Raw genomic sequence first — 286,094 nt, forward strand, 5'->3', positions numbered from 1 at the left:
AGCTGATCATTAAAAAGGACTAGAGGGAAAGCCCAGGGTTCCGGTGGGGAGGGTGGAGGGCAGGTTCTGCCAGAGCTACCAATGATAAATTAGTTTGTAATTTTGTTGTTTAGAGTTTGTAAAGTTTGTTGGCAGCTGCTCCAAGGGAGCTCCAAGGCAGTGACCCTAGGAGAGGCAGGCACAGGAGGGAGAGAAAAGGGTCCAGAGCCCAGCGGCTTGTAGGGCCTAAAGCAAGCCCTGCCTGCTGAGGGATCATAAGAACTCCCATCAGAGGAGTCCCAGGAGATGGAATGAGACCTCCCTTGCAATGAACCCCTGGACCAGGGCCTGGCATACAGTAGGTGCTCAATAAGTAGAAACTATTAAGATTACATGTTGAGTATCCTTAATCAAAAAATATGGGGAGGCTGGCACTGTGGCATAGTGGGTAAAGCCGCTGCCTGAAGTGCTGGCATCCCATATGGATGCTGGGTCAAGTCATGGCTGCTCCACTTTTGATTCAGCTCCCTGATAATGTGCCAGGGAAATCAGTGGAAGATGGCCCAAGTCTTTGGGCCCCTGCACCCACGTGGGAGAACTGGAAGAAGCTCCAGGCTCCTAGCTTCAAATCGGCTCAGCTCTAGCTGTTACAGCCATTTAGGGAGTGAGCCAGCAGATGGAAGACTGACTCTCCCTCCCTGCCTCTCTGTAACTCTTTCAAATAAATGAATCTTAAAAGCAATGCACAGGACCAGAACTGTTTTAAGATTCTTTTCAGATTTCAGAATACTTTCAAGTATATCACAAGATATCTTGGAGATGGACCCAAGTCCAAATAAGGTATCTATTCATGTTCCACATACACCTTTACACACAGCCTGAAGGAAATTCTACACAATATTTTTAGTACACTTGTACTTTTTCATTTTTACTATTTTATTTAAAAGGCTGAGAGGAAGACAGTGACAGAGATCTCCCATCTACTGGTACAATCTCCAAATGTCCACAGATTAACAAGGCAGAAGGAGCCAGAGTTGGATTGAAGATGGCAGAATAGGGAGGGAGCTTACTGCTCTAGTCTAAGGGAAGATAATTTTTAAAAAGTGGAGAGGGTGCAGTCTCAGGGAAGAGTTAGGGAGAAGACAGCAGAGGAAACTTCATGCAAATTTGCGGGACACTTTGGACCTACATTGAGGGTATGCATGCACACAACTCAGGACCCCAGCAGCCGAGAGCCTCAGCACCAACTTTGGAGTGACGTGAGACCAAAGTGCAGCAGGCCAAGTCACTGGTGATAAAGTTACAGAAGAGCCTGGCGTGGGCTTGTCTTGGAGCCCTGCAGGGGACAATGTACCTGACAAACTAGAGGAGAAAAAAGGGGGCACATTTGTCTTTCCCCGACCACCCTGCACCAGTATCCTATAACAAGGCAAGAGAGGGCAGAGGCCATTTTGGACCTATGTAATAGCTGTGCCAGCTCATATACATGTACTCAATAAGAGTGGAGCAGAGATGCCAAAGTCTGGCTGGGAGAACTGACAGAGGGCTTGGTGCTCATGACTGTGGGAGGCTTGTGTGCTAGGATAGTGAAAACACTTGGGCTGCAGGGCTGGGAGGACTCAAAGTGTAGCTGGAACTTTGGGCAGTCACTGAAGGTGGCACAACATGCTTGGGACCCCCTGATTCCCTGGTGAGGGTCAGTGCTGTGGGATCCGTGCTAACACCAAAAGGCTACACAGATCCTGTGTGTTTCTTATGACAGTGCAATGAATATTGTAAACACTGGGGTTAGTATCCACGCATTGGTCTCCTAGAAGGAGAGGATGAGACTACACCAACAGAGCAGAACAAACCTCCCCTCTAATAAAAAAATAAAAGAGGAGATTTACCATGCCAACATGGGTGTCACCTTGGACACTCCTTTCACCCTGGAGCACAGAACAGAGCTCCCTGGCCACAACCACCACATGCCTCTTGGTAGTCACTGAAAAAGGAGACACTCCACTAAAGGCACAGAGGCATAGTCCAAAGATAAAAGCCATCATAGGGAAAAAAACAAAACGAAACTAACAAGAATCTCTACAAATACCAAATAATAAATGCAGCAATTCAAGAAACAAGAATGAGAAAGAAAACATGACACCCCCAAAGAACACTTCAATACTAGAATGCAAAGATGAAGAGATTGAAGAAATGCCAGAAATGGAATTCAAAAATTGATCATAGTATTACTTAGAAATAATCAAAAGCAAACTAATGGAATCTGTACGTGATATGAAAGAAAACTTTGCCCATGAAATTGAAATCTTAAAGAAATAAAAATTAAATCCTGGAAATGAAGAATTCAATAGAACAAATTAAAAATTTAGTGGAAAGCTTTAACAACAGACTCAGTGAAGCAGAACAAAGAATATCCAACTTAGAAGACAAAGCACAGGAAACTATACAGTCAGGCCAAACAAAGAAATTATAAAATTAAAAAACAGTTTTGGAGATCTAAGGGATACTATCAAGTGACCCAACATACAGGTCCTCAGAGTTCCTGAAGGCTTGGAAAGAAAATGGATTAGAAGGCCTTTTTAGTGAATTACAGAAAACTTAACTAATTTGGGGAAGGAAACGGATGTCCAAGTACAGGAAGCACATAGAACTCCAAATAGACATGACCAGAAAAGATTTTCACTATGAAACACTGTTGTCAAAATCTCCATAGTCAAACATAAACAAAAGATTCTAAAATGTGCAACAGAGAAATGCCTGATTACTTTGAAAGGATCTCAGACTCACAGCTGACTTCTCCATCAAAAATCCTACAGGCTAGGAGAGAATGGCAAGATATATTCCAAATATTAAGAGAAAAAACTGTCAACCCAGAATACTGTACACTGCAAAGCTCTTATTTAGGAATGAAGGTGAAATAAAGACTTTCCATAACAAAGAGAAATTGAAAGAATTTGACACTACTCATCCAACCTACAAAAGATGCTTAAGGAAGTGAAAAATGCTTAAGAATGACCAGAAACATGGTTATCACTACGAAAGATGGTGAAGGCAGAAAATCCCCCAGGAAAAGTGAAAATGAAATCCAAAATAAACAATAGGAATATTTTTGAAAAAATGGCAGGGCAAAGTCATTACTTATCAATCATCACCCTGAATGTAAATGGCCTCAACTCTCCAGTTAAAAGACACAGACTGGCTGAATGGATTAAAAACAAAAACCATCAATTTGCTGCCTACAAGAAACACACCTCTGTATCTACATGCAGACTAAAAGCAAAAGGATGGAAAAAGATTTCATGCTAGCAGAAACCAAAAAAGAGCTTGTGTAGCCATCCTAATTTCAGACAAAATAGAATTTAACATAAAAACTGTTAAAAGAGACAAAGAAGGATACCATGTAATGATTAAGAGATCAATTCAACAGGAAGATGTAACTATTATAAACATATGTACCTAACTGCAGGACACCTGGCTATTTAAAAGAAATGTTAAGGGATCTAAAGGGAGAAATAGATTTTAATACAATACTAATGGGCGGAGACGAGGAAGATGGTGGTATAGCAGTGGGAGGTTCCAAGTTGCGCAGGGAAAAATGGGTAGTTAGCAGAGGGGATACAATTCAGTGGCAGAATCATGAGACATTTGTGCAGAGTGGCTCAGGAGTACACCAGAGACTGCTCAGGTTCATGTTGGGGGAGCAAAGAGGAGGGAGAGGTGGTGAATATGCAGCAAAGGAGCGATGCAGGGACTGAGCGAGGAGACCGGCACCACTGCTGCCACCCCTAGTGAACCAGGTGAGAGTTCGTGAGTCTATGGAGCTGTGAATATTGGCAGGTGGGGAAGCTTGGTGAACTGCACTGCATTTGAAACTCCAAGCAGGAAGTAGGAAAAATTCTAGGGGAATGGAGTGGGAGAGGTTGGGCCTGCCATGGTCCTTCTGTGTCTCACCCCCTCCCCACAACCAGACCTACAGCCAGTGGGAAGAAGCCATATTGATTGTTTACATTTTCAAGTGCAAGCAGAGGACCGTCATATCTGCCTCCCATGCACATACCCGTCAATTGCAGGGGCCACCTCACAACATGACCCACCCAGGAACAAGGATCACAACATTGCAGAATGACTTCTTCTCTACCTCAGAAGCTGTACAACAAGGAGTAGTCCTAAACAGTGAAAACCCAAGCTCATTTCATGCACCAGCAAGAAGCATGCCAGCCCCCAGAAGGCGGGGCTTAGTGCACCAAAGCCATGGTACCTGCCTCCCCCATTATCCAGAAGTAAACAGAGCTCCAAGAGGTGGGGTTACCTGCTTCCACTTGAAACAGACACATAGCAGAGGGAAATCAATTTAAAAATAAAATCAACCAGAAATGCTGAAGAACACAGGAAAAATCATTCACTAGGCTAACCCTCCACCTGCGGCACCGGCACCCTGGGCTCTAGTCCTGATCGGGGCGCCGGATTCTGTCCTGGTTTCTCCTCTTCCAGTCCAGCTCTCTGCTGAGGCCCGAGAAGGCAGTGAAGGATGGCCCAAGTGCTTGGGCCCTGCACCCACATGGGAGACCAGGAGGAAGCATCGGACTCCTGGCTTCGGATTGGTGCAGTGCACCAGCCGTGGTGGCCATCTTGGGAGGGGTGAACCGACGGAGGGAAGACCTTTCTCTCTCTCTAACTCTGCCTGTGGGGGGGGGGGGAGAATAAGGGAGAGTTTATGAATCCAGAGGATAAATACAAATCCTCAATAATGGAGGCTGAAGCAGGGATAGAGGATATGCCAGAAAAGGAGTTCAGAAAATTAACAAATTACTTAGAAGCAATTAGATACAAATTCATGATCTAAATGAAAAGCAATCTCAAGAAATTGAGATTTTAAAGAGAAGCCAGAGGCCGGCACCGCAGCTCAATAAGCTAATCTTCCACCTGCAGTGCCAGCACCCCAGGTTCTAGTCCCGGTTGGGGCACTGGATTCTGTCCTGGTGGCCCCTCTTCCAGGCCAGCTCTCTGCTGTGGCCTGGGAGTGCAGTGGAGGATGGGCCCTGCACCCGCATGGGAGACCAGGAGAGGCACCTGGATCCTGGCTTCAGACCAGCACGGTGCGCCAGCCGCAGCACACCGGCCGCAGTGGCCATTGTGGGGTGAACCAACGAAAAAAGGAAGACCTTTCTCTCTGTCTCTCTCACTGTCCACTCTGCCTGTCCAAAAAAAAAAAAGAGAGAGAGAGAGAGAGAGAAGCCAGAATGAACTACTGGAAATGAATAATTCAATAGACCAAATAAAAATGCAGTGGAAAGTCTTAGAAATAAACAAAAGAAAGAATATCAGTTCTAGAAGATAAACTTCCAGAAATAATACAATCAGACCAAATACAAGAAGAAATTAGAAAATTAAAAATCACTGTTAGAGAGTTACAAGATTCTATCAAACAACCAAACTTGCAGATCCTAGGAATTCTGGAAAGTGTGGGAAGAGAGTAGGGATTAGAAGGCCATCTTAACAATACAATAAAGGAAAATTTCCACAATTTAGAGAGACATCCAAGCACAAAAAATACACATGAATCCCGTTCAACACCACCAGAAAAGAACCTCACACGATACATGGTAACAAAACACATCAGTGAAACACAAAGAACAGATATTAAAATGTGCACAAGAGAAATAACAAATCACATTCAGAGGAAACCCAATGAAACTCAACCCAGACTTCTCATTGCAAACCCTATAGGCAAGGAAACAATGGCAAAACATATTCCAAGACCTAAAAGAAAAAATAACTGTCAGCCCAGAATGCTGTACCCTGCAAAACTCTCATTCATGAATGAAGGAGAAATAAGGATCTTACACAACAAGCAGAAATTGAAAGAATTTGTAATTACTCGCCCATCCCTACAAAAGATGCTCAAGGGTGTGATACACACAGAAACAGGATCATCACTACAAAAGAAGATGAATGCAGAAAATGACCCAGCAAAAGTACAAATGAAATCCAAAGTACATAAACAAGACTATTTAAGGAAACATGGCATGGAAAAGACAGTATTTAAAATAGTCACGCTGAATGTAAATGGCCTCAACACCCCAGTTAAGAGACAGACTGGCTGAATGGATTAAAAAGTAAACTCATCTATTTTCCACCTACAAGAAACATACCTTGCCAAGAAAGATGTACACAGACTGAAAGTGAAAGGATGGAAAAAGATAATTCATGCCAACAGAAACCAAAATAGAGCTGGTGTATCCATCCCAATATCAGACAAAATAAGCTTTAATACAAAAACTATTAAAAGAGACAAAGAAAGACACTATATAATGATTAAAGGATCAATTCAACAGGAAGATATGACTAGTATAAATGTATATGCACCTAATAACGGGGCACCTGGCTACTTGAAAGAATTGTTAAGGAATTTAAAGGGAGATATAGACTCAAATACAGTAGTAATAGGGGACTTCAATACCCCACTTTGAGTAATAGTTCAACCAGACAGAAAATCAACAAAGAAACAACAGATCTAATTGACACCACAGAGCAAATAGACCTAGCAGATATCTGCAGAGCTTTCCACCCTACAGCCACAGAGTATACATTTTTTTCTCCAGTACATGGAACTTTCCCTAGGATTGAACATATGCTAGGGCATAAAGTGAGTCTCAGCAAATTCAAAGAAATCAAAATCATACCATCCATCATCTCAGACCACAATGCAATGAAGCTGGAAATCAACAACTCAAAGATCTCTACATCATATGCAAATACATGGAGAATAAACATGTTTCTGAATGAACAATGGGTCATAGAAGAAATCAAGAGAAATCAAAACATTTCTGGAAATAATTGCATATGGCAATACTACATACCAAAATTTGTGGGATATAGCAAAAGCAGTTTTAAGGGGAAAGTTTATAGTAATTGGTGCCTACATCAAGAAACCTGAAAGGCATGAAATAAATGAACTATCTATGCACCTTGAGGATCTAGAAAAACAGCAAACCAAACCCAAAACTAGTAGAAGAAATCATTAAAATTAAAGGAATCAAAAAAATTGAAACAACAAAAAAGATCAACTTTTTTTTTTGAAAAAAATAAACAAAATTGATACACAGTTGGACCAACTAACCAAAAAAGGGAAGGGAAGACCCAAATCAATAAAACTAGAGATGAAAAAGGAAGTGTAACAACAGACACCACAGAAATAAAAAGAATCATCAGAAACTACAAAGAACTGTATGCCAACAAACTGGGAAACCTAGAAGAAATGGATAGATTCCTGGACACATACAACCTACCTACAATGAACCATGAAGACACAGAAAACTTAAAAAGACCCATAACCAAGACAGAAATTGAATCAATAATACAGACCCTCCCAACAAATAAAAGCCCAGAACCGGATGGCTTCACTGCAAAATTCTACCAGACATTTAAAGAAGAACTAACTCCAATTCTTCTCAAATTATTCAAAACAACTGAAAGGGGGGAATCCCCCCAAATTCTTTCTATGAAGCCAGAATCATCTTAATTCCTAAGCCTGGAAAAGATGCAACAGAGAAAGAGAACTACAGACCAATTTCCCTGATGAACATAGACACAAAAATCCTCAACAAAATTCTGGCTAATCCAATGCAACAACACATCAGAAAGACCATTCAACCACACCAAGTGGGATTTATCCCTGGTATGCAGGGATGGTTCACATTCCCAAATCAATATGATACATCACATTAACAAATTGAAGAACAAAAACCATACAATGATCTCAAAAGATGCAGAGAAAGCATTTGACAATATACAACATTTCATGATGAAAACTCTAAGCAAATTGAGTTTAGAAAGAACATTCCTCAACACAATCAAGGCAATTTACAACAAACCCATGGCCAGCATTGTATGGAATGGGGAAAAGTTGGAAGCATTCCCACTGAGATCCAGTACCAGACAGGGATGCCCACTATCACCATTGCTATTCAATATAGTCCTGGAAGTTTTAGCCAGAGCCATTAGGAAAGAAAAAGAAATTGAAGGATACAAATTGGGAAGGAGAAGTCAAATCATCCCTATTTGCAGATGACATGATTCTATATATAGGGGATCCAAAAGACTCCACTAAGAGACTATTGGTACTCATAGAAGAATTTAGTACAGGAGCAGGATATATTCAATAGACAAATCAACAGCCTTTGTATACACAGACAATGTCATGGCTGAGAAAGAACTTCTAAGATCAATCCCATTCACAATAGCTACCAAAGAAATCAAATACCATGGAATAAATTTAACCAAGGATGTCAAATATCTCTACAGTGAGAATTACAAAACTTTAAAGAAAGAAATAGAAGATACAAAAAATGGAAAAATCTTCCATGTTCATGTATTGGAAAAATCAATATAAAAATGTCCATTCTTGGGGCTAGCGCTGTGGTACAGTGGGTTAAAGCTATGGCCTGAAGTGCCGGCATCCCATATGGGCTCCAGTTCTAGTCCCAGCTTCTCTTCTGCTCTTCTGATCCAACTCTCTGCTGTGGCCAGGGAAAGCAGTAGAGGATGGCCCTCACCCACGTGGGAGACCCAGAAGAAGCTCCTGGCTACTGGCTTCAGATTGGCACAGCTCCGGCCCTTGTGGCCATCTGGAGAGTGAACCAGCAAATGGAAGATCTCTCTCTACCTCTCTCTGTAGCTCTTTCAATAAATAAAATAAATCTTTTTAAAAAATGTCCATTCTTCCGAAAGCAATATACAGATTCAATGTGATACCAATCAAAATACCAAAGACATACTTCTCAGATCTAGAAGTATGGAGCCAGAAGAGACTTCAAATAACTAAAGCAATCTGATATAACAAAAACAAAGCTGTAGGCATCACAATACGAGATTTCAAGACATACTACAGGGCAGTTATAATCAAAACAGGCTGGTACTCGTACAAAAACAGATGGATAGACCAATGAAACAGAATAGAAATACTAGAAATCAATCCAAACATCTACAACCAACTTACATTTGACCAAGGAGCTAAAACCAATCCCTGAAGCAAGGACAATCTGTTCAACAAATGATGCTGGTGGGGCTGGCACTGTGGCGCGGTGGGTTAAAGCCCTGGCATGAAGTGCCAGCATCCTATATGGGTGCCGGTTCTAGTCCTGGCTGCTCCACTTCTGATCCAGCTCTCTGCTATGCCCTGGGATAGCAGTAGAAGATGGCCCAAGACCTTGGGCCCCTGTACTTATGTGGGAGACCAGAAGAAGCTCCTGGCTCCTGGCTTCAGATCAGCACAGTTCTGGCCATCTGGGGAGAGAACCAGCAGATGGAAGACCTCTCTGTCTCTACCTCTCTCTGTAACTCTTTCAAATAAAAAAATAAATAAATCTTTTAAAAAAATGATGCTGAGAAACCTGGATCTCTACATGCAGAAGTATGAAGCAAGACCCCTACCTTACACCTTACTCAAAAATCCATTCAACATGGATTAAAGACCTAGATCTATGACCCAACACTATCAAATTAATTGAGAACATTGGGGAAACTCTGTAAGACATTGGCACAGGCAAAAACTTTTTGGAATAGATCCCAGAGGCACAGGCAGTCAAAGCCATAATAACAAATGGGATTACTTCAAATTGAGAAGCTTCTGTACAGTAAAAGAAACAGGAAAGTGAAGAGACAACCGACAGAATGGGAGAAATTATTTACAAACTATACAACTGTTAAAGGATTAATAACCAAAATCTACAAAGAGATTAAGAATCTCCACAACAACAAAATAAAAAAAACAGTTAAGAGATGGGCAAAGGACTTACACAGGCATTTTTTAAAAGAGGAAATCCAAATGGCCAACAGACACATGAAAAAATGTTCAGGATCACTAGCTGTCAGGGAAATCCAGATCAAAACCACAATGAAGTTTCACCTCACCCCAGTTAGAGTGATTTTCATATGGAAATCAACAAACAACAAATGCTGGCAAGAATGTGGGGGAAAAGGTATGAAATCTACTATTGGTGGGAATGTAAACTAGTAAAGCCACTATAGAAGACAGTATGGAGATACTTCAAAAATCTGAATACAGACCTACCCTATAACCCAGCCGTCCCATGCCTGGGAATTTACCCAAGGAAATGAAATCAGTAAACAAAACAGCTATCTGCACCTCAGTTCACAATAGCTAAAACATGGAATCAACCTAAATGCCCATCAACTGAAGACTGCTTAAAGACATTATGGGATATGTACACCATGGAATAATACACAGCAGCAAAAAAAAATCTGCACATTTGCAGCAAAATGGACCAATCTAGAAAACTTCAAATAAGCCAGTCCCAAAGGGACATGTTCTCCCTGATCTGTGAGAACTAATAGCACACCGAAAACGAAAGCTGTAGAAGTGAAATTGACACTTTGAGAAATGACAACATAAGCAGCCCTTGTCTTGATGTCGAGGAACAGTTTATTTATTAAAAACAGAAATCACTGTGCACTTTCTCCCCATGTAGGACCTCTGTCCTTAATGAGTTGTACTATGAGAATTAACTGCAGAACTTTTTCTCAAACAGTACTTTTTACATTGTATTTGTGTTTGTGTGTGTGTACACTGTTAAAATCTTTAGAGTTTGTCTTCTGTATATAAAGTTAATTAAAAATAAATATTAATGAAGAATGGGATGGGAGAGGGAGTAGTTGGTGGGACAGAAGTAGGGGTGGGAGGGTGTGTATGGGGGGAAAAAACCACTATATTCCTAAAGTTGTACCTATGAAAATTGTATTCATTAAATAAAAACTTTAAAATAAAAAAGTAATGGGGGACTCCAACACCCCACTTTCAGTAATGGACAGATCAACAAGACAGAAAATCAGCAATGAAACAACAAAGTTAAATCGATACTACAGTCCAAAGGGACCTAATGGATATCTACAAAACTTTCCACCCTATAGTCGCAGAATACACATTCTTCTCACTAGTTAATGGAACTTTCTCTAGGACTGACCATATGCTAGGCCATAAAGCAAGTCTCAGCAAATTAAAAAAAAAATCAAAATTGTACAATGAATATTCTCTCACCACAATGGAATTAAGCTGGAAATCAACTCAGGAATCCCTAGAACATAGCAAACTCATGGAGACTGAACAACATGCTCTTGAGTGAACAGTGGGTCACAGAAGAAATCAAGACAGAAATTAAAAATTTTCTGGAAATGAGTGAAAGTGACAATACAGCATATCAAAACTTATGGAATACAGCAAAAGCAGTGTTAAGAGGAAAATTATAGCATTCAGTGTCTAAGTCAAGAAATTGGAAAGGCACCAAATGAGTGAGCTATCAATACATCTCAAGGACCTAGAAAACAGCAAACCAAACCCAAAACTAGTCAAAGAAAAGAAATAATTAAAATTAGAGAAGAAATCAACAAAATTGAAACAAAAAAAAAACAAAAGATCAGTAAAAAACAGAGCTGCTTTTCTTAAAAAATTTACCAAATTGACACAGCATTGGCCCAATTAAGGGGGAAAAAAAGAGAAGACCCAAATCAATAGAATTAGAGATGAAAAATGAAATGTAGTTTTTGGCTCCAAGGTGGCAGAATAACCACAGGGTAGTCTAATTTACACAGGGTGAAATGAACAGTAAAAAAGTGGAGAAAGTACATTCTAGAGTAAAGTTGCATGGGAAACTGCAGTGGGACATCCAGTGAAAGCAGTAGGAGTGGCCAGAATCAGGGCAGAAGCTGAAGACACATAGTGGGGTACAGCAAGATGACAAAGCACCCAACAACTTGGATCCAGGAAGGGGGTGCCTGCCAGGTGAGATCAGACTCCAGGGCCCTGCCCATGCCTGAGAGGCAAAACTTGGTGAACTGTACCCCTTCAAGCCCACATGGGATCCCTTGGAACAGCAGGGCGACCATGTATCCAAAGGTGGGAGGAAAGGAAAAAAGGCGGAGTGTCTCTCTGTTCTCACTTTTCCCTCCTTCAGCAGTGACCTGCAGCCAGTGGTGGGAGGGCCCATTCCATTTTTGGATTTGGGCTTGTAGCAACCACCCCAGATTGTGTGTGCACACCCAGCAATTCTTGGGGTCACCATCCACCCAGTCAGTGGGGGCACCCACAGCAGTACAGGAGCAACAGACTGAGGTGGCCTGCATCACACTAAGCTGTACTCACTCAGCAATGGGAGGGGAGGGGAAGCGTAGCCCGCTGTACTTTCCTAAATGACCAGTACAATTGTGAAGTAAGCAGGACTGTGGCTGGTAGGTACAGTGTGTGCCTATGACTCAGGGATCTTGTTAGAGAGAAAAACCCATGTACCCTACTGGCATCAAATCTGGTTGAGAGGACAGGACTCTATCCAGGGAGCTGGAACCCACACGGACAACTGCCCTGGGAGTGCCAAGGCCCCCCTGCTGTCAAGAGGGCTAACAGGGAATTGTGGCTCCACCTGTATTCCCAGACCCCAAGAGCCCTAATTGCTGAGACTGAGAAAACTCCGTGATAATATGAAAGGAGATAGGGTATGGCTGGGTTCTGGGCAATCAGATGCTGCAGTGTGCTCTGAGCTCCTCAGGGGCTTAGAGCAGCTCATAGGTAAGGGAACAGTGCTCACAGTGCTGGGCAGATCATATGTGCATCATTGTGCATGAGTGTTTAACACACTGGGGGCTAACACCTGGGCACTCCTCAGCCAGGAGGACAAAAATTGACCGCACCAACAGAGGTGATCATTCCTCTCCATCCAGTTAACCAGAGGAAAGTTATTATAACCAACCTGGGTGTTACCCCAGATACTTGATGCATCCTTCAGCACTGACCAGAGCTCTCTGGACACACCCACCACACATCTCTTGGTATTCACTGAAAGCATTGACATTCCACCAAACCACAGAGGCACAGTTCAAAGATAAAAAGCCATCAAGGAAAAAAAAATTTTACAGATGTCTGAAAATAAATAAAAACAAGAAACAAGAATAAGGAAGATATTATGACCTCTGCAAAGAAGTGAACAACATTTCAATATTAGAATGAGATGATAAAGAGATTGAGGAAATGCCCGAAATGGAATTCAAAAAAATTAATCATAGGATTACCCAAAAGTAATCACAAGCAAATCCAATAAAAAAATGATATGAAAGAATTTCTCACACAAAATTAAGATTTTAAAGAGAAATAAAAATGAATACTAGAAATGGAAAACACAATAGATCAAATAAAAATGCATTGGAAAGCCTCAAAAACAGTTAGTGAGGCAGAAAAAAAAATATCTGACCTAGAAAACAAACCTCTGGAAATTTTAGAGTCAGACAAAAAATAAGAGGATGAAATTAGAAAACTTAAAAACGATGTTGAAGATATATGGGATACTATCAAACAGCCCAACATATAGTTCTTAGGAGTGCCTGAAGGAGCAAAAAAAAAAAAAAAAGAGAGAGAGAGAGAGAGAGAGAGAGAGAGAGAGAGAGAGAGAGACTAGAAGGCCTACTTAATGAAATAACTACAGAAAACTTCCCTAACCTGAAGAAAGAAAGGTCCAAGTACAGGAAACACATAGAACTCCTAACAGATATTACAAGATCTTCACCACAACACATTGTAATCAAACTTTCCACAGTAAGGCATAAAGAAAAGATTCTAAAATACGCACAGGAGAAACACTAGATTATCTTCAGATGATACCCAATTAGACTAACAGCTGACTTCTCATCAGAAACCCTACAGGCTAGAAGATAATGGCAAAATATAGTCGAAATCTTAACAGAAAAAAAATTGTCACCCCAGAATACTGTACCCTGCAAAGCTCTCATTTATGAGTGAAGGTGAAATAAAGGCCTTCCAAAACAAACATAAATTGAAAGGGTTTATTACATGTCCAACCTTACAAAAGATGCTAAAGGATGTGCTACACATAGAAACAGAGAAAGAAACCCACTATCATGAAAGAACGCAAAGACAGAAAGTTCTCCAGTAGCAGTACAAAAGAAAACCAAAGTAAATGATATGAATATTCATGAAGAATGGCAGATTCAAGTGGTTACTTATCAATACTTACCTTGAATGTAAATGGCCTCAACTCTCCAGTTAAAACTCTCTGAATGGCTAAAAAACAAGATCCATCTATCAGCTGCCTACAAGAAACACATGTCACCAATAAAGATACACATAGACTGAAAGTGAAAGGATAGAAAAAGATATTCCATGTGAACAGGAAAAAAAGGGGGGCAAGTGTAGCCATCCTAATATCAGACAAAACAGACTTTAACTCAAAAACTGTTAAATGAGACAAAGAAGGACATTTTGAGCTGGTACTCTGATGTAGCAGGTAAAACTGCTACCTGCAGTGCTGGCATCCCATATGGGTACCGGTTTGAGTCCTGGCTGCTCCACTTCCTATCCAGCTCTCAGCTATGGCCTGGGAAATCATAATATGGCCCAAGTCCTTGGACCCCTACACCCCCATGGGAGACCCAGAAGAAGCTCCTGGCTTTGGATTAGCACAGCTCCAGCCATTGAGGCCATCTGGGGAGTAAACCAGTGGATGAAAGACCTCTCTCTCTCTCTCTCTGCCTCTCCTTCTCTCTGTAACTCTTTCAAATAAATAAAATCTTTTTTTAAAAAAAAGGACATTATGTAATGTTTAATGGATCAAGATGTGACTATAATAAATGTACATGCACCCAATTACAGGGTGCCTGGCTACCTAAAGGATCTCTTAATGGATCTAAAGGGAGACATAGACTCCAATACAATAGTAATGGGGGACTTCAACACCCCACTTTCATCAATGGATAGATCAACCATGGCCGGTGCCGCAGCTCACTAGGCTAATCCTCCGCCTTGTGGCGCTGGCACACCGGGTTCTAGTCCCGGTCGGGGCACCGGATTCTATCCCAGTTGCCCCTCTTCCAGGCCAGCTCTCTGCTGTGGCCAGGGAGTGCAGTGGAGGATGGCCCAAGTACTTGGGCCCTGCACCCCATGGGAGACCAGGAGAAGCGCCTGGCTCCTGCCATCGGATCAGCGTGGTGCGCTGGCCGCAGTGCGCCAGCCGCGGCGACCATTGGAGGGTGAACCAACGGCAAAAAGGAAGACCTTTCTCTCTCTCTCTCTCTCTCTCACTGTCCACTCTGCCTGTCAAAAAATAAAAATAAATAAATAAATATAGATCAACTAGACAGAAAATAAACAGAGACAACAGAGCTAATTGACAATATGCACCAAAAAGACCTAACTGAGGTCTACAGAACTTTTTACCCCCCAGTTGCAGAATACACATTCTTCTGAGCAGTACATGGAACTTTCTCCAGGATAGACCATATACTAGGCCATAAAGTAAGTCTCAACAAATTCAAAATAATCAAAATTATACCATGCACCTTCTCTAATCACAATGGATTGAGGCTCGAAACCAACAACTCAAGAATCTCAAGAACATAAGCAAACACATGGAGACTGAATACCATGCTCCTAAATGAACAGTGGTTTATAAGAGAAATTTAAAAATTTCTGGAAATGGCCAGCGCCGCGGCTCAATAGGCTAATCCTCCGCCTAGCGGCGCCAGCACACCGGGTTCTAGTCCCGGTCAGGGCACCAGATTCTGTCCCGGTTGCCCCTCTTCCAGGCCAGCTCTCTGCTGTGGCCAGGGAGTACAGTGGAGGATGGCCCAAGTACTTGGGCCCTGCACCCCATGGGAGACCAGGATAAGTACCTGGCTCCTGCCATCGGATCAGCGTGGTGCGCCGGCTGCAGCGCGCCAGCCGCGGCGGCCATTGGAGGGTGAACCAACGGCAAAAGGAAGACCTTTCTCTCTGTCTCTCTATCTCACTGTCCACTCTGCCTGTCAAAAAAAAATTTTTTTTTCTGGAAATGAATGAAGATGACAATACAACATATTAAAACTTATGAGATACGGCAAAAGCAGTGTTATGAAGGAAGTTTATAGCAATTAGTGCCTACATCAAGAAATTGGAGGCCGGCTCTGTGGCTCACTTGGCTAATCCACTGTCTGCGGCTCTGGCTCCCCAGGTTCTAGTCCTGGTTGGGGCACCGGATTCTGTCCCAGTTGCTCCTCTTCCAGTCCAGCTCTCTGCTGTGGCCCAGGAGTGCAGTGGAGGATGGCCCAAGTGCTTGGGCCCTGCACCCCATGGGAGACCAGGAGGAAGCTCCTGGCTTCAGATTGGCACAGTGCACCGGCTGCAGCACACCGGCTGTAGCAGCCATTTTGGGGGGTGAACCAACGGAAGGAAGACCTTTCTCTCTGTCTCTCTAACTCTGCCTGTCAAAAAATAAATAAATAAATAAATTGGAAAGTCACCAAATAAATGAACTGTCAATGCATCAAGGACCTCGAAAAAAACCAAACCAGCCCACAAATTAATGGGAGGAAATAAATAAAATTAAGGAAGAAATAAACAAATACAAAAGAGCAATGAAATTAAGAGCTGGTGTTTTGAAAAAATAAACAGAATTGACACACCATTGGCCCAGCCAAAAAAAAAAACACAAAACAAAACAAGGAGAATACCCAAATCAACAAAATCAGAGATGAAAAAGGAAACTTAACAACAGATACCCCAGAAATAAAAAGAATCACAAGGAATTACTACAAAGAGCTGTATCCCAACATATCAGGAAACCCAGAAGAAATGGATAGATTCCTGGACACATACAACCTACCTAAATTAAGTCATGAAGACATAGAACACCTAAACAGACCAATAATCAAAACAGATATTCAATCAGTAATAAAGACCCAACAAAGAAAAGCCCAGGTCTCATTGGCTTTAAGGTTGAATTCTACCCAAACTTTAAAGAAGAACTAATTCCAATTCTTCTCCTGCTATTCAAAACAACTGAAATGGAGTTTTCTCCCAAACTCCTTCTATGTAGCCTATATCACCATAATTCCCAAACCAGAAAAAGATATGACAGAGAAAGAGAACTATAAACAAATATCCCTGATGAATATAGACACAAAAATCTTCAACAAAATACTAACCAATCAAATCCAACAACACATCAGAATGATCACTCAGGCAGACCAAGTGGGATTTATCCCTGATATGCAGGGATGGTTCAACATTCAAAAATCAATGAATGTGATCAACCACATTAACAAGCAGAATACCAAAAGATATCTCAATAGCTGCAGAGAAAGCATTTGGCAAAATTCAACACTGTTTTATGATGAAAACCTTAAGCAAATTGGGTAGGGAAGGAACATTCATCAACATAATCAAAGCAATCTATAACAAATCCACAACCAGCATCCTGAATGGGGAAAAATTGGAGGCATTCCCATTAAGATCTGGAACCAGAGAAGGATGACCACTCTCACCATTGCTATTTTAATATAGTCCTGAAAGTTTTAGCCAGAGTCATCAGGCAAGAATAAGAAATCAAAGGGATACAAATAGGGAAAGAAGAAATCAAGCTATCCTTATTTGCTGTTGTCATGATTCTATATGTAGGAAACCCAGAAGACTCCACAAAGAGACCACTGGAATTCATAAAAGAGCTTGCTAAAGTAGTAGGATATAAAATCAACACACAAAAATCAATGGCCTTTGTATACACAGACAATGCAAGAGCTGAGAAAGTATTTCCAAGATCAATGCCATTCACAATAGCTACAGAATTTTTAAAAAATTGGAATAAATTTAACCAAGAACAAAGATCTCTCTGATGAAAATTCCAAAACATTAAAGAAATAGAAGTCATTTAAAAATGGAAAAATCTTCCATGTTCATGGATTGGAAGAATCAATATCTTCAAAATGCCCATATTACCAAAAGAAATTTATAGGCTCAATGTAATGCCAGTCAAAATACCAAAAACGTTCTCTGCAGATCTAGAAAAAAATGATGCTAAAATTCACATAGAAACACAAGAGACCTTGAATAGTTAAAGCAATACTAAACAACAAAAACGAAGCTGGAGAGGCCAGCACTGTTGCATAGCATATAAAGCCACTGCCTGCAGTGCTGGCATCCCATACAGGCACTGGTTCAAGACCCGGATGCTCTACTTCTGATCCAGCTTTCTGCTAAACAGTGGAAGATGGCCCAAGCACTTGAGCTCCTGCATCCACATGGGAGACCTGGAAGAAGCTCCTGGCTCCCAGCTTCAGATCAGGGCAGCTTCAGGCTTTGTGGCCTCTTGGGGAGTGAACCAGCAGGTGGAAGACTTCCCTCTCTCTGCCTCTGCCTCTCTGCAACTCTGCCTTTCAAACAAATGTTTAAAAAAAAAAGCTGGAGGCATCACAATACCAGACCTACAGGGCAGTTATTATCAAAACAGCATAATACTGGCACAAATACAGACATGTATACCAATGGAGCAGAATAGAAGCCCAGAAATAAACCCATGTATCTACAACCAACTTCTCTTTGACAAAGGAGCAAAAATCAATTCCTTGAGCCAAGACAGTCTCTTCAACAAATGGTGTTGAGAAAACTGGATCTCCACATGCAGAAGAATGAAGCAAGACCCCTATCTCACACCTTACACAAAAATCCACTCAAAATGGATCAGAGACCTAAATCTATGACATGAAACCATCAAATTACTAGAGAAGACCACAGAACCCTACAAGACACTGGCACAGGGAAGGACTTCTGGGAAAAGAACCCAGAAGCACAGGCAATCAAAGCCAAAATTAACAAGCGAGATTACATCAAACTGAGAAGCTTTTGCACTGCAAAAGAAACATTCAGCAAAGTGAAGAGGCAATCAACAGAATGGGAGAAATTATTTGTAAACTATGCAACTGATAGAGGATTAATAACCAGAATATATAAAGCGATCAAGAAACTCCACAACAAAACAAACAACCCAGTGAAGAGATGGGCAAAGGACTTAAACAGGCATTTTTCAAAAAAAGAAATCCAAATGCCCAGACACATGAAAAAACACTCAGGATCACCAGCCATCAGGAAAATGCAAATCAAAGCCATAATGAGGTTTCACCTCTCCCCAGTTAGAATGGCTTTCATACAGAAATCAACAAATGCTGGTGAGGATATTGGGGGAAAGGTACACTAATCCACTGTTGGTGGGAATGTAAACTGGTAAAGCCACTGTGGAAAACAGTACGGAGATACCTCAGAAAGCTGAATATGGACCTACCCTATGACCCAGCCATCCCACTCCTGGGAATTTACCCAAAGGAAGTGAAATCATCATATAAAAGAATGATCTGTACCTCCATGTTCATTTTAGCTTAATTCACAATAGCTAAGATATGGAATCAACCCAACCCATCAACTGAAGATTGGATAAGGAAATGATGAGATCTATACACCATGAAATACTATACAGCAGTGATAAATGAAATCCGGTCGTTTACAACAAAATACATGAAACTGGAAAACATCACAGATAGTGGAATGAGCCAGCCCTGAAAGCACAAATGCCATATGTTCTCCTTGACTTGTGATAACTAATAGAATACCTAAAAGCTAACTTATGGAAGTGAAATTGACACTTTGAGAAGCAATGACTTTGAACAGCCCTTGTCTTGACTGTTGAGAAAGTTTTTTTTCCATACTATTTGTTGAACTCTTAACAGAATTAATTATATGTGTATAAAGTTAATTGAAAATAGATCTTAGTAAAAAATAAGAATGGGAATAGGAGGAAGAGGAGGAAGAGGGGTGGGAGAGTGAGTTGGAGGGTGGGTATTGTTGGAAGAATCACCATGTTCCTAAAGTTGTAATTATGAAGTGTATGAAGTTTATATTCCTTAGATAAAAGTTTCTGGGGGAATAAATAAAAGGTGGAAGAGAGGGGAGCGTCCCCAGGCTCCATCCTCAACCAAGTGACCCTGCTACCCCAGGGTCTCACCACACACTTGTTTTTTTTTTTAATATTTATTTGAAAGGCAGAGTTATAGAGAGGCAGAGAGAGAAGGAGGAGGGGGGGGGGTCTTCCATCCACTGGTTCACTCCCCAAATGGCCACAATGCCAGAGCTGTGCCAATCTGAAGCTGGGAGCCAGGAGCTCAGGAACTTGGGCCATCCTCTACCGCTTTCCCAGGCCATAGCAGAGAGTGGGATCAGAAGAAGAGCACCCAGGATGCTGGCGTTGCAGGCTGATGCTTTACCCGCCACACCACAGCAATGGCCCTGCCCACCCCTTATTAAACGGTCCAACCACTGAGCTCTGGCTTTGTGTCACGACTGAAACCGGGAGCCAGGAACTCAATCCGAGTCTCAGAAATGGGTGGCAGGAACCAACTACTTGAGCCATCACCTGCTGCCTCCCAAGGTTGGTGACTTGTATTTTGATGACCCATCACAGGAAGTCAGGTGTGGAACTTTCCACTCGGGGCATCGTGTCAGCACTCAGAATGTTTTCGAGTTGGGAACGTTTTGGGTTTTGAATGTTCAGATTAGCGATGCTCATCTTATACCTCCACCAAACTTAGCTGAGTTAGCAGCAGTAGCAGCAGCAGCAATCCTTCCTCATGGAGGAAGACTTTGTAGCACAGACAAGGGCATGCAGGACCACTGGGGAAGGATGAGCTATCTCATTAGGACTCTGGTCCTTTCTTGTCCCCACTCTTCAGACAGAGGCACTGGCAGCATCTCAGGGGACACAGAACTATGGTAACCCTGAATAGGCATCACGACCCTTCAGTTAGGTAACTCCCACACCTGTTGGCCAGCCGGATGCTTTGCGGCTGCCTTTCACTCAGATTTCCCCCAGGTGTTGACCCAAAATGCTTGATGGAGCTATTATGAGGCTCCCATGGCATCAAAGCTTCCCCCTCGATGAGGTCAGAGGTCAGCTGCTGCCGTGAAGTCAGACTTCCAGGACCCCGCCCAGCCCACCTGGATCCCATTCCATGTCCATGACCCGTGGACGATCTGCTCAGAGTGCATCTGCCAGGTGGCGCCCCTGCGGGCTTCTCTCCCACTGGGCTCCTCCTAAGACATGCTTCCCATGCAGAGGGCATAGAGGGGACTCCTGGCTGCCTGGCTCGATACCTGCAAACCTGGGCCCCCTCCAGGGCAGAGCATCAGGCACACAGCCCAGAGAGGAGGAGCCACGCTGGCGATGGGCAGGACACAGGGTCTGCAGCACAGGGCCTGGCAGGAAAAGGTGCTCAGAACACCTCTCTAAGACCGCTACCGCAGAGCCCCGCCTGAACCTACTGCCAGCTAGCCCGCAGCATGGAAGGGAGAAGCCAGGCTTGCCTTGCGAAAGATGTGCCCCCACCCCGACACCCCACCTCGTGATTGGCTAGACTACCACATGGTTGGCAGGTGGGGAGAGGTGGCCCTGCCTCCCCCACCCCTGCTGTGCAGAGAACGTGCGGCCTCAGGACACGACCTAGGTCGCAGGCGAACTTCAGCATTTGGTCAAGGTCCCTCACAAATCCACACTGGCTGGGAAACTGAAAAAGGCCCTTCTGGATGGGATGCTTCCTGTGGCCTTCCACGGGCACCTATTCCAGCCCCCGGTTTCCTAGACCTGAGTGGTCCTGTGTTCCCTCCTCGTCAGCCCACTTCTGGCCTCCAGTCTTCCACTCACAGAAAGGGCTGGCTGGGTGGGCATCGGTGCAGTGGTTAGGGCTCCACTTGGGACACCCCCGGCTCTGCTTCCGATTCAGCTTCCTGCTAATGCTCACTCAAGGGAGCAGCAGGTGATGGCTCAAGTGCTTGGGAGACTGGGATTGGGTTCCAGGCTCCTGGTTTCAACCTGGCCCAGCTTTGCTTGTTGTGGGCATTTGAGGAGTGAGCTGGAGGATGAGTCTCTCTCTGCCTTTTAAATAAGATGAAAATAAATATTTTTAAGAAACAGGAATGTCACTGAGTGTCTTAATGAGCACAAATTTGGGAAGTATCTGAGGTCAGACAGGCGGCTAGGACTGGGTAGGAGGTGCAAGCACGGATGTGGCAAGCAGAGGAAGCTTTTTTTTTTTTAGAAGCTTGCTTGTGAACAGGAGGATGGAGCCTGGAAAGAAGTTAGAAACCGAGAACCAAGCCATCTGTCCTCACGCTCAGCCTGGACACAGGGAGGTGAAACCACTCCTTTCCACATGTTAACCTGACGATGCTGTTCCACTGTCTGCCTTTGCCTTTCCAGACTCTTCTTCCAAGCAAACTTGGGAGACACCTCCTCAAGGTCCCCTCCAGTCTTCAGTGGACAGAATCCACAGTCCTAGCTATTGCATCCTGACTGTTACCCAGTCATAAATCCCCACAGTGGCATGCCCACCTGAAACCAAGCTTCCAGCACCTTCTGAACTTGGGTCCCCAACGCCGAGACACGGCCCAAGCTCTGTTGTCCTCCCCTACAGGTACGCGGCAGTAAACTCAACTTTGTCCTAGCAGCAGGTAGGCTAGTAACACTAGTAGAAGAGGGGGAGATGCGTGAGTGTGGACAGGTGCGTAGCGATCGCAGCAGGGGAGTGAAGTGTTCTCACCTGACAGCTAGGGCTTTCCCTTTAAGCAACAGGTAAGGCTCATCCAAATGGGATAAGGGAAAGAGGCACTTAGCCTAGTGGTTAAGATACCACATTCCATGATTTCATTCACAGCTTTGCTCTTCGACTCCAGTTTTCTGCTATTGCAGACCCTGGGAGGCAGCGACAATGGCTGCCTCTGGATTCTTGCCACTCTCTTGGGAGACCTAGAGACCTAGATTACATTCCAAGCCCCTGGCTCCAGCCCTGGCCCAGCCCAGGCCATTGCAGGCATTTGGAGAGTGAACCAGCTGATGGGAGCTCTGCCCCTCAACTCAGTGGAAAACCTGTTAGGAAAATAATTTGCCTTTCCCACTTTGAAGCTGGATGGGATGGGGAGTGAGGCTCAGCAGGTTCCTCGCTTCCAGCCCAGAACCACAAACACACATGCTGGCTGCCGCAGGCCCCTGGGTTCAACTCTGGAGGAGGAGGGAGACGATGCTTAAGAGGGGAGATTCAGGGTTGCTCCACCAACACCCGCCACACCTTGGGACAGGGTGGAATTCATGGTGTAGTTTGAGCCTCCCACCAGCCTGAGAGTCCCCAGGCATCCCATCACATCAAGCCTGGTACCCCCAGGGTACTCACAGCCCTGCGGCCTTCTGAGGAAGCCTCCCCTGGGCCACGGCGGCCCTTGCCACTGGGCCCTGGGGCTGTGTCAAGGGGCCAGAGCAGTATCATGTTCTCAAAAGTAGTGTCTCGTCTAAATCCCGCCCCCTTCCTGAGCGAAGGCCCGCAGGGCTCCCCTGGCATGGAGCAGCCCTCTCTCGTCTCAGGCCTGGGCCTTGAGGCAGGGGTGCAGGTGCATCCGTGCGAGCTCACACACAGGCACAGGGAGGGGACACTCAGTGGCTTCCCGCATGTGCCCCATCCCACTGACCTCACACACACACACACACACAGGCTGCCTGTAGAACCCACCTCCTCCAGAGGTAGCACGGACCTGGTTGGACTCCAGCGCCCTCAGCCCGAGCTTCTGCTGTTGGGGTAATAATTCTCTGTTGCCGGTAGGTCACCATGAGGCTACCGGGGTTGGTGAGACAAGCCTGGGGTGACCAGGGGATCCGCCATGCTGCCCCATCACGCCACCGGAAGGTGAAGGCGCTTGGTGAGAACTGGCCCCTCCCAGGCGTGCTCACCTGGGACAGCTTTATTTCGTTTTGTCTGAAGATTTGATGAGGGAGGAGGGGCACCTGCATCTAAGGCCAAGGTCATGCAGCACAGCTCTTGCAGTTAGTCAAAAGAAGCAGGAAAAGGATTATTGAAGAAAGCTCAGCTCACAGACCACTGTTTTTCAGGTGTTTAAAAACACACAGGGCCAGTGTTGGCCTTAGTGGATAAAAGCCGCTACCTACAATGCCAGCATCCCATATGGGAGTTGGTCTGCTCCACTTCTGATCCAGCTCCCTGCTAATGTGCCTGGGAAAGCATCAGAAGATGGTCCAAGTGCTTGGGCCCACGTAGGAAACCCAGAAGAAGCTCCTGGCTCCTGGCTTCAGAACACCCCAGCCCTGGCCATTTCAGCCATTTTTGGAGTGAACCAGCTGATGGAAGATCTCTCTCTTTCTCTAACTCTGCCTTTCAAATAAAAAAAATCTTTTTAATAAAGTTTGCTAAGAATAAAGGGCTGAGAGATACAAAAGAACAAGTGCCAAGTGAGGCACTGATAAGAGTACTTAGAGTCCGGTTCCGTGGCTCACTAGGCTAATCCTTTGCCTGCGGCACCGACACCCCAGGTTCTAGTCCCAGTCGGGGCGCCGGAGTCTGTTCCGGTTGCTCCTCTTCAAGTCTAGCTCTCTGCTGTGGCCCAGGAGTGCAGTGGATGATGGCCCAAGTGCTTAGGCCCTGCACCCATGTGGGAGACCAGGACCTGGCTCCTAGCTTCAGATTGGCGCAGCGCGCTGGCCGCAATGCGCCAGCCGTAGCGGCCACTTGGGGGTTAAACCAATGGGAAAGGAAGACCTTTCTCTCTGTCTCTCTCTCTCTCTCTCACTGTCTAACTCTGCCTGGGAAAAAAATAAAAAGTACTTAGAACATGTAAATCCATGGACACAATGAGGAACAGTGGGGGCTGGCACTGTGGTGTGTTGGGTAAGACCACTACCTGCAACCCACCTGTAACACAGGCATTCCATAAGGGCAGTGGTTCGAGTCCTGACTCTTCCACTTCTGATCCAGCTCCCTGCTAATATGCTTAGGAAAGCAGTGGAGGATGGTCCATGTACTTAGGCCCCTGTATCCATGTGGGAGACCCAGATTAAGTCCTGGCTCCTGGTTTCAGCCTGGCCCAGCTCTGGCTGTTGTGGCCCTCTGGGGAGTGAACCAGAAGATGGAAGACCTCTCTCTCTCTCTCTCTCTCTCTCTCTCTCTCTGAATTTCAAAATAAACAAATCTTTTAAAAATGAGTAAAACTGGCTCCCAAGCACTAGGGAAGGAAGAAATAAAGGGAGCTATTATTTGGTGGGTACGGGCTCCTCTTTGTTGTGCAGAGAAGGTTCTGGAAGGGATGGTGGTGATGGTTGCACACATTGTGAATGTCCTGAACATCACTTAAAAACTGGTGGATTTCATGTTGAGTGTATTTTACCACAATTAAGAAAACAAAAGCTAAAGGGCTAAGCAGGCCAGAGAAGCTGTGTAGGGGAACAAGAGGCCAGGGACAGGATGGGGCCCAGCTGGGGACAGGGCCTCCAGCATGCAAGGCTGTGGTGCAGGCGCCTCGTGGTTCTTCCATAGCTGTGCATAGCTCAGCCCCACATGTGCTCCCCTGATGTCATTTGGAATAGAGGGCCGCGTGGTTGCCCAGCTGGCACGTCCCACTGAGTCCACCCCAGCACCAGCCAGTTCCTTCCTGCCCAGTGCACATCCTCCCTTGTCTTCTGGTGGCTGCCTGGTGACTGAGGGAGGGACCCACGCAGTCGGCTGCCTCCCCTCTCGGGAGTGGCAGCCAAGAAGACAAGGCTGCCCCTCACTAATGCTGTGGCAACCATAAGGTATGAACTCTGCAAGATCCACAGCATATTTTTTTTTCATTTTTATTTACTTATTCCAAAGGGAGGGAGAGGGAGAGAGGGAGGGAGAGAGGAAGGGAGGGAGGGAGGGAGGGAGAGAGAATATCTCCCATCTGCTGGCTTACTCCCCAGATGACTGCAATAGCAGGGGCTGAGCCAAGCTGAAGCCAGGTCCCAGGAACTCCATCTGGGTCTCCCACACGGGCGGCAGAGATCTAAGTGTTGGAGCCACCTCCCAGGGTGCACATTAAAGGGAAGCTGGAATTGGAAGTGGAGCCAGAACTCAAACACAGGCACTTGGTATGGGATGCAGGCTTCCCAAGCGCTGTCGTCACTACTGCTCGGAAAGCCTGCCCCAGGCAGGAGCATCTCCCAGAAGTCCCTCTGCTCTGCTTCTCTTATCCCTTTCTCTGTGTCTGACATCTGCTGCCACAAGATGCTGTAGTCCAAACCACCCCCAAGTCTTAGGCTTGCAAACTAACAGCTGTTCATTATTTCTCGTGACTCTAGGGGTTGGCTGGGCGGCTCCGCCAACCCGAATCAAGCTCAGCTGACCTCTACCATGCTCACTTAGGTGTCCACAGTCAGTTGAGGGCTGGTCGGTCTAGGGTGGCCTCAGCTGGAATGACTTAGCTCTGCTCCACATGGGCCGTATCCTTCAGCAGGATAGAGCGGGCTTGTTCTCGCAATGATAGCTGTCAAAGAGAAGTTGCCCTGGAAAGAGTTAAACAGGCAAGGAAAACCTTATTCAAGACTATGTCCCCAGGGCTGGGGCCAGTGCTGTGGCTCAGCAGGTCAAGCCGCTGTCTGCAGGGCCAACATCCCATGGGGGCACCAGTTTGAGTCGCGGCTGTTCCATTTATGATCCAACTCCCTGCTCATGTGCCTGGGAAATCAGTGGAGGATGACCTAAGTCCTTGGGCCCCTGCACCCATGTGGGAGACCCAGAAGAAGCTCCTGCCTCCTGGCTTCAGTCTGGCCCAACCCTGGCCATCTGGGGAGTGAACCAGCAGACGGAAGACATCTCTCATTCTGACTTCCAAATAAATAAAATAAATTGTTTTTTAAAAAGAGACTATTGCAACAGTGGAAAGAAATGGAGCTCAATTCTTGACACGACAGAAGCAGCTGGGAATTTATAGCTAATGAGCAGGTGAAGGAGTTGGTCAATGGATGGAAATTCAGAAGAGAAACTTGGTTAGGCATCAAGGTCAGGGGGTTTTTGCTAAGCGGGCTTGGCAGAATTTTTGCTGATCTGGGCTCTGCAGGCCAAGGACAGGAAGGACATGAGCAAGAAGAGGGTGCACAGAAGTCTGTCCATAGCTGGGTTAGGGGAGGTATCTGATACAGCCACGGAGACGCTGCACCCCACGTCAGAGTGCCTGGGTTTGAGGCTGCCTCGCACCTGCTTCTAATCCCAGCTTCCTACTAAAGGCAGGTGACGGCTCAAGTAGCGGGGTCCCTGCCACCCACAAAGGAGACCTGGATTGAATTCCATTTCCTGGCTTCAGTCTGGCCCTGCCTCAGCTGTTGTGGGTACCTGAGGGAGTGAGCCCATAGATGGGAGACCTCTGTCTCTCTACTTTTCCAATAAAGTGGAAGAAACAAATAAATACAATAATGCTGGGTTAAGTAGTCAATCCTTGTGGAAGCAGAAGTCCAAGAGAACCAGTGGAATGAACAAAGATTCTGAGGGCCTAGACTCAAAACTGGCAGCATGGCTCTCACCGCACCTCCTGGCCAAGAGAGTCACAAGGCCAGCCCACTCCAAGCATGGGAAAATGGCTCCCTCGCTCTGCAGATGGCATAGCCACAGGGAAGGGTGGAAACTCCCTCTTCCCAGTCACTGCCCTACTTTCTGCACTGGAAGACACCCCCACCACCTGAGGCCCTTGGGTAGAACCTAAAGCCCCCACACTCCCTGTATGCAGACTCACTGGCCGTGCATGGAGGGTTTACCTGTGCTGGAAGGGGCCAGGATTGGACCAGGCAAGCTGTTAGTCCCTCCTGCAGTGGGCCACTCCACCAGTGTTTGGTGCGTGAGGAAAGCAGGACACGAATGGAGAACTGAGATCATTTGCCGCGGCAGCGCGAGAGCCTGGGCTGGAACCCAGGCGGCCCGGTGAGAACCCCGGTCACTCCACTTCTACTGGGCACGCACATCCACCGGCCCAAAGCCAGCGGTGCCTGGATGGGGTCTCCTGGCTACCAAGGGCTCCCACTGCTCTTCCGGAGGTGCCGTCAGAGTGCTGGCTGTGGGGACAAAGGCCTCGCCTTTGCCGGGCCTTTCACATCCCAGCGGGGAATAAATGGCCCAAGTGTTCCTCTTGGCTTCGGCAATGAGATTTTGCCCTCGGCTGCCGGGGGTTGGGCAGTGCTTTCAGACCCCTCGCCGGTGGCTCCCGACAGGCCTGTGTGCAGTGTGGGTTTGACCAAGGGCCAGCCCCCCCAGCCAGGCCACCGCAAACTCAGCTCACAGAAGGAGCAAAGAATGCCCTGTTCATGGGGCCGGGCCCATGCCCGGCTCTGAAGTGCTTCCAGACACAGAGGGCCTTGTGCAAGTCTCGGAGGCTCGGCCTTCCCGGTGCTTCGCTGCTCTGTTCTGGGGGCCCCCGAGTCCTCTGGTGGGCAGCCAGTGCCCCAGAGTGGGCAGCTGAGCGGGGCTGTCTCTGGGGGTCATGGCTCCTTGTGTCTGTTCAGAACTCAGTGACCTGGCAAGGGGGAGGGGGGAAGGGGACCACCCAGCCCATGGAAGGGCACCAGGGCGGACTGGTTTGGAAAATGACTTCGGAAGCTTGGCTCTGTAGGGGGTGGCCTGGGGGAGGGTTCTGTGCTGGCAGGGACTCAGAGGCCTGTATCTCTAAAAAAAATATTTATTTTCATTTTATTTGAAAGGCAGGCACACACAGAGATCTCCCATCCACTGGTTCACCCTAAATGCCTACAACAGCCAGGGCTGGGCCAGGCTGAAGCCAGGAGCCAGGAGCTGACTCCATCCAGGCTCTCTGATGCGGGTAGCACAAGCAGCTGGGCCATCTTCCCTGCCTTCCTGAGTGCATTAGCAGGGAGCTGGATCTGAAGTGGAGGAGCCGAGACTCGAACCAAGCACTCAGATAGAGGATGCTGGAGTCCCGAGCCATGACTGCTGGCCTAAGTGAGTGCCGACAGAGGAGCACCACTCTGATCAGCTTTGGAGTTCTGTATTGCTGGGGGTGGTGGTGGTGCAAGAGCGGGCTCGTGCCCTAAGGAAGTCTCAACCCAGAAGCCCAGAGCAACAGGGTTTATAAAGGCAAGAACCACAATGGGGGGGTGGGGGGAGCAGGGAATACATAGTTACTAGGGTCAGGGTGACCTCAGGCCTGTGTGAAACTAGTATCAATCACAATCTCAACAACACCAATTACAATCTTAACCTACAGCATATGGGAAACTAATACCAATTACAATCTTGACATCACCTATTACAATCTTAACAATTCCAATTACAGTCTTGACATTGATCCAGGTAGCAGCTTGAATCATATGTGCCCTTTCTCTCTGTCTCTCTCTCTCACTGTCTAACTCTACCTGTCCAAAAAAAAAAAGAATCATATGCGGGACATAGCCAAATTACAATCGTAAAATTAATCCAGGTGCAGCCTGCCAGTTCTTAAGCTCGAGTGATCATGCTAGTTTCTATTATGTTCTGCCAAGGAGGGATGCAGTGTCCTGTTACTGTCTGAGTTGTTTTTTTTGGTTTTTTTTTTTTTTTTTTTTTTTTTTTGAGAGGCAGAGTGGACAGTGAGAGAGAGAGACTGAGAGAAAGGTCTTCCTTTTGCCGTTGGTTCACCCTCCAATGGCCGCTGCTGCCAGCGCGCTGCAGCCAGTGCTCCACGCTGATCCAAAGGCAGGAGCCAGGTGCTTCCCCTGGTCTCCCATGGGGTTCAGGGCCCAAGCACTTGGGCCATCCTCCACTGCACTCCTGGGCCATAGCAGAGAGCTGGCCTGGAAGAGGGGCAACCAGGATAGAATCCGGCGCCCCAACCGGGACTAGAACCTGGTGTGCCGGCGCCGCAAGGCGGAGGATTAGCCTATTGAGCCGCAGCGCCGGCCACTATCTGAGTTTTACACCATGGTTACTTTCAGACCATAGTTTCACGGCGCGGGGTGCTCTCTCAAGATGGAGTCTTGGGTGCTCTAAAATGGAGTCCCTACTGTCAAGGTGCCACTTCAACTTAACCAGGTATGCTACAATGCCGCCCCTCCCCCACTCCAGGGCTCACCTTCAAGGCATCCACTAGGAGTCTTGCATGAAGAGTGGGGCTGTGACACAGGGGAAGCACCTGCACTATGCCTGGTGCATGCTGGGAGCTCACACACAGTACTTCCAATCCCTACACTCAGATCACGTCCCTGCCAGTCTCCTCCCCTGGGCACGACCTGACCTGCAAAGGGCAGACCACTGAGGGAGACCGGGGGCAGGGAGCGCATGATGGGAGGGCTCCCTTCAGTCCTCACACTCCCTCTAAGTAGCCAAGGACCTTGGGGAGGCTCCTCCCCTCCTCCATCAGACTCCTCCATCAGACTCCTCCATCAGACTCCTTGTGAGGATCAAGTGCAATGGTTGCATAAGCCAAGCACGGGGAGCAGCAGCGTGCTGTGCGGCTCAGTGCAGGCCACCAGCTGTCCAGCCCACCTCCCTGCCCACACTGCCTCAGGCACTCTTCCCGTGCCTCACACCCTGAGCCCAACCACAAGGCACACTGGGTCTGCGTGCACACTGTGGGTCTCTGGCCTATGAGGCAGCCCATGGCCCACACATGGCGGGTTTATCACAAGACTGGCCCAGCCTCCTCCCTGAACCAATGAGGAGACGGGGCAGCACATTCCACTGTGGGGACCCACAACATCACCCTGTGTCCTCCAAAGCAGTTCTCACTTAGCCGTTCTTCACCTGGACTCCGTAACTCTTAGAGATCCGATAGACCTCCTGGAGGGCAAATCCCTGCAAGCCGTGTGCACGCATGCGTGTGCATGTGCGTGCGTGTGTGTGTGTGTGTAGAGATTCCTTACCTTCCATCAGATCTCCAGAAGCACCTATTGTTCTCCCCTTTCTTTGCTCCTCAGAAGCATCCACGTGGCTCTGACGTGTCATTATTTTCTTGTTCAGTGTCCGTCTCCACCACTTGAAAGGAAGCTCCAGGGCTTGTCTGGTTCATGATCCTAAAACAGGGCTGGGCGCACAGATTCTCAGTATCTTGTGAATGAATGAATGAGTCAACGAGGGCCTTTGACCTCACAGCCAAGGACTGTGGTTCTGCCCTGCAAGTGGGTCTGGGCCAGTCCTGCAGTCTGCAGGGTCCTCCTCCCAGGGACGCTTCTGGGCTGAGGTCAGTGGAGCAGAGCTAGGGTTCCTGGAGTGAAGAGCCCAGCCTGGACCTGCCCGAGAAGAGCGGCATTCAGGGGCCTCAGAGCACAGCACATTCACCCCAGCACCTTCCAGTGAAGGCAGGAGGGCTGGGGTCCCTGCTGGTTCCCACTGCTGGGTAACATCTGGCCCCCAACTTAGATCTGCTTAAAACACTTCTTCTGTATCTCATGATGTCACAGACATGACCTTCATTACTCAGCTGAGGGATGTTTCTTCCCCACGTGGCAGTGCTGGGGGTCACCTGATGGTGTTCGGCTGGCAGGGGGCTGGTCCAGAGGGCTGGTCCGAGCTCAGCGGGCTCCTCCAGCCCCTGGGCTCTGCAACAATATGGCAGCACAGGGCTCCCGGAGGCTGCCCCAGGAGAACGAGACCCAGCCTTGAAAGTCCATAGCAACCAACTCACAGAGCCAGCCCATATCCAAAAGGATGAACCAGAAAATGCGCAAGGGCAGGAAGGCCACTGGGGTGGCAGTGAGTGTGGGGTCATCTTTGGATACAAGCCCCATGGCCTCCTTCTGGCTGGGCTCAAAGACAAGGTTTAAAGCCAGGGAGGCTGGCCGGGGTGGGTAGAAGACCAAGGAGCCTCACCCCTTTGACCGGCTTTCCCTGGAACAAGATTCCAAGGACCATCAAGTGAATCCATAGGAGGCCCGCCCACTTGAGCGTCCAGTAGATTCCATGTTCTATTTTGCTACTTTGTCCAGGGCGGCTGTTCAGTAGAGACACCATGACCTAGGCACCACTGAGGACGTGTGCTGTTCAGTGCCTGCAGTTTCATCAGATCCGGGACCATCTTCCTGCTTTGGGACCCACAGACTGGTGGAGAGGGTGGCCCCTCCTGGCACGGCCCCCAGGCTCCCTGGGCTGCCACTGTCCCTTCAACCTTCAAACCACTCAGCACCTGAGCAAGTCAGTCCCTGGGAATCAGCGCCTGAGAATTCACAACGGTGGCTGGTTGTTCTGGACACCTGGAATGATGGTGCAGGTGAGAGCGGTCTCACTCTCACGGGCTCCTGGCTGCTGCAGCCCTACCCGGGGAGGGTTTCCGACATGACCTTGGGGAGGCTGCTGGGAGGAACCGGGACACTCTGGGAAGGCAGCCGGGATGCAGGCAAAGGGCACAATGTGTCCTTCCAGAAGACAGTCACACGGGGACTCAGGGAAGTCAGGAATCCAGATCTTAGCATCTTCCGGAGAACGGACAACTCTTGTAATACACGGGGAGTTCCAAGTCTCCCACAGCACTCTCAAGTGAAAGAACGGGCTTTGGAAGATCCGGGGTTGAGATCCAGCTGGGCGGCCTTGCAAAAGTTATTCCATCTCCCGGAATGTCCTTGGTGACACGGAGGGAAGGTCACCTGTACTTCCGTGGGCGTGGAGCATGGCGAGTGCCTGGCACCACGCTTGGCATCCATTTAGCATCAGTCACCAACAGCCTCAGATATTCTGCCGGGTTGGTGACTCCAGCGGCTGCTGCTCCACTCCTGTCCCTGGCTGCCTCCCTGCACCAAGCAAGGGGCCTATGACGTCTGAAATTACATCTGTGCAATAAACCACATGGAAAAGGTAGAGGAGCAGGAGGAACTGATTTTGATAAGATATATTAATTTTATAGATAATATATATTTAAAATGTTATCATTGAGGGGCAGGCATTTGACCTAGTGGTTAGGACATCGGTTAAGACACTTGCTTCCCACATGGGAGCACCTGGGCGCGAGTCCCAGCTCTGGCTCCTAATTCCAGCTTCCTGCTAAAGCAGTGATGGCTCAAGTAATTGGGTTTCTGCCCCCCATGTGGGAGAGCAGATTGAGTTCTTGGCTCCTGACTTCAGCCTGGCCCAGCAGTCTTGGCCACACGTCTATCTGGGGAGTGAACTAGCAGATGGGAGCCCTCTGTCTGCATCTCTCTCTCAAGTAAAAGAAAGTATCGTTTCAACACATAATCAATACAGAAACAGTTATGAGACATTTTACAGTCTGTCTTTCTTTCGGAAAGGCAGAGAGACAGAGAGAGATCTTGCATCCACTGCTTTACTCCCTAAATGCCCACAATGACCAGAGCTGATCCAGGCCGAAGCCAGGAGTCAGGAACTCCATCTGGGTCTCCCATAAAGGTGGCAGAAGCCCATGCCCTGGAGTCATCATTTGCTGCCCTCCTGTATGCATTAGTAGAAAGCTGGATCACATACAGGACGCAGGCATCTCAAGTGGCTGCTTCGTCCCCTGTGACACATTTCAGTGCTCAAGTTGCTGTGGCTCATGGGAATGTGATTGACAGCCCAGGTCAAGCAGGGGCTTGCAGTCAAGTGACCTGGGGCCAGTAAGAGGAGCCTGGACCTTGCTCAAGCAAGACACAAGAACTCCCTCCCCAGGAACCCAACAACCTTTGCTGCAAAACTCCCCTGCCAGGGCTGAAGAGAAGAAAAAGGAAGACAAAGTACCAAGAAAATAAATGGTTTATTTTTCTTTACACCCATAGCACATTAGTAATAATACACAGTCATACAGAAACTTGCCCCAAATTGACAGAAGGCATATTATTTATTTGTGCAAATGAAGAAGCTGAAACATGCCAGCTTTGACCTGGGGTCCACAGGACATGAGTGTGGAAGGAGGGTGGGGTTACCTGGAGATTCCCTGCTGGGGGAGCTGAGACAGGAGAGGTTCAGACAGTGAGAGACCGGGGTACCCTGTGCTGTGCCCGTCCTGCAGCCCCCTGGCTCGCCCTGCATTCAGGGCTCAGTGTGTGCGCTTGCGCATAAGAGGTGGAGGTTGGAGCTTGCAGGAAAAGGCACAGAAACAGAAGGAGAAGGAAGAAAACCATCTCTCCTTTCAAAGAAAAGCTCGGTGACTTTAACAACGGGACCTGCAATGCTGGGAGAAACCCAAGCGACGACAAAAACGCCCTTGCTGGAGATTTTTTGGGAGATCTAAAACAGCTCAGCAGAGCTTTTTGAGGTCAGTGCTGCTGGAAACAGGACCAGGGCTTCACAAGTCCTGATGGTCACATGACAAACAGGGACCTGGACGGATGCCACTTTCTGTGAGTGGAAACTGGTCCTGCTGTGCGCGTCAGGGGGCAGCCAAAGAATAAGTAAACTTCTGAAGCCAGATTTTCTACTTAATCCTCAGTCCATGGAAAGTTAGGCAACCCGATGAAGCAAGTTGCAAACTATACAAAAGTGGACTTCAAAAAGATCGTGGAGGCCTGCGCCGTGGCTCACTAGGCTAATCCTCTGCCTGTGGCACCAGTACTCTGGGTTCTAGTGCCAGTCGGGGCGCCGGTTCTGTCCCGGTTGCCCCTCTTCCAGGCCAGCTCTCTGCTGTGGCCTGGGAAGGCAGTGGAGGATGGCCCAAGTGCTTGGGCCCTGCACCCGCATGGGAGACCAGGAAAAAGCACCTGGCTCCTGGCTTTGGATCGGTGCAGCGCACCAGCCGTAGCAGCCATTGGGGGATGAACCAACGGAAGGAAGACCTGTCTGTCTGTCTCTCTCTCTCTCTAACTCTGTCAAAAAAAAAAAAAAAAAAAAAAAAAGATCGTGGAAAAAGGAAATGAAACTTTAGTGCAAAAAAGTTTTGAAATCCATGCATGGCTCTGTTTTTTCATAATGTGCATTGTCCATGAACTTTGTGAAGACCCCACCTCTGTGCAGAGCTCACTCTGAATATCTTTACCTTGAATGACAAGCAGACACCACAGAATTACAATGAAATGAAACTAAGGTACTCAAATATAACAATCCATTCCTGTTTGTTTCCTTTTTGTTTTTCAACAAGTTGGGGGAAAACTTGCAGCAACAGGGCCCCTGCCTGAGCTGACTTCCTTCTTCCCAGGGCGTGGTGCTGGATGCTGAAGGGAAGCCAGGCCAAAGCCAGGAGCCGGGAACTCCATCCAGGTCTCCCACATGGGTGGCAGGGGCCCAAGTGCTTGGGCCACCTTGCGCACTGCTTTCCCAGGCCACTAGCAGGAAGCTGGATCAGAGGCAGAGCAGCTGGGACTCGAACCGGCACTCCAATGTGGGATGCCGGCACATCTAAAGGTGGTTTAACCTGCTGCGCCACAACACCAGCCCCCATCCAATTTTTAATCTGGCTTGAAATGTATGCTTCATTGTTCAATGATTTGAAACCTCCTCTCAGAGATCAGAGAATTAAATGATTAAACGTTTTAAGGAATATAAATATAGGTGTGCATGTGTGTGCGTGTGTATGCAGAGAGAAGTTAAATATTGTTTTTGTGACCTGTCCATGGAGGACACTCATCAGTGCTTATAAGCCTGTTCCCTCTGGTGATCATTTAGTACTAGCTTAACCAGGTGGGTGAAAAACAGTATGTGGAATGCAACACAACACACAAGTTTACAGAAACAAAGAGAAGTCTGGAAGCAGGAAATAAACAGCAACATCAACCACAAAAAGGCTGTCACTCGCTCGAGTCTGCAGCATCCTTGCTGGCTTCTTCTTTGGCTCACAGTCCCCCTGCCCAGCCTCCACGTGTGCCCAGGTTTGTCCAAGGGCAGCCCTCACGCGCCGTTTGCTCTATGCTCATGCATGAGTAGGTGTGGGCTCCAGGCAAGCCAGGGCTAGAGCAAGCAAAGGACGGCCCCAGACACAAAACAAAATGAGACAAAAAACACAAGAGAACACCCTGGGAGCAGTGGAGGGTGGTGAGTAGGCAGAGGCCTGCGGGTCAATCAGGGCAAGCGGAGCCATCACAGTGAAATCTTCACTGTCCAGTTTCTGCAGAACTGTGTGCTCCAACAGGAGACCCTGGAAGTTCTCCTTGCATGACCGATCACCACACTCAGCTCCGGCAGGGCACGCGGAGGTCACGGGCTCTCCTGGCCTGGTCTCACTGTCTCTGTGTTTTTTCCGCCACCCGCAGCAGGGGCTCCAGGACCCAGGCGTGCTGTCCGGCATCTCTAGGAACCCTTCCGCTCGGAGAAAACCAGCAGGGCCTCTCCAAGTGCGGCGAGCAGGAGGCTGCAAAGCACAGAAGAGGTCAGCCTGTGCACCCCGCGCACCCCTGCACCGCCTGCCTCCTGCTGGGGTGCGGCCCTTCCTCACCCCGAGCCCCTCACCTAAGGCAGACCCCAGCGACAGCAAGGGAGCCAAGTGGGCTTGGGGGGGGGGGGTGAGCGCTGAGACCTTCCCCCAGCGAAGCAGGTGGCATGTCCGCTCATCCTGGCCAGGTGGGGAAGACCGCTCTCTGGGGGACATACGATGGGGCTCCCCAAAGCTTGTGGAAGATGGAATTAATAGAGTGCACTTTCCATGGACTGTTAAGCTTTTTAATTATTTGAGAGGTAAAGAGACAGAGACACAGAGAGATGCATCTGCTGGCTCACTCCTCAAATGCTCCATGGCCAGGGCGGGGCAGGCCAAAGCTGGGAGCAGGGAACTCCACGCAGGTCTCCCATGTGGGTGGCAGGGACCCAAGTGCTTGGGCCATCACCACTGCCCCCCTCGGTGGGCATCTGCAGAACGTCGGTGTTGTGAGTGGAAGTGGGACTGGAACCCAGCTACTCAGATGTGGGACACGGACATCTTAACCACTAGGCCCAGCGCCCGGCCCTCCATGAACGGTTTCAGGCCTCTGGCACCGGGGAAAGGCTTCCCCCGGAGTCCTCCGCTGCCTTTGCAAGAGGTTGATGGATGAGAAATCACCCAGGGATCCAGAATCTCAGCATTACTAAGGTGACGGTCTCTGGATCTTTTTACTTCATTTAGACGAACACAATGTTTAATGGTAAAAACACAATGGGAGAATCCTGAATTCCCATCAGCACGGAAATAAATGTGGTCAGGGATTTGAAAATGAAAAAGTCGGCCGGCGCCGTGGCTCACCGGCACACCGGGTTCTAGTCCCGGTCGGGGCACCGGATTCTGTCCCAGTTGCCCCTCTTCCAGGCCAGCTCTCTGCTGTGGCCAGGGAGTGCAGTGGAGGATGGCCCAAGTGCTTGGGCCCTGCACCCCATGGGAGACCAGGATAAGCACCTGGCTCCTGCCATCAGATCGCGCGGTGCGCCGACCGCAGCGCGCCAGCCGCGGCGGCCGTTGGAGGGTGAACCAACGGCAAAGGAAGACCTTTCTCTCTGTCTCTCTCTCTCACTGTCCACTCTGCCTGTCAAAAATAAAAAAAAAAAAAAAAGAAAGAAAGAAAAATGAAAAAGTCGTGGCAGAACTGGAGACAGTGAGAAAAGGGAGAACTGAATGTCTTAATGTGCCTAAAATGGGACATGGCCAAAGGTCTCTCCAGGCTCCATTTGCAACTCAGTAGTGTGTGGAGCCCCATTCTTCTGGGGACCGGGCTGGGCCATCCCAAGGGGATGACGACGATGGTGATCAGAGAGAGAACTGGTATTCCACAGGGCCCGCCTGTTAGACACTTCTCTTCCCTTCCTCCCACCCACCACCCCGTCCCTCCTACACAGTCATACATGGCACCTCTGTGCTTCAAACACGTTTGTGTGCTGGATAGGTGACACCTGTGCAGCCTGATCCTGCTATATTCCCAGTGAAAAGTATCACCAAGGTGGGTGACTCTGACATTAGGGATAACTTGTACCCCTTTCTACTTTCAGTGTGTGAGAATATCAAAAACAATGTTCTTCAGAATCAGGCAGACCCAAGTTCAAGTTCAGGCTCAAGCATTCGTTGTGTGTTATTCAGCCTTCGTCTCCCTCTCTGTGCCACAGGGATGATCACGTTGAGCAGTGTCTGGGAGGCTTAGCGATACTTGTCCCTGAAGCAACCCACCCTGTGCTTGGCCAGTAATGGACAACCAATAAAATCTGACGATTTCCTAGCCAACTGCTCCTCTCCTGGGTGGCCCTAGGGGCTGGCCAGCTACCCACATGTGGCGTGAAGGCATCTGGCAAGGGGCAGGCTGTCCTGCTGTGCAAAGCCAGCCACCTGTCCACAGATGAGCAGCTTTGTCACCGCAGTCAGTGAGGCTCTCTGGGCACCCGATAGTGTGGAAGGCAGCAGTGGAGTTGGCCCTGGGAATGGACCGAGATGTGACCTCACACCCACACAGCCTCACACTGACCCAACAGCTGCTTCTTGTAACACCATTTGGAAGTCCAAGTCCTGCTCTCTGGACCAAGAGAGAATAAGAGCCTGGGACAATTCCCCAGTCAGGCTCTGGGCAAGACAAGGGTGATACTGGTCCAGGGGCCAGTCACTGAGAGGGAAGGGATGTCCCACCAACTAGCTAGCAACTGCGATGGAGGGGAGGGGGCTGAGCGAGATGCCCACTGAGTATTGTAAGCTCCAACTGAGAATGCACGTGCCCTTTCCTACCGAATTACATTACAAATCACAATAAATCAAGTGATTCTATTTAACTCACAATCATGTATCTGGCATTATTGTCTTCGTTATGACCCAAAGACATTTCTAAGGACTCTCCTAGGTCTGTAATCAGCACATAGAGCCTAGCTTTTGGGAGAAACGTGCTCCACATTCAGAAGGGTCACATTGCACAGCATGGCCCCTGCGTGAGGCTGGGACGAGGGCCTGCGTCTCGCTCATCCGTTTCACAACCCAGACGCTGGAGGCTCCGTGGCCTCCACTCTTTGGAGAAGAGAGGACTGTGAAGGGGAAGCCACTCTTCTTGCTGATGGCTCGCCTCTACAGATCGGGCTCTTCCTTTCAGGCAAAATGCTGTTCCCCGCAGTGTCCCTAACACAGTGGCGGGCTGCTCACGCCCCCAGGCAGGTGCAGTCATGGCCGTGGGACGGGCGGGGAGCTTGGAGCTCTGGGTTTCAGAGGCGTTGTGTCTGGGAGGGGAACAGGGGCTCAGCCATTTCACACACTTGCCACTAATCCTCCTTAATCAGCAGCAGGAAAGCCAGGGGAGGGGCTGGCCCTGGGCCACTTCTACTCCCACAGCCTTAGTTAGAACAATGCTGCAGTGAATAACCTTGCATTTCATCTCTTTGGCTGAGCGATTTTACTAAACACCAAAGCAGCTTAGTGAATGCCAAAATGCAAACAAACCTTGGTTCAGTTAAGAGCGCCAGGGAGGGGAGCTTTGATGGTGTTTTTAAACAGCAGGAGAGAAGCTGACACAGGGTCTGGGACTCCTAATGGCATTACAACCATTTAAGCCAGGGCTTGACTGAACTGTTGGCAAATCTCATAATCGCCGTCATTCCTGAAATGAACAAATTTCATGTAACGAAGGCATAAACAGACTGCAGAGTGCGCACGTCCAGAGACATCCATCACTCACTTCTCCTCTCTGGGTTTATTTTCAGTGCCTCTCCAGCCCTTCCTTTTCCTTGGGGGGGGGGGGCGGCCCAAAGGCCCTGGCTACATTTTATACTTGTTATTCTGGGTGTTCAGTGAATTCCTAGTGAACCCACAAGACCGAGGAGGGAGACCGGATCCTTGTCCTGGCTGCAGGCCCAACACCGGTGCGGCACCCAGCAACCGTTTGTTCAGTGAATGATGGAATCGTCACCCTTGTCTCCCCTTGCCCTGTCTTTGCTTTTTCTTTTCTTCTTCACCACAGCATTTTGCCCAGTATCCTTGTCCCCTGGAGCCTTGCGGATCGACAGCTCCTAATTTGACAGGTTATGATAAAATTTGAAAGGTAATGAACAGGCATTGAGAAGGCACTTCATGGATGGCATTTTGACGAAGAGATTTCAAAATGTCTAATTCAAGTGGAGCACTGATCAGTATTAAACACCATGACCCTACAGGCATTTTGGAGGTTCTTTCTGCACCCCTACATTTATTCTTCATCTACACAGGCTTGGGCAGTCTCCATAAAGTTCCCTAAAATCAGAGATAAGACTATCAAGGATGATACATGATCATTTTCTCAAGCCCTTGGCGCTGGTGAAGTTTGCCCTAGGGACATCAATCAATCTCAGGTTTGACGACCTGTGCTCAATGACAGGCTCAAGGGATGCAGGCAGAGGGATAAAGCTGACCCCGGAATCCTCAGTGCCTTTCTCTCCTGGCACCGACAGACTCTCCTAGTCCGTAAGAGGGGATTCTCAGAGGAGGCACCACGATGAATTCTGATACAGGAGTCTCACTCTTCTGTGTTGAATCTCCTTTGGTGAAATGTTTAAGTTCAGGGAATTATTATCAGGATGTACCATAAAACTCAGAGAATTTGAGAATGAGTAATTAAAGATTAACCCGGATGTTTAAATTCCTGGGCCTGAAACAGATTGTTTTAAAATGAAAAACAAGATTATTGACTGGATAAGAGCAGTTGCTTTTCACTAAAGACTAAAAAATTGACAACACCGGGTACTTAGGTTTCTAATTGTTCCTGGCTGCAGTACTGAGGAGGTTGGCCACTTGCTGTTTCATCAACAAGCGCTCAGGGTAGACCCAGAGACATAAAAGGGAAAGGATGGAAATGGGGTTCCCTCCTGGAGCTGCTCACAGCCTGGTGGACAGCAGAAACCCAACGTGGCAGGTGCTCACAGAGCGGACACAGGGCCCGCAGGAGGGCAACGCTGAGCACTTGATGTTTTCTGGTCTGATCTAAATCTCTAACTGGGAGATGAGCAAATGCCTTAGGATTTTGCTGACATTTCACACTGCATTTTCTCCACTCAGCCCCATGGACCATGAGCGCAGTGATTCCCAGTTGGGGTCGGTTTGCCTCCCAGGGGACATCTGGCCATGTCTGGAGATGTTTTTGTGTTGTGCCAGGGGCATCAGTGTGCAGTTAGACAGCCTACAAGACAAAAGACAACCCCCCAGAGCTAAGAAGTACCTGGCCCCCAGTACCAACAGCACTACCCAGTACAACTAAGCCGTGCCCCACCCCAGCAGTAGATAATTATGCATAGTGGACGCTGAGCCCCACACAGTAACCTCACTGCAGTCAGGGGCTGGATCTACCTTGCCCCCATAGCCTCAGAGCTCAGCCCCCCAACCTCGCAGAATAAATGAATGACTGCACAATCGAATGAATGTGAGGACATCGGCTGGAGCAGAGTCCTCCTGTCTGAGCCAGTCTCGGGGTGGTGGATCGTGCTGGGTTGGGGGCACCTGCCCACATGAAAGGGCAGCTTCTACCCATTCTAGCAACTGTCTCCACATGCGAGTGCAGGCCCAACATGAACAGCTGCTCCACATTTTCAAAAGAATCTGGAAATCTGGACTGGTACAAGGAAATCATCCAGTTGCAAAATGTCAATGACTAATTTAGAATTTGAAAAGCAAAACACAAGGAGCAATAACTGCACAGGCAAATACAGTGGGTCCAAACAAAACAGGCCTGCGCCCCCGCCCTTTGAGCCAACTGCTCGGTCCACACTGCCAGGCCACCGAAACTGGCCTGCTCCTGTCCAGGACCTGGCCACGCGGGGACACACCCAGTGCACAGACGACCAGCTCTGTACAGCAGAGAACATGTAAAGGACAGCCTGACACCCGTCTTCAGCTGGCTCACTTGGTGGCTGGAAAATTCTTTGGGGCTGAAAACACACCATCCTTAACCTCAAGAGTTCTAAAAAAAATCAGGAAATTCCAAAGTCAAGGTTCCTTTTGCAATAATCACACATGCTATTTCCTTGATTTGGGTACACACAGCCTTTCTTTCCATTTTGTCCAGGGTATGCCATCAAGTTAACAGGATGTGAAACAGCCTGGAGACATGGCCCCTCGTGGCCTGCCGCCTCGCTGACACTCTGACTTCTCACTCCCTTGCCAATGGACAACTGCCTTGTTCTTTTTTCTCACGCCCATTTCAACAACTGGGTTTCTCTGGTTCATTTTGAAATTCTGGTTGATGAAGCCTTGTTTATAAGAAAGAAAAATACTGTCAAGAATTTAGACTAATGCTGTGAAGGTTAAGGACTCAGAGACTCAGGGGAAAAGTCTCAAGAATATGAGGCTGCTTCAAAAAGTTCATGGAAAATGGAATCAAAAGGTCACTTTTGGCCGGCGCTGTGGCTCAATAGGCTAATCCTCCGCCTTGCGGCGCCAGCACATCGGATTCTAGTCCAGGTCGGGGCACTGATCCTGTCCCGGTAGCCCCTCTTCCAGGCCAGCTCTCTGCTGTGGCCAGGGAGTGCAGTGGAGGATGGCCCAAGTGCTTGGGCCCTGCACCCCATGGGAGACCAGGAGAAGCACCTGGCTCCTGCCATCGGATCAGCGTGCCTACCGCGGCGGCCATTGGAGGGTGAACCAACGGCAAAAAGGAAGACCTTTCTCTCTGTCTCTCTCTCACTATCCACTCTGCCTGTCAAAAAAAAAAAAAAAGTCACTTTTGGTACAAAATGATTTTTGAAATCCATGCATATTTAAGTTCTTAGTGTACGCCAAATTGATCCTGGTAGGTTGTGGGGATTCAGAGCCACAGAGACTTTGGTTTGAATCCTAATACTTAGAGAATCTTGGGAAAATCACTTAAATGTCAGTATCTTCATCTGTGAAATGTGGGATAAAGGGGCCGGCACTGCGGTGCAGTGGGTTAAAGCCCTAGCCTACAGCACCAGTGTCCCATATGGGTGCTGATTCGAGTCCTGGCTGCATTGCTTCTGATCCAGCTCTCTGCTAATGCGCCTGGGAAAGCAATGGAGGGTGGCCCAAGTGCTTGGGCCCCTGTACCCATGTGGGAGACCAGGAAGCAGCTCCTGGCTCTCGGTTTCAGATTGGTTCAGCTCCGGCCATTGTGGCCACTTGGTGAGTGAACCAGTGGATGGAAGACCTCCCTCTCTCTCTCTCTCTCTCTCTCTCTCTATTCCTCCTTCCTTTTGTAACTCTTTCAAATAAATAAACCTTTTAAAAAGATGTGAGATAACTTGGAGGGTTATTATAAAAGTAAATGAGACATTTACATAAAAATGTCTGAAGCTTAGCAGCTGCTCAATAAATTGATTAATGCTGTGGCTTAGCCAGTAGGGCTGCTGCCTGAAGTGTCAACATCCCATAGGGGCACCAGTTTGAGTCCCAGCTGCCCCACTTCTGATCCAGCTCTCTGCTTTGGCCTCGGAAAGCTGTAGAAGATGGCCCAAGTGCTTGGGCCCCTGCACCCATGTGGGAGACCTGGAAAAAGTTCCTGGATCCTGGCTTCAGATCAGCACAGCTCCAGCCATTGAGGACATTTGGGGGATGAATCAGTGGATGGAAGATCTCTGTTTCTTCCTTCCTTCCTTCCTTCCTTCTTTCTCTCTCTCTCTCTCTCTTTCAAATAAATAAATCTTTAGGGGAAAAAAAAGAAGATACTTATTTTCTAGAAACATGAGCAAAGCTAAGCGACAATATGCCTTTTCTTTCTCCATAGTACTAGAAAGAAATGTGAAAAGTTCTCCCAGCCCTTGTCTGCATTTCACTGTAGTCATTGGGCTCGAAGCCCAGCGGCAGCCTGAACCCAGCATGGAAACAAGCATCGTCTCGCAGTGGCCCCGGGCTTGCTCTTCTCCTCAGAAGAAAGGAGAACAGCAAACAGCAACAACAAACATGCACTATTCTGCACGTGCTGTCAGGCAGTGCCCGCGTTCACAGGGGAGGCGAGCCACGTGGCGCCAGCCCACAGCCTGGAAGCCAGATGAAGACTCACCAAGCACTAAGCTATTCACGAGGGATAAAAAGTGCACCTTGCTTGGCACGCATCACTGAGTGTGGCTTCATCTGAAAGACCCTGCCATGGCTGGGATCCCCAAATCTGATCCTGCCCTAGAACAAACAGAGTTACCTTGCTTGCAACACACCTCCCTGATCAAACATTGCATTGTTCTCATGGATCAGCTAAGCTGGGGCTGCTTCTGCCAAGAGGTGACTGATGGAACAGAGGCCGAGAGTCCTGTACTTCCTTCCTGCTGTGTTTCTGTGTTGTTTTATGCCTCATACCAACAGCATGTACTCCTATTACTCTATTTAAAAATACCTAACCATATAGATGCTGAGCTACAGCACACCCACCGATGAGAGCAGCCACGAGCCGAGCAGTTTTACCAGGTTACTCTCCATGACCTCCACCTCCCCTGCAGACAACAATCAAAACCCTTGGTGACCGTCACATCCTTGGTCTGCAGGTCAGTAATCTGGAATACAGATTTGTCACTTGGTCAGCTCTCCGATGGGCAGAGCCTTGTGCAGTGTTTGGAGGTGACACCCACGTGATGGCTTCATTTCATTCCTAGTGTAAATACATACAGGGTGTAGATATATATGTGTGCAGTTATGAGTACAGCTGGCCTGTGTGTGTGTATATATATACATATATATGTGTGTGTATATATGTGTGTGTATGTGTGTGTATATACATGGTGTATATACATATGTATGTGTGTATATATGTGTGCGTATATATATATGTGTGTATATGTGTGCACATCACATATATATGAGTATAGCTGGTCATACACATATAATGGTAGATTTCACCTCCATGGATTCAATTATGTGCCGATTGACAAAAATCCAGAAAAAATACAATTGCACCTGCACTGAACACATACAGTTTCTTTTTTCTTGTCATTATTCCCTAAACAACACAGTACAGCACCCACTTACATAGTGCTACATCGCATTAGGTATTGTGAGTAATCTAGAGATGGTTTACAGCATGCAGGAGGACGGGCATGGGTTATTTGCAAATACTACACTTCTTATACAAGAGGTTTAAGCATCCTCAGATTTTGGTATCTGCAGGGAGCCCTGAATCACTCCCCTTTGGATATCAAAAGATAGATAGAGACGACAGTTCAGGGAAGGGGGAGGTGTCAGCAACAACGGAAAGGTGCACTGAGACGTTTCTTGGTCTGGTTACGGTGGGCATGGAAGGTTCCATGGGTGACAAGTCACCCAGCTGTAGGCTGATGACACATGTACTCTTCAGAATGCAGATTTACATGTCAACAAGCAAGTTTCTTATTTAAAACATAAAGATGGCTTCACTAACATGGAATTTGGTTCCGGATGGAGACAGCACCCTACACAAACCCTTTCCTCACTGTTTGAGCGCAAAGCTAGTATTCTGATGACCCCCAACCCCAGATTTGCTTCTCTTCCCTCTGTGCAAAAGACTTACCACCCCACAGTCGCCCTGGTCAGCTTCATGTCAAACAGCAAGAGGGACAGAGCAGCTGTGACCACCTGCAGAGAGAATGGCAACAGGTCATCAGGGCGGCAGGACTCGCAATTTCCTGCGTCATTTCTTCCTGGCTCGGATCCAACAGCAGCATCTCCCTGCGCGCTGTCCTTTTCCCCACGTTACAGTCCCTTGTATTTAGTGCTGTCTGTGAACAAAGCCTTTGGTGTGGAAAATGCTACTGTCTCGTCTGTTTTGAAGGCAGCACTCGTCAAAGAATCATTTCACTTCCAAACTCATCAAAAGGCGAGGCGCACAGCCAACATTGCCTTCATCTCTCTCCAGGGAACAGGTATATTAAGAACACTCATTTCCATCTTAACTCCGCAGGGCAGAATTCATCTCCAAGGTCAGGGTGCTCATTAACCTATCCCCGGTGCCTCCAGACACTGTCTTAAGCACCTCTCCTAATGCCCTCATCTTTCTAGGCCATAACATACATCCTAAGACACCACATGCTTCCTGGGCAAGGGAACAATTAAATCATGAGTTACTTATTTGAATACCTAGAAGCCAAAAGAGAGAGAAGAGGTTACCCCTACATGAGTTGGCTATTCCAGAAGTCTCCCATGAATGGCTGCCACAGGACTCTGACTTGACAGGTGCATGTGAGCAGCTGGCACTAAGCATGTGTGTGGACCAATGGCCCAATTTTGTCCACACTGGAAACACCCACTCCAGATGTGGGGCAGGCATCTGGCAGAGTCCTTAGATGCTTACAATGCCAGCATCCCACATGGGAGTGCCTCGGTTGGAGTCCCTGCTCTGCTCTGGATTCTAGTTTCTTGCTAATGCGCACGCTGGGAGGCAGGGGTGATGGCTCAAGTACTTGGGTCTCTGCCACCCACATGAGAGACCTGGATTGAGTTCCCAGCTCCTGGCTTAATCTAGCCAAGTTCCAGCTGTTGCAAGTGTTTTGGGGGAGTGAAGCAGCAGGTAGAAGATCTCCGTTTGTCTCTGTGTCTGTCTGATCCTTCTCTGGCTCTCTGTCTTTCAAATAAATAATAGGGAAGATGTTCTGTGTTTCCAGAGTTCTGCATCCTGCAGGTCAAAGCAGCCCCTATGAGGAAGGTGACCCGAAGGCTATGCTTCCTCGGACTCTGGAGATGATAGCGACTCCAGCTGTGGCTCCTCAAATATCAGCTGACAGCTCACCTAAGGGCCCTACCTGGGGGACCTCTCCGCACCTCCTGGCTGGGCACACAGCAACAAGCCAGTGTCAGGAGGACAGTGTGCGTGACGTCCTCACTCATTTGCCATCCTTCATCTCACGTCAAGAGAGGAGTCTGGAACCACCAATCCAGAACCTTCAGTGTCTAAACCTTGTGAGATTTGGGGGCCTTTGTAATTCGCCCACTTGGGGTCCCTTTCTAATTCCCCTGCTTCACTGACCTGCAGCAAAAGCCTTGATTACAAAACAAACAAAGAAAAAAAAACCCACGGTCTTCAGAGGCAAGAACAATGGAGAAACCAGAGAGATGAAAAGAAACTTCTCAAAGGGACCAACGGTGAGTTTTTCCTTAAAGACCATGATGAATGACAGCTGTCTGTCTCTCCGCTTTCTAACTGAACATTTAATTTAGCACTTCTACATCTATGATCACAAATGAAGTAGACCTAAAATCTAATCCCCTTGCACCGCAGATGTCTGGTTTTGGAAGCAGTGAGTCAGCTCATCAGCTTTCCCATTGTTTTTCTGTAAAGCACAAAGCCAACCCTGACTGCAGAAGTTAACCCTGACTTGTAGGCCCCTGGACCCGGAGCTTCTAGCTAGGGGTGGCCTTTAACTCTCATTGTCCTCACCCAATTTCTGGCTCCTGGCTTTGTCCTGTCCAGGCCCTGGCTGTGTGGCCTTTTGAAGAGTGAACCCGCATATAGGCAATCTGTCTCTGTCTCTCTCTCTCTAACTTTGCCGTTCAAATAAATTTTTAAAAGTCTTTCAAAAAAGGAGGATAAAGTAAGAAAAGAAAGGTCACTTGTGATTCTGTTGTATCTTGGAGATGTATGTGTAGAAGCACAACTTTTAAAAGAATTGGGGCAGACACTGTGGTGTAGTAGGTTAAGCCTCCACCTTCATTTAATAAGCAGTGGTGCTGGGAATGTCTTGAGGGTGACATTTGTTGACACCAGGGGCTTCCTGATGGTGAGACCTAGGACACAGGGCCCTCAGTACTGGCACTGAAGTTGGCACCATGGAAGCAGCCTTGGCCCCCTGGCTTCCTTCTCACTGCACCCGACCACCCAAGGCCACCCAGCCCACAGAACAGGACCTTGGTTTGGCTCTGACTCTTCAGCTGCCTGGTCTCCCTCTCAGTGCTCCACACTTGGCCATGATGGCCAACCTGGTGGAGGGGACTATGGAGCCTTGATCCTGGTCCCAGAGTGCTAGGACTGAGCTTCCAGAAGGTCACTCCATTTGAGTACCAACCACAACCTGGATTTCTGACCCCGTGTCCCACCTGCCACTTTCACAGCTGACATTAACGACGGATAGTTTCTGACACAGTGGTTCAACTTCAACTTTTCCGACTTTACGATGGTGCAAAAGTGACACATATTCCATAGAAAGCATACTCAGAATTTTGAATTTTGCTTTTTTCCTGGGCTTGCGATAGGCAGTCTGATGCTTTCTTGTGATGTTGGCCAGAGGCAGCTCCCATTCAGAAACTAATGACCCTGTCACTGTAGCAACTCAAGCATCCAGTGGTTAATTCTAGCTCAATGCTCCAAACACACTCTGGGCCCAGGGCACTGCCAGCTGTGTATGTTAACCGTGACGACCTACATAAGCATTATTTCTTACTTTCAGTCCTGTATTTAATAAATTACATGAGCTATTCAGCACTTTATTAGAAAATAGGCTTTGTGTGAGATGATTTTGCCCAACTGCAGGCTACTGTAAGTGTCATGAGCATGTTTAAGGTAGGTGAGGCTAAGCTAGGCTGTTCAGTAGGTCAGGAGTATTACATGCATTTTCAAATTACGATACTTCTGATAGGTTTATCAGGCCAGAGCCCCACTGTAGGTCAAGGAACATCTGGAGTATGCCCTGATGCAGCAGAAGTGGCCATCCAGCGGCACGTCCACAGCCGCTGAGAACAGACACACCTGGGTGGGAGAGGCTCCCAGACCCTAGCCGTCTCCCCTCTCCTGGCCCTGGGTTTCTGAAAGAGAGCCAAGGACCTCACACTCCATGGCTTCCAGGGTGATGCCACTTGCCCCACTGTTGACTGATCAGTGGATGGGTCTCCTGCTGTCCAGCAATGCCTCCATCTGGGCAGTGGGAATCAACTCCAGTGCTTCTCACTCCAAGCTCCAAGCATTCCAGGGCTGAGTCAGGTCCCAGGCATAAAGGACCCTACTGCAAATAGCGTCCAAGGGCCACTAAGTGCTCCAGTTCCTTCCATGTCTCCAGCCACCTTTGCTGCAGCAACATTGCCCCAGGCACCAAAGTCTCTCTAAGAAAGTACATTTTAGCCGGTGGCACGGCTCAATAGGCTAATCCTTCACCTGTGGTGCCGGCACACCAGGTTCTAGTCCCGGTCGGGGCACCGGATTCTGTCCCGGTTGCCCCTCTTCCAGTCCAGCTCTCTGCTATGGCCCAGGAGTACAGTAGAGGATGGCCCAAGTCCTTGGGCCCTGCACCTGCATGGGAGACCAGGAGAAGCACCTGGCTCTTGGCTTCAGATTAGCATGGTGCCATTGGAGGGTGAACCAACGGTAAAGGAAGACCTTCCTCTCTGTCTGTCTGTCTCTCTCTCTCTCACTGTCCACTCTGTCTGTCAAAAAAAAAAAAAAAAAAAGTACATTTTACCCTACAAAAGGTCAATAAAGACATAAACATTGGGGAAAAATCTCTAAAATAGCTCAAATCTGCCCATGAAAAAGACTTCAAGTAACTCTTGGAATCTGCCACTCAAGAAAACATAAGTAATAGCTATCACTATCCATTGTTGTTCTTGCTTTTACAAAGCATTTTAAAAGCACGGATTTTCTTTTCCCAAAGAAGAAAGGGTCCTGTCATCTGAGGAATGTCTCCTTCCACACACAGACCCGAATAACAAACCCCAGGCCCTGCTGCAGGCCCAGGGAGCCAACAACAGCAGACCTCAATGCAGTGTGCAGGCCGCAGGGCTTTTGAACTCCCTGGCTTTGTCAACAGATGTCGTAACCTCTGCGTTATTTAAACAGATTTTGGTATTTAAAGCAGAACAGGTTTGTTTTTTAAACATTCATTTCAATCCGAAGACAAATTTTCTGTTCAAGGGAGGGCTGTTAGTGGGAACTTGCCAGATAGGCAGCTATTTGGGGGAGAATCAGAGATGCAGGCTTATTGTTTTGTTGTTTTTTCAACGCACGTGACTCTTAAGAAAAACATGATGTCCTCAAGGCCCTCTGTCGCCTGCTCCTTCAGTCCCAGTTATAGCCATGTGCCTCTGTCTTTAATAGTAATAATAGTAATAATAATAATAATAATAATAATTTATTTGAAAGGAAGAGGTACAAAGAGAGAGGGAGAGACAGAGAGGCAAATATCTTCCATCCTCTGGTGTACTCGCCAGATGGCTGCACGGCCAGAGTGGAGACAGGAATGCCATCTGGAGTCTCCCACATGGGTGGCAGGGGCCCAAGCACTTGGGGGCCATTTTCTGCTGCTTTCCCAGGCAGTCTGGCAGGAGCTGGACCAGAAGTGGGGCAGCCAGGACTCAAACCGACGCCCAGAAAGCATGCTGGTGTCATAGCACCGCCCCACACCTCCTTCTTAAACTGGTCATGGTTCTTCATTCACAGTTCCAGACCATCCTCCTGCCTTGCTCAGAAGTTCTCTTTGCCTGAAATGATTCCGCAGGCCTGCCCATACAACCCCAGCATTCCAAAATCCATCTCCAGAAAACTTTTCCTGAACCTGACTCCACCCATCCCTGATTACAGCAGGCACTAATCTTGGGGCTTCCACAACCCCTTGCCCCTGCACAAGACTCAACTGGATTGTGATGTGTGCTGTCAGCTCTGTATGTTCAGGGACTAGCTAGCAACATGTGTGATAAGTGCCCGGTACATTTTTCCATAACTGCGCCAGATTATGGGAGCTGGTGATAGAAACCCCTAAGCTCACAACACTATTTTTTAAAATCCTTTTTTATATATGAGTGACAACTGGAACCAAGGACTTGACAGCCATTGGAACACTCTCTCTGCCTCGTGCCATGGACCAATCACCTCTCTGGGGGCCTAGAAGGAACTCCACACAGAAAGGAGGAAACACTGGGACTCTCTGGTTCGAGGGCCAAGGATGCCAGGGAAGGTTCTGACTGGCTCTTGGGCCAAATGACCGTGGCCTGGGAGGCAGAGTAACACAGGAAAACGGAAGCTCACTTTTGAATATCATGGTTGGAATAGAGGAAGGAGCATTTCCCTGAAGGAAGGTGTGGAAAGGGCTGGGAGACTGGACAACAGACCAGGCAAGGCATGGTCACAGTCAAGAGCATCAGCATCTCCAGGGGGCTTACAGGAAGCACAAGCTCTCGGGCCCCAGTCCAGGCTCCCAAACAGTATGTACATTGGAACAAGCCCCATGTGGTACGCATGACCATGAAAACGTGACAACTCCGGCCTGGCACTGTGGCACAGTGGGGTAAGCCACCATCCCAGCTGCTCCACTTCCAATCCAACTCCCTGTTAATGTACCTGGGAGAGCAGTATAAGATGAACCAAGTGCTTGGGCCGCTGCCAGCCACGTGGGAGACCCCGACGAAGCTGCTGGCTCCTGGCTTCTGGCTGGCCCAGCCTCAGCCATTGCAGCTATTCAGCAAGTAAACCAGCAGATGGAAGATGTGTGTGTGTGTGTGTGTGTCTTTCCCTCTCTCACTCAGTAACTTTCAATAAATTTATTTTTAAAAATGTGGTGCCTCTGTTCTGCACCCTCCAACTCCAGCAACAAGGCTCAAGGCGTCCTTTCTCTAGCCGGCATGGGAGGTTCTGCACTGCCACGTCTCCAGGGATGGCCGGGCCCCAGCCCACTCACACAGGCCACAGAACCAGGGGTGCAGGGTGTGCCTCGGCCGGTCTTGGGTCTATCTGTGTTGCAGATTTACATGGCAATGCTTCCACCTTGGCCTTCTTTTTAAGCTAATGAATAAGTTAACATAAAAATTAAAATCTGAGAGAAGGCTCGTTTTCTCTTAGGCCCCAAGGAACTAGTCAGTTCGCCAGATAGAAACCACAGGGAAGGCTGAGAACTCGCTTGGCATTTTGAAAAAACTTCACTTTTAATAGCCATCCTACGATTTATTACCATGATCATAGTAATTATTAATGAGAAACAACTCATGCTGACCTCCAGACATGGTTATTAATAGTATTTGGTCTCACCTCATTAAAATACATGAACCATTAATTTTGCCAGGTATCAGAAGAACATTTGTAAGGAGCACAATGGGACTGAAAACACAGATTTGTGTGTGTGTGTGGGGGGGGGGGTAGTTGATTTATGTGAAGGAAGAATACATTTTAAACCGAGAGAAACCTTAGGTGACTTTTCACAAACACCTACATTTCACAGAAGAAGAAATAAAAGAGAACAAAATTAGAACAAAAATTGACAAAAATATGTAGCTCATGGAAACTAATTGAAGCATGTAACCAAAACGTAACAGGGCCTCAGCATGTCCCCAGCATCGGCTCTGCCTTGGCACATAAGTGATCTCCCGTGGTCCCCACAACATTCCCGCACAGGACCGTGCTCAGCCCCACTTTATGTATGTATTTTACTTGAAAAGCAAAGAGACAAAGACAGAAACAGACAGAGGTCTTCCATCTGCTGATTCATTCCTCACATGCCCTCAGCAGCTGGGGACAGGGCCAGGCTGAAGCGAGGAGCCCAGATGTCCACCTGGGTCTCCCCTGTGGGTGGCAGGGACCCGAGCCGTTGAAGCATCACTGCTGTCTCCCCAGGGTGTGCATCAGCAGGACGCACTCCAATAGGGCACGCGGGCACCTCAAGCAGAATCTTAAGTGCTGTACCAGATGCCTTCCTGCAGCCCCACTTTACAGATGTAGAAACTGAGGCTCACAGAGAACAAGCATCGTGCTCAGAGCACACAGTTACAAGGGAAGGGTCGGAACTAAAACCCAGGTCTCATGACTCCTGTGCCAAGCTTCCTTTTCTGATACTTAGCTGACCCTCGGCAGCAGCCTTGCTTAACCCTCGAGATGTCAACTTGATTCAGTAGCTCTCAACCCTGGCTGCACAACCAAAGTCTTGTGAGAAGTTAAAAACAACTCTAGTACTCTGTTCCATGTCCATCCAACTGGAATTTCTTAGGATCAAGTCAAGGTATTAGCATTTTTAAAAAATCTTGTAATTCTCATATAAAGGTTGAACCCCTAATTACTGATATATTAGCAGTTTGAATAAAAGTATCATAGAAATGCCAAACTACCCAGAACCACTTCATAACATTGATAAAACAGGCCGATCCTGGTAAAACAAGACATCACTCTATCCCCATCATCATGGTGAGTATCATTTACTGCACTGTTTTACATCCCCTTCTCATTCTTGTCATTATCTTTTAAATTATAGCAATTCTGGGATGTATGAAATAGTGCCTTGGGGCTGGCACTGTGGCACAGTGGGTTAACGCCCTGGCTTGAAGTGCCAGCATCCCATATGGGCGCCAGTTAGAGACCCAGATGCTCTACTTCCAACACAGCTCTCTGCTATGGCCTGGGAAAGAAGCTGAAGATGGCCTAAGGCCTTGGGCCCCTGCACCCACGTGGGAGACCCAGAAGAAGCTCCTGGCTCCTGGCTTCGGATCGGCACAACTCTGGCCGTTGCGGCCAATTGGGGAGTGAACCATTGAATGGAAGACCTCCCTCTCTCTCTCTCTGCGTCTCTTCTCTCTCTGTGTAACTCTGACTTTCAAATAAATAAATAAATCTTAAAAAAAAAAAAAAAGACATGGTGCCTCATTATGGTTTGGGCTAGCATTTCCCTGATGACTAATGATGTTGAGTATCTTTTCATGGGATTATTGGCCTTTTTTTTTTCATGTTTTTCATTTTTTAAATTTCTTTATTTGAAAGGCAGTGAGAGAGAGAGAGAGAGAGAGAGAGAGAATATCTTCCAACTGTTGGTTCACTCCCCAGATGATGGCAATGGCCGGAGCTGGGCCAGACTAAAGCCAGCAGCCTGGAGCTTCTTCCAGGTCTCCCACTTGGGTGCTGGGACTCGGGCACTTGGGCCTTTCTCTGCTGCTTTCCCAGGCCTTTCAGGGAGCTAGATCAGAATGCTGGCATGGCAGATGGCAGCTTAGCCCACTATGCCACAGCACCAACCCCTGTTTACCTTACCTTTTTCTAGCCACTGAACCTTCCTCCCCTTTATGCAGTCCCTCAGCAGTGACCCTCCTAGACTTGTATTTAACAGCTCTGTGGTCCCTGTATCCTCAAAGCAGAGGGGCCAGCATCATAGCATACAGGGTAAAGTGCCACTTGCAGTGTGGCAGTGCTGGCTAGTGTCCCGGCTGCTCCACTTCCAGTCCAGCTCCCTGCTAACGGCCTGGGAAAAGCAGTGGAAGATGGCGTAAGTACTTGGGCATCTGCTACCCACTTAAGACCTGAAGGAAGCTCCTGGCTCCTGATTTTGGACTGACCCAGCCCTGGCTGTTGTGGCCATCTGGGGAGTAAACCAGTGGATGGAAGATCTCTCTTCTGTCTCCCCCTCTCTAACTCTGACTTTCAAATAAATAAATGAATCTTAAAAACAAACAAACCAGAACCAACCCAACCCTAGGTTCTATGGCCACCTCTAGGAGGCACGGCTTCCTTTCTATTCTCCTCTCTCAACCTCAACACATGGAGACAGAGAGACACAGAGCCTGACACTTTCTCACAATGTCTGACAGTAGGAAACATGGGGCTCCTTTGATGAAAATCTCTTTGTGGCTTCCAACTGCTCTGTCCTGCAGCCCAGTAGTGCCCAAAGGAGCGTCCGCTGGAAGAAAGGAGCCCTACACACGCCACCAGGGGCTGGGCTCTTGGACCGAGTCTCATCACACTCCAGTTTATGTGGCCACAGAGTGACAGCTCTGTGGAAATGCACAAAGCTCACACAAGAGTCAACCCACCGGCCCCTTGAGTGCTGGCCACACACCACAAAGACCTTCCAGCTCTCACCATAGAACCCTCAGCTGTCACTGCACCATGTCAACGGGCCACCTGGGAACTCATCTGCTATGGACTGAGTTGTGTCCTCCCCAGAGCCACCCATTGAGGCCCTGGCCCCCAGGGTGCTGATGTGGCAGAGGCCTCTGTCTTTTAGTTACATTTGTTTCCAAGTGACATGATTAAGGCTGAGGCAGAGGCCTGCCCAAGGCCAGAAGAAGAAAAGGGAGGAACCCGTCCTGGGAATGAAATGCAGTTGCTATCTGCTTGGGTTCCTGCTTGTTAGCACAGAGGGATGCTGTTAACCCATGCCAGAAGAACACAGCTCAGTATGTGTAGGGGGAAAAATCATCAATAACTATGTACCCATGTGCAGTATTGCATCAATTCCTGTGGCCGCCATGTAACATTAGAGTATCCAATCAAATGTATGCATGTAGCTAAATGAGGGCAACAAAGAAGCTAAACCCATATATGACAAAATACCCCTATTTGTTCCTGGCTCAGGCTTTTGGATAAAAAAAAAAAAAAATCCCACCTTTGCCTTATGCCAGCATAAATAATAAAAGACTACTTTTAAAGTTTTAAAGTTTAAAAGTTTAAAAACTTCCTGTTAAAAGGCCTTGGTGTCTTGTCTGTACAAAAATCCGCTACAGTGGTACATGGAGATGGGCCCCTGGTCAGGGGTAGCTGGCATTAAACAAGTCGCAAGTGTGGGGCCATCATGATGGGATTTGGGGCCACATGAGAAGGCAGCAGAGCTCCTCCCCATCCTGCCCCCACATGCACAGAGACTAGGTCATTTCTGAGCCCTCAGTGGGAAGGCAGCCACCCACGATCCAAGGAGAAAGAACTCACAAGATACCGGCCCTGCTGGCGCCGTGGCCTTGGACAGCCCAGTCTCCAGAGCTGTTAGGGAACACACTTCTGTCACTGACACCTCCCAGTCTATGGTATTTGTCCATGGCACTCGAGCTAAGACACCCTTCTTTGCTCTTTCAAGAGTGTAAAACACAAAATTTAACAGAAAAAAAAAATGACCAGAGATTTCAGAAGACACCGTTGCTGCCATTAGACGTGAAAAAGAGAAAGGGCTTTGCACTTTGCTAGGATGAAGCTGGGGCCAAGCTCCATCCACTGAGCACACCCTGGGTTGGCCAACTCTGGGTGTTCCGAAGTAGATCATCTCCACATCCTACAATAAGGGCTAAGTTACAGGCACGCTGCTGTCGTCACGGGTACAAGCCCCACACAGAAGTGACTGACGCCTGTCCTGAGTCTGAAGGACAAGTGAGAACTACCAGGTAAGGAAGGCGGGAAGGGCATCCGAGATGGAAGCATCGGCAGGACCAAGCTGAGCAACACCTGTGCCACTGGGCCTTAACTGAAACGCCAAGCGTGCGGCAGAGTGATGACTGGCAGAGCCAAAGGAAAGCTGAAGAGGGTGAAAAAGACCATAGCTAGGAACCCCCTTTTTCCTATCAATGGATTTGTTTTCAAGATCTATTCTATTTACTTGAAAGGCAGAGTGACAAAGAGAGACAGAAAGATCTTCCACCCACTGGTTCACTCCCCAAATGACTGTAACAGCCAGGGTTGGGCCAGCTGAAGTCAGGAGCCAGGAACTCCATTGGGTCTCCCAGGTGAGTAGCAGGGGCCCAAGTACTTAGGTTATCTGCTGCCTTCCCAGGAGCATTAGCAGGGAGCTGGATTAGAAGAGGTGTAGCAGGGACTCAAACAGGGATGCCAGCTTTGCAAACCCCAGTTGAACCTGCTGGGCCATGACATGGGTTCCCCTAATACGATATTTTTTAAATCCCGTGGAGAATCTCATTCACATTAAGAAGACGGATAGCTGGTCCTGGACAACTGAGAATGTAGTTCTATCAGCACACCAGTGGTCATCCTGAACTGAACTGCAAAAGTTTCTCCCCATCTCCTGCACTGAGCCAGCAGCCAGCCCAGAGGCCTGGGCACCCCCGCTGGGAAACAACTTTGTGGAGTGAACATCAGCGGGCTAATCTCCCTCTCAATTTTAGGTCCCTCCTCTATAAAAGAAAGGGGCAGGGTGGGTGTTTGATGGGACACCCACATCCCATTTCAAAGCGCCTCAGTTTGTATCCCAGCCCTTCTCTCAAATCCAGCTTCCTAAGGCAGCAGGTGTTGGCTCAAGTACTTGGGTTTCTGCCACTCACATGTGAAATGCCAATCAAGCCCTTGTAAGAAGATGTCTGATGGTCCATGTTCACAGAATGGAAAGTTACTGTTGGCTGACCTGTAGATGTAGCAAAACTCCCTAGGCAACAGAATGTTAGGGAGTAGCCAAAACACAAGAGGAAATTAAAGTACAGAGAAAGGTAAGTATGTAACTTAGGCAATTTCTAGGAAGACCGTACCCCCAAAGTACTCAGCCAATGAGGAACTGGGGTAGACCCCTGCATGCTAGGATCTAAACTGCCTGCTGTAATTGCTCATCAGACATCTGATCTTGCAAGACTGATAATGAAGTCTGGCTTTCACTACACTTCCTGAGTCTGAGGCCATCTCTTGAGTAGACAGGTGAGGATATTTCCCACAATTCTGGGCTCTCGGAATCGACCTAGCCCAACCCTGACTGTTGTGGGCATTTGGGGCTTGAACCGGCAGATGGGAGACTGTGTCTGCCTTTCAAATATAAATAAATAAAAATAAACAACCATTTGCTGATTGCCTTATTGTGTTAGCACATCTGGATGGCCCTACTGCAGTCCAGGTGGTCACTGACTGAGCACTTGCGCAGGACAAAGCAGCAGTCCCAGCTCTGCTTGATGTAAGGACCCGGGTGTATGTAGTCTCATCGCTGAGGAACTCTCACTCAAAGGGTACTTGTGACACGCTGGACAGACCAGAGGATGCACGGCTGGTTCCAAACAAAGCCATCGGCAGGGAGCAGCTCCCTTTCCTGGTGGTCTCAGGGATCACCCCTTCAACTCAGGAGGTCACTGCAGGGGGACATCTTGCTGTCTCCCCTGCTGACACCTGCCTCACTGCTACACCTATCATCTTTCTCTCAGATACAGGTTTCCAGTGACTGGTTAACTTTTTCTAGTTCAAAATTGTCCTATCCAGGCTTAAGTTCTAGATAGACAAAAGTACAACCATTTTTGTGACATTTTGGTGTGACATGCTAGAGCCTATTTTATTTTTAAGTAGGCAATGCAACCATGATTCTAAGACCAAAAATTGTGAAAATATGCACAGTGAAGTGTCCTTCCTCCCCCTGGCCCCATCTGCTCAGCTCTCACTTTGTGCTTAAGCTGCACTTATGTTTCCTTATACGGAAGTTCTTTAGGCACATGTAAGTGACTGTGATGGCAGACTCTAGGGTTCTTTCTTTTTTTTCCACAAAAACTAGAATATGACACATGTGGTTGGTTTTTAAAAAATATTTATTTATTTGAAAGGCAGAATTACAGAGAGGCAGAGGCAGAGGCAGAGAGAGAGAGAGAGAGAGAAAGGTCTTCCATCCGCTGGTTCACTCCCCAGGTGGCTGTAACAGCCAGAGCTGCGCCGATCCAAAGCCAGGAGCCAGGAGCTTCTTCCAGGTCTCCCACGCTGGTGCAGGGGCCCAAGGACTTGGGCCAATTTTGACTGTTTTCCCAGGCTATAGCAGAGAGCTGGATCGGAAGTGGATCAGCCAGGTCTCAAACCACTTATATGTTAGAATCTCTCCCTGGCAGTACATAGACTGTCCTGAATTTTTTTTAAAACAGTATTGCATTCATTGGATAAACCACAGTCTTCTATCGGCAGACAATGAAAATGCTTCCGGTCTTCTGCTCCGGTAAACGATGCTGTTTAATAACCCTGCACACGAGGCAGGCACTGTGGCGCCGTGGGTTAAGCTGTCGCTTGGGAGGCTGCGTCCCCTATCAGAGTCCCAGCTGCTCTGCTTCCAGTTCAGCTCCCTGCCAATGCACCTGGAAAAGCAGTGAATGATAGACCAAATACTTGAATTCCTGCCATCCATGTGGGGAACCCACATGAAGTTCCTGGCCCCTGGCTTCAGCCTGATCCGGTGCAAGCTGTTATGGCCATTTGGAGAGTGAACCAAAGGATAGAAGACTTCTCTCTCTGTTCTTCTCTGTGTGTCACTCTGGCTTTCAAATAAATAAATAAATAAATGATTTTTTTTAAAAAAAGGCTCTGCACATATTTTCCATCTTATGCTTATGGAGACAAAGCTACAGGACTGGTTCCTACAAATGGAAATAGAGTAGCCCCCTCCCCCCACCTCCGCCATGGTTTTACTTTCTAAAGTTTCAGTTACTTGCTACAGTTCAAAAATATAAGAAATTCCAGAAATAAATAATTTTTAGGTTTTAAACTGGGCATCGTTCTGAGTAGTGTGGTGAAATATTGGACGTATGTCATCCCTTTGTCCAGTGTACCCGTGTTACCTATGCTACCTCCCTGCTCGTCCCTTAGCAGCTGTCTTGGTTGTCAGATCCACTATCATAGCAGGGTTCGCTCATAGGGTTTGGTTCTATCCATGGTTTCTGGCATCCATTGGTGGTCCTGGAACGTATCCCCTGCAGACACGGGGGACTACTGTAGTGAGTCAAAGAATACACGTATTTATAACTGTAGAAGGTCACTTAGATGCTTCCCAGAGAGAAGACATTGCTGCAAAAGCCCATGGGTTCACTTAGTGTCTTGGTCGAGAGCTCCCCATCAGCTCTGTGCAGAACCACGGTCCACCCATCGGCCACCACCTCAACCTGGCCAGGCTTCCTGGGATGGTGTGGCAAGTTGAGGAAGTGACACACACTCCCCGCTGCCTCTGGGCTGTAACTGCTACAATCTAGCCGCAGGGGGGGACGCAGCCTTCTCTGCAAACTTCACACTGCAAGCTTCTGAGTTCCCCAAGTCAGCAGCTGCGTGCAGCTTGGTGGGGCTGGCGGGGAAAGCACTGCAGCTGCTGACGACAACAGCTGGGCAGCCTCGGGCACAGATGGGAGAGGGGCAGGAGGCCCGGTTTCTGTCATTGCTTTCCTCTCTCAGGGGCCTATGGCGCATCAGACACGGTGTGGAACGCCCACGGCCACCGAGAAGTTGGGTTTCCTGAAGCCGTAAGCCTTGGGCTGCCAGCTGCCTGCCCAGACCTCAGAAAGGCCAGGAAAGCTCTGGACTGGACAGCTAGCCGGGGCCTGGCCAGTCACCTCTCTGGGCCAGCATTTCCTCATCACCCCAGGAAGAAGACACTCCTAATACTGTCCCACAATGGCTAACAGGTAGAGATTGACGCCATCTTGGTAGAAAACAGAGAGAAACCCAGTTGTGTGTGCACAGGGAGAAGTCCCAGAGGATACACAGCTACTCCTCGACTTAGGATAACTCTACCGGAAGCTGGAAGTATCCTTGAGACCTACACATGGCGGGCCTGAGGGAGCTGTGGCTGCTGTTGTCCAGCGTCACCAGAGAGGATGGGACCTGCCAGGCTGAGCTGCAGGTTGATTCCTGGCTCCAGGGCCAACCTTCTTCCCTCACCTTCCTTGGCTCCCCATTAGTCTGCATCAACCTTTCGGTAGCCTGAGGGCATCTTCCATGCTGTGCTGATACCCATCAGGAAGACAGCAGGGACTACCTAGTGCTGAGAGTGCACCTGTGACACAGCGCCCCCTGGAGACAGTGCTCGGGACAATCCTCCCGGCCTCAGTCTCCCATACCTCAGAGAAGAACCAACACCACGCCTTTCCAGAGAGGCTCATCAGAAGGAGCACAGGCTTTGAAGTTCAGAGCTGGGTTCAAGTCCAAGCTCCCTCACTGTCTACAAGACACATCAGAGGAGCTGTTTCTCTCAGAAGAGAGAAGCAAAGCACAGAGTCTGACCCACCCGAGGCTGTGATGTGAATTAAATACAGGTGTGTCAAAGGACCTGCCACCCTGCGTAGCAGAGGGAGCACACAGCTGGCGCCAGCTGTGGTCGCCCTGCATCCTTTCATGATATCGGGTGTTCAGTGAGTGCCAAGAGCCCGACTGTGAGTGAATGCCTACCAAGGGAGTAAAAGCCATATTGTGTTTTGCCAATAGCACAAGGAGGAAGGTCTGGGACTTATGTTTCGTTGGATACATGAGAAAGACGCCCCCACACTGCACTGCCGACAGAAGCTGAGCAGCTCTGAGCCCCTGACTGCGGCAGGAGGGGACAGCTGGTGGGGCGCCCCTGAACAATGGTGCGTGAGACGTTTTTCAGGCCTGCCAAGCCCTCAGCCTTCCCTCTGTCACTCTGCCTTTTAAGGAAATAAAATATATATTTTTAAAGCCGGGAGGCCGGCACTGTGGCATAGTGGGTACAGTGGCTGCCTGCATTGCCAGCATCCCATATGGGTGCCGGTTCAAGTCCCAGCTGCTCCACTTCTGATCCAGCTCTTTGCTATGGCCTGGGAAAGCAGCAGAAGACAACCCAAGTCCTTGGGCCCCTGCACCAGTGTGGGAGACCCAGAAGAAGCTCCTGGCTCCTGACTTCAGATCGGTGCAGTTTCGGCCATTGTGGCCAATTAGGGAGTGAATCAGTGGATGGAAGATATCTCTCTCTCTTTCTCTCTCTCTCTCTCTCTGCCTCTTTTTCTGTGTGTAACTCTTTCAATTAAATAAATAAATACTTAAAAATAAATAAATAAATAAATAAGCCAGGAACCTAGAACTCCTTCCACGTCTCCCAAGTAGGTAGCAGGGACCCAAGTACTTGAGCCGTCACCTGTTGCCTCCCAGGGTGTGCATTAGCGGGAAGCTAGAATTGGGAGCAGGGCTGGGGCTTGAACCTAAGTACTGAGATAGAGGATGCCTGCGTCAGTGTCTTAACTGTTGCACCAAACGCTTTTCCAGGAGAGCAGGTTTAAAAGGTGTCCGACTGCCAGCTCCAAAGTCATGAAGCCAAGGAGAAAAAGGTGTGAGGAGGGTGAAGCAACACCAGCCTCCTGACGGCGCCCCCCAGCCCTGGCCCAGCAGGAGCACCCAGTGAGAAGCAGAGCCCTGGACCCAGGGTGGTCACCAGCTAAGCCACGTGCCTGAGAGCACGGCAGGTGTGCCATTTCCTTCATTAGTCACAGGCCCTGCAGGAAGAATGCTCCTGGCAGAGCCTGGCCCCAGACAGTGGAGCAAAAGTGAACACAGGAAGGTCTGGGTTCCCTCTTCATACCTCGGCCGTCAGCTGGGTATCTGGTTGAAACTCCAACCACGAAATGCAGGAGGAACAGTAGTCAGAACTGAGGAGCCCAGCCTGTCCTGTCTTCCTTTCCCAGGCACAAAGACAACACCAGAGCAAGTACACAAGGGATGTGCTTGGGAAGCTGCTGGGCTAACAGCCATTTGCCTTCCCAGCCACTGGCGCTCAGCGTGTTGAGCTGTTGCTTCCTCAGCGTGGCACCATTTTGGTAACTGTATCAAGACACATTTTTAATTGAAACAACAGAAATATCATGAAGTACCTGAATCTCAAGTGAAACCATCACTGGACGTTTCATTCATATCACTACCACCTGGATGGCGACAGAGCACCTTCCAGCATCGTACAAGCCCCAATCCAGCCACCGCACCCTGAAGCGCCCGGGTGGCCGGTGGCCCCTTCTCATTGCACTGCACTACTCTCTCGTGGGGACGAGTTGTTCCCCTCACTGACGTGCAGGCTAGTTCCTTCAGCTTCGGGGGTTTGTGGATACTGCTGCTGTGGCTACTCTTGAAGCTACCTTTTTAAAATACAGTTTTACTGAGATACAATCTACATGCAGAAACTTCATCCCAGAAAAGGGCTCAATTCCAGCACGCTCACGGAGTTGTGCAACCACAGCCACTACCTAACCCCATGACGCTGACCATGTCTTCTTATGGACACACATCTTCACTTCTCTCAGGCACACACACAGGAGCGGCACTGCTGGGTTACAATGCACGTGCTGTTTAGCTTCAGTGCTCCTTAAACCAGGTATGTGATGCCACATCCTCCCCAACTGTAGCCACTCCGGAAAGCGTGTGATTCCACAAGATTTAAACCAGTGTGTTTCTTGGGGCCAAAGCAGTGCCAGCATCCTATATGGGCGCCGGTTCGAGTCCTGGCTGCTCCACTTCCAATCCAGCTCTCTGCTATGGCCTGGGAAAGCAGCAGAAGATGGCCCAAGTCCTTGGGCCCCTGCACCCACGTGGGAGACCCGGAAGAAGCTCCTGGCTCCTGACTCCTGACTTCAGATCGGCGCAGCTCCGGCCATTGCGGCCAATTGGGGAGTGAACCAGCGGATGAAAGAACACTCTCTCTCCCTCTCTCTCCCTCCCTCTCTGTCTCTCTCTGTCTCTCTGTCTCTCTCTCCTTTTCTTTCTCTCTCTGTGTAACTCTTTCAAATATATAAATAAATCTTAAAAAAAAAAAAAAAAGTGTGTCTCAATTCTCCATCAGTTCAGTACAGCCTCCCTACCAAGGATTTGCCCAACAGGGCTGAGACTTCCAAAATGTTAGAGATAAAATAATAAACCAGGTTCCTTGAACAATTTTTTAAGATATTTGAAAACCCATGTTGTGCCACTTGAGTCTGGTCATCTGAACTCTCCCTTGACGCCAGGATGGCAAAGGAAGAGGCAAAGGCTCTCCACTGATGCCGGTCAGCAGCTCCGGGACTGCAGCTGAAGCCCGCGGCACAGGGCGCCGCTGGCTCCCTCCGCATGGCAGATGCTCACCCTCTCCGAGACAGCCGCTTGTATCCGCTGCTGCGCGTGCAGCCTCCGATGGAATTCTGCCAACACTTCTGGGAACTTTGTACAGTTTTCCATGTGATAATTTGGATTTATTGGTTTGAGAGAGAAAGAGAAAGAGATCTTCTGTTCACCTTTTCACTCAGCCAAGGCTAGACCAGGACAAAGCTAGAGCCCAGAACTCCATCCAGGTCTCTCACTTGGGTGGCGGTGACCCGAGTACTTGAGCCATCACCTGCTGCCTCCCAAGGTGCGCACTAATAGGAAACTGGAATTGAGAGCAGAGCTGAGTTCGAATTCGATCACTCTGATATGGGATGCCAGTGACCCAAGTAGCATCTCAACCTCTGCCCCAAATGCCCACCACATTAGTCATCTCCTACAGGTGAGAAAACTCATCCAGAGAGGTGGAGTGGTCTGCCCAAGACCACACTACCACAGGGCGGAGGGGCTGCCCGGAAGTTCAGCACCTCACCATCACTGTTCTCTAACTGGCCTGACATGAAGAAAGGAGAAGTGTTGGACATTTCACTTACCAAATCCTGACCAATCACTGTGGGGGAGGCTGAATCCAGAGAGGCCAGAGGAAACTTCCTGAGCCTGCCTCGAATTTCAAAACCTGTCTTTAAGTTTCAAATCCCTGGTGGCAAACACCCCAGCCCCAGGGCTCTTCTGCCTAAGGATCATTAAGGTGGTACAATAGGAGTGGCTAAGACCCTTTTAGGCAATTCAAAGATGGCGCCTGCAGGGAAATTAGGCACAGGTGGCAATTCAAAGATGGCGCCCAAAGGAAGTAAGGTGGGTGGTACCCAAAGTTATTTACCACCAAAGCTGATTGGCCGCGCAGCATCAGGGGAGGTGACAACTGATGATGAGTGTACAGACATATGGCTGGTCCTGTAAAAAGTCACCCTGTAAAATGTCCTTTTAAGTAATTGGTTGGTCCTTATGCCCCAGTAATCATGTGGTCTTGTGCTTTAAAAGGCTTTGCTATGCGCGCAATAAACCAAGTTCTTGCTTGACTTGACTCCCTGCTGTGTCTGACTGTCTCCTGAATCGGGAGGCTAGGGAACGGGCGAGCGGCGCACTTACCTTTCTTCAGACCCAGTCCATCCTCGTTCGGGTGGTCTAAGACCCTGCAAATCACCTACTATATCGAGGCCAAACATAACCACACACCCTGAGAACTGTGCAGAGAACACCCAAAGCCCCAGCTGGGGAGTGATGGCCTGCGGTGGGGCAGGAAAGACGCCGGGTCAGGTTCTTCTTGGACACAGATGCAAAGGTGGGCCTGCTCCTGTGCAACAGGCCCCAGCTGCACCCTAGGAGTCACACAAGGGGACAGGTGGCAAGATGTAGCCAAGGAGACGATCTTCCCCTTAGCTACCTGCACCTCACTAGGTGCCCAGCAACAATCCAAGGAAATGACAAACTCAGTCTAACAGCTGGCTGTGTCTCCATGGTACCGAGGCAAGCAGTTGCTGACTTAGAAAACTCCAAGCCACACACTTGACTGTCTGTTTTGGAGCTGAATAAACACAACCTGCTTGTACTTAACTGTCCGGCCTTGAAGTCAGACCCAGTCTCCTTATGTATAAACAAAATCATTTATACACATGAGATTATATTAAAACATCAAAAATATATAACTATATGTTTATTCAAAATTATATATAAAAACACCAAAAATCTAACTTTAAGGAGCGACCATGTGTGTGCAGGGTGCCAGTCAAGAAGGGGGAAACGCAGCCTTCTGCAAAAACAGAAAGAAATTTTCAATAGGAAAAAAATGAATGACCACTGAGCCTTTCAATAAATTCCACTTTCAGGGATAAAACAGAAAATAAGTATGAGAAGACAACAGCGTGCAAGGCCACCAAGATGTCCCCAAAGCACAATGTAACAGGAGTGCTATTTTCCCATAACTATACCACCTAAATATGTACAAAAGTCTTTTGAAACCTGCATGTCATCCTTTTCTATCACTCGTATGTCAGAACTTAGCTTTCCCATCATAAAACTCTGCTTGTTCAGATTTCCCAGGAACTATTTCATTTTATGAGCTCCAACCACAGTACATCCCCCGACACCCACAGCCTGGCCTCCAGGGTGGGCTCGTGTGGATGGCACGGTGTGCTCTGCTAGCTACCTTTCAGTCTGTCACACCTTGGGAGACTGAATTTCAGGGACACAGAAAGAGGGACTTTATGAAGACAAGGGGACCTGACCAATGAATAGCTCAAGTAAGGGAACACAACTGCTCCTTGACCTCAGGATGGGGTCTGTCCTGATAAGCCCAGGGGGACTAACATATCGCCCATGGAAAATGCACTGAATATACCTGATCTGCCGCTCACCCCAGCTCAGCAGCACAGCCCACGATAAAGCACCTGTTGTCTCCCTGGAGGCTGTGGGGCCCACTAGGACCTGCACTGGGGACCTCGGCCCTGCATCCGAGGGAGGAGGGTACCACGTGTGGCTGGCTCAGGAAACAGCCACGGTCACAATGGGAAGTAAAGTTTCTACTGAATGTGGATTGCTTTTGCACCACCGTCAAGTCAAAAAACTAAGGGGAACCATCCCAGGTCGAAGACTCTGCACGTGTACCACAAGAGCACAGGGCTATAGAAATTAACTCACGAGACCCAGGTAAAATCCTCTTTCCCCGCTTCTCACGTGAGTACACAAACTTGCAAAGGGGTGTAGAACCAGGTCAGCTTCTCTGAGCTCACACTCCACAGTCATTTATTCCATCTCCCCTACAGCGGACCACGTTCACATGAATTCACCCTTCGGGGGCAGTCTTGCAAACTTTCCTAATTGGCCGACGAAAATTATCTGGGGGACCAATAGCACCCATAAAAATCTTACAGTCAGGAAATCAGTAGGAATTCAGTGTATCTCCTGGGTAAATGAACTAAAAAAGCACATTCATTCAGGTCAAAAGTTGTGAAAGCCAGGATTGCTAACATACTTTTACAGCACAGAACATTGTGATTATCAGCGGCACTAAAAATAGCCCAGAAAAAATTAACATCACATAACTGGAAACAAGCAAAACAACAAGCTTATCCAAAACAGCACAAGGTCCACTCACGTCACTCACTTCTATGAATTACTTTGACAAAATGTTTTTTTGCATCCAAAACTGTCTTTCCCCTTTTATGTGTCTTCTGGGAAAATCTTGTTCATAAACAAATAACTCCCAGATAACTAACTTCTTTGCTGTTTCCACACAGCCCCACACTAACCGCGGCGCCCTCGCTTGTCACTTGGTGTTCCTGTCGCCTCATCAGTGATGTCACGGAAAGACATCGACATGCACTTATTACTGCCAAGCCAGAGACTGCAAAGGAAATTATGCTGCCGCCTCTAGGTTTTGATTTTTCCATGAAGAATTATTCTCATTGCTGGAGCTGCTTCGACAGCGAACAGGAAAAAATGATATTAGGAAACAGCCATAATTAGATTTATAAGGCACATTCTTGTATCACAGCACAGCTTCATTCAGTTAGCAACGTGCTTTGATGAGGCTATTCCAGAACATATAAAGGTGTTGAATCACAACCAAAGAAAGACAAGGAACAGTGCGCTGCGAACCACGAGTTACAGCCTCAGGTGAGCTCTGCTACGTGATGGGAAGGAGGTGAGGACGCTGATGAGCTCAGAGGTGGAGAGACCTGTCAGTGGGGAGTGGGGGCAGTAGCCCTTGCCTTTGTGAGATCATCTTCCGCCATCCAGGAAGCGGAAAAAGACAGCCACAGGTTCCCCACGCAGAAGATAGTGACAATGATGATAGAGAATGATGAGGACGGGAACAGGAAATATCAGCAGGAACAGAATCCAGGGTACAGAGCGGAAGGAGAAAACCAAGTGTCGGCACAAACTTGACCTAGCGAGGGCAAGAGGTGCTGGGTGCCGCAACCATACTTCCAGGAATTCCTCTTAGGGGTGTGTGCACGCCCACACAGAGGTGTCAGAAACCCGCTGAACCTAAGGACTCCAATTACAGATCCAGGAAGATTTGTTTACTGGTCCTGTGCTTGGAGTTCGGTGGATAGTTGAGTGTTAAGCGCTGGAACTTCCTTACAAATGTTATCTCAGAACATCATGAGGGAGTGGGCGGTTGGCTCAATGGGGAAGATGCTTGCATCCCACATCAGAATGATGTGCAAAAGCTTAGATAACTTTAAGTTCATGAGCTGGAAGCCACACCTCCTTCACACTATGCTGCCATGTTCACCTAGCTGTCAATCAGGGGGACCCCTCCCCAGGAAGTCCCTCCTCTTACCCGGGATATGGGGGTGGTACCATGTAAACACTTCCGCTTCTCTAAAGCTCATAAAAAGCTAGGAAGAGCAGCTCTCTCTCTCCTCCTTGTGGACTCAGGACGAGCAGAGCAGGGTATAATTCCCTTTATTTGACCCAGTCTCCCTTAATAAAGCCCTAATGGGCCTGCGTATTGTTCTCACTTTGTAAATAAAATTTATCATACTGCAAGCTGTGTTGGAGCCTGCCTTTAGAATTCTTCTTTAAGTAAAAGGCAAGAACCTGGAAAATTAATTTAGGTCCAACCTAGCCCGTAACAAGAATGCCTGGGTCTGATTCTGGCCCCGCTCCTCATCCCAGCTTCCTGCTTCTGTGTATCCCGGGAGGTAGTGGTGACAGCGCAAGTGGAGGAGTTCCTGTCCTCAGTGTGGGTGGAGCTCCCAGACCCTAGCTTCTGCCCGGCCCAGACCTGGCTTGAGCAGGCATTGGGAAGTGAACCAACAGCTGGGAGCACTATCTCAAATAAAAAAATAATTTAAAAAAATACATGGAGAGTAAAAATAAAAATGTTATTTAGAAGTCAGGAAACCTCTGATTCCACATTAGAAAAACACATAGCTTCTTCAAAAAAACTCCACCAGGAATAGTAACAATTTTGCCAATGGTCTTTGAGACATTTTAAAAGTTCAAATGTCAAATCCTAATAGCACCTGTTGATAAGGCCTCTACAAGTTCATGTTATATATTTTTTTCTTTTTTAAAGATGTATTTATTTATTTGAAAGGCAGTTACACACAGAGAAAGAGCTCCCATCTGCTGGTTCACTCTCCAAATGGAAGCAATGGCCAGGGCTGAGCCAGGCCAAAGCCAGGAGCCAGGAACTCCTTCTGGGTCTCCCACATGCGTCACAGGGGCCCAAGCACTTGGACCGTCTTCTGCTGCTTTCCCAGGCCATAGCAGAGAGCTGGGCCAGAAATGGAGCAGCCAGGACTGGAACTGGCGCCCATAGGGGTGCTGTTGTTGCAAGCAGAGCTTAACTGGTGACACCACAGCTCGGGCCCCATCATGTGGGTTCTTACTGCGAAGAGTCTTGGCTGCTGCCTGCATTGCGGCTGTCTGTCATGTTACATTTACAACAAGCTTAACTTTCTCTAATAAACTGACATAGCCAAGACTCCTTAGGCTGTATCTTGGGGATAGGTCAAGAGCTACATCAACATGTCATTGAAACAAAGACACAAGGCTCTGCTGAGACTTTCACCCAAGCTCCTGAGACCCGGCAAAACAGACTGAGAGATAAGCAGTTGAAAATCAGAAAAGTTCCTTCCCAGTGAAGAATTCCTCACACTGGTAAATCAGAGGTTGAAATTCACCAGTTAGATCCTCTCAAGTTTTTTTTTTTTTTTTTTAATTATTATTTTTTTTTTTATTTTTTATTTTATTTTTTTTTTATTTTTGACAGGCAGAGTGGACAGTGAGAGAGAGAGAGACAGAGAGAAAGGTCTTCCTTTGCCGTTGGTTCACCCTCCAATGGCCGCCGCGGTAGCGCGCTGCGGCCAGCGCACCGCGCTGTTCCGATGGCAGGAGCCAGGTGCTTCTCCTGGTCTCCCATGGGGTGCAGAGCCCAAACACTTGGGCCATCCTCCACTGCACTCCCTGGCCACAGCAGAGAGCTGGATCCTCTCAAGTTTTAAGGGAAACTCCCGCCTGGGAAACACCATCCAGGATGGTGTTGCTGAGGAGACGGCTTGGCAGGCTCCCTGCTTGTTCCAGCGCATAATTTAGGGCCAGGAGATCCCAGGACCACCAGCAGGGTCATCTCCATGGAAACCACCAAACACAGCAACTGCTCTGAATCAATGACTCTTTGTATCGATTCAAAACCACTGTGAATGGGGCTTCTAGGGCTTCCTCCATTAGAAGGTAGCTGATTGAATAAGCTAGGGGAGACCTCGTTCTCATACCAGCTGAATTCTGGGCAGGATCTGGAGTAGGCTCGCCACCTTAGAACTAGCGAATACAAATGGTAAGCTCAGACCCAGGAAATAACTGGCTAATTCTGTGATGAATTCAGCTGGTACTTTGACAGAACCAAGGAGGACCTCATCTGGGGCTGCCTGTCTATTATTTAATCCTCCCAGCAAGGTAGACATTATTAGTATTACACTTGTTACAGACAAGAAAACTGACTCACACACCTAGAAAGTCAGAGACCCGGGACCCAAAATTAGGTCAAAATTAAGTACCGAGGTATGTGTTTGGCCTAGCAGTTAAAAACCCACATCCCCGGGGCCGGCGCTGCAACACAGCAGGTTAACACCCTGACCTAAAGTGCCGACATCCCATATGGGCGCCGGTTCTAGTCCCAGCTGCTCCTCTTCCAACCCAGCTCTCTGCTATGGCCTGGGAAAGCAGTAGAAGATGGCCCAAGTCCTTGGGCCCCTACACCCACGTGGGAGAAGAAGCTCCTGGCTCCTGGCTTTGGATTGGCACGGCTCCAGTCATTGCAGCCATCTGGGGAATGAAGCATCAGACGGAAGACCTTTGTCTCTCCTCTCTCTAACTCTTTCAAATAAATAAATAAACCTTTTTAAAAAAAATCCTCAACCCCCTCTGGAGTGTCTAAGTTCAATTCTAGGCTCTGGCCCCGGTTCCAGCTTCCTGCCTACCTGAACCCCAGGAGGGGGCAGGTGATGGCTCAAGTTGTTGCCCCCATGTGGGAGACCCAGATAGATTGCTAGGCTCCCAGCTCCAGCGCAGTATTGCCCACACTGTTGTGAGCGTCCAGCAGATGGGAGCTCTGTCTCTGCCTCCCAAACAATGCACACAGAAAACTAAGCCTTGATGTGAGTCTGTATGTCCATAGAACGTCACCCGTCCTCAGCTATAACAGCTCACTCGTCTGCCCCCGACAATCAGGAACCCAATTCTAGCATTTTCCAATTGGGCATTATTTTCCCCCTGGTCCCTGATTCTGTGCCCCACTTCTGCACCCACAACAAGTTTGAACACAGATTTGAAGATCATCTGAGAGAGTTTTAAAAATTCATTTAATTGTTCAGTCCTCAAATGTCTCCAATGGCTGGGATCAGTCTGAGCTGAAACCAGGGACAGGGGACACAATCCAGGTCTCCCGTGTATGTGACAGGGATCCAATTACTTGAGCCATCACTGCTACTTTCCAAGGCTGGCATTAGCAGGAATCTGAAATCAGGAACTGGAGCTGGGAACTGAACCCACGCACTCCAATATGGGACATGGGGTTCTAATTTGCTTCTTAACCAGCAGGCTAAGTGCTTGCCTCATCACACAGGAGTTTTGACTGTCCAAACCCAGGGAAAGGTGGGACAAACATATCAGTTAACCTGTTGTGGCATTTACATCACAATCTTCCAGAAGAGAGAGTAGCAGTCAGTGACAAAAAATTGGAAGGTCGGATTGCTGAGTGGTTTCCTACTTTTTCTCCGATCAGTCTAGTAAAGAGTTTTTAAATCTTGCAAATGCTTCATTAAGTAGACCCTAATAATTGATGCTATAGTTCCTAGCAGATTATTAAATAATTATTATAGAACACTACAACTGAACACCAGACAGACTGTCAGAGCACATTGGAATCCCAGCACTTCTCATCCACCCTTAGATCCCTGCCTGTCCACACTTCAACCGTCTGGGCTACTAGGACAAAATGCCACAGCCTGGGTGGCTCATACACAGTAGGAGCTTGTTCCTCCGAGTTCTGAAAGCTGGGGCGTCCCTGACCAAGGTGTGCGCAGGCTCAGCATCTGACGAGGGCTGACTTCTCACTGTGAGCTCGCACTGGAAGGAGCAAGGCAGCTCTCTGGGCCCTCCCCTGCAGCGCCACCAACCCCCTTCGTGAGGGCTCTGCCCTCCCGGCCTCATCACCGCCCAAAGGCCCTTTCTCTTACTACCATCACCTGGAGGGGACTGAAGCACACAGATTTTAGGGGACACAAGCATTCAGATCATAACAGGGGGTGGGGTCAGAGAACAGTGACCAAGGTAGACCACTGAGTAGTTTTTCTCTACTTTTTGTCCCCAGCCCCTCCATCGAGCACTTCATGGAGAAGCCAAGAGTCTCGTGTGTGCCTCCTCCTATTCTGAACAGGGGCTCAAGTGCAGGACAAGGCTTTCCATTCTGTCTAAAGCCCGTCACCCTACACCTTCGGAGGCCTACTGAAACTTGTCCCGCCTCCCAATTCCCCTTTGCAGCTCTCTGCACGGACTTTCTTTGTTCCTAGTTTCAGTCAGGCCCAAGTCCCCTTTTCCTAGGAAAGACATTGTCTGCACGAGATCTGGCTATCTCCTTGCCCACCGCCAATCTCGGTCTTCCACTCCCTTCTTTCTTAAGGAGTTCTGACCCACCGTTGCCCATGGGCGCCTTTGGCCTGTAGTAAGACTCTTGGTGAAAACAGTTTCCTGAAAGGCTAGCGGCGTCCTTGTCCCGGCAGCTTCTCCAGCTGGACCGCTTTGCTTGGTGGCATTTCTGCAAGACTCCTTAACCCCTTCCTCAGACGTCCACCTGCCTCTTGGTGTGGCTTCCCTCTCCTGCCCAGCACTGATCACCGGCACGGCCGCATCTCCCAAGCGAAGTCCTCAAGCGCTCTTCCCCACAGCCCTTCACGCTCTCAGTGAGCCAGCTGTTGATGCATTTCCCTGAATTCTGCAGGCAAAGCCCAAATGGACAGGCAAAGACCCAAGTTCTCACCTACATCTCACCCCACGCTTCCAACACCAAACACTTCCATTCTGTTATTTTCTCATCACACGCATTTGTCTAAAACACATCTCACCTGTTTCATTCATCGGGTTCCCTCACCAGCACCAGCCACGGCTCTCCTATGTGTAGCTCCCCACGGCTACAAACCTCAGGCCATTTATAGTCTTCCCATCATTCTCTGTGCTCAAGCTATCCTTCCCCACCCCCACGAGCTCCAACATGACCTCAGTCTTTGTCACCTCATTTTTCCATTGTGCCACAGTTATATGACAAATGATTAAAACTGATGTTCCTTCAACTGTCAATCTAGTTTGACCTTTCATCTCCATTCCCACTGCCTTTATTTACCTCCCTTCTAAATGAGTAGAGTTTGTTTCCAATCAATTTGAGGCACTGATGCCATATTAACCTGCTTACACCCAACTGGGCCTTGCTCAGCTCATTCTGAGAAACACAGGGGTTTCATGGACTAGCTTGTGGGGCCTCAGATGGCCTGACTCTGCTGGGCCCCACTTCCCCCTACACAGGCACACTCTCCTCCTCTGGTCAAATTTACGTATCAAGATTCCCCATTGTTCATCTCCACTCAGGGGCCCTGCCACCTGTCCTGGGAGGCTCCGTTCCATCCTCCTGCCTTTCCCTGGTAACCCTGACTCCGAGGGCCAGCTCCTGCCAGTCCCTGCCTCAGCCCCACATGGAGCTCAGCTCAACTCCTCAAGTCAGAACCACGCAGCTCAGCCTCTAATAGCCTCATCTTTACGTCTTCTGGACTGTAGCATGCCTTCAACAGTACTACACCTAACTACCGCATTCCTCCTCCACACGACAGCCAGATAAGCACTCCAAAATTCTCTCTAAAGAGACATGGGGCCCAGCACTGTGGTGCAATAGGTTAATCCTCCATCTGTGGTGCTGGCATCCCATATGGGCACCGGTTCTAGTCCCGGCTACTCCACTTTCAATCTAGCTCTCTGCTGTGACCTGGGAAAGCAGAAGATGGCCCAAGTGCTTTGGTTCCTGCACCAATGTGGAAGCTCCTAGCTTCTTGGCCCAGTTCCAGCCATCACAGCCAACAGAGGAGTGAACCAGCAGATGGAAGACCTTTCTCTCTGTGTCTCCCTCTCACTGTCTGTAACTCTGCCTCTCAAATAAATAATAAAATCTTTTAAAAATGAATAAATAGAGATGTGGAAGGGCAGGCATGTGGACCAGTGATTAAGACACCAGTTAGTGGAGCTGGTGCTGTGGCGCAGCGCATAAGGCCTCCACCTGCTATGCTGGCATCTCACATGGGCTCTAGTTCAAGTCCCAGCTGCTCCACTTTTGATCCAGCTCCCTGCTATGGCCTGGGAAAGTAGCAGAATATGGCCCAAGTCCTTGGGTCCCTGCACCCACATGGGAGACCCAGAAGAAGTTCTTGGCTCCTGGCCTCAGATCGGCCCAGCTCCAGCCATTGCAGCCATTTGGGGAGTGAACCAGCAGATGGAAGACCATTCTCTCTCTCTCTCTTTCTCTCTGCCTTCCCTCTCTCTGTAACTCTGAATTTCAAGTAAATAAATAAAGCTTAAAACAAAAAAAGAGACCAGTTAGGATGCCCAAGACCCACATCAGAGAACCTGGGGTTAATTCCTAGCTCCCAATTTCAGTTTTCTGCTAATGCAGACCTTAGGAAACAGTGGTAATGAATCAAGTAATTGTGTCCCTGTCACATGTGAGAGACCTGGATTGAGTTCCCAGCTCCCAGCATTGGTCTGGCTCAGCCCTGACCACGGTGGGCACTTGGGGAGTGAACCAATGGATGGGAGCTCCCTCTCCCTCCCCCTCCCCCTCCTCCATCTCCCTTTCCCTCTTTTTTCTCTGTCTCAAATAAAGTTTAACAGTTTCTTTAAAAAGTTGACAGAATGGTAGAATCATATCCCAAAAGAGGGTCATTCAAAGAGAGACCATGTGCCACAATATAAGATGCTTCTAATACCACCAGAGTTGTAGAGACCGAGTGTAACTTGAATCTCATGGAATTGTCAGCTGTTTGAGGCCCAAAGGAAATTATTACACGGTTTAGGAAGAGGGTAAGAGGCAGACAAGCAAGGCAGGTAAATCACAGCACTGACAGAGGGGCCCATTACCTCTCAGGTGTCAGTCCATTCCTAGTCTTGGCCCTGTGCACATGGAAGATGAAACTAGAAAACAATCAAAAACGAACAAAACCCAAACAAGAACAAGTGACTTATGCTAGCAAGCTAAAGAGAAATCATTTTCCCAAGGCCATAAAAAGAACAGACTTGGGGCCAACGCTGTGGCATAGCAGGTAAAGCTGCCACCTGCAGTGCCGGCATCCCATATCGGTGCAAGTTCGAGTCCTGGCTACTCAACTTCCGATCCAGTTCTCTGCTGTGGCATGGGAAAGCAGTGGAAGATGGCCCGAGGCTTTGGGCCCCTGCACCCACATGGGAGACCCAGAAGAAGCTCCTGGCTCCTGACTTCAGATCGGCATAGCTCCAGCCGTTGCAGCCAATTGGGGAGTGAACCAATGGATGGAAGATTCTCTCTCTCTTTCTCTCTCTCTCTCTCTCTCTCTCTGCCTCTCCTTCTCTCTCTGTGTAACTCTGACTTTCAAATGAATAAATAAAAAGAATGGACTAAGACTTGGTTTTTTTGGGCAGTCACTGTCTTCAGGACATGAAATGATGGAAGACTTACGGTATCAGCTTTCAGGGGAGAAAATGTCCTTATGGAGACAGCTTGGAAAGCGGGGACAAATGCTGGAGCCTCCAGGCCCGCATCTGGGAACGCCTCTCCTCCCCCAGCTCATTCTCAACATAAATTCACTCCTGCCTTGTTGCTTCTTCTGATGACAACAAGAACTGCTGCCAGTTTGAAGTTAGTAAGGATGAGACAGGCACCACTTGACCCAGGAAGAATTCCCATGTGGCCTGAAATCTGCTGGATAAACCCGCTAGAAGAAAACTATGCCCCATGCCACATCCCCCTCACGCATCTGCACATTCTACTGCCTTTCTCTTTAGTTCACTCACTGTTTCCTGCACTGGTACCTTATATATTCCAAATGAGAAGGATCCCAAGGCTTGGCAAAGGTGCAGTTAGATCTCACAAGCCCAAAGTTTCCAAAAGGAAGAGAGTAATCTTTTTAAATAGTAAGAGGGGGCTGTTAAATAGTCTGATATTTTTAGCTTCTGAGACTTGTTTTCCAGAAAGAAAAACAATAATAATGGTGATAGCAACATAAAATGCTCATCCCTCCCACCCCCTAGGCTAAGCAGTATCAAACCAAGGGAGATACTGAGAAAGGTGAGGATAGGGGAAACACAGAGGTCTCTCAGAAACTGCAGGTTAGTAGCTGAAGTGACAACTCCTGGGGAAATGGCTAAGAATGGACTCCTCTGGGGCAGGGAGGAGGGCACCCTCAGCCCCTGCAGGACCTCTCGCCCCTGAATGTGCGAGTCTTTCGCAGGATCCAAAGTCTCCTCCGCACCAATGGAACACCCTTCTGAGTCCCTTCTGAACACCCGGTACCCAGCAGCGCCCCAGCACAGCAAAGGGAAATGCTGAATTGCTATGTACAATTATGTTGCACTTCTTGATGTGTAGGTGGTCCAAAGAATGGATGACTATTCTGCCACTGAGGATCACAAGGGTTTATTTTCCAATACAAAACAGAGAGGGAAAGGGAGGTGGGGGGAGGAAGGTAATGCTGAGTCTGGAAGAGCCCTTAATGACCCATCTAACCCAATCCTCCACATTTAAGAAGGATTAGCATTAAGCCACAGCAGCCCATGAAAAATCCTCCCTCTTCTGACTTAACTATTGAGAAAGAAATCCTAAACATTTCTCAGAGTCTAAGAAGAAATGAAAAAATAAAACAAATAAAAGCAGACTCATGAAACTAGTGGTCAAATGGGCAAGGTCACTTACAAAGGTAAAATGCCTTCTAAGTCCTAAAGTTCAAGCATCAAGCACGACTTTGAGCATTACCACTGCACGTCAGATTTCTGGAATGATTTGCATGCTGTAAAAGTGCAGAATGCAGCCATTTTAATGACAAGTTTAATAATTTAATTTAAATGATGGTGCAATCCTCACCACATTCCAGTTTCAGTCCATTTCCATTATCCAAAATAAATTCCTTTGAGCCTCTTGGCAGTCAGTTGATTATTTATTTGTTTATTTATTTAAAAGGCAGTGAGAGACAGACAGATGCACAAATAGAGAGTGCTCTCATCCATGGTTCCCCCCTCAAATGTCTTCAACTGATCAAACTGGGGGCTGAGAATTCAATCCAAGTCTACCCTGTGGGTGGCAGGCAGCCATTTACCTGAGCCATCACTGCTGCCTCCTGGGGTCTGCAGGAAGCCAGAGTCAGGAGTAGGAAACCAGGGCTGGATATCAAACCCATGGACTTTGATGTGGGACACAGGCATCTTACATCTTAGCCAGAGTTTTAAATGCAAGGCTAACTGCCTGACCCTAAAGTTAATTAAGCTATAAAATCATTTTAGTTTCTACAGAATCAATAGTGATGTCTCTTTTTTAATTTCCAATTTTGACAATCTGTACATTGTCCCAAATTTTCTTGTTCAGTATAGATAGAGGTTTCTTGGTTGTGTTGATATCTTTAAAGAAACAATACCGATGCTACATAATGTTTTTCCATTTTCTGGTTCATTAATTTCCACTCTAAACTTTATTATATCCTTCTTTCTGCTTACTTTGAGTTTGCCTTCTCTTCTTTTTCTAGTTTCTTGAGATGGAAGCATACATTGCTGACTTGAGACCTTTCTTCTTTTCTGACATGGGTGCTTACAACAGTTTCCCTCTAAGCATTACATTAGCTTCATCCATCAATTTTGGTACGTTGTGTTTTTGTTTACCCTTGGCTCAAAATATTTTTAACAACCTTTGTGATTTCTTCTTTGATCCATGAACTATTTAAAAGTATATTTAATTTCCACATAAATAGGGTCTTCTTAGTTTTTTCCTATTTTGAATTTCAAATTTAACCCTGCTATGGTCAGAAAACATACTTTATATTATTTCACTCTTCTAAAATTCACTGTGACTTGTTTTGTGATCCAGTGTATCATCTATCATGGAGAATATTCCATGTGTACATGAGAAGGTGTACCCTGAAGTCAGTTGGTAGTGTGACAGATAATGTCAGTTATATGTTGAGTCGGCTGGCACGTTCAAGTCTTCTTCACCTGTCTTTGTCCTTTTCTACCTTGCTTTAAAATCTAGTTCTAGGAGCCATAGTTGTGGCATAGCAGGTGAAGCCACCACCTGCGATGCCAGCATCCCATATAGGTGCCAGTTTTGAGTGCAGCTCCCTGCTAATCCTAGGAAAGCAGCAGAAGATGGCTCAAGTACTGCTGCCCACATGGGAGACTCAGAAAAAGCTCCAATGTCCTGGCTTCTGGCTTCAGCCTGGCCCAGCTCCAGCTGTTGCAGTCATCTAAGGAGCAGATCAGCAGATGAAATATCTCTGTCTCTTCCTCTCGAACTCTGCCTTTCAAACAAATAACTAAATCTTTAAAAAATTCTAGTTCTATCACCTGTTCAGAGTACAGTATTAAAACCTCCAAATATTACTGTTGAATAGGCTCTCTTCTCTATTACTTTTTGTTTCATATATTTTGGGGTATTGTTGATACATATGCATACATTTAGAACTGGTATACATTCCTGGTGTAGTAACACCTCTATCATTATTAAATTTCCTATTTTTCTTTAGCAATATTTCCTGTTATAAAGTCTATTATCTTGCTGATTTCAAGATTTTTTCTTTGCTTTTCAATATTTTCTCTTTGTCCTTCAATAATTCAATCATATGTCAATTACAAATTTCTTTTTGTTCATCCCACTTGGGACTCACCAAGCTTGTTGGCTCTGTAAGTTGGCACTTTTTCAAATGTGGGAAGTTCTCAGCCATTGTTTTCAAATGTTTTTACTGTCTTTCTCTCTTTTTTTGGGTTTTTCTTACACATATACTGATATGCTTGATGTCCCACAGGCCACTGAAGCTCTGTTCATATATTTTTCAATCTTTAAAAAGTCTTTACCATGGGGCAGATGCTATGGTATGGTGGGCTGAGCCTCTGCCTGTGGTGCCAGCATCCCATATGGGTGCTGGTTCTGGACCCAGCTGCTCCTCTTCTGATCCAGCTCTCTGCTATGGTATGGGAAAACAGTAGAAGATGGCCCAAGTGCTTGGGTCCCTCTACCTGTGAGAGAAACCCAGAGAAAGCTTCTGGCTCCTGGCTTCAGATCAACCCAGCTCTGGCTGTTGTGACCATTTGGGGAGTGGACCAGCGATGGAAGATTGTCATTTTCTCTCTCTCTTTCTCTCTGTAGTTCTACCTCTCAAATAAATAAATAAAATCTTTTTTAAAAAGTCTTGGGGCTGACGCTGTGGCATAGGAGGTAAAGCCACCACCTGCAGTGCCAGCATTCCATATGGGCACCAGTTTGAGTCCCAGCTGCTCCATTTCCAATCCAGCTCTCTGCTATGGCCTGGGATAGCAGTAGAAGATGGCCCAAGTCCTTGGGCCCCTGCACCCACATGGGAGACCTGGAATAAGCTCCTGGCTCCTGGCTTTGCATAGGCCCAGCTGCAGCCATTGCAAACATTTTGGGAATGAACCAACAGATGGAAGATTCTCTCTCTCTCTATCTCCCTCTCCCTCTACCATTCAAATAAATAAAATTGTTTTTAAAAAAATTCTTTACTCTTCAGGTAGAATATTTTCCTTTCCTCAGTCTTCCAGTTTATTTATCCTTTCTTCTGACTTGTAAAATATAGTGTTGAGTCCCTCTAGAGAATTTTCATTTCTGTTACTATACTTTTCAAATCCAGAGCTTCCATTTAATGATTGTGTCTTGACTGAGATTCTATATTCATTCAGTCTTTCCTTTAGTTCTATAACCATGGCTTCTTTCTCACCTCTGAAAATATTTAACTAGCTTCTTTGCTGTCTTTTTCAACTAAATTTTACATCTAAAGATACTCACAAATTGTCTACCTTTTTTCTGCACATAAGTCACATTTTGTTTCTCTAAATGTCTCTAATTTTTTGTTGGATTCTGGGCATTTTAGACAATATATGGTAGCAACTCTAGATTCTGACTTTTCTCCAAGAGTAGGAATTATTGTTTTGCTGACTTAGTAATTTTCCCAAACTAAGCCTGTGAAACCTGTCTCCTATATAGGGTACAGTTGTTGATGTCATTACTCAATTTTTTTCCCTGGTTTTTATTTTTAGGTCTGGTTTCTAGGGAACATCCCTCTATCTGCATAGCTTAGTGTCCTGGAAAAGGCTAATCTGAGGTTTTTCTCAAACACCTTAGGCCAGAAAAGCTGTTTCTCTCTGCTTCTAATTCTGTGTGTGGGCTAAGCAGCACATTCAAACCTCAGGCTGTTTTCATGTCTGCCCCAGCTTTTGCTTTCTGCTGGCTCTCTCACATCTCTCTGCTTCTGTGTGTCCACACAGGCTCCGCTGGCCCGGAATGTGTGGGGTCTTGGACTTGCTCCCTCTGCTACTCAGGCACACGGACTAAGTTCAGTCTGGGACATGCAGAGAGTTATTACACCTTGATGGCCGCCTCACCTCCCAGAACTAGCTATTAAGTCCCCAGCTGGACCATTACTCCATTGCTTGCTCCAAGAGGACCATAAACTTGAGCTAGTAGAGCTCCTGATCTCTCCTATTCACTTGTCACCTAGTTGGCCAATTTAACAGACAATGCTCCAAATACAGTGAATCCCTTCCAGAAGCAGCAACAAGGCAACTGGTTTTTACAGCCTTCCCTGCCCTGGTTTAGCTATAACACTGACAGAGTTGGGGAGCAGGGATTGGGAGCAATGATAGACGAGAACACCAAAAATCCTCCAACCTGTTCCTACCAAAAGTTTAGTAATTTTCATGAACAAATGCTTTTTCAACTTGTTGTATACATTTGGTCAATTCTAAGAGAGTGAAATAAATGTTTCTGATAGTCTTTTTCCAGTATTTAAAACATTTTCTATTTATTTGTTTGAAAGGTAGAGTGATATGGGGGGGGAGGGGTGAGAGAGAGAGGGAGGGAGAGGGAGAAGGAGAGAGAAAGAGAGAGAGAGAGATCTGCTGGTTTATTCCCCGAATGCTCACAACAGTCAGGTTGGGCCATGCTGAAGCCAGAAGCCTAGAACTCCATCCAGGTCTCCCACATGGGTGGCAAGAACCCAAGGACGTGAGCCATTACTTGCTGCTTCCCAGGTGCGTCAGCAGGAAGCTGGCTGCAGGATTCAATCCCAGGTACTCCCATGTAGGACGTAGGCATCCAAGTGGCAGCTTAACCTGCTGTGCCTGCACTTTTCTCCGGCCTTATCCAAACTTTCTGCTGAGACAGTCTGTCAGCCCCCTCACTATGTCAACCGCTCTCTACATTCTAGAATTCCAGTTACTAACACTGTTAAAAAGTAGACCATGTGACTGAAGATATCACTGTGAAATCTTATTTTCAAAGAAATACATCTGTTCCCCACCCTGGGGAAAAAAAATCAACCAAAGATGACATAAAGAAGACTAAAGTTTAAATAATTATTTGATGAAATTAAATTGATTCCGAAATTCCACTCCTCAGAAGCAGCCCGAGTCCTCCACAGGCTTTAGGGAAACGAAATGCAGCAAGAGGAAGTCAGCCCCAGAGCAGTTCGGTTAAGACTGTGCACCCACAACTATGCTTCTGCTCCTGTTTCCTTCTAGTTTCCCCTTTTTGCTTCAATCATGGCCATCCAGAGACACAACAGCCATCCTTCCAGTGGGCCCTGGCCATTTGTCTGTTTTCCTTCATCACCAAGGACAGGCCAAGTCCTCTGGGACAAGTCGCTTCAACTCTGGACACCCCCACCACCCCCGCAAGGAAAATTAGAACTGTCTTGTGCATTTAGGAGCCCAGTCTCTTGGAGCTGGAAAAGCTTAGAGATTTTTTTAGCACACCTCTCATTTTCAGATGGGTGAAGTAAAGGGATCTGCCCATGGTCATTCCAAGGCTGTGAGAAAGATGAAAAATGGTAACACAGAGGGAAGGCCTCAGAAACTGCGACCTACGTGAACGAAGGATCAGGCAGAGGGCCAGTGACCAGAGGATCGGACTTGCCACTGCCCAGGCTCTGAGAACACGGGACACAAGGCCCTCAGCTCCGCCCTCTCTCTTACCTTAGCAAAGAATATCCAGGCTGCACACTGCCCTGGGGCCAGAAGGCTTCTTAGCTTCACCGTACTTAACATGAGAAAGAATCCTAAAACTCCACTGGAAGGAGAAAACATTCTTCTGTTAGTGAGGCTTGCCTTCCTTCCGCCAACAGCTAACTAGTCCCTGCTCCTCTTCCCAGTCCTTGTCCAATGATTACACAAACTGTCTCCTCTGTGTTTTCTAGTGATATCTAGAAATTAAAAAGACAATGTTAAGGAGCTAGGATGGGAGCATTTGGTTGGAGGAAGGGAAGAGATGTGGAAATCTGGGAGCTCTCTGGCCAAATCATGAAAAAAAAATGCAGAGAACACCACCTCCTGCTGCTTCCCTATCACATCTGGAGCTCCGTGCTGGCCAAGGTTGAGATTCCAGTAGTTTTTTTCAAGTAAAACAAACTAGTGGGGAAAGACTTGCAAAGGGAGACTGTCCAGATGAGCAGAGGGGGTCTGGACTGGCCAGGGGCTCAGGGGGAGAATCTAAAGGGGAAACCCAGCTCCAGTAACTTAGGCTGAGGCCTGCTGCCTTCCACAGATGCTCAGCTTTGAAAAAGATGCCTCCACCCAGGAGTCTAGGGATGGGGCAGATCTTGGGGCTCTTCGGGGGCCTGGACCAGCAAGACCTTGGGCACAGCAGTGGATGGGGTAACCACTTCTCAGTGCCACCATGAGGTGAGGGCCAGAGGCACGGGAGCTCCCAACTCTTCCTGGCATTTGGAAGCAGGACAGGTGGAGAGGAGGTGAGGCGGAGAAAGATAGATATGGGGCTAACTTTAATACGTGCAGGAGGTATCTTGAGAATGACTTAACTGAAAACAAAAAAGTAAGATATATGGCTGGGGCTGTCCTCCAAGCCTGAGGGGCGGGTCACGCGGGCTGTGCTTCATCGGTATCTCCAGGGCCTCCAGTGCCACACTGCAATCTGACCCCTACTACAGGCACTGGTGCATGGCCTGTCCTGGGCTGCTCTTTGCATTGTCCTCAGCTGAGCCGAACACGAGGCCTCGGTCATGGTAGGAATTGCACCAGCGTCAGGCTGAATCAAGTCAAGCACACAGAAGGCCAAATGTGGCAGCAATGTGTACCTCCACATCGCTGGATGAGATTAGCTGATGGCCACATTCTTGGAGCAGGACCAGGCACAGGCATTAAGTTTCCCCTGTGTCTACTTCAGCTGGCTTGGCCCCAATGGCCTGCAAAGTTCATTCAGATTTTCATCTGCAGTTAGGGGAGACCAGATGGCCATGGATTAAGACGTCAAGTCTCACAGTTGGGGAAGCAGCAGACTAAGCTGGCCAGGCCATGTGACCTGAAGTGCTATTCTTAGCTACGCTCACTGAGCTGTGTAAACCTGACCAAATCCCCCTTGTCCCTTCCTCCTGCCTTGGGTTCTGTTTCTTAAACTAGGAATATGCACAGCACACCTCACCCTGTCCTATGGCAACCAAAGACATTCAGGACAGTAAGGCTGCCCCCCCCCCATGCCTCACTTTAATGAACAAGGAAACTGAGGCACAGGTGAGATCAGAATCCACAGCTCCTCGCCATGAAAATGTGTTCTTGGCCAGCTGCATGACGGGTGAATGCTCAGGGTGCCTGAGGCTGGGAGGCTGGAGTGAAGAGTGAGGCAGCCAGAGCTCTGGGCTCCTGTTGGTGGTGTGCACCCCTTACAGCCAAGGAGGCAGCAACATCACAGGTGCCTGCCCCACACCTCCTCCTTGCTCTGGTGTCTCCTCTCTCTCTGCCAGCAGAGCAGGGCGTGGACCAGCGCCTTCAGTGCAGGCTCCAGGCGAGGGTACACTGCTCCCTGACTATGCCCAACGTGGTTCTGGAAACACCCAGAACTTCCCCATGTCTCAGACCCATCGCTCAATTACTTCCGGGTCCCTTCCTTATCTTTCTGCTTCTACCTTCAGCTCCTCTGCCCCTTGCTGTGGAGACAGATCTGAGAAGCAGGGGGGAGGGGGAGGCCCAGAAGTGAGGGGCTTGTCAACAGGGTCTCCAGGTCATGGCTACCACCGCCCACCCAGGTCCCCGTAGCCGCTTCTGAACTCCCCCCAGGAGCTCCTAGAGGTGTCACCTCTCAGCCTGAGACGTGGGACAGAGGTTAAGCTTTGTGCTGGGGCCAGGGGCTAGACTTTCACAGGGAGTTAATTCAGTTCAAGTACAGATTTCCAGATCTTTAAGAACCCTGACTTGTCCTGTAGGCTGCTGAGAAAGTTGCAGATTTAAAGGGACAGACCCAACACCAGCGTGGCAGCCTATGGGCTGACTGTGCTGCTCTGCTCCAAATAACCAAGCGATTGTTGGCCTCCCTCTGCACCCTGCTCGCCCCTGCTGCCGAACAGCCACCCCCATGGGAACAGGCGCACAGGCACCTGACCGAGCAGCATGAAACCTCCTGCTGTGAAACCCAGCCACCAGGTCTCACGAATCTGGCACGGATTGGGAAGACGAATCCCGCCAGCGTTTTCCTGAGCGTGATAAAACGCGGAAACAGGCTCTGCCGTGTCCTTGCCTTTCTTCACCCTCACACACCTGAGGGGCGTGACAGGCCCCGATCAGACACAGTACTCGGCTGTCTTCCAGCCTTGCAACTCTGAAAAGAAGCACTGCTTCCCAAGGCGTCATTTTACACATGTGGGAACAAGCAGTCTCTCACGTAGCAATCGCTCATGGTTTGACAGTTCCTGTGCAGCGAACCTGAGCAGGTTTGAACAATGGCTGCCACTGCTTCAAATGTTACGGATTTTACTTATACACACAATAGCCCCGTGTTGGTATCACTTTGCTGTGTTACAAATGAGAAAGGCTTGTGAGAACTTGAACAGGCAGCCCAAAGACCGCACAAGGAGCAGCCAGCAATCCTGAGAGTCTATCCTGGTCTGTTTTTTTCCCACCACACCAGAAAACAAGCTTTGAGACTGCCCCCAAATGCCTTCCCGCTGCTCAGCATAATGAAACTGCCCCCAGGGTGGCCCATGGCTGAGAGGGACAGGGACACACTGACTGTGCGCAGGTGACCCAGCCGTCTCATTGGTCTACATCCTGGTCCTTCCCGGCCACCTTGTCCTCTAGACATCCTGGGTCGCTGGTTTCCACAACCTGCTTCTCACAGTTCTGGGGTTCAGTTTGGAGGCTGCCTTTGGGAGCAAGCGGAAGGCCAAAGAGGAAGCTGAGAGGCTGGGATTCTGGGCTCAGGTCTTCCCTGAACTGAATCAGGTTCACCTGTTCAATAAAGGGCTGTGTAAGATTTGCCTGCGGAGGCCAAAAAGGAAGCCTAGGTCTTGAGCAAGTCTGAAAACCACTGTTGGGGCCGGGGCACTTTTGTGGCTTTGGGGTCCTCACCGGTGCCAGGCCTGCCCCGAATGCTTGTGGGTGCTCTGGCACAACCTCCTGGGGACTGAGCCCACAGGGCTGTACCCACCACACTCCCTTCTGCCCCACATTCCGATCACAGGCAGTGACCTTGCACTCCACAGACACAGAGACACACACACATCAGTGAGGTCAAGCTTACCTGGCACAGCAACTGCCATGGAATCGGTAGAAATACAGGTACGGGAAGTCCAGGACGCTGGAGAGATCACCTGAGGGGCACAGTAGAGAAAACAATGGCCTCCTGCCCCCAGCTGCCCTGGGAGAAGCAGGTGAGGGTCTTTAGCATTAATCATTAAGCTGTCTAGCATTGAATTCACGCTGGCGTTCCTGTACTTGGCATTTCCCTATACTATGGTATATGACCATATCGTATCAGTGCGCCTTGTGCAGGGCCCTACACTAAAAACCTTACTTATTATCTCTTTCAGTCTGTAAGGTTCTATTATCTGCTTTAAAATACAAAATGTTGGGGCCGGCGCTGTGGTGTAAGTGGGTAAAGCCACCGCTAGCAGTGCTGGCATCCTGTATGGGTGCTGGTTCGAGTCCTGGCTGCTCCACTTCTGATCCAGCTCTCTGCTATGGTCTGGGAAAACAGTGGAAGATGGCCCAAGTGTTTGGGCCCCTGCACCCCCATGGGACACCTGGAAGAAATTCCTGGCTCCTGGCTTCAGATCAGTGCAGCTCCGGCTGTTGCAGTCATCTGGGGAGTGAACCAGCGGATGGAAAACCTCTATCTCTCTCTTTCTCTCCCTTGCTCTCTCTCTTGCTCTCTGCCTCTCTGTAACTCTACCTTTCAAATAAATAAATAAATAAATCTTTGAAAGAAAGAAAAACAAAAATTTTAGGGGTGTGCATCCCACACTGGAGTCCTGGGGTTCGAATCCCAGTTTATTCCTACTAATGTGCACCCAAGGAGGAAGCAGGTGATGGCTCAAGTAGTTGGATCCCTGCCACCCATGTGGAAGACCTGGACTGAGTTCCTGATTCTTTTCCATTTTTTTTAAAGATTTATTTATTTACTTGAGAGGCAGAGTTACAGAGAGAGAGGGTGAGACAGAGAGGTTCACTCCCCAATTGGCAGCAACAGCCAGAGCTGGGCTGATCTGAAGCCAGAAGCCAGGAGCCATGAGTTTCTTCCAGGTCTCCCACATGGGTGCAGGGGCCCAAGCACTTGGGTCATCTTCTGCTGCTTTCCCAGGCCATATCAGAGAGCTGGACTGGAAGTGGAGCAGCCAAGACTCCAACTGGCATCCATAAGGGATACTGGTGTGGCAAACAGACACTTAGCCTACTACGCCACAGTGCTAGTCCCTGGTTCCTTTCTTTGTCTTGACCCAGCCCTGGCTGTTGTGAGCATGTGGGAGTGAACCAATGGATGAAAGACTCTCTCTCTCTGTCTCTCCCTTTTAAATAGATAAACAATTTAAAACATTTTAAAAATGTATTTATCTAAGTGGGAGAGAGAGGGAGAGAGAGAGAGAGAGAGAGAGAGAGAGAGAGAGAGAGAGACTAGCTTCCATCTGCTAATTCACTCCTCAAAAGCTCACAATGGCTGGGACTGGGCTGGGCTTAAGCCAGGAGCCAGAATCTTAATCAGGATTTCCCACAGGGGTGGCAGGAGGCCACTTAACTGTAAGTCACAGAAGGTAAGAGACATTTTTAAGATCACAGCACATCAAGAATGTGGCGCCAGCATGTCTTCTGCTTTGCCAGGCCGCCTTCTCTGCACAAGGGGGAGTGTAGGGGAAAAAAATCTCTTTAAAGAGTCTTCTATTTTTTTCTGCTTTTCATCTAAAAAAAGATTCTGAATTCATTCCCTGACATCTTGCTTCATTTCCATGTCTGATGGCTGCAGCCGCCGCGCGGTGGCCGGCCCAACTGTGCACACTCATTTTAGGTCAAGGTCCAAAGGGTACATTTCTTTCTCGTGAAGCAAGTTCATTCTTTTAGTTCCACTTGGCGCAAGAGAAAATAATCACACATATTGGCCACTTCCCTCTCTGGAATTTGAACTTGGTCACAAACAAGAAGTCAGGAGATTAAAAAAGCAGACAGCCTTCCAAAAATGTCCCAAGGAAAGGAATTAAGCATTTCCACAGCAGATAGCTTAATCCTTCCGAATCTGGAATCTCTCTGACTCTGGCAGGCTCAGGGCTGTTCCTCTGTTCTGAGTGGAGGAGGAAGCCAGCCGTCCCTAAATACCGGCAGCGTATTAGGTGGGCAGCGTAACAGGTGGGCAGTGCGTCCTTTACCACCACAGCCGTCAGTCGGCTGTTCCAGCACAGGAGGTACAGTGGGCTTCCCTACTTCCTCAGAGACCTAAAGGATCTCAAGTGAGTCATGCATCCGTTGGGAGGGAAAGTTCTCGATTCTATTTCTCGGGAGTGTTGCTTCTCATTGTGACTCTCATTTATGTTTGGCTGGCGTTATTTTCCGAGCAGGGGTTAGGGGTGGGGGAGAAATAAGTTCATGCATTTAACAAAAGGGAGAGAGTTTCTTGGGATTTGGTTTCCATTGCAGCCCAGCAAGAGGTTAAGAGTTCCTGTTCTCAGGGCAGGCATTTGGTGCAGCAGTTAAAGACAACACTGGGGTCGCTTGCATTCCATCCTAGACTGCCTGGGGTCGAGTCTCATCTCAACTCCTGACTCCAGCTTCCTGCTACTGCCCACCCTCGGAGGCAGCAGATGATGGCTCCAGTGGTTGGGTCCCTGCCACTCATATGGGAGACCCAGATTAAGTTCCCAGACTCTGGCTTTTGGTTGGCCCAGCCCTGGCTGTTGAAGGCATTTGGGGAGTGAACTAGTGGATGGATGTCTCTTTGTCTCTATGCCTTTCAAATAATTTTTTTATTATCTTACAGTTCCTGTCTTTCGGCCCCGATTCCACTGAACAGCTCTACTGTCCCCTGGGAATGTTTGTGGGTGGCAGGGACTTGCAAACCACAGCAGCAGGCTCAGACTTGTGGAGCACGAGAAGCCTGGATGTGCCCTGAAGCCCCTTTCCCTGAAGAAGTGACAGCCGAGGTAATCCTGGGGACCCTGGACCTCAGGAGCAGCCCAAGTCCCTTGCCCAGGCTGGTGGAGGGGACGTCCAGCAGCCTTTTTTCTGTTGCTTGGCAGCTGTTGGTTCTTGGCCCTTGTCAAATTTCCTTCCCAGTACAGTCAGTGTGAGAATGAGGAAAGGCAGAGAGGCGATCAACTAACCCCAGGACCTCAGAGCCCTCGGCTAGCTCATCTCAGCACCCGCCGTGCATCTACAACACTCCCAGGGTGGACTAGATCCATGGGGCACCGGCTACTTTTACAGCTCGGCCCAGGCTTCAGTGAGGGTCTAAGGTATAGAGGAATGCTCAGAGGTAGACCAGGAAGGAAGAAAATAAAGGGAAAAATCACAGGCCTAGGGAACTTGCCAGCTAGAAAACAGGCACTCAGTCCCAAACCTGATCTCTTGAGACAGAGAATGGAGACGGAAACGGCGTGTCCCATCCTTGAGCCATTTCTACAATCTTCACACATTTCTCCCACAGCACTTAGTGGACTTCATGCCTGTCCCTCCTTCTAGAATAATCCAATCCCTGGGAGCGGGGCTCTCTCTTACTCATCCCTGTGTCCATCCCCGACATAGACCAAGCACCACTAAAATGAGAGTCTTGGAAAGACCTAAACACTTCTCACTTTCCCTGGACAGAATGTTCCAAATAGGGCTGCATGGTCTTTGATTCCAGGTTGACTCAAAGCGCTCTGATGCCTTCCACTTGTCTTCTCTTTCACTCAAACAGAGAGGGTGCACAGCAACCTTGAACTTAGCAAAGCACATGATGAACACACCCGAAGGAAGTGTAATGAGCAGTCGGCCAGGTCTAACTCATGAGGATTCAACCGAGAAGCCTAAAAAAGCCAGCACTTGTGTACCATCCCAGTGCGGAAAAGCACAGTTTAGGCCCAACCTGAGTGGCTAGGACTAGTGTTTTGTGGCAGTAGCATGAAGCTTATGCAACAAAGCCTGAGTTGAGCCTTCACTGCTCTTCCACTGTTAAAATTCTGCTGCTGTGAGGAAGAGAGAAAATCTCACTTCTCTGCCAATTACAGAGCATGCAATTGCCACAATGAGAGTGTGGCACGATCTTACCGCACTCGAGACTAATTGAGATTTGGACATGAAGGAGATGTCCTCTTGCCCTACGTTAGCACTCAGAACTGGCAGAGAACTGGGAGGTCAGTTCCAAGGTGTCCTCAGTGCTCTGGGCTCGCACAGGTGCAACAGACACACCAGGTGACAAGGTCATTTCGGAGTCAGATTCCTGTGGGTCCCCCTGCTCCTCTGGTTCCTTAAAATACTCTCCTCCTCCCCTACCTCCAAATCTTGTATATCACAGCCCCCGTACAGATATGGAGACTTCTCCTCTCTGCTGCTTGCAACAGTCCAAGGGGAAAGGCAGGGCTCTTCTCAACCAGGTCCCATGGTTCTTGGAGCCTCTATGTGAATCACGAGATCGAAAGGCTGGAGAGGAAGGAAGGTGGATTCCACCTGCCAAGAAGCAAGCCCAGCAGCAGGGCCTGTACTGGGACATGGAGACCTGTCTCCCTGGTCCCTACCACTGCTGTCCAGCATACCCCAAAGGTGCATCTACAAGAAAACCCAACCTCTGGTCACTCACGGGTGTGTGAGGAGGGAAATCCCAGTGAGAACTCCTATCTAGAGACCATGACTCACCCACTAGACCATCTCAGCTAAGACTCACGATATCACACGTCAGGGAACACTGGGAGCAACCAGAATTCTCACACAGTGCTGGGCACAAGTGTACAGAGGTACAAACACTTGGGAGCACTGGTTCTCTCTTAGGGAGATAGAAATATATCTACTCTAAAACCCAGTGCTCCTACTCCTAGGTGTTCATCCAAGAACATGAACACGTAAGTCCACAGAGAGCCTTGAATAAGAATGCTCAAGGCAGCTTTGGTCGCTGGTAACAGCTACAGACAGGAGCAATCCAGATGAAAGCAGCAGGTGGCTGCATAAACGAAAAGTAGCTCATTCAACCGAACACCAGTCACCAACAAAAGGGAGCAAACCTGTGATACACACAATATGTCTGAATCTCTAAAGCAAGAGCCAGACATAAAACAGTACTCACTATAGACTCCACTTACATGAGGCTGTAGAATAGACAGAGCTAATCTCTGGTAACAGAAATGAAGTCAGTGATAGCAAGTATGCTAAGGGAGAGGGAAAGACCGAGAAGTGGCAGGAGCAAACTCTCTGTAGGAACAGAAATGTTCCACATTTCAACAGGGGTGTGAGTTACTTAAGTGTGTTACTTGCCAAAATGCATCAAGCTGTACATTTAAGATATGTGATTTTCATATATAAAAATGAATTTCAATTTTAAAATGTTTTTAAAGTAATACCAAATAATTAGACAAAGTAGCAACAGAAGGGGAAAGAAGAAACCAAAAGGAACCAAGAGTGGCTTTAAAATGTCAGAAAATATTCACCAATCCATCCTCAAAAAGCCTATACCTATGAATCCTGACTCTCACTGTCTTCACTAAAACAGGAGAGAATCAGGAAAATGGAACTCAGGCTCCGCAGCGGAGATTCTAGATGGATAGTGTAGTGAGCAAACTAGAAAGAACCAATGGGTCCAACCAGAAGGCAAGCAAACTGGCAGGAACAGAAACACCCAATAAGACTAGGCTTTCAATAGTTCTGGAGGAGAGAGATCTTTCTCACTGTTCTGTTTGCTGAGCCTTTGTAATCAACTGAAAACTACTAGGAGCAAACAGCTGCAGGACCCATCAGAGTGGGGCAATCAACCAACAGGTCTTCTAGATTTTGCACTTCTATTGCCTTGAACACCAAATTCTGATTTAATGTCTACTGCCTTTGTTATCTGCTCTAACAAACAGATAAAAGCACTATTCCTGAGTGCTCTCTGAAGCTTACAGGTGCTGGGGGCAGGGCACTGTTTCCATAGACCATGACTGTACATGCTGGCCCTGAGGTGATGCCACCTCAGCTGCCAGTGAAAGGTGATCAAAACCTGCACTGGGAGGCCAGAGTTGTGGTGCAATGAGTCAGCCACAGCCTGCAACTCTGGATCCCATTTGAACACCAGTCCAAGACCCAGGTGGTCTATTTCTGATCAAGTTCCCTGTTTATGTGCCTGGGAAAGCAGTGGAAGATGGTCCAAGTGCTGTGTCCCTGCCACCCACGTGGGAGACCTAGAAGAAATGTCAAGCTGGCCGGCACCGCGGCTCACTAGGCTAATCCTCCGCCTGTGGCACTGGCACCCCAGGTTCTAGTCCGGGTTGGGGTGCCGGATTCTGTCCCGGTTGCTCCTCTTTCAGTCCAGCTCTCTGCTGTGGCCCGGGAGTGAAGTGGAGGATGGCCCAAGTGCTTGGGCCCTGCACCCGCATGGGAGACCCGGAGGAAGCACCTGGCTCCTGGCTTCAGATCGGCACAGTGTGCCAGCCGTGGCAGCCATTTGGGGGATGAACCAACGGAAGGAAGACCTTTCTTTCTCTTTCTCACTGTCTAACTCTTCCTGTCATTAAAAAACAAAAGAAAAGAAAAAGAAATGTCAAGCTGGCCCATCCCCAGCCTCTGAGGCCATTTGGGGAGTGAACCAGAAGATGGAAGCGCTCTTGCGCGTGCGCTCTCTCTCTCTCTCTCTCCCTCTCTGTAACTCTGCCTTTCAAGTAAATAAATAAGCCTTTAGGGGGAAAAACACCCGCACAGGCTCTTCTTGCTACCAAAGCTTTATGTCCATGGCATTCCAGTGACAGGAATTGAAAGGAGAAGTTTCCCCTCAACACACACACATCTCTAAGGCACCTTGATGCACAGTTTCTGAAAGTTCCAAGAAAGCAATAAACATGGCCCAGGTTATCACACACAGAACTCCTTTGTAAGCAGAACATGCCTTTCCATAACTTCAGACACATGGCAGTAGGTGTGGTCCTAGGGTGTCTCCATGTGTTCCCACAAGTTAGCTGTTGGACTTTGCACTGGTGTGCATGGAAGGGTTGGAGACCTCCAATCTGTACATAACCCCATTCCCATCTTCCCCAGGGCCTTTACAGGAGTGCTGTTGCAATGGCTACCAAGGCCTGCTGGACTCCCAAGCCCTAGAGCTTTGGAGCATCTTCTCACTGGGGAACTTCAGCTACTTACAATAAGGGAGGCCAAAGCCACCTGTGCCACTGACATGAGAGGCAAAGCCAGCGTCACTGGCCCAGAAAAAGTCCTCAGAGGCCCACCTTTCTATCCCTGGCCTCTTCAGTGACACCACCTCAGCTGGCAGGAAACCGAAACAGATCAGAGTTGCAGAGAGGACTCCTTCCAGAGAAGTGCACCAAGGGCCTCTCTGAGGAATCTACAGGCTCTGCAGCTCCCTGGGCTGCCCAGCACCGACCCATCCTTCTTGACCATTTATCCTGCAGGTGAAGGAAGGAGGAGGGGTTGGGGGAGCATCGGATGTCAATTCTTTTTATTATTATTTTATCTGAGAGACAGAGAGACACAAGGCAAGAGCTCTCATCCACTGGTTCATTCCCCAAATGTCTGCAATGGCCAAGGCTGTGCCAGGGCAAAAGCCAGGAGCCAGGAATCAATCCAAGTCTTCCACATAGGTGGCAGGGACCCAATTACTTGAGCCATGACCGCTGCCTCCTAGGGTCTGTGTTAGCAGGAAGCTGGAACTGGGAGCTGTAGCTGGGACTTGAGCCCATGCATTTCAATAGGGAACATGAGCATCTTAACCAGTGTCTTAACTGCCAGGCCAAATGCCTACCCTTTTCAAGATATAATTTGAAGGGAAATTAATCCTGGCAAGTATCCTGTTCCGGCATAAGTAAGCTCCAAACAGGTTCTCAAATCAGAGCCATTTCTTTTCTTTTTCCTCCCCGAACATTTTCTTACTGAGATTAAAATCTGCATACTATACAATTCACCCATTTAAAGTGTACACTTCAGTGGTTTTCTTTTCTTTTATTTCTTTTTATTTATTTATTTATTTATTGACAGGCAGAGTGGACAGTGAGAGAGAGAGAGACAGAGAGAAAGGTCTTCCTTTGCCGTTGGTTCACCCTCCAATGGCCACTGCGGCCGGCACGCTGTGGCCAGTGCACCGTGCTGATCCGAAGCCAGGAGCCAGGTGCTTCTCCTGGTCTCCCATGGGGTGCAGGGCCCAAACACTTGGGCCATCCTCCTCTGCACTCCCGGGCCACAGCAGAGAGCTGGCCTGGAAGAGGGGCAACTGGGACAGAATCCGGCGCCCTAACCGGGACTAGAACCCAGTGTGCTGGCGCTGCTAGGCGGAGGATTAGCCTGTTGAGCCACGGCGCCGGCCCACTTCAGTGGTTTTCAACATATTCACAGAACTATGCAATGAGCACCATTATCTAATTCTAGAACACTTTCATTATCTCAAAAAGAAACTGAGGCCTATTTTAAATCACCCTTTTGCCCAGGCCATTGTACAATCTTAGGCTGCTGACCACTTTGTGTTACCAGAGAATATACTTAGTGCCCAAGGTATTTTTGCATTGACCCAAAAGTTTAGCAACAATTCCAAGTAAAATGCTGGCCACTGGCCAAGACATATATACTACCAGCAGCCGCCTTGCCTCAGAAGTCAGTAAACAAAACACCTCTGAGCCCAAGAAAAGCTCCAGAAAGAAACCCAGAATTGCCACACACACGTATTCACTAGGTCAGAAGATTTTATTATATGGTCTGAAAAAGCAAACCCTGGCTGCAGGGTCAGACAGCTGAACTTCAGGCTCTGCCTGTTTCCCACCTGCTCTGTCCTCTGAGACACAGCAGTAGACGCCTCTGGCCTTGAACTTCCTCACTCATAGAATTCAGTGGCACCCAGGATGAGTGTAACAGACAGACAGAAAAACCTCTTAGCTGAAAGACCAAGAGATTTCTTTAGGCGGAAAGTCCCTAGGAACAATGCAGGAAGTAAACAAATACATAAACCAAGGAGAACCAGTGGACAGAACTTTCCAAAGGCCTTTAACAAAAGCGCATTTCAGAGTGGGATGGCAATTACAGGCTCTTAAATACCTGCGTGGTGACAAGCGCCAGGCTACGTGCAGGAGTGACAAGAGGCACAGCCTGACGGCAAGTGTCTGGGGCCAACAGCTTGGCTTTGCAGCCGTTCTTCTATTCAAAAGGACAGGCTTTCAAGAATGGCGTGGTCTGGCTCTTGACCTCATAGAAGACTTTAACTCTGAAGTCCCAGGTTGTTGGCACTGAGAGGTGGAAACCTGCTTATGTGGTGGAGGTCCTGAGGTCACTGAGGGTGTACCCTCAGGAAGGATTTCTCACCAGAGGCTCGTATGAAAGCCTGGGTTAGACACGGCCTCACCACGTGTGATCCTCTGTAAGGTTCCACCATTGCCATCCACCACCCTCTTGGAGGCCAAACCAACTGGGCCACTTGATCTTGGACTCAAAATGGTGAGTCAAAATCAACACTTTTCCTTCATAAAATTAGGCTGCCTCAGGTATTTTGTTATAGTGACAAAACACTGACTAATCCAGATAGTAGAGAATCCATTCAATAGTCAACCTTAAGAGCTTTCAGATGTCACCAGGCTATGGGATTGGGCAGGCAACAGTTAGTGGGCTTCAGTGTGATCAAGTGAAGAGCAATGCATTAACAAAAAGTGACTGAGATCACTGTGTGGCACAGCAGGTTAAGCCACGGCTTGCAACACTGGCACCCCATATTAGAGTGCTGGTTCAAGTCCTGGCTGCTCAGCTTCCAATCCAGCTTCAAGCTAATGCCCCTGGGAAGGCAGCAAAAGATGGTCTGAGTACTTCAGTCCCTGCCACCCATGTGGGAGACTATGATGGAATTCCTGGTTTCTGATCTCAACATGGCCCAGCTCTGACTGTTGAGAACATTTGAGAAGAGAACCAGCAGATAGATGACACCTCTCTCTCTCTCTCTCTCTTTCTGCCTTTCAAATAAATAAATAAAATCTAAATAACAACAAAAAATAATGATTCAAATTATGAGACATGCCATATAGAAGTGGAAGCATTATTTCTAAGTTTCTAAGGATATCTGCTCAAATAATCTGAAGCAACCAAAAACACCAAGAGAGAGATGTCATTGTTTGGAGCACAGGATGAGAGCTGGAAGGTGCTTCAGAAAGAACCCAGCCCACCTTCCTCATCTGTAGATGACAAAACTGAGACCCTGAAGGTTTGGGCATGCTTGGAGCCTAACAAGTAGTCAGCAGATGTTAGTCCTTTAATAATGTTATTCTTTTTTTGTTGTTGTTGTTAAGATTTTATTTATTTATTTGAGAGGCAGAGTTACAGACAGTGAGAGGGAGAGACAGAGAGAAAGGTCCTCCCTCCGTTGGTTCACTCCCCAAATGGCTGCAACAGCTGGAGCTGCGCTGATCCGAAGCCAGGAACCAGGTGCCCCCCCTCCAGTCTCCCTCGTGGGTGCAGGGGCCCAAGGACTTGGGCCATCCTCCACTGCCTTCCCAGGCCACAGCAGAGAGCTGGATGGGAAGAGGAACAGCTGGGACTAGAACTGGCGCCCATATGGGATGCCGGCACTGCAGGCGAGGATTAACCTACTGCACCACGGCGCTGGCCCCCAAGAATGTCATTCTTAAAAGTCTTAAGGTCACTGGGTAAGGAGCTCCAGTGTTCTGAGTCAGTGATCTCCCACTGCATTCAGCACACCACAGGGAGCATGACCACTGAAATGTGCCTTTTCAGCCATGCTGCAGTGAGGTACTACTGCTTCGTCCCTGACTTCCGCAATGGTTTGAGTGTGGTTGGTCCCCATCAAAACCCCATGTTCAAACCCAATCCTCACGGTATGAAGATGGTGGAAATTGAACCCAAGTGTGATATTTATAAGTGGGGTCTCTGGGAGGTGATTAGGTGATTAGACAAGGTCACTGAATCCTGGTAGTTTTGTACAAAGAGGGAAAGAGACCAGAACAGGCACAAAAGATATGTGGGTTCCCTGCCTCTCGCCATGTGACACCTTGGGCCACCTCAGGACTCTGCCCATGCGAAAGCCATCATTAGATGCAGCCCCTCAACCTTGGATCAGACCCATAAGCAAAGATAAGCCTCCTTTTTTAAAACTTATCCAATCTGTGATATTGGGTTACTAACAACAGACAAAGAACTAATACAACTTTAAAGCCTTTCAAAGCAAAAAGGCGTCATGGAAGACAGTCTTGTGGGTAATTTTGAATCTGAAAAGCAACTACAAAGTGAGTGAGGCAACAAGGGGAGAATAAGTGTTCTTTTTTAAAAATAACATTTATTTATTTATTTGTAATTATTTGAAAGGCAGAGAAATAGAGAGACACAGAGAGAAAGCTCCCACCCCCTGGTTCACTGGTTCACTCCCCCAATGAATGCCGCAATCGCTGGGATGGGCCGGGACAAAGCTGGAAATCTGGAACCCATTCCAGATCTCCTACTGGGTGGCAGGGACCCAAGTACTGCGCCATCACCTGCTGCCTCTCAGAGTGTACATTAGCAAGAACCTGGAATCAGGAAAAGAGCTGGTAGACAAACCTGGCACTCCACGATGGGATGTGGGCATCCCAAGCAGTAGATTTTTGTAAAGACTAAAGGCTGGGCCAAATGCCTGCTACAAGTTTTTAAAGTTGGTTTCTTTAATCTGTGATTATGAAAGTTAGATGGTGGCATGGTGGCATATGATAATAATTTATAAAATGATGTCAGCAAGAAGTAGGGTAAATTTAAACTTTGCCACCAAATCTTTTTTTTTTTTTTTTTTTTTTTTTTTGACAGGCAGAGTGGATAGTGAGAGAGAGACAGAGAGGAAGGTCTTCCTTTTTGCCGCTGGTTCACCCTCCAATGGCCGCCGTGGCCGGCGCATTGCGCTGATCCAAAGCCAGGAGCCAGGTGCTTTTTCCTGGTCTCCCATGCGGGTGCAGGGCCCAAGGACTTGGGCCATCCTCCACTGCCTTCCCGGGCCATAGCAGAGAGCTGGCCTGGACGAGGGGCAACCGGGATAGAATCCGGTGCCCCGACCAGGACTAGAACCTGGTGTGCCAGCACCGCAAGGCGGAGGATTAGCCTATTAAGCCACAGCGCCGGCCTGCCACCAAATCTTTTAACACTACAACTGAAGAACGATTCTGGATGCATGGAGAAGGAATTTTAGAAGAGGCAAAAGAAGCACTAATCTACTCAGCAGGGCACAGCCCTGAGTATCAGAGGCCACAGAGATGAGCAAGCAGATGACCAAATTCAAGAGGGGATAAGAAGAAACTCCTGGCAATAAATCTGTTGTGGGTCATTAAGAGCAGGATCAAATATGTAGGCCATTCCTTTCTTCTCAGTTTGCCATTCAGGAAAGCAATTCTGATGAACTGTCTCTCAGAGAGATAGCCAGGGTCAGTGCACTGGGCTGAACAGGCAATACGAAACACACAGAATGACTGCTCAGGCAGACTTACCTGTTGGGGGAGACGCAAATGCCAACAGCACCACACTGAAAAAGACATAGCACAGGAGTTAAGAAAGCTTCTGTGTCACAAAAAAACAACCAAATCTGCTACCCATTCTCCTTGGAAACAGCTGAATGAACCTAAAACCAAATTGTCTACACTGATGGTTACCATTCTGCTGAAATCCAACAACTATGAGACTCTCAGAGTTTCCAAGATGTTTGCCAAGATGATCAAATCCACTCTTGGGGCAGACAGAATCCTTGGTCCCCTACAGGGCTGGCTGGGTCACTTTTCTTGGCCTTGGCTTACCCTAATTCTACTCATTCTCACGTAATTTCCCAAGAGTATTTGTAAGTTAAATAAAGCAAACTCCAGGTCACAAGTAGGCTGCAATGTAAAAGTGGGCTGCTTCATGGGAGCTAAGAATATTATTTCACAAAATTAATTGTGAAGAAGAGAGTTAAATTCCCATCAGTCTAGCCCACAAATCAAGCATCTACCTACCACGTGGCTGACCATCACCTGGGCTACTTGGGCTACTTCTCAGCAGGTGCCAAAGTGGGGGAGGGGGGATGGGTAGAGGGAGAAGGAGGTTCCTTGGATGAAAGTGGTATTCCACCCAGCACCCTCCCCTCTCCCTTTCTGGAAACCTCTTTCTTCTCCCAGTGCCCCTCTACCATGCATATGGGCTATCCAAAGCTCACTGTGAAAGGCCATCCCCTCCCCACCCCACCCCACCTGCTGCTTTCTGCACTCTTTTTTTTTTTTAATTTAATTTTTTTTGACAGGCAGAGTGGACAGTGAGAGAGACAGACAGAGAGAAAGATCTTCCTTTTGCCGTTGGTTCACCGTCCAAAGGCCGCTGCGGCCCGCGCATCGCGCTGATCCGAAGCCAGGAGCCAGGTGCTTCCTCCTGGTCTCCCATGCGGGTGCAGGGCCCAAGCACTTGGGCCATCTTCCACTGCACTCCCTGGCCACAGCAGAGAGCTGGCCTGGAAGAGGGGCCACTGAGACAGAATCCAGCGCCCCAACCGGGACTAGAACCTGGGGTGCTGGCACCACAGGCGGAGGATTAGCCTAGTGAGCCGCGGCGCCGGCCCTGCACTCTTTTCAATCATAGATCCATGCCATCCAGAAGGCTGATCTAGCCAGAGGTCAGGAATAAGATTTGCTACTTAGGGCCGGCGCCGTGGCTCAACAGGCTAATCCTCCGCCTTGCGGCGCCGGCACACCGGGTTCTAGTCCCGGTCGGGGCACCGACCCTGTCCCGGTTGCCCCTCTTCCAGGCCAGCTCTCTGCTGTGGCCAGGGAGTGCAGTGGAGGACAGCCCAAGTGTTTGGGCTCTGCACCCCATGGGAGACCAGGAGAAGCACCTGGCTCCTGCCATCGGAACAGCGCGGTGCGCCGGCCGCAACGCGCTACCGCGGCGGCCATTGGAGGGTAAACCAACGGCAAAAGGAAGACCTTTCTCTCTGTCTCTCTCTCACTGTCCACTCTGCCTGTCAAAAATAAAAATAAATAAATAAATAAATAAATAAATAAGATTTGCTACTTAAATATAGGAGAGGTTTCGCTTTTTTTTTTTTTTTTTTTTAAGTGCCAAGGACCTACATCGGGAATAGCACAGCACAGTGACATGAATCAGAATCTCTGAGGGTAGGGTGCAGACAGTTGTTCTGTGTGGAAATTTCATGTGTGAGAACACAACATGGACTCTTCAATGGGTGGTGGCATTGGGTACCATGAAGACAGTCGTGAGTGGGTAAGTCACTGTCCACCCAGCACCGCCCTGCTCCTGGGGTTATCTCCCTGGCCCACTGCTACTTTTCTCAGGCTCTTCCTTGCCTCGCTCCCAAGGCACAAGGTCTCCGACGGCCCTCGGAGGGGTGTGGACAGAGGTTGGGAGGAGGGTCAGGAGAAAGATGATAGAGAAGAGCCCCATGTCCGGCGCTCAGAAGCTGTAGGGTTTACACGCAGCTCGAAAATAAAATACACACACTCACATGAGACTGAGGATTTTGCAATGACTACTCCTTGGCACGGGCTTTGCGTCTTTGCTATCTTGTCTCTCTCTGAAAAGCACATGCCGTGTGCAGATTCCATTACTTTATCTCCCTGGATTCCCCTTTCAGCAGCAAAAGTTAGTCTCCCTACATCAGGACATGAGGGGGTGTCTTTCCATCCCAAAATATCTCCCAGAGCCTGTCATCATATCCCAAATCCCATCATCAGAATCACTCCAAACAGTGACCCCAAAGTAAAATACTAGGGGGTAGAAATCAGAAGAAATAATTAAAGAACGAGTTCTCCAGTCCCTGTCTGAATCTCACAAACAGCCATGTGTTGCTTAACGACAGGATACAGTCTGAGAAAACTGTTGTTAAGAATCTGTGCAGACATTGCAGAGTGTATTACACGAACGGAGGTCGTCATGGCATCACGAGAGGACCGGAGACACCATTATGGGCGCAGTGCCATAGAGGCGGTCCACTGTGGATGAAAGCACTGCTACCCACCCCAGCACTGTGCAGCTTTAAACCTCTCCTAAACCCTGCGCTGTGGCTCCTTGGAGACAAGAACCAGACAGCATTTTTATCTGGATTCCAAGTGCCCAGCAGTGGCAGACACACATACATCACCTCTTGGGGTATCTGTGATGGGACCATGTGTGAAGAGAAATACACCTCAAAGCACCCCATAGTTGTCAGATTATAATCTACAGGTAAACTCTGTTGAGGAAAGTATACTAATATAAGGGTATTTTTAAAAGTTTATGGAAACTGAATTTAAGAAAAAAATGTACTTGGTATAAAATCATTGAAATCTACACATAGTTTTTTCATAATACGCATTTTTCCAGGGATTTTTTGAAGACCCCTATTATGAACAGATTTTGAATTTTCTGCACCAAAATAAACTTAATTTCTTTTTTAAAAAATAACTTTATTAGAGAGAGAGAGAAAGCAAGGGGGAAGCAGACAGGCAGGCAGAGAAACCTCCCATCTGCTGGGAACCAGAAACCCATTCCAGTTCTTTCATTTGAGTGGTACAGACCCAACCACCTGGGCCGTCAACACCTATTGCCATCAGGGTGCTTATCAGTAAGAAGCTGGACAGAGAGTGCAGCTGGGACTCAAACTCATGCACTCCACCATGGAATGCCTATTTCCCTTGACACACACACAGTCTCATCTGCCAACTGAGCGGGTGCAGCATGAACGGGTAACAGACGTGATGGTGACATTCTAGTTAACAGACTGGGAGAGACTGGAGTTTGCCTGAGAATAAAGACTGATGGCTCTATAACTACATCCCAATAGCTACTCCTTATAGGCCACCTAATTCCCAAAGTGCAGACCAAAACCATACCCGTGTTTAGAAATTCCACTTCTTCTCAGGCCCATATATGATCTTCCCTTTTCCTCTTAACCTTCATCCCTTCCCCCTGCCTTGTACCCTACACCTTCATCTATATTAGAAACATTTAAAAATCAGGGTTTGGGGGTGGCATAATGGTGCCTGGGGTTGGGCCGCTGCTTGGGATACCTGCACCCCATGTCAGAGTGCCAATTAGAATATGGCTGCTCTGCTTCTGATCCAGCTCCCTACTGGTGCCTCTGGGAAGCAGCAGGTGATGGCCCAAGTACTTGAGTTCCTGCCACCCACATAGAAGACTTGGATGGAGTATGGAGTTCCTGGCTCCAGGCTTCAACCTGGCCCAGGCCTAGCTATTACAGCTATTTGGGAAGTGAACCAGCTAATGAAGGGTTCCTATCTACCTGTTTCTCTGTCTCTCTGTCTCTCTCTCTCTCTCTCTCTCTATCTCCCCTATCTCTTTCTTTCCCCCTCCTGCCTTTCAAATACATAAATCTTTCTTTAAAAAGGGTCAGGAAGCAAATACACCCTGACTGGAACAGGGTATGCCCGAGGTAAAGAATCCAACTGTTTTCCTCTCACATAATATTCAGAGTTTAAACCAATTCTTTGCCCTGGCTGGCTGTACGGGCTCCAGGCTGGCACACATAGGGACAACCCAGAAATCGTGTGAATTACAGGACCCTGGAGGCTGATTCTCTCTGCAACCAGTCAGTGCCAATGGGAGCTCCGATGGTGGCCCTCATTCTGATTCAAATATTTCATCACTTGCATTGGAAGAAATTACCTGGAAATGGGGTTGTGGCATTACCAAGATGTGCCTGGGCCTCTACTGGGAGGCTGGAGCACCAGGCTTACAGGCAATAAATATCCCCACACCACCTGGGAAGCTGGGCTGGAGGGGAGAGGGCAGAATTCCCTGTGGGAAACAGTGGGGAGCATGTTCTCTTATTTCTAACTTGGTTCAGTGTCAAGGAGACATTTAAAACACCAAGAGACGTCCACATCTCCAGAAGAGCATCTTGAAAGGTAACTGGTGCGTGTGGGCAGAGTGGAACTAATGACTGCTTTCAGCTGAGTACAAGAGTGGCCCACAGCCATGCTCCATGTTTGGGGTGGACCTTGTTTTCCAAAAGGCACTTTAGGCAATATTAAGATATTTGTGAGCTTCATCTGCATATAGAGAATTCAGCTCACACTGAGCATTCATGCCAAGTAACTTCCTCCAGAGGTCAACAAGACCAAGCCTTGGGGGAAGCTCATCTCTGCCCTCGGGTACCAGGCCACCCTGGGCTCCCAGCACCAAGCCTCATTTTGCTTTCAATCAGGTCCCTGTGGCACACAGCAGGAAACTCCTAAAATCCAACAAGCTCCAGGCTGTGCTCCACTTGGGGCAAGGGTGCAAAGCAAAGTCCACTCATCTTATTTAAAAGTTGTAAACAAAGCCTCAAATGTGGTCCTTAAAAATATACTTTCAAAACAAACTTTAAATCTAGAATCCTTGCAGTCCCCAGAGCTTCATGTCAGAAATTGGCAGCACAGGGCAGCCTCCGGCTCCCTGCCCCAAGGTGCCCACTTCGCTTTCCACCCAGGCTCCTTCTGAGCCCCAAGAGCTTCACACACATGTGTGGGGACACCTCAGCCTACAAGGCCATCTACACTCTGTCCTCTACCAGTCTCTTTGGACTCCCCTTGGACCTAGGAATGAATTGGGAGAGCAGACCTAGAGAGACCTGGAATGACGCTCGTGGCCACTTGGGTTGGGTTTCTAAGGTACAGTCTAGAAGCGAGGGTGAGGGTGTGGGCCCTGGGAGGAACTTCCCCTTAGCTCAGAGATGCTATGTCCCTGGTGGGAGAAGTGGGACCCTCTGGAATTCAGGGCTGGACAGAGGTCCCTCTTTGTCTGATCTAAGGGCGAGACTACCATTTAGTTTCTTCGATGCTGGCCATCTCATAAATTATTCAACTTGGTTTGATATCTGATAGGTATATTGGCACAGAATTCCTTAATCAAGCCATTATTGAAACATAAAAATCTATTAGCTCTAGAAGGATATGAATTATTTCTTAAAATCATATTTTTATTAAATTATAATTTTACCTGAATATATAATTTAAGTACTGCTGGTCAATGTCACTAAGGAATAAGAGAGGAAAAAAAGAGAAAACATGAAATAATGGAAGTATTTTACATACATAAAATTGTCACTATTCTCTATCAATAAATTCTATCTCATGTCACTCACTACTATTGTTGAATTATTGATAAACAGAGGAAGAACACTTTATACCCAAAATCTGGACCAGGCTCACAGTTGATTTTTTAGGAAGCTTTTATTTAATAAATATAATTTTCATAGGTACAACTTTTGGATTATAGCAGTTCTTCCCCCCATAACTGCCCTGCCACCCCCACTCCCATCCCACCTCCTACTCCCTCTCCCATCCCATTTTTCATTGATTCATTTTGAATTATCTTTATATACAGAAGATCAACTCTATACTAAGTAAAGATTTCAACCGTTTTCACCCACACAAAGTATAAAGTACTGTTTGAAGATTAATTTTACCGTTAATTCTCATAGTACAACACATTAAGGACAGAGGTCCTACATGGGGAGCAAGTACACAGTGACTCTTGTTGTTGATTTAACCTATTTATGATGTCAGTAATCACCCAAGGCTTTTGTCATGAGCTGCCAAGGCTATGGAAGCCTCTTGAGCCCACAAACTCCGACATTATTTAGACAAGGCCATAGTCAAAGTGGAAGTTCTCTCCTCCCTTCAGAGAAAGGTACCTCCTTCTTTGATGGCCCCTTCTCCACAGAGATCTTTGTGTAGGTTTTGGCTTTCCATGCCTGAAATGCTCTCCTGGGCTTTTTAGCCAGATCCGAATGCCTTAAGGGCTGATTCAGAGTCAGGCACACTGTTAAAACAGGTGTCCTAGTTTAGTGCGTCACACACACTGTCACCTGTCCCTGTGTGTATTTTCTCACTTGCAAAGAAGTGGCGACTGCCTCAGGCCACTGGACTGGCTTGGGCAGCCACATATAACAAATGAAAACACAGGGTGCGCCTACAACCCTGCCTCGCAGCGTCTCTGGCTGGAGGAAAACTCTCCTGACACGGCCCTTCCTTTAACCAAACGCAAACTCCCCAGAGACGGGTTTACCTTAGGGCACTGGGTTTCCGGGACTGCCGCACCGTTTGATAGGCCCCTGAAAAGGAAGTGATGCAGTCACTAGGCTCGCTGTCTGCCAAGGAGCTTCCTGCGCGTCCAGGGAAGCCCAACACCCCCATGGGGAAGGGCCCCTTTCCGCCAGCTGGCAGAAGAAGTGGGCGGAGCCTCCAGAATAATGTGTGTCAGTCATTCGGGTGGCCCGGGGAGCTGGGCAGGGAAGGCTCCGTGGGCACCACAGGCCCAGCTGACAGGAAGGTTGCCTTTCCCTCACACGACATCCATCAGAAAGAAACGCCCGGATTTCCAAACACTGTCCAGTGTGTACACACAGCGGGCCACTGTTTCCTCCCGCAAAGACTGACAAGAAACCCTGAACATGGGATTTGAAGTACAATCAGATGGCCCTTCCATTTCACCAACTCTGTGTGTGTGTGTGTGTGTGTGATGCTACTGAACGGACTTTTGATAGGAACTTCTGGCTGGCCTGCCCCCATTTTTAGGGGAGAGAACCCAAACCAACCGGCATTCCAAGCGGCAGACCGGAGCAAGCAAAACTTGAGCCAGAGTCAGTTCATGTTTGTCACAGAAAAAGAGGAAACCAGACTGGTAATAAAAACATTTGAGAAAACTCATGTTTAAAAAAAAAAATCCTGAAAATGCCCGTTAAATTTGAACCTTGACACCTTGGATTTAATTTTCCCTATTTGTCCTGGGTCACTAAAAAGTGAATATACAATAAGGTCTAAATAATACAGAGTGAAGCAAACATTGTTTTAACACTTACCAACACAGAGTAAGTGAATTACAGCCCAGAAATATCCATCTGGATCAAACTGTAAGACAGGATTTAAAAGAGAAAACAATGGCTCTCTGTACAGACGACAGAACTCTCAGTCATCACCACACTGGGCTAAGCAAAGGCTCCCCAGCCGGCCCAGCGGCCCACATCTCCTCACGGAGCCTGTCGGCCTGCAGCACCTCACTCCCCACACGCCGTCAGACTGGGTTCAGTTCCCAGCTCAGGACACCCAAGGACCTCTCCGACAAGCCCCTCTCCCAGCCCCTCCCGCTGCATCTCAGCTCCCACCCCTGGAGAACAGGGATGACTTACCTTTCCCAAGCACCAGTGCCCCCCCCCAACAGCTCAGCCGAGGGACCCCTCCTCTGCTTCCCTTCCTTGTCATTCTCCACGCGACTCACCAGCGCCTGGCACACACCAGTTTCTTCACTCTCTGATCATCCGTCTCTATCTCCACCCTCCCTCTATGGTGAGCTCTGGCGGGCAGGGATTAGAACAGGGGTAGGCACAGAGGGAGGTGCTCACTAACACTGAACCCTGCAGTACTCTAGGGCTTTGTTTGCTCTGTCTGCTTTCTTCTCCTGGCTAACTCCTCCCTTTTCCTCCACATTTAGGTGCCCTGCAGCAAGTGGAGAAAGATCTGGGTTGGATTCCAAAATCCCCACTCCTTTGTTAGCTGGTGCTCTCTCGGGCCCCATTATTTTCTAGCTATGAAATGGAGATAAATAACAATCCCGACCCTTACAGAAGTGCCTTGAGATTTTCAATAAAACACGACACAGAACACAGCGGCACAGAACCTGGCCCACGGTAGGCTCCCAATAACCGTCAGCTGCTCCTACTTGCCGACTCTCCGACTCTTCCGAGGGGCCCTGGCCCCTAAACCAAAGACACTGTTGACTCCTGTTCCCCTCCCCCTCGCTCTGCCCAGATTCTGACTGCTGCCTAGACAAAGACGGATCTTTGTGTCCCCAGAGCCTGGCTTAGTGCCTAACACTTAGAGGGGACTTAATAATGCTGGGGAGGAAAAGCAGGGAGTGGGGACCGGCACTGTGGCATAGTGGATAAAGCCATGCCCTGCAATGTCAGTATCCCATATGGGCACCGGTTCAAAGTCCTGGCTGCTCCACTTGGATCCAGCTCCCTGCTAATGTGCCTAGGAAAGGAGTAGAAGATGACCCAAGTACTTGAACCCCTGCCCCTACATGAGAGACCCGGATGAGGCTCCTGGCTCCAGATTGGCCCAGCTGTGCCCATTGTGGTCATTTGGGGAGTGAACCAGCAGATGGAACATCTCTCTCTCTCTCTCCCTCTCCCTTCTCTCTGTTCCTCTGCCTTTCAAAATAAATCGTAAAAAACAAAGGAGGGGGGGAGTGAAAAAGAAAGGAAAGAAACCTAGCAACGAGATGACTCCTCCAGGGGTGGGGTCCTCAGAGCCTCATAAGGAAAACCCAGGAGCAACTATTTGGCACAGCAGTTAAGATGCCCACGTTCCAGGACAGAGCAGCCAGGGTTCAAGTCTCAGCTCCACTCCGGATCCCCGTTTCCTGCCAACGCTCACCCTGAGAGGCAGCAGGTGGTGGTGGTTCAAGGAGTTGGGCCCTGCCACCTGCTTGGGACAGCTGGATTGAGTTCCAGGTTAGTGGTTTCAGCCTGGCCCAGCCCTAAATATTGTGGGCATTTCGAGCGTGGACCAGCAGACAGGAGATCTACACCCCCACTCCCACTATTAAATAAATAAATAAATAAACAAACAAATAAATAAGTTAAAAATCAAAGGAATCCCAGCTTCAGCAGAGGATAACGAAGTGAAAACCCCTCCACAGAAGAGGAGGCCATTGGGAGGAGAGGAAACATCAGCTTTGCCTCCATGCCCAAGGCTGGAGTTGCTGTGGGACTGGTTTGCAGGTCAGCAGTCACGCACCAAGGGATGCCTGTGTGAACAGAGGGTGCCCTGCAGCACATGCGGAGGGCAGGGCTCACAGGCCATGATGCTGCAGCCTTGGGCAGAAGGCGAAGATCTGGGACAAAGAAGTTGGCCAGGCCAAAAGGCACCAGCCTGAATGCTTCGGAATGACTGCAGAGACCAGGCGGTCCTGATTCTAAAAGGAAGGGCGAGGAAATTCTACCTGTACCCGCAGAGTAAAAGACACTTTGGAGGCAAAATGAGCTCACCTAGACCTACCTGGGCATCATTGAAGGGAAGGCATCCTGCGGCAGCCAGGAGGAACAGGGCACTGTGGAGAGAGAGATAAAACATGGCGGCTTTACCGTTCAGCATCAAATCGTTTCCCAGAGCATGTGGAGGCTGAAGTGCAAAGACCTCGCGAGACCAACCCAGTTCCTCCATTCATCCTCTTGAGAACCCCACTCCCTACATGATTTTCATCATGTGTGCATCGCTGACAACCAGACACTTCCCATAGTCAGGGATCATGTGAGAAGCACGGTTGGCTCACCTGAGATCCACAGCCTAGGAGACATCTAGTAAAATCAGACTGTTTTCAACCCCCAGTCCCCAAAAATGCACGGATGGAAAACGGGTCATCAGGCCACTAGGATGCCAGTTACATAAATGATAATGCCCTGGGATGTGCACTAAACCCTTTGTACACCTCCTGAGCCCCACCTTCAAGCTTCCTATCTCCAGTCACGGGACAGAAGGTATCATGTGCCTCCTGCTATGGTGCACTCTGAAGGACACAATGCCACTCACTCTGTGCTCCTCCTGCCAACATGTGGAACCTGAATTGCACCATGAGAGAACATGCTGAGACACAACCAAATGCAGGGACGGCCCATAAAACTATGCACCTCTGCCCTCCACAAATGTGAATGCAGTGAAAGAAATGGAAAACCAAAGAACTCTTCTAGATGAAAGGCTCATGAAGAAACATGGACACTTTAGAAGGAAAATCACTAAAAAAATTAAAAAAAAAAAAAAAGGCAGTGTTAGGATAACTGGCAAAATTTGACCAGGGGCTCAATGTTCGATAAAAGTATTGTATCAGATGTTAATCTTCTAAATGTAATCATTGCACTGTGTTTCTATACAAGATTGTTTTTAGGAAACAGACTTTGAAGCATTCAGGGGTAGGGTCATGATCTCTGCAATTTATTCTAAAATGATACAGAAAAAATAAGAGTAAGACTAATAATAAATATGAGTATAGCCTTCCCTCCGTTACTACAGGGCAATGGATCTGAGACACCCCCCCCCTCCAGATACCAAAATCCACAGATGCTCAAGTCCCTTAAAGAAAATGGTGTAGTAGTTGCGCATAACCTACACACATTCTCCTTGTACGTTAAATTATCTCTAGATACCCAATTCAAGGCAAATGCTATGTAAAGAGTTATTATATTATTTAGGGGATAAAATGAAAAAAAGAAGTCAGTTTAAAAGGCAGTTCAGTACAGATGCAATTTTTTCCCCAAATATTTTTGATCCTCAGTTCATTAAATCTGTGGATGGAGAACCCAGGGATATGGAAGACCAACTGGCCATTCTTATGCATGTTGTATGCTATTTATGTATGTTTATACATATACATACATATGGAGTGAACAAGAAAGCCAATGCAGAAATGTTATCAGGGGGTGGATCTAGTCAATAGTATAGGAGCCATTGTAATATTCTTGAAATTTTTCTATAGGTACAAACTTTTTTCTCAGATTTAAAAAAAAAGTATAATTAGCATTATCTCTTTTTTTATTATTATTATTTGATAGGTAGAGTTATAAACAGTGAGAGAGAGACAGAGAGAAAGGTCTTTCTTCCATTGGTTCACTCCCCAAATGGCTGCTATGGCCAGCGCTGCGCCAATCTGAAGCCAGGAGCCGGGTGCTTCCTCCCGGTCTCCCATGTGGGTGCAGGGACCCAACCACTTGGGCCATCCTCCGCTGCACTCCCGGGCCACAGCAGAGAGCTGGCCTGGAAGAGGAGCCACCGGGACTAGAACCTGGTGCTCCAACCAGGACTAGAACCCAGGATGCCGGTGCCGCATGTGGAGGATTAGCCTAGTGAGCCATGGCACCAGCCAGCATCATCTCTTATACATACTGAAATTTCTACAGAGGAGATGGGATGGTGCCTGAGCCTTGCTTTCAAACAACACTGGAATATGGGAGATGGGGCTTCATTACATTCTTCCATCTACTTTTCTGTTTATTTTGAGATTTCCACCAAAAAAAACACCACATTTTAAAAAAAAAAAGTCTTGCAAAACCAAATTAACACTGCCAATCACAGGTAGTTTCAGAAAGCGATCTTCATTAATCAGTAAATTGACTTGGAGCTGGTTCAGTAACCACTGCTTTTTAGTTCCTCTCTTGCATTTCCTATTCCAAAAGACCTTGTCTCTAGATTTCATCAATCATTCTCTCTTCCTAAATGAAGGCACCACAAAACCCAAACTGTCTCTTAGTCTTTTCTCTCTCTCCATTTTACAAATACTACAAAACATACGAAGGTACTTCAAAAAATCTGCAGAAAAATGGAACTACGTTTATTTCAGTGCAAAAAGTTCTGAAGCCCATGCAGAGTTTTTCATAACACACCTTTCCCGTGAACTTTGTGAAGATCCTCACTACTGCCTGGTCCATCAGGCAGCAGAGGACAGACGGTCAGAGGCATGGACAAAAGCACTGAGTAGAGCATTTCCACTGTTAGGGGCCTGGGTCACATGGCCTCTCACATCACTACATATCCCCCCCACATACAGAATCCTTCATTCTATGTCTTCATGTACCTACCCAGACATACTACACATATGTGACATACACAAACCTGCCACATGTAGTCACGCTGACAACAGTAGTGCTACTCCAGGAGTCTTCACCGCTACGACCACATGGAGTTCAAGACGGCACCCAGATCAGCACAGCTACTGGGCCACAGGCAGGAGAGCAGGCACAAGGAACCCTGGGAGGCGGAGCTTGGGACAGTCAGAGCTCAGGCAGCTTCTCCTCGCCCACTGTCGAGGCACACACACAAATGGCCTTGAGAAGAACCCAAGGCCAATATCAGTGTGTGTGGAGGGGAGATGGTCAGGGGTCTTCCTGGTATTGCACAGGAGGGGAAGAGCGGAGGATGCTACTGGGTTTGGTGTCTTCCTGTAGTGGGAAGGGGATGCTCCCCCATGCATAGAGAGTGAGCCCTAGAGATACCCTGAAACAGATGGCCCTTTAGGGACGCAGGAGACTGCGACAGTGAAACACTGCCTTGCTTCCTGCCACACTCGGCTGTAAGCAATACCCAACTCCATCAGGTGTTAGTGAGCTACTACGCCTCTCTAGAACACCTGCTAAATTGCCTTTTAAACAGGAGGACAGGGCCGGTGCTGTGGCATAGCAGGTAAAGTCACCACCTGCAACGCCTAGCCTCCCATCCAGCTCCCTGCTAACGGCCTGGGAAAGCAGCACAGGATGGCTCAAGTACCTGGGCCCCTGCTACCCAAGTGGGAGACCCAGATGAAGCTTCTGCCTCCTGGTTTCAACCAGCCCTGACTGTTGCAGCCATCTGAGGAGTAAACCAGCAAATGGAAGATCTCTCTCTCTCTCTTTCAAATAAGTAAATTAATTAAAAAATAAAATAAAATAAACAAGAGGATGAGTCCTGTGGTGTTGTGCTCTTCTTGCAAGCTTCAGCCTGCAATAAAGACAAAATAAAGGGGGGGGGGGGTGGTGGTGGTGGAAAGGATTGGCTGAAAGCCCAGAAATCTCTGAAGCGAAAATCCGAAATCCATGCATCAGAGCATCTCTGCTGGTGGTCTGTCCACGGGACTGAGCTTCTTAGCTACTGCAGAGGAGGAAGGAGGCTGTCACAGAGCAAGGCGACCAGGGGAGAATTAGGGCCGAGGAGGCTGGACCTGCGAGGAAACTGAGGCACGAAGGGTATGAGACCTGCCCTGTGGTCATCCTGCTGTAGTCCAGGACTATCACTCAGATACCAGAACTTCCAGGCTAGTGCTTTTTCCGCATGGAAAATCTCAAAGTGCCAACGAACTATGAGCGTTATATTACAAATTTTAAGTCACTCCCATGTTGGTTATTTTCACTCTCCACCAGAATTGCACAATTATTAGCGAAGATTTGGGCATCAAACAGCTGAAATCTAGCACGGATTGGTGTAGAAAAAAGTGCAGAAAAAAAGGAGAGATAGTAAATTTTAAACAAGACACAAAATAGGATTTTAAGTGTTTATAATACAAACATAAATTCTTCTTTGGCAACCAGAGTATGACTCATCAACAAATGGTTTAGCAATATCCAATTAAATCTCGCATTTTACAGGGTTTTGTTTTTTTTTTAACTTACCTGCAGATCTTTAGAGGAGGTATTTTCTGTGTGAAAGCAGAGAGACATAATTAGTCTTCAAAAACTCTTTTTCCCCCTTTAAAAAAAATTTCAGTTTAAAGGCAACTGAATGACAAGCATGTTTATTGGGGGCTTAACAGCTTGGTGCAATTTCATATTTATTGAGGCTTTTTCAGCTTGGAACACATGAAGGCTGGCTCAGTCCCAGAGCTGAGTCACTTCAGCAAAGCACTTTTACCATTAGAGCTGCATTTACTCGTCAAAAACAAACGACACTGGGCCAAGTCTTCAAGCCCTTTACACACCAAGCAAACGGGAGAAAGAAACTGATGTGACCTACACAAGGAAAGAAATTAAGCTCTTGTTCAACTTCTAGTCTAGATGTGTCTCTTCAAATATTCCTTTCGTTCATTCAGCTCCAAATCTGAGCAGTCCTATGAATTACCTAGTATGATGCGAAAATTAAGAAAGAGAAAAAACTGCACTGGCATTGTAGCAAGCGGGTAAGGCTGCCACCTGCCTGGTTTGAGCCTGAGGTGCTCCACTTCCAATCCAGCTCCCTGCTAATGTGCCTGAGAAGGCAGCTGAGCCTGGGACACTGACACATGAGGGAGACTCAGATGGACTTCCCAGATCTTGGCATCAGCCTGGACCAGCCCCAGCCATTGTGTTCCTTTGGAGAGTGAACCAGGGGGTGGAGGATCTGTTTCTATCTGTCTGTCATTCTGTCAAATAAAGTAAATCTTAAAAATAAGAAGACAATGAAGGAGAAGGAAGACAAAGAAGGAAGAAGAAGAAAGAAAAATAGAAAAAGGAAGGGAGGAAGGGAGGTACAGTGGAATGAGAAGGCCATGCCAAGATAGCCACTGGCAACAGAAACTGCCTGGCAACAGGCTGTGATTGGTTAGGGCACAGACTGCCCCTTGACCGGATTGGCTGCCTTGGCTATATAAGCTGCTGTACCAACTGAAATAAATAAGTCTGCAGGCTGCTCGCCTCTGGCCCGCTTTTACCCAACTCCCAGGGTCTGTGTGGTGTCTCTGTGCCTCCTGCCCCCACCATGCTCCTCCTCTCAGAACGAATCCACCTCAACAGGGAGGAAGGAAGAAAGGCTATGGGACATGTTTCACTACTCCTAGCAAAAAGGAAGAAGGAAGCTTGGAAGGGGAGTGTGAAGCTGGCGTGCCCTGGAATGAGACACTGATTTGAGCCCTACCCTATCCCCTCCTTCCCATCAGTTTCAGGGACTCAGTGCTCCACACGGAGGAAGAAAGTTCTGGCAGGGAGTAGCACAGCTTTTTCTATATTTGATATAGGAAGTGGACAGGCAGGGTGACTGAAGAATTCTGAACATTTCAGAAGGATTATTTTGCTAGTCGAAGACAAAGTGCAAGATTTGATAAACCCAGTTTATATAAGATATGACATATACACATTCTATTGAAAAGCAAAGAGTTGACAAGAGAAACAATGTGGTTTGCTATCAAGGTGATCTTAAGTTTCATCTGCTAGGGGTCAGCGCTGTGGTATAGTGGGTTAAGCCTCTGCCTATGGCACCACCATCCTGGCTGTTCCACTTTTGGTCTAGCTCCCTGCTAATGGTCTGGGAAAGCAGTAGAAAATGGCCCAAGTCCCTGGGCCCCTGCCACCCACGTGGCAAACCCAGAAGAAGCTCCTGGCTCCAGAGCTTCAGATCAGCCCAGCTTTGGCCATTGCAGCCATTTGGGAAGTGAATCAGCAGATGGAAGACCTCTCTCTCTGTCTCTCCTTCTGTCTGTAACTCTGCCTCTCAAATAAATCAATAAATTTTTTTAAAAACTTTTCAGCTGTTACTAAATAACCAACTGACCACTGCTTCCATAAACAGGATCTATTTGTGAAGCACCCTGCTTTGAAGATGTGCCTCTTGCTTATCTTTCATCTCTACTCTCTTCCAGCTCTCGGCACCACCATGACTGCACCGCCCCCTGGTGGGCAGTCAGCCCTTAGTACAGAGCGGGGAGGAAGCCAGCGGGCGAATGCTGCTCCATAAGCCAGGATCAAAGGCTAGTTAACAGTCAGGAGTTCTACATCACAGACGCGGACATTCCAGGCACTGAGGTCACACGGTTTGGCTTCAGGTGTGCTGGACCCAGAACTAGACCTTTCTCTGCCACAGCCCACCTGCCAGTCCTGCAGTGGCCTCTATCTGCCCCGGGCCTCCGTAAGCCACTAACCGTCACTTGCTGCTTCCTCTGCCTGCCAGGAGTGCCCTTGCTCCTCAACCAGCTGGAAACTCTCTTCCCAGCCTGTGTGACTCAGCTCACATGCAGCCCCTGGGGACGCGTCCCTGCCCCTTCCCGGCAGACTTGCTAGCGGGCACTCCCGCTCCACCCACACCTCTGCTCCGGCTCCCTTGATGTTCTACAGGAGTCACAGCTGACCCCAGCTCCTCTGTTCGACTCTGGTTACGCAGAGTACTCACTGAGTCCTCTACACCTCTGCAGCTGTGAGCCGAGCAAAACACTTGACATGTGGGACAAACATCACAACTGTTCACAGACAAACGAACAAATGAAGAGCAGCGTTCTCAAATTGAGCTGTGATCAACAGAGCCACAAGGCAATAAAATTAACTCCACGAGCCTCGGATTACCTTGCGGACAAATTGCATGCATGTGGGAATGCGTACACAAAGAACTAGCTGTAGATGGTGACAATGAAATGCAGGCTCCAGACAGAGCTTATTTTCATAACCTAGGAAGGAAGTCAACTTTCCAAAACAGATCCTAGAGGCAGGCATTTGGTGCCATGGGTAAGCTTCGAATGCCCAAATCCCATAGCTGAGTGCCCGACTCCGAGCCCGAGCTCCACTCCTGATTCCACCTTCCCGACACTGTGTGCCTTGGGAGGCAGCAGATGGCTCAAGCGATTGGGTTCCTGAAACCCACAGGGAGACCCAGATTGGGTCCCTGGCTCCGGCTTCAGCAGGACCCTACCCTGGCTGTGGCAAGCATTTAAGGTGTCTTTTTGCCTTTTAAGTAAAAAAAAAAAAAAAACAAAAAAACAAAAAACAAAAAACAAAAACACCTCATAAAATAAAAGTTGGTTCTAGTAAAATGTACACATAGTGGACAAAACAGGCCTCGTGCAGCACTGGACAGTGGGTAAGGTGGTGAGCACCTGTGTTCCTTAGGGGGTGCGGTCAGCTCAGCAAGGCTCCTGGCTGGAAGAGAGGAGGCTCACGTGCATCAGGACCACATCAAGGGGCCGGTGCTGTGGCACAGCAGGTGAAGCTGCCGTCTGCAACGCCAGCATCCCATATCTCTCTCTCTCATTCTGCCTTGCAGATAAATAAATAAAGCTTAAAAGAATCATAGTATTATAAAAAAAAGACCACATCCTCTGCCACCACAGAGCAGATGTTGCCACTAAAATGCTGGAAGCCACGTAACACCTCTGAGTAGGCACTGACCGCCATACTCTGCTTCATCCAGTGTGAAACAATGGCACGAATAAGGTCTCTGACAGTGTTCAATGAGAACAGTGTGCATTTCACCATTCGTGTAAATACATCTATCTGTCTACATGCCCAGAAATAAAATCAGGAAAAACACAGCAGTTTCCACGGGGAAGGAGGAGCACACCATTTCCAGGCTTTTCCCCTGCACTTTACATCTTCTTACATTCATAAAGCAGAGAAAGCAGTCTTTTTATTTTACTTTTTTTTTTTTTTGACAGGCAGAGTTAGAGAGAGAGAGAGAGAGAGAGAGACAGAGAGAAAGGTCTTCCTTCCATTGGTTCACCCCTCAAATGGCCACTATGGCCGGCGCACTGCACCGATCCGAAGCCAGGAGCCAGGTGCTTCTCCTGGTCTCCCATGCGGGTGCAGGGCCCAAGCATTTGGGCCATCCTCATCTGCCCTCCTGGGCCACAGCAGAGAGCTGGACTGGAAGAGGTAGTACCCGGCGTCCCAACCAGGACTAGAACCCAGGATACTGGCACCACAAGCAAAGGATTTGCCTAGTGAGCCACGGCACTAGCCTTACTTATCTTTTTCTAAGAGTTACTCAGAGAGAGATGGAGAGACAGAGGGAGAGAGATCTTCTATCCACTGTTTCACTTCCCAAATGGCCACAACAGCCAGGGTTGTGCCAGGCTGAAGCCAGGAGCTTCTTCCAGGTCTCCCAACGTGGGTGCAGGGGTCCAAGGACTTGAGCCATCTTCCGAAGCTTGTCCAGGTGCATTAGCAGGGAGGGGGACCAGAAGTACAGCAGCTGGGATTCCAGTGCCTATACAGGATGCCAGCATCACAGGCAGCAGCTTAATCCATTGCAACACAATGCCAGCCCCCAAAGAGATGATTAAAAACTACATTTCCCACTCAATAGCTTCCTAATTTGCCATGACAAGAAATAATGTTGTTTCATGTTAGCAAAGTGGGAGGTTGGTTCAGGGTCACACGAGGACAGCGAGAAGTGTGACCTCCCGAGGGTCTGGTGTAGCACTGGCCTGGAGCCGAGTCCCACTCAGGTCCACCAGCATCCCCATCAACGCAACGTCAAAACTGCACCCCCTGGGAATGAGTGATGCCTGCCAGGCAGCCTTGGGCCAAAGCCTGTGTCAGGAAAAGGCAGACTCTAGGTTGGGCCATCAAAAGAAGGTGGCTTCTCTGAAGATGTAAAACGAGAGAAGGGAAAGCAGGGTTGCGCATGACCGTTACCTCTTTCCAGAAACACTTCTGGCAGCCCCAGACGATCGCTGCAGCTGCATTATGCAAAGTGAGAAACACAGCAATGGCCTGCAAGAAAACAGACGATGAGCACGAACACACTTCCTCCCATCTCACAATCCCATGGTCCTTGATTTATGCTTGAACATAAGAATGGGTGGGCCGGCGCTGTGGTGTAGCAGGTAAAGCTGCTGCCCGCAGTGCCAGCATCCCATATGGGCGCCAGTTCGAGTCCTGGCTGCTCCTCTTCCAATCCAGCTCTCTGCTGTGGCCTGGGAAAGCAGTGGAAGATGGCCCAAGTCCTTGGGCCCCTGTACTCATGTGGGAGACCTGGAGGAAGCTCCTGGCTTCAGATTGGCACAGCTCCAGCAGTTGTGTCCAACTGGGGAGTGAACCAGCAGATGGAAGACCTCTCTCTCTCCCTCTCTCTCTCTCTCTCTCTGCCTCTCCTTCTCTCTGTGTGTAACTCTGACTTTCAAATAAATAAATAAATCTTTTTAAAAAACTAAGAACGGGTGGGAACCTCTGGTGTTCACGGGCGACACCTCTCCTGCAGACTTCTGCAGGCATCCGTACCGTCACGGGGTAGTTCTCGGAGAGTGGATGCAGAGGCTCCCTTCCTACAGGATTCTCAGCCACAAACATTTATTCAGCAAGGCCCGCGTGTCAGGCACTGTCCCAGACGCTGGGGACACCTCCCACGGACAGGATGGACACGTGCTAATGAGCGACGTGTGTGCATCAGGTGAGGGCTCAGACGGAGTTCACAGGAGGATGAACCCAACCCAGCATGGGGCCGGCACATCCTGGAGGGAATGAAGACCAGGTCCAGAAAAGAAGGCGAAAAGCAGCAGGAGCCAGAGGAGAGGGTGGGGAGCGCTCCGGCAGAGGGGGGCACAGAGGCCCAGAGGAGAGGGCAAACCTTTGGTAGGAAGTTGAGTGTGGGTGCAACAGAATGAGGCAGAGAGAAGCAAGGAAGGGGAGAAGGAGAAGCAATCTGGGCCATATCAGGGAATCAGAACAGTCCCGGGGGGCACAGCTGACCAAGGCATGACGGATCTGCATGTTTAAAGGAACCTGATGGCCGGGGTAGGGGGAATGTTTGGCAGGCCGTTAAGCTATCATTTAGGATACCTGCATGTCATACCAGAAAGCTTGGGCTCAAGTCCTGTCTCCTCTGCCTTTGATCCAGCTTCCTGCTAATACTGCACACCCTGGGAGGCAGCAGTGGCTCAGGAACTTGGGTCCCTGCCACCCACATGGGAATCTGGATAGAGTCCTGGGCTCCTGGCTTTGGCCTGGCCCAGCTCTGGCTGTTCTAGTCATTTGGGTAATGAACCAACGGATAGAAAATATCACTCTCTCTGCCTGTTAAATAAATAAGAAAATAAATAAATACAAATATACAACAACATAGCAGCCTCGGGTAATTAGCATAAGGAGTGGCAAGATGGTAGCCTGAATTTAGTAATAACAGTGAAAACAGAGAAATATGAAGGAAGTAGTTAAATAACGGGGATGAACTTTGCACACATGAAACTAAATGGGAGAAGAGAGAGAGATGTAATTGCCAGTGGGTTACTGGGGTACCCAGGAGCCAGTGCACTTGGCTGGTCTGCTGGTTTGCCGAGAAGAGCAGCCTCTCCTAAACTGCTAGGTGGTCCCACTGTTGAGGAAATAATGTTCCCTGGAGGATAGAACAAGACAAAGAAGAAGAGCTGGGCTTTGGGCACCAGAGTGGGCCCTGGGTCCCAGCTTCTGCATCTGCTAGTGCAGCAAGACACACATCCAGCTGCAGCCTCCTCCCCAGTAGCTACAGGGATAATAAGACCTACATACACGCTGCAGCTGCCGAGAGGAATGGCTGGAATCCCACAGGGGAAGGACGTATAGAGTGGCCCAGGATCACAGCACCTGAACAGAAGCCCCAGGTCACAGTGCTAACGTCACCCACCAAGGAGCAACCCGGGGACCATGCTCCAAGGTTGTGCTGCTCACTTACTTTCCTTTTTTAAAAGATTTCATTTATTTATTTGAGAGGTAGAGTTATAGACAAAGAGGGAGAGAGACAGAAACAAAGGTCTTCCATCCACTGGTTTGCTCCCCAGATGGCCACATCAGCCAGAGCTGGGCCGATCCAAAGCCAGGAGCCAGGAGCTACCTCTGGGTCTCCCATGTGGGTACAGGGGCCCAAGCACTTGGGTCATCCTCCATTGCTTTCACAAGCATATTAACAGGAAGTTGGATGGGAAGAGGAGCAGCCAGGACCGGAACCAGCACCCATATGGGATGCCAGTGCTGCCCGTGGAGGCTTAGCCCACTATGCCACAGTGCTGGCCCCATGCTCACTTACTTTCAGATAGGTTTAATCTTTATCATTATGGAGGATATATGTGTACTGTGCCTTTTAAAAAAAAATAAACTTATTTTTCCCACTTTTCCAAGAACTTTTCCTTTTAATTTTAATTTGGTTACTTGAGGAGAGACAGAGCGTGCTCCCATACTCTGGTTCACTCCCCAGATGCCTGCAAAGGCGGGGCTGGGCAGCCAGGGAGTCCATCCTCGTCTCCCCTGGGGTGGGTGGTAGAGACCCAAGTATTTAAACTATCACTGCTGCCTCCCATGAATTAGCAGGAACTAGTAGGAAGCTGGAGTCAGGAATTGGAGGCGGGAATCAAACTCAGGCACTGCGATGTGGGATGCAGGTATCCTGGTATCCTCACCGCTAGGCCTAGCACTCACCTCCGCCTTGTTTTTAAGCCTTCTATAGTTTTACAGCTCTGTCCTGTTTTAGTATTCTGTTCTAATTGTCACTGTTTTGTTTTGCTTTGAGTACTTACCTTACTTTTTTTTTTAGAAAGCTTTTATTTAATAAATACAAATGTCATAGGTACAGCTTTAGGAATATAGTGGTTCTTTCCCCCATACCACCCTCCACCCCCAAACCATCCCATCTCCTACTCCCTCTCCCATCCTATTCTTCATTAAGATTCATTTTTAATTATCTTGATATACAGAAGACCAACTCTATACTAAGTAGAGATTTCAACTGTTTTCACCCAAAGTATAAAGTACTGTTTGAAGACTAGTTTTACCGTTAATTCTCATAGTTCAACTCATTAAGGACAGAGGTCCTACATGGGGAACAAGTGCACAGTGACTCCTTTTTGTTGATTTAACAATTGACACCCTTATTTATGATGTCAGTAATCACCCGAGTCTCTTGTCATGAGCTGCCAAGGCTATGGAAGCCTCTTGAGTTCACCAACTCTGATTTTATTTAGACAAGGCCCTAGTCAAAGTGGAAGTTCTCTCCTCTCTTCAGAGAAAGGTACCTCCTTCTTTGATGGCCCCTTCTTTCCACTGGGGTCTTACTCACAGAGATCTTTCATGTAGATCACTTTTTGCCACAGTGTCTTGGCTTTCCATGCCTGACATGCTCTCATAGGCTTTTCAGTCAAATCTGAATGCCATAAGGGCTGATTCTGAGGCCAGAGTGCTATTTAGGGTGTTTGTCATTCTATGAGTATGCTGTGTGACCTGCTTCCCATGTTGGATCATTCTTTCCTTTTTAATTCCATCTTTTGTTATTACCAGACACTTGGTCTTACTTATGTGATCCTTTGACACTTATTCCTATCTATATGATCAGTTACACACTTAAAATGATCACTTTAACATGTAAGATTTGCCTTACATTTTTTTTACTTTTTTTAACATGTCTACTTTATCTTTCATTAAATGTGCAACTCACAACTTTTTTCCTTTTAAGATCAGACCTTACTCTTTTCTGTTTTCATTTATCTTTCATGCTTCTTGTAGTTGTCTTAAATAGGCTATCTTCTACATGTTTTAAAATTATTGAAGGATTTTTTTTTTCAAGGTGGCTTTATATAATAGGCCCATGTTTGGCCAATTTGGGCCCTGGCCTTCTAGTTCTTGGCTTGATAAAATAACAGAGATCATCTCAGACAGGTTCATCACATGGCACATGGAAGTGAATACAAAAGGGTGACCTGGAGCTTTTCAAACAAAGACCTTATTTAAAGTGCTTTTTCCTCTCTGGTTATAAAATCAGTGATGAGATCAGACTTAGGACTGAGATTCTGGACTCTGGACCCTAACTCTAGACTTCAAGGAGGCTGAATTTTCTCAGTTTTGTGAACTGCAGCCAGTTTTCTCAATCCTCCCAAGCCCTACTTTGATCAGATTCTAGAAAAAGATCTATCTATGCATGCAGAATTAATTTTAAAGTATGCTAATAATAGCTCCCCATACTATATTAAGCACAGTGCTAATTATTTAATTTGCATTCTCGTATTTAAACTTCTCCCAACAACTCTGTTAGTAAGTGCTAGTTCTCCGATTTTATGGACAAAGAAACCAAGCCTTAGAGGGTCCAAGTGCTCACGGTCAGTTCAGGGTCCAAACTGCACGTCCAGCACAGGCCTGCCCCACTGGAAGCCCACCCTTGCCTGGCCTCACTGTTAGGACACTCGAATCATACCAGGCCCCAAGTGAAAATTTCCTGGACTGGTAGCTGCCCAAAACTCAATATGACTGGGGTGTTCCAAATGCTGGCACTCTGCTGACTCCTATAATGAACTGCTACACTCTAACGTGGATAAACTCAGAGTAAAATCTAGGCTATTCTTAAAAGCACCATCGTCTACTTCTGCTTAACACATTTTGTACCTGAATTTCTCAAGCTAGCTTTTTTTTTTTTCCCAGAAATCTTTTATTTAAGGAATACAAGCTTCATACATTTCATAATTACAACATTCAGAACATGGTGATTCTTCCCACAGTACCTGCCCTCCCACCCTTCTTTCTACTGAGAAGCTAGCCAGCTTTAGCAACAGTTATCCTACAAATGACCAGTTACACTCTTATCAAACTCGTACAGAGATCAATCAAAAACACCATCAAAGACAATTTACAGTTTAATTCTTGATTTAATGACAGATTTCTCTCTTTGACCTCTAACCCTGTACAAATCCCAGTAGAACTACACTACACTGGTTGAGGAGACTCCCTGCTGACTGACTCTTGAAGAAAACCTGCCTTTGCCTTGCTGATCAGAGCCTGTGTCCCACACTGGCATGCCTGGGTTCAGTTTCTGGCTCCAGCTCTGACTCCAGCTTCCTCTTGGTGCACGCCTGGGAGCAGCTCTGATGGTCCACATACCTGGGTCTTTGCCATCCATATGGAGACCTAGACTGAGTGCCCAGCTCCTGGCTTTTGTCCGGCTCAGTCCCAGTTGTCACAGGCATCTTTCTCTCTCTGTCTCTTTGTCGAAAGGGAGAGAGGGAAGAAGGCATTTGGAAGTGAACCAGCGGATGATAAACCTGCTGTCTCCCTGCCTTTCAAATCAATAAAATAAATACTAAAATGTTAAAGAATAGCAGCTGAGCTACACAAGCTATACTTACTACAAGTATATGCCAGACACTGTTGTACCTGCCTTCATGTTTTTGAAACAAAAGATTCATTTATTTATTTGAAAGATAGTTAGAGAGACAGACAGAGAGAGACAGAGACAGAGACAGGGAGAGACAGACAGAGAGAGATCTTCCATCCACTGGTTCACTCTCCAAATTGCCACAACAGCAGGGCTGAGCCAGGCTGAAACCAAGAGCCTGAAACTCCATTGGGGTCTCCCATGTGGATGAAGAGGCCCAAGCACTTAGGCCATGTTCTGCAGCCTTTTCAGGTGCATAAGCAGGGAGCTAGGTCAGAAGTGGGGCAGCCGGGACGTTATTCAACACAAATAAGGGCTGTTGGCACTGCGGGCAGCTGCTTAACCCTTTGTGCCAGCAAGCCAGCCCTTTGCTTTCACATATTTAAACTCCATAGTAACTTTGTAAAATAGACACTGTTTGCATCCCCATTACACAGATGAGAAAACTAAGGGTTCTCTCTTTTAACATGACTCTCTTACTCACTTGAAACCTCGTTTAGATGATCTGGATATTTGCTTACTGCTAAAGAGAACAGAAAGGTAAGTGTGTTCTTCCTCACTGTCAACACTCCAGGAACAGCCTCTACAACAAAAAGTCTACCTTCCACCAGGAAAAATGGGGCAACAGGAACCCTAATGCCTGAATCATACTTTCTTTTCTTTTCTTTTCTTTTTTTTTTTTTTTTTTGACAGGCAGAGTGGACAGTGAGAGAGAGAGAGAGAGAAAGGTCTTCCTTTTTGCCGTTGGTTCACCCTCCAACGGCCGCTGCAGTCGGTGCATCGCGCTGATCCGAAGCCAGGAGTCAGGTGCTTCTCCTGGTCTCCCATGCGGGTGCAGGGCCCAAGGACTTGGGCCATCCTCCACTGCCTTCCCGGGCCATAGCAGAGAGCTGGCCTGGAAGAGGGGCAACCGGGACAGAATCCGGCGCCCTGACCAGGACTAGAACCCGGTGTGCCAACACTGCAGGCAGAGGATTAGCCTATTGAGCCACGGCGCCGGCCCCGAACCATACTTTCAACACAAGTCTGCCAAAACATAATTGATCAAATTCAACTATACAATAAGGCAAATCATTTAATTTCTTAGGAAGGAGCACATTTACAAAAATAAAAATTAGCTTAAAGCTCAACATCTCATCCATGTATTTTTCCATTGGCTAAGAAGAGAAATTGGCAACTGTTACTTAGAAATACTTCGGTATCCCCACGCTTCCCAGAGTGGAATTATGAAGCCTTGCTTACTATTTGTTCAGGTGCTGGAACTGACTTAGAATGGTTTTCTATGGAAAACCTGGCCCCGCCCACCGGCACACCTTGAGTCACTCTGCAGAGATATCAATGACGCTTTATTCAAGCTCAAGTCCTGGGTCAGCTTCTTACCGTTTATAACAGAATCTGAGTGAGTTAAACATACAGCTGCATCCTTAACCTACAATCCAGAATAACTGTGCCCCAGGCTCTTGCCAAAGAGAGCCACCCTGGACACTGCCAGCTGTCTAATGGTTAGGTAGGAAGTCAGAAATGAGCTTCTGTGTGTGTGACAAAGGCCTAAGGAGTTGACATCTAGGTCCAGCATCTCAAAGTCATCCTGATAACCTCCCAGGTGCAGCCCAGTATCTGCACTTCAAACGCCCTGCCCCTTCTACCAGATAACCAGCCTACCTCTAAGGCTCCTCTAAGGCTGATAACTTCAGGGGAAAACTCAGATAGGAATTTTTCGTATTTACATCCAAAAAGTCCTTTGTTCCAGGAGGAGAGAGGTGGGAAGGCAAGACCGATCCCATTAAAAAAACCCCAGCCTCAACCAGACTGCGCGCTCAGCCCTCTGCCTCTCTGCTGAGCCGCCCGCCTGGCCTGCCCAGGTGTACTCTCTCCACTCAACCATGGAACCTCGCTCTCCCCCAGTCTGAGCGACTGGGCACCGTCTCTCAGGTCCTGTCTGGAGAGGTGCCCATCTGTTCTTACGGATGTCCCTACCCTAATAAACCTTGCTATTCTGCTTTCCACTACTCTCTGTCTCACGCCTGAATTCTTTCTTGCGCAAAGACAAGAACCTTGCCTTCTCCGGTAACATAACGGCCATCAAAAGTACACACGCATGAGGACTGTTTAAGGGTAGCCTGCCAAGCCCTGGATGGAGCCAGACAGTGGGTGGGTGGTGGATCTTACCCCCAGAGAATGCTCCTACTGACCTGTTCTCTGTCATGGTGCCTCCTCAGAATCCGAGACCCCAGACAAGTGACTGCTGTGTTTGCTCCAGGGGCTGCCCCATGGGGTAGCCCAGCCTCCCCTTCCTGAGGACTCGGGAAAACTCCCCCCAGACCTGAGAACCAGTGGAACCTTTGCTTTCTTCAGCCACGGTTCCACTCTTAACAAGCGCTGAGAATCTCTAAGCGGTCCATGTGGCTGCAGAAAGCTGAGAGTTGAATCACAGACTGCCTGCATTTATGTTGGGAGACGATTACGGAATAACCCTCTCAATGGTCTCACCTCCTTCCAGCACTACTAGTCTCTACCTAGATCTCGTCTAAAATTCTCTTACTTTAATTGTTATTATGTTATGCACTGTGAGTACTGCGTGTTCTTTTTGGAAGATGGCAAAGTATTGGAATATGCATTTGTGTACATGTAAGTGAATATCCATAAAGTGATTTGCATGAAATGAATTCAAATGTGTGTTTACACTAATCTGATTATTCTGCAGAGAGATGGCAAACTCCTTGAGGGCAGATGACCAGCCTCCACTTGCCAGTGTGTCTCAGCAGAGCCTGGAGGCCTTCTGTCTTCATTTCTGCATCACAAGTAGCTGACTGTGGCCTAGGAGTCTTGTTGGCTGAATAACAGATACTGTAAAATACCAAGAGCTCCTCCAGTTTGGCAAAATGCTTAATCCTAAGAGACAGGCGTGAGAATAAAGGCCTAAGGAGGCATCGTGCTCCGACTTGGCACAAGTACCCTGGGCAGGAGCAGGGGGCAGACTGCCTGCTCTCAGGAAACTGCTAACTTTCTTGCATTTTTACCTAAGTGCATATAACTGAATCCAGTGAAACCAGTACGTGCAGCTCACTGAGCCCGAAGGGAGTTCTGAGTGAGACGCGTCGGAACACACCGCCATCCTTCTCACATAACCCTCAAGAAAACTTGTACTGGAATCCAGCTTCTAAAAGAATGTAGTAAGATACACACTACACAACGTTTAGTCTCTTACCCACTTTTAAGGGGACAGTTGGGTGGTGTTAGGTACATTCCTGATGCTGGGCGCCCACCACTGCTACTCATCTTCAGAACCCCTCTTGTCTTGCAAACCTGAGATTCTCTGTCCATGAAACACTAAGCCCATATTCCCTCCTCCCCGCAGCCCCTGGCAAGCATCGTTCTGATTTCCTGCTTCTATAAATCTGACGACTCTAAGTACTCCATGTAAGGGGAATCTTATGGGACTGGTGGTTTATTAAATTTTAATTGATCTTTATTTTATTTGAAAGGCAGAGAGGGAGAAAGAGACATGAGAGAGAAAAAGAGAGAGAAGTGGAAGGAGCTTGAACCAGGCGTGACAATCTGGGGTGTGAGCATCCCAAGTGGTGACTGAACCACAGGGCCAAGTGCCCATCCCCCCTAGGGTTCGTTTTTCCATGACTGACTTATTCTAATGTCCTCAAGGCTGACGTCCTCACGTTGTAGCACGTGACAGCTCCACTGTGTATATGGACCACATTTCATCCGCTCATCTGTTGATGGACACTTGGGTTGCTTCCACCTTTTAGCTACTGTGAATAGTCACCAAATGAACATGGGCACACAAATATCTCTTCATCTCCCTATGCTCATCCTTTTGGGTCTACAGCCAGAAGGGGGATTGCTGGATCACACGGTAATTCTCTGGCTAACATTTTGAGGAACCACCGTATCATTTTCCACAGTAGCTGCACCATTTCACATTCCCAACAGTAGAGCGAAGGGTTCTGATGTCTCCAAATCCTAATAAACATTGTTACCTTGTTTTGCTGCTATTTCTTTAAGATTTATTTATTTACTTGAAAGTCAGAGTTACACAGAGAGAGAAGGAGAGGCAGAAACAGAGAGAGAGGTCTTCCATCTGCTGGTTCACTCCCCAGTTGGCCATAACGGCCGGAGCTGCACCAATCTGAAGCCAGAAGCTAGGAGCTTCTTCTGGGTCTCCCACATGGGTGCAGGGGCCCAAGGACTTGGGCCGTCTTCCACTGCTTTCCCAGGCCATAGCAGAGAGCTAGATAGGAACCAGCGCCCATATGGGATGCCGGCATTGCAGGTGGTAACTTTACCCGCTATACCACAGCTTACTGGGTAAAGAGAGAGCTCTCTCTCACTCTCTCTCTCTCCCTCCCCCTCTCCCTCCCTCTATGTAACTCTTTCAAATAAATAAATAAATCTTAGAAAAAAAGACTTCTCTACATAGTCTCTAATATTAATTATTTATCAAATAAGTGATCTGCAAACATTTTCTCTCATTCTATATGTTGTCTTTCTAGAAGAGAATTTATTAGAGAGGCAGAGAGAGAGAGAGAGCTCCCAACCACTGATTCACTCCCCAGATGCCCATAACATCCAAGGGAGCAAATCTGGGAGCAGGGAACTCAGTCCAGGTCTCCCACGTAGGTGGCAGGGACCCAATTATGAGAGCCATTACTGCTGCCCACTAGGGTCTGCATTAACAGGAAGCTGGAGTTAGGAGCCAGACCTGAGATCAAACACAGGCACTGACACAGACATCCAAGCAGGCAGCTTAAGGATTAGGCCAACTGCCCACCCTTGGGCTGCCACTTCACTTTGTTGATACTGTTCTTTCATGCATCCAAGCTTTTCATTTGGATGAAATTCAATTAGTCTCTCCTTTTCCTTGTGTTGTTTGTACCTTTGGTGTCACAACCAAGAAATCATTGCCAAATCCAATGTCACGAAGCTTTCCCCCAGGGTTCCAGTTTTAATAAGTGACTTTGTAAGAATTATGGGAAACAGTTTTAGCTGGAGAGAGTATATGAGAATCTCGGGAGGGGTTCACTGTATTGCCACGAAGCCCACAGTTTCAAAAGCCATCCTGACAGCTGACTCTGATCAGCTGGGATAAGAAAACAACAGGAAAGAGAAGAGCTGCAACAGGAGCCCAGGGGGCGGCCTCGCCACTCTCCACCAACACTTATACCCTTCCCCTGGGGATCCGAGTTCCTGTATCTAACACTGGAGCCAAAGCGGGCGCGGGCCACAGGTCCCGCTTCCCTAACCCCAATGGGTTTGTTTCCTCGCGTGCATTTCCACACCAACACCCCAACCCCATGTACTTACTGAGTTGAATGCTGTGCTCATGGAGGACAGGAACCATGACAGCAGCCAGGAAGGGACGTGATCAAAGAGCTTGGCATGGAAACCAGTTCCAGCCCTACACTTGCTGTTTCCTACGCAGGACAACAGCACGGCTGGAGCAGCCAGGACAAAAACACGGCTGGAGCAGCCAAGCCACCAGCACCAGGATGGTTACCTTGAGCAAGCTTGCTAAGGTTTCAGCGTGCACATCCGGCCTCAGCGCTAGCTTAGGAGGCCTCAGGCTAGGAAAGGATAGTGAGACAAATAGCGGCCCATCCAGGCTGTACTGTCCCTTCCAAGATGACACCAGTGCCATCAGAGCCACCCCATGGGGACTGCCTTCAGTGGAGGAAGGCTGCACATGTAGGCCTGAATCAGCCCCTAACGGGAGTGCAACTTCATGTGCTGTCAGGCCTGGCATTAGGAAGCGCCCGGCGCACACTTGACACGGAAGGGTCACGCCAGCCCGGCTTCCCCTTCCCCAAGGTCAGGAGCCAGGCCCTATTTGTCTGTAAGCTGCCAGCACACGATAGGTCCTGGATAAACATTTGCAGAGGGGCTGGCACTGTAGCACAGTAAGTAAAGCTACTGCCTGCAATGCTGGCATCCGTTGTGGGCACTGGTTCAAGTCTCGGCTGCTCCACTTCCAATTCAACTCCCTGCTAATGCACCTGGGAAGGTAGTGGAAGATGGCCCAAGTGCTTGTGTCCCTGCAGCCATGTGGGAGGGCCGGAAGAAGCTCCTGGCTCCTCCTGACTTCAACCTGGGCCAGCCTTCGCCATTGCGACCATCTGGGGAATGAACCAGTGGATGGAAGATCTTTTTCCCCTTCTCTCTCTAACTCTGACATTCAAATAAATAAAGAAATCTTTTTTAAAAACTGGCAGAAGAGATAGCTACCAGAATAATCTCCTTTCCCTTAATCTCACGTATCATCCAGTTTTGAGTCTGAGATAGAAAAACTAGCAAAGAGTGGCAGATGCTGTGGCGCAACGAGTTAACGCCCTGGCCTGAAGCACCAGCATCCCATATGGGCGCCGGTTCAAGTCCCAGCTGCTCCACTTCCAATCCCGCTCTCTGCTATGGCCTGGGAAAGCAGCAGAAGATGGCCAAAGTGTTTGGGCCCCTGCACCCACATGGGAGACATGGAAGAAGCTCCTGGCTCCTGGCTTCGGATTGGCACAGCTCCGGTTGCTGCGGCCATCTGGGGAGAGAACCAGCAGATGGAAGACCTCTCTCTCTCTCTCTCTCTCTCCTCTCTCTGTGTAACTCTTTCAAATAAATCAATAAAATATTAAAAAAAAAAAAAAAGAAAAGAAAAACCAGCAAAGAGTCCTTCCCCACAGCACCTTGCAGAGTTACCTCGGCTTCCTCCAGGAGCAGCGTGCAACTCAGAATAGCACTTCAAGGCCTTGTCAGATAAAGCAGGACTTTATGGAAGAGCCACCTGCACAGCGGTTTGCATAACAATACACCCATGGATTTTAACTAAGTCCTTAAGGATTCATTACAGGACAGCCTGGCCCCAGCATACTGATGCCTGCTTTCTAGCCAACAAGACCTGTACAGGACCTCCTGTTTACCCACCCTCTGAATTTCAAAGCAACCGTGTAAAAACAAAGAATTCAGGACACAAAGAAAAGATGCTGGTTGAGTTCTTTCCCCCCCAAAAAACAGTACTCTGTCTCCTCTCCAGCCTGCTCCTGCTCTGCCTGGGTGGATTTGGGGCTTGGCGGTTTCCCTCTTTCCAAGGGTCTGAATTGCAGCTGCTTCTCTTCGCCTATTACAGAAAGCTGTACCGTGGCTCAGGGCCACTCCAAGTGCTGCTACTTGAAAGGTAGGGAGTTGGCACCAGAATGGCAGTCAGTGTGTTGCTTCCTTCTTCAAAGAGCTCCGTTTAAAAAAACAAACTCAACTAAAGAGCATGTCCAGTGGTGACGCTGGTAGACGTGCCGCACAGCCTCCTGGTGGCCAGGTCAGCAAGAGCTCAAAGGCAGGCACACCTGCGGTGGGAAGCTCTGTTCTGGGTTACAGACCTCCCCACCTGCTGGGAACATACCAGAATGGCACTTATGGTGGACTTTGGAGGGAGTTTGGCCACCTGGTGTCCCCCTCCCCTTTTTAGTAAAGCACATTAATACTGAGCATCCCCCACACCCTTTTCTCAGTCTCCAGGGTCCAGGCAGGGACTCCGTATGACCAGGGCTGGCCAGTCAGTGCTCCGAGCTTCTCCACCCACAGGTTATCTAGTTATCATCTTAGGCTGGCCAATCAACATCATTCCATCCTCCTGGCTGGGATGGGTAGTGGTCCTGGCTGCTCTAATCAGAGTAAACCTGGGGGCTCATGCAGCAGCTCCCAGGAAGACTGGCTTTATCCATGAAAATTGTGCAGATCAGGACTGGTGCTGTGGCAAAGCGGGTAAAGCTGCTGCCCACAGTGCCAGCATCCCATATGGGCGCCGGTTCTAGTCCTGGCTACTCCACTTCTGATCCAGCTCTCTGCTATGGCCTGGGAAAGCAGTGAAGGATGGCCCAAGTGCTTGGGCCCCTGCACCCGTGTGGGAGACTCCTGGCTCCTGGCTTCAGATCAGCGCAGTTCCAGCCGTTGCGGCCATCTGGGGAGTGAACCAGCAGGTGAAAGACCTTTCTCTCTCTCTCTCTCTCTCTCTTTCTCTCTCTGCCTCTGCCTCTCTGTAACTCTGCCTTTCAAATAAATAAATTAATTTTAAAAAGAGAAAGAAAGTTGTGCAGATGTGGGCCTGGTGTTAACAATACCCATGAGGGGAGGGCCTGGCCGTGAAATGGAGCAAGGACAGAGAGCTAAACTGAAAGACAAAAAGAAAAGCTGGATTCTGAGTTTGTCATTGGAACCTCTGGATCAAGCCATGCCTGTGGTGAACCAGTAAATTTTCCTTTTGCTTAGACTCATTCGTGAGCTTTATAACACTTAACTGCAACCAAAACTGGAGCACAAATATTACATCTGGTGCTCATCCTAAAATCTATATGCCTTGGTCCTAAAGAGACAAATCTGAAGAGGCAATAGTTGGGGAGTCGCTGTCGCTCTGCAGAGAGAATCTCCACACCTATGCCTGTTCCTGTCAGGTGATTAGCATCTACCTCACCCATTACCCATCGAGTGACTACGAAAAACCCCATGAAAAGACACCAAGAAAACCACTGTGGAAACCTATGAGAAAGCACCGCACAAAGAGTAGTATTAGCATTAGCACAATGCCTTCCTGACTCGAGCCTCAAAATCCTGGCATCACGGAGCGCGTGTTCGGCCACTGGTCAAGACGCCACTTGGCGCTAGGACTTGCTAGGCCGTTGGGACACAAACGGTGGACCCCCCCACACACCCAGGGAAAGTGAGGCACAAAGGACACGCCCCTGAGGATACCTGGGCCTCACTCTGACTTTCACAGCTCCCTGCCAGGGACATCCTGAGTGTACACTGGCGATGCAGATAAACACCCGCGGGCGAGCCTGGTCTCTTCTGCCCGTCCAGGCCCACTTCACGGCAGTGGATGGGGGTCTCTACATGAATACATGGTCCCTTCCCAGGCAAGGCGCATAAAAGGACAACTCCCCGCCACGGGCCTCCTTTCAGACCCCCACTTGCCGCCCAGTGTTCCCCTCACCTCCCTCCCATGCCGTCCGTCTACTGCAAAAGCCTTTTTGCCCTGGCTGACCGTCCCAGTGCCTGGTTTCAGACTTGAAAACCCACCCCCAACACTACGTGTGCTGTGCCCAAATCCCAAAGCAGAGGGCCTGGGTTTCACTCCCCACTCTGCTCCTGAGTCCAGTGTCCTGCTGCTGTGTATCCTGGGAGGCACCAGACAATGGCTCAAGTCCCTGTCACCCACATGAGACATGCAGACTGAGTCCCTTGTCCCTGGCTTCAGCCTGGCTGTTACAAGCAATGGGGGAGTGAAGCCGCAGATGGGCAGTTTCTCTCTCTCTCTCTCTCTCTCTCACACGCTCACTGCCATTCAAATAATAAAATATATTTTTTTTAAATCCTGAAATCCCTAAGTATCTATAAACTAGAAAAAAAGAATGCAGAAAGCCTTGGAGCAGCACATCACTTGATCCAAGTCCTACGCCCTGTGCTGTAGCAGAGGAAGCACCTGTGCCAGGCCGTGGGTGCGAGAGGAGACCACGCGCTCGCAGCAGCGTGATGCGGCCAAGAGGAGGCAGCACAGAGCCGGCGGCGGCCTCATGTTCTGGGTGAACACCAACGTGCCCACCCCAGAAATGTGTCTCCCGTTGTACAAGGAGGTCTTCAACAAGTCCATGGAAAACGTACCTATTACAAAAAAAACAACCTTGCATGGATTTCAAAAAACCGCGTGATTGGGCGGCGCCACGGCTCACTAGGCTAATCCTCCGCCTTGCGGTGCCGGCACCCTGGGTTCCAGTCCCGGTTGGGGCGCCAGATTCTGTCCCGGTCGCTCCTTTTCCAGTCTAGCTCTCTGCTGTGGCCCAGGAGTGCAGTGGAGGATGGCCCAAGTGCTTGGGCCCTGCACCTGCATGGGAGACCAGGAGAAGCACCTGGCTCCAGGCTTCAGATCAGCGCGGTGTGCCGGCCCGCAGTGGCCATTGGGGGGTGAACCAATGGAAAAGAAAGACCTTTTTCTCTGTCTCTCTCTCTCACTGTCCACTCTGCCTGTCAAAAACAAACAAACAAACAAACAAAAAAAACTTCCGCGCCAAAATGTTTGTTTTATTTCCATTTTCCATGAACTCTCGGAAGTCCCTTTGTATATATATATCATCCCTTCTACTCAAGCTTATGAATCACAAACAAAAAGGATTTAATTTCACAATTGCATTCTCAACCACTGTTTTGCAACTCTGGCAGTCTCCTAACAATAACACTGCTAGCCGGTTAGGTAGGTTTCGTTTATTTGTTTTCATGGTTTTTATATCTGAGATCGAAGGGACCAACCTAACAGCAAACTTTATTTAAAAAAAAAAAAAAAAGAGTAAGCTCTTTTGCTAATTCTGTATTTTTCCAAAAGTCAGAGCATACTACAGTTTCTGATAGATAAATAGAAACAACACTCAGAGTGCAAGTGAGAAGGAAGCAGGAATGGGCTTTCTGGTTTTTAAGCCACCTTCTGCTAATGGCGCTTTTAATGGATTCTCTTTCGGCGGCAAAAATAAGTTTCTGGAGCTCTAAATCACAGCTCTGGAAGCGGCTTTGCTCTTCACAGTCCCAGCATTTGCAAAGCTCAGTCCCCGGGAGGAGGGGAGGGAGGACAGAACAGATAACTTCTTCTATTCGCACCACCGTGTCCCGGGCGCCGACTGTGTGGAGGCATCTACATTCACAACGGAGCCCAGCGCCCACCAGGCCATGTGGCCGTGGCAGAGCCATGACAGTTCTGCAGGAGCCAGCTGCAGCTTTGGGCTCTCCTGCCTCACTCCCACGACCGCCTGCATCCGGGGGACTGCGGTGCTGGCCTGCATGGGGAGACCGCCCAGCAGCGCTCCGCAAACGCCACTCTGTCTTCTGCTTCTCCACCTGTGTGTCTCCACCTGGTGAGGCAGGATGGCCCTTCCCTGTGATGTGGTCACTTTCAAAGCGGGGCAAAGGTGCCACGTGGGCCTCGGCACTCGTCCTCCAATCTGGACTCGCCAGGACTAAAGCCCACGCCTTGCCCGCAAGGGGCCCCGGGGGTAGCTGGTTTAGAGGCCGGGGGGAAGGAGAACAGGGGGCTGTCCTCGCGCCAACTGCTCACTCACCAGTCTGGACAGGGCTCTGGAGCCAGCATAGATTATACCCACAAACAGCAGCGACGCAGGAAGCCATGTCAAAACGTGAGCCCTGGAAGACAGAAAGAAGCCGATACTGCTGTCAGCGTACACGACCAGCTGCAAGGACCAGTGTCCAGCTGCACCCACCACAGCACTAGAGGCTTCCCCAGTGCCCCTGTCCAAGCTGCTCAGGGAGATGTGAGGGACAGAGGCCGGCAAAGCCATCTTCCCTACAGCCCTGTTCTGCCAACGACCTGGTGAGGCCAACCCCAGTGTGGCTGCAGGCTGGGACAGGAAAAGACCTCATGTATTTTCAAGAGCAGTAAGCATTTGGGTTTGGATTTTTTTTTTTTTTTTTTTTTGAGAGGCAGAGAGTTCTCATCTACTGGTTCACTCCCCAAATGCTCTTAGGAGCTGGCGTTGGGCCAAAGCTGGAGCCAGAAGTTAGGAACTCAATCCAGGTCTCCCATATGGATGTCAAGAACCAAGTACTTGAGCCATCACCACTGTCTCCCAGGGCCTGCACTGACAGGAAGCTGGAGTCAGGAACTGAATCCAAGTACTCCAACATGGGACATGGGTGTTGAGTTCATACAAAATTATCAAAAAAAAGTTTAAAGACTATTTCCTTAGGCAATCTACTAAACAACAAGCAGAACCACAGAGGGCACTGAGCCATGGTGCAGAGGGAAAGCCACCACTTTCCATGCCAGCCCCATGTGGGTGCAGGTTTGACTCCCAGATGCCACACTTCTGATCCAGCTTCCTGTTGATGGCCTGGGAAAGCGGCAAAGGATGACCCAAGTGCTTGGGCCCCTGCTATCCAAGTGGGCGACCTAGAAGAAGCTCCTGGCTGCTGGCTTCACTCTGTCTCAACTCTAGCAATTGCAACCATTTGAGGGGTGGGCCAGCGGATGGAAGATGTCTCTCCCTCTCTCTTTGTAACTCCTTCAGATAAATAGCTAAATCTTTAAAAGAAAGAAAGAAAGAAAGAGAGAGGGAGGGAGGGAGGGAGGGAGGAAGGGAGGGAGGGAAGAAACCATAGAACTGAAGAACAGAATTTTTTAAAAAAAAGAATCCTAGAACTTCAACTAGGTGGCCACACGGTGGCTTCAACCACTCACTTGGCACTGCTGGGATTCCAGTGCAGGGAATCTTCAAGGACTTCTGAGGGGCACAAAGCTTTGATTCACTTGTGGCCACACAGGTTATTATAGTTTGTAATCTTGTTCTCCTCAAGAAAATCTAAATCTCAGTTTTCATATACCGTGCATATCACTGTGGTTGCAATGTGCTTCTCTCATTGGCTAGAAAGGCATCGAGTTCATTAACTCGGGTTGCCGGGGTTATCCCAACATAATGAACAAAAGAGAGTGAAGCTCGCATCCCAGCAGGATATATAACATAATAATCCCAAATAACTCAATGAGCTGCTCTCCTGGAACGGTACCTGCTCAAAAAATGTTCTTTGTGCATTTTAATAGCATGAGCAAACTCTCCATCCAAAATCAGTCCTGATCTGGACAAGTTCCCAGAAAACCTCATTTTTAAATATTTCCAATCTCCAGTAAAGACTTCAAACCTTGCCTGCTACATAAATTCATTCAGCAAATACTTACAGCTACTTGCAAGGGGCAGACTGTATTTAGCTCTGGAGACAAATCAGGCACCATGCTAAATGTTTTACATGCTGTATCCTTTTAAAAAATGTGCAACAATCTTATGAGGATGATGGTTTTGACTTAAAATTTTTCAGCTTTAGGATGGTCTGAAAGCACTTTCATTAGCCATTCTGTTTTTCACTTTCAGTAGAACATTCAATAAATGACACGTGGTAGCTTCCACGCCTCAGAAAACAGGGTTTGTTATTTAGGAGCTATTATAAAACAGTAACACCAGCCACCTGCCATTCTCCCAGGGAAAGGCCTTCCCGTCACACACAGCCCAGAGGAGAGGGACACGGGCTAAGCTTCCGAGGGCAGTCCACAGCACACACCACAGGCAGACAGCAGCAGTGTGGAAGGAGGGGATGCTGCCCCGGGGAAAGCAGCAGCTGGCCGGGCAGCAGCAGGCCCAGGACTCTGGACTGTGAGGTCAGTGAGGCCCTTGACATTTGTACTTCCCCTCCCTCAAAAAATAAACAAAGAAAACTCCTGCTGTATTATAAATTCCAAAAGAAACATCAGAGTGTCTCAGTGGCCATGCTTGTGAGAAGAAAACATCTTGCCTTTTAACCCATCTACCTTAAAATATAAAGAGATAACTAACCCAAAGGCAGGGCTTGGGGGGAGAAAAGCACACATGGGTCTAGTTGATCAGAGAGACTTCTGGGAAATGCTCCAGGGCCACCGTATAAACAGATGGCTCCAAACATGGGACTACGACCCAGGCAAAGGACACTGGTGCTTGTGTAGTCCACGGTCATCTCTCTCAGGGCCAACAGGACCAGTGCTACATGCACTAAGGGTGGAACGTCAGCCACCTCCAGGCCTGGGCGGGCAGTGGAGCAGGGGGGACATCCTCAGGACGCCAGCTGGGACCCCCACAACCCACATCACGGTGCCCACATTGGCTCCAGCTCCTGATTTCAGTTTCCTGCTAACACACACCCTGGGAGGCAGTAGGTGATGTCGCAAGTAGTGGGGTCCCTGCCGTCTATGTGGGAAACCCAGATGGAGTTCTCAGCTACTGGCTTGGGCTTAGTCTAGCCACAGCCACTGGGGGCATTTAGGGAGTAGACTAGCAGATGGAAGCTCGCTCTCTCTCTCTCTCAAAGAAATGTTAAATAAAAAATTGTTGACACCTGCAGAAGCAGTGGCTGAAAAGCCCTTTCATGGTGCTCCTGAATGCTCATCAGCCATGCGGCTGCCTTCCTGCACCGCACGCCCATGTCTCAACACAGCTGCTGTCGGGGAGGATGAATGCCCGCATCAATTTCGCTGGGGAAACTGCTTCCAAAACGGGTGTGGGAGAGGTAAGATTGAACAGACTGGGGCCTGGTGCTGTGGCATAGTGGGCTAAGCCTCCACCTGCAGCGCCGGCATCCCATATGGGTGCAGGTCCCTGCTGCTCCTCTTCCCATCCAGCTCTCTGCCATGGCCTGGGAAAGCAGTGGAAGATGGCCCAAGGCCTTGGGCCCCTACACCCACATGGGAGACCCAGAAGAAGCTCCTGGCTTTAGGTTGGTGCAGCTCTGGCTGTTGCGGCCATCTGGGGAGCAAATCATTGGATGAAAGACCTTTCTCTCTGTCTTTCCCTCTCCCTCTCTCTTCTCTCCCTCTCCCCCTCTCTTCCTCTCCCTCTCTCTCTTTCTCACTCTACCTCTCAAATAAATAAATAAAATATTTTTAAAAAAAAAGAAAATATAGGGCAAGGAGAAAAAGAATTCAAACTCAAGATTCTACATGCATACGGTTTCAGCTGCCTTTCCACTTTTGAGATTGTTCAACCACAGTCTATGTTAGCTTAGGCAAATCTTTAGTGTGTAGTACTTTATACAAGAAAAGAACTGAGGGACTAGCAGGCAACAATCCCCACAAAGGCATGGCCTTACCAAATGAATACATACATATCCATCTTCAAGGAAACTCAGCAGACTACATCATCAAAAGATAAGTCCCTGATATACCTGACTTTCAACGAACCCCTAACTCCCCATCTGAGAGAATCAGGGAGGGAGCACCTGTTTCTCCCCACCCCGAGGTCACTGTAAGTGTCGTAAGGATGCGGACTGTGTATTTTGCTCATATAAAACAAATCGAAAATAGTACACCGAGAAATGGTACAAAGCAATCAAAAAGGTTAGGTGGACCCTAAGGACATCTGACCTGGTCAGAGAGGATGGGAAATCTTCCTCCAAGAGGCGATGCTCTAGATGAGGTCCAAAATTAAACTAGTGCCAGGGACATAGCATTCCAGACACAAGCAACATGGGCAAAGGCCCAGGGGCCAGAGGAAGCTGGAGGACTGAGTAAATGGAGGGCCGTCCCCAGGGTAGGGCATTTGCATTCTGAAGTCTGGAGACTGGACTGGGGGTGGGGGATGCTCTAAGACAAGGAAAATGGGAATGGTTCTGATTGGGGAAAAACCATAAATTCCATCTTGAAAATTATGAACATGAGGTGCCCTAAGGACATCCACACTGAGGTATCGAATAGGAAATGAGACCTACAGATCCAGGGACCCTCCCTGCGCCCTGCTGAGTGAGAATGCAGTTAAAACGGTTTCACCTTTGATGCTTACATAGTCCCTTATCCCTCTGGCTGGAAGACAAAACTCAAATGTATTTTCCACCACATGGCTTCTCCATTTCGCTCACTATGAACAGCAACGACAACCTTCCGAGGTTTGGTAGTCACAAGCTCACTCTCCTCGGCTGTGGTTAGAATGTTTGTGTGTCCTCACAATTCGTACTTGGATGTTGAAAACCCAGCCCTGAAGGTGACAGATTCAGGAGGTATTTAGGACACGGTTCGGCCCTAAGGATGGAGCCATCAGGAAAGGGATTAGTGCCCTCACCAGGGAGCCACCCTGCCCCTCCTACCCCGTGATGACACAGCTGTGAGCCAGAAAGCAGCTGTCCCTAGACACCTAATCTGCTGGGGCCTTGCCCTGGGTCTTCTCAGCCTCCAGAATTGGGACAAAGAAATACCTGTTTTCTGTAAGCGCCTCTGTCTATGCATTTTTGTTACAGCAGCCCAAATGGACTCAAACGTTCATCAATGTGAAGCCTTTATAATGTTTATGCTAGTCAATGGAGACACAGCAGTTAACAAGACAGATCAAGGCCCTGAATTCATGAAATGTCCAAGCTGGCAGAGGAGTCAAGCCCTAAACAGGTTGTAGCAGTCATGAGTGCAGAGAGCAGAGGAAGGAGAGACAAAGCACCTGCTTGGTGGGGAGGGCGGGGTGGGGGGGTAGTGCTGCTACATTCACATTTGAGCAGCTGGGAACTCTGGGCTCCCAGGGCACTAAGGACTACGCTGTCATAACACGTAGACAAAATCCATGACAACTGAGTTGTTCTGGAGCCAGGGCCAGGACACGGGCTGCAGGGATGGAACTTCTTTGTGCTTTTGTCATCTCCTGAAATATTTTCAAACAGCAATGCTTCATTGCACTCTTAAGTCCTCGTTCACTCTGCTGTAACTGAGGATTATTTTCTAGGAAGATACACAACAAGTGATGCAAATCACATTGATTCTGAGCACTCCCAAATATAATCTTGGATTTATGTGGGGGAGGTGCTGGTGCTGTGGCATAGTGGGCTAGGCCTCCGCCTGCAGCGCCGCCATCCTATATAGGCGCTGGTTCGAGTCCCAGCTACTCCTCTTCCAATCCAGCTCTGCTAATGGCCTGGGAAAGCAGTAGAAGATGGCCCAAGTCATTGGGACCCTGAACCTATGTGGGAGACCTAGAAGAAGCTCCTGGCACATGGCTTCGGATAGGAAAAGCTTCAGCCATTATGGTCATTTGGGGAGTGAACTAGCAGATGGAAGACCTTTCTCTCTGTCTCTCCCTCTCTCTCTCTGTAACTCTGTCTCTCAAATAAATAAAATCTTAAAAAAAAATTATGTGGGGACCCAAATCTTTTGAAATTATAATTAGTTTTCTTGCTCCCTAGGAATGAGCCAGCAATTGGCTGCCTAAATTTAACCAATAGCTCTAAGAGATGGACAAACTTCACATGCACCAGGCCATCCAGGGGTGGGGGCAGGAAGGAGGGACAAGCACTGCACTGAGCAGGGGTTTTACACAGTGGAGAGGATATGGCCTTTGTGGTATTAAAGCAAATAAGAAGGAGGCCTCCGGCACCGCGGCTCAATAGGCTAATTCTCCGCCTTGCGGCGCTGACACACCGGGTTCTAGTCCTGGTCGGGGCCCCGGATTCTGTCCCGGTTGCCCCTCTTCCAGGCCAGCTCTCTGCTGTGGCCTGGGAGTGCAGTGGAGGATGGCCCAAGTGCTTGGGCCCTGCACCCACATGGGAGCCCAGGAGAAGCACCTGGCTCCTGCCTTCGGATCAGCGTGGTACGCCGGCTGCAGCACGCTGGCTGCAACGGCCATTGGAGGGTGAACCAACGGCAAAAGGAAGACCTTTCTCTCTGTCTCTCTCTCTCACTGTCCACTCTGCCTGTCAAAAAAAAAAAAAAAAAAAAAAAGAAGAAGAAGAAGAAGGAGGCCATTAGCTTGAGGTTGTCTCTGTACCCAGAGCTCTTACGTAAGCTGATTCAAACTGAACTTAGAGGTACTTGGTGTAACTGACTGAAAAGTAAAAAACAAAAAGATCTGAGCCTCAGCCAGTCATGGATGGCAGACCATCCGATTGATTATATAACTATGGCCTGCCCGTTGAACTATTACCTACTCCCAACCCCCAAAAAAGGCAGATGCCCAGCTGTAGCCAATCAAATAGTCTTTACTGCTGCATTCGTCTAGAAAAGTTCACTGGCCCAGGCCACTACCGAGGACCTCTCTGAACCCCCTCCTCTGATTCAAGTGTTGCCCAATTCATGAATTGTCCTTGGCTCAAATGAATTTAAATTTATTTCTTCTAGGGCTAGGTATTTGGTCTAGCAGATGACACAAATCGGGATACTCACACTCCACATCAAAATGCCTAATCTGGTACCTGTTTCCAGCGCCTGACTCCAGCTTCCTGCCAATGTAGACCCTGGGAGGCAGCAATGATGACTCAAGAGGTTGGTTTTCTACCACCCACAGGGGAGACCTGGACTGAGTTACTGGCTCCCAGCTTGGGCCCTGGCCCAGCCCTGAATGTTACAAGAATTTGGGATGTGTGTGTGTGTGTGTGTCTGCCTCTCAAAATAAAAAAAAAAAAAAAGTATTTGGTCTAAAATTTTGATTTAATAGTGATTGGATAAACCTGGATCCATATTCCAACTCTACAGCTAGGTTGCTAGAACTCACATTCTCCATTTCAGAACTCAGCAGGCTACTGAGTAGCTCAGAGAAGGCGCAGATACACAGAGCTAGGGGCAAGGCCTGGCACAGTTACAGCTGCACCACTCAGTAACTGTGCCCCTCTGGCTCTCTCTCACACAACTCCAGTGATAGGAGTCAAGATGGAAGACCAACAGATCCTCCACAGAATGCGCCGGCCAAAACCACCATAAGGAAAATCAATAGACAATTAACAAATTAGGAAAAACTATCAGCAACATAAAGAGGCTGGAGTTTAGTATCTTGAATGTATAATGAATCTTATAAGTCACTACAAAAAATTAGCTCTCCAAAAGAAAAACAGTAACAAAAATGTAATTCTCTCTCACACACGCACACAAGAAATATAAATGGCCAAGAAACATATGAATAATTATTCAACCACACTAATAACAAGAGAATTTAAATGAAAGATGTATGAGGTTTTGCCCAAGAACCCACCAACATTTTAAACTCACTGTATAATATCAGAGGTCATCAGATCAATGCCTTCGTATGCTGCTGTGAGATAATAAACTGGTATCTTTCTAGAAGGTGTTACATACAGTGTGGCTACACTTATCAAAAGCCTTCAAAACCATGCATTCCCTTTGACTTGAAAAATTTACTTCTACAACTGTATCCTTGGAAACCATCTTGGGAGTGGGCAGAGGTGTCTACAATAACATTTTCATTTACAAGTGGAAATAAAATTGCATTCTGGTCTCATGGCATTCTGGTTCTGCACCTGAGGGCTGGCTACTGTGTCCTCTGCCAGGAGCCCTCTCCTCCCAGATGCAGGCAGGGCCCACCTGCCCTAGGAGCCACAGCCCCACTCGGAAATGTCTTGTCCGTGAGTCCCTCTTACACAGTTTCCTTTTATTCAAGGTTTCCGTTCCCTGTGGCAACTGCACTTTGTAAATATTTAATGGAAAACTGCAGAACGATCTTCAGAGTAGCTTTGGCACTGTCCCTCCCACCCCAGGGACCTGCCAGTGCTTTGTCCAGTGTATTCATGCTGTATGCACTTGGTGTCCGTGCTGTAACACTTAGTAGATACTCAGTCCTCCCAATAGTCACTTAGCAGCCATCTCCACCATCAGATGCACTGTTGTGGTACCACAGTGCTGTGTCCAAGTCCTCCTTAAGTCATAGCCTAAAGAGACACCTCCACATCTATGTCACCCACGCCAATCATCTCACATCATCACAATTATTAGTGACTGCTGGCAATCTCGTACTGTGCCTGACAAATTCTTTCACATCAGGAGATAGATGAGATAGATAGATAGATAGATAGATAGATAGATAGATAGACAGACAGACAACAGACAAAATGCAACTTGTATCTAGGTTTTGATGACTATCTGCAATTTCAGGCATTCACTGTGAGTCTTGGAACACATCCCCCATGGAGAAAGGAGTACAACTGTATAAAATAACAACTTCCTGTAACCTACTGGGGCATGCACACACACACACACACGCACGCACTCCTTTCATGGCTATATTCTTCTCTACACTTGCCACCATCAGATACCTCACACATTTTCCTTTGCTCACTGCCTACCTACTTCGCAGAACACCAGCTCGGGGAGGGTTTCTGGCTCTTTTTCTGTCCACTGTACACCCCCAACAGGAGAACAATGTCTGGCATAGAGCAGATGCTCAAATATTTGCTGAATGAATCACTGTGTGTTACTTTTGTGACTTAAAAAAAAATTCCCCTTTTCATTCTAGATTGATAGGAGGGGAAAACAGTAGCAAGAAAATCCAGTTATGACCATAATTGACATCCTCTGCTTTTCTCAAGAAAAGAGACTTTGTTCCGAATAGAACTGCTGGTACGGACAGTTACCTGGATTTGTAGGGCAGGGATGAAAGTCAAAAACACCCACACCTTACTGCCTGTCTCTTTTAAATGGCCCAAGTAGGGAATTTGAACAATTTCAGTGAACATTTATTAGCAATCATGTTGTAACCTATAACTTGACAACAACAAACTAACTGTAGGGCCAGGCATTTAGCCCAGGAGCTCAGATGCCTGTGTCCCGTATCACAGAACCTGGGCTCCATACTGAGCTCTGGCTCCTGATGCCAGCTTCCTGCTTATGCAGAGCCTGGAAGGCCACAGGGACAGCTCAAGCGCTTGGGCCCCTGACACCCATGCGGGAGACCCAGGTGGAGTTCCTGGCTCCTGGTTTTAGCCTCACCCAGACCTGGCTGTTGCAAACCAGCAGAGGGAAGATCTCTCTCTCTCTCTCGATCTCTCTCTCTCTCTCTTTCTGGCTGTTGCAAACCAGTAGATGGAAGATATCTCTCTCTCTCTCTCTCTCTCTTTCTCTCTGTCACTCTGCCTTTCAAATAAACTAAATATATCTCTTTTTTAAAAAAAAAAAATTGTAACTGGTTCCAGCATCACTTTCCAGAGCGGGCACACTGACCTGCCCTCCTTTACAGACCTAACCATGGCTGAATCTAAGGTGGCCATGGGCACAAACTAGAGACCTGTCTCCTCTCTATTCACCCGTCAGTGCCACCTGGGCCTCCTGCGCTGGCCTTCCCTTGCCCTGTTTGCCCACAAAGAAGGCAGGACGGAATTAAACCCAGAGGTGGTCCTGGCAGGATCTCAGGCCCTTGGGGGGGGGGGACACTCTGGGGAACTGCTGAGCCAGTTGGGATGGGGATGGGGGATAGAGCAAGAGAGACGGAAGGAGGCAGTGAGAGAACTACGTGGCAGACCCTACCACGTTCAAGAACTATGTGCCATAGGGTCTGGTTTTAAAATTGGGATAATACATAATTTTTCTTAACTGATTTATAAGCACAAGCATTGTGTCTTGTTTGAATCCTGGGCTTGTTTTGTTTCCATGCACATTCTACCACTCCCCAAGCTCCCCCATGAAAAAAAAAGCATTTTATAAGAAGCTAACAAAAGTCTGTTGGCACAAGTGAGGGAACTGTTGTGACTGAGAGGAAGGCTAATTAAATCCAATCACTTGTTTTTTAAATAGAGCACGCATTATTGAGAGAACATCTGCTCTCTGCAAACACTCCCCGCGGTGTCATCCTTTCCTGGGTGCTCCTCCAGCGGAGTCATTGCAAATTCTGTGTTCTACTGACACCTAGTGGACCCAAAACATGTCCACACGGAAAACCAACAGGACAGCGAGACACCCAGCTTCATGGGTGGAGGGCTGGCATTGCCCAACCCCTTAGATCAGCAAGCTCACTGTTTGCTTTGCTGCAGAAGAGGTTCACTCAGAATCCCAGAGGAGTGCTGGATTTTGCCATGGTGCTGGTGACCATGTCCCTTAGCGTCTTCTCCTCCTGTCCTGCCTTCTTCCCGTTTTCCTCAGATCCAAAGAGGGTTATATCCTGTGACAAAGTCCAGTCCTCATCGCACTTGAACCCAAGAGCTCTGTGATGGTGTGTTTCCTACAGAGCACAATTTAGAGCCAGAGTAGGCAATCTATGGCCAGTGGGCCAAATCGCACCTGCTGTCTGTTTCTGAAAGGCATGTCCCTGGCACGCGGTCGCTCCATCTGATACGGCCACAGCTGCTTCTTCACGTCGCCGGCACAGCTGAGAACCTGCCACAGAGGGCCCACAATGGCTTGCTGACCCCCGACTGACGATAAAGCAGCTGCAGGCCCAATCCCCGGCACGCACCAGCTGCAGGCCCGCAGGCTTCACACCCAAGGCAGGGCCCTGGCTAGTCACAAAGGACCAGGCTCCCACTAGGCTTCTCTAAGGTCCACTCTACAGGGCAGTTGCCTACCTGTCCTTCCCACTTCTGCAAACGTGCACAGTCATTTCTGCCCACCTAATGTTTCATTCACTGGTTGAAGGTTCTCAACACATAATCCCACTTCATGGGAACCTTGACCTCTTCAGGAACAACTCCTGAAGGTTAGCAAGAGCCTTCAGGCAGCCAGCTGAGGTCCCAACACCGCCACGTTGGGAAAGACCACCGCTCTCTCCCTGCTCCTGCATCTGGGGCTGCCTTCAATCCTGACAGCACAGCTGTCCCCTCCACAGCCACCACACCCTGCCTGAGAGGACCAGGGAGGGACATGTAGCTGAATGAGCCTCAGGAGACGGACTGCAGGTGCACCATGAAAGACACAGCAGCTGTTAGTACTGAGGAACATGACCAACAAAGAAACTGAAGCATAAAAGGAAATATAGGTCTCGCCGGCCCCTGAATGGTAAGTGTGCCTGTCTGCTTTCTAATGAATAGGAGAAGGGGCCAGCACTGCAGTGCAGCGGGTTAAGCTGCTGCTTGGGACTCTGGCACCCTATATCAGAGGGCAAGACTGATTACTGGCTGCCTTGCTTCTGACCCAGGTTCCTGTTAATGCACCTGTTAATGTACATGGGCCACTGCCATCTACTTGGGAAGCCTAGATGGAGTTATGGGTTCATGGCTTCAGCCTGGTTCAGCCCCAGCTACTATGGCCATTTGGGGAATGAATCAGTAGACAGAAGATCTCTTTCTCTCTCTGTTCCACGCCCCCTCCCCCAACTCTGCCTTTCAAATAAAGAAATCCATGTGGAGGCCAATTCAAGTCCCAGCTGCTCCACTTCCAATCTAGCTCTCTGCTGTGGCCTGGGAAAACAGAAGATGGCCCAAGTGCCTGGGCCCTTGCACCCGCACAGGAGACCCCGAAGAAGCTCCTGGCTTCTGGCTTTGGAATGGCCCAGCTCCAGCTGTTGCAGCCAACTGTGGAGTGAACCAGCAGATGAAAGACCTCTCTCCCTCTCCCTCCCCCCCACCTCCCCCTCTCCCTCTCATTCTCTCTCTGTGTAACTCTGACTTTCATATAAATAGATAAATATTTCTTGTTGATGATGGACAATAAAACGACAAGTAGGTTACAGATTCCTTTGGGGGTATCTTTATTTAAACACGTAGTCCAGCAGCAGAGGAGCTGCAGAACTGCATCCGAAGTCTCCAGTGAAATCATGCCGGGGTCTGTCCTCAGCAATGGCTCAGGGAGCCTGTGGGGTCACGATGCAGCCAGGTGTCTTGGCAGATGAAACAGCTCACCGTGTTCTTACAGGATCACTTTGTAGAGAACACTACAAAGCGGGAAGACTCCCGCCCAGGACTCCAACATCTGCTGGGAAAGTGACTTCCCCGCTCTGCAGTGGCTTGGCGACAGCAGAAGCAGCCAGCCCATGACAGCCTTGTGGCCGAAAGGCAGATTGCCTGCCCCAAGACTGGAGTCAAGGGCACCATCCAAGACCAGGAAGCCACGACAGGTCGCCCGACCAGCACTGTGGGGCGAGGACGATTCCGGAAGGCCACTCTGTGGAGCCAATACATGGCACAGCCAGAGACTGAGGGATGCAGCAGACAAAAGAAATGCTTGCCAGGCCTGAGGCTCATTTGAGAGGGAGAATGGAATGTTCTAGATCATAAGGGCTTTCTCAGTACCATTTTTCCGAGGGCCAACCCTCTGCCCTCTCTGCACAGGTACTCAGTCACCCAGGCACGCTGAGCTTGGGTTCGTTCCTTACATAATGAAAATGCCAAGCCCAGAAGGAAACAGCAGCTACAGCAGACCCAAACCCAGCGCGGGGAACACGGGACAGAACACGGGTGCCGGGCCCTGCTAGTAGCCAGAAGGTAACACCCCCCTGGCCAAGGAAAACCTGAGCTGTGTCAGCACAAAATACTGCAAAAACCCAAGCTCTGGGATCCTTGACGAGAAGTCTGACTGAGCTGACGTCACGCGTGGCTGTGAAACCTCTAGGACATTCAGGAGGGAGAGGGAAATGGTCTGTCAGAAGTTTGGCTGGGGCACGCAATCCGGCTGCCCTGAGACAGGCAGGATCTAGCACCATGTCAAGTGCAAGGAGCCACAGTGCCTGATGAACCCCAGGCCTCTGCAGCCGGAGGATCACCTCTCCCAGGCAAAAACTCGTGGTCTTGAGACGAGTTTATTTCACCCAGTTCTACCAGTCATTACTTCTCTATGCCACCTTAAACAGTAATAAAAGTATCACTAACGCTATCCATAAATGACGAAGAAGCAAAGCTCAATACTGACGAGTATCACTCAGCCTTAAACAGGAATGGAATTCTGATGCATGCTATGATAGGGATGGACCTTGAAAATGTTATGCTCGGGTCGGCAACGTGGCTCACTTGGCTAATCCTCTGCCTGCGGCTTTGGCACCCTGGGTTCTAGTCCTGGCTGGGGCACCGGGTACTAGTCCCGGTTGCTCCTCTTCCAGTCCAGCTCTCTGCTGTGGCCAGGGAGGACAGTGGAGGATGGCCCAAGTGCTTGGGTCCCTGCACCTGCACGGGAGACCGAGAGGAAGCACCCGGCTCCTGGCTTCGGATCGGCACAGCGTCGGCTGTAGCGGCCATTAGGGGAATGAACCAATGGAAGGAAGACCTTTCTCTCTGTCTCTCTTTCACTGTCTAACTCTGCCTGGCCAAAAAAAAAAAAAAAAATGTTATGCTAAGTGAACTAAGTGAGATACAAAAGAACAAAACAGCAGGCACCTGGAAGATGCAAATCACACACACAAAAAGTACAACAGCGGTGACCAAGGGCTGGGGGGAGGGGAGGAAGGGGTGTTACTGTGTAGTGGGTGTACGGCTGCTGCTTGGGATGATGGAAAGGTTGTGGAGATGGGAGATGGTCATGATGGTGATGACTGCACACCATTGTGAATGTCCTTAAAAACCACTGAACTGTACACTGAAAGCTGGTTCAAGTGATAAGTTTCTGGTGTGTGTGTGTGTGTATTTGAGAGACTGAGAGATCTCCTATCCACTGGTTCACTCTCCAAATGCCGCCAACAGTCAGAGCTAGGCCAGAGCTGGAGCCAGGAGCCGGTATCTCAGTCCAGGTCTCTAACATGGGTACCAGAGACCCAACTAGTCGAGCCATCACTGCTGCCTGAGCTGGAAACTCGAGTCAGGAGCCAGAAGCAGGCATCAAACCCAGACAGTCCCAGGTGGAATGCAGGTGTCGAGCCAGCCCTGAGGGATGCATATTTTAACACAAAGGTTTTAAACATGCAGGATGGCATTGTTTTTAAGGAAACATGAGTAAGGTAATTTTTAAAAGACGATGATTAGGCAACACGTAACATAAGAAACTGGAAGATAACGGTCAACAGGAACTTTCTATGGGTAGCAGACCCAAGCTGATCAACACCAGTGGGCTCATGGCAAGAGCGTTCATTCTCATCGAACCTTCTGCTTCTGCGCAGGAACAAACTTAACCATTTGGAGCCACGATGCCTCATTATTTGACAACATTTTGGAACTATTATAGGCCTTGTGAATTCAGGATTAGACCATTAAATCTATTGGTTTAAATGGAGCTCCAGTTCTTACTGAACTATGAACTGTGACAATGAAGCATTTAAGGAAGGCTTGTGCTTAATATAACACATAATATCCCAAAGGTATCTCTAATCCATCCAGCTGAGGGCCCTGTACCATGAAAATGCAAAGATATGACCTAACTATTCCTTTGTATTAAGCATCTTGTGGGGCACATTCTTTCAGAAAATAGATCATGGCATAATAGGTTCAAGTAAATGAATGAACACCTTTGGTCCCATAATCTCTCCTCTATGAAACTTCTTATACTAGTTTTTGCTCTCCAAATAGTATATTTTTAGGAGAAGCCAAAATTATTCATATTTATATTGGATATGCTTTAAAATCTTTCTCAGAATACTGAACAAATGAGTGGCTGAGCAATTAAGCAGTTAACCTGATTAATGGACAAGTTGGGCAGAAAATTTGGATTACAAAGCAAGTGACTTGGCCTGATCACCCAGCTGGGACGTTTATTTTATCCAAATAAACCTTGATTTAGTTTTCCTTTCATTTTGTGCATCATTTCAGGCTAAGCTGGATGACTCCAAAGAATCAAGAGGATTTATCTAGGTAAGGCAGGAGCAGACAACTAATTTGGGTTAAAGTTCTGGCCATAAAAATGACGTGGGCCTTCGAGGTTTCTTTTAAACTTATCTGAAAGGTTGTTTTTTATAGGATAGCAACCAACATAAAGTATGAGCTAGATTGGACCTTAGACCCAGGATATTATTGGGAAAATACAGTCTGTAGATGAGGTAAGAGTGCGGTCACTGTTAATGCTGTGATTTTTATAACCATATTGTAGTCATAGAAGAGAATCGCCTTGCTCTTAGGAAATACTACTGAATTTATCAGTCAACAGAAGAAGCAATGTTTTACTAAATTAGAAACTCATTCTTAATTGATTCAGAAAAATTATATATATATATATAAATTTACATATATATAAAAAATGAATAGAGAGGTGTGGTATAATAACTGCTGGGAACCTGAGTAATGGGTGTGAGAGTTCTATGATATTCTAACTTTTCTGCAGGTAGGGAGCAATTTTAAAACCAATTCACACGAAAAAATTTAAAGCTGCATTCACAGTGATCCTATGATCTAAAACCAAGCCGTGTGACTACGGTATTGTAACTTGTATATTTCAACTCATTTTAATGTTATGTTAGTGGCATTATTAACCAGGACAACAACACTATTTGTGTTTCATGAGATCATAAAATCATTAAGTCTCAGGGTCAGAAGGAAACTAGAAGTCCAAACAACTGGAAACAACATCCATGTTCCCCAGGGCAACACCATAAGCAATGAGTGACACTGCGAGTCAGCAGGTGCGACCCAGGAATGAAGTGCAGGGAGGACGCTATACCTGGAGCTGCTGTTGATCTCCACCCAGCCCAGCTTCCAGGACACGTGAAGCAGGAGTCCGCCAACGAACGTCTGCCACCTGCAAAGGACAAGTGCCAGTGTCAGTGCAATGGTCTGAGCGCAGCACAGCCCGGCAGACCTGACCTCTACACCCACACGGCCAGCCCTTCTCCACGTGGGTGCAGGGGCCCAAGGACCTGGGCCATCTTCCACTGCTTTCCCAGGCCATAGCAGAGAGCTGGATTGGAAATGGAGCAGCCGGGACTAGAACTGGTGCCCATATGGGATGCCGGTGCCACAGGCAGAGGATTAACCTACCCTGCCATGGTGCCAGCCTCTCCCGCTCTAATATTTTTTTTAAAAAATTGGTTCTTCCCAGTGACACAGGCCACCAACCCTCAGCCCCTTTGCTGCCACAACAGACCCCAAACCCCCTGAGAGCCCTGCTCTTGGTGTGCAGTGTTTGGGGCAGCACAGGTAATAACGCCCCTCCCTCTCGCCCAGCAGAAAGTCTACCAAACTGCCAAACGAGTGAGAGGCAGCTGTTGGCATAACTTCATCCTATCTCACTCTAGTTTCTTTTTATTCCAGGTGAATCATCCATAAACCTGAAAACTCCCTAGTTAGTCATGAGTGACTGGAGACACGTCACGTCAGTCACCCCGGAGGTGACTGCAACATACCAGGTGTGGCCATCCTACAACAGAGAACCCCTGGCCTGCAGGACAAAGTCACTCGCGTCAACACCCAGGCCCTGGGCAGATCAGCCCTGTCTGACGTTGTGGGCAGCCGTGTTCGAGTCACTCAGAAGGGCTCACAGCCTGTTCAAAGCTGCCAGGTGCTGTCCTCAGCCCTCCCATCTCCTGTGTGCTGGGCCGACAAGGCCCAGTGTGCGCTCCTCCCTGGTGGAGCTTCACTGGCCCAGGTGAGCAGAGCAGACCAACATAGGCCCAGCCATGCCCTCCAACAGCCTGGCCTGCAGCACGGTTTCTCAACCAGGCCATTTCTCCCACAAGCGACAGTTGGCAAGTGCCTGGGCATATTTGTCATGTTGGGGGAGGAGAAGGAGGAGGAGGAGTGGGGAGAGACTACTGGCATCTACTGAGTAGGAGTCAAGGACGATGCTAAATATCCTACTGTGTGCAGGGCAGCCCCCACAGCAAAAAACAAAAATATAACTCAAAATTCAGATTCCAGAATATCACTATGAGACTGAGAATCTCTGGTCTAGAGGAAAGTAAGGTAATTAACACTAGTTAGTAAGAGATGCTAATAGGATGAGTGCCAGTTACCACGGGTCACCCAGGTGAGGGCAACTCAGCCGGCCTGGGGAAGTCTGGAGGAAGCAATGAGAGCTCAAGCGGGAAGTGTGTTCAAAGCAGAAGACCCAGAAGAGACGAATGGCCAGCGGTGAGACACACAATGGCTCGTTCAAAGCTTCTGGGGAAGTTCAGCTGGTGTAGACCTTAGCAGTTGAGCATTGGAGGACAAGGAGGTGGCAAGAGCGGACCCTGGAGAGAAGGGGCTGGTCTTGGGGGCCATGTCAGTCATGGAAAGGAGCTGAGACGTCGATACTGCCACATTCACACGTGGGAAAGCGCCCTCTCTTTACAAGCGAGAGGATTTTCTTAAAGATGTATTAATTTATTTGAAAGGCAGAGTTACAGAGAGAAGGGGGGCAGGGAGAGATCTTCCATCAGCTAGTTCACTCCCCAAACGGCCACAGTGACTGGGACTGGGCCAGGCCAAAACAGAAGAGGCACTTCCTGCCTGCGTGGACAGGACACTCCCAGGGAGGCGCAGCCCATCTGACTCGCCCACGCCCAGGAAGGAAAAGGCAGTCCAGTTGTGTATAGCAGCCTTCCCCCTGGGAGTTCCCCAAGTCTCTCCAGCTGGAGACAAAGGAAAGGACAACCAGGACAGAAAATGCTCGCTTGTCACGACAAGAGAAAGCAGTTGGGATGTGCAGGGTTAGGCACAGTGGTTAAGTCACTGCTTGGAAGGCCCACATCCCATATTGGAGTGCCTAGTTCAAGTCCTGGCTACTCTGCTTCTGATCCAGCTTCCTGCTAATGCATACTCTGGGAGTTAACAGGTGATAGCTCAAGTATTTGGGTCCCTGCCATCCATGCAGAAGATCTAGATGGAGTTCCTGGCTCCTGACTTCAGCCTGGCCCAGCCCTGGCGGTTGTGGGCATTTGGGGAGTGATACAGCAGATGGAAGCTCCATCTCTCTGTTTCTCTCTGTCTCTCTGCCTTTCAAATAAAAATGAAGATAAATAAATACAGATACATTATTAAAACAATTCCACAGTAGGCCCTTTGCATAAAAACTGACAGATAAGTGCCCATAAGGACTCTACAAAAATAATGTTATCCAAGTACATGATATTAAAAACTCAAAGGCCAAAGGAAGGAGAACATAATCAATGGAGCTGGTATAAATTAGCTAGTTACTGTGGGATGGATGATGTCTTCACATTGCCCTATACACTAAAATAAACTGATTATGATAAAAAATAGAACAAGGCTTCAGTGAAATACAAATAAACATCTATAAGATCTTGTAATGGATGGGCCGGCGCACTGGCTCACTTGGTTAATCCTCCGTCTCTGGCACCGGCATCCCATATAGGCACCGGGTTCTAGTCCCGGTTCTCCTCTTCCAGTCCAGCTCTCTGCTGTGGCCTGGGAGGGCAGTGGAAGATGGCCCAAGTCCTTGGGCCCTGCACCCACATGGGAGACCAGGAGGAAGCACCTGGCTCCTGGCTTCGGATCACGCAGCACTGGCTGTGGCGGCCATTTGGGGGATGAACCAATGGAAGGAAGAACTTCCTCTCTTTCTCTCACTGTCTATAACTCTACCTGTCAAAAAATTTTTTTAAAAAATGAAACAAGGTAATTATAAACAAACTTAAAGGCAAAGAACAAATTAAAAAATTTTCCAATAAATCTGATGGGCAAATGGTAGACATCCTTAAAATAAAAAGCCCTCATCACATAAATAAGACCAAGTGTCTGCTAATAATAATAGAATTAAAAAGGAAAAAACGATCCAACACGGAAAGCAGGCCACACAGCCGACTCATAGAATGACAAATGCCCTAAACAGCACTCAGGCCTAAGAATCAGCCATTAAGGCATTCGGATCTGTCTGAAAAGCCCAAGAGTATTTCAGGCATGGAAAGCCAAAACACTGTGGCAAAAAATGACCTACATGAGAGATCTCTGTAAGATCCCGGTAGAAAGAAGGGGTCATCAAAGAAGGAGGTACCTTTCTCTGAAAGGAGGAGAGAACTTCCACTTTGATTACAGCCTTGTCTAAATAATGTCAGAGTTTGTGGACTCAAGAGGCTTCCATAGCCTTGGCAGCTCATAACAAGAGCCTCAGGCGATCACTGATGTCATAAATAATAGTGTCAATTGTTAAATCAACAAAAAGGAGTCACTGTGCACTTGTTCCCCATGTAGGACCTCTGTCCTTAATGAGTTGTACTATGAGAATTAATGGTAAAACTAGTCTTCAAACAGTTCTATACTTTCTGTGTCTGTGTGGGTACAAACTGTTGAAATCTTTATTGGTACAGAGTTGACCTTCTTTATACAAAGATAATTAAAAATGAATCTTAATGAAGCACGGGATAGGAGAGGGAGTAGGAGTTGGAACGGTTTGGAGATGGGAGAGCCAGTATGAGGGGAAGAACCGCAATAATCCAAAAGTTATACTTATGAAATTTATATTTATTAAATAAAAGCTTTCTATAAAAAAGTAAATAAATAAATAAAAAGCCCTCATTAAATTCTTAAGAAAAAGACATGGGCCCAGCACTGTGGCATAGCAGGTAAAGCTGCAGCCTTCAGTGCTGGCATCCTACATGGGGACTGGTTCAAATCCCGGCTGCTCCACTTCCAATCCAGCTCTCTGCTATGGCCTGGGAAAGCAGTGGTGGATAGCCCACGTCCTTGAGCCCCTGTACCCATGTGGGAGACCTGGAGGAAGCTCCAGGCTTCTGGCTTCGGATCAGATCAGATCAGCTATTGCAGCCATTTGGGGAGTAAATCAGCAGATGGAGGACCTTTCTCTCTCTCTGCCTCTGCCTCTGTAACTCTGCCTTTCAAATAAATAAATAAATCTTCACAAAAAAAGAAAAATACTAAAACTTCACAGAAAATAAATGGGCAAAAGGCACAAAAAGAAAATACATGGAACATAAGGTATGAGTGGATAATAAGGCTAAGGAAACTGTCCAACTTCATTAATAAAGTAAGAAATTATCAGACAAAACAATATATAGGTCAAGTATCACTTCTCTAAAATATCTGGGACTAAAAATGCTTTGGATTTCAGATATTGGAATATTTGCATACAAGTAATAAACTATCATGGGGATGAGACCCAAATCCCAACACAAAATTCATTTATGCTTCATATACACCTTATACACAAAACCTGCAGCCATATACATTTTATGCAAAATGTTTAGTGTGCCTGCATTTTGACTGCAGCCCAACACATGAGGTGAGGTGTAGAATTTTCTACTTCTGGCATGATATCAGGGCTCAAAAAGTTTTGGATCTTGAGGAATTTTGGATTTGGGATTTTGATTACTGATGCTCAACCTGTACTATTTTTTGCTCATGAAATCAGCAGAGAAAAAAAATTAACCATGATTTCAGTACAATATTACAAAATTTTCATATAAAGACTATGTGGCAATGTAAATTGGTAAAATAACTTTTGGAAAATATATTTGCTAATACTCAAAAAGAATACTAGAAACTTTATGTTCTTTAATTCAAATTTCTTATGTAGGCCTCTATCCCCAAGAAGTACTTGGAAATTTGGCAAATCTTAAGACAAAAATATCTGACAACACTGTTGCTTTTATGCTTCTAAAACTGAACACAAGAAGCAGGTGCTTGGCCCAGAGGTTAAGACATAAATGAAGATGCTCATGTCCAGTATTTGTGTGCCTAGTTTCAACTTCCAGCTCCGGCTCCCAATTCCACCCACGTGAAAGATCCAGTTTGAGTTCTGGGCTCCTAGCTTTGGCCTGGCTCAGTCCCAGACACAGGGCATTTTGGAAGTAAATTAGCAGATAAGATTTCTATTTCTCTCTTGGACTCTCAGATGATAATAATAATATTTAATAAAATACAACCTATATGCTCATTCATTGAATAGTCAAATTACAGGATGTCTATGCATTCATTCAGTGTATTCTTAATAACATTTAATTATGTTGGTTGGACATTTCTGTATAAAGAACATAAATACTCACCCTTGGAATAACGTAGGGTAGGTAAATTTCAAGACAGACAGGACATACTGAAAAACAAATAGCAAATTAATGAATATTTCAAATGAGAGAGAACTGGGAGACCATCCAAAAACAAATTCAAGTTTCAAAAAAGGCCTTTATTCCCCACTGAAATCACACAGTAGACACACAGAGGGCCTGCAAAGTCATCCTAAAGAGAGTGGCCTTGCTTCTCCTCGGGGCCACCGGAAGCCGGACCACCTCTCAGCAGGAGGATGGCGCCGGTATCGTCAGCAAACGGGAAGCCCACAGCAGGGACAGATGGTGCCACCACGGGAACATGCCACACCGTCATGGCAGCAACTCCGGAGAAAACTGCACAGCTGCCTGCACACAGCCCGTTTACCTACTGTCCAGTTCACCTAAAACTCCAGCCCCTTCTCCGTGTCTTTAAATGTCTTTGTTTTCCTTCAGTTTTTAGGAGTTTGCATGGCTTTGCATTAAATGATATTTTTAAAACGAATTCTGCATAGGTGGCCTAAATGTTGCTGTATTTTCGAATTTGAAGGATTCTTTTCTAAACCCATCAGCTCAGCTCAATTTGTATTTCTATTACGTCTTTTTATGGAATTTACAGCACTGAATAGAGAAATTCTGTTTCGTCCTTTGGGGGATCTTTTTCTGTCTTTTTTTCAATGATTGAACACTGAAGAATATTTTTGAAAATCTGAAACCATCCCATGGCTTTAGGCAAAGATTCCACTGATTCTTCCCATGATCTAAAAACTGGAGTGGACTAGTGGTGGGCATATTTATATATCAATTTTCTCCCAGCGATCAGCCACACAGAATCCCCCATGTGAGCTCTTAAACACCCCAAGTATGACTGCCTAAGATGGCTGCCTACACTCCAATCTTCAGTTATTCTTCCAGGAAGTCAGTTTATTAACATAATGCATATGCTGCTTCCTCATTTTTCTTGATATTTTTAGTCTAAAATGGAAAAGAGAAAGGACTAAGGGAGCATTGGGGTCACGTGTTGGATGGCATCTTTGACCTTCCTTCTGATACCAAATAGTCACTGAGTTTATTGTGCGTTTAGCCCTGGCCTTGATATTGGGGAAGCTCATAGCTTCCTAAGCTCTCACCTCACCTGGCTAAAGAGCAGTGAAAAAAGGAATCTGTGAGAAACAGAAGCTAAGTGCTCAAAATGCCTCCTTCCAGGAATTCCTCCACGTCCCTGGGAAGTGATGCTCGCAGCAGCAGACCACTGCACGGCCGAAAGCGAACCCTCACACAAGGCTCTCACGGGAAGAGAAAGAGCCATGTGGGGGCCTCTGAAGGAAGCCCGGAAGTGGGCTGGGCTCCAGGCAGAAGGCTCCACAGCTGTGATAGGACAGGCAGGGAGCTTGGGCCTCCCACAGAACACAAGACTGCACAGCTCAGGCCAGGCCAGAATCCCAAGCCACCCTGGCTAGAACCCAGCAGTGCTGGGCCATCTCGACTCTACCTAGAGTAGCTTCCTCTGATATACACTTGGTGCTTCAAAGCCCCATCAAACACCAACCATTTTGTAAAAATATTTATTTTATTTATTTGAAAGGCAGAGTGACAGAGAGAGATAGAAAGAGACAGAGAGAGAGAAAGAGAGATCTTCCATCTGTCGGTTCATTCCCTGAATGACTGACAGTCAGGGCTGGGCCAGGCAGAAGCCAGGAGCCAGGAACTCCATCCAGGTCTCTCAGGTGGATGGCAGAGGCCCAAGGACTTGGGCTTTCCCAGGAGCATTAGCAGGGAGCTGGATTGAAAATGGAGTAGCCAGGACTTGATCTGGATCGCAGGCAGAAGCTTTACCCACTGCACCACAACATGGCCCCCAAAACCAGCCATTTTTTAAAACAGTGGAAGGTGTGTAAAATTTAATTTTTTTAATTCTTCCTACAAATAAAGAAGGAGAATGGTTGAAGGAGAAAACTACACATAGAAACCTGAAAATAACTTGGTATGGAAAAACTGGAAGAGAGCATCGTTACTGTCGACACAGAAAATCTTCACAAATTCAAAAGAAAATTCTTTTGGCAGAAAGGCGAGATGCAGGATATGCTCACTGCGCAGCTTCCTTTTCCCGTTCAGCCTCTGTAGCAGCCCCCACCCCACCACCGTCTCGGCCTGCAGGGGATACGCTGCAAGACCTTCCCAGGGCGTCTGAAGCCAGGGACAACACCGAATCCTGCACACACGGTCTCTTCCTATGTAGACACACCTACGATAAGTTAGGCACACTGAGAGATTCGCAGCAATAACTAATGAGAAAGTAGAATTATTCTAACAACATACCATATATTATGGCAATCAGAATTATTATAACAATACAACATAGCATTTAAAACTTATAGGGCCAGGCATTTGGTGCAGGCATTTAAAACACCACTTGAACACCAGCATCTCATATCAAGAATGCTTATGTTTGAGTACTTTCTTTTTCTTTTTCTTAAAGATTTATTTATTTATTTGAAGGCAGACTTACAGAGAGGCAGAGACAGAGAGAGAGGTCTTCCATCTGCTGGTTCACTCCCCCAGATGGCCGCAATGGCCAGAGCCGAGCCAATCTGAAGCCAGGAGCCGGAAGCTTCTTCCGGGTCTCCCACACAGGTGCAGGGGCTCAAGGACTTGGGCCATCCTCCACCACTTTCTCAGGCCATAGCAGAGAGCTAGATTGGAAGTGGAGCAGCTGGACTCAAACCAGAACCCATATGGGATGCTGGCACTGCAGGCGGCGGCTTTACCCGCTATGCCACAGCGCTGGCCCCCGGACCTACTTGCAATTCCAGTTTCCTGCTAATGCACACTCTGGGAGGGAGAAGGGTAATGGCTCAAGTAGGTGAGACCCTGAAACCCACATAGGAGACGTGTATTGAGTTCCTGGTTTCCTTCCAGCCCAGCCTCAGCTGTTGCAGGTTAAGGCACCAACTGTAATGCCAGTATCCCATAAGAGAGTGCCAGTTCGAGTCCCAGCTGTTCCACTCTAGCTCCCTGTTAATGCACCTGGGAAAGCAGCATAAGATGGCCTGAGTATTTGGGCCCCTGCTATATAGGAGACCCAGATGGAGTTCCCAGCTCCCGGCTTCGGCCTAGTCCAGTACTGAGCATAGCAGCACTCTAGGGAGTGAACCGGCAGGTGGACGATCTATTTCTCTGTCTCTTCCTCTCTGTCACTCAGCCTTTCAAATAGATAAATAAATACAGGTTTTTTCAAAAGTGGTTTTGCCTACTCAGTGCCACGATCTGTGGGCTTTCAGGAAAGATGTACTATTCTGCCCTTCTGATGTTAGGAAGGAAATAAAAGGAAGGTCATTCTGGTTTAAAGTAAAACATCACCAATGTATTTTCCAGGTTAAGTAGGCCAACTGGAAACAGTGAGTTGAAAAGGTCAAGATATCACAAATTCACATATTCTGAGTAGGTGCTACAGAAAACCAAAACTTTTTAGGCTACCTGTCTTACAAGAAGCAAACAATCTGTCAGAAGCTAATAATTACTGAGTTGCATCGTAAGCAAAACATTGTCCTTCCTGTCTCCCTTTCCTTTTTTTTTTTAAAAAAGATTTATTTATTTATTTATTTGAAATACAGAGTTACAGAGAGAGGTAGAGACAGAGAGAGAGAGGTCTTCCATCTGCTGGTTCACTCTCCAGATCGCCGCAATGGCCAGAGCTGCACCGATCCGAAGCCAGGAGCCAGGAGTTTCTTCTGGGTCTCCCACGCGGGTGCAGGGGTCCAAGAACTTGGGCCATCTTCCGCTGCTTTCCCAGGGCACAGCAGAGAGCTGGATTGGAAGTGGAACAGCAGGGACTCGAACTGGTGCCCTTATGGAATGCCGGCACTGCAGGCAGCGGCTTTACCCGCTATGCCACAGCACCAGCCCCTCCGTTTCCTTCTTCTAGAGTCACTGCTACTGACCCTGTGCAACCTCCCCCACGATGATAAACAGAAAGCCAACCACTCCACTACAACATCAGCTCATTCTCGCCACCCTGTGAAGAGGACTTTTTATTCCATCTTAAAACAAAAACAAAACACAAAAAACAAAAATTTTAAAGAGATTAAGGTTGGGGCAGGCGTTTTGGTGCAGCAGGTGAAGCTGCCATTTGGGATGCCCAAATCCCGAATCAGAGTGCCAATCTGAATCCCAGCTACTCTGCTAATGTGGATGATGGCCCAGCTTGGATCCCTGCCACCCACTGAGAGAATAGGATGGAGTTCAGGGCTCCTGGTTTCCACCTGGCCTAGTCCTGGGCTCTTGTGGGCATTTGGGAAGTGAACCAGTGTAAGAAAGATCTCTCTCTCTCTCTCTCTCTCTCTCTCTCAACACTCTGCCTTTCATATAAATAAACCTTTGGGGACAAAAAGAGAGAGCAAGATTAAGGCATCCACGGCTAAGCTTATGCAGCCAGGAGGCCTCCCACTAGGTCTACAGTCGTGGCTCTTCCAAGGGCCACAACCACAACTAAACATGACCTGCGGAGGGAAACGGGCACGGGTGGCATCCACTGAAGGCGTCCACTGAAGGCAGCCACTCTCTGTGAGTGATGCTCAAATGCTGCTTGCGGACGGTTCTGTGCAGAGAGCCAGGGTTGAGAGGAGGGGAAGAAGTGGGAAGAGGGCAGAACGCACTCCACAGCCCAGCACAGCGGTCCTGGGCCTCACATCACCACTGTGGCAACAGCCCAAAGGCCAGCCCAGCAGGTAATGCCCTATCCGTGCTCATGGGTCCAACATTTCACTGCAGGCACCACACCCACGGCCAACTTACCCCTCCTACCAAAACAAAACCCCAAACAGGGGACTACATGGCAGATGACATAAAGTTACATTTTAGTTCTATTTTAAAAATTACAAGGGGCCGGCGCTGTGGCTTAGCAGGTAAAGCCACTGCCTGCAGTGCCGACATCCCGTATGGCACTGGTTCGAGTCCTGGTTGCTCCACTTCAGATCCAGCTCTCTGCTATGGCCTGGGAAAGCAGCAGAGGATGACCCAAATTCTTGGGCCCCTGCACCCATGCGGGAGACAGGGAAGAAGCTCTTGGCTTGGATCAGCACAGCTCCGGCTGTTGCAGCCATCTGGGAAGTGAACCAGAGGATGGAAGGCCTCAGTGTCAGTGTCAGTGTCAGTCTCTCTCTCTCTCTCTCTCTCTCTCTCTCTCTCTCTTTCTCTCTCCCTCTGCCTCAGCCTCTCTGTAACTCTGCCTTTCCAATAAAATAAATAAATCTTAAAAAATAATAATAATTGCACAAAAAATAATTCCAGGAAGAAGCCTAGAATAGACCTAAAGTGCTTGGGATGGAGACATCCAACACAGGTGTGGGAATGAGGGGAGTTGGAGGACATGGAATAACTCCCTCCCCCATTTAAGTCTTCTGGAATCTTGCAGGGTGGGCTTTGGGGGCAGGGGAGTGTTCAGAAAACAGCAGGAGCATCTGCTGGCTTCCCTTCCCTTCCGAGGGAACCAGCAGCCAATTTGCGTTTTGGCTTTTTGGGTTTTACTTTGTCTTTCCCTTGAAAGTGGTCCTCGCTGCCGGGCATTAAGCCCTCAGACCACGGCAGGTCAAAATAATCCAATTTCTCAGCAGGTGCGCAGGACAGGAATCGCGGAACTACGGTCCGGCAAATCCTATCCTAAAAGCGCATCCCACAGTCAGTTTCTTCGCTATCCCCATCCGCGATGTAATAAAGATGAAAAGCTGGAGCCCGAATCTCCCACGTGCCATCACCGCCTTCCCCGCCCGTCCCCTCACCTTGTTCGTGACGTAAGACGCCAGGTAGCAGGTACAATAGGTGAGGCCAACCAGGGACCGCCCCAGGTACATCGGTCAACTTGCTCCCCTGCCCGGGGAGAGGCGATGCCCGGCCGCCCGAGCCCCCAGGCTCCCAGGCCGCCTGGCTCAGGCAGGAACCAACTCCCCGGGACCGCCACGTGTCTCCCGGCGCCGCCAATCAGCGCGGGGACCGCCCCCTGGCCTGCCGGCTTAAAGGGGCCGCGCCCTGGCCGGCGAAAGCCAGGCAGTCTTGTGGTGCCCCGGGCCGGGGGGCCTGGAGGCGGGCTGCAGTGGAGTTGCGACCACCAGTGGAGAAAGATCAGGGGATAGTTCTGGGGAAAAAAAGGTCGAAAGTGGTAGACGAGAAAGCAAGCAGAATGCAAACCAGCTCACAAGGCACTTTCCCGTGTACATGAAAACATTCCTAGCTGTCTGAGAGAGCCGAGAGATCTCGCTGTCCTGAGCTGTCCCGGCTTTCTGCATTGAGTCCGTGTTACTTTGGCAAAAGACACAGGCAAGCTAACAAAAGTCAATGCTTTAAAAAAGAAGGAGAAAGGAGGAGGAAGAGGAGGAGGAGGAGGAGAAAAGAGGAGGAGGAGGAGGAGGAGGGAACTCGAGTACAAGTGTGTGTGTGTGTGTGTGTTTCCACCGCAGTGAAACTTGTGTAAGGTAAACCTTTCCCAAAGCAGAGTTTCAAGCCCAGCTCCTTCTCCTAGTCTTGGGATAGAAAGCTGACTTCCTTCGGCTTCTGGCAAAGGTTGAGAACGGGCTTGAAAACACACGGATAGGCTTGGTGGGTAAGGAGATGTCGTTGGTCTCTATAGGTAGAAACTAACAGGTGTTTGCATGCTGGGAAACCATCACTCGTAGGCCACAGACAGGGTTCACATTATGGCCCTCAGTCCTGGGGCAGTGGCTGGGAACAGCATGCCAACTAACAGGTGGTCTTTATGTTTTCCACAGGTAAGCCGTGTTTCTCTCCATCTTCCAGCAGGAGAGAGGACTCACCCTGGCTTGTCCCCCTGGAAGCCATACCTGAGCCCCACTTTCCCATCACAGGCCTGCACCTCTGCACCCTGGGGACCAGCAGAGGAAGGGAGGTGGGACTGTCACTCCCTACCCTACCAAACCTGACCCTAAGTCTCCTTCTAACTGAGCTTGGTGTAACGGATCACTGGGAGCTTGGTCTTCAGTGTGGTGAGGCAGGTGGAGGAACCTGTAAGAGCTGGAGCCTAGTGGGAAGTGGTTAGGCCATGAGGGTTCCCAATTAACGCTTACAAGACTGCACTGTTAGGAAAGCATGAGCCTGCCCCTCCCGGCTCACCAGGGAATCTCTCCCTGTCCCATGCGCTCCACCGTGACGCCCTCCTGCCATGGTGTGACACAGGCAGGGGAGCCCTTATCTGAACCAGCATCAAGCTGCTTGACTTTTAGCCTACACATCTGTGAGCTAGCAAACCTCTCTTTTTTACACATTGCCCAGTATTTTGTAATAGCAACAGAAAATAGACCAATACAGTCTCCCTCTCCAAAACACCAAACTTTAATGACAAGAAAAAAGATCACCGTGGAGCCAGTGCTGTAGTGCAGTGGGCTAAAGGCCCTGGCCTGCAGTGCGGGCATCCCATATGGGCACCGGTTCAAATCCCGGTGCTCCACTTCCAATTCAGCTCCCTGCTAATGTGCCTGGGAAAGCAGCAGAAGATGGCCCAAGTCTTTGGGCCCCTGCACCCAGGGGAGACCCAGAAGAAGCTCCTGGCTTGCAGTTCCTGGCTCTGGATCGTCTCAGCTCCAGCTATTGCAGCCATTTATTTTGGAAGTAAACCAGCAACAGAAGACCCCCCCCCCTTTGTGTCTCTACCTCTCTCTGTAACTCTTTCAAATTAAAAAAAAAAATCTTAAAAAAAAGATCACTGTAACAGGATCAATAAGACAGGTGTATTAGAGAAAAACTAGTCATCTCTCCACATTTCTCCAGTCCACACTACACTTTCCCAACAAATCCACCCCATTAACCACCACTACTCAAATACTACCAAGTTGGTTTATTGTTCTACACCTTTCTCTATATCCATAGACCAGCATCTACACATTTATAAGCTGTTCCCTTAGAAAAATGATTCTAACTGTACACATTGCATAGCCCCCCTCTTTTTTTTCACAATTGCAGATCAGCTCATAGAGATTTTTTTAAGGATTTTATTTATTTATTTGAGAGGTAAAGTTACAGACAGTGAGAGGGAGAGACAGAGGGAAAGCTCTTCCTTCCATTGGTTCACTCCCCAAATGGCCGCAACGGCGGAGATGCACCTATCCAAAGCCAGGAGCCAGGAGCTTCTTCCCGGTCTCCCATGCAGATGCAGGTGCCCAAGGACTTGAGCCATCCTCCACTGCTTTCCCAGGCCACAGCAGAGAGCTGGATAGGAAGAGGAGCAGCCAGGACTAGAACTGGCGCCCATATGGGATGCTGGCGCCACAGGCGGAGGATTAACCTACTGCGCCATGGTGCAGGCCCCAGCTCATAGAGATTTAACTACATCTTTTTAAAAGCCCCTAGATACTCCTTAGTTTGAATATATCACAAGTTTTCAACCATTCTGTGTCTTTGGCACAAGGCCATATAAACATCTTTGCACATATGTCTTTACCTACTGCTGGTTTAAATTTTGTAGAATAGATCCCTAACACAGGAATTGGAGAATCACACTGTATGTGTATTTTTATTTCTTCTAATTTTTTTCAAGATTTATTCTATTTATTTTAAAGACAGAGTTCCAGAGAGAGAGGTAGAGACAGACAGACAGGTCTTCCATCTGCTGGTTCACTGCCCAAATGATTGTAATGGTTGGGATTGGGCCAGGCCAAAGCAAGGAACTAGGAACTTCAACCAGATCTCCTACATGGGTGCAGGGACCCAAGGACTTGGGCCATCCTCCACTGCTTTCCCAGGTGCATTAGCAGGGAGCTGGACCCATACTGGAGCAGCCAGGACTTGAACCAGCGCTCATAGGATGCTGCATTTCAGGTGGTGGCTTAACCCATTACACCACAATGCCAGCCCCTGATTTTGAAAATCATTACTTTCCACTCCCCTTTAATATGGGAATCCTACAGTGTTATTTATAAATACATTTCATGGAAGATTATTGTTGTTTCCAGACATGTCCAGAAATCCTGATGGCTTCATAACAAAGAAGAAATTTGGAAGGAAGTTGAAAGACTATATTAGGGTATTTTATATTGCAAGTAACAGACAGCTAACATATGCAGTCTTCAATAATCAGAATACATTGGACCGGCGCTGCAGCACAGTGGGTTAACGCCCTGACCTGAAGCGCCAGCATCCCATATGGGCGCCGGTTCAAGTCCCGGCTGCTCTACTTCCGATCCAGCTCTCTGCTATGGCCTGGGAAAGCAGTAGAAGATGGCCCAAGCGCTTGGGCCCCTGCACCCATGTGGGAGACCCAGAAGAAGCTCCTGGCTCCTGGCTCCTGGCTTCGGATCGGCACAGCTCTGACCATTGCAGCCATCTGGGGAGTGAACCATTGGATGGAAGACCTCTTTCTCTCTGCCTCTCCTCTCTCTGTAACTCTTTCAAATAAATAAATAAATCTTTAAAAAGAATACATTGGTTTGTAGAACTGAAAAGATCTGGGGTAGAACAGACCTCGGATACAGGCTGGTACAAGGACTGGGGGGTCACTGAGAATTAGGGTGACAATGGATCCTGTTTTGCCTCAAACAGCTCTGACTGATGTTTTTGTCCTAGCAGAAATATTAACTATACCCTTTCAATCCTACAAGTGTCCTAGTTTGGATACTAAATTGTATAGTCACCAACCAAATTCCTTCTCTCTGCTCTGTTTTCCAGGACTCCTGGGTCCCGGTGTTTTATCTTCCAGCAGCAATGACCAGGGCTAGTGTGTCTTCAGTCAGCTTCAGAATAAGGGAGAATTTCCATTCCTCCAGTCAGCAAATAGCAATCCTGTGCTTCTTTAACCCTGGGCCATCTCAGGGCACCTGCCATTCTGCAACAATCAATGAGTCTAAGAGAACCCGATGCACTTGTCTCATAAGTTCTATGATTTACAATTTACTAAATAACTGGAGAATATATAGCCAACAGATCAGAGGCTAATGATGTGTATTCCCTAAGTAAAATTTCTTATCAAACTATATTATCTGAGCAAATTCTGGATGTACAGTCTACACCAAAGATAAAGGGACTAAAAAGTTATTGTTCCTTGAAGCTATTTTAGAAAACCTATCTCAGAGATAAACGGACCTTTCAAAGAGCATTTTTGTCTAATAGAATTTGATTAAAATCAATGGTGGTATTTACCTGAGTGTTTCCTGAGCTCTTTCAGGAGATGAAAAAATTCAATTCAGGCTTTTTATTCATAAGAATTGTTCACCTTATTTTCTTTGACAGAATTTGTTTAACAAGCAGGGACAATCAGAGCAGTAAGGAATCGTGAAAGTAGAAATTGCCATTAGAAGCAAACATGCTGGTAGATCTTGCCAGGGTATTGATTTTTCTGAAGCTGCAGTCTTCTGGTCCACAAAACAAATCAAACTAAGACCAAATAAAAACAAAATCAACAGATCTTTCGTTTACAAACAATAAGCCATTATATGTGAGATTGAGGTAGACCTTCTATACACATGAAAATAGTTGACTATTGTATTGTTAACTGAGCTCTTTCAGACAAAAGGGCCATAATTAATTTATTTTTCCAGGGCCAGCACTGTGGTGTAGCATGTAAAGCCACTGCCTGCAGTGCTGGAATCCTATGTGGGCCCTGGTTCAAGTCCCAGCTGCTCCACTTCCAATCTAGCTCTCTGTTATGGCCTGGGAAAGCAGTGGAATAAGGCCCAAATCCTTGGGCCCCTGCACCCGCGTGGGAGACCGGGAAGAAGCTCCTGGCTCCTGGCTTCAGATTGGCCCAGCTCCAGCCATTGTGGCCATCTGCGGAGTGAACCAGCGGATGGAAGACCTCTCTCAGCCTCTGCCTCTGCCTTTCTGTAACTCCGCCTTTCAAATAAATTTTTAAAAATCTTTTAAAAAATTTTAAAATAATAATGTATTTTCCATAATTCACCCATAAATGTTAAAGAACTGCTTGCTAAATGCAGAGGAGAGCGTGAATGAAACAATGCCTTGTATGTTTTCATTTCCACAAATCTCTTTTAATATTAAATTTGTATTACAGCACACAATGCAGAATTCATGAAAGATGGCAGAAACAGCAACATATTTTTTTGAAACTGCATAATCTCCCTTAGGAAACAGAGCACCAGGAATGGGTATTTAGCCTAGTAGTTAAGAGGTCTGAGTGGTACATAGAGTTTTGAGTGCCACTTGGGTTTGACTCTCAGTTCTGGCTCCTGATTCCAGCTTCTTGTCACTGCGGACACTGGGTTTTTACCTCGTGGTAAAAACACTCAGATATCTAGGCATACAAGGAAACTTCCTTAATATGTTAGTGGGTAGCTAGGGAAAAACTGACAGCTAACATCACCAATAATAGTGGAAGATAGTGCTTTCCTCCCTATGAACAAGAACAAGAGAAGAATGTACACTCTCATTTCTATTCAACATTGGATTGGATTCATTAGCCAAGACAGCAAAGCACAAAATGAAAAGGCATCCATATTTCAAAAGAAGCAAAACAGCTCTATTACAGAAGACAAGATTTTGTAGCTAGAAAATCATGAAGAATGCACAAAATACTATTAGAATGAATAAATACTTGCAGAATGCAAGATCAATATTAAAAATCAATTATATGAGGATCAGCACTGTGGTGCAGTAGGTTAATCCTCTGTCTGCAGCACCGGCATTCTCCATGGGCAGCGGTTCTAGTCCTGGCTCCTCCTCTTCTGATCCAGCTCTCTGCTTTGGTCTGGGAAAGCAGTGGAAGATGGTCCAAGCACTTGGGCCCCTGCACCTGTGTGGGAGACCCAGAAAAAGCTCGAGGCTCCTGGCTTCAGATCAGCCCAACTCTGGCCATTGCAGCCATTTGGGGAGTGAACCAGCGGTTGGAAGACCTTTCTCTCTGCCTCTCCCTCTCACTGTAACTCTACCTCTCAAGTAAATAAATAAAATCTTAAAAAATATGTAAGATCTCTAGATAAGGGCATACATTTGGCACAATGTTCAAGACACCACTTGGGATGCCTGAATTCCCATATTGGAGTGCTTGGCCCTGTTCCTGATTCCCGCTTCCCACTAGTGTGAACCATGGAAGGCAGCAGGGGACATTCAAGTAGTTGGGTCCTTACCACTTATGTGGGAGATCCAGAGTTCCTGGCTCTCTGCTGTGGCTCAGCCAAGGCCAGGCAGCTGTGGGCATTGGGGAGTGAATCAGAACATGGGGGTTCTCTCTATATATCTCTACTTTTCAAATAAATAAATAATTCTTAAGATTTATTTTTTATTTGAAAGGCATAATTACAGAGAAGCAGAGGAAAAGAAAGAGTGAGAGCAAGAGTGAGAGAGAGAGAGAGAAATCTTCCATCCACTGGTTCACTCCCCAAATGGCTGCAACAGCAAGAGCTGATCTGCAGCCAGAAGCCAGGACCCAGGAATTCAATCCAGGTCTCCCCCGTGGGTATCAGTGATCCAAGTACTTGAGGTCTCCCAGGGTGTACATTAGCAGGAAGCTGGAATCAAGGGCAAAGCCAGAACTTGAACCCAGGTGCTCTGATGTAGAATGTTGGCATCCTACATAAGTGTGTTAACCACTAGCCCAAAAACCTGCCCCCTGCTTACATCTATTTTCACAATATAAACCCTTTTTATAACCCGTTGGATACTAAGAAGGAACACAATTTCTGGGTACATTCACATACATAGGTAACATTTGTCAAGAGTAGGTCTGTATCCTATTACACAGCTTAAGTCGTGCCTTAAATTAGTTGTGAAGTTTGGAGGATTCAGAACATGTCCTGACCTGGAATGAGAAGGAGGCAAGAATTAATGTGCTAAGGAGATCATGAAGTTCTGAATCCCAGCTCACCCAAGCATGGACAGTTAGAGATCCTAACATAGAACTGAGATTTAGGGAAAACTCTTGTTATTCAGTCCATGTATATAGAATGTTTGAAAGTCAGCATACAGATCTTGTAGAGTCGATCCCAGAACACAGACTGCCTGGCTTCACCACTCCAGCTTTGTCACATGCCTGCTCTTTGTGTGACCAAGAGCAGGTTACCTTACCTCTCTGTGCCTCAGTTTTATTATCAGTAAACTTGAGAGAATGGTATTTAACCCTCAGAGTTGTTTAGAGGGCTAGAGAGTTAAAGTACTTCGAACAGGGAGGGCATAGATACAGTGACATGTAATGCTTATTTTTCATATGGTCAGTTTATAAGAATTTCCCTCCAGAACACAGAATCAAAGTTTTCATTATGCAGTCCTAGTTTTGCTCAATGTTATGCAACACCTTGAGCAAATGTTCCCATTCCATGTCCTGCCCCCAAACAACTGCAATAACAAAATCACGACAGCTTTCTTGAGTCCCTTTCTCCTTTCCAAACGTTATTTTCTGGCTCCCAAACCATCCAGGTTTAGAATTACGCCGGGAAATGAATGAGCAGAGAGCCTGGTTCATTTATTTATATAGTCCACGCAGTCTAATCTACGTTGAACAGTCTCTGGTTGCCAGGAAGCGAGAAAGGGGAAGATGATCCGAGCACAGGGCAGAGCCTGGGCGACAGGAAGCCACACCTGGCCTTGTGCCGACTGACACCGGCCACAGTGACCACAAGCCAACAAACAGCTGAACCTCGGCGACCCCCGGCGGAGCGCAGAGCAGCCGGAAGTCTGGCCCGTCCGGGGGCGGGGCAAAAGTGGCTTAAAACGGAACCAAGAGCAGGCAGCCAATAGGAAGCGAGTCTCCCCGCGATAAGGGCGGAAGAGAAGCTATCTAGTTCCGGACGCGGCGGCTACCGCCGCCATCTGTCACCTTAGCTCCGGTACCGGCAGCCGGCCGTCCCTGCCCCACCTCTCTTCTCAGAAGAGCCTGCTTGCCAACCTGCCACCGCTCTGCTGAGTTCTTGTCGCTGCCTTCTTCAATGGATCCGGTCGGAGTGGCATCGCCTGAGCCAGGGCCAGCAGCGGCCTGGGGATCCAGCAAAGTGAGTGGTGGTCGCCGCGGGCGTACCTGCCTTGATTACCTGGATAGGCTCGCCTCAGAAGGCCGGCAGAGGGCCGCTCCTTGGGCTATTCGTAAAGGTGTGGGTCGGGACTCGGCAAGGGAGGACCTGCCGCTGGGCTACCGAGGTGGGTGGGGGTCGGGGGCTGGGAAGAGGCGGCGGAGGGCAACTGGGGCTCCCCAAAGGCCCCCTGGTGGCTTGGGGGTCTCTCTCTACTTCACCTTGCTTTCTGAATTTCCGCTCGTTTGTCTTAAGTAGGCCTCGCTTTACAAACGTTGTCATCGAGGGAAACAAACACGGACTTGTTTTTCGTGGGCCAAATGAGTCAGCCAGTACACAGAAAGTTGGTTTAGGAAGCGATTTCCTTGATGTGACAAGTGTGGTTGCCCCAGTTCCGTAATTTCCTGTTTGTGAAGGAGTAAACGATGAAACCGAGGCGCAGCACGAGAGCTCAAGTGCACACCCCGGGCTGTAAAAGGGCCTTGAGTTTTCCTTGTGTCGGCCTGCGGCCCCATTGCAATTTTCCTAGAAGAGCAAACTGAAAGCATTTATTTCACCTTGAATTCCTGGCTTTCGGGCTGCTGCTCTTTTTCATGGTACTTTGATTAGAAGAATGAAAAACTCTTCTGCCGCTTTCTTGAGGGTTTGTATGAGGGCGAGACTGTCTCTGTTGGGGTTTTGTATTCCTCCAATTAAGGCTGTGAAGGAATCCAGCTTTTTTAGCTTGCTAATTGTTCTTTGCATGCTGACACAGAACACTTGTTCCATGTAAAAGGTTACCTTTTAGTCTTATTGGAGCTTCAGGACTGGTCATAACAGAAAAGAAGATAATTAGCTTTGAAGTAAAGGAAAATGGTTTTGTAAAACTCATACAGTTGTGGGTAGAACTAAGATACTCAGGTGGCAAATGTGGTTGCATCTGCAGTTTTTTTGGGGTGTGTGTGTATGCTGAGGCTTTGTTTGTAAAGTCAAGATCAGGAGACATTCAAGGAAAAAAATCAGTAGACAGAGACTAATAAATATTTACATAGTAAATTCCTCTGGTTAAGTGTGCACCAGGGCTGGTAAAAAATGTCGAAGGAGACAGACTTTGCTCAGAATCCCATTCTAACCTCAAAGCATGTTTCACTCACAAAACTAACCCTATTATAAAATATCTTGTATGAGGCATGTTCTGAAGTTACTTCAGCAGAGGTGCGAAGGTGGCACAAGTGTCACTCCTCTCCTTCTCAGACCTCCTGGGGGGAGGTGGAGATTGAGGAGGATCTTGAAAAACGGGAAGGATGTTAAAGACTAGTTATTATCAGGACGTCTTTACTCTTAACAGTCACCGAGGACTCTAAGGAACTTCAGCTTTTCTTTGGTTGTATCTTTTGATATTTATCGTATTAAAAATTAAAACTGAAAACTTGAACCCTGTCATTTAAAAGTTAATTATATTAATATAGATTACATTTTTATATTAAAATGTTTTTCCAAAGCAAAAAAATGTACTGAAGAGAATATTATTGTGTTACATTTTTGCAAATCTCGTGTGTGTCTGGCTTAACAGAAGATCTCTGGATTCTTCCATCTCCTGTTTCCATTCAGTCTGCTGTATTACACTTGAAGTAGACATAGAAAGTCCATCCTTGTAGATATGTAGATTATAGCAGGGATAATGAAGTACTGAGAACAAGCTCTAAAAATGTACATTTATAGGGGAAGGTGTTTGGGGCAATGGTTAAAGAAGCTGCTTGGGGCTTCCGTATCCCTTATTTGAGTGTCTGGGCTTGAGTTCTGGCTCTCTTTCTGATTCCAGATTCTTGATAATGTGTACCGGGAGGCAGCAGGTCCTGATTCAAATAGTTAGATTCCTGCCACTCTGCCACAGACTCAGTTTGGATTCTGGATTCCTTCCTTTGGCCTGGCCCAGCCCTGGCTGTTGTGGGCATTTGAGGATTGAGTCAGCAGATGGTGGATCTCTTTTTGTCTCTCTCTTGTCACTTTGCTTTTCAATTGAATTGAAAAAAAGATGAATTTTTAAAAACAAGTAAATGACCTTTTTAAAAATATGCATTTATGGAGCCAGTGCTGTGGCGTAGTGGGTAAAGCCCCCACCTGCAGTGCCGGTATCCCATATGGGCACCAGTTCGAGACCGGGCTGCTCCACTTCTGATCCAGCTCTCTGCTGTGGCCTGGGAAGGAGGTAGAGGATGGCCCAAGTCACCCCCACCCATGTGAGGGACCCGGAGGAGGCTCCTGGCTTCGGATTGGCACAGCTCCGGCCATTGCAGCCAATTGGGGAGTGAACCAGCAGATGGAAGACCTCTCTCTCCCTCTCTCTCTCTCTCTCTCTCTCTCTGCCTCTTCTCTCTCTGTGTAGCTCTTTCAAATAAGTAAATAAATCTTTTAAAAATAAATGCATTTATTTTCTAAATGTAGAGCTTTAGAAAACACAAGCATACACAAGGCACACGTTCCATTCCTCCTGAGGGTGATGATGTCATCCCCTGGAAACACCATACTTTTGAGAGAATGAGAGTTAAAAAAAGAAAATGTCTTGGTGCAAACTATGAACATTTTGAGCACATGGACTCCTCTCCCAGTGTCCCAGATTGCCAGTTGCACAATGCTGTACTGCTATTATGGGAAAATAATTTGGGAAGATATTCCAAAAAGGGAGGATTGGCAAATTGTAAGCAAAAGTGAAGAAACAACCTAAAACATGCATAAACGGTACTCCTCAAAATGGTCAAAGTTATCGGAAACAAAGTCTGAGAAACTCACAGCCAAGAGGAATTTTTTTAAAAAATTAAGAAGGAGAGAGGGAGATAGATATCCCATCCACTGGCTTACTCCCCAGATGCCACAATGATTGGGACTGAGTCAGGCCAAAGCCCAGAGCCGGGAACTCAATCCAGCTCTCCCACATGGGTGACAGGAACCTGATTACTTGGTCCATCACCACGGCCTCCTAGCGAATGCATCAACAGAAAGCTGAAGTCAGGAGCAGAGCTGAGCACGGAGCCTACACACTTCAGTATGAGAGCAAGTGTCCTCACTGCCAGGCCGCACTCATCCCCAAGAGAAGTTTAAGGAGATACGGCAGTGAATGTAACACGGTGTCCTGGACGGAATTCTGAATAGAAAAGGACACTAGGGGAAAACTCAAGAAATCAGGATAACATATGGGCTTTGGTTAATAGTAGTAATGTAGGTTTGTTACTTGTGACAGGTATACAGAATTAATGTATGATATTAATAGTAGGGGAAATGGTATGAGATGCTTTGAGATTTTTCAATTTTTCTGTAAATAGAAAATATTCTAATTTTTAATAGATTGGACATGTAAAATGACTCAAATATTACATCTAGATTTTATCTTCTAGCTTCATGATTAGAAAAGGGACCTTTCTGTAGGTTGGTTCTTTAAAGACTTTGAAGAGAAGATTGCATTTTTGCTATTAAGTACCTCTTTTATATTTGCTATTTTTTATTTTACTTGATTCTTTCCCTATAATGGTTTTCAGTAAAACCTTTTTTCTGTTTTTGTTTTTTTTATTATTTTTATTTTTAAGTTTATTTGAAAGGTAAAAGTGACAAGAGATGGAGAATCAGATGGGGTAAGGGTAGAGAGAAGTTCCATCTGCTGGTTCATTCCCCAAACACCTGCAACAGCCAGGGCTGGGCCAGGCTGAAGCTGGGAGCCTGGAACTTCATCCAGGTCTCCCATGTTGGTGGCAGGAACTCAAGTATTTAGGCCATCTTCTGCTGCCTGCTAGGTGCATTAGCAGGGAGCTGGATCCGAAGTGGAGGTGGGGCTCGATCCCAGCCACCATAGTGTGGGATGTGGGTGCCAGCTTAACCTGATGTGCCACATTGCTTGTCCCTAAAACGTTTTATAAAAAGTGGTACAGGCAGTTAGGGGCACATCTTTAGGAACTGTATGGAAAGGGGGTTAAGTTCCTGTTGTAGCCAGCTAGGTGTGGGAGAATGTGTTAGCAAAGAAGAACCCCAAGAATATAGTTTACTAGTGACAGTTTCCCAGAGGAGAGGGAAATGGAGTTTCTTTAAGGTTCTTTAGCAACAGGAAAAAAGAATCGGGAAACTTGTTATGGGTTTGATGGATATCCTTGGAAGTCAGACTAAATAACTGGAAGGAATTGTGTGGAGATTCCCAGCAGGTCTTGATGCTATGGGAGGGTTATATTTCTGAGACTAGCAGGAAGGGACTTTGTGTAGTGAGGATAGAAAGATTATGGAGTTCTCCCTTCCCACTGCCCCATCACCTTAGATTTATTATTATTATTTTAGCATTTTAAAAAAAGATTTATTGTGTTTACTTGAAAGGCAGAGTTACAGAGAGAGAAGTGGGGAGACCAAGGGAGAGATCTTCCATCTGCTGGTTCACTCCCCAAATGGCCACAACAGCTGGAGCGGGGCCAGGCTGAAGCCAGGAGCCCAGAGCTTTTTCCAGGTGTCCTACATTGGTGCAAGGTCCCAAGCACTTGGACCATTGCCTGCTGCTTTCCCAGGCACATTAGCAGAGAATTGGCTCGAAAGTGGAGCAGCTGGGACTCAAACTAACGCCCATATGGGATGTCAGCATTGCAGGCATTGGCTTTATCCGTTCTACCACAATACCGGCCCCTATTGTAGCATTTAATAAAGTGCTTAATTTACCAAGGAGTAACAAGATGACAGAGGATCCCACTACATACAATCACTGGTACCTGAGAGTGCAGCCATGGAGTCCTATTGCCTTGCTTCAAGTTCATCAACAGTGTAATCTTGGGTTAAAAACAAAATCTTTCCGTGTCTCAGTTTCTAAATGTAAAAATGGGGATGATATTGTACCTACCTTATTATTGTATGATTTAAATAATCTATGGAAGTTATGTAGATTTAGTCAAGTGATATAAATATATTGAATGTTTAAATGTTGTCTGTTACGCTATTAGTCATTGCCATATATGGTTGAGAATTCTTAGAGAAGAGTCATCTGCCTTTTGGAACCTTATCTTTGAAACTGATCAGACAAGTCTTTTTAGGCTCCACCCAGCCATTATCTTGTACCTGGTAGATACAGAAGGAAGTTGCATGGCCAAAGGTTAGCTCAGACAAGTCTTTTTAGGCTCTGCCACAGCCATTTTCTTGTACTGGTGGATACAGAAGGAAGTTGCATGGCCACAGATTAGCTCTGTGAGAGCGTCAAGATGCCAGGCCTAAAAATCCTCAGCAGGAGAGTGTTCAGCGGCTCATTAGCTCTGAGTGGATGGAGGTTACTTCAGACCTCCAGGAAGCCTTCCTGTTTTCTCTGAGTCTGGCCTTTCATAAGGCTGGAACGGTTCTGCCCCAGGCTGATGTAGGTAGGTGCTAAGGACCAGTGCATGTTTTCACTCCGAGTGAGATTAGGAAAAACTTGACTCTAATTCACCCAGGCATAAATGTAGTTACAGTTTAGCCCTTGGATACCCCACCCTTACAGCCAGTGCCAAGTAAATTCCCAGGCCTAAATGACGTGGAACTAAAACAAAGGTCAGTTGCCCAGTTGTCTCCAAGAATTACACCAATAAGCCCTTTGAGTAGCTAGATGGCCTAGGCCAACTACACTCAGGTTTGTGGCTAATATAGATCCCATGCTATGCTGCAGTCTGTTTTAGATACTCAATAGTAGTACAGTAAGGAATGAGTTTGGGTTTTATCTAAAGGCAGTGGGGGGTTGGTGTTGGGTGCTGGTTTGAGTCCCTGCTAATTGTGCCTGGGAAAGCAGCAAAGGTTAATCCAAGTGCTTGGGCCCCTGCATCTACCTGGATGAAGCTCCAGGCTCCTGGCTTTGGTCTGGCCCAGCCCTGGCCATTGTGGCCATCTGGGAAGTGAACCAGTGGATAGGAGATCGTTGTCTCTCCCTCTTTCTCTGTGTCTTTCAAGTAAATAAAAGAAATCTTTGAAAAAAAAGAAAAGGCAGTAGGACAATAAACTATTTGGAGCTGGCATTGTGACACAGTGGGTTAAGCCTCCACCTGTGACACCAGCATCCCATGTCAAATCTGGCTAGAGTCCAGGCTGTTCTGCTTCCGATTCAGCTCCCTGCTGATGTGCCTGGGAAAGCACTAGAAGATGGCCCTAGTGCTAGGGCCCTTGCCACCCACCTGGGAGACCTGGATTGAGTCTCAGGCTCCTGGCTTTGGCCTGAACCAACCCCAGCTGTTGTAGTCATCTGGGAAGTGAGCCAGCAGATGAAACATCATTCTCTTTGTTTTTCCCCTCTCTGTCTCTGTCATTCTGCTTTTCAAATAAACAAATAAATCTTTTTTCAAAAAGAAAAAGTCAGGGGCTGACACTGACATGTTAAACTTCCACCTGCGATGCCAGCATCCTTTATGGATGCCAATTAGAGTCCTGGCTGCTCCACTTTCAATCCAGCTCCCTGCTAATGCACCTGGGAAAGCAGTGCAAGATGGCCAGAGTGCTTGGGTCTCTGCATCCATGTGGAAGACCCAGGGGAAGCTCCATGATCCTGGCTTCGGCCTGGCCCAGCCCTGGCCATTGTGGCCATCTGGGGTGCTCTTTCTTTCTGCTTCTCCCTCTCTGTGACTCTGCTTTTCATTTACTTATTTACTTATTTATTATTTATTTATTTATTTTGACAGGCAGAGTTAGAGAGAAAGGTCTTCCTTTGCCGTTGGTTGACCCTCCAATGGCTGCCGCGACCAAAGCCACGAGCCAGGTGCTTCCTCCCGGTCTCCCATGTGGGTGCAGGGACCAGGCACTTGGGCCATCCTCCACTGCCTTCCCAGGCCACAGCAGAGATCTGGACTGGAAGAGGAGCAACCAGGACAGAACCGGCGCCCCAACTGACACTAGAACCGGGGTGCCGGCGCTGCAGGTGGAGGATTAGCCTAGTGAGCTGCAGCGCCGGCCAGACTCTGCTTTTCAAATAAATGAAAAAGGGATCTTTAATAAATAAATAACGGAAAAGAAAAAAATCACTTGACATTTCTAAAAGAAAAAATAAAAGATTTAAATAAGGAAACTAAGCCTATCAAATTTGCATTTAAGAAAAGCTGTTGTGTTTTACAGAGAACTGAAACAAGCAAGATTGCAAGCAGAAAGGTTAGTTGGGAATCAGGAAGATTGTGAGGCAAATCTGGAGTTTAATTTCAAGAAGGCCGAGGCAGTGTTGTTACTGAGGAAGACCAACTAGATGGCTGACCACTCAAGAGGACCCTTACAGGATATTACTTTGCCATATGTATTGTTTCAAGAGGCTGTTTCTCAGCTTCTAAAGTTCAAAAATATAATTTTGTTTTCTTGTTTTTGCCTTTCTATATACCATGATGTCTTGAGAGAGACTGACACTGTTATGCTTAGATGACTAAATATTTAAATTAAAGTGAGGTGTAACTTGTGAGTGGGTTTTGGATTGTGCTGCTTAGTATAGTCTGTTGTAAGAAAATCTACTGAGGAAGCCACATTATAAGCAGAAGGTTGCTAGGTGAGCAAGAAGTTGGAACAAAAGGAGTTATTTGAACTCACTGGCTAGTGGGATGATAAACTAGTACTTGCCTACCAAGCAAGTTAGAAAGCACTTTTATTGATTTGAAAGGGAGAGACAGAGAGAGCTTCCATCTGCTGGTTTACTTCCCAAAAGGCTGCAACAGGACTGGGCTTGGCTGAAGCCAGGTGCCAGAATCTTCATGTGGGTCTCCCACATGGATACAGGGGCTCAAGTATTTGGGCCGTCGTCCACTACTTTCCAGGTACATTATTAGGGAGCTGGATCAGAAGTGGAGAAGCCAGGAATTGAACCGGTGCCATGTGGGATGCTGTCATTGCAGGCAGCGCTTTAACATGCTACGCCACAGTGCCAACTCCAGAAAGCACTTTTGGCTGTTGTGGTTGTACTTTTCCCAGTTAGATTTGAGCTGGGAGATATTTACATGTCTAAGGTAATTTCTGCAAGTAGCTAATCATTTATTTGGGGCTGATTTAACTTAGTTTCATTCTCAAAAATAACCTTATTTCCAAGTTGTTTCATTATTATCAATTTAGCTACCTCTTTTTTTTTTTTTTTTTTTTTTAAATAGTGTCCATGGGCCACTCCTCAAAATACAATGTCCTGTTCTTTGGCTGATGTCATGAGTGAACAGTTGGCTAAAGAATTGCAGTTAGAAGAAGAAGCTGCTGCTTTTCCTGAAGTGACGTAAGTAAAATTTACATCCTTCCACCTAGTAGCTTATTACAAAGTTTTAGGACTTGATTCATGATTATCATGACAAATGATTAGGAAATACATTGGAAAAGCAGTGCAGTAGAAAGAATACCATAGTGGGAGTGCATTGATATCTGAGTTTTGGTCCTCTATGCCTAGTTTTCAGTATTATCATGGACAAACCACTGTTTTTCTTTTGAGTTTTGTTATTTCATGTTAATGCAGCATTGAACTAGATGAGGTACAGTTTTAATCAAGTGTTTGCAATTTATCATTTTCATAAATATTTGTCTCCTCTTGAGTAGAACACAGAACAAATGCATTTGGGGTCGCAATTGGGTTTTAGGGTAGGCTCTAGCTCTCATAATGCTACTTGGTGCTCTTAAAGGGACATGCTTTTGGCGTGAGGCTGGCTAGGCAAGTGTAGGCAGATAGTTTGTAGACTTCCTTCCTATTGTTCAGTACAGATTTGACACTTAAATGCATATCCTACTCTGATTTGATGGGCTCTGGGCACAGACACATTATCTCAGTTTATATCACCTTATTTGAATAGTGTTGCTGACGGACCATTTATATCTGGAGAAAACATTGACACTTCCAGTGACCTAATGCTGGCTCAGATGCTACAGATGGAATTTGACAGAGAATATGATGCACAGCTGAGGCGTGAAGAAAAAAAATTCAATGGAGATAGCAAAGGTATTCTTAGCTTATTGTGACAGCTACTTCGAGTGGTAGAAAGTGCTTGTTCTGTGCTCCTAAATAAAGCTTCAACTATTTTTGCCTTTAAGTTTCTATTTCTTTTGAAAATTATCGAAAAGTGCATCCCTTTGAAGACAGTGATAGCTCTGAAGATGAGGTTGACTGGCAGGACACTCGTGATGATCCCTACATACCAGGTATCAGTGCTGCTGTTTTCTGGGAGCAAGACAGGGGACTATACATGGGAATTTTTCCAGTGAACCCTTTTCATTTTCTATTTATCAATGAATCATACCTGGTCATTTACTCTTATTAGATCCAGATGTCTTTTCAGACACTGTTGAATGCTACAATTTAACATTAGCTATTTTTATATACTTAGTTTGTTTTATTTACCTTTAGCAAAACCTGTTCCTACCCCCAAAAAGGGTTTTATTGGAAAAGGAAAAGACATCACCACCAAACATGATGAAGTAGTGTGTGGGAGAAAGAACACAGCAAGAATGGAAAATGTAAGTTATGGAAAGATCTGTCTCTGAATTGAGACTTTTGTTTGAATAAGTTTTAATAGGAATCTAAATATAGTATCTTAAATTTCTAAAATTATGTGTCCTCCTTTTTAAAAATATTTTACAGGATCATATAGCAAATGCCCTGAAAACCCAGCCACTAATAACACTATTAAGTACCCCAAAATAATACAATATTAAAAGAAAAAAAAAAACTGTTTGGCTTACATTGATTATAAAATTTAGAAATAGTTCTTATGCAACATTTGTTCTTTAAAAAAAATTTGTTTAAAGACTTTTTTTATTTGTTTGAAATAGAGAGAGAGAGGGAGCAAGATCTTCTGTCTGCTGGCCCACTTCCCAGATGGCTACAGTAGCCAGGGATGGGTCCAGTTGGAGCCAGGAGCCAGGAGCTTTATCTGGGCCTCCCACATGGGTGACAGGGTCTCAAGTGCTTGGACCATCTTCTGCTGTTTTTCCCAGGCCATTAGCAGAAAGCTGGATCAGAAGATCAGAAGTGGAGCAACCAAGACTTGAACCAGTGCCCATATGGGATGCTGGTGTTGCAGATGGTGGCCTTAACCTGCTATGACACAGTGCCTACCTCTGTTCTTACTTTTTGAATTTTTTTTAATCTTGTGTCTGAACTGCACAAAATCAGAAATGAAATAGAACTTTAAAAACTAACATGCTAGGAACAGGCATTTGGCCTAGCAGTTAAGACATGGGTTAGGTTTGCTGCATATCACATTGGAGTACCTGGGTTTGTTCCTAGCTCTGGCTTCTGACTGCAGCTTCCTGCTAAGTGGGTCCTTGGGAGGCAGCTCTTGCCACCCATGTGAGAGAACTGGATTGGATTGCTAGCTCCCAGCTTTAGCCCAGCCCAGTGCCAGCTATTCTGAGCATTTGGAGGATGAATCAGCTGATGGGCACAGCTCTCTCTCTACCCGTCACATAAATAAAATACAAATAAATACATATATAACTAGGTATGTATTTAAAGTAACATTCTAACTTTTATAAATATAGCTAATATAGAACATTGCGGCTTCGGAGTACAAATTCTTTTTATATAAATATTAAGTTATATCATTTCTAGAAATATGCCAAATCTGTCTCTAGAGCAGTGCTTTTCAGTAGAATTTGCTGTGATAATGGAAATATTCTTTATCTGTGCTTTCCAGTATGGCAGCCACATTTGTTACTGAGTACCTGAAATTTGGGTTGTACAACTGAGAAAGTGAATTTTAAATTTAATTTTGATGTTAATTAACTTAAATCTGGAGACATATGGCTAGTAGCTACCTTATTGGATTGTTGAGCTGTAAAACATAATTGGCATAGACGTGATGGGCATAGTTTACTATAGTAACTCATTCCCCAAAAATAATTTTGAAAGTGTATTTCTTTAGTGAGTTTTGTTGTAGGCTTCACAATATAATGATATGGTCTTTGGCTGATGTAGAAGAGAAGTACAAAGTATATGCTGAAAGACCTTAGTTTTAGGTGTAATTGAATGTTTCCTGTGCATAAAGTAAACACTTTCCTTTGGGCTGTAATTTCTTAAACAGTGTTACTCCTCTTTCCATTGTGAGTTACTTTTCTCTGTAGTCCCTGTGGATTCTGTTTTGATAGTATGGTCAGCCAAGTGAAAACTAGTCTTCTCATTGTTGCTGTTTGTTAAAACTGTCCCTACCTTAGAGTATTCAGGTCCTAATTCTTCTTCCTCTGGCAGTTTGCACCTGGGTTTCAGGTTGGAGATGGAATTGGAATGGATTTAAAACTCTCAAACCACGTTTTTAATGCTTTGAAACAACATGCCTACTCAGAGGAGCGCCGAAGCGCCCGTCTCCATGAGAAGAAGGAGCATTCTACTGCAGTAAGGACACTTAGTTTTTTTTCTTTAATGGAAATAGTCATCTTAGAAAACTTCATGCTTGGGGGTGGTGGGGAGCAACAAAACTTCATGTTTTATATTTCTTATGAGCTTAGCTTTTCAAGTCTCAGATATGTAAATACATCTCAAGCAACTTTGCTATTTGACTCTTCAGATTTAATAGAATGGTTATTAACCACTTATTGAAAACTCACATTTTAGTGACCATAACTAAATCAGACTATAGTTTCCATTGCAGCTGACTGTTGTTGGATGCTTTAAAAAAATTATTCCTTGGTCTAGCACTGTGGCATAACAGGTTAAGCCACAATGCTGGCATCCCATATGAGTGCTAGTTAGAGTCCTGGCTGCTCCACTTCCAATCCAGCTCCCTGCTAATGTGACTGGGAAAAACAGAGGAAAATGACCCAGTGCTTGGACCCTTGCACCACATGGGAGACCTGAGTGAAGCTCCTGACTCCTGGTTTCAGTCTGACCCAGACCCAGCCATTTGGGGAGTGAACCCTGACTCCCCCCCCCCCCCCCAACTTTCTCAAATAAATCTTTTTAAAAAACTATTTCCTTTTATGCAAGGACACTTCAAAAAGTTCATGGAAAATAGAATTAAGGATAAGTATTTTGGTGCAAAAAATTTTGAAATCCTTGCATAAATTTTGCATTTTTCATGAACTTTTCAATTTGAAGACTCCTGTATTATTGATATTTGACCCAACAGTCTCTAATTAATGAAGATAGTGTTTCATATTTTGAGACTAAACTAATTTAATAAACCTTTCCATAAAGTAATAAAGAATTTTTTGAATGTTAGAATTATTTAAGTTTAAGTGATAAATAAGATTTTTTAAAAAATTATTTATTTGTTTTGAAAGGCAGTGAGAAAGAGAGACCTTCCATCTACTGGTTCACTTCCCAGAATCGCTCTAGAGCTGAGGCTGGGCCAGGCCGAAGCCAGGAGCCCAGTACTCAGTCTGGGCCTCCAAGCTGGGTGACAGGTGCTCAACTACTAAGCCATCACTGCTGTCTTCCATCGTGCACATTAGGAAGAAACTGGATTTGGAAGCAGAGCTGGGACTCAGACCTAGGCACTCCAGTATGGGATATGGGCATCTCAAGTGACCTCTTCACTGCTGTATCAAATGCCTGCCCTACAATAAGATTCTAAGTTAGTATCTGTTTATTTTTTTAAATCTACAGTCTGTTTTTTTTAGACTAACAGCAGAGTCTAAAAGTTCTAGGCAAAGCACCTGAAAAGGCTGAGGGCAGGACTGGGTGGGAACCACATAGAGGTGAGCGAACAAGGTCCTTTGGAGTTGGGTCCCAGCTCACGGCTGGCAGGAAACAGTGTGGTCTTCAGTCTCCAAGAGTATCTGTGCATTGCAGAGGTCCTGTGTTTTTTTTTTTGTTTTGTTTTGTTTTGTTTTTGTTTTTGTTTTTTTAGATTTATTTATTTACTTAAAAGTCAGAGTTACACAGAGAGAAGGAGAGGCAGAGAGAGAGAGAGCGGTCTTCTATCCATTGGTTCACTCCCCAGTTGACCACAACAACTGGAGCTGCGCTGATCTAAAGCCAGGAGCCAGGAGCTTCTTCTGGGTCTCCCGCATGGGTGCAGGAGCCCAAGCACTTGGGCCATCTTCTACTGCTTTCCCAGGCCATAGCAGAGAGCTGGATGGGAAGTGTAGCAGCCAGGACTTGAACCAGCACCCATGTGCAGGCAGCAGCTTTACCCACTACGCCACAGCGCCGGCCCCAATAGAGGTCCTGTCTTTGTAGAAGACAAAAGAAGGGCCAGTGAAGTCCCAGATAGGTGCTGGGGATGCCTAACCTGGTGAGGAAAGGGTCTGGTCTGAAGCTGGAAGTGGTCAGGGGTTAAGGAATGGGAGGGACTCTTGTTTTAGCATTGTATGGAGAGTCATGGAGTCTGTACATGTCTCTGTGGCACCCGAAGTGCCCCTTTGTCCACTCCCCCCGCCCCCCCCCGCCCCAGGGTGTCTACTTGTGAACCTGGATTCAGTCCAGACCACAATCCTGGGAGAGAGATGGAGAGACATGCTTATTGCTGTAATCGGGATCAGGGGGCAGCTAGTGGTATTAACCCCTTACCTTTCAGTCCCCTCATGTTGCCCTGGAGAATAGTAGGGGAGCTGCCTCCCACAGATGTATTGGTTCTCTCTAGGGGAGCAAAGGGGAAGGGCGCTAGGGCTTAGGGAAAGGTACCAGAGGTAAGAGAATCGTGAGCACTGCTCTAAGGGCCCCCAAGTTTGGTCCCAGACATTACCAGAGCCACAAGATACCTGGGACCCTGGGCTGCCCCTGAGCTTGGTCCACTTCAGTGTCCTGCTCCGGGGGCAGCTGTGGATGTATGGTGCACTTCCAGCTATGAGAAGAGGGGTCTGGGCCCCATGCGAGGCCTCTCTTGGCAGGGCCTAAGGCTCCCTGCTCCCAGTCCCCACCACTTAAGTCTCTGCATTTAGGGAGGGGACTAAGAGGGAGGCCACGCCAAGTGCTATGAGGACAGGGCTGCTCCTGCTGATCTCTCCTCCAGCTTGGACTTCTGGGGGGTTTTCTCCTTCTGTATCTTGCAGCACAGCAAAGAGAGCAGGCACTGGCTTCTCTCCAAGGGTGAGGTGGAGGCGCAGCTGATGGACACCTTCATCCTTAGACACTCCAGTGCAGGCTGTGGGTGGGTCTGGCTGCGTGGGAAACTGCGCCTGAGTTGTTTTTGCCCAGTTTGTGCCACATCAACACCCAGAAACTCCAGGCTGCCCCTCAGGCAGTATCCTTTAGTGGCTCTCCTGCCCTTTGGTCATTGGTCAAGTGGCTTTGCCTTAGCCGGGGTGGGGCAACATCTGACCCATGGGCCATGTCCAGCTGGCCCTGCCAAGGCAACTGCAGGTGAAACTCGAAATTCAGTAAACTTTAGCAGGCTGATTTTTAAGTTGATGATTTTGTGTGGCCTGTGAGTTATGTTATGAATATCCAAATGGCTCTTGGTAGAAAAAAAGGTTCCCCAGCCTACCTCAAGCCCTTGGGCCCACCCCTCAAGAAATCCTAACTCCTATGACCCAAACTTGGAATCATCAGCAGACCCTGCTCCTAGCCTTCTGTCTCTGAGCTGACCCTTGGGTCCCCAGGTCCTGAGGCCTCATGCTTCATCTCAGTGTCACTCTTCAGGTGTCTGCGTTGTAATGTTCTTTTAGATACTCACTTTCAAAGATATCAGAGTTACATTTATGGAAATTAATTTCATCTTGTTACCACTCTTTTAGGAACCTGTTTTATATATACGTAGGTAAATTAAGTAATAAAAAGTAAATGTTTATGTTGAATATTAGAGATTAGAAATGGCTCAGAAAACATTTTATGATTAACCATTATTTTCACTTATAGCACTTAATCTTTTACAGGAAAAAGCAGTCGATCCTAAGACACGTTTACTTATGTACAAAATGATCAACTCTGGAATGTTGGAGACAATCACTGGCTGTATTAGTACAGGAAAGGAATCTGTTGTCTTCCATGCGTATGGAGGGAGGTAAATGAGCACAATACAATACCATCATAGGAACTAAAGCTTAGTTCTTCTTCCCAAGCTTGATGGCTTTACACAGTTAATACTACATGGCAAGCAGAGTAATTTAAAGAGTGTTATTGTAAAAAGTCTGGACAATTAGGAATGTAGGAAGAAAAACATGATCACCCTCATTCTACCACCTGGAAGTGGCCATTAAGGATTTTGTGTAGACTCCTTCAGTCTTTTTGTATTTGTTACATTCTAGTAATCATACTACATCATACAGGCCACTATAAGTGCAATGGAATCTGAACCTGAGTTTTATAATGGTCTTTCAAACCATGGCTTCAGGGAGATGTGTTTAGATCAGTAACTGATTCCTCCCTTTTAAGTCTGATCCTTATTTTAAGAAATTGTACCTTTAAATAACGCTTACATTATTGAAGGAAATGTCTTTTAAAGATCGTAAGCCATTTTAGATCTTACCTACCTGACTTTTGTCACAGGACTTAGGTGAGTAAAGAATGGCATAGGGAACAGAGAAAGTGAGGCCTGTTCAGAGAAAGGAAATTTTTGTGCATATGTTGTTTACTTTGCTCATGCAAAAAGAGACTACACTCTATATTCAGAATCTTAGTTTTCTCAGTTAATCTAATTTAGAGCTTTCTAGATTGCTGGTTTGTACCACTCTGTTTTTAAATAGAAGTATATTCCAAAAGTGAATATACAGGAATATCCCTCTACATAAATATTGCTGTACTTTGGCAAATATATCCTTTTTCCTAACAATGAAATTACTGGGCCAAAGACCTTTTGCATTTCTCCCCATTGTTAAATAGTGGAAGACCTCACTGAATAGGGAATATCTGATTCTGTACACAATTCAGGCCCCTGAGCCTGAGTATTGTAGCAAGCGAAATTTCTTGATTTTTTTATATATTAAAAGTTTATCTAAAAATTTTTTTAAATGTTTGAAGGTCACAACAAAGACCTTCAAAAATCTTGAATTTGAGTTTCTCTTTTAACAGTAGGGCAGATGCAATTTTTCCTGTGAGCTTGTCAGATCTGCAGGTTGTACACATGCTGAGTGTCAGTAGGCATTGCCAGATTTCCCATTGAGGAGCTTAACTGTTCCCTCATCCTCATCAATGCTGGGTATTATCATAGTTAATATTAGTGTGAAAATGAAAGATTAACATCTTTATTTTGGGGTGCATTTATTTAATAGATTAACGTTGCACATTTTTTCAAGTGCTTTATTGGCTTTTTTTTTTTTTTTTGTCAACTGCCTCTGTTCATTTTCCATTATACTTAATGCTGTCTTGCTATAAGGAGTAAGTTCTCTTTCCTTCTAGTAGAATTGACATAGTCATTCGTACTTTGGCATTTGTAAGTTAACAAAACTGAAGAGTTATACGTGACTGAAAGTACATGCTCTAAAGTTTGTTGGTTTTCTGTGCTGTGTGACAAATTACCAAAATTTAGCATCTTAAAGGAATACCATATTTTATCATAGTCAAGCCGGAAGTCCCGGCCTGGTTAGCTGTGTTCTCTGCTCAGGATCTCACCAGATGGCATTGGCTGGGTCACATTCCTTTCTGGAGCTCTGTGTCCTCTTCCCTTGGCACCAAACAGTTACTTGCAACTGTAGGACTGAGGTTCCCACTTTCTTGTTGGCTGCCAACTGGAGGCTGCTGTCATTCCTGGCCCCTGTAGTTCCTTGCCATGTGGCTTTTTCACAGGCCCTTTCACACAGTGGCTCAGCTCACTTGGAAGCCAGGGGAGGAGCCTCTTCTTGCAATCTGGGAAGACTGAATCTCACAGACACTGTTGCCACAACGTAACCTAATCCGAAAGTGGCTATCCTATCCACACTCAGAGGGAGAGGATTATGCAGGGGATTTGGGGTCTTGGGGGTGAGCTTAGAATTCAATTCAGCCTCTCAGAAAGCTCTTCTGGTTTCTCACTTTTGTGTTGGCCAGGTGATCAACAGTTACTTGAACAGTAATTTGTGCTAGGTTTTGCAGGGAATACAATACAAGCTGTGCTTACTCCAAGAGTTTATGCTGTAGTCAAGAGGAGAACATTATAACCAGAACCATTATGGCCAATAATTACTTCATTTACATAATAGCATGTGCAGTTACACAAGTGAGGTCCTAGATAGGATAGGAACAGAGAATGGAACAAAGCATTGCCAGACGCATTCAGGGAGAACATCAGGATGAAGTTAGGTCTTAACCTGGATTTTAGAAATAAGCAAAGAAATCCCAAGTTTGAATGCAAAATGTTAGTTGCAGGATATACACAGTATACCATTATATGCACCGTTAGTCACACAGAAACAGGAAAATTTTTCTTAGTAGGAAAATGACCAAGGTCAATCTTATAAATTGGACTATATCATATCAGTCTTCCAAAAGAGGAATTTTTCCAGTTGTAATTTGGACAATGTCTTATCCAGTGCATTAAACTGTTCTAATGAGAGGGAACATATCATAGCAAAATCCAGCCTGTTCTATTTATACTGTCTTTAGATTATTGGAACTTGCTTCCTTGTATAAAGTCTGTAATCTGTCTCTGTGAAAGCTAATTCATCCACTCACCAAATATTTGAGCAGCTACCATGGACCAGGTCCTCTTCTAGGTATGGAAGATATACAGTGAAGGGCACAGGAAGGCCCTGGCTTTAATAGAGTATGCTTCCCCCTCCCCCATCCCAAGATAACAGTAAGTTCCTGGAGTTAACACAGGGCGATGTCCTAGTGAATGGTGATAGTTTTGATGAGTAAAACGAGGAAGTCTTCTCTGAAGTGGCATTTGGGTGACACATCCAGGATGTGTCAAAGATAGGTAGGAGAGCATTCTGCCCTAGAGAACAGCTAATGCTGATGCCTTGAGACAGCTACAAGGTGAGGTGTGTTTTACTTCAAAAGTAAAGCCAAAAATTAAGGTTTTGTTAAGATCCAAAACTTGAAGGAATAAAATAATAAAACAAGACTTGACACTTTAGAGACGGTAGTGTTATTGATTTTTGGAATTGTTTTACCTGTCAGCTACCAACTTGCACTGACTTGATTTTCTTTTCCCACTTAGCATGGAAGATGAAAAAGAAGATAGTAAAGCTATACCTACAGAATGTGCCATCAAGGTATTTAAAACAACCCTTAATGAGTTTAAGAATCGTGACAAATATATTAAAGATGATTTCAGGTTTAAAGATCGCTTCAGTAAACTAAATCCACGTAAGATCATCCGCATGTGGGCAGAAAAAGAAATGCACAATCTCACAAGGTAAAGAAAATCATTGTGCTAGAATAATCTTGGTAATTACTTATTGTATTTTTGCCTACTAGCCAGGCAAAAACAGATCTATGCTTTCCTTTAAATTCTCTTATTGAAATAATGAAAGGCCTTAAAATGTTAGCATTTAATGAGGCTTTTCATAAGGAAACATTTCCATATATATTACCTGAGTTATACTTTTAAGATGAAAAAGCCATTTTCTTTTTCTTTTCCTCTGTGAAGTTTGAGGGAAAACAAGGTGTTTTTTGTTTAAGACATTTTATTATATGCCTCGGTATTCTCTTTTAAATTGTCTTTCTCTAGGAATAAAGTTTCTGGCTGCCAGTTAGCCTTAATATAATGATTTCCCTTTTTCAGAAAATATGGTTTATGACATCTAACTTCTTAGTTTGGTGGGGGTAGCATCTTACCAATCAAATTATTTTTATTTAATTTTTGGACTTGTTTCACAATTCTCTAAGCAGTTTATTTTCTTATTAAGGAATTTGTTTTATCAACCAAGAAAATAAGAAATATCCCTTTTCCTTAATAAATGTTCCCATAATCTTTTGAAAGCTTAATTTTAATTTGTTCTTCTGTAAAGGTGTTTGCTTTCAAAAGTAATTATCCATATTTAATAGTTGCAAAATAATTCTGCTTAGAACTTCCAAGTAGAATCATTTTCTGGTGAATCTTGCTCCCATCCCATCTCTGTTTTGTTACTGAGATCCCATCCTTTGCCTTTTTAAAACTCTTCAACAGCTTTCCATAGTCTTTAGTTTAAATTCAAAGCTCGTTTGTGACGTGAAGCTTGCCTGTCTCTGTAACCTCAACCTATATCACCCTTCCTGCCATTTGCACACCTAGCTTTGTGGGTTAATCTGAATTCTCCAGACAGACTGTGCTTTTGAATGTCTCCATGTATTTCCTGGCACTCTCTTAATCTGGCTAAGTCCTGTTTCCCATCTCTCCTTCTAATAAGACTTCTTTAGTGCTCTGTGATTCCATGACTCTTACTCATACCTCTGCCGATGCATGTCTCCTGCTGCACTGTACCTGTCTCCTCTTGGATGGTCATTTCTGCCCAGCCGGTGGGTTGCTTCAGGGCAGAGACTGTGTCTTACTGTCTTTGTATCCCCACATTGCCTGGTAGATTAGAGTGCCAGTTCCTTACAGGCCCTGGTTAAATATTTGTTGAGTAAATGCTGTATTTTCTTCACCTGATCTTTACATTCTCATTTCTTCCTATATAGAATGCAGAAAGCTGGAATTCCTTGTCCAACAGTTGTACTGCTCAAGAAACACATTTTAGTTATGTCTTTTATTGGCCATGACCAAGTTCCAGCCCCTAAATTAAAAGAAGTAAAGCTCAGTAGTGAAGAAATGAAAGAAGCTTACTACCAAACTCTTCATGTAAGTGTGCCTTTGAAAGCATTCACGTGCCAGCTTCTAAAATGTTCCTATAAACTTTTTAAAAATTTATTTTTTTATTATTTGTTTATTTGAAAGGCAGAGAAACAGAGAGCATGAGTTCTTTGCTTTGCTGGTTCACTTCTAAAATGCCCACAACAGCCAGGGCTGGGCCAGGCCACGCCATAGCCAGGAGCATGGATCTCAATCAGAGCCTTCCACTTTGGCAGCAGGAACCAAAGTACTTGGACCATCGCCTGCTGCCTTACGCGTATACTTTAGCAGGAAGCTGGAATGGAGAGCATATGTGGGACTTGAATCTTGGCACTCCAGTATGGAATGTGGGTGTCCCAAGCAGTGGCTTAACTGCTGGGCCAAATGCCTGCCCCTCTTGTAAACTTTAAAAAAAAAAACAAAAAACTTCTTAGATAGTACTATTTCAAAATGATGTAGTAAGAACAGACTGAAGTTTGTGAGGGAATGCTAACACTGAAGAGTTGTCTTTTTCTATCAATATTTGTGTGTCTTTAGAGTAGCTTTGAAAAACTTAACAGACTTATGGACAAGAGAATGCAATAGCTCGTAAAGCTACAGATCACAACTTCATTAAATAGAATCACTGTTACTACATTTAGCAGGTATAGTGCCTTCTTAGTTTGTTTGCATGGATCCCAGTGAAGGAAATATGAGAGAGCATCAAAAAGTTCATGGGAAATGGAATGAAATGTTTATTTTGGTGCAAAAAATTTGAAATCTGTGCAAGTTTTTCAAAATAGGCATTTTACAAGAACTTTTTGAAGACCTCTCATATCTATTGTGATATCAGTTATCAATATATGAGATATTGCTGGCACTGTAGTGTAGCAGGTAAAGCTGCCGCCTACAGTGCTGGCATCCCATATGGGCGCTGGTTTGAGTTCCGGCTGCTCCACTTCTGATCCAGCTCTCTGCTGTGGCCTTGGAAAGCAGTAGAAGATGGTCCAAGTCCTTGGGCCCCTGCACCCGCTTGGCTCCTGGCTTTGGATTGGTGCAGCTGTGGCAGTTGCAGCCATTTTGGGAGTGAACCAGTGGGTGGAAGACTTCTCTCTCTCTGCCTTTGTCTCTGCCTCTCTGTGACTCTTCCTTTCAAATAAATAAATAAATCTTTAAATATATATATATATATATAAAAGATATTGAGATGAAAATTATAGTGAAGCAGATTTGGTCTCAGTGTATATAAGAAAATGATGATGAGAATTGAAAATAGTAGGAAGTTCAGGTGTTGAAGACAGGAATCTTAAGGAAGCTGGTTATGCTTGGAACAGCAGTTGCATCCAATCTAAGGACTTTTTAGCTTAAGAAAATGCTCCTGGGACTGGCATTGTGGTGCAGCAGGTTAAACCCCTGCTTGTGACTCTAGCATCCCATATTGGAACTCCGGTTCGAGTCCTGGATGCACGACTTCCGATCCAGCTCCCTCCTAATGCACCTGGGAAAGCAGTGGGGACAGACCAAGTGCTTGGGCCCCTGCAACCCAAATGGAAGACTTGGATGGAGTTTTGTGTTCCTGGCTTCGGCCTCAGTCAACCCCAGCCATTGTGGCCATTTGGGGAGTAAACCAAAGAATGATGGAAGATCTTTTCTCTCTTTCCTTTCTCTTTCTCTCTCTCTCTTTCACTGTTGCTCTGCCTTTTAAATAAATAGATACATCTTGAAAAGGAAAGGAATTGTTCCTAACAGTCATCATTTCTCTGCGTGGCTTTAATTGAACATTGTTGTCACGATTAGTTTGTTAAGCTATAACCAGAGAACTGATCTTTCTGTACGTCCAATAGGAAAACACTGAAAGGAAAATCAAGTCCATTTTTCTTGCTGCTTTGGGAGGCATGGTGGCCAGGAAAGAGATGCAGTAGTGATGAACCTTTCCTAGTTAATTCTGTAAGGCTTGTAGCAAATGCATTAATGTTGATTTCTACTATAAGGCTAGTTGTCACCATCAATAACGAATACACAATGCCACAAGAATTGGCTCCTTTGTACCATATCTGACAGGAAGTACTTTTCACCTGGGAGGTGTATGAGGCGGTCTTCAAAAAGTTAATGGAAAATGTATATCATGAAAAAGCTACATGGATTTCAAAATCCCTTTGCACCCAAATTTTTTTTTTTTTTTTTTTTTTTTTTGACAAAGTGGACAGTGAAAGAGAGAGACAGAGAGAAAGGTCTTCCTTTTCTGTTGGTTCACCCCTCAATGGCTGCTGCAGCCAGTGCACTGCGCTGATCCAAAGCCAGGAGCCAGGTGCCTTCCCTGGTCTCCTATGTGGGTTTGCACCCAAATTTAACTTTTAATTCCATTTTCCAGTTTTTTGAAGTACTGCTGTATAAACCCCCTAGAGATCTAAATAGGACATTTGTCCTTTCGTAAAAGGAAGTAACTTACCAAGGGTCCTCTAGTTAGTGACCACAGACCCAGTGTGGGAATCCAGGACTGACCCTTGACCTCCTGACTTTGCTGTCCTATGGGTAAGGGTCACGCGCTGATCTCCATTGTCTCACTGTTCCCACATTCCACTTAAAACACCAACAACAGTAAAAGCCTTGTCCTGTTTTTAAACCTTGTTTTTTCTTTTTGGAAACCACTGATGCAGTTACACATTTTAGTTTTGTAGGTAAATTAGGATTGTTCCTTAATTTCCTAAATCTTTGCCTCTCCCCCTCACAGTTGATGCAGCAGTTGTATAATGAATGTACTCTTGTACATGCTGACCTCAGTGAGTATAACATGCTGTGGCATGCCGGGAAGGTGAGGAGCACATTTTGTTAATGTTTGGATTAAATTTCTCCATGTCAATTGTTGAATGCAAATATATTGGTGTGTGTTCCCTATTTAAATAGGTCTGGTTGATCGACGTCAGTCAGTCCGTAGAACCAACCCACCCTCATGGCTTGGAGTTTTTATTCCGTGACTGCAGGAATGTCTCCCAGGTAGGCATGCAAATCGGTACATTTTTTTGGTGAGATGTAACAGGCCCAAAATATTTCTCTCACCCTTATGGTAAGTATGAAGACATACTCTTAGACGCTGAAGGAAGGGGTACTGGCTATTTTTAGGATAAGGAAGTAAAGATTAGTGTTCATTTTCAGCAAGAATTTGATTCTGTGTCTGACATTTTGGGCAAAATTTCCAAGGGAGTTTTGCCTTTGACACCTAATATTGAAGCAACTTGAACAGTGCTTTTAACAAGCTAATACAGGGTGAGCATCCCTAATCCAAAAATCTGAAATCCAAAGTGCTCACATCTGAAACTCATTGAGTGCTGACATAATAGCATAAGTGGAAACCTCCACACCTGACCACCTGTATCAGGTTGTAGTCAAAAATTAGATGAACCAAATTATTGTATAAAATTACCCTCAGGCTTTGTGTATAAATTATATACAAAGTATAAATGAATTTTCTGTTTAGACTTTTGTCCCCTCCCCAAGATATATATGCACGCAAATACCAAAGACTGAAAACAACCCAAAATGCTTCTGGTTCCAGGTTCTGGATAAGGGATGCTCAGTCTGTACACAATAAGCCTGTATGCTTAATGCCATTGTCATCACCACTGAAAAAAGGACAGTCTCCTTAGTGGGATGGTGTCTGCTCATCGCCACTATGAGAGAGAGTAAAGAGACGGTAAAACTCAGGAAGCACAGAGTTGGATCACATTTGTTTGTCGTTTCTAAGCAAATGGATGGTTAGCAACAGATTGAGGTAGTAAGGATTTTTCTAAAGCATACAATAACCACATATTGGAAATAACCCCTAAACCCACTTGAAAATTTTAGTTCTTGGGAGTTAGTCAGTGTATTGCATCTGCACATTTCAAAGCAATGCCAAACAATTGTATACAGTAGTCCTCCTTTATCCTTTCGGTTGCCTACAGTCAATTTAAGTCCAAAAATATGAAGTGGAAAATTCTAGAAGTAAACAATTCATGAGTTTTAAATTGTACACTCTTCTGAGTAGTCTGGTGAAATCTCACCATGTCCTGCCTAGGACACCAATCACTCCTTTGTCCAGCTTCCCCCCCCCCCCCCCCCCCCCCCCCGTTAGTCATTGAATAGCTGCCTCAGTTACCAGGTTGACTGTTGCAGTGTGAAAGTGCTCACGTTCAGGTAACCTTTACGGAGTGGCCTAGTGCTGTTCACCTAGTGTCGTTCACCTCACGTCATCTCATCATGTAGTCATGTGTCATCTCACATCATCACAAGCAGAAGGGTGAGTACAAGACAGGAAGATTTTGAGAGGCCACATTCACATAACATTTATTACAGTCTGTTGTTAAAATTGTTCTTTTTTATTATTAAATAGTTGTTAATCTCTTTCCTGTGCCTAATTTTTTTTTTGACAGGCAGAGTGGATAGTGAGAGAGAGAGACAGAGAGAAAGGTCTTCCTTTTTGCCGTTGGTTCACCCTCCAATGGCCGCTGTGGCCAGCGCACCGCACTGTTCCGAAGCCAGGAGCCAGGTGCTTTTTGCTTTTTCCTGGTCTCCCATGCAGGTGCAGGGCCCAAGGACTTGGGCCATCCTCCACTGCCTTCCTGGGCCATAGCAGAGAGCTGGCCTGGAAGAGGGGCAACCGGGATAGAATCCGGTGCCCCGACCGGGACTAGAATCCGTGTGCCGGCGCCGCAAGGTGGAGGATTAGCCTGTTAAGCCACGGCGCCGGCCCCTGTGCCTAATTTTTAAATTAAACTTCATCATATGAAAAATTGTGAAAGGATTTAGTGTCCACAGTCTTCAGCACATCTCACACAGATAAGTGGGGACTACTGTATATGCCACTCATTTCTATAGTCATAAACGTTAAGTGTGGTGAACTAAATCCAGAAGGTAGGAGAGATGTGTCAAATAGAATGATAAGCAAATTGAAGCTAGCATAGTTAGTTGACGAGGAAAAATCAAGTGCTGAAAAATGGTGGAAGGAGAATACACGCATATTCCCTGTGTTTAGTTTATAAGAGAATCTTCCCAACATCTCCTGCTGACTTCCTCCCATTTCTGTACCAGTTTTTCCAGAAAGGAGGAGTGAAGGAAGCACTTAGTGAACGAGAACTGTTCAATGCTGTTTCGGGCTTAAACATCTCAGCAGATAATGAGGCGGATTTCCTAGCGGAGGTAAGTGATGCGCGGCTGTTTTCACCTTGCTGGTGATGGGCATCACATAGAGGAGAGAGCTGACACCCAGAGCGTTCTCTCTTCCCCCAAAACAGAACGAGAGTTGTCTTCTCTTGAGATGTTTTTGCTGATGTTTTCCTCACCAGGCCTACAACTTAGGATAAACACATGGCAAAACACTTTGTCAAGGGATTCTCTAGTTTAGTTAAGATGAACAGCTGACACATTTCTTATTTCCTCTATTTTATGACCAAGTGGATTGAAGAATTCTCTGGGTGAAAAAAAAAAAAAAAAAAAGCAGTAATACATGATCCCTGCCCTTAGCTGAACATAGCAAGTTAGAAGTAATCGTAGAGATACTCAGTTATTACAATATCTGAACAGAACCATAAAAAAAAAAAATCTTCCTCCAAAGAAGACCTCTTAAAATTGAACAGAAACTAAAAAGAAAAGTAGCAGCTAATTATTTCCAACATTATACCAAAGCAGAGAACAGTTATAGAGTCTGTTCCCAAACTCCTAAATAGGACTTGAGGTTGGCCAAGCTGTGCTGGCAACTAAAGCCAGAGGAGAAAGGAGAATCATGGTAACAGAAAGCTGTTCAGTTCAGCCTCTAGCACAAGATAGCTGCTCAGTAAGCAGGTGTTACTGTTGTTGAGTGAATGCTAGAATCTCCTTTCCTTGTTCCTAGAAAGCTTTACTGAGTCCACATTAAGACATACGTGATTCTAATTGCTAGCTTGAAAGGGATCCTAAATTGACCCACCTAATGTAATCAAGTCAAAAACGGGCATGAGTGTATGAACATATATGTACACACACGTACTCACAAGAATTCTAATTCAAAGCCAGCATCAATAAGAGTGACCTTGTTTTAAGAGAATAAAAATACTGCCTCCATCTAAAGTGTGGTTTCTTTGAATTTGACAAGTGGATCAATGTGTTCATTCTGCAGATAGAAGCTTTGGAGAAGATGAATGAAGACCACGTTCAGAAGAACGGAAGGAAAGCGGCTTCATTTCTGAAAGATGACGGAAGCCCTCCAATACTGTGCGATGAATAGCAGCAGTCCCCACTGCTCTCGGCGGTAACGCGGCGGTCACTGGCGCCTGCCAAGAGCCAGTGGAGTCATGGGTGACTGACATGCCAAGACACGAGGAGGCGTGTACACTGGTGCTTCTGTGCTTCCCTCGTCACTCACGTGCCGAATGTGTGGAATGTTTAGCTCAACATCGAGAGAATAAAATGTCACTACCTCTCACCTGAACAGGATAATAGAGTTCTTTAACAGCTCTAGGTTGTCTAGCTGAAGTGGATCTAATTTTACAGGACTCATGGCATAAAATGTTTTGATGAGAATTGTAAAAACTTAGCCAGCTCTTCTAGATACAGGGGACAGGACAGATGTGTTTACCCAGGGAGGTTCAATGACAGCCTACTTGGTTTTTTCACCTCCTGGTTTTGTGTTGCGTCTTTCCTCAAATATTTTATTGGCCTAAATTAGCCCTTCTCAGTTCTTTTTCCAAACTGCAAATACGATTCTGTAGGAAAATTTCTTCTCCCTAGTGGATATTATTAATGGAAATTTGTTTTCAGAATGACTGCGGGAAACATACAATGTACTTTTTATTGATACATCATGAAAATGGACTAAATTCTATTTTTTTCCATGTTCATATCAAAGAAATGGCATCATAGAGATAAATATAGGAGAACTTCATTACCCACAGTTTTAAATTTCACTTTTTTAGCTTTTTTACATTTAGGTAAAGGGTTAGGATGTAGCTCACTGTGGCTGCTCTACATTTATAATGAAATATGCATTATCTGGAATGACGGACTTAACCATGTCTGACGTATTTTAATGAAATCAATGAGACATATTTTAGTTTACATCTCACTAAAACTGTATTTATTGATTTTGAGAGAAACATAGCTAACCAATGAGAAGTATTAAATAATCAAAGGGTGAAAACAATTCAGATACCAAATCAACCCACTGATTGGAACCATCCAGCCTCACTGTTAGTAGTTGTTAGTGCCGGCAGGATAGCACTTTGAGAAAGCAAGCACTGCCCTGGAAAAGGCCCTGGCTTTGTTGGGACTGCAGGGTCGTCATTCCTCCTACCACTACAGATCCAGCTTTCGGTCTGGTCATAGAAAGTAAGTCTGGACATCATTTACATGTGAAGACTTCCCTTTTAACAGTACGCTAAGAGGCCAGATATGTTCTTTCTAGAAAAATATTTATTTTTGTTTCTGTGTTACAGCTTTTAACTGCATTTCCGAGAAGTGTGGTTTTGGGTGGATACACATTATATTTCTGAAATGTTTACTGCTCTGAAACAAAGATGTAAATGGTGATTACTGGCTTTACAGAAATTTCAGAGAACTAATTTTTATTATCATTAACCATTTAAAACTTTTTTGTTTTGTTTTCTGACATACTCTGACAAAAAGCAGCAAACCTTTGCTGTGTGGCATTCTTAGAGTGTGCTGTGAATGTGCTTTTTAAGAAATTAAAAGTGCAGAGATCATTTTAGAATTGGTCCTTTGTGTGATTTCTTCCTGTCCCTTGGATTACCTTATATCCTGACACCAAGTTACCCTTTCTGTATAAAATGAAATGGTATTTTTTAAGCAGATAATCATATTTAGATTTCACAACTGGTATATTTCTCATTACAAAATGGTTTTCCCCTCTTAGAGATCAGAGACTAAATTTTTCACAGATTGGAAAAAGAAGGTGGGAAATGTTGGTTTGCTAAATAAACCAAATGGAAAAAAAATTATGGAAACAGGGATATTTTGCCTCATTTTAGTGGAAGTGGCTGTCAATAGCTGTATAATAAGTTATCAAAATAAGGAACGCTGTAGCAAATTTTTCTTTCAGCAAAATAATTTGTTGTCAGCTTCCTTTATGTAAAACAAAAATCAGGTTTTTTTCCTGTTTGCAAAACTAAAATATGCTCATTTGAATTTAGATATTACCAAAGTTTAGAATGTTAAAAGACCCGTAGAGTTCCTAGCAGGGATGGGGAACTTCTGGCCCACGGGCCGGATAATCATGTAGGCTGCACCTGCAAGCAGCTGCAGGCAGGACTCGTAACTCAGTAAATCTACAGTAGGCTCATTTTTAAGTTGATAATTTCATATGGTCTGCAGATGATGTTACAAATACCCAAATGGCCCTTGGCAGAGAAAGGGTTGCCTACCCTGGTTTAGAATGTGGTGTGCATCCCTGCCAATTTTTCCCTCTCTGCATATATTACTTTGTTTTTAAAACATCTGTGAACAGACAGCAAGATGAAGCGAGGCAGCTGGTGGGGAACTGCTGAGCATGGTAGATCCTTTGGGAAGATGAAGGTAGAGGCCCTGAGAAGTGCTGGGAGGAACACAGGGCTTAGTGCTCCCGTGGCCTCTGGGCGGCAGAGAGATTGTTTCCACACCTTTTGAAATCTCAAACACTTTGCCAGCCCAATAGAAATGGAGCAAGGGAGGAGGCTCTTCAGATTGTATTTTTAAACAATGATATTTAGGGCTTTGAAGATGTGTATTTTTCTGTTTTTTTTTTTTTTTTTTTTTTTTTTTTAGAGATAGTGTAAAACTTTGTTTTCTCTCTCTCTCTCTCTCTTTTTTTTTTTTCATTGAAAAGGCAAAAGATCAACAGAGATCTTCCACCTGCTGGTTCACTCCCCAAATGGCTGCAACAGTCAGGGCTGGATCAGGCCAAAGTCGGGAGCCTGGAACTCGGTCTGGGTCACTCTCCTCTGTTTCTGTGCCTTTTTAGAGTAAGATCCAGGGGCTGGAGCAGTAGGTTAATCCTCTGCCTGTGGCTCCGGCATCCCTTGTGGGCACTGGTTTGAGTCCCGGATGCTCCACTTCCAGTCCAGCTCTCTGCTATGGCCTGGGAAAGCAGTGGAAGATAACCGAAGTCCTTGGGCCCCTGCACCCACGTGGGAGACCCAGAAGAAGCTCCTGGCTCCTGGCTTCAGATCGGCGCAGCTCCGGCCGTTGTGGCCATTTGGGGAGTGAACCAATGGAGGGAAGATCTTTCTCTCTGTCTCTCGCTCTCACTATCTGTGGCTCTGCCTCTCAAATAAAATCTTAAACAAAAATAGAGTAAGATCCAGAGGGCTTGCAACAGGCTGAAATCTGGCCCATTCTCTTGTCCTAGACTTCTTTACTTACTCATTCTGGCCACACCAGCTTAATTCTCAACCACACCTGCCTCAGGGCCTTTGCTCTTACTGTTCCCTCTGCTTGGAATGCTCTTCTAGGTACCTGCACATCTCCACCCCTCCGGTCTTTGTATGCAAATATTTTCTGACTGTATGATCCACTGCTGAACAACCAAGTACTTCAAAGTTCCGTGGTGTAGAGCAACAAGCATTTTATTATCTCACACAGTTTCTGAGGGTTAGGAATCCCGGAGTGGCTTCATGGCTGATTCTGGTTCAAGGACTCAAATTTGCAGCTGGCTCTACCCCATTCTGAGAGCCTGGCTAGGACTGAAGGACCCACTTCCAAGATGGCTCACTCGTGTGTGTGTAGTAGAGGCAAAGTCGTACTTCTGTCCTCCGGGGGGTTTATTAGCTGGACCTGGAAATGAAACATATCAGATGTTAACAAAAAGCACACACATGTATTTAATGTCAATTTTATGCAACACAGGCATCCTCCTGAAGAACGGAAGACAAACATTCTGAGCTAGACAAGGAGGAGCAGATTGTGAGAATGTTAATAAGGCAAGTGGGCCTGGCCTAGGGCAGTCATGGGAAAGTGACCAGGAAGCTGAGGCTTGGTTCAGCCAGGCTGACTCTCCATCTCTGGGGAGAAAAATGTCTGTCTTGGGGGGGCTGACGCTGTGGTGTAGTAGGTGAAACCTCTACTTGTGGTGCCGGCATCCCATTTGGGTACTGGTTGAAGTCCTGGCAGCTCCACTTTTGATCCAGCTTCCTGCTATGGCCTGGGAAAGCAGTGGAAGATGGCCCAAATTCTTGGGCCCCTGCACCCATGTGGGAGACCCGGAAGAAGCTCCTGGCTCCTGGCTGTGGATCAGCCCGGTTCTGGCCATTGTAGCCATTTGGAGAGTGAACCAGCGGACAGAAGACTGCCTCTCAAATAAATGGTTTTTTGTTCTGTTTTTTTTTTTTTTTTTTTTTTTAATGTCTTTTTTGCTCCGGGTACAGGGAGGCCGCCTTGCACAAGGCAGTTTTACCTCCAGCTTTCAGGAAGATCAGAGCACCGTTCAGCATCTGCTGGCCTTAGTTTTTAGTTTTGGTTTTAGGCTTTCAACTCCTAAGTCAAGATGCGCAGTGGTGCACTGAGCGGTGACAGGTTCAAGGTGTCCCAGGGCTGTTGGCAGGAGGCTCCAGTACTGTGGAGGCAGCAGCTTCTCCCGAGTGCCGCTCGTGTGTCCTTGCAACCTGGCAGCAGCTCATCCAAGACAGAGGTAAGGCAGAAGCCACAGTCTTTCATCATCTCTGTCACTAGTGGGATACCCTACTGATGTGCAGGTCTGCCCTGTTCAACCTGCAGGGTGGCCAGGCCCTACGGAAGGCCAGAGCCAGGAGGCAAAAACCCCTTGAAGCTTCTCTTGGCTAACACATTTTACTCATCTATTTCTACCTGCTAACCGGTAAACCTGGTGAGAGCAGGAAGTTCGCTTGGCCTTAATCTTGCTGTATCCTGGGCCTTACGATGGCACTTCGCACTTTTGAGTAGATGCTCACACCTACATAGATGTTGCAGCTGGGTGGGTCGGGTTGGGCTGGGAATTACATGGAATCTGGTTCAGCTTTTAAGTCTTCAACAGCTGTCCTGATATAGAATAGGCTCTTGGGCAGGCTGTGAGCTGCACGTTACCTGAACTGTTAATACAGGTGGGGGCCTGCCACAGTTGGGTGAGTTTGTTCTTAAGGACCCTTCTGTATCTTTTGTTGCCCCTGGAGGGATGGCCAAACTCTACTAGGGTCCCAGCTGGCTCTAGTTAAATTGACTTAAGCTAGACTAACAGGAGAAATACTTAATACAAATTTCATGTGGCACAAAACCCCTCACAGAGACATGAAAACAAAAGCTGTAGTTAGAGTGTGTTACTCTGTGAAATTGTACCCCAAAATAGTAGGTTACAAAGAGCAACTAGATTACACAGATGGTTTAAAATAAAAGTTTTTAATGTATGCGTTTTTTTGAAAAAAGAGATCTTCTATCTGCTGTTTCACTCCCTAAATGCCCCCAACAGCCGGGGCTGGGCAGAGTTGAAGCTGGGAGACAGGAGCTCAAGTACGTGAGCGCTCAGCTGCTGCCTCCCAGGGCGCACAGTAGAGGAAGCCAGGAAGCTGGATTGGAAGGTGGACAGTGATACAGGATGTAGGCGTCCCATCCCAATATGTGCCAACTCCTGCCCCTGGGGTGGCATTTTTTTTTTTTTAACTCCTTCACCCTATACTTGAAAAATGTTGTTTTCTGTTTGGGAAGATAATAGATGCTCATTTAAAAAATTCAACTAATACCAAAAATGGAAAAAAAGCAGAAATCACCCACAGTACAAGATAACCAAAAATACATTGATTTTTAACAACCATTATAAAGGTTTATTTATTTTTTTTGAAAGTAGTCAGAGTTACAGAGAGGGAGAGAGAGAAATCTTCCATCCGCTGGTTCATTCCCCAAAATGGCCAAGGTGGGGCTAGTTCAAAGTGAGGAAGCAGAAGCTGCTTCTAGGTCTCCCATGTGAGTGCAGGCGCCCAATCACTTGGGCCATCTTCTGCTTTCCCAGGCACATTAGCAGGGAGCTGGACTGGAAGTAGAGCAGCTGGGACTCAACCTGGCTGGCACCCATATGGGATGCCAGCTCTGCAGGTAGTGGCTTAATGTGCTGTGCCACAATGCCGGTCCCACTCCTGTTACTTTTAATATACATATATACATGCAAATACAAATATATAAACACGCATGGGGTAGCCCATCCTGGGAAGGCAGATGATGGCTCAGGTACCTGGATTCCTGCCGTCTGTGTGGGAGAGTGGGATTGAATTCCAGGCTCCTGGACTTGGCCTGGTCCAGCCCAGAATGTTGTGGGTCTGTAGGGAGTGAACCAGCTCAGGGAAGACCTCTCTGTTGCTCTCCAGCCCTCTGCCTTTCAAATAATTAAAACTTTAAAAAAAGCATCCAAATATAAAAACTTAAGAAATGAAAAAGCAGGTTACAAAGCAGTGATACATAGTGAAGATTTGTCTGTAAATACAGGTAAGCATTATTTAAAAAGATCTTTTTACAAAAATTATGCTCATTTCAAGGCCAGAAGGAGTTTAGAACATTTGAAAAAAGTGCAAGTCACCTGGAAACCTGCCAAGTGTGGCTCCACTACACAAGCTTTGGTACGTATCTCCAGACGTTTGTTGTCTGACAAAGAAAAAAAGATGGGCAGAACTCAGACACCCAGGAAGCTTACGTGTTGTTCTCAGGTCGTGAGACTGTCAGCACTTTCTCCGCTACCATAGAAGGAAAACAAGCAGGTGGAGCTCTTATCTTAGACACCAGGAGTTACCCTGAGCTTTTGGTGGTTCTGGAAAACACAGGCCCATGGTAACATAAGGAAGAAAAACAAAACTAGCTAAAGAGCTCACTGCTGATCCACTAACCCTGGAGCCGGCAGGACAGGCAGGCCAGGGGGCAGCTGGGGGAGCCTGCTGATGGGATGGCAGGGTGCGGCAGGAGAGCAGGGTCCTGGAGTGAATGATTTTTTTTTTTCCCAGTGGGAGGCTGAGTGGAGGGAGGGGTCTTAAATGAAGGTACTCGAAGCAGTTAATAGAAAACAGAATTAGCCGGCACCGTGGCTTAACAGGCTAATCCTCTGCCTTGCGGCGCTGGCATACCGGGTTCTAGTCCCGCTTGGGGCGCCGGATTCTGTCCCGGTTGCCCCTCTTCCAGGCCAGCTCTCTGCTATGGCCCAGGAGTTCAGTGGAGGATGGCCCAAGTGGTTGGGTCCTGCACCCCATGGGAGACCAGGATAAGCACCTGGCTCCTGCCTTCGGAATAGCGCGGTGCGCCGGCCGCTGCGCGCCAGCCGCGGCGGCCATTGGAGGGTGAACCAATGGCAAAAGGAAGACCTTTCTGCCTCTCTCTCTAGCCACTCTGCCTGTCAAAAAGTAAAAAAAAAAAAAAAAAAAAAAAAAACCAACCTGCTTTCCTTCAGCACCCTGAGCACCCTGATGTCAGACATTGACTTGCTACATGTCAGGTAAGGGGACCCCATTTGAGGGGTTCTATAGGAATTCCTCCAGCCTCCAGCTAATTCCGGGGGTGTCCTGTAACAGCGTCCCTCAGAAACCTGCTTCCACACAGGCTGTGCCTTCATGGTGGTGAGGGTTAAGCTCCTCCTGGGGTGAGATCTTGGGCAAAAGGGACCTACTTTCTGACCCATCAGCAGTCGCCCTCGCAGTAGTCTGGCCTGGTGCAGGCTGCCCGGTGTTGCCTCTCTCTGAGGACAGGGACTGAGAAGCTGAGACAACATTAGAGGATATTGGGTACTTTTCAGGTCCTGAAATGGAAAGGAGTCACTGTCAAGATTTCCAAGGTGCTCAGGAACGCGGCCAGTGACAACACGTCCAGGGTGGAGCTCCTGACCTTCCCTGCTCCCCTGCCAAACTGGCCCACCTCCTGCAGCCTAGTGAGTGGAGCGCAGCTGCATTTAGGAATGCAGACCTGCGGTCATCTGTGAGCCTGCACTTCCCTCCCATCCGCCTCCTCTCCTGTGTCCTGAACCAGGCACTCTCCCTCCTTCTCCTTCCCTGGTCTTGTCTGACATCAACTCATGCTGTTCGGATACTGAAACCACTCAACAACGGCGCTCTGAAAATTTAAACCACCGTGTGATCCAGCAATCCCGATTCTGGGAATGTGAGCACATCCAAAGAATTGAAAGCAGAGTTGTAAACATACATCTGTACACCCCCACTCACAGCAGCACTGTTCACAATTGCCCTCAGCTAACGAACACTCTGGGAGGCAGCAGGTGATGGCTCAGCAGTTGGGTCCTTGCCACCCACGTGGGAGACCCCGACCGGGTTCCTGGCTCCTGGCTCCTGCCTAGCCCAAACCTGGACCAACAGATGGGAGGGCTCTCCTGTGTGTGTGCATGTGTGCGAGTGCCTGCTTTTCACACAAAAAACGAAGGTTCCGGAGTTCTGCTTCACAATCATGTCGATGTGCTCAACATTACCGAACACGTGAACAGGGTTAGATGGCTACTTTTTAGGTTATTTTCTTTTCAGCAATTAAAAAGCCGGGCGATCTGCAATCTACCTGGGTTTGCCTCCTCCAGGCTCCTCTCTCTCACTAAGCTCCAGGCGGCAGGGACGCGGCACGCGCGGGCGGCGGCGCACAGTAAATCCTCCCGAGAGGAGGGTGAAGCCTTGCACAGGCCCGGGGCAGCCCAGGCACCAACCCCCTCGGAACACACGCGCGCGCGCGCACACATACGAGCCGGGGGAAGGCGCAGCGTGCGCCTCGGGAAGGGGCGGAGCCGCTCGCACTGGGCGGGGCGCGGGGACGGTCTGTGGGCCTCACGGGCCGACGCGGCCCCTTTAAGAGCCGAGGGCGCAGGATCACGTGGCGGGAGGGGCGGGGGCGTGGCACCAGGAAGCGGACTCAGAGCCGGGCCGAGCTCGCCGCCGCCGCCGCCCGTCCCCGCGCGTCCCGTGCTCGGCTCCAAGCTGGCGGCCGCCCCCGGGCCCCCCGCCGCCGCCTCCGCGGCGCCCGCCATGGGCGAGGAGGATTATTACCTGGAGCTGTGCGAGCGGCCGGTGCAGTTCGAGAAGGCGAACCCTGTCAACTGCGTCTTCTTCGATGAGGCCAACAAGCAGGTCCCGCCAGCCCGCGCCCTCCTCGCCCGCGCGCGGCCAGCTCCGCGGCTGCGGCCGGGGCCTCCCCGCCGGTCCCCGCGCGGGAGCCGGCGCTCACCCCCTTCGTGACGGGCGGGACGCGGGGCCGGGCCCTGCCCCGACCAGGCGGCCCGGTGGCCCCGGGGGTGGACGCGACGCCGTGGCGCTGGGGCCGGCGTTGTCAGCGGCTGGCACGCCGGGCTTTCCCGGGAGCCTTTTGTTGTCTGCGTTTGTCGTCAGTTACGCTTGTGGCCAAGGGTTTGGGCAGTAACGTGATTATTTTGTCTCGGAATTTCTAAGGGGGGGTGCCGGGGAAAGACCGCGTGTGCTTGGGGTGCGTGAGCGGCGTGGGGGCGCGAGCCGGGGCCCCCGGAGCCATCCCCTTCGCGTTTTTGCTCTCTGGGTTCTTAAGGTGCACGTGAACAGCCCGGCCTCGGTGCGGGCCGTGTTGGCTCCGCGGAACCGAGGGTGAGACGGAGCAGAACCTAGCCCTTGCCGGTTGCTGTAGGAGCCCGTGTCCCCAAGGCCCAGGCCCCTAACGTGGCTGCTTTTCCCTCTCAGGTGTTCGCTGTGCGATCTGGTGGCGCCACCGGGGTGGTGGTTAAAGGCCCAGACGACAGGAATCCCATCTCTTTTAGGTAACATTCTTGGCTTTCTCGGGGTAATGTCAGCGTGTAGACGGGATGCCTTGCCAATTGAAGGCTTGTCTGATCTCCCCATTTGCCTCCCCTGAGAGGTCTGGAGTGTGTGTACAGCATGGGAGTCGCTGCTTGCAGACACCTGCTGGGCACCCACCAGCCCCTCCTGCCCCCTGTGAAATGTGTGGAGCTGTTGGTTGGGGCAGAAGGGCACCTACTTCCTGGTACTTGGAATTGGCAGGTCAGCTCGCTCAGGCACCCGTTTCCTGTGGGTGGACTTCCTGTCTGTTTCAGCCCAGGTTCTCCCAGTGTTGAAAGGTGGTGACATTCGGTGTCCCCCTGTCCTAAGGCAGGGAGACCATGGCCTCCACCGTGCTCAAGGGGACCGGGTGGCCCAGTTTACACACGTGATTATCCATAGTGGCCCCTTTCACTGTCAGAAGTGTCTCCATTTGGATGATAAACTGTTCATACACATGGAGGCCCTTATTCGGTGGTGACTTTAAGACGAACTTTTACAGTGGGCCTGCGTTCATGGGAACCGGAGTTTGAAGGAGAAAATCACTCAGCCTCTTTTTCTTTTATGGTCACAATGGCAGCCCCTGTACTAGGTACCAAGCAAGTGAAAGCTTTGACCTTGAGCCACTCCACCCCCACTTTTGGAGTGTGGGAGAGGGGTGAGTGGACAGACACACGGTTCACTGTGGTAAGTGGATAATGGAGCTCTGTTTCCAATGTGGACCACAACAGAGATGTGACATTCAGGGAAGGCCACTGGCCAGGGGGCCCTGGGGTTGGGGGAGGCATTGGATGGGGACAAGCTTTGAGCGAAGTTTTAACATTTTACTTTTTATTTGGGGCCGGCACTGTGGCGCAGTGGGTTAAAGCCCCAGGTTTCAGTGCCGGCGTCCCACATGGGCAGCTGGTTCGAGTCCTGGCTCCTCTGCTTCCGATCCAGCTTCCTGCTAATGCGCCTGGGAAAGCAGCAGCAGATGGCCCAAGTGCTTGTGTGCCTACACCCACGTAGGAGACCTGGAAGAAGCTCTCCTTCCTGGCCCAGCCCTGGCTGCTGTGGCCATCTAGGGGAGTGAACCGGCGGGTGGAAATTTGCTTGCTCTCTAACTTTGTCTTTCAAATGAATAAATCTCTAAAAGAAAATAAAATTTCATTATTTATTTGGGAGGGAGAGAGGTGTTTCCTTCCCAGTGGTCCACTCCTTGAATGCCTGCAGCAGCTGGTGCTGGCCTAGGCGGAAGCCGAGAGCCCAGAGCTCAGGCTGGCTCTCCGACACAGGTGTCAGGGACTAAACTACTACAGCCCTCACCTGCTGCCTCCGAGGGTGTGCTCAGGAGACTGGACTTGGCAGTGAAGCTGGGACTTGAGTGCTGGCATCCCAAGTGTCATCTGACCTGTTGCCCCAAGCAGATTTTTAAAGTATGCATGGGATGATTTGTAAGTGGGGAGGTGGGGAGGTGGGGAGGCCCTCTTGGTGAGGCAGCAAGGTATTTCGGGAGACTTGAGAATTTTTTAACTTTTTTCAGAATGAGATCCTTACTGAGGTGTAACTGGCACACATTCACCATATACAGTGTGATGAGTTTTTTTGTTTTTTGTCTTTTTTTTTTTAAGATTTGTTTGTTTTATTCGAAAGGCAGAATTCAGAGAGAGGTAGAGACAGGGAGAGAGATGTCTTCCATCTACTTGCAGCCGGGGCTGGGCCAGGCCGAAGCCAGGAACCAGGGGCCTCCTCTGGGTCTCCCACATGGGTGCAGGGACCCAGGCACTTGGACCTCTCATGCCTTCCCAGGCACACTAGCAGGGAGCTGGATCGGAAGTGGAGCAGCCGGGACTCCAGCCAGCACCCGAATGGGATACCAGCACTGCAGGCTGGGGCTTTAACCCGCTGTACCACAGCGCTGCCCACAGTGCGATTTTTGACACACACATGTCTGTGAAACTGTCATCACAGTTAAGGTCATGATCACATCCATGCCCCCCAGAATGTGTGCATTGCCTGTAATCCAGCCCTTGAATGCACTTAAAAAAATTAGAGAGTGAGCATGCGCTCCCGAATGCCCACGGCTGTCAGGACTGGACTCCGAGGCAGGAATTCAGCCCAGGTCTCCTACGTGGACTGAGCTCCTTAAGCCATGACTGACTGCCTCCCAGGGTCTGCACTGGCAGGAAGCTCGAGTCAGGAGGCAGGAATCAAACCCGGTGTGGGCGTGTGTGTCTTAACCTCTAGGCCGGAGCCTCTCCCTAAGCACTCTTTAGCATCAGTTTGAGGTGGTTGGTGCACAGCAGTGGTCGCGTGGTGGATGGGATGTGAGACAGACAGGGTAGGCTTCTCTGCCCAGAAGCTTTGCTGGGAGGAGGATGGAGAGAGGGCTGTAGTTTGTGAAGTAGCACCGTGTGGCTGTGTGGATGCGTATTTAGTAATTCTTAGGGGACAGGTACGTGTGATTGCAACTCTTTGGTCTCTTGTTATCCATGAAAGTGTAAGTCTCTCCGGCAAGTTGGATTTTGTTGTGTGAAGAGAGCCGCGGGTGCTTAGCCCGTGTCCTTCATGGGAGCATCTGGGTTGGATACTTGGTTCCGTGTCCTGACTGCTAAAGCAGACCCTGGGAGGCTACTGTGATGGCTCAGGTAGTGGGGGGAGAGGGGGATGGCTCCCGCTGCGGGGGAGACCGGGGTTTGAGGTCCCAGCACCCGGCTTGGGCCCTGGCATTTGGGGAGTGACCCAGATGACGGGAGCTCCCTCTCACTGTCTCTCTCTTAACACAAAAACAAACACAAAAACTGCTAGCTTCAGAAACATAATTGTAAAGTAGGATTAGCTGTTTCCTGAATAATTTGTCGTCTTTTATCAGTAAGTGAGCCGCTAGAATGCCGTTGTTTGGTTTCAACTTTCCTGTCTTCTCTCTTGTTAAAGAATGGATGACAAAGGAGAAGTGAAGTGCATTAAGTTTTCCTTAGAAAATAAGATCCTGGCTGTTCAGAGGACCTCGAAGACTGTGGTAAGCGTACTGTGAAAGGTGGCCCGGGGAGGGGCATCAGGCTTGCACGTGGAAAGGCGGGGATGGCAGACTTTGGTGTTCAAGGAAACAGTTGTTGCCTTTCTGGCATGAAAGTTTTAATTATGTTGCATTGTACTTGAGCCTTTGAAGAGGAGAAAGGCATGAGTGAAAAACTTAATCTGAACTTAGTTTGCTATGTTTGACTTAATTTAAAAAAAAAAAAGTAATACGGGATTGTGTCTATCTTTTCTGTTGGGTGGTAGCCAGCGGTGTAGATTATGCGAGGAGTGCTTTTGGCTGCTTTGTAAGTGAGCCTTCCGGGGAGCTGTGTGTTACTCACTTCTCCGAGTCTGTGTGCTGGAGCTGACGGGGGCCGACATTCCGGGTCGGCTCAGCTGGTTGGCACTTTGGCCCTTGCTCGCTGTTGTCATTTGGGAAGTGGCGCAAAGGCTGCTGGGAAAGGCCGGCAGGATCCTTTGCTCATTTCTTGTCAGTATTGTTACACCTCGCGGTAGCTTCTCTGTCAGCCCTCTGGGGCAGGAACTCTCAAGCTGGCATTTGGGTGAACTGCTCTCGGTAGGGGAGGAGTCGGCTGCTGTGGAGGGGGCACGTGTTTTCCCATCACTTTCTGTGGCTGCCTGCTTTGGCGTGTCTTGTGTATGCCATGGGGGCCTGCAGCATGCTACCCAGTGTACGTTTTCCCCGTGTTTTCTTTTCCTTTCAGGATTTCTGTAATTTCATCCCTGACAATTCTCAGCTGGAATACACACAGGAGTGCAAGGTACGGGCCCAGAGCCTCTCGGCTGCTTGTGGGAGCTGCGGGCTGGGGCGGGTGGGGGTTGGGGTGCGGGCCTAGGGGTCAGGCTCTGCTGCGCTGCTGGGATCTGCCGGGGTCTGCTGTGGGACGGGGGTGGTTTCCCAAGACAGGAAAGGCTGTCTCTTCATCTGGCAGAGGCTGGGGAGGGCTAGGGGTGGCGGGGGTTCACCCCTGGCAGTGACCGCTCAGGAGCCCGCTGTTTCTGTCCCGCCTCCTCGGGTTTCCCCCCTGGGTTCCCTCGCTGCCACCTGCTTGGGAGGGTTCAGGTGAGGAGCTTTATCCTCGTCCGTGATGATGTTTCTTCCTGGATTTCTTGTCCTGGTGGAGTCCTGGGTGCTCCTTCTTCCCCCAGATGCAGGTCCGATCCTTGGGAGTTAGTTCTGCCGGGCGGGCGTGATCAGTTAGGCTAGGGGAGCTCAGCTAAAACTCTCCATCCCAGCCTAACAGAAGCCACTCAGTGGATGGGAAAGGCTTTGGCCTCTTGGTAACTGTTCTGCAAAGTGGAGTCAAGGTGGGAGGCTTTACTGCTCGGCAAGGAGTGGTGCACCTGCTTGGTAACTGAGCCCTTCCCAGCTCAGCGGCTCGGGGTGGGGGGGGCACCTTCACACTGCCTGGCCCTGTCCATCCCGGGCTGTCAGGTGCGTGGCCTCAGGGTCCCCCTGCCCATTTCAGTCAACACTCACTGAACAACTTTAGGCCTTTGTACCTTTACAATGCTAAGTAGGTTCTAAACTTTATTTATTTGAAAGAGAGATAGAGATCTGCTGTCCATTGGTTCACTCCCCAGATGCCCACAGTCATCAGGCCTAGGCCAGGCTGAAGCCAGGAGCCCAGAACTCAATCCAGGTTTCCCACACTGGGGGCAGGGCCCTAAGTGCTTTAGCCATCATCTGCTGCCTCCCAGGGTGCATATGAGTGGGAAGCTAAAATTAGGAATGGAGCCAGGCCTGGAAGCCTGGCACTTGATGTGGGAGGCAGCAGTCTGAAAGGGAGCCTGAGCCAGCAGGCCACGTGCGCACCCCACCGGGCTGCCTCGCGATGTGCTTGACGAGGAGTTTGTCCTGGCACTTTGGTTCTGGAGGGGGCGGTAGGTATCCGGGAGCTCTGGTCAGTCACCATTTTACAAAACCGAGTGGCTCCTGTTGGCTGACAAGAAGGAATGAAGGTTCGGGTCTTGAAGGAGGGATTATGGCAAAAATCACGGAGAGCTGTTTTTAAAGAAAAGTTGATTTGTTAACAAGTAATCTTTCTGGGCAACTTTCTTACAGAGTGGTAAGAGCAGCAGAACGCTTCAAACTTCTGTAGAAAGTCACACACATCACACATCTTTTTAGAGTCATCAGAAGTGTTTCTCGGTCATTCTTTTCAGACCAAGAATGCCAACATCCTGGGGTTCTGCTGGACCAGTTCCACTGAAATTGTCTTCATAACTGACCAAGGGATCGAATTCTACCAGGTATTTGATTGCTCACTCATGCTTACTGGAGAACAGTGCCATGATAGCACTTTGACAGCCTTTTGAATTCCGCACTCAAGAGATACCTCGGGTGTTTTATTTTTATTTTATTTTTTTTCTCTATTTGCAAGTAATACTTTTTTTTGTTTGTAATCTTCTAGCAGTACCAAGTTGAAAGGAAAGTCAGAGTCCCTCATAATCTCTGGAAGTCACACTCGGCGTGATTTGGCGTGTAGCCTTTTATTTACTTGTGTTTTCACACACATTGCCACTTCTTCAGAGGGCGACTGCTGTGCAGACGGGGCAGCTGGCTTCCCTGGTTTGCGTGGCAGTGTGCACTGGCCGCCGTTCCGTGCGTGGTTGGGACTGGAGCGCACATGGCCAGGGGGATGCACCGCGGTTTATCGAGCCGATTCCCTGCTGACGGACGCCTGGCTGGATTTGGCATTTCTGTGGCTGTAGACGGTCACTGGGTGGAGAGGCTGGAGCACACGGCTTTCTGGTCTTGGCTGAGGCGGTTCTTGGAGGGTGTGGAGGGGAGATCTGAGCGTGGGTGTGGACCGCTGTTGCTAAGTTTCCTTCTGAAGTTTGCGGCTTGCCTAGCCTGTAGGACCCTCCATGTCCCCACTTAGCCAGGACTAGGTGATTTCAGCCTGTAGACATCGACCTGTCCCTGTCCGAGAGTGAGAAAGACATTTAATTTGCAGTTTTCATTACTAGGGAAGTGACCCTCTTTTCATTTTGGTACTGTCCCTTGGTCTTCCTTTGTGAACTGCCTGTACATCTTTTTAAAAACTTTTCTTTTTTTTCATTGCGCTAAGAAAACTGGGAACACTGACCATCTTACCCTTTTGGGTGCACGGTTCGGTGGTGTCGAGTGTGTCGGTTCACATTGTTGGGAAACATCTCCAGGCTGTGCCATCGTGCCGAGTGGAAACCACTCACTGAACACCAGCCCCAGCTTCTGACAGCCACGGTTGTGTTTCTGCAGGTCTCACCGCCGCAGAATCCTCATGTAGCTGGGATGCCGGCCTGACTCTGGGTGACGGGCTTATTTCATTAGCATAACGTCCTCGAGGCGCGTCCTGTGTCTTCAGGCGGGACAGTGTCCATTGCGTGCATGCCGTGTTTTGCTTATGCCTTTGTCTGTTGATGGGCACATGGCTTCCTTCCTCCTCTCGGCTGTTGTGGGTAATGCTGCTGGGAACGTGGCTGCGCGGACTTCTCTTCCGGATCAGCTTGTCAGTTCTTGTAGTTACACACTTTGACATGAGATTGCAGGATGATATGTGTTTTAATTTTGAGGGAACTGCCAGTTGTACCACTTTACCATCCCCTAGCGGTGCACAGGGCCCCCGGCCCTCCACATCCTCACCAACTGTTCTCTGGCCTTTGATGGTGACCATCCTAGTGGGTGTGAGGAGAGCTCACTGTGGCTTCCACTGCCTTTCCCTGATGATTCACTCATGGGCTTGGAAGCCACTTGTATGTCATCTGTAGAGAAATGTCTGTTCAAGTTCTTTGCCCATTTTTTAATTAGGTTGCTTGCTTTTTGTTGCTGTTGAGTTGTGGGAGTTCTCTGTATAGTCTGGATGTTAACCTCAGTTTGGCCTGTGGTTTGCAAGTGCTCCAGTCCGTAGCGTGGCCCTTGGCGCTGCCCTGTGTCCTCTGATGCCCCTGTGCGTCCCTCGGTCACTGTTTCCCGACCTACTGAGACTGCTTCTGAGGTCTCCACGTGCAGCCAGTGTAGAGGGTGTCATCTTTCAGCTTCGAATTGTCAGAGTAAGGAAGCAGTGTAATTCAGAATGTATGCATAGGGGAAATGCATCCATTCAAGCAAAACCGCAGCATCAGTGCCACGGAGCCGCGCTGTAGGACTCTCATCAGAGCCTCTGTGATGACCGGCAGAAAGAACACTGTGAAGGATCCTAAGTCCCGCACAGAACCAGAGTTTTGTGACAGTAACCTGGAAGGGGTCACCTGGTCTGTGGAAGGCTCCCAGTGGCAGTCCTGTGCAGACATGCCTTTCTGTGATCTCGGGTGGGAGAGTGTGCACTGGGCTGACCACGTTGACCTTCAGAGGAGGGGTTGCACTCCCTGGTTTGATTGTACCCAAATTGCTAGGGCTCAGGCCCCCAGCACTGACTGCTACCTCAGAGTCTTGGTGAGTCTGGGCTGGGTGCTTTAACCTGTCAGAACACTGAGAGTACATTTAAAACAAGCCTTGGTCATACAGTTCGTTGGCATGCAGAGGGTCATGAACGTATGGGCTGGGTCGTAGGAAGGGAGCCCCTGGCCAGCCAGGGCACACTGGAGCCTGGGTGGAGACTGGGCCACAGGCTGGCTCTGGATGTGGGACCCATTTCCTCCCTGGAGAGAACGCGGCTGCTCCTTGCTCCCTGCTCTCTGGCGCGTGGGCTGAGCCTGTGGAGGGGCAGTGTGGATGTTGCAGTGCAGCCAGCCTGAATTGGGAGGCTGCTGACCTCTCACCTGGCAGGTGGGCTGGCAGGCCCGGCTCTCAGTAAGGAAAGCCCTGGGCGGCGCTCCCTGCCGGCAGGTGTCCTAGGTACAAGTCATCCCTCTCTGTGCAACTTAGCGGCCTTAGCAGACCCGGGCAGCTGCTGCGCGGCGTGGGGTCTTCACTGAGGATTCTGTTTGTTGGCCGTGGCCGCAGGTGCTGCCAGAGAAGCGGAGTCTGAAGGTCCTGAAGAGTCACAACATCAACGTGAACTGGTACCTGTACTGTCCCGAGAGCGCCGTGATTCTGCTGTCCACCACGGTGCTGGGCAATGTCCTGCAGCCTTTCCACTTCAGGGTAGGGACGCCTCGCCTTCAGCGCCCCTGCCTCCTCCCCGGGGCTGCCCGGGACCAGCGCCTGGCCGCTGCGGCCAGCAGAGGGCGCCCCGCGCCGTGCCGCCGACTGCGGGGCTGGTCCGTGGCTCGCAGACCTGGGGCTGTGAGCAGAACTCCAGGCGGGAGGACCCGGGAGGGCTTCTCATGGATTGAACGTGGGGAGCGTGAACCAGCGAAGGGCTTCCACAAACTGTGCCTAAAACGACCTCCCCCGCCCCCAACAGGCTGGCACGATGTCGAAGCTGCCCAAGTTTGAGATTGAGCTCCCGGCTGCGCCCAAGTCCACTAAGCTTAGCCTTTCGGAGAGAGACATCGCCATGGCGACCATGTACGTCTGTCTGTGGGAGAGGTCCTGGCCCTGGCTCTGAGTGGGAAGGGTGTGGTCAGCGGGCCAGGGAAGGGCACACCTAGAACCCCTGCGCAGGGCTCCCTGTGTCCTGTGTGGTACCAGGTTCTGTGAATGTGGAAAACCGCGCCCTTGCCGGCATCCTTTTTTTGCATTTTATTGGCTTTGTGATCTTAAGATTTTTCACCTTCCTAGTGTGATCAGATGAGAACGCTGTACCAATTTATTTCTTAGGTATCTTCGTTTAAAAATTTTTTTTTCATCCTGTGAGTTGAAGCTTAACAGAGTTTGTTTTAGCTATAATGTATCATAATTGTTGCAAAATAGATTTTTTTAATCTCACAAACACAAATTACTTACATAGGGACACATTTTCATTTAGAAAAACAGGTAGAATTAGTTTTTGAATATCATAATGAAAATATCAAACTAAAAATATAACAGAGAACCCCATATGTACCCATATCCCTGATTCAGTAATCACCACAATTTTGCTTCTAAATCTTTTTAAAACTATTTATTTATTTACTTGAAAGGCAGAGATAGAGAAAGAGAGGTCTTCTATCCACTGGTTCACTCCCTAAATAGCCACAATGGCTGGAGCTGTGCCGATCCGAAGCCAGGAGCCAGGAGCTTCTTCTGGGTCTCCTGTGTAGGTGCAGGGGCCCAAGCACTTGGGCCATCTTCTACTGCTTCCCCAGGCCATAGGAGAGAGCTGGATTGGAAGTGGAGCAGCTGGGACCCACGCTGGTGCCCATTTGGGATGCCGGCACTGCAGGCAGAGGCTTAGCCCACTAACCACAGCACTGGCTTTCCCTCCCCAAATTTTATTTATTTAAGTGACAGAGAGTTCTCTGCTGGTTCACTTCCCAAATGCCTACAACACCTGGAGCTGGGTTGGGCCAAAGCCAGGAGCCAGGAACTCAATCCAGATTTCCTCGGTAGATGCCAGGAACCCAGTTTCTTGAGCCATCACCCACTGCCTCCAGGGGTATGCATTAGCAGGAAGCTGCAATCAGGAGTCAGGATCAGGAATCAAGCCAGCGCCCCCACGGGCTGCCAGCACTGCAGGCAGCAGCTTTACCCACTACACCGCCGCAGCGTCAACCCCTCTAAATCACTTCTGATTCTTCTGTGGCTTCACATTGTTCCCAGACTTCAAGCTGTTTATTATTAGAGCATTTTCTTTTTGAAGGCGCTCTTCTCTGGATCCTGGGTTAGGAGAGAAAGCCAGAGCCATCCTGGGGCCAGGACTCTGCCTAGCTTGTGATCCAGCTGTGCTGAGTTCCTTGTTCTCCATTCCCACAACCACGCAACAGTGTGCGTGGCTGACTGCACTTTCTTTGTAAAGGCTGCTGTTGAGTGCAGATTCCTGCCTAAGTGGGTGCCCCCTGACGGACTTCCCAGGGCCTGAGCCTGAGCCTAAGCCTTGGGCGTGGGGGTGTCGGGCACAGCGTGACACGGGTCTGTCTCCTCCCATCAGATACGGCCAGCTCTACGTCCTCTTCCTGCGACACCACTCCCGGACTTCCACCAGCACGGGGGCAGAGGTGGTCCTGTATCACCTCCCACGGTACGTCACTGCTCTCTCCCTCCCTCTCGGGTTTTAGACGTGAACTAAAGCCTGCTGACCTGTGTGTGGGCTTTCTGTTGTCCCACAGAGAAGGCGCCTGTAAAAAGATGCACATCTTAAAGTTAAATAGGACGGGCAAGTTCGCCCTGAATGTGGTGGACAACCTGGTGGTCGTTCATCATCAGGACACAGAGGTACGAGCTGTGGGGGGGTGGGGGTGGGGGCGTGTGTTTGCCGGCTGCCGCGGAGCTGTGTGGAAATTGGCAGGCCCTTCTGAACAAGGACCCGAGAGGACCCCAAATGCCCTGAGTTTGGATCCTCCCAGACAGAAGTGGGTTTGGTATTCTAAATGGTTTACAAAACAGCAGCTTGCTGCGAATTGAGTAGGGATAATTAAAAACTATTTCAGAAAATACCACACGAGGCACTTTGACCTTTGCAACAGTTGGTGGATCCTGGTAGCTGGGCTCCCCTGCAGAGCCATTGTGTCACACCAGTCTGTGATCTTCTGCGCTTCACGCGTGAGCGTGGGGGACAGTTCCAGGCACACGTGGTCTGAGGCTGTGTGGCCCGAGAGAACCGAGCAGGCTGCTGCTATCTGTAGGCTGTAGGCTGTTAGCTGGGCACCTGGAGGCTGCGGCCCGCATGTCTCTGACCAGCGAAGATGCTGCACGTTGAAGTGGAAAACATCAGGTGGAGTCGCCCTGCGTGCTTCCCGGGAAGTGTGTCAGAAATGAGATACTGATGTAGGAAGCTGGCACATTCCTGCTTCAGGACCAGCCTGGAGGGGTGGCACGCAAACCCAGGCCTCAGAGCTCACCCTAACCGTGAGCCGTGACGGGATGGAGGGGCGCGGTCAGGCGCATGCTGTGTACCAGCATCACGGTCTCTGCTCTCTCCCCACACAGACGTCCGTGATATTTGACATCAAGTTAAGGGGAGAGTTTGATGGCACCGTGACCTTCCACCACCCGGTGCTCCCGGCTCGGTCCATTCAGCCCTACCAGATCCCGCTGGCAGGTAAGATGGAGTCCCGCCGAGCGGTCTGCGCTGCCAGTCCGCCTTAGCGTCCCGTCCCTGCCGGGAGCTTGGCGGGAGCGGCCCGTGTCCACGCCCAGAGCCCCGAGAGCTCATACAGCTTCCCAGATCTGCGACATCGTGAGGGGCTCTTTATCCTCTCTGCAGAATGCAGCCGCCACCTCTCTCAGGCTAGCTAGTGTTCTGAGAAGCAGTCATAAAGTAAACCAATCTCTCTCCCTGCGGCTGCAGTGGAGAGTGGACATTAAGACTCTGGGCGTCAGTGGGTGAGGCCCAAAGCCCTCAGCATTTCCTGTTCTGGCTCTGCAGCCCTGAAGTTGGGCTTGGCCGGGGATGGTCCTTGTCGCGGCCTTGGCTGTCCCTCACTGGCTGTCATCGTTGTAAGCATTGCTCCTCTGGTGACTGGTGGGCGCCGTACGTGCTTACCCGCCCCGAAGAGGCGGAGGGAGGAGGCCACGAGAGGAGGGCGGGTTTGCAGGGAAGGAGAGAGAGAGACTGTCTGGTTCCTTTGGCCTTGTGCCAGCGTAACTGATTGAAGACAGAAGCCGCACGGTATTCGCTTGCCTGCAGAGGTCGGCGGTGAGAGCTCACTGTTGAATTCCGCGTGACCCCTATGAGACTCTGCGCACTGCCGTGTTCTCAGGAGGAAGGCCAGGCGGCTGGCCCCCGGGGGTCGGCCCCTCGCAGTCGGGTGGGGGTGGGAGGGGCCGCCTCTCCCCGCAGGCCTTGCTGGGTCAGCCAAAGCTTCGTGACTTCCTGGCAGCGGTTCTCACGGGCTGAGGGCCGAGCCCTTTCCCTGCCTGCTAGTGTGGAAAGGGTGGGTGGTTCCAAGCAGCTGTTTCTGCTGCCGCTTGCTGTGAAGGTGAGTGCTGACGAGCTGGGGGGAAGGCCACCCCTCGTGTACGGCCCTCAGCGCTGTTGCAGTGGTAAAGGGGTAGTTAGAGGCAACTGGGTTCTAGTTGGCCACTGTAAGAAAAACAAGGGCCAGGGGCTGGCACTGTGGTGTAGTGGGTTACACCGCCACCAGAGATGCTGGCATCCCGTGTCAGAGTGCTGGTTTGGTTCTAGTCCCCGCTGCTCCACTTCCGACCCAGCTCCTTGCTAATGGGCCTGGGAAAGCAGCAGAAGATGGCCCAAGTGCTGGGGCCCCTGACACCCACGTGGGAGACCCATAGGGAGTTCCAGGCTTTGGCCTGGCTAAACCTGGACTGTTGGTGGCCACTTGGAAAGGGAACCAGCAGAATGAAGATCAATCGCTGTCTCTTCCTCTCTGTTACTCTGCCTTTCAAATACATAAGTCAGTCATTCTTGAAAAAGAAAACTGCCAGGCAGGGTCGGGATAACAGAATGGGCAGAACCCTCAGGAAGAATTCCAAGTCCATTCTTTCCGGGGCTCGGGGGGTGTGGCTGCCGTGCACCCTCGGAGGTGAGGGGCTCAGGGGGTGTGGCTGCCGTGCACCCTCGGAGGTGAGGGGCTCTGGGGGTGTGGCTGTCATGCATCCTCAGAGGGGAGCGGCTCGGGGCTCAGGGGGTGTGGCTGTCATGCATCCTCGGAGGTGAGGGGCTCGGGAGTGTGGCTGCGGTGTACCCTCGGAGGTGAGGGGCTCAGGGGGTGTGGCTGCGGTGTACCCTCGAAGGTGAGGGGCTCTGGGAGTGTGGCTGCCGTGCACCCTCAGAGGTGAGGGGCTCGGGAGTGTGGCTGTCATGCATCCTCAGAGGGGAGGGGCTCAGGAGTGTGGCTGTCATGCATCCTCAGAGGGGAGGGGCTCGGGAGTGTGGCTGTCATGCATCCTCAGAGGGGAGGGGCTCAGGAGTGTGGCTGTCATGCATCCTCAGAGGTGAGGGGCTCGGGAGTGTGGCTGTCATGCATCCTCAGAGGGGAGCAGCTCGGGGCTCAGGGGGCGTGGCTGCCGTGCTCCCTTGGAAGTGAGGGGCTGGCTGTGGTGTGTGTGGCTGACTGCAGGCCGCTGCAGCCTGTTCTTTGGGCTCATTAGAGCCGTGGTTGTCACTGCCTCCATGTTGGGGTCACCTGGGGGATTCCCCACCTGGGGGATTCCCCTGTGAGCATGTGGTCAGTGCTACAGACAGCAGAGCCGAGGGCCGTCGGCTCGGGCCCGATCCTGCCTCCCGTCCAGAGTGCCTGGGCTTGTCTGTGAGTCCCCAGGTGGTCTGTCCAAAAGCCCACCTCCGCTGTCTCGGACTGGGCCTGTCTAGCCTGCCTGCGCAGCACGGGCGCAAGATGCCTGGTCACTCCCGGCCCCCTTCGCGGTCTGCTCCCCAGGGGGCTCTCGGAGGCAGCCCCACTCTGCTTAGCTCTTGAGATAAGTGAGCCGCAAACCACTGAAACACTGATCTGAAACTTTCTCCGTGAATCGTCTGTGTGTTTGAACGTTGAGTCATTTCTCGGTCGTTTGTGTGTGTGGAGGACATCAAAGCTTAAGAACTCCGGCTCTTAGAGCCATGCCGTGCTATGCTCCCCACAACGGGGCCCTTCCCAGCGATGGTTCTCGACGCCTGCCTCGTTCCTCACCAGGTGTTACCAGTGAGGCACACGCTCGCTCCTTCCTTCCTTAGCCACGGCTGAGGGAGTATCTCCCGGGCGCCTCCCCAGCTCCGGCGTTGGCAGCAGCTTTTGTTGTTTGCAGGTCCCGCCGCTGTGACCAGCCAGTCTCCAGTCCCCTGTAAACTCTGTATCCTTTGCACGGCAAGGGGTGGCTGCCCCTTCTTCAGGGCGGTCTAGCCGAGCGGGCTCCGTGAGCCAAGCTTGGCTCACTCCCGCCTGGGGCCGGTGGGCATGCCCCTGAGCAGGCTTCGCCTTTGTTTTCGTCTCATCCTGGTTTAGGATTTCCTATAATCTGCAGATTCGTCATCCTGGATCGTCTTTCAGCCCGACATCATCATCAGTGCAAGCCAAGGTGGGTCGGAGGGGACAGACCGTCATGACGTTAGACAGAGTAGACCCCAGGCGTAGCCGGCTGGCTGTGCTGGAGCCCTCTGTCCTGTGCCCGCTCTGGGGAGCAGACAGCGTGACCACGCAGACCGCTGTGTGTGAGCACGCCCTTCCTGCCGAGCCCCAGCTGCCTGCACAGTGGTGTGTGTGTGCACTCTGCAGGGACCGGCCCGTGGATGAGCTCGGAGTCCCAGCAGGCACCTCTCGGTTCCCCTTGAGATTAAGGAGCCTTGCAGGAGAAAGCGAGTCTACCGCTGATGCTGTATGTCAGCAGCAGTTTCTACTTGCAGCTGACCAAAGGGGGTTGGGGGCGGGGACGGGAGCGTTTGGAATCAAGGACTTCCTGCCCCCCACGTTCAGGGAGCCTCTGAGCGCACAGGTCATGTGAAAGGGATCGGCCGAGTATGCAGATTTAACAGTGGAGCTGGTAATCCTCCCGTCGTCACACAGGTTCCTGAATGTGCTGGCTCTGCTTGGGTTAGGAACAAGCCAGGAACCATGCTGTGCAGGGTTTTTCTCCCCATGTAGGGGAGCCACGTTTGGGCGTTTGCTCTGGGATGCATCACACTGCTAACTGTGCCGCCCCTGAACCCCAGGTTACCTGTGGAACCTCCAGGTGAAACTGCAGCCCATAGTGAATCTGCTGCCCGACAAGGGGAGGCTCATGGACTTCCTGCTGCAGAGGAAGGAGTGCAAGGCGGTCATCCTGTCTGTCTGCTCGCAGAGTGAGTGCCAGAAGCCCGCACCCGGCGCCAGCCGTGCCGCTGTTACGCCCTCTCCACAGGTCGATCTCTTTGAAAGAACACACCTCGTTGTTAGGAACTTTATAGGCTCATTCTGTACTTGAGGAATGGGCTGTGTAACCCCGTGGAAAGGCTGCTGCCCCCAGGCGTGCCTGCGGAGGCTCTGGTCGCAGCTGGGTGGTCCCTGGAGCACGGGTGTGGGGCATGGGCGTGGCAGGCACGCGGGCTCCTGGCAGCTGTCCATGGGTGCGCATCGGGCCCCCTCTGGGCAGTGTGTTGGAGTGCTGGAATCTGAGGGCCAGCGGAAGGCGGGCGGGCGGGCTGACGTGTGCCTTGTGTCCTTCGCAGTGCTGGGCGAGGCAGACAGAGCCGCGCTGCCCGTGATAGCCACCGTCTTTGATAAGCTCAACCATGAGTATAAGAAGTACTTGGATGCTGAGCAGTGTCACGTGATGGTAAGTGGCCACGAGGCTGGGCGGGGGCGGGGATGGAGGTGGGGTGAGATGAGCAGCGGCCTGCCCGGAGGCGTCATCGCTGAGCGGCTTCCCCGGTTTTGTCTTTCGAAATCTGTTTGATCCTTGGTCTCCCTCTGTTCTGTAGACAAGAAAGCCGGCCCCAGCCGTGCATTCTTTGATTCGTCTCTCTGCCAGGCTAGCCTGGGTTAGTAAGTGAGAAGCAGGGTGTCCGTTCACCACCGTCCTTTCCCTCGAGGGGATGCTGGCTACGAGGAGCAGACGCGCCCTCGGCTGCTGTCGAGCAAACACGCCCTCGGCTGCTGTCGGTCTGTCAGTCCACAGCGCTGGTGGGGTTCGGCACTGGGCGGCAGGCAAGGGCTGGAGACGTGCGTGTCCTCCTCGCACCAGTTCGCGCCCGCTGTTCAGACGTCCTGTCTTCTGAGGGCAGAAAAGTCGGGGACAAGCGGAAGCAGTTACTTCACTTCAAGGTCTAATTTAGTTCGAAGGCTACAAAATGGAAGTGGTCTTAAACAACACAAGCTTGAGACTCCGCTCCTGGAGCTGTTGAGGGTAACAGGCCTGAAGCAGGCTGGGTTTCCTGGGGCACATGTGGTCACCGTCCAGAGCCGGCTGAGCCCTCCCAGTCCCTGCTCTTGGCCCTGCTGCTGATGGGCTGTGGGCAACCGTGCACCTGATCCCACACAGCAGTGTGCCCCCTACACTGGCCACTGGACTTTATTTATTTGAATGAGTTACAGAATGAGAGGGAGAGACACAAGTCTTTCACCCACTTGTTCACTCCCCAAAGGGCCTCAATGGCTGGGGCTGGGCCAGCCCAGAGCCAAGACCAGGAGCTTCTTCCTGGGTGCAGGGACCCAAGCATTGGGTCATTATCCACTGCTTTCCCAGGCACATTAGCAGGGAGCTGGATCAGAAATGGAACAGCCAGGATTTGAATCAGTGCCCACATGGGATGCTTTACCACTAAGGCCCTGGCCCTTGGGCTTCTTAATAAGCCCTCACTACCCACAGCATGTAGGTACAGTGACCAGGAGCCCTTAGAAATATGGGTTCTCGGGCTGCACCCCATAGCTACTACAGAGCCCCCCCAACCTAGAGTGCTTTGGAATGATAGGTGAGCGTCAAGGGCTTCTCGCAGAGCTCCCTACCTGTACCATCGAAAAGCCCAGACAGACGCACGCTAAGCCGTGCTCATTTATCCGGGCCTCAGGGCTTCAGGGAACGTCAGCACAACACTGCGTTTTTTCGGGCAACAGCTGCCACGTGGTCTGCGTTAGAAAACCAGGCAGGGAACTGAAGAATGTGAAGCCCAGAGGGAAATCTGTGACTTCTGCCTGCCTCGCCCATTCTTGCACCCGGGAGCGTATGACTTGTGAGCGCTTCGCCGGCCAGCACAGGGAAGGGTCCTTGAGGGAAACCAGTGGCTTCTCCGTGGCGGCTGATACGCAGGAGAGCAGTCTGTCTGGGGTAGCTGTGAACGCACTGTTCCCCTGTGATCTGTGTTTCAGGCTGTAGAAGCCGGGCAGAGCCGCAACCCACTTCTCAAGAGGCCCGTGCGGACCCAGGCCGTGGTGGACCAGTCGGACGTGTACACCCACGTGCTGTCACCATTCACCGAAAACAAGGTGGGCAGCAGCTTCCCGGTCTCCTTGGCACAGTTTTGGTTCTTTTTTAAAGATTTATTTATTATTTGAAGGTCAGTTACACAGAGGAGACACAGAGAGGTCTTCTATCCACTGGTTCACTCCCCAATTGGCCGCACCAGCCAGGAGCCTCCTCCAGGTCTCCCACACGGGTACAGGAGCCCAAGGACTGGGGCCATCTTCTACTGCTTTCCTAGGCTATCGCAGAGAGCTGGATCAGAAGTGGCACAGCCAGGACTTAAACTAGTGCCCATATGGGATGCCAGCACTGCAGGCGGTGGCTTTACCTGCTACGCCAGAGCGCCAGCCTCGGTTTTCAGAATAGGGAGCTGAAGCCAATCAGAACTCCTAATATTGTGACAACTGGAGTTCTCTCGAGCAAGGACCTAGCACTGCTAGCTTGGCATTTTTTTAAAAAAAGACTTATTCCGCTGGCTCACTCTTCAAATGGTTACAAAGGCTGGGGCTGAGCTAGGAGTCAGGAACTCCATCCAGGTCTCTCACATGGGTGGCAGGGGCCCAAGTACTCAGGGCATCTTCCACTGCCACCCCAGGCACACAGCAGAGAGCTGGATTGGAAAGAGAGTGCTTGGGATTCCAGCTGGTGCTGCGGTGGGATGCCAGTCACAGCTTAACCCGCTGCACCACAAGGCCAGCCCTGGGAGACTGGCTTCCCGTTCTCAGGCCTGAAGCGTCACCACCGACGGGGTGGTTCTGGGGATTCTGGTGTGGGCCCAAGTTGGGGTGGAGGGTAGGAGGCGTGAACATGGAGCTCTTGCAACCCAGTATTCACAAACCCCCTCTTTCCCCTATAGGAGATGCCGCATAAGTTTGTGATCGCCGTGCTGATGGAGTACATCCGCTCCCTCAACCAGTTCCAGATAGCAGTCCAGGTACCTTCAAGTGGGCACGTGTTGTCTCCGGTCAGAGGAGCGGGGTCTGTTCTGTAAATAAAAGCACTGCCAACATCTTTGCTTAGGAAGTCGCCCTGCATGTGCTAATGGGCAGGTCTGCATATCTGACTTGGGATGGGTTTTCGAGGGACTCCCCTAGCCTTGCCACCTTGTTGGTCGCCGTACCTGCAATGAGAAAGTGTCACGAACCCCGCGGTTCAGAGGAGCCGCAGCGCTCAGCCGGCCCCGGGCGTGCTGCGGCCGAGCCCCCGTGATGACCATGTCCTGGCTCCCGCTCTGCCCGCAGCATTACCTGCACGAGCTTGTCATCAAGACACTGGTCCAGCACAACCTCTTCTACATGCTGCACCAGTTCCTGCAGTACCACGTGCTCAGCGACTCCAAGCCCCTGGTAGGTAGCGCCGGGCTTTGCTTTCATTGTGAGTGCAGACCTCGAGGGCTGACCTCGCGGCCGAGGCTGGCGGGACCCTTTGTCTTGCAGGCCTGTCTGCTCCTGTCCCTGGAAAGCTTCTACCCCCCGGCTCATCAGCTGTCTCTGGATATGCTGAAGGTAACTGGCCCGTCGGGGTCTCTGATGGCTGAACCCCGCCCTGGCGCTTGCACTGACCTGGACTCCTCTCCCCCTCACTCCCAGCGACTTTCCACCGCCAACGATGAAATAGTGGAAGTCCTCCTTTCCAAACACCAAGTGTTAGCTGCCTTGAGGTTCATCCGGGGCATCGGCGGCCACGACAACATTTCTGCAAGGAAGTTTCTGGATGCTGCAAAGCAGACTGAAGACAACATGCTTTTCTATACTATATTCCGCTTTTTTGAACAGCGAAACCAGCGTTTGCGAGGGAACCCCAGTTTCACACCAGGTGGGAATACCACAGTCCTACCCGGGTAACTACAGACTCGCAGTAGGAAGCCTTAGTAAGCAGTGCCATCGAGTTGGCTTTCCATAGAAATCAGGCCGGAACCCTAACGCACAGCGGAGCTACCGCTGCGGGCTGCAGGCTACAGGCATCACTCATGCTCACGAACTCCCTGGGAGGTGGTTTGGGGTGGGACTGATCAGGAGGCCGGACCCAGCCCAGCACCTGGGAACGTCCCTTTGGAAGAATCAGGAACATGACAGCAGGTGGTGGCGGAGGGTTTCCGTGGCCTGGGCTTTTTCTGAGCGCTGTAGCTGCAGGCAGGAAGAACCGGCTAATGGTGCTGTGCCCTCAGCTAGGGCGGAAGTCGTCAGTCACACTCCCGAGTCTGACCCTGGGCCAGTGCAGAGCAGCCTCCCGGCCGCACAGCGGGGCCTGCTCTTCCTCCTCCCGGCTTTCCCACGCATCTCGGGAGCAGGCGTTGTGAAGGCAGCAGCTTTGTGATAGAAGGGGCAATCCAGGCTTAGGAAAACAAAGTGTTTTATTCAAGAAAAATAAGTTAAGACCTAGCGTACACACTGAACGAGCCGCAGTCTCTGGTTTCGCGCCATATCTAATGGGCAATGCCTTCTGTTTCTCTCTATAGGAGAACACTGTGAAGAACACGTTGCGTTTTTCAAACAGGTGTTTGGAGAGCAAGCTCTAATGAGGCCCACAACCTTCTGAAATCGCTTGCTAGCGTGGTCTTGTCTTTTTTTTTTAATATATATATGTATATATAAATGTGTACAAAGTTAATTTATTGCATTAATAAAGCTCTTTAAACTACAAAATGTTACAGTAAAGTGTATCTACAACATTCTCAAATGCTACTAAAAATATGGTCTAGAACTTGGGTGATGGCTTACTCCTAAAAACAGGAGCGACAGCGCACCGCCTGGCCTTCCGCAGCGACAGTGAGCAGGTCATGCTTACAGCCATCCAGCGTCCCCTCCGCTTCCTGTCGGGCGGCGCCGGGCGAGGCGTCCGTGTCCGGTGGTTGCCTTCCTTCAGGTTGTGTAACACTGCTTCACTAGCCAGCCGTGCGTTCCTGAGTTTAAACCTCTACAGCCACCGCTGCTGCTGCTCAGCGGCCTGATGTTGGGAACATCCGGGGTTCAGCTCGGCCTTGGCAGCGCAGCTTTGTCCAGGGGGGAACCTGGCAAAGTGACCGACCCTTAGACACAGTTCACAGTCACCAAGCCCTGGCAGAGGCCTAGAAATTTAGGAGTCGCTCTCGCTCAGTACCTTTGTATCGCTCTTGAGTGGCACAGCTTTTGGCTTTATTTGTTGAAGGGCCTGTGGGGGAAAAGAATACTCTTCAGTTACTGCGGGAGCCAAGGTGCAGCTCAGATTTTCCTTTCCAGGAGACTCACGGAACCAGTTTCTCTGCCCCAGAGAGGAAAGCAAGCCCCTCTTCTCAGCCCTCTAGTCCAGCACAAAGTCATAAATCAAGGCCGCAGCCGTGTTCCCTGAGCCGCGGGTCACTTAGTGGCAGTGGCCACAGACGTCGCCAGCTGACAAGGACAGTCCCCCCGTGCGGGCAGCGTCAGCAAGGGCCACGCTGCTCCCGCGAGGTGGGCGTGGGCCTGGCCGTAGAGCAGGGCTTCAGGTGTGACCTGGGCCCCTCTGTGCAGGCAGAGCAAGCAGTGAGACCATGCACTAGCTGGCCGGTCATCAGTCAGCAGACTCTGCTCCTCTCGGAATTTTTTTACCCCGTGTTACTTGTCAGATGCCCATTAGCACGGAAGGATGCTTTAGGGTAGCTTTCCCCCTAGTAACACGCTTCCCCCCGTCTCCTGCCCCCTGTTAAAACTAAGAACGCTCACCTATGTAACTGAGCAAGACTGGGAGGAATATCAACCCGTGCGTGGCGCCCAGCAGGACCATGGCCAAATACATCCTGAAGTAAAAGATCTGGAAAATCTGAGATTTGGCAAAAGCCAACACCACAATCCCTCCAAATTTTGTAAGTGTGATTCCACTGAATACCTAAAAGAGAAGAGCGTGTGAGAGCCCGCTGGTACCCGTCTGTCGGAACTGAGCCCTTTCCCTGCAGGGATTTCTCGTATTCAAGGAGGCGATGGTGGCGCGGGCACCCTGGTGGGGGCTGCAGTCTCCCTGTGTCTTTACGAGGCTGAGCGGGCTCGGTATGAATGAGTGCAAGGCTGTGCGCTCTGCACCGGCACTGCCTCCTGTCTGCAGACACATGTCTGTCTCAGGTGCACACGACTTTTAAGTATCCAAAAGTGTTCGGAAACAAAAGTTTTAGCTTTCCCTCCCTAATGTTCTATTCCACAGAGGAGAAGGGACTGGCGGCCAGGCTAACCAGGGACAGAGCTGAACCGGGAGATGCTGCAGACGTCAGCTCCACACTGCACCCTGGGCTCTGGAGCCTGTGCCGCGTGCAGCTCCTGCAGATCTGACTTCTCGTGGTTTCCCGACTTCAGCCACGGAGTCACACCCACCGGTGCCGCTCTGCAGGACTGCAGGCCGGTGCCAGGTGCACCTGCTCCAGGAACTGCCAGGAGCTTGGCCTCGTTGGCAGCTGCTTTCTAAAGCACGTCTCCGACTTTCAGTTCCTCCTCGGGAGAGTCGTCCCAGCCCTGGGCGCGCCCTGTGCGGGATACTCACAGAGCTGCCCATGTGAGCGAGCGCCTCCTCTGCGCGGGCCACACGGCTTCCTTTGGCACTCACTGTGAACGCTCTGGTTATGTGGCTGCAGAACTCCACGGAGATGCCACAGCTCTGAAATAAAGTGCTTCCCTCAGCGGGGCTCTTGCCCGTCACCATCCTAATTGGCAGCAGGATGCTTTGAGACCCCACCTCCCCCTCCCAGCACGGCCTGTGCCGCCTGTGCCCCCAGTGCCCCCGGGTCCTAGGGCGTGTGTGCATCTGGTAGGGGAGGTGCCAAAGCCTCCCAGCCACAGCTGGCCCTGCCCAGCCTGCACGCTGTCGTCACTCCTGGCTGTCCCCACCCCGGCCCCACGGGACTCCCAGCTGGATGTGCACCTATCACCTCTGGAATGCTCACAGCTGCAAGACTGTCACTTAACTATCAAAAAGGACCCAGCCACTGGGGACTGGGCAGACAGCCCCGGGGGAGGGCAATATTCTGGATCAACAGTGAACGCCCTTAGGCTGCACTCTGCCCTGTCCCTGGAGGGTAATAAAGCAGTGCCCAGGCTAGCCCTGGTAGCACGCTTCTGCTGTCGGGGCACTAGGACTCAGCACCTGAGCTGCCCGGAAGGGGATAATTATCAGACAGCAACGCGCTTTCTCCCACCTCTCCCTGTGCTCCGACAGCCACAGCTGGACCTGGGATTTTGCCCCATTTTAGGGTTTCTGTGGACACCATGACCCAGTTCCTATGAGTGACGGAGAAGCCAGGGGCTGAGGACAGCCAGGGACTCACCATCACCAGGTTGACCAAGGACACCGCATTCAGGCTAATGCCCCACAGCCACATGACCCCAAACATGTTGACCAAGATCATGGTGATGGTGACACACATGATGACCGCAGACCAGAGCTCACAGCCCAGGAGCACCACAGCCACTACGAACACCGCTCCCAGGGACACGCCGAGGTTGAAGACAGCATCATCCAGAATGGTCAGGTACTGTTCGTAGAAGACGTAGAACACGCTGCGGAGGAGAGGGGAGCTTCCGTCAGGGCCCCCAGCGCCTGCCCTGGGCGACCCTGGCGGAGAACGCCCTGGCCGTGTGCCAGCCCCGCCCCAGTCATGCCACGGACTCTGTGGGGGCCACTCGGCCGCACGTGTGTTTCCTGCGAGGTTTTTGCTTGCCAGTCCAATCTGTCACTTCAGAGACCCAGGCTAACAAGTCCCGGTCTCTCCCAAGAACAGCTCGGAACAGGCCCCGCCAAAGCTAAGCAGCGCTTCCCAGGAATCAGGACACCTGCTCTGCGGCTTCTTCTTTTTTTTTTTTTTGACAGGCAGAGTTAGAGAGAGAGAGAGAGAGAGAGAGAGAGAGAGAGAAAGGTCTTCCTTTCCGTTGGTTAGCCCCCAAAATGGCCGCTATGGCTGGCACACCGCGCTGATCCGAAGCCAGGAGCCAGGTGCTTCCTCCCAGTCTCCCATGCAGGTGCAGGGCCCAAGCACTTGGGCCATCCTCCACTGCCTTCCTGGGCTACAGCAGAGAGCTGGACTGGAAGAGGGGCAACCGGGACAGAATCCGGTGCCTAGACCTGGACTAGAACCCGGTGTGCCGGCGCCACAGGCAGAGGATTAGCCTAGTGAGCCATGGTGCCGGCCGTCTGCAGCTTCTTCCACAGAAAACCCGGCTCTCCTTTAAGCAAGCTTATGGTGGTGGTTAAAACAATTTTTTTTTTTTTTTTTGACAGGCAGAGTGGATAGTGAGAGAGAGACAGAGAGAAAGGTCTTCCTTTTTGTCGTTGGTTCACCCTCCAATGGCCGCTGCGGCCGGCGCATCTCGCTGATCGAAGCCAGGAGCCAGGTGCTTCTCCTGGTCTCCCATGCGGGTGCAGGGCCCAAGCACTTGGGCCATCCTCCACTGCACTCCCGGGCCACAGCAGAGAGCTGGCCTGGAAGAGGGGCAACCGGGACAGAATCCGGTGCCCCAACTGGGACTAGAACCTGGTGTGCCGGCGCCGCAAGGCGGAGGATTAGCCTGTTAAGCCACGGCGCCGGCTCTAAAACAACTTTTTTTAAATCACTTGTTTCTTCTACCTTTTAGTATTCTCCAAAATCAGTACATAATATTATATGGAAAATCATACATAATATCCTCTTGCCAGGGCGGGACAAAAAACAGGGAATAAATAAGAGCATTCTACCCAAAAGCACTGAGCAGGCGGGGACACATGGGTGTCAGTGTCGCTGGCTGAGGATGTGGGCTCGGCCCTCTCTGTGTGGCCTCTGGGGGCTGCTTCCCCGTGGGTCTCCTTTAGGAGGGGACGGCGGGGACCAAGTTCGGTGACTGGCCTCTTTCCCTTGAACTGCTTCCCCTGTGCGCAGAACGGAAGCTGGGGGTCGGCCTCCCACCGAGACTCCCCCCTACCTGTAGGGGAACACCCGGCGATGGCTGCCCTTCAGGCCCATGGTGGCGGTGGCGTTCCCGGCTACCAGCTGGGCTTTCTTCATGGCGTCGATGAAGTCGGCTGAGGTCTGCAGCACGGTGTGGTAGGTCATGAAGTACGTGGCCCCGATCCTGGTGCCGTTGTCCAGGATGTTGACTGCCGTGCTGTAAGCAGCATGTCCCCTGGGCACAGAGACCAGGCGTCAGAGAGGCAGCTCCCAGCCAGACGCCCACAGCAGCTGAGCCCTGGCAGCTCAGTGAAGTCACGCGGCCCCGGTTCGCGGGTGGCACCCAGCTGGACCCGTCGGGGATGAGGCAGCCTCCGGACCAGGGAGCAAGGCAGGCGTCAGCCCGCTCTCGCCCACTCGGGCCTCACTGCATCTGTTTGGTGCGAGGCGGCTGGTGCTCCTGAAGTAGCCGGCGGCACTTACCCTTTGCCACACTTGGGGTTGGGGTTGTCGGACAGGAACATGGGCAGGAATCTCATGAAGTCCTCCCCCTGAGGCCTCTGCTTGCCCTCTGGGGTGAGCGGCCTGCAGCGGACGCAGGCAGGGTCCACCACTGGCGGAGACACGAGGGAGGAGCCGCGTTAAGAGGAACAGGCTTCCGATGGTGTTTTTAAATAAAAGCATGAAAAAAAAATACTACAAAGGGAGGGAATTCTCCCGAAATCTCTCCCCTTATCCAGAAACTTCCACCCCCCGTGGTTCCACTGCTTGCTGAGTCTGACACACTGCTAGCACCTCAGGCAGACTCAAGAGAGCCTGCTCAGGGCTGACCACGACTGGTGTCATCCGAGGCCAGGGCTCGCACGTGTTAGGAGAATTCCAGACTTCCAACACTCCTACAACACCGGGCGGCAACAGTGACAAACAGGACAGCCAAGGCCAGAGCCAGTCAGAGCAATGGGTGTGGTCAGGGCAAGACGAGGACCCGAATCTGGGAGCCGGAGTCCCCTGCGTGGGCCGTGTGCAGCCTGCAGCCCCACGGGGTGCAGGGACGGGAACACGTGGCAGCTCGCACACGTGGCGAGGTAGGGGAGCGTGGTGAGGTAGGGGAGCGTGGCGAGGGGTGGAAGACCCAGCACGGGCACGAACTGAGGAGAGATGCAAACACTTAGTGAATGCCAAGGCCACGGTGTTCCGGGAGGAAGGGAGCAGCGGGGTGGGAGCGACGGTACCTGAGGCGTTGCAGAACTGCTCCGTGACGTTGGAGACCCGGCAGCAAGACGACTGCGGCTTCACCCAATCGAAGTAATCATCGATCCAGGAGGAGGGCGCGAAGCCGATGCGGGTGCTGGGGAAAGGAGGAAGCGATGGCCGCCTTGCTCCACGCGGAGGACGCCTCCCGCTTCAGACCGTCCCGACGTCCCCCCCTAGTCGCCCAGTGCTGCCAGCCCAGAGAGACGTGCGCTAGAGCCCCTGGCACTGGATCAGGCCCCTGAGAAGCAGCGCTCAGGCCAGCCGAGACTGAACACGGGCTTTGAAAGGAGCCCCGAGAGAGGGGCGAGGCGGTACTGACTAGTTGTCCAGCTGGGCCGCGTTGAATATCTGCTGCACCACGGAGTCGTTGTCGCAGCCCAGGCCGCCGCACACCATGTTCTGCCCCTGCAGGGAGGTGTAGTCGTGCCCTTCCTCCAGGACAAAGTACACGGGCGGCCCCGCATGCAGGTACTGCCCGAGGGACTTGAAATAATCCACCACGTAGGAGTCCTGCAAGACAGACCGAAGGACGGCGGGGGTCTAAACGCTCTGAGGACAAACGAGATGAGGACCACGAGGAATTCAGAGGGGCCAGGCTGCCCGACACCGCCGGCCTGCACTCAGGACTCCCGGCACAGCCAGGGCATCCCCTTCCCCCACCTCCCGTCCATGGCCAGGAGGGCGCCTCACAAGGCCAGGGGCTCTCAGTCCATGGCTGTGCCCTGAGGGCGGTCTGGAAGCTCCTAATGCCGGAGCAGCCCACGGGCCTCGCGATACAGCAGCTCCCGTTAAAAGCCAGGGAGCCTGTGTGCGTCTGCATTTCCAGGCAGGTGTCGGCTGGAAACACTCAAGAGCATGCTCTGAAAACTCACTCGTCGCCAGCCACATAGCCGCATTAAAGACAGGGCCTTACGTCAGGCATCGAGAGAGACTGATCCAATCCAATTTCCACCTTGTTCAGGACTGCGATGCTGAACGAGAGAACGCCCACAAATACCGCTACCTGGAAGAAAAAGTGCTTGTTCAAGTCACAACAAGCTGAGGGGCAGAAAAGAAATCTTGAACACATGCAAAAAAGCAGGATTTTTCTAAACCGAAAAGCAAGTTTACATAACGTGCCGAGACGACAGGGAGTACGGGGTAGTGTCTGGGCCACAGTATCCAGAGCCAAAATTCGTGGGTGCGAATCCCAGCCTTGTACTTAGAGTTCAAAGGCCCTGCGCCTGGCTTCTACTCCTTCGTCAGGAAAAATAACAGACTTGTTACATCAGATAGCAGCATGGATTCCATAAGAAAACCCACGGGTGATCCAGACTTCAGCATCGTTCCCAACTGATACTCACTGTTCCAGGTACCACTATTGCTTCGTACTATCATCAGACATGAACTTACGTTTTCTTAGTAGAGAAGTGACAGATGATCACTGCTGGCTACATCTGGTCCATATAAAGTCCCTGCACGGAATGCGGGTGACTGGGAGGGGGGCTGGGGACACTGCAAGACCTCTGGGTGGTGATGGGACACTTCTGCACATGGGCTGTGGAGATTTTAACGGAAAAGGGCCACACACTGCCCAACACCATCCTCAAATGTTCTTAAACCTTAGTCTGCAGGGACGGTGCTGTGGCGCAGTAGGCTAAGCCTCTGCCTGCGATGCTGGCATCCTACATGGGCATCGGTTCAAGTCCCAGCTGCTTTTCTTCTAATACAGCTCTCTGTTAATGGCCTGGAAAAGCAGTGGAAGATAGCCCAAGTGCTTGGGCCCCTGTACACATGTGGGAGACCTGGAAGAAGCTCTAGGCTCCTGGCTTCAAATTGGCTTAGGTCCAGCCATTGCAGCCATTTGGGGAGTAAAACAGTGATGGGAGACCTTTCTTTTCTTTTTACAGATTTATTTATGGACTTGAGAGGCAGAGCTACAGATAGACAGAGGGAGAGATAGAGATCTTCCATCCATTGGTTCACTCCCCAGATGGCCACAACGGCTGGAGCTGGGCCAATCTGAAGCCAGGACCCAGAAGCTTCTTGCGGGTCTCCTATGCAGGAACAGGGCCCAAGCACACAGGCCATCCTCCACTGTTTTCCTAGGCCGTGGCAGGGAGCTGGGTCAGAAGAGGAGCAGCTGGCATAGGAACCGGTGCTCATATGGGATGCCAGCGCTGCAGACAGGTGTTCAGCCCACTATGCCACAGCGCTGGCCCCATGGAAGACCTTTCTCTCTCTCTCTCCCCCTCTCTGTTACTCTACCTCTCAAATAGTAAAATCTTTTTCTAAAAAAACCCTAAAACATAAGAGATGATCAAGTCAAAACAAGGTAAGCACATTGGAAAGCATGTGCTTAGATAAAGCATAGCTGAAATTTTTTTTTTTTTTTTTAAAGATTTGTTCATTATTTATTTGAAAGGAAGGGAGAGAGAGATTTCATCTGGTGGTTCACTCCCCATATAGCTTCAATGGCCAGAGCTGGGCTAGGCTGAGGATGGCCCAGGCTGAAGCCAGGAGCCTAAAAATCCATCTGGGTCTCCCACATGGGTGCAGGGGCCCAAACACCTGGGCCACCTTCCACTGTTTTTCCCAGGCAATTAGCAGGAGCTAGATCAGACTTCAATCAGTACCCATATGGGATGCTGGTGTCAAAGGCAGTGACTTAACCTGCTGTGCCACAATGCTGGCTCCATTAATATTTATTTAAATTAAAAAAAAAAACTATTTTTACTTATTTATTTCAAAGGCAGAGAGAGAGAGTAGGTTAACCATAAAGCACGTGTAGTAACGTAGACATCACACACGGTGTGCCGGTGTCATAGTCCTGGATTTGATGTGGGAGTACATTTAGGTACAATCAACCACTGGAGGAAACTGGGGGAAGGGAACTGGGTTCCTCACTGGATTATTTTTGCAGCTCTGGGAATCTACTTATTTTGAAATAAAAAATGTAAAGAACTGTTGCTTACACTGATAAAAATCTCACTAGAAAAATATTTCAAGTTTTTGTACCTATATAAATAGGTACAAAATTTTAATTTTTTTTAAAAAGTGGTAGCTTAGTAGGCTAAGCTTCCACCTGTGGTGATGGCTTCCCATATGGGTGCCTGTTCGAGTCCTGGCTGCTCTACTTCTGATCCAGCTCTTTGCTTATGGTCTGAAAGCAGTGGTGCAAATCCTTGGGCCTCTGCACTTGCATGGAGACCCAGAAGTAGTTCCTGCCTCCTGGCTTTGCATCCATGTAACTCCAGCCATTGTGGCCATTTGGGGAGTGAACCAGCAAATGGAAGACCTCTCTCTCTCTCTGCCTCTCTGTAGCTCTCCCTTTCAAAGAAATAAATAAATCTTTAAAAATTTATTTTTCACTTTATTTGAAAGGTAAAGAGACAGAACCATCTGCTAGTTCACTCCCCAAAATGCCTGCAACAGCTGAGCCTAGGCCAGACCAAAGCCAGAAGCCTGGTATTCCAACAGGGTCTCCTACACAGCAGGCAGCGACCCATGTACTTAAGCCATCCATCATCTGCTGCTTCCCAGGCTGAGTATCAGCAGGTAGCTGGATCAGAAGTGGAGGAGCTGGGATTTGAACACAGGGACTATGATATGGAATGTGAGTGTACCAAGCAGAGTCTGAAACCACTGCACCAAACATACACACCCAGTATATATCTTTCTTTTCAAAAATATTTATTTATTTGAAAGGCAGAGTGACAGAGAGGAAAAGACAGAAACAGAGACAGAGAGGGAGAGAGAGACAGAGGAAGAGAGAGAGAGATCTTCTGCCTACCTCTTCACTCCCTGCAATGGTCATGGCTAAGCCATATCAAAGCCAGGAGCCAGGAACTCCACCTGAGTGTCTCACATGGGTGGAAAGGACACAAGTACTGGGCCATCATCTGCCGCCTTCCCCGGGGCAATAGCAGGTGCATCAGAAGTGGAGTAGTGGGGCTGGTGTTGTGATGCAATGCGTTAAGCCACTGCCTGCGGCACTGGCGTCCCATATGGGTGTAGCCAGGGCTCAACCAGGTTCTCTGGTATGGAATGCTGACGTCACAGCAGTGGCTTAACCTGCTGTGCCATGACACCTGCCCCCACGTGGATACTCTAACAGCTGTCAGAATGTCCTTCCCCAGCTGTTTCTTAGAAGGCATGTGACAATCCATTTTGGGGAGAAGGAGAAAAACCACAGGCAGGCTCATACCACAATGGGCCGCATCCAGTCCTTCAGCAGAAGTGGGGAATAGGAGTTTTTGAAGAAGCGAAACAAGTAGCTCTCGGAGGCCTGAATGCTCGCCCCAGCCTCGGCGCCCCTGAAGCAGCACAGGATGTCCAGCTGGTTTTTCTGAGGGAACAGAGAAGAGCACAGGTCACGGAACCTGCTCTGGCTGCTTCATCTTGGTCTAGATCAAATCAGAAGGTCTGCAAAATCCTGGCAACAACTTACCTCTTGGCGCTTAATGTCTAATCCCAAAAGACTCACAAAGCAGGTGATCTGGAGGAGGAAGTCAATGAAGACCGCCATCCCCGCAAACAGGGAGAAGGTGTGGACGGCCGGCATCACCGACAGGCCTCCTGCAAGGGCGAGGGACACTCTTGTCAGCCACCTGATGGCAGAGGACTCCACAGGGCTCGGTGTTCGCGGCCACACGTAGACCCAAGGAGCCAGACAGGCCCGTCCGCACTGTGAACACGGCACAGGGGTCGGGCCAGAGCAGGGAGTGGCGTCTGTAAACTCTCTTCTAAGATCTGTCAGCACCAGACCACGCAGGGGGTTTAAAAACGTGGATTCCTGGGCCAAAGCCCCATCCTACTGAAAACAAGGTGTATCACTAAAATCTGCGAACTGCTCACACAGGCCGTCCCTTCTGGGCCGCCCAAAGAGAAGGACAGGGATTCCCATCCAGTACGTCAACAACTTTAGTCTCCCAGGTGAGTTACCGTAAGAAGCAATCTACAGTCAGACGAGGGTGCTCCAAGTCAAAGGGGCTAGGCTAAGATTCAACTTGCAACCTGGCAGCCCATTGGCCAGGGGATCCTGTTGGGCCCACACTACTTTGATGCATTTTAGGACCAAAAACTAAGCAGCCGAAATGTACTTAATGTTATTTTACACAAAAATCCAGATACACAATGTGGTTTCGAGGGGATAAGAAAAGTCAGCGCCGGCAGCCATGGGCTGAGCACACGTCACGGCCTCTCTGGATGGGACACACACGTGTGGGGTGCACTCCCGCTGACCGCCAAGGGCAGTCCAGCCTTGGGGCACGGTGTCAGCTGCTGTTGTCATCACACAGGCTCTGCTTTTCTTCTATCAGAGATGAAGAGATAACTCCAGGGTGCATCCGTGTCCATCAGAAGGTCCCAGATAACAGCCGCGGGTTCCACAAGCACGAGGCTTTGTGGAAATGAGCGATGACATGCTGATGCGGTGTGTGTATGTGTGTGGACGGGATACCGCCTCGATGTGTGTGTGTGTGTGTGTATGAGACACCGCCTCAATGTGTGTGTGTGTGTGTATGGGATACCGCCTCGTGTGTGTGTGTGTGTGTGTATGGGATACCGCCTCGTGTGTGTGTGTGTGGACGGGATACCGCCTCGATCATTCAACAGCCTGTAAAAGCTGACCTGGCAGCCACAGGCCATCCTGTCTGTGCTTGTGGACCCCAGGTCCTGTTTGGATGGAGGGGTTCTAATCCAGCCTCCCCTATGGAGGACACAGATGCTTTTCCCTTACTGCAGCACAGAGATGGGCAGGCAGCCCCGCTGCCACATCTATTTGGTGATTCTTCCAGACACAAGTTAGATAGAAATGTGAATTTTTGTCCCAGTTCCTTCCTGCTCCTTGTACTGAGGTTCAAGGACCTCTGCTCATGCAGGAAGCTGCTTTTCCAAGGATCGTCCACCCATGGAACCAGCAGCAGGGCATCGGGCACGCCGACACCTGTGGAGTTGGGAGTGGCCACCTAGTGCCTTGTGTTGAGACGGATTCTGCACTATGCTACAGGCCATTTTTCAAACACTAACATTGACCAGGGCACCCAAAGGGGAGATGACAAGAGCTACAGGGTCTGTCATCCTGAACCCCAACATCAACAGTGCTCTGAAACTCAACATGAGAAAGAAGACACCCGCAAAATGACACCCCACATACTGCTAGCAATGTTTCTTGTGGTCCAGTCGGTGACACTTTCCAATGAGGGAACAAAGCTGAAAAGCGGAGGCAGCACAAAGGGGCATCCTCTGACACCCAGCTCGGCACACGACGGGACACACAGAATGGAAAGTGTAGTTACCTAAGAAAAATGCTACCGTCTCGGCGAAGGAGGACAGGAAGATGCTAGGGGCTACTTCTCCCAGGACCCTGCCCAGCTGCTGGTCCAGGGTTTCCCCTTGAAGACGTTCATCTCTCTTGAGAAAAACAAGAAGTAAAAGCAACATTAACGTCTCTCAATAACAAGGCTACCTACGTTAACTCAATAGGAAAGAAAAAAGATGGTTGAATAACAGTGGCTTCTAAGCACATACATTTTGGCAAATGTAAGTTCTCATATTAATTTATTCGCAGTATTGCTGAACTACTGCTCTAGGTTCCGGGTGAGAAATGCGAGGAAAGACTGGAGCGTGTTATCTAAAACTACCTGGGACACCAAGTAACACCTACACGCCACGGAGCCTCTGAGGCAGGGGCCGCATGACGCCGCCCGAGACCACTTTCTCCATTAGCGGGCTGTGTGCTGGCCGCCTGCCTCTTCGGTGGCACCTCTACACACAGCACATCTGCCATTCTGCACGCTACACTGAGGACCGTTTTAGCAGCAGTCATTCCCAAAACAGTTTCCAAAAGTGTGGGATAGCCATTTTTGTGCACGTGTAAAATAGGCATTAATTAAAACCAAATTGTCACTTGATGTCTATGCTGCCAGCCAGAGGGAAGAGTGAATTTCTTGGTCCCCACAGATGCAGAACAAGTCACGGAGCTCAAGGGGCCCCACGGGGAAAGGATACAAAGCCCCTCATGCCCTCACTCATGAGCGTGGAGCTGAACACTGCGCACAGAGCCAGGCGCTGGGACGGGGACCGAGTGCCATGAGAACACGCACACACACCTGGTAGGTCTGCACCAGAATGAAGATGTTGTCCACCCCGACAGCCAGCACCAGGAATGGGATGACTTCGATCACGATGAGGGTCAAAGGGATCCCAATGTAGCTGAAGATGCCCAAGGAGCAGGCCACCGAGCTCAGCACAATCAGGATGCCTGTGATGCCCAGGGAGACTTTTGAATCCACCTGAGAGAGGCAAGCAAGCAGAGAGGCCCATCAGAGGGGCTTCTGTCCTCACTTTTACTTCCTTATAGGGGCACATGCCGCCCAGAGTTAGGAGTACGATTCCCAGTTCAAGAGGTGTGGAAAAATGTCGAGGGCTTCCCTAGGAACACAGTTCACGAGCTTGTGTTGTTAGCTGACAGAACAGACAAGTGAGAAAAAGCTGGATGGAAATACACTTTAAATCAAAAAACTGGTCCTGAAGAAAACAGACGCAGGAAACCAACATTACACACCATGAAAATATAGGAACTCACGACAGTTTAGAAGTAGAAGCAAAACAGGACAACAAGCTGTACTGAGGCATTTCCCCGGACACACACACACGACGCACCGAGCCCCCACCTACCAGAAGCCTGCGGCAGCTTTTGATGTGCCCCAAGGCCAGAGAAATATACAGAAACATGATGGCGTAGCTAATGACGACGGTGAAGATGTCGCTGTTACTTTCACGATCTAGTTCATCTTCAATACTGCGCTCGGCAGTGAAAGAGATGGTCAGGTTTGGATTCTTGTAGTTTTTCACAAAATTAATAAATCTGAAGAGTAAGCCAAATTTCATATTTTCAGTGAAAGCTTAGTAACACCTAAGGAAGAGATGTTTCCTGCACTTTCCCAACACAGAGGCCACACTGCACGTGGGCCTTCTACACTGCACACCAGAATGTGAGACACTCCCGGGCAACGGCCACAGTTCCACACACACATGCTGAATTTTCTACTGCTTAACCCAGGTTTAGAACAAGTCTAAAAGTGCTTCAGGCTCTGTTTCTAAGTGAAGTATACCATAATGAAGATATAAACTCATGGAACAAAACTGAAAAACTTTTACAGATTCAACACAATATCCACTGGAATCCCAGATGACTTCTTTGTAGGAACTGACAAGGTGACTCTAAAATTATATGGAATTACACAAGGCCTACACAACAGCTAAATATTCTTTTTTGGGGCTGGCATTGTGGTATGGCGAGTTGGGCTGCTGCTTGCAATGCCAGCATCCCATGTGGGCACTGGTTCAAGTCCTGGCTGTTCCACTTCCCAACCAGCTCCCTGCTGATGTGCCTGGTGGAGCAGCAGAGGATGGCCCAAGAGTTTGGGCTTTTGCTCCCATGTGGGAGACCCAGATGAGGCTCTTGACTTTGGCCTCACCCAACCTGGTTGTTACAGCCGTGTGGGGAGTGCAGCAGCAGATGGAGACTCTCTCTCCTCTCTCTCTCTCTCTCTCTGTAGTTCTGCCTTTGAAATCAATAAATAAATCTTTAAAAAGTAAATAAGTAAAAAAAAAAATCCCTTTTTCAAGAACAAGAACACTTTCTCAATTTCAAAACTTTCTAAAAGGGGGCTGGCACTGTGGCATAGTAGGCTGTAGTGCCTCCGTCTGTAGTGCCACCATCCCATCTGGGTGCCAGTTTATGTCCCAGTTACACCTCTGGTTATGGCCTGGGAAAGCAGTGGAAAATGGTTCAAGCACTTGGGCCCCTGCACCCAAGTGGGAGACCTGGAAGAAACTCCTGGCTCCTGGCTTTAGGTCGGCTCAGCTCTGGCTGTTGTGTCCATTTGGGGAGTGAACCAGAGGATGGAAGACCTTTCTCTGTCTCTCCCTGTCTCTGTCTATAACTCTGCCTCTGAAATAAATAAACAAAAATCTTAAAAAAAAAAAAACTTCCTAAAAAACAACAGTAATCAAGACATTGTGTAATACCAGCACAAGGACAGACATAAGATAAATGGGACATTTAGGGGCCAGTGCTGTGGCACAGTAGGTAAAGCTGCTGCCTTTGACGCCAGCATCCCATATGGGCACCGGTTAGGGTCATGGTTGCTCCTCTTCCAATCCATATCCCTGCTAATGCACCTGTAGAAGCAGCATAAGATGGCCCAAGTGCTTAGGCCCCTGCAGCCACATTGGAGACCCTGAAGAAGTTGCTGGCTCCTGGCTTTGTACCGCTCCTCCTCTGGCCTCTGCGACCATTTGGGGAGTGATGGAAGACCTCTCTCTAACTCTGACTTTCAAATAAATAAATAAATCTTTAATAGGAACAATCAGCATGCTCTTGCTGTTAGAAGAAAATACATATTGTGCATAAATACTTTTGCATTCTTCTTCAGGAGTACCTGTTTAAATCACATGTTTATAGATGAATTTGTTTATAGATTTCTTTTTAGCATCACTAGTGTCAAGCGGAAGCAACCACCCTAACTTGGTCAGTGTGGAGTGATCTTCCAGTGCTTGCAGAGATTCCCCCCGCCCCCCCCTCCTCCCCTAGCGAGGACAGCCTACGTGATCCTGCCAGTGACTCACTCTTTTTCCCAGGCCTTGGCCCTCTGGAGCTTCTCTGTATCATTATAGTAATTACTGACAGGGAAGGTAATCACGAGGGCGGTGGCATTGTTGTAGTTTTGATCTAGAAAGGAAAATAGGACATCAAAAAGCAGATTACAAGGGTGCAGAAGGTCAGATAAATTCAAGGAGAAAAATCAGAACACAACTGAGCTGCCTCTGATCTACACTGGAGCTACAAACGGCAGCTCTGCTCTCGGAACAAAGCAGCAGCGGGCTATAATGTTCTGTACGTTCTACCTGAGGGGTGCACACTTGTCACTCAGGAAGAGTCAACTTGATTTAACTACACAGTATGCTCACGGTGGAAATTTCAAACACAGCAGAAAACTGATCAGTGGAAAGGCATTCCTTCTTTGTCCAATCCCTATCCCCGCCGTGAGTCCCCTCCTAACACTGTGGCCGTCTGTGAATCTCTCGAGAGATACCCCATGCACACAGAGCAAACAGGACTCCTCCTCTTCCCTTCTTACACACACAGGAACAGAAGGCGCCGCACGTGGCATCGACAGACTCTGTGTCTTGCACACTGCGCCATCTGAGCACCTCGCCAGCTTCCTTCTCTTTTTTCTGCTGAGAGTATTTTCTGGTGTAATGTAACCAATCCCCAACAGCTGGAGGGTTGTGCAGCTTTTTTTGCTATTACAAAGAATAATCTATAAATAACTCTGATGTGTAAAATATATATTTATAATCAATTCTTACAATCACTAAATAAAAAACATGCGTTTTTATTTTGATAAATTCTCTCAAATTGCCCTCCAAAGAGAGTGTACTATTTTTCATTCCTTTGTTCAATAAGATATTTATGGAGATCTACTTTGAGCCGGGCTGTATTTTAGGACAATGGATGTTCTAATGAACAAGATAGAGGAATCCCTGTCTTTCTACATTCTAGTAATCAACTGACATTTCCACTGCAGTGGACAATGTCCCATATTTTCACCGACACAGTGGTCTATCCAACTCTTAGGCTCTCGCCGATCCACTAGGTAGAAACACCGGTGAGAGAATACTCTCACTAACAGGCAGATGTTTCCTCCTAGACACTGAGTGTCATGGGAATCTCTTAGCTTTCACACGGCCTCACCCACTGTTCTCACGGGTTGTTTACTCTTTATATAGTAAGGAAACGTTATCTGGCAAGTCTATTAATATGTTTTGTCTGGTTTCTTGTTTCTTTTTAACTGCATGTCTGTTCTTCACATATGAACTTCAAATTTTTATGTAGCCAAGTTCCTCTGCTGGAACTCTGGTGGCTGCTGGGTTTCATGGCTTAGAAATGCCCCTGCCATTTTAAGATTACTTAAAACGTTTTCCCCTGTATTTTCTTCCAGTTCTTTAACAGGGTTGCTTCTTGTATCTCGATATTTGATCCATGTGATGTTTATTTTGGCAGAAGGAGTAAGGCAGAGATCAAATAGAATTTTCTCCCTACGGCCAGCTGTTGACTCCACTGCTCTCCCATCGATGGGAAATGGTGTTATGTAATGTAATGTAATGTAAAGTTATGTTATGTTATATTATGTTATGTTATATTATGTAACGTTATGTTTGTTATGTTATGTTATGTTATATTATTATGACAGAACACATTTTAAATACAAATCCCAACTTCTCCCCTGCTACCGAGTAAGGAGAAAACCCTTCTGGCTTCTTCACTGGCTAAAGAAAAACCGGCTGAGCCTCTGTTTGGGCTTCAGATGCCACAGGTGTCTGATGAATCACCACGCCCTCTTATCTAGCACAGTCTTTCCCAAGGTGTGTCCCAGGAACCAGCAAAGGGCAAACCAACTGCCCTTCCCAATAGCCAAGTGCCCACACTCTTAACTGACTAATTCAAAAGAAAAATCAATCCATCTACTTTGCTTCCCCCGCACTCCACTCACTCTTCCTCTCCCCCACTGGAGGGGCTGGTTCTTAACCTGCGGTCCAGGGACTGACCACCTGGAGTTCTACAGGTGAGCTTCCCAGGCCGGGGACCTCTTTGGCACTGGACAACGTGTGTGGCTGAGTGCAACTGCATTATTCCGGGGAGACGTCCTCAGCTTCTCTGAGGCCAGTGTGACCTCAGAAAGGTGAACATAGCCCACTGCTTTTAAATACAGAATAAAACCCACAGCTAGGTGAGGTACCACATTTGGCATTCATGACATAGGGAATTAACAATCTTCCTAATTACCACTGAGTATGAATGACACAATGGAACAGGACAAGTAAACACATCTCTTACTTACCATCATAGCCTCCTAACACAAGCCACGGGAACACTGGACCACCAAACGTGCCCAGACAAGGATCATGGAGCAAACTTGTATCATTCAGAGAGGCAGGAACCCTGCCAGAAAGTTTAGAAAACCTCCAGTTAGAACAATTCTCGAGACACCACAGGCCTAACCATTTACACAATAAACACTTAATGAGGCAGACGGTATTCTGAGCCCAATGTGGTCCCCAAGGTTCTTTTGCCTAGTAACTCAACAGCTGCCTTTGGGGGCTCAGAAACACTGGGCCAGGGGAAGGCAGATCCAGGCCTGGGCCATCAATAGCAGATGGTGCACGAGGCTGTGTGGGCAGATGAGGCAGCAAATGACACGAGGGCAAACCAACTCCAAAAGCAGAGACCTGATCAGATCTCTACACACAAGGGGACTTCACCGGGGGGGGGGGGGGGGGGCGCGTGGACAAGAGGGTGCGCCGTCCCATGAATGACAGTGGTGGAGGACAGGGGAGTGGGACAGTCAGAAAACAGGCACGTGAGACGGGATGAGAGCCAGAGGACGGCAATTAGGGGAACGGCGAGCAGTTCTGTCCTGGAGCTTCGGGCACCCAGGAAGCGGCTACTGAAGGAGGGAACAGGCCCGGAGAGGGTAAAGGACAGATGATGCGGATCAAAGGACTCAGTGAAGTCGTTAGAATTTTGATGCCAGAGGCACTGGGGAATAAAGAGATTTCCGGGAAAGGGAGGGGGCGAGCTATTTTACAAATATAACTCAGGTGAAAAAAGGGAAGACAGTATGGAAGTGGGAAAGCAGCAGGAAACAAGGGGGCAGGCACGCGGGGCAGAGGTTAAGATGCCGCTTGGTAGGAGCCAGCTCTGTGGCACAGTGGGCTGAGCTGCTGCCTGCAACATGGGCATCCTATATCAGAGTGCTGGCTCGAGTCTTGGCTGTTCTGCTTCTGATCCAGCTAAAGCACCTGGGACGGCAGCAGCAGATGACTCCAGTACTTGGACTCCTGCTACCCATGTGGGAGATGTGGATGGTCAGCTCATCTGTCTCCCTTTCACATGAAACAAAGAAGGAAAAAGAGAAAGAAAAAAAAGAGAAAAACAGAAAGCAAGAAGCGCAACCAGAAGGTCTGTGCAGTGGCCCAGCTGGAGGCACCCGGCAGCAGATGAGCCCTGCCCAGGGCAGTGGCACCTGACGGTAGATCCTTGGTAGAACTCCACTGGGTGTTTGGGGAGGTTCCTGCATATAACCCACCCTTCAGGGCTGCTGGGCAGTGGTGGTTTACGCTCTGGAGGTCAGTCATTTGCAGTAAGAGGCCGAGCACTTAATCCACAGCCCCCCTCTGCCTCCATGTGACAGCTTGGAGAGATCATCCAGAGGTTAAAACCACGAGGATGGCATGAGGCCAGGAGGAGGAGGAGAGGCTCAGGGAGGAAGCTGCGCGTTTGAGGAACTGGTGGATGTCAATGCGAGTAAATGACACGGTGGGAAAGTGGCAGGTCTGTGCTCAGTTCTGGGTGGACAGAGACTGCCATTCCCGCAGGACCTGCAGGTGGAAAAGCCCAGGAAAAGTGCGAAGGCGAGGAAAGAGGTGAGAGCTAGGGATGGGCCCAGGCTCACACAGGACCCACGTCAGCGTGACTACACACCACACATGCATTCCGTATTTTGTTTCAGATTTCCTGTGGCTCCCCTGACTGTTTACCCTCTCCAGAAGGCTGGTTTACGGGGCAGGCATGTGGGCTAGTGGTTGGGACAGCCACATCCTATACTGAGTGCCTGGGTTTGCAACCTGATTCCAGCTTCCTGCCAACATGTACCCTGGGAGGCAGTAGGTAATGGCTCAAGTACTTGAGTCCATGTGGAAGAGCTGCACCGAATTCCTGACACCTGGCTTTGGCCTAGCCCAGCCCCGGAGGTTGTGGGCATTTGAGGAGTCAATCAATAGATAGCAGATCTCTGTCTCTGCCTTTCAAATGAAATGAATTAGAAACAATTATGAGCGTAACTCAAGGTTTTGGAGGCGACACCCTTGCGACAGAGTAAACATGGCCCAGCTGCCTGAAGACACAGTCCAGAAGCACACAGCACTCCAGGTCACGGGAGACCCGAGAAGCAGAAGCCAGAGAGCTCAGCTCTTGAGACGTGCTCAGTGCAGCAATGCACTCAGCGACCACAAGGAATTGCTTCTCGGCACAAAGAACAAACAGCCACTGTGGCTGGGCGACTGAGCAAACAGTCCCCGGGCCAGATCCAAGGCACTCGGGGACAGCAGGCCTGTCTGTGTTATGCTGCTCTTGGGGACACGCCTCGAGATCTCTAAAGGCCTCAAGATCCCCTCGTCGGTGACCCAGACACACTTCCCTTGGTGACTAATCCCCACTGGGAGTGCGCTCTGCCCAGCCGGACATTCCTCCTTAGGGAGGCGGCTACAGGGCCCTGCAGGTAAAACTGCACGCTCACACACTCCCACGGCTTCAGGGGCGCAGGCTGTGCGTTTGGAACACGATTTGCTATCGTGATACGTGACTATATCTGAAAGGCAAGAACTCTCATGATCGACTTCTAGCGTCAGCTCCTAGGGGTGGATGTGGTTATGAAACTGAGTGCTACGCTCCAGCCGTGAATTAAAGGATGAACAATACCATGCTGTTCCTGGATCCCCCGCCACAGAAACTTCCACCCCAGGGCTCTGGCGCTTGCTGCTTGTTCTGCTTGGAACACTTTCCCTGGGATATCCATGTGCTCCCTCCTTTTCTTTCCCCTTTTCCACTCTAAAGCAATACACCCCCATCTTACTTTTCTTCTTATGGTACTCATCTCTACCAACGTAAGTGTGTATATTTATTTATTTATTACCTGTCTCCCTTAATCGGATGTGGGGGCCGGCACTGTGGCGTAATAGGCTAAGCCTCTGCCTGCAGCGCTGGCATCCTGTAGGGGTGCTGGTTCTAGTCCTGGCTACTCCACTTCCGGTCCGGCTCTGTGCTATGGCCTGGGAAAGCAGTAGAAGATGGCCCAAGTGTTTGGGCCCCTGCACCTGCATAGGAGACCTGAAAGAAGCTCCTGGCTCCTGGCTTTGGATCGGCACAGCTCCAGCCGCTGTGGTCATTTGGGAGGTGAACCAGAGGATAGAACTTTGTCTCTACCTCTCTAGTCTGTAACTTTATTTCTCAAACAAATAAATAAAATAAAAATCTTAAAAAAATTTAAAAAAAGATGCAAGCCTGGCAGGGCAGGTCTTGGTCTGTTTGTTCACTGCTGGGTCTCTAACCCCTTGGATCATGTAGCGCTCAAGTATGGGCAGGGGCATTGACTACTGTCATGTACTCACCGCACACAGTAGAGAAAGTGCGTGTGGTAATCGGCGTACACAAAGAAGTCGTCCCCTTGCTCGTGGTCCAGCATGGAATGGCTGTTCTGGAAGTAGTTTAACACGCTCAGGATGGTGCAGTTCTTGTTATATGGTGAGAGAGGGGCCAAGCAGATGTCTTGCAGTGTCACAGTCTCGTTGTTGTAGGATGCAGTAATGTCTTCAATGGCTGTCTGCAAGTCAAGAACCTGGAAGACGATTGTAAAAATAAGCAGACCCAGTAACGAGCCGGACTTCTCTTAGATGCTGACTGAGCAGCACTGCCCTTGGGGTCAAAGACAAGGAGTTCCAGGATCCCCTCCAGATACTGAGCTCCAAGGATGCTCGAGTGCTTTCGGTTCGATGCTGTAGCACTGGCACATGACTGCACACACGCTCTTGCATGATTAAAGCTGTATTGTTTAGGGAATGACAAGGAAAAAAGTCTGAAGTGTTCAGTACAGGCACCACTTTTTCTCCCAGTATTTTCTCTCTGTGGACGCGGTGCCTGTTGTAAGCAGGGCTAGCTGCATTTGGGGAAAACCATTCCTAAGATGAGGGAGAGGACAAAAGCATGTTACGGTAAAACAGTGGTAAAGCCCAAGGCCCACTCTTACAGAAAACCGGGATGAAGATCCTGGCTAGAGGCATCTAAAGATGAGGAGGGGGCACCCTGACCAGACAGGGGTCAGGACACAAGACCGTCTCCCTGCTCCTCTTCTCCAGCAGCAAGGCCCCAGAGGGGGAGACCGGGGCAAGGTGCTGGGCTTCCCGGCACTCCTTGGCCGACAGCAAGCCTCCTAGCCCCCCGGCTGTGCGCAGCCGCTACTGATGGGTACCCCCATCCTCCCTGATGGAGAACATGCTCCCGGGAGCCAAGGGCTGTGCTGTGCACCTGCTGCAGCGAGCTGGTTGCTGGGTGAAGATGTGATTCAAGCATGGGATCATTTGGATGTTTTTCAAGGTTTCAGACTTCCTATACCAAGAGTAACACCTACAGGAAAAACCAGACGAGTGTGCAGTAGTCCATTAAAAAAGAAGCATCTAGCTTCCACACAGGCCCCGCTCTCCAGGGCCACTGTGACAAGGGATAGGAATAGAGGGTTCAGGCGCCTTTGTAAAAGACACACTTGGATCTCGTCAGAAACTCAGGCTGGGAGCCTGGGCTCGGGTCACCTGCGAGGTGGATCGGAGCGATCCCCTGGCTCCCTTCCCAGTCCCCAGGATAGCGCGAAAGGCATCCTTCCTTCGAGTCCTCACACATTACTTTCAGCTATCTGGGAAAACAATCCACAAATTCCTAACGTGAATTTCTCATTACTACACCCTGCTCCAACAGAGTACCGACGCGTGACTCCTCTTATGCCCAGCGCACTTTCAAGGACAAGGCAAGACCTGCTGCCTGGAGCCAACACGAGGAGGGCCACAGCACATTTTTCAAGGTCAACACCTATCACTCACTTTCTTGAAAAGCAAGGTCAAAGCACCCCTTTAATGTTACATTTTATACTTCAACATTCAGCCCCAAATCCACATTAAGTAGAACTGGTCAACAAACCCCAGGTCCCCCAGGCTGACTTATTTTTGTGCACAGCAGGTTACCTGGTGCAAAATCTGTTTGTCGAGCGGTGGTCCAAAGGGCACGTCAGCACCCGAGGGGTACGGCTGGTAGGTGTGCTTGTTGGTGTGGGGGGCTCGGATGATGAGCTGCTCGGTCCGGAAGAAAGGCCCAAAGTGCGCGTCAAAGTACTCTTTGTCCAGGCGGGCCTGGCTGCTGGGCGCTGACCACAGGTCGACGGGGTTGGTGGTGACCCGGACATACACCAGGCCTGAAGAACACGCGGCGATGAAAACGAGCGAGAAGAAGATGACGCAGCCGGGGTTTCGGACACAGAAGGATCCCCAGCGAGTGAAGAGTCGCCTCAGACAGCCCTCAAATGCTGCCCCCAGCAGGTCGCAGCAGGACGCCTCCCCTGGAAGGGCGGGAGAGGAAGGGAGGGTGGAGGTTAAGAGCCAAGCCATTCCTGAAAGTCGGAACAGGGAAAGCATTAGCTAGAGGCACGTGCCAGGAACCGAGCCCGTCTGTGGCTATGCACAGGTATCCCCCCACCCACCCCCCGGCTAGGGATCTGCTCAAGGAAGCCACATGGGAGCCTCGGAGAGGCCAAGCTGTCTGCCACCTGTCCCTCCCCAGCCTGCTACTCCTTCTACACTAGCGCCATCGTGGCTCCTGTCCTCATCCGTAGTTACCTCCCGGCTACTGTTAAGTACTCGGTTCTGATCTGTGCCGCAAAGGCGAAGAGCCGCCTGTGCCTCCATCAGGGCTGCCCTCGGCCCCACCTCCCCCAGAACTGGCTGAGTAACTGAAGTTCGCAGGCCAACACCACCTTAGCGTACGCACGAGCACGCCTACCTTTGTCACTGGCGTTAACAGAGAAAGCTATGTTGCTATCAATGGGAGTGTACTCAGAAACAAAGTACCGCTTTCTGAAAAATAAAAGCAAACGCGGACATTAGCGGGCTTCTGCACAGTGAGGCTGTCACGCTGATGGTTCCATCAACAGCCTGCTCTCGGCAAGTCTTTCTCCTCTCCACCCGTAGCCTTCGTCCCCCCTAAGCCTCCTTGCTCTGCGTCTCTCTGATCACCAGTCTCAGGAGGAAATTTAAGAAAGTATTTTTAAAAATTCGTAAAAGATGATTTCCCTTTGTGGCCCCCACAGACATTGGAAACGTTTAGGTCCTTTAAAACACACTGGCCTCGCCAGCAGCAACAGGCCCCCGACGGGCCGACTTCTTGCATTCTAACAGCACTCGCCATGGAAGGAAGTCTGGTTTCTCACCCACAAGCCTGATCCCAGGGTGAGCCTGGGCTGAGCATGGAGGAGACACAGGAGCCAACCGGAAGGACTCCGAGTGGCCCAAACCGGAAACGCTTGAGCGACAAAACAAATGCCAGTATCGGACAAGACCCCACCGAATAAATAACAAGTCCCTGATATAAATAACAGAGCAAATGCCAGAGGGAGGAGGAAGGGGGAGCCCTCGGTACGGTTAGTAATACACAGCGAATGGGGAAAACCCAACGTCACCACGCGGCCGATGCCACAGTGGAGACTGTCGCAGATGGGGGCTGCCGATGACGCTGGAATCAGTGGGTGACGATGTGAGGAGCAATGAAGGACAAGCACAGTCTCAGAGCACCTCCCCTGGAAAGACTTCCAGTTACCAAGGGAAAACCAGCAACATCACAGCGGACGCTCCCCGGACCACGTGACCCAGGGAACCGCTACCAGGGAGGACACATCCTGCCACCAAGCACCCGTGGAGTGATGCGCCGAGAAAGAGACAGCGGCACACCTGTGACACTCTTGCCAAAACATCAGAGGAAGCCAAGCTGAAGGACACGCTACACAATCAGGAGTGGCATGGCCACAGAAGAAAGGCACTGAGGGACTGTCACAGGCTGGGGGAGACCAACGAACCCCAAAGTGAATATACATGGGACCCCGAAACAGAAAAAAGGCATCCGAGGGAAACCTGGTGCCACGTGAATGAAGCTTGTACTTTAACAAGTAGCATCACACCAATGTTATCTTCATGGTTTTCATGATTATACTACGAGTGCTGTACAATGTTACCTTAGAGGAGGTTAGCTAAGGATAGACACGTAAATCATCATTTGCAACTTCTTGGTAAATCTAAGATTTCAAAAGTTAAAAGCAAACAAACAAACAAACACCTACTGTCTTAAAGCAAATGCAAGTACCTAAAAGGACCAGAGTACTACATTCACTGAGATTTGACTTTCCAAAGAATGGGTAGTTAATGCGCAGTTCTTAAAGTCACACTAATTTCAAGTGTTTAAGTCTGCACAAGGCTCCATTGTCTACTAGCTGCAGGGCACACACGATCCACAGAATGGCATTCATCGAGGTACTCATTTCTTGTTCTAACTAACCAACAGTCTGCCAAGGGAAATCTCAAAGTGCCATTTGGGTAATTTTGCTCTTTTGCCCTGGACAAATAGGACTGCTTACCTGTAGCACCACACTGCAAAAAACGTTCCAAAAAACACAAACAGAAACGCCATGTAGGTGATCCACATGATGACATACATGGCGTCCAAGCCAAAGATTCTCCAGGGTATGGGAGGTGGCGGGGGCTGGGGCTTAGGACCGCAAACGACGGAACAGTCCTGGCAGCTGCAGGGCCCCGTGACCTCATCTACAGCCTCGTTGCAGCCTTTGGTGGCATTATTCATGGGCTCCATCCCATGGGCTGGGAGATCTACAGGGAGGAATTGAGAGAAGAGCTCAATAGAATGCATTACAACCTTTGTGTTAAATTACACTAAAGCCCAACAATAAGCACTCTGAAACACAGGGCAGAAGTAGGAGAGAGAGGACTGGAGGCTTCTGGTTATCAAGTTGGGTTTTCCAGCTCACCCTATTTGTCACTGATATCCAAGTATACTACATGCCAAAGTAGACCCCAAATATACTACATGCCAAAGTAAACCATCCGTCTTGTCTCACCTCCACTCTAAGGAGCAAGGCTGGTATTATCACAGAGATCTGAAAAAGACCTCTAACAGGTTTCAGTCTTAAACATAAATCAGTAAAATAAAATATACACCCCTCATATTATTCTTTCAATTACATAGCAATCCCTAAAGACAATTCTTCCTCCCTCCCCACTCTCAGCCCTGCTTAGTTACCTCTCTCAAGAGAGAGAAAGCCAAGGACCCAGTTATCTGGATTCACCCTCCCACTGCAGATTATGATGCCTTGGCTTCAAAACACAGACTCGGCTAACTGGGCAGTGGTTACGCCTACCTGAGAAGATGGGAGTGATGGTAAAGGGTGCCTGTCCATTGTTCTTGTCGAACATGTACTCGATCCAGTTGGTGGCATTGCAGGCGTTGGCGTCCTTCCCACACAGCAGGCCCAGGGCTTTGTCATTACTGGAGGGGGCCTCCACGTCCCGGCAGGCGTTGTACATGGCTAGGAGAGGAGGCCCAGGGCATGAGATGGAGACAACGTCTGTCTAGGTTCAGATGCCTCTTTAACTTACTGGGCAAGCCCTTTCAAAAATGCCCCTGGACCAGCACAGGGAACTCCACAGGCACAGCCACCATGCAGAGGGCAGTGAGCTCTATGGGAGGAGGGGGGCTTCCGTCTGGGCTGGCTCGTCACCCTGTGAACCACGGGTCAGGCCAGGTCTCAAATCCGCAACTTAGACGTAAAAACCAGACAGGCAGGGGGGAAGGCTTTCATCACCCCACACGGCTGGCACAGCAGCTCCGGATGTCTGCGCCCAGCGCACAGAGACTCAGGAAGCAGCCGTCAGAACCGAGGGCCACTCTGGGCAGTGTGACTACACAGCTGGGGAAGCATGGGGCTTACAGGGAAACTGGCTGTAGGGCAGAGGTCACGTGTGAGTGAAGCCAACAGTGTTCTCTTTGTGGTTTACTGCAGTAACACAGATGACGACCCACGTTGGGATAACGGCAGTGACGCAGACACGTGAGGGAGCAGCGGGAGCTGGTCCTTGTCCCGTCAGTCTTCACGCATTCGGCCCTGCTTGCAAGCGACTGCCCAGGACCTTTTTCCCTAAACTTCAAGGGGACACTCCCCCATTATCTGTGTTCTGCCTGCCCTCCTGAAAGGCAGCTTGGCTGGAGAGATAGTCGCTACCACAGAATTCTGTATTATTCTACTGCCTTCTGCCCTGGGTCACGGCTGGTCAGAAAATCTCCAACTGTCATTCTTGTCACGCGATTCATGTGTTTTCTATCTCCCATAATATTTATCTTTGATGTTTCATCGTATGTTTTCTTTTTTTAAAAATTTTTTTATTTGACAGGTAGAGTCACAGACAGTGAAAGAGAGAGACAGACAGGTCTTCCTTCCATTGGTTCACTCCCCAAATGGCTGCTACAGCCAGCGCTGTGCTGATCGAAGCCAGGAGCCAGGTGCTTCCTCCTGGTCTCCCATGCGGGTCCAGGGCCCAAGCACTTGGGCCATCCTCCACTGCCTTCCCGGGCCACAGCAGAGAGCTGGCCTGGAAAAGGAGCAACAGGGACAGAATCCGGTGCTCATATGGGATGCCGGTGCCACAGGCAGAGGATAAACCAAGTGAGCCAAAGCGCCGGCCTCTCATCGTATTTTTTCTAAGCTATACTTGAGTATAGATTTTTTTCATAAAATATTTCTGAGCTGTAATTTACCCACAACTCAACCACTTAAAGTATACAGTTTAGTGGACTTTAAAATATTCATAAATAAACATGACCATCACCATGTGTCTGTGAGTGTGCAATATGTGAATATGAAATTTTAGGACATCTGCAGCACCTCAAGGAGAAACCCTGTACTCCTTAGCCATCACCCCTACTGTCCCGTCTCCCCAAGCCCTAGCCACCACTCATCTCTCTGACTTCACAACTTCTCTATTTGGAGCATTTCATCTAAATGGATTCACAACATATGGCCTCAGTGGCTGGCTTCTTTCACTCAATACCATGTCTTCAAGGTTCATCCCTGCTGTGGCATGTATCCGTGTGCCCCTATTTTTTCCCAATAAGATACTTACCTATCTATTTATTTGAAAGATAGAGCAACAGAGAGAGGCAGAGACTCAGAGAGGTCTTCTATCTGCTGATTTACTCCTCAAATGGCCCCAGTAGCCAGGCCAGAGCTAGGCTGAAGGGAGGAGCCAGGAACTCCACCCAAATCTCCCATCTTGGTGGCAGGAGCCCAGGTACATGGGTCATCATTTGCTGCTGTTCAGGTGCATTAGCAGGAAGCTGGATTGGAAGCAGAGCAGCCGGGACTTGAACCTGCACTTCAGTATAGTATGCAGGCTTTGAAAACAGTGGCTTAACCTGCTGTGCCACAACACTGGCACCTCTACTCTTTTATGGCTTTTCTTTATGTGGGCATCCCAAGCAGCAGCTTAAGCTGCTGCACCACAAAGCCTGCCCCAAGCCTTTTTAAAAATTATTATTTTAATGAAGTTCAGTTTACATTTTGTTGCTCATGCTTTTGTTTTCATATCTAAACATCCACTGCCAAATTAGAATTCATAAACTTTCCCCTGTGGTTTCTTGTAAGTCTTTTATAGTTTTAGGTCTTTCTTTTATTTTTTAAAGATTTATTTATTTTGAAAGTCAATTACAGATAGAGAGGGATCTTCCATCCATCCCTCGGTTCACTCCCCAAATAGCCACAATGGCCGAGGCTGGGCCAGTCCAAAGCCAGGAGCCAGGAGCTTCTTCCGGGTCTCCCATGTGGGTGCAGCGGCCTAAGCACTTAGGCCATCTTCCACTGCTTTCCCAGGCCATTAGCAGGGAGCTGGACTGGAAGTGGACCAGCTGCGGCTCGAACCAGTACCTATATGGGATGCCAACATCACAGGTGGCAGCTTTACTTGTAATACTGCAATGCTGGCCTCTAGTTTTTACCCTTATATTTAGGTCCTTGATCTATTTAAAAAAATATTTTCATATTATTTGAAAGGCAGAGAGAGACAGAAACAAGCAGAGAGAGATTTTCTACCTGCTGGTTCACTCCCCAACAGCCACGGCTGGGCCAGGCTGAAGCCAGGAGCCCAGAACTTAATTTAGATCTCTCATGTGGGTGGCAGAGGGAACCCAAATACTTGAGCCATTATCTGGTGTCCCTTAGGGTGCCCAGTAGCAGGGAGATGGAATGGAAGCAGAGGCAGGACTTAAACCAAGGCACTTTGATATGGGATGTGGGCATGACAAGTGGCGTCTTAACTGCTGTGCTAAATGCCTATGCCCTTCGATCCACTTTGAATTGACTTTTGTATACGGTGTGAAGTATTTCAGGTTTTCATGTGGACATGTATTCAATTCATTTGGGTAAATACCAAGAAGCAGATCCCTGGATCATTTAAAAGTATGTCCAGTTTTGGCCGGCGCCGCGGCTCACTAGGCTAATCCTCCGCCTGCGGCGCCGGCACCCCAGGTTCTAGTCCCGGTCAGGGTGCCGGATTCTGTCCTGGTTGCCCCTCTTCCAGACCAGCTCTCTGCTGTGGCCAGGGAGTGCAGTGGAGGAGGGCCCAAGTGCTTGGGCCCTGCACCCGCATGGGAGACCAGGAGAAGCACCTGGCTCCTGGCTTCGGATCAGCATGGTGCACCGGCCGCAGCGGCCTTTGCGGAGGGTGAACCAACGGAAGAAAGGAAGACCTTTCTCTCTGTCTCTCTCTCTCACTGTCCACTCTGCCTGTCAAAAAAGAAAAAAAAAAAAAAAAGTATGTCCAGTTTTATAAGAAACTGTCAAAATGACTTCCAAAGTGGCTGCAGCGTTTTGCATTCCCACCAGCAACGAATGAAAGTTCCTCTTGCTCTGCACCCCTGTCAGCATTTTGGGTTTTGGTCATTCTAAGAGGTACACCGTTTATCACATTATTTTCACTTTCAATTGCCTAGTGACATATGTTGAGCTTTCTTTCTTTCTTTCTTTTTTTAAAGGGCCATCTATTTTTCCTGAAAGTCAGAGTTACAGGGAGAGAGGGAGAGGGAGACGGAAAAGCAGAGGGTGGGGGTAACCTCTAACCCCTGGTTCACTCCTCAGATGGCCACAGAGGCTTGGGCTTGGCCAGGCTTGGCCAAAGCCAGGAGCCAGGAGCCAGGAGCCCCATCTGGGTCTCCTACGTGGGTGGCTGAGGCCCAAATATCTAGGCCATCTTCTGCAGCCCTTCCCAGGCCATCATCAGGGAGCTGAATCAGAAGTGGAGGAGCCAGGAAATGAACCGGCTCCCACATGGGATGTGGGTGTCACAGGCAGTGGCTCCCCCTGCTACGTCAAAACACTGGCCTTGGGGTGGGCGCTGTGGCGCAGTGGGTTAAAGCCCTGGCCTGAAGCGCTGGGTATCCCATATGGGCACCAGTTCGAGTCGCAGCTGCTCTTCTTCTGATCCAGTTCTCTGCTATGGCCTGGGAAAGCAGTAGAAGATGACCCAAGTGCTTGGCCCCCTGCACCCACGTGGGAGACCCGGAAGAAGCTCCTGGCTCCTGGCTTTGGTTTGGCTTAGCTCTGGCCGTTGTGGCCATCTAGGGAATGAACCAGCAGATGGAAGACCTCTCTCTCTGTCTCTACCTCTCTCTGTAACTCTGTCTTTCAGATAAATAAATCTTTAAAAACAACAACCACCACCACAACAAAAAAACGCTGGCCTGAGCATCTTGTCATATACTTATTTACCATCTGTATGTCATTTTTGGTGAAATTTCCGTTCAGGTTTTTTACCCATTTTTCAACAAAGTTGTTTGCTCTCTTATTGCTGAGGTTTCAGAGTCTGTTGTATATTTTAGGTAACACTCTGTAATCAACTGTTTTTTTCCAAGTGTTTTCTCCCAGTCTGTGACTTGTCTTCTCATTTTTGGGATGTCTCCAAGTTTTCACAATGACAACAGTGCTTCAGTGGATATTCCCATGTGGATCTCCCTTTATAAATGCACCAAGAGCCTCTCCCAGGCAGAGAGCTTCCAAAGAGGAATTGCTGAGGTGAAAGTGTATTTACCTTCAACTTTATGAGGTATGCAAAGTTAGTTTTCAAACACTTGCGCCCAGTTATGGTTGCCAGGGGTACCATATATTAGCATTCCTATTGTTCTACATTCTCACTAATGATTGGAATTGACCAGCTTCTTAATTTGTGCCAAGGTAATAATGTGAGGAATGGTGCGTCCCTGTGTCAACAGCTGTGTTTCGTTGAATGCTCCAGATACTGTCTACGTTTGTGAATTTTCATTTCCGATTTCTGCTTTTCTTCTCTTGTTACGAAATCCTTCCTTACGTTAATGGTACATTAAGACATTTTGTATTTGCTTGTAACATTTCCAAGATTAAGGTTTTTAAACTATAGTTTTTTAGAATATGTACAAATAAAAATTAGATGAATATAACCCATTTTCTCACCCTGTTTATCAGCCAGCCCCAACTTTCCCTCCATTTGTAACCACACACCTCTCATCTATCAACTTTCCACAGATGCACGGTTCTGTTTTGGACAGATCTCATTTCCAACCATGCAGGGTGGCTTTTACGTCACACCTTTTGCAAGACTGATTCCAAGGGACCTTTCTTTTTTATGCTTTTGCCAATGAGATCTTTTCCCTATGGGATTTTTCTGTTGTATTTTTAATTGGTCATTGCAATTAGCCACTGTTGCTCTAATAACTTTGCTGAATTCTTAATTCTGTTATTTTGTAGATTGCTCTTGGACACTTTGTTTTGTCTGGCTGTGTCTAATCTGCTGTCTACCAATGGCTATTTCTCAGTCACAGTTCCAGTTGGTTCTGTTTCTGAATCACTCATTCTTTCTGTGGCGCATTCTATTTTTTCAGGAGTCTTTTCTCTTGTTTGTAACAGAGGGTCTCTTTTACACTGTCCTGTGTTTTCTAGTTGTTGTTGTTGGGGGGGGGGCGGTCATGTCCCCTCTGCGGTGCTTCCTTTCCCTTAGAGAGAGGTGATGTTTCCAAGCCTCTCTCCCTCTCCAGTGTCAGCTAGTTCTATCTTGCCTCCTGTCTCCCTGACCTTACAGAGATTCATAAGGGCATACCACTGACATTCACTAGAACCGAAGTCCCAAAGGTTGTTAAAAGGTACAGAAGTAAACTTGGACTGACATTCTCTATGCAAGAACTTAAAGTCAGGGAGGGATTGAAGCAAACACTTTAGAAACTGCTACACTGTTTGTAGCTCTAGTCCCAGAGCGCTAGCCAAGCAACAACTCGCATTTCACTGGCAAGGGAACTGAGTATTGTGATTTAAACAAACTTGATCCACTAGCCTGGTGCCAGCTTGCTTACCATCGGCGAACCTCTGTCCAATGTAGTACTGTAATTCCTTTACGTTTGTTCTTGTCTGGTTCGTAGCAGGATCAACATACTCTTCAGTGGCTGTAACATTCAGAAACTGACTCTGCCGAGGGCTGCATGTCAGCTCACAAAACAGGTTCATTAGGTTATAGAAACAGGATGGACATCTAAAGAAAAGTTAAATTATATTCTGTATAATGGGGCCAGTGAAAAAACAACTTAGAACAAAGAATATTTAAAATTCATTGAAATGACAAATGAATTACCATGAGCGCATATCAAACCCAGGAATTCTAACCTTAAAATCTCATGCTCAAATACACAGCTTAAAAATCTTCCCTAATTACTACCTTTATTCTGTCCAGATGTGATTTCAAAAAAAGCAAGATGCTTTTCTGAATTCTGCACTTTCTAATTCAGAGACATGCTTGCTTTGCCCTAGAGCTAAAATCTCTTTTAGGAGCACCACAGTGACAATTCTAAGAAGAAAAGAAAAAACAAGAAGCACACTAGACTTTTTATTTCATAACCTCAAATTGAAGGGTCTTCTTCCAAGCCCCAGATAATGGCAAGGCCCTCCTAAAACAGAAGATTTCTCTGGCTTTTTCCCCCTTTCTATTTTTGCTTTCTTGGAGAGGTAGAGAGAGACACAGACTAAGAAAGCTCCCAGCTGTTGGTTTACTCAGCAAACACCCGCAATAATCAGGGCTGGCTGTGCCAGAGCCAGGAACTGGGAACTCAGTCCAGGTCTCCCAGCCGTGGGTGGCAGGAACCCAATAATTTAAGCCATCGGTGCTGCTTCCCAGGGTCTGCACTGGCAGGAATTTGGAGTTGGGAGATGGAAGCTGGACTCAAATCCAGGTGCTGCGAAATGGGAAGCGGGTGTCCCAACCACCGGGCTAACCACCTGCCCCCTACTAGGGACTTGGAAAGCTAATCTCTGGCAACAGATGTTCCAGAAGCACATGGGTTTTCCTGAGAAAAGCTATCTGCTGTCCCTCGGGTTCAAAGTTTAAGCTCCTATTGTTGACTTGTGTACAGTAAGAGCCCTCCCCTGCCTTTGGTCCACTGCTGCCGTCGCTTCATTGGACTTGCATCCTTGGGACATAACCGAGATTACTTTCCACTCTGATCCAGTCCCGGTGACCAGGCACAGGATGAGGAAGGCATGCCTGGTGTTGAGAGCCTCTGCTCTAGTGAAGGCAAGAGCCGAACAGCCTGTCTTTCAAGACACCTGCGCTTCTCTGAGACAAACCCAGGAATGGCAATGACAATACCGGGTCAAGGCCACTCTTGTGGGCAGCTTCCTCCCATCCTCTGTGAGTCACAAGCCTCCTTCCAGGTTGCTACCTTTAGTCTCCATAACCATCCATTTGGTTACCTGTATAATATTCCCTATCAGGTTCTTTTTCTGCTATTACAAATAAACCTTTGGTTCCTCTGTCCGTGACGGCCCACCCAGAACGGATGCTAAGTAAGTGCCTTTTGATCGAGTGACGGAGGCTCCAGTCTGGTTCTGTCAAAATCCTCCAGCTGTCCACAGGACGCAGTGTCCTTATCAGGGTCTCAACACTGTATCTATTATGTTATTCCATGTCACTCTGAACTTAGTGATGGCCTGCACCCTGTACTGTCAACTCTGGGTAAGCAGCAGGCCTGCCTCCCCGGGAGCGGTCTGCGCCCTGTCACCTGCAGTATCTGGTTTTTCTGCATTTTCCCTTCTCTGTATTTGCTCCCCATGTGAGCTGAAGTCTGAAAGTTTAGGGAGATACTACAGTCTGCTGTTCTAAGGAACGCCACTGAGAGCAGCCTAGTAGGCCTTGAGAAGGATGGCTGTTAACGCACCTTCTTTTCACGGGCCTGGGTCACAGGTAGCAGACTGGAAAGGGGACAACCTTTGACAAAACCAGCCAACTATACCAGAACAAGTTGAGCCAGCCAATGCCTGCTCTACTGGGGACGTGACCCTAGCATGAGGTTTCACTGCACGAAGGGACAGGAGTGACATGCAAGGAAGAGGAAGGGAGGGGACGACAAGAGGACTGCAGAGTTGAGGGTCTCAGGCCGGGCACCTGAGTAGAACCCGCCAGGATCCTCTCCTTCCACAGCACATGGGAGCTCTCTCTGAAAGGAGGTGGCCCACAGGGCGCCCTGCGGGGTGCAGAGGAAGGCAAGTGCCAACTCTGAAGGCAACTAAGAAGAGAAGCACGTCTGATCACTATTACTTCCTCTTTATTTCTGACAAGACATAGAATGCTTTCTTAAAACAAACTGACTTTTGAAAGGCGATGAGAACACTACTGGTTAACAAGTACCTGGAACCCACGGGTTCTGTTTGCCTGGTAGTCACCCTACCTGGACAGAAACTGTAGCGGCAGCTGCAGGTTGTCTTTCAGTGTTTGAAGCTGCTGCACATCACAACAGAGGCTGACGTTGTCAAAGAAAAATCCTGGACAGAGTTCCTTTGGGAAGAGAGAGCAGGGATATCAGTGTGGCACAGCTGAGAATACAGCAATGCTTCTCAAGCCACAGAGACAACCTCATTCACGGGGTTCTTCTTAGGATGCCGGGGCAAGGCATGTATGGGCGAAATTCTTGCAGAATTCTTTTAAAAGGCTGTCATTTACTATGCACAGAGTTTTATAAGTAGAACCCTTTCTAATCTTCTTATTTGGAAGCTTACTGAATCCCCTTGAGAAACCTTTCACGTCTTCTCAGGTTGAAGTTCAACTCTCACTATTTCCCATTTCCATGAGTCACTCCGAGGGAAGCCAAAGCACCCAATGATTCTGACAGAGGCGGAGGGTGAGTGGCAGAGCTTCTGTTGTCATGTGACCTTGATTTTAGATTACTGAGGCCTCTAAAATCAGTCTTTCCCCTCTTGTTTTTCTAGTCTTTTCCCTGGGTTCCTGTGTGTCTGCTACGTGAGAATGGCACAATGCCGACACAATGCTGCCAGCAGCCCAAAGCCACAGGCTTTCGGGGCACACGCAGCACGCACTAAAAGGAACAGGGGAAGAGGAAGATCTCAGCCACCCAGCAGCGGACTCCATCCAATCGCTGAAACCCAGGAACGAAAAAAAGCAAGCTTCTGACAGATTTTGCAGAAGCTGCGAAGAGCAACCCTGGCGCTCGCAGCCTCAGTCTCTAAATAGTAACCCGCCAAGGGGAAACTGTGTGAGGCGTGGAAGTCTGCCCCTGAAGAATGAAGCCTCTGGACTCCCCTCCTCTGCCACCAGGTGCTACAGGTGAGAGTCTGGGCTAAGACTGCAGCCCATCCGGCTCCCCTGCACAACGACATGTTTACTGAGGATCTGAAAAAGAGCAACTTGTGTGCCCAGCACCCAGGAGAATGACCTTACCTGTATTAAGTCGTAGCCATCCTTGGGCAACGGTTTTGGCGGGCCAGAATATTGGCAGTTGTATCTCTTGTCTCCGGAGGCAATGCCACACTCTCCATACCAAACACAGGACTGGGGAAGCACCTACAGAAAGTCAACGTGGGACCCGGCGTCACCAGGGGTCGAGGGGGAAGCGAATGTCAACCACAAAACGCAGCCCCTCAGGCAACACTGCAGAACTCTTCCAACATTATCAGCAAAATGAACTAACAGCGAGGGGTGCACGTTAGTTTAACACTTTGAAAACTCTGGAGATACACCAACGCCTAAGTGGATCTGTCAAGTTGGTGAAGCAGGTAATGGAAATTACTTAGTTTACACGTTTTCTACTTCCTACCTGTTTATTTGTTGCTAAGAGGCAGCTTCAGTTCTGTGTAAGAATCGCTAAGAACCAATATCGAGGAAAGAAAGATAATGCATGAGATTTTGCACATCTGCATGAGGAACTCTTTAAGCTCTAAACAATGAAAGACTATTTCCATACATAGGTTAATTCATATTGGTACACTGTAATGGGAAGAACAAAACCACACAACATCAGTCACCCCACACAAGGAGAAGGAAGAATAAACACACCTTGTCCCTAAGATCTAAGGAGCAAACAAGCAAAGGGCTAATTTTAGGGAAATTCACCTAAGCCATCTTGAGGGAAATATGTAGATTGCTCAAGAGCCACTCACGCTGCCCATGTGAGAGTCATGAGGCTCTCAGAAAGCTCAGAAGAGGGAGGGTTCCACGTGAATCATCAAGCCAGCATCCTCCAACGGGTACAGCCCAGGGCAACCCGATCCTCTGTGCCACAGCCAACTCAGCCAGCCAGGCAGGCCCGAGTTAGCCAGGGCCATGGGCTTGTGCTGTCTGTCCCCTGGGACACAGAAGGGATCAAGAAGCAACCATGACTCCCAAGGTACCTGGAGGAAAAGCCATTAAAAGAAAACAAAAATCTGAACAGAGCAACAGCCTGAATTCTCTCCAGTTCCAATGACACATGACCCATGCATATGCATGAGCCACGTCAGGCTGTATTGGTGCCCAGCATCAAGAGTCACACTCCATAACAGTTGGGGAAGCCCCAACACATGAGGGAGAAAACAGGCAGGATCTGGGGTGTGCCTGGACAGGGGCAGGCAGGGAGGAATCCAAACAGCCAGTGTAACTTGGCTCCAGATTCATCCTTCAGAGAGACTAAAATAACAATAAGGCTGCTCAACCTCTTGACTCAATAAAAATCCTATCTGTAAGCCACAAGGGAGCGAAATTCTACAAACGAGGAAGTGGCAGCCTTCAACGAACACTCATACCATTCCTTGGGCAAGAAGTTATAAAATTCCACCACTGTTTTTATGTAAAGAGAATCCTAAATATTATTCCCATAAACCCAGCCATTCTAAGGAAAATATTCCAGTTCTGGAATCCTCTAACTCAATTTCAGAAAGGAAAAAGCTGGGTACAGAGATGGAAGAAACTGCTAGTGTTTATGTGTAATACAAGAACTCTTGACTGAAGGGCAAGGCCAAGAGGTCTCACCTCCCAGGCACTCTGGCCAGTCACAGGAGCAGGAGCACCAGCGTTGGAAGGAAAATGCTTTAGACAATTAAACTGAGTGAAGTTCACTTGAGCAAAATAAAAATGGTTCATGAAACAGGCACCTCCCAAAAACAGAGCAAGTTCCTGGAACTCTATGTGCATATCACACAGCATTTCTAGAAGAACAGAAGCGAAGCATAAACAAGAGAATTGCTACAGCTGAAGCCAGCAGCAGCCACAGGTTTACAGGCTAGTCAGTCAGCTGGCTGGAGGGCGTCCTGCAACCAACCGAAGCTTGGTTACTGTGATCCAAATCCACACTGCGCGGGCCCAGTGCAAGCCCGTGGCCTTCCTCAGATGTCACTAAACCACAGAAACCCAGTGAAGAAGCCACAGTCCTGGCATGACACCCAGGATGGATGTCTGCAACCTACACCCCCTGGCTCAGCACTCGGTGTAATGGAGGCAAAAAGAGATGACCCGGGGCTGGTTAGGTTCCTTTTCACAAAGATCATCCTTTCGAATTTATGCCAAAATGTATTCCTAAGCAAAATGCTTGTTTCCACCCATCTGGTGGGAGAGGGGAATGCACGGAGGGTGGCCAGGTGTCCTCAGTTCTGGTCCTAAGAATTCACAAGGCTCACGGTAATGTGCTTGGTGAGCCCTGGTGCACCTGCAGCTGGTTACTGACCCAGGCTGAGCAGGCGTCCTCTGCTCAGCTCACAGGTTTGGTGTGAGGATCAAGCCAGGGAATACAGAAGTACACAGAGTAAGTGTAAGACACAATACAGTCAAATCTAAGTGATTATTGCTAATGCCTTCCAACTGTGGCACCTCAACACAGAGGCTCCAGAGACTTGAAGAAAATAAAAAACCTGACCGAGGCCCCCTTGGGTCCAGGAAATGGGCTTGAACCATGGCTCCTGGGTTTGCTTCCCCAAAAGTCGTCCTGCCTAAAGCAGCAGCAACTGGAGCTAGGAGGGCTGGAGGTGAGGGGGATCCAAAAGAACTTAGAAGGCACTCGCTGTGTGCCAGGCGCCCTTCTAAATGCTCTTTAGACACCAATTCAAATAATCCAACAGTTTAAAGGAGTGCTACTATTACACCCATTTTAGAGATGTGGAAATAGATGCACTGAAAAGGCTAAAAAACTTGTTTAAGGGCACACAAGCAACAACAAAGCCAGGACTCAAACCAGGGCATCCTGGCTCCAGAAACAGACTGCAAAAAATCTAGCTGCATAACTGGGGTCATCCCTCCAGCATTGCACGCTCCTCGGCCTTCGCCTTGAACAAGGCCAAGCACTCACTCTCTCACAGCTGCGCTGACCGGAGGCCTCTGTCCCCCTCAAATCTCGACCTTCACCTCCCCGCTTTCAGCTGTAGTTGAAAAGGCAGAGCTCATCTTCCTCACATGAGCTTCCTCAGGGGCCTCCATCGTCCGATCTTTCTCGTCTACATTTTCAACCTCATCTCTTTCTTGGTTCCTGCACCTGACCACAAACACTGCTCCAATGTCATTTGTGGGGCCCTTTCTAAAGCTGCACTTCCAACCTGCTGCCCGGCAGCCTCAGGTGCTCAACAGGGGACTGATCCCCTCCCTCCTCCATTGCCAACGCCTTTTCAAAGGAATTTAAAACAGCATGGGGCTGGAGCCACGTTGGGTAATGGCCTAAGCCTCCGCCTGTGGCACTGGCATCCCATATGGGCTCTGGGTTGAGTCCTGTCTACTCCACTTCCAACCCAGCTCTCTGCTATGGCCTGGGAAAGCAATAGAAAATGGCCTAAGTACTTGGGCCCCTGCACTGCATGGGAGATCTGGAAGAAGCTCTTGGCTCCCAGCATTGGATTGGCCCAGCTCCAGACGTTGTGGCCCTTTGGGGAGTGAACAGGTAAATGGAAGACCTTTCTCTCTGTCTCCACCTCTTAAACAAACAAATAAAATCTAAACAAAAAACAAAAACCAAAAAAACCTGCAGGCATTTTCAGGCCCACCTCCCATAGCTAATCCACGGCCCATGCCTGGGAAGGCCCCTCTGCAGCCTTCTCCCCTCTCATCCAGAGTGAGACATGCAAAGCTCCTACGAACAGCTGCCACTTGGTTCTTTCTGATGTTGGCTCCAGAGTTTTCTGGTGCTCAGAAGCCTACCACCCATACTTCCCCTTGCCTCGGTGACAGGCTCCAGGCATTCCAAAACGTTGCCAAGCAAACACTCTAACTTCCTCCCCTGCTACGCAGGACCTGCCTGTTTCTGCACTGGTCATACAGGTCCAGCCTCCCTCCCCCCACACGCCTTTCCCCTCACTGCCTGCTCAGGCCACCCTCCAGCTGCCACCTCTCCTGCAGTGCCTTGCTGACACACACAAGTGCTGCCTCTCTCCCCAAGTTCCCACCATACACTTTATTCCCCGTAAGGGTCCAACCATCACTTCCCCTACCCTCCTTGGCATCCCCTAGGATCCCATGTAGTCCTTAGAACAGATCGGTGAGGCTGGTACTGAAGGTAGAGATGAGGAAGCAGGGCTAGGCAGGTTAAAAGTGATGTCCCTGGGGTCACACTAATGCAGGGCAGAGCCAGATGCTACCCACAGCTGGCCTGGCTGGGAAGCCAGAGCTCTTCCTCATCCTCTGTGCTGACAGTTAACTCCTGAGTGGACCAGCAGCAGGCAGAGCAGGGCCATGCTCTTCTCTGTGTCCCATGCAGAGCCTAGCTGGTGTCCTAGCGATGGATTTCCAATCACAGCACAGTGGGTAGATGGACTTTATGGACAGAGAGGACAGATGTACCTTAGGATCCCTTGGACTGTCAGAGCAGCACGTGCACATGCCCATGCAAACAAAGCTCCTACAGGCTATGTGCTTCCTTTTTAAACAAAGCCCCTGATTTCTAGGCTAAAGTGCTTGGCTGAAAGCTGCCTTTATACAACATAAGAACACAGCTTGGACAAATTTCATATCCAGTATTATTCACTGGGGAGAGTGTTATATATTAATGTTAGCCGTCGCAAAACACACCGAACACCGGAGTAAGGGAAAGGGTTTATTGGGGAACACCCAACAGACCGGAGTGAAGGGGCGGTGAAGGAAAAAGAGAGAAAGTATAAGAGAGAACCAGAGGAGAGGAGCTAGTGAGGAGAGAAGATAGAGCAGAGAGGAGGAGAGGAGAGCAGAGAGGAGGAGAGGAGAGCCAAGAGAGCGCAGGAGAGAAGGGCCAAGAGAGGGGCCAAGAGAGAAGAGCCAAGAGGGAAGAACTAAGAGGGCAGAGACCAGAGGAGGAGGCTAGAGAGAAGAACCAAGGGAGCACGTGTTCAGGAACAGGCCCTTTTAAAACTTTGCCGGGGGTGGGCAGGGAAGCAGGAGCAGCGAATCCCATTAGGATGGGGGTGGAACCTGGCTCAGGTAGCTGGGCCATGTGGCCACCTGGCTAAAACTGTGCCTGTTTCCTAACAGAAAGGAAATATCACCCTTGGTTGAAACCCACCAGTGTTTGAGATCTACAACAGCAAAAAGGGCACTGGGTCAAAGCATGACCTCAATTCTGGAGATGGATGGTGGTGTTGATAGCAGATGATGTGACAGCCGTTGCTAGACATGGTTAAATGAAAATTTTATAAGCCACATGTCTGAGGGTACTGCAAAAAGGTCACAGAAAAATGGAAGTCAAAGTCAAGCACAGGGGCGGGTGTCACGGCACAGTGTGTTAAGCTGCCATTGGTGTGCCCACATCCCATTTTGGAGTGCCTGGTTTGAGTCCTGGCTACTCTGCTTAATCAGCTTCCTGCTCATGTGCTTCCTGAAAGGCAGCAGGTGATGGTTCAAGTGTTTGGGTCCCTGTCATCCACATAGGAGACAGGATGGAGTTCCTGGCCCCTGGCTTTGGCCTGGCCTAGACCTGGCTATTGTGGGCATTTGAAGAGTGAATCAGTGGGGCTGGCGCTGCGGCTCAACAGGCTAATCCTCCACCTGTGGTGCTGGCACACTGGGTTCTAGTCCTGGTCGGGGCGCCGGATTCTGTCCCGGGTGTCCCTCTTCCAGGCCAGCTCTCTGCTGTGGCCAGGGAGTGCAGTGGAGGATGGCCCAAGTGCTTGGGCCCTGCACCCCATGGGAGACCAGGAGAAGCACCTGGCTCCTGCCTTTGGATCAGCGTGGTGCACTGGCCGCAGCACGCCGGCTGCGGCGGCCATTGGAGGGTGAACCAACGGCAAAGGAAGACCTTTCTCTCTGTCTCTCTCTCTCACTATCCACTCTGCCTGTCAAAAAAAAAAAAAAAAGAGTGAATCAGTGGATTAAGATCTCTTTCTCTGTTATTCTGCCTTTCATATAGACATTTTTAAAAAGAGGTAAGTTTATTTTGGTTAAAAAAGTTTTAAAATACATGAAAAATTTTTTCATAAAATAGCTCAAGGAAAAATGCATATTATTTTTAAATTCCATTTTCGATGAACTTTTTGAAGGACCCTTGTCTTTTATCACCAAAACACTCCCAAGAGCCCAGATGTCCTTGAGTGAGTCCAGTGACAAGGACTGCAGAGTGCACGTCCTTAGTTACCATGCTGTGGATAAACAGAGGCCACAAGTTCCCACAGAATAAAGGACTAAGGCTCTGCAGGTCATGTGAAACATCCCAAGTCTCAAACTACATGTCTTGTTAAAGCTCCACTTAAGTACCAAGGAGTCTGTCCTAGTGCATTTTATGCTGCTGTTACAGGGTACCTGGGACCAGGTAATTTAAAATGAACAGAAATTCATTGGGCTTATGTTTCTGGAGGGTGGGAAGTCCAAGATCCAAGGGCCAAATCTGGCAAGGGCCTTCTCATTGCATTGTCCAATGACAAAAGGCAGAGGGGCAGGAGGGCCTGTGTGCGAGAGCAGGAGGGGCTGAACTCACTGTTCCTTCAGGAGCTCCCTGAAAACCGACCCCACCCACAGAGAACATCAACCAATTCCTGATCTAATCACCATGTCAAGGCTCCACTTTTCAACTGTGTTGCCTTGGGGATTCGGTTTCAAATAGGAGAGCTTTGAGGAACACATTCCAAATCACAGCAGGGTCTAAGTCCAAGTGAGGATCCTAATTCTTCATGCTCACCTCATGGCCACTGGCCAGTCTTACAGAGCTGCCCTGAACCATAAGGATGCATACGTTACTTAAACCTTTAAAAACTTGACCAATTTCTTTTTTTTTTTGGACAGGCAGAGTGGACAGTGAGAGAGAGAGACAGAGAGAAAGGTCTTCCTTTTGCCGTTGGTTCACCCTCCAATGGCCGCCGCGGTTGGCGGGCTGTGGCCGGCACACCACGCTGATCCAAAGCCAGGAGCCAGGTGCTTCTCCTGGTCTCCCATGGGGTGCAGGGCCCAAGGACTTGGGCCATCCTCCACTGCACTCCCTGGCCACAGCAGAGAGCTGGCCTGGAAGAGGGGCAACCGGGACAGAATCCGGTGCCCCGACCGGGACTAGAACCTGGTGTGCCAGCGCCGCAAGGCGGAGGATTAGCCTGTTGAGCCGCAGCGCCGGCCTTGACCAATTTCTAAAATGTTAAAATGACTGTGGGTTTTTCTTCATTACAAGTTCATATATGTCCATTACAAACATACACATTACAGGTGTACAGGAAATAACACTGAAAGTTCTCCATCAGGACAGGAGTTTGGGTTGGCAATTATGACACCTGCATCCTGGGGCCAGCACTGTGGCACAGAGGGTTAAGCCAACTCCTGCAACACTGACATCCCATATCGGAGTGCTGATGTGAATCCCAGCTGCTTTGCTTCTTATCCAGCTTCCTGCTAATGCTCCTGGAAAGGTAGGAAATGATGGTCCAAGTGCTTGGGTTCTTGTCACCCACGTGGGAGACCTGGATGGAGTTCCAGGCTCTTGGCTTTGGTGTAGTCCAGCCCTGGTCATCGTGGCCATATGGGAAGTAAACCAGCAGAAAAAAGATCCATCTCTCTCTCTCTCTCTCTCTCTCTCTATCTCTTTCTGTCACTCTGCCTCTCAAGTAAAACGAATCTTTAAAAAAAAAAAAGTCCTAAAAAAACAGACACTGGATCTGCTATTGGAGTACCCGGGTTTGCTTTCTGGCTCTAGCTCCTGACTCCAGCTTCCTTCTAATACAACGCAGACCCTGGGAGGCAGTGGTGATGACTCAAGTGATCGAGTTCTCGTCACCCACTTGGGAGACCTCGATCGAGTTCCCTGCTCCTGGCTTCTGTCCCAGTTGAAGCCACTCTGGGCATCTGGGGAGTAATCCAGCAGATGGGAGCGCTGTTTCTGTCTCTTGAATAAACTAGTCCTCTCATGTCTCCATCCCCAGTCCCAGTGCTAATTTATCTGATGTGGGTCTTCCAAGCTTTCAATTTCTCCCTACAAATACACACACACAGATGTGTACACAGAAATAAATACACGAGCCCAGTGACTTTTCACACAAATAAACCTCAACTACCCACCCCAGATTGGCTGTTGGCTCTACCTTAACTGTCCTTGACTGTATTTATCCAAATCTCAAAGGCCAAACTCCAGTCCTGGTCTCCAAGTTGGGAAAAACAAATCCACCCATTGTTCCCTCTGCAGGTTTCAGTCTCACCCATCCTGGAACACCCTCTCTAATTGTCTCTACTTACAACAAGGCTGTCCCAAGACTCATTTCCTCCACTGAACTCTGAGTCCTTTCACCCAGGGCCAGCTCCCAGGTTCCCTGAGTTGGTACATGGTCCTTGGGCAAGAGCATACTGGCCCCGGTTGCACTGCACTGAGATTGGAGCAGAGCCATGCTGGGAGCAGCACCCATAGCCCCAGTCACCAAGGCAGCAATGCCCGTGCCACAGCATTCTGCTACACCCTATCTGTTGCTGTCACTCACACTCCATGAGCTCCATGCTGATCCACTAGAACAGGCGCTGACAGGGCCTTAGAAGACCCAGCATTCAACAGCAGGCTTAGGAGCCTTAAGGTATCTGTAGCAAACTCTCAACTCTGCTGCTGAAACTCTAACAGGTAAATGAGTGGGTGTGGGCATGTCCCAATTATACTTCACTCACAGGCTATGAGCAGGCCACAGTTTATTGGCTCCTGCCCTAGGATCAAGCAGCATTTATGAGAATCACAAAGTTGTGATGTTGGGAGAGGTTGCAAGAGTAATTTCTTGCTTTTGCCTGGACTCCCTGGTAACACTACAAAACCTCAAAGGGCAGAGCCCTGATAAAATACTTTGCAATTCCATACAATCACATTCAATGCTGATTGAGAAACCATGAAAGCCCACCAAGAGTTGAAGGAATCTGACTGGATTATGTAAATCCAGAAACGAGAAGTACTGGCGTTTTTGACTTCAACTGAAATTTGAGTAGTTGCAGACTGGTCTCTATTTTTCAAGGTCGGACCATGTAGATGTTTCACAATAGGCTCTGAAGTTTAATTACTGGGTATATGAGTGGGTAAGAAAGCTGCTTTCAACAGTGATAGAACCAATTCAGGAACGGTTAAAAGCCACAAGCCCCTTTAGCTGCATGTTGTGAAACCAGACTCTTACCAGGGAGCTCCCTGAGCACGGAACATCACGTGGAGACGCTCTGAATACAAGGGAGCAAATCTCCTTTCTAACTGCCGTAGGGAATCCTGCCAAAGAGGCAGGGATTGTGGTGCAGTGGGTTCAGTCTCTGTTTGCAACGCTAGCATTTCACATCAGAGTGCTGCATTCTTTTTTTTTTTTTTTTTTTTTTTTTTGACAGGCAGAGTGGACAGTGAGAGAGAGACAGAGAGAAAGGTCTTCCTTTTTTGCCGTTGGTTCACCCTCCAATGGCCGCCGCGGTAGCGCGCTGCGGCCGGCGCACCGCGCTGTTCCGAAGGCAGGAGCCAGGTGCTTCTCCTGGTCTCCCATGGGGTGCAGGACCCAAGGACTTGGGCCATCCTCCACTGCACTCCCTGGCCACAGCAGAGAGCTGGCCTGGAAGAGGGGCAACCGGGACAGGATCGGGGCCCCAACCGGGACTAGAACCCGGTGTGCCGGCACCGCAAGGCGGAGGATTAGCCTGTTGAGCCACGGCGCCGGCCTTTTTTAATTTTTGACAGGCAGAGTGGACAGTGAGAGAGAGACAGAGAGAAAGGTCTTCCTTTTGCCGTTGGTTCACCCTCCAATGGCCGCCGCGGTAGGCGCGCTGCGGCCGGCGCACCGCGCTGTTCCGATGGCAGGAGCCAGGTGCTTCTCCTGGTCTCCCATGGGGTGCAGGACCCAAGGACTTGGGCCATCCTCCACCGCACTCCCTGGCCACAGCAGAGAGCTGGCCTGGAAGAGGGACAACTGGGACAGGATCAGTGCCCCGACCGGGACTAGAACCTGGTGTGCCGGCGCCGCAAGGTGGAGGATTAGCCTAGTGAGCCGCGGCGCCGGCCAAGAGTGCTGCATTCTGTCCCAACCACTCTGCTTCCCATCCAGCTCCCTGCTCATGTGCCTGAGAAGGAAGTAGACGACGGTCCAAGTATTGGGCCCCTGCACCCGTGTGGGAGACCAGGATGGAGTTCCTGGCTCAAGGCTTCAGCCTAAGCCCAGCTATGGTGAGGACAGCCATCTGGGGAGTGAACCAGAGGATGCGAGATCTATCTGTCCCTCTCTCTCTGTTGCTCTGCCTTTCAAATAAATAAATCTTTAAAACAACAAAAAAAAATCCTGCTGAATTTACATTCAGATCCTACCATCAGCCATGTGCCAGGTACAAAGACAGAAGATCTCTCCCTGCTTCCTTCATTTCTCTATGGATTAGAACAGCAGTGTTTTACAGGCGAGGGAGCTAAGGTTCAGAGAAGACACTGAGGTTACGCAGCTTGTAAGTGACATGATTCTGAACGCCAAGTTCAGCTTTGCCACACCTCCCCCAGTCAACGGCGTTGTCCTTCAAACTCCAGCCCCGTCAGTGCACCAAGCTATCATCAGAATCTCTCAGGGCGGGGCTGTCCCTTCCACCATGATCCTGCATGAACAGCCCATCTCCTCAAACGTGCAGACTTGTAGAAATAATGGCCACCATTCCCATCTTGGTAAGCATCTCTCTAGGCAGCTGTCAAGTAATGACTCACTTCCTCAAGGCCACTGACAGTCCTCAGCCCCAGCCCAGCACTGTCATTGGGTGTGCTGGGCTGGGTCCCTCACTTCAGGACCTGGAAACAGGAAACACGCCGGGCTCAAAGGGACAGAGGGGAGGTGGCTGCTGGTGACTCCACTGGTTCTCCAGGGAGCAGAGGCTGGCCACGCTGGTCAGGACAATGCAGCATGGGGGTGGAGGGAATGATGTGGAAAATCCTGTCCAGGGATGAAGCTGCCTGATGCTTCCTTAGACAGGGAAGCAGATCAGGTGAACATGGCAAGAACTTTGAGGTGGAGGCTGCGCTTATCTGACTTCTGACTAACAGCAATCTCTGGAAGTATCAAAAAGATTTATGGGGCTGGTGCTGTGGCGCAGTAGGTTAATCCTCCACCTGGAGTGCTAGCATCCCATAAGGGCACCAATTTGAGTCCCGGCTGCTCCTCTTCCAGCTCTCTGCCATGGCCTGGGAAAGCAGTGGGAGATGGTCCAAGTCCGTGGGCCCCTGCACCTGCGTGGGAGACCCGAAAGAGGCTGCTGGCTCCTGGCTTTGGACTGATTCAGCTCTAGCCATTGCAGCTATTTGGGGAGTGAAGCAGTGGATGGAAGAGTTTTCCCTCTGTCTCTCCCTCTCACTGTCTGTAATTCTGCTTCTCAAATAAATAAATAAATAAAAAGATTTATTTTATTTATTTGAAAGGCAGAGATACAGAGAGAAAGGGAAAGAAAGAGAGACAGAGGCCTTCCATCTGCTGGTTCACTCCCAAAAATGGCTGTAATGGCCAGTGCTAAGTCAGGCCAAAGCCAGAAGCCAGGGGCTTCTTTCAGGTCTCCCTCGTGGGCCATCCTCTGCTGCTTTCCCAGGCACATTAGCAGGGAGCTGGATGAGAAGTGGAGCAGTCGGGATGCAAACTGGTGCCCATATGGAATGCCAGTGCTGCAGGCGGTAGCTTAACTCACTATGCCACACATTGGCCCCTCTGGAACTATCTTACAGCCTACCTGGCATATAGCCACGTAACAAAGGATAATTTGCATGTGCCCCAGAATTGCCTGTGTCTAGGTGTTTAAGTCATACTTTTTTTTAGTTAGGGGTCTCAACTAGCCCAGCTCTTCACTTGCCAGGTAACACCTTCACCTTGCAGTCTGAGCAACTCGCTCAAGATCAGACTAATAGACAAGCATGAGCTCTGGAACCCACAAGTCTGAATTAAACCATGCCAGTGCAGGTCAGTACCCATACTCCTCAGGCTTTTTCCTGTAGAACACTGAGTGTGGCAAGTGAGTCATGGCCGGCCTGGCAGGCTGAGAACAGCCTGATTCACTACTGACTTTCGGGAGAAGCCACATCAGAGACAGGAACACGCCTCGAAGCAGATTTCTTATGGGCCAAATGGAACATCTGCTGAACACCCATGTTCCATCCAGCTTGCTAGACACAAATACTTTGGGAGTAGTATTTTGAATCTGAATAAATCAGAGCACAGAAAGTGGAAGTGGTAGTAGTTCAAGCTCCTACTCTGCCACTGACCATCTATGTGACCTTGGGACAAATCTGAGCCCTAATGTCCATAGTTGTAAAACAGGAAAAACAGCATCCTATGTCTCTTAAAGGTTCTGTGGGGCTAAAACAAGATGAGGTTGTGGCAGCAATGGAATACTACCCAAACACAGGGTAGCAACTTCTCATTTTTAGTCTCCTGTAATCTAGAACAGCCCTCCTGCTAATCTAACAGTGTTGAGATAGTTCACAGATCTTTTCAAGTCAGTGTACAGTTGAATGGCTTTTAGTAACAATTACGTAACCACCACCCCTCCACTCCCCTGCCTGTTTTCTCCAGTTTTCCTCTTATCTACCTGGTACACACGAATTCATCCTGCACAGCTTGGCTCAAAAAATGGACTCCCTTTAACATTCTGTCCTTATCCTTGCTTAAGCACTTTCACGGTATTACAATTTTGGATGTATCCAGCCTTCCCTGCACTGTGAACAAGACAGGAATAGTAACTACTAACATTTACAAAGCGCTTTACAGTGTATGAACTGCTTTCTGAATGGGTTCTTTCTTATGACCTTCGCATCTGACATTGCGCCCAGAACACTCACTTTATATTTATGGAATTAATTTGAGTTCCTTTTGTGACCTACGGAAGGGACAGCAGCAAGATGAAGAACAAAATTTAAAGTTTCTCTTGAACTCAACAGCACACTTGCACAAGAGAGAGCCTTTTTCTTCCGCTTAAGTCTTATTGCCAAAGCAAATGTTCCAGACAGAAGCACAGTCCACAGTTGATCATTGCTGTCACCCAGAACTCAGTTGCAAACTGATCGCCACTAATCTCTACATCCTTCTGCAAAATCCATTTTGAGGTCCAAATATTTGGTATTATAAAGAGACACCTGTCTAGAGTCCTGACCATTTCTTCCCGGAAAGGATACAATAGAGTTCTTGCCCTCAATAAGCCTGTAATCTGGTAGTTCAATGCAAAAATGTTTCTCTGGCTTTTCACAAGCGCCCTGGGAAGAAGGGAGAGCTATTAACTCAGTTACACAGAGGAAGAGACAGGCTCCAGAGGTTAACCGGCCAGCCTAAGATTACCCACAGGAAGAAGCAGAATCAAGATCCACAACGAGGTCTTTCAAGTCTTAAGTCTTTTCCCAGGCAGCAAATGCTTTTGCAGGAGTTTAAACACAGACTTAGAACCTCAGAGGGTGGGCATCCTAGCTTGGTGGGGGGCGGGGGAGGAACAGGACAACAAGGCCACAGATAATGCAGCATGGGAATTGGAGCTCCGAAAGACATGTGAGGTTCTGATCAGCAAGTAGTTTGGTTTGGCTGCTGGGCTGACACCTTTCACAGGGCTATGGGGTAAAGGGCCACTGAGATCAGATTAGAGCTGGCCTACTCCAGGCTTCCAGATAGGTAAGGTACCATGCAGGACACTGCCTCCCTGTGAGGAGGGCAGGGTGAGGAAAGCTCACCCAAGAGAGAGCTCATGCTCATGCTGTCTTCATGCCCAGAGAGATTCTTTGTTCTGGACAACATAACAAACACTGAAGGAATACAAAGACCTATTCAGCAAGTCCCTTTCTCTCTGCCCACTCGCCAAAATAAAAAAATCCATTCTCCCCTTGATTGCTTATGTTGGTAAGACATCAGATCATCCTATCAGTCCAGGGCTGGGAGAGACCAGGAGAGATGACCCTCTGGCCTCCAACCTCAGGTAGTCATTCCTCATCACTGCAGGCCAGAAGCTTAACCCGTTCCTGACCTCCTTGGGAACAGTCATGCTAATGCCGAATTCCCACTCAGTTCTCACTATGTTCCTCTTCCCTCAGGAAAAAGGCTATTAAAAATTACAGCCAAGAGGCACACGCACTATTTCTCTAAATTGCACATAATACCTGGAGGATGACAACGTTTTTAAAACAAAGCAGTCTATTAATGTTATTTCAGCATCTACAAATATGAAAAGTTATAAAAAGGCAAAATTTCCCCCCAAATGTATTTCCGATGGTCTGTAATCCCACGACAGAACTCGATTAGTGATTAGACTAAAACCGGATGAGCTGCTATCCTAGGTGTGCAGTCTAAAAGCAGGTACCCCTCTCCCAATCCGCCTGAGGCCAAGGCTCCGACCCACCAAGCAGGAAGGAGTTAATACGGACACTAACAGCAGGAGCCTTTCACTGAGGATTTCGGACCTTGAAGGGCCCCCAGGATTCTACAAGAGACTCACAACCACCCTCTGACCTATGCCAGCTGTCCTAGGAGAGGCACTCACTGGCCATCAGCCGTGGATACTACCTTGAGGTCAAAGGATTTCAGAGAGAAGTTCGAGCTACTTAAGCCTGCTGCTTACTCCTGATCTAAACTCTGAGGAAATGAAGAGCTGTATTTTCTCAAAGGGACCTAACGGCTACCTCTTGAGCTTTTAAAGTACATTAAACTGAGTGACAAGGTCTCTTCATCTACCACGCTACTTAATGGAACCAATACTTCCAGGTTTATCTGCAACAGAAACCGAGGCTTTGAGCAAAGAGGGAAAGTCACAGAGCTAGGGAGTGGCGTAGCCCAAGCTGCCATCCCGGCACCTGCCTTTCCTCCCAAGAAGGTGTCCTGAAGTTCATTCCCATCCTAGCTGTGCGCTTTCACAACACACACAGCTGAGAGCAACACACGTAAACACACACACACACACACACACACACCCCTCTCCTGGGTCAGAATCACCTGTCCCCTTCTGGAAACTGTACAGCAGTTTGAAAGACAGACTGGTAACATGCGCAGATGCTGGTAACCTGTGCGCCCCTCTGACTCACCACCCTCACACCCAGCTGAGGGGGCGGGACTAGTGGGCACGGGACCCCCGGAGGCCCACTCTTTCACCCTGACTTGCTGCAAGGGACCCCACATCCCCATGCATCTCCTCCCTGGCCCGCAGCGTGAGAAAACTGTAGCCACCCACGCGGCATCGAGACGCACATAGTCCAGGCTCCATCCTCATCGTGACAAGGGGAATCTCAAAGCCTTCCCAGCGGCCAGAACGCAGTGAGGAGCAGCCAGCCAGCGCTCTCGGGACTGCCAGGCTGACCCGAGTGGAGGACCCCCGGGCTGCTCCACTGGGACGCCGGAGGGAATCTGATTCCTTTCTGTCGCTCCCCTTCCACCCCCAGCCTCAGGTCCGAAGGAGGAAACAGGGGTCGGGTCCTCTAAACGACGTATACAGAGCTCCTGTACGTGGAGAACTTCAGGATAAGGTCCTGCCTCTCACCCTGCCTCATCCCACATCTTAAATCGAGCAATCAGCTGCCGACCGCCGAGGCGAGCTCCACACAGGTCCCGCAGGAAGCCCCTCCCGGCTGCCACCCTCTCCCAGACCACCGCGCAGACAGCGTGGCCGGGGGCAGAAGCACGAGACGCCCAGGCGCCTCCGGAGGCTCTCTCCGCGGACCGACTCGCCCAGGGCCGCCGGAGCCGCTGAGGCACCCGCCGCCCACCCCGACTGCCGGCCGCGTCACGCGTCCCTCACAGCCCACCCGGCGGCCGCGCCGAGGCTTACCTGCGCCGGGCACAGCAGCAGCAGCAGGAGCAGGCCGAGCCACCGGCCGCGCGCGCTCACGGGGCCGCCGCGTGGGGCTGCAGACATCGCCGGGGACTCGCCGGGCTCGGCGCTGCGGCGGTTGCTTCACTTCCCCGGGGCTCAATTTCAGGAGCTGGCGCGGGACCACGGACCGAGCAGGTGCCGAAGGCGGCGGGCTATGCGCGCAGGTCAGGAAGGAAGGCGGTGTCGCCGGCTCCTCCCCTCCTGGGGGCGGGCCTGTGTGGACGTGGCGAAGCGGGGGCCTATCCGGGACGGGGACGGGGGCGGGGCCTCCCCAGGTCCGGAGCTGCCCCTCTCCTGCTCTGTGGGTTCCCTGGCCGCTGGCGTGGGGCTGGGGCGTCCCAGACCCCGGCAGCTGAACCTCTGCAAAGAGGCCTGCAAGGAGACTGCTAGCGTTGTGCATCATTTTTATGGCTTTGATCTCGGCAGAGTCTGTGTTTATTTCGGCTCCGATACGTACTCTCTCCTCCCTAGTCCGGTCACCCAAAAGGGATCTCGGCTCGGCCACACGCTAACAGCGTTCGGGGCAGTGACGCGCCGTGGCCTGGCCGCGCAGGGCTCGGGGAGCCCGAGAGGCGGAGCGCGCCGGCGGGCGGTGTCCCTCGGCCGCCTGGTCTTTGTTTACCCCGCAGCGGTCGGCTCTCAGAAAAGCGGTGGTAGCGTGTCCCCTAGTGGCCACGCAGCGCCTGGCCGCGAACTGGCAGCGAGAAAACCCTCAAATTGGGTGCAGAGCTGGGAACCAGAGTTCCTTTCCAGTTCTAAGTGAAGGCAGGGAACACAAAGAAAAAGGAGAGGCGCGCGCACTTGCATAGTTTTAGTCTTGCACCTATTTTGTGCATTTTTGGTAACATTCGCCCTTCAATTTTCAGTTGCACCACTTGAGAGCCCCAGTCATTTCAATTTGAAAGTTAAAATGAGAGTAAGGCTATCTTTCCCAAGAGGGAAGGCCAATTTACAATGAGAAAAGGCTGTCCGTTTGCAGCCATGAATAAGCCCAGCCGCCTATGATGCTGTGAGGGAGGTGGCCTTCCGGGTCCTACCGTACACAGCTCTGCCTCAGTTACTAACTTGCTTCCGCACTTCTTCAGCCCTGAAATGTCCATCCAGCTGAACCAGCCGTGAAAATACAGGGATTTCCTCTAAGGTCGACGCCAGGGCTCCCATGACGACCTCCTGGCCGCCATTTACCAAAACAGCAATAAAAAGGTCCTTTGGGGTCTGGCGTTGTGGTGTAGCTGATAAAGCTGCCGCCTGCAGTGCCGGCATCCCATACGGGCACCGGTTCGAGTGCCTGCTGCTCCATTTCTGATCCAGCTCCCTGCTAATGGCCTGGGAAAGCAGTGGAGGATGGCCCAAGTGCTTGGGCCCCTGCACCCGCCTGGGAGATCTGGATGAAGCTCTTGGTTCCTGGCTTTGGCCTGGCCCAGCTGCAGCCATTTGGGGAGAGAACCGGCAGATAGACGATTTCTCTCTCTCTCTCTCTCTCTCTCTCTCTCTCTCTCTCTCTCTGCGTAATTCTTTCAAATAAATAAAATAAATATTAAAAAATCTTTTAGATTTCTGATTCTCAGTCTTTTATAGTTTCAGCAATGCCCTAAAATCTAGGAAATGTTTTTAAAATAAATGACCATCTCTCCATGAGAAATTTTTGAGAGAATTAGAGGGGTTTTGAAAAATTCATGAAAAATGCAGATTATGAAGAAAACTATGGGTTTCACTATTTTTTGATCCAAATTTGTCTTTTAATTTCCTCTTCCAGGAACTGTTGAAAGCAGTCACATCTGTGAATCTGTGAACTTCTAAAACACGTGGGAACCTACTGCAAGTTTTCATCTGGCTTTCTTACATTTGCCATATGCTTTCTACCTCACTACTTTTGATAATTGTGGAGGCTTTTATTCCACATATGTAACAGTTTTGGAACCTGGATTCCTGCGGGCCAGCCACAGAAGAGTATCTAAATGAAGTGCAGATCATTAACCAGCAAGTATTTCACAAGAGCTCACTTTCTGCACAGCCAGTACCTGCACATGCGAGGAGCGCGTGTGTTCCCAGCTATACCCCATCTGTCCTTTTCCATAGTCTTCTTCATCGCTGAGCGTATCTGGATGCCACACAGCCCTTCTCATGATACTGAATCACCAACGTCCCAAACCTATCGAACGGTTCCCTTAGGGAGGGAGATGGGAGAGTGGACCCAAGACGAAATTCTCTGTAGCTGGCAGAGGAAAGAGAGGGCTACAAGTACTCATGTTAACAGTTTTTGATCCATTATATAATTTATTTAGTCCATCCCTCTCTCTCTTTCTCTCTCTCTTTTTGGACAGGCAGAGTTAGACAGTGACAGAGAGGAGAGAGACAGAGAGAAAGGTCTTGCTTCTGTTGGTTCACCCCCCAAATGGCTGCTACGGCCGATGCACTGCACTGGTCCGAAGCCAGGAGCCAGGTGCCTCCTCCTGGTCTCCCATGCAGATGCAGGGCCCAAGCACTTGGGCCATCCTCCACTGCACTTCCGGGCCACAGCAGAGAGCTGGACTGGAAGAGGAGAGAGGGAGAGAGAGCTTTTCTATCCACTGGTTCATTACCCAAAAGGCCACAATGGCCAGGGCTCCTGTTGGACATTAGTTTGTCACTTACTGAAAATAATGATGCAGTGAATATCCTTGTGGCTCAATCTTTGCAAACATATACAAACTGAACTGTTGGATTTTTTATGTTATTGAGTCAAAAGAAAGATGTGTTGAAGTCTTGATCAGTGTTGAATTGCTCTCCAAAGAGGTTGCAGGTTACCAGCAATGCCAGCCAAGGAGGGAAGGGCTGATGCCCCATACCTTGCTGTGCAGGTGGGTGAAAAACGGCCTTTCTGATTTCACCTCTTATTTTAAGGAATATTAGGATCATTACACAATGTAGGCCTCTATTGAAACAGCACACTGTGTCCCATGAACATGTCCAATTATGTGTCATTTAAAATATATTTTAAAAATTGGGGGGGCTCTAATTTTGTATTTCTTTTGCTATAAGTGAGATATTAAAGAATAGCTTTATATGGTCACAAGTGATTTTATTTCATCTTCTGTGCACTTCCTTTTCTATTACGGTGCTTTAATTTTCATCTTGATTTGTAAAAACTTTTTATTCACTAAGAAAACTAACCTGTGGACCTAGCATATCTGGTGCAGCGACTTTTACCAGGTTACTAGTTTTGTAGGGTCATAAAAACCATTCCATATTTTCCTGTAAAATGTTGCTGATTTCAAGGCAGACATTATGGTGCCATGGGGTAAGCTACTGCTAAAGGACACCCACATCCCATATCAGATTGCCAGTTCGAGTCCTGGCTGCTCTGCGTCCGACCCAGATTCCTGCCGATGCATCCTGGGAAGTAGAGGATAGTGGCTCAAGTGCTTGGGTACCTGGCACCCATATAGGAAAGCATGGATGGAGTTCCTGGCTCCTGGCTTCAGCTTGGCTCAGCCCTGGCTGTGGAAGGCATTTGAAAAGTGAACTAGCAGACTGAAGCTCGCTCTCTCTCCCTCTCTCTCTCTCTCTCTCTCTTTCTTTCTATCCTTCTGCCTTTCAAGTAGATGAAGAAATGAATAAACACTTAAAAGTTGTAAGGAATTCAGGAAAGCAATAACCTACTTGGAGTTATTTTGCTGTACAGTGTGATGTAAGGAGCCAGCTTCCCTCCTTCCTTCAACACCTGGGCGATCTCATGCATACCTGCTCTTCTCAAGGTCATCACTGATTTCCGTGTCGCCAAAACCAGCCACGGTTCCTTTGTTCTCATCTCACTTGACCTCTTAGTTGCATTCAACACAGGTGCCCACTGTGAGACGTATTCTTTATGCCTCACTCTTCAAGTTATCCCACTGGCTAAGCATTGACTATATTTCATTGGCTAGATGAGAGTATGATTTGAGCAGTTTAGCCGTGTCCATAGAATTGAATAACAATAAAATAACCTGGATTTATTCTCAAAGAATTTTTCTCTCTGCTACTGATTTGTAGCCTACAAGGCAGCAGGTTTAACCGCTGCACAGATTTCGACTTGTCTTGTCCCTAACTTACAACCTGAAGTTCAACAACAGAGAAGGAAGGTAGAGCTGAGCCTGTTTCTTTTTATTTTTTATTTATTTATGTATGTTTCCCAAAGAAATCTTTTACTTAAGGGGTACAAATTTCGTAAGTACAACTTTAGGAATACAGTGATTCTTTTTTTTTTTTTTTTTGACAGGCAGAGTGGACAGTGAGAGAGACAGACAGAGAGAAAGGTCTTCCTTTTTGCCATTGGTTCACCCTCCAATGGCCGCCGCAGCCGGCGCATCACGCTGATCCGAAGGCAGGAGCCAGGTGCCTCCTCCTGGTCTCCCATGCGGGTGCAGGGCCCAAGCACTTGGGCCATCCTCCACTGCACTCCCGGGCCACAGCAGAGAGCTGGCCTGGAAGAGGAGCAACCGGGACAGAATCCGGCACCCTGACTGGGACTAGAACCCGGTGTGCCAGCGCCACAGGCGGAGGATTAGCCTATTTAGCCGCGGTGCGGGCCGACTCCTGTTGTTAATTTAACAATGAACACTCTTATGTATGATGTCAGTGATCACCAGAGGCTCTTGACATGAACTGCCTAGGCTATTCAAGCCTTTTGAGTCCACAAACTTTGTCAACATTTAGACAAGGCCATAAGCAAAGTAGAAGTTCTCTTCTCCCTTCAGAGAAAAGTACATCCTCCTTTCCTCCTTTGATGGCCATTTCTTTCCATTGGGGTCTCACTCACAGATATCCTTCGTGTAGGCCAGTTTTTCTTTGGCCACAGTGTCTTGGCTTTCCATGCCTGAAATAGAGCTGAGCCTTTGGAGTATCTGGATGCAACCAACTTCATCGCACAATATCTGAGACCACTGTTGATGCACCTGACAGCTCTCTACTTTGGTTGGTTTATTTTTTCATGTTTTCTGCCATAACAAAATACCATAGACTGGGTGGCTTGAATGATAGGAATTTCTTTCTCACAGTTTTGGAGCCTGGTCCAAGATCTGGTACCAGCAGATTCAGTGTCTGGTAGGGGCCTGCTGTTATAGGTGTTGGCCAGATTCCTGGCTTGTAGGAGCTGCTTTCTCACTGTGTCTTCACATGGCCCTTCCTTGGTGTATGCTCTTCCTAGATGGACACCAACCATATTGGGTTATTGTGACCTCATTTAGACTTAATTACCTCCTAAAAGACCTAGCTCCAAATATAGTCCTGTGGGGGGCAACTTAGGGGGATACAATTCAGCCCATAGCACCCCTCTTTTTGCTTAGGGTTGCACCATGACTTCTGTGGGCCCTAAACCTTTGCTTTTGGGGCCCCTTCCTCTTTCTGAAAGAGCCACCTGGAGGTAGTAGGAAGCTGTCCAGCTGAACACGGGGAACATGTGCAGGTGACCAGTTCATAGCAGTCTTCCTCTGTCTGTCTGCGAATTGCCAACACATTTTGGTGAAATATGGGAGACCTTGAGTTAGTGCTTCTACCAAACCCCTAGGGAGGTTTAGGAGGTTTAGGTAGGACCTTTTTTTTTTTTTTTTTTTTTTTTTTTTTTTTTTTTAAAGATTTATTTACTTATTTGAAAGGCAGAGTTACAGAGTGGTAGAGGCAGAGAGAGGTCAGTCTTCCATCTGCTGGTTCACTCCCCAGATGGCCGCAACAGCTAGAGCTGAGCCAATCCAAAGCCAGGAGACAGGAGCTTCTTCCAAGTCTCTCACATGGGTACAGGGGCCCAAGGACTGGGGCCATCGTCCACTGTTTTCCCAGGTTACAGCAGAGAGCTGGATCAGAAGTGGAGCAGCTGGGACTTGAACCGGTGCCTACATGGGATGTTGGCACTGCAGGCAGCAGCTTCACCTGCGACGCCACAGCGCTGGCTGTGTGGAACATTTTTGAGAGCCTCTTTGTGGTAATAGATTTTTATACACATATATATTTTATGTGTATATATATGCACACATAGATATATATACTTCATATATAAACATTATATATATGTACACATTATATATAAACATACATACATATCTATGAGTCCTTAAAAAAGTTCATGGAAAATTAAAATAATTTTGGTGCAAACACTTTTTGAAATACATGAATAGTTTTTGCATAACATGCATTTCCATGAACTCTTTGAACACCACACACACATGTATAGCATATAAAACTTCCACTTATAGTTGCATTGACATATGAAATACTTAACAGCAGTTCTCAATTATTGCATAAAACGTGATCCCCAAACTTCTTGAGTTAAAAGGACACATATTTAATTATATCCCTGTTTTTTTTTAAAGATTTATTTATTTGAAAAGCAGAACACACACAGACAGAGAGAGAGAGAGAGAGAGAGAGAGAGAGAGATCTTCCACCCTCTCTTTCATTCTCCCCTGATGGTTACAACAGCCAGGTATGGGCCAGGTGGAAGCCAGGATCCAGGAACTCTCCCCTGGTCTCCCACACGGGTGGCGAGGGCTCAAGTATATGAGCCATCATCTGCTGCCTTCCCAGGCTCATTAGGGAACTGGATCAGAAGCAGAGTAGCCAGGATCTGAACCAGTGCTGCAACACATGATGCCATAAGCAGTGTCTTACTCAGCTGTGCCTCAATGCCAGCTTTTTAGCTGGTTAGGGATTGGGTGGTTTGGGTTCAGCGTCTCTTAGGACACTGTGGTCAAGATATTGACCCAGGCTCCAGCATCTTAAGGCTTGCTGGGGCTGGAGGATTTGCTCCCAAGGTGCTTTGGCTGAAGTCTCAGTTCTTCCACTCGTTGGCTGCTCCACAGGCTAGTGAGTGTCTTCAAGCCTTGCAGCTGGCTTCCATCACAGGGAACATTCAAGACTGGGCAAGGCAGAGCTGAAATGTCTTCTACAATGTAGCCGGAAGTGGCATGCTGCTGCTTCTGCCATCTTGTGCAGGTCACACAAGCCAATCCTCATCCAGCGTAGGATGGGGACCACAAAGGCACGAGCAAGGAGGGGAGAATGGGGCACAATCTCGTGGCCTAACAACCACAACATCCACGTAGCCAGAGGGAGGCCATATGACAGTTTCAGCAGTCCAGAAGTTCCTTTCATGCTCTTTCCCAGTCAATATCTTCACCTCCCACCAACCAAGAGGTAACCAGTATTCTGACTTCCATCTCCATTGATTGGTTTTGCCTGGTCTTAAATAGAATCATAATCTCTTGTGTCTGTGTTTTTTTTTTTTTCCACTCCACATTATGTCTGTAGCTCATCCACATTGTTCATAGCAGTAATTCATCCCTTTTTTTTTTTATGGCTGAGTGATAATCCATGATAAAAAAATACCATGGAGAACATTTGGGTTGTATCCAGTTTGCGCCACTGGGAAAAACAGTTGCTGTGAGCATTCTTATGTTTAATTTGTGTGCCCAGTGCTTTGGGGTTCTGCAGTGGACTTTAAAAACTCCTGACTTAAGCAAACTGAATTTTACAGACATCTTCATTTAAAACAGCTCATAGCTGCAACTCATGACTGCAGCGCCACGGTTACAGCTGACTCAGAAATGAGGCATTGTTGGCCAGACTTACGGTAAGTTCTTCAGCCTAGGGAAGATGCTCAAGCTGGTGATGAACCCAGTCACGGGTTGTGACACAACTGCCACTCAGTGCTACCAGCAGGGGGACAACTTGCTGCTGAGCAGTCAGGATCCTGTCACCTGCTGCCGCTGTTTTCCACCTGCAGTGGTTTTCGGCGGAATCTTCCCTAAAATAGGGAGTCCAGCCCCTGTAAACTGAGGGCTTCCTAAGACGGTTGTGAAAACATTCACAGTGGGAAGTAGGAACGGAACCAGCATTTTCCTCATTAAAGATTAGAGGGTCAATGAGAAAGACAAAGTGAGGCAGGGAAGAACGGAAGATAGGGGAAGTCGTTCTTAGTGTTTACAGAGGTTAAGCTGTCAAGGTATCTAAGCACTGCACAGCTTCCACGAACTTCCTTTAGTTGTTAAAGGATAACCTCAGGGCTGGCGCCGTGGCTCACTTAGTTAATCCTCTGCCTGTGGCGCCAGCATCCTATATGGGCACCAGGTTCTGGTTCCGGTTGCTCCTCTTCCAGTCCAGCTCTCTGCTGTGGCCTGGGAGGGCAGTGGAGGATGGCCCAAGTGCTTGGGCCCCTGCACCCGCGTGGGAGACCAGGAAGAAGCACCTGCTCCTGGCTTTGGATCGGCGCAGCGCTGGCCGTGGCGGCCATTTGGGAAGTTAACCAACCTAAGGAAGACCTTTCTCTCTGTCTCTCTCTCTCACTGTCTGTAACTCTACCTGTCAAAAAAAAAAAAAAAAGGATAACCTCATTCATATTTTAAAGTTATCCTAAGGTACTGCTAAAAATAAGGGTAAGGGTATCAGGGAAACATTTTAAATTTTCAGATCCAGTAATACACACATCATTTAATTGTGGGCTGAACATGAACTAGCTTCAGAAAGTTTGTGGACAATGGTATGAAAAGACATGATTATTTTGGTGCAAATTTTTGTTCACCAAATTTTTTCAAAGTATACATTTTTCTTGAAAAATTTGAAGACTCCTTGTATGCATGGATTTCTAATTTTTTTGCACTAAAATAATTTATCTTTTAATTTAATTCCCTGTGCCATAAACTTTTGAAAGTGCCTTCGTAGGGTCAAAGAGCTTGGAGAAAATAACTGTGCTGCTGATTCCTCATTGTGCTGTAGGTTAAGCATGGTGAAGGGGCAGGCTGAACCCTCAGAGGGACGTCAAATCAGGCATCCTCATTTGGCCCACAGACTTTATAACTTGGCTTTTGTCTTTGTCTTTCTCCAGATGTCAAAGCAAAAGTAAGCACCAGGTCATGAGCTGACTTGGGAGAGTAACACGAACAACCTTAACGTGGTGTGATCATTCTGTCCAAGCCAGTTTTCTCAGCTCTAAGATGGGAACAACAACAGTGTCTTTCGTAGGGTTGCTGTCAGAAGGAAATGAGGAAACACACATACACCTTACGAAATTACCTGTGTCAGCATGCAGCAATCCCTGAACAAACCTTAGCTGCTGTTTTCACGGCTGGTAACCATCTGCAGCGATGGGCGTTTCCCACAGTGCTTCAGATGCCACTTGGAGACACCGGCATCCCACATCACAGTGCCTGGGCCTAAGTTCCAACTCTGCTTCTGATTCCAGTCTCCTGCCCGTACAGACTACGGGAGGCAGCAGGTGATGGTTCAAGTACTTGGGTTCCAGCCTCCCACCTGGGAGACCCAGATGTAATCCTGGGTTCCTGGCTTCTGCCTGTCTCTACCCTGGCTGTTGGGGAAGTGAGCCAGTGGATGGAAGATCTGTCTGTCTCTGTCTCTCTGCCTTCCAAATAATAAATAAAGACTTAAAAAGAAATTAACTACAGACTCCTCACCCAGTCACTGTTGGCAATCTCCCAACATAAGACATCTGTGGGGTTTGCCTCTTCAGCTCTGTCCCTGTAGCAGGCCATGCTGGAAAAGATGATGGCATTTTATGCACCAGCTTCTTTCAGAATTGGGCTCAGTGCCCTTGAACGGTGCCACCGGCTGCCCGCTGAGTGTCCATCATTTCTAGATGCTGTGGTGTCACTGCAGCCGTGGGCTCAGCCTCTGCACCACGATGGGTTCTCCCTTCAGCACCTGCTCCTGCGCACCAGCTCCACCGTGGGTAACGCTGAATCCTGAGAGCGCGTCAGCTCCATGTCCAGCCCGGCTCTCTCGCTGCTTCCCCCACATCTGCACTCACCTCCTCCCTGAGCCCTCGCAGTCACCTGTGGGGATCACAATGGACGTCTTCCAGACTCCTGCAGGTGTCAGGACAGTTCTCCGTGAGCTAGAATGGGGCATTGCTTCCAGAACCTTCCAATTCATTGTGCCCAGCTCCAACAGAGGATGCATCGTCGATGGGGCTGAAGCCATGCAAAAAGCAAGTCTGAACGCGACTGGAGGGCCAAAATTTCTCCTCAGCTCATGGGATGCAGAATGGACATTGCGTTAGCAGGCAGGGAGCTCTCGGGAGAATATGGTTTTCTAGGATGAATTTTATTGTGTGCATATTTAAAATATACAAAATGATATTATAGAGAATGATGTTATGAGGTTTTCTTCTTGACGGTTTGCACAGCCATCCTCACACATTTGCCTTCCCAGTTCTTGTCCGTTTGAGACCAACTCCCTCCAGCACAGCCTTCGTAAAATCCTCACCATCATCTAACTTCTTGAAGCCATGACAGCATTCTTCTTGTTTTCCCCCAAATGAAACGTTTATTTATGGAACACAAACTGATGCCCACATCAGCTGGTGCTGGGCCAGGGACAAAGCCAGGCACCTGGGTCTCAGTCTGGCTCTTCCACATGGGAGCAGGGACTTGACCACATCTGCTACCATTGCTGTTTATTTAAGGAACACAAACTTCATGCATTTCACAAGTACAACTTTAGGAACACAGTGATTCTTCCCACCGTACCCGCCCTCCCACTCACTCTCACCCCTCCCCTTCCCTTTCCCATTCCCAGGCTTATTTCTACTAAGATCTATTTTCAACTAACTTTATACAAAGAAAATTAACTCTATACTAGCTAAAGAGTTCAACAAACTGTATGAAAAAAAAAAAAAAAACAACTTCCTCACCAGTCAAGACAAGGGCTGTTCAAAGTTACTGCCTCTTGAAGTTAATTTCACTCTTTTAAGCATTTTTTGAGAAAGTTAATTAACTTTAAAGAAACCAAGAATGATACATTATTTTGTGAGCACTTAGACATAACTGTAACTTAGAGACATAAGAATATCCTCCACTTAATACAGAAAATGCAGTAAATCTTTGAGAACAAGTTTTACTGTTAACTCTCATAGTACAACTCTCTGAGGACAGAGGTCCTGCATGGGAAGTTCATGCACAGTGACTCCTACTGTTAATTTAACAATTAACATTCTTACGTATGATGTCAGTGATCACCCGAGGCTCATGACATGAGCTGCCTGGGCTACGGAAACCTTTTGAATCCATGATGTCCTTCCGTATTTAGACAAGGCCATAAGCAAAGTGGAAGTTCTCTCCTCATTTCAGAGAAAAGTACCTCCTTCTCGCACTCTCCACTGGGGTCTTACCCACCAAGGTCCTTCATGTAGGACATGCTATGCCACAGTGTCTTGGCTTTCCATGCCTGAAATGCTCTCATGGGCTTTTCAGCCAGACCAGGATGCCTTCAGGGCTGATTCTGAGGTCAGAGTGTCAGCAATCTTCTGAAGCCTTCCCCAAACCCTCTCTGTTTTCTGTCAAACCAAAAAGGGATTACTCCTTTCTCTGAATTCTTTTTTTTATTTGACAGATACGGTTAGATACTGAGGGAGAGAGAGAGGCAGAGAGAAAAAACTTCCTTCCGTTGGTTCACCCCACAAATGGCTGCTGTGGCTGGCGCGCTGCGCTGATCTGAAGCCAGGAGCCAGGTGCTTCCTCCTGGTCTCCCATGCGGGTGCAGGGGTCCAAGCACCTTGGCCATCCTCCACTGCCTTCCCCGGCCACAGCAGAGAGCTGGATTGGAAGAGGAGCAACTGGGACTAGAACCAGCGCCCATATGGGATGCCGGCACCGCAGGTGGATTACCCAAGTGAGCCACACAGACAGCACATGTCACTCCGGCCTGCCACAGCACATGGAAGATTTTACTTTCCCTTAAGGACATTTGGGGAGTGAACCAAGGAAAGAAGACCTTTCTGTCTCTCTCTCTCTCACTGTCTGTAACTCTACCTGTCAAATTAAAAAAAAAAAAAGACATTTAAAACATCTTCAGAAAAAAAAAAGAAAGTCTGCCTCCAAAGAGATCATAGGAGTTAAAAGTGGTGCACTTTTGCCACCCGTCACAAGGGTCGTGGCCGGTATCTGTGCAACAGAAGACAGGTTAGAAAACAAAAACATGACAAATTTGTTTAAGAAGAGATTTACATGATTTACACTTTGGGTCTGAAAGGATGGCCCAAAGACCCAGGGAGAGCCATGTTTTCTTGTACTGTTTTGTTTAAATTTTATTTATTTATTTGAAAGTTAGAGTACAGACAGTGAGAGGGAGAGACAGAGAGAAAGGTCTTCTATCCAATGGTTCACTCCCCAAATGGCTGCAACGGCCGAGCTGCGCTGATCCGAAGCCAGGAACCAGGAGTTTCTTCTGGGTCTCCCACGTGGGTGCAGGGGCCCAAGGACTTGGGCCATCTTCCACTGCTTTCCGAGGCCATAGCAGAGTGCTGGATCAGAAGAGGAGCAGCTGGGATTAGAACCCGCACCCATATGGGTTGCTGGCACCATAGGTGGAGGATTAACCTACTGGGCCACAGCCCCGGCCCCAGAGCTGTGTGTTTTAAGGCTTAGACTCAGTGAAGAATGCACAGCCTTGTAGAGAAGCAACTGGAAAGCAAGACTGGGGTCAAAGGGTAACAAACGGAGGGGGCCCGGCCTGGCCCCGCTGCTCAGCAGCTCTCATCCTCTGGGAGTCCATACCCAGCTCCAGTACATGGCATGGCACTTGTCACTTGAGGTTCTCCAGGGAGAGGATAGAGAGGGATTTTCCTAGGTTGGAAGAGGAAGCTTTCTCTCTCTCTCTCTCTCTCTCTCTCTCTCTCTCTCTCTCTCTCTCTCTCCCTCTCTTCTCTCTCTCTCTCTCTCTCTCTCTCAGATTTATTTATAACTTGAGAGGCCAGACAGAGAGAGAGAGAGAGGTCTTCCATCCTCTGGTTTACTCCCCAAATGGCCACAATAGCCAGAGCTGAGCTGATCCAAAGCCAGGAGCCAAGAGCTTCTTCTGGGTCTCCCACACGGGTGTCCAAGCACTCAAGCCATCTTCAACGGCATTCCCAGGCCATCAGCAGGGAGCTGGATCAGAAGTAGAATAGCCAGGACTCAAACCGGTGCCTCCATGGGATGCCCGTATCACAGGCAGATGCTAAACCTACTATACCACAGTACCTGCCCCAAGGAATCTGGCTTCTATAACTTGATTTGGGACAAGGGTTGGAGATTGAATTAACTGAAAGCATATTACTCATCCAACACATACTTGCGAAACAACTATGGAAGGCACTGTTTATATGGAATCAGGAAAATCACTGAATAAGAAAAAAACTCTCCCTTCACATAATAAGGGGAGAAAGGCCGAATATAATAAAATGGATGAATGAATAAACTTGACAGTATGTTCATCATTAATAAGTGGATGGAAGAGTTTAATCACCAGTAACAGATGGAATCCATTGATTTATGTATTTGAGACACAGACAGTGGAATCCATTGATTTATGTATTTGAGACACAGACAGTCGTCCCATTTGCTGACTCACTCCCCAGATGCCCACATCAGCTGGTGCTGGGCCAGGGACAAAGCCAGGCACCTGGGTCTCAGTCTGGCTCCTCCACGTGGGCAGCAGGGACTTGACCACATCTGCTACCACTGCTGTTCCCAGGGTGTGCCTCAGCAGGAAGCTGGCATCAAGAGTGGAGGCAGGACTTGAACCCAGGCCCTGCAAAGTGGGACTTGGGCCTCCCAACTGGTACAGTGACTGCTAAGCCAAACACTTGCCCTGCCAGTAATTGATTTTAAAGTCCTACATGTACGTTGGTAAGAGGAACTTTCAAAAAACAAAACAAAGTCTAAAATAATGCTCTAGGGCCAGCATTGTGGTGCAGTGGGTTAAGCCGCTGCCATGCGACACCAGCATTTCCTATCAGAGCACGGATTCCAGCCCTAGCTCTCTGCTTCCCACCCAGCACCCTGCTAATGCACTTGGGAGGCAGCAGAAGACAGCCCAAGGGCTTGGGCCCCTGCACCCAAGTGGCAGATCCACAAGAGGCTCCTGGATCCTGCTCACAGCCTGGGAAAGCAGAAGATGGCCAGAAAGCTTGGGCCCCTGCTACCCACG

General features: G+C 48.5%; 4 protein-coding genes across 15 annotated transcripts; 2 read left to right on the plus strand and 2 right to left on the minus strand.

Annotated features, from left to right (window-relative positions):
- Window positions 1-33,291: 33,291 nt before the first annotated feature.
- On the minus strand, window positions 33,292-158,764 carry TMEM241 (transmembrane protein 241). 10 transcript variants are annotated; one of them, XM_062201463.1, is made up of 16 exons: window positions 158,604-158,764; window positions 152,830-152,876; window positions 147,549-147,626; window positions 131,872-131,953; window positions 115,309-115,386; window positions 110,608-110,633; window positions 106,475-106,526; window positions 104,275-104,323; window positions 103,482-103,527; window positions 102,411-102,446; window positions 96,941-96,975; window positions 84,592-84,661; window positions 81,039-81,132; window positions 44,871-44,935; window positions 38,858-39,014; window positions 35,760-35,836 (listed from the first exon to the last, which is right to left on the minus strand). In XM_062201463.1, the coding sequence occupies exons 1-15, from the start codon at window positions 158,673-158,675 to the stop codon at window positions 38,963-38,965; spliced, it is 882 nt and encodes a 293-aa protein (XP_062057447.1). In that variant the 5' UTR covers window positions 158,676-158,764; the 3' UTR covers window positions 35,760-35,836; window positions 38,858-38,962. The 10 variants fall into 10 exon arrangements, with proteins under 10 accessions (XP_062057445.1, XP_062057450.1, XP_062057447.1 ...); XM_062201461.1 differs by lacking the exon at window positions 38,858-39,014 and having other exon boundaries at window positions 33,292-35,836; XM_062201467.1 differs by lacking the exon at window positions 81,039-81,132.
- Window positions 158,765-166,554: 7,790 nt separating this feature from the next.
- RIOK3 (RIO kinase 3) lies at window positions 166,555-193,991 on the plus strand. Its single transcript, XM_062201471.1, has 13 exons — window positions 166,555-166,766; window positions 174,857-174,972; window positions 175,538-175,683; window positions 175,776-175,883; window positions 176,089-176,198; window positions 177,931-178,074; window positions 181,497-181,624; window positions 184,700-184,897; window positions 186,142-186,301; window positions 189,003-189,083; window positions 189,176-189,265; window positions 191,339-191,446; window positions 192,402-193,991. The coding sequence occupies exons 1-13, from the start codon at window positions 166,704-166,706 to the stop codon at window positions 192,507-192,509; spliced, it is 1,560 nt and encodes a 519-aa protein (XP_062057455.1). The 5' UTR covers window positions 166,555-166,703; the 3' UTR covers window positions 192,510-193,991.
- Window positions 193,992-201,162: 7,171 nt separating this feature from the next.
- RMC1 (regulator of MON1-CCZ1) lies at window positions 201,163-221,392 on the plus strand. Its single transcript, XM_062201475.1, has 20 exons — window positions 201,163-201,318; window positions 201,898-201,974; window positions 204,907-204,991; window positions 205,716-205,772; window positions 207,178-207,264; window positions 209,939-210,079; window positions 210,342-210,445; window positions 211,947-212,036; window positions 212,125-212,230; window positions 212,945-213,056; window positions 215,720-215,764; window positions 215,936-215,989; window positions 216,621-216,749; window positions 217,116-217,222; window positions 218,752-218,868; window positions 219,702-219,779; window positions 220,087-220,191; window positions 220,282-220,350; window positions 220,435-220,660; window positions 221,304-221,392. The coding sequence occupies exons 1-20, from the start codon at window positions 201,217-201,219 to the stop codon at window positions 221,381-221,383; spliced, it is 1,971 nt and encodes a 656-aa protein (XP_062057459.1). The 5' UTR covers window positions 201,163-201,216; the 3' UTR covers window positions 221,384-221,392.
- Window positions 221,393-221,440: 48 nt separating this feature from the next.
- NPC1 (NPC intracellular cholesterol transporter 1) lies at window positions 221,441-272,301 on the minus strand. 3 transcript variants are annotated; one of them, XM_062201473.1, is made up of 26 exons: window positions 272,118-272,301; window positions 256,410-256,532; window positions 255,403-255,509; window positions 253,039-253,214; window positions 247,031-247,198; window positions 246,233-246,482; window positions 244,609-244,682; window positions 243,798-244,168; window positions 242,178-242,404; window positions 238,850-238,950; window positions 236,574-236,676; window positions 234,618-234,807; window positions 234,050-234,232; window positions 233,237-233,351; window positions 231,388-231,515; window positions 231,145-231,285; window positions 227,872-227,961; window positions 227,278-227,468; window positions 226,937-227,052; window positions 226,188-226,317; window positions 225,739-225,939; window positions 224,112-224,343; window positions 223,331-223,444; window positions 222,526-222,688; window positions 221,945-221,995; window positions 221,441-221,855 (listed from the first exon to the last, which is right to left on the minus strand). In XM_062201473.1, exons 1-26 carry the CDS (start codon window positions 272,202-272,204, stop codon window positions 221,815-221,817), a joined length of 3,873 nt encoding a protein of 1,290 aa, XP_062057457.1. In that variant the 5' UTR covers window positions 272,205-272,301; the 3' UTR covers window positions 221,441-221,814. The 3 variants fall into 3 exon arrangements, with proteins under 3 accessions (XP_062057457.1, XP_062057456.1, XP_062057458.1); XM_062201472.1 differs by having other exon boundaries at window positions 243,798-244,219; XM_062201474.1 differs by having other exon boundaries at window positions 221,441-221,995.
- Between the last annotated feature and the right edge of the window lie 13,793 nt (window positions 272,302-286,094).

The sequence above is a fragment of the Lepus europaeus genome, chromosome 9, assembly GCF_033115175.1.
Source record: "Lepus europaeus isolate LE1 chromosome 9, mLepTim1.pri, whole genome shotgun sequence".
Classification (NCBI taxonomy): Eukaryota; Metazoa; Chordata; class Mammalia; order Lagomorpha; family Leporidae; genus Lepus; species Lepus europaeus.

Excerpts from the sequence above, each read along its gene's own strand:
- NPC1 (XM_062201472.1), bottom strand. The coding sequence starts at position 272,204 with ATGTCTGCAGCCCCACGCGGCGGCCCCGTGAGCGCGCGCGGCCGGTGG. Across the intron at positions 246,483-247,030 it reads CATCACTCCCATCTTCTCAG|ATCTCCCAGCCCATGGGATG; the intron begins GTAGGCGTAACC and ends TCCTCCCTGTAG. Across the intron at positions 223,445-224,111 it reads CCTTGGTCAACCTGGTGATG|AGCTGTGGCATCTCCGTGGA; the intron begins GTGAGTCCCTGG and ends ACTTTATTTCAG.
- TMEM241 (XM_062201460.1), bottom strand. The coding sequence starts at position 158,675 with ATGTACCTGGGGCGGTCCCTGGTTGGCCTCACCTATTGTACCTGCTAC. Across the intron at positions 106,527-110,607 it reads CCTCCTCTAAAGATCTGCAG|TGCCCTGTTCCTCCTGGCTG; the intron begins GTAAGTTAAAAA and ends CTCTCTCCACAG. Across the intron at positions 44,656-44,870 it reads ACCAGGGCGACTGTGGGGTG|CCTACAGCTGGGTGACTTGT; the intron begins GTAAGTCTTTTG and ends ATGTGTCATCAG.
- RIOK3 (XM_062201471.1), top strand. The coding sequence starts at position 166,704 with ATGGATCCGGTCGGAGTGGCATCGCCTGAGCCAGGGCCAGCAGCGGCC. Across the intron at positions 174,973-175,537 it reads GCTGCTTTTCCTGAAGTGAC|TGTTGCTGACGGACCATTTA; the intron begins GTAAGTAAAATT and ends TTATTTGAATAG. Across the intron at positions 191,447-192,401 it reads AGGCGGATTTCCTAGCGGAG|ATAGAAGCTTTGGAGAAGAT; the intron begins GTAAGTGATGCG and ends TTCATTCTGCAG.
- RMC1 (XM_062201475.1), top strand. The coding sequence starts at position 201,217 with ATGGGCGAGGAGGATTATTACCTGGAGCTGTGCGAGCGGCCGGTGCAG. Across the intron at positions 201,319-201,897 it reads TCGATGAGGCCAACAAGCAG|GTGTTCGCTGTGCGATCTGG; the intron begins GTCCCGCCAGCC and ends TTTCCCTCTCAG. Across the intron at positions 207,265-209,938 it reads AAGGGATCGAATTCTACCAG|GTGCTGCCAGAGAAGCGGAG; the intron begins GTATTTGATTGC and ends CCGTGGCCGCAG.